The 265724-nt window shown below is 48.1% G+C and overlaps 68 protein-coding genes across 68 annotated transcripts in view, besides 194 other annotated features; 32 read left to right on the forward strand and 36 right to left on the reverse strand.

The window, feature by feature from the left end:
* PVX_089175 (hypothetical protein, conserved) overlaps positions 1-566 on the forward strand; it is a 953-nt gene extending 387 nt beyond the window's left edge. The window contains exon 2 of the mRNA XM_001614875.1: positions 122-566. Within this exon, the coding sequence (XP_001614925.1) occupies positions 122-274 (153 nt within the window). The 3' untranslated portion in view covers positions 275-566. The remainder of the gene's footprint in view (positions 1-121) is intronic.
* A 239-nt stretch (positions 567-805) lies between these two features.
* Positions 806-831: a microsatellite.
* Positions 832-1085: 254 nt separating this feature from the next.
* Positions 1086-1114: a microsatellite.
* Positions 1115-1134: 20 nt separating this feature from the next.
* PVX_089180 (lipoate-protein ligase, putative) lies at positions 1135-2463 on the forward strand (the record flags this gene model as incomplete). The annotated part of the gene is made up of 1 exon (XM_001614876.1): positions 1135-2463. The coding sequence occupies one exon, from the start codon at positions 1135-1137 to the stop codon at positions 2461-2463; it is 1329 nt and encodes a 442-aa protein (XP_001614926.1).
* Positions 1713-1734: a microsatellite.
* Positions 1738-1758: a microsatellite.
* Positions 2124-2161: a microsatellite.
* Positions 2464-2600: 137 nt separating the features above from the next.
* Positions 2601-2624: a microsatellite.
* Positions 2625-3241: 617 nt separating this feature from the next.
* PVX_089185 (hypothetical protein, conserved) lies at positions 3242-6046 on the forward strand. The gene has a single exon (XM_001614877.1). The coding sequence runs from the start codon at positions 3932-3934 to the stop codon at positions 5816-5818; it is 1887 nt and encodes a 628-aa protein (XP_001614927.1). The 5' UTR covers positions 3242-3931; the 3' UTR covers positions 5819-6046.
* Positions 4310-4330: a microsatellite.
* Positions 6047-6282: 236 nt separating the features above from the next.
* On the reverse strand, positions 6283-8717 carry PVX_089195 (hypothetical protein, conserved; the record flags this gene model as incomplete). The annotated part of the gene is made up of 5 exons (XM_001614878.1): positions 6283-6663; positions 6782-7132; positions 7242-7279; positions 7432-8018; positions 8256-8717. 5 exons carry the CDS (start codon positions 8715-8717, stop codon positions 6563-6565), a joined length of 1539 nt encoding a protein of 512 aa, XP_001614928.1. The 3' UTR covers positions 6283-6562.
* Positions 8718-9489: 772 nt separating this feature from the next.
* Positions 9490-9603: a microsatellite.
* Positions 9604-10138: 535 nt separating this feature from the next.
* Positions 10139-10183: a microsatellite.
* A 29-nt stretch (positions 10184-10212) lies between these two features.
* PVX_089200 (histone acetyltransferase Gcn5, putative) lies at positions 10213-16156 on the reverse strand. The gene is made up of 4 exons (XM_001614879.1): positions 12445-16156; positions 11840-12254; positions 11160-11674; positions 10213-10858 (listed from the first exon to the last, which is right to left on the reverse strand). The coding sequence occupies exons 1-4, from the start codon at positions 15916-15918 to the stop codon at positions 10697-10699; spliced, it is 4566 nt and encodes a 1521-aa protein (XP_001614929.1). The 5' UTR covers positions 15919-16156; the 3' UTR covers positions 10213-10696.
* Positions 10679-10700: a microsatellite.
* Positions 10839-10861: a microsatellite.
* Positions 14546-14653: a microsatellite.
* Positions 16157-17295: 1139 nt separating the features above from the next.
* Positions 17296-17370: a microsatellite.
* Positions 17371-17554: 184 nt separating this feature from the next.
* Positions 17555-17590: a microsatellite.
* Positions 17591-17946: 356 nt separating this feature from the next.
* Positions 17947-17968: a microsatellite.
* Positions 17969-18385: 417 nt separating this feature from the next.
* Positions 18386-18477: a microsatellite.
* Positions 18478-19470: 993 nt separating this feature from the next.
* Positions 19471-19490: a microsatellite.
* Positions 19491-19554: 64 nt separating this feature from the next.
* Positions 19555-19605: a microsatellite.
* Positions 19606-19957: 352 nt separating this feature from the next.
* Positions 19958-19990: a microsatellite.
* Positions 19990-21204, forward strand: PVX_089205 (clustered-asparagine-rich protein, putative; the record flags this gene model as incomplete). Its single annotated transcript, XM_001614880.1, has 3 exons — positions 19990-20049; positions 20227-20685; positions 20845-21204. The coding sequence occupies 3 exons, from the start codon at positions 19990-19992 to the stop codon at positions 21202-21204; spliced, it is 879 nt and encodes a 292-aa protein (XP_001614930.1).
* Positions 20059-20083: a microsatellite.
* Positions 20911-20997: a microsatellite.
* Positions 21172-21194: a microsatellite.
* A 425-nt stretch (positions 21205-21629) lies between the features above and the next one.
* Positions 21630-21655: a microsatellite.
* A 278-nt stretch (positions 21656-21933) lies between these two features.
* Positions 21934-21956: a microsatellite.
* A 738-nt stretch (positions 21957-22694) lies between these two features.
* On the forward strand, positions 22695-25021 carry PVX_089210 (hypothetical protein, conserved). The gene is made up of 5 exons (XM_001614881.1): positions 22695-23202; positions 23564-23673; positions 23882-24043; positions 24210-24366; positions 24658-25021. Exons 1-5 carry the CDS (start codon positions 23004-23006, stop codon positions 24711-24713), a joined length of 684 nt encoding a protein of 227 aa, XP_001614931.1. The 5' UTR covers positions 22695-23003; the 3' UTR covers positions 24714-25021.
* Positions 22936-22958: a microsatellite.
* Positions 23146-23166: a microsatellite.
* Positions 24742-24774: a microsatellite.
* Positions 24965-24991: a microsatellite.
* An 840-nt stretch (positions 25022-25861) lies between the features above and the next one.
* Positions 25862-25909: a microsatellite.
* Positions 25910-25932: 23 nt separating this feature from the next.
* Positions 25933-29982, forward strand: PVX_089215 (hypothetical protein, conserved; the record flags this gene model as incomplete). The annotated part of the gene is made up of 4 exons (XM_001614882.1): positions 25933-26238; positions 26375-26499; positions 26640-26921; positions 27042-29982. Exons 1-4 carry the CDS (start codon positions 26071-26073, stop codon positions 29980-29982), a joined length of 3516 nt encoding a protein of 1171 aa, XP_001614932.1. The 5' UTR covers positions 25933-26070.
* Positions 26745-26773: a microsatellite.
* Positions 27431-27459: a microsatellite.
* Positions 29933-29981: a microsatellite.
* Positions 29983-30645: 663 nt separating the features above from the next.
* Positions 30646-30683: a microsatellite.
* A 417-nt stretch (positions 30684-31100) lies between these two features.
* Positions 31101-31121: a microsatellite.
* An 834-nt stretch (positions 31122-31955) lies between these two features.
* Positions 31956-31997: a microsatellite.
* A 60-nt stretch (positions 31998-32057) lies between these two features.
* Positions 32058-35219, forward strand: PVX_089220 (hypothetical protein, conserved; the record flags this gene model as incomplete). The annotated part of the gene is made up of 1 exon (XM_001614883.1): positions 32058-35219. The coding sequence occupies one exon, from the start codon at positions 32058-32060 to the stop codon at positions 35217-35219; it is 3162 nt and encodes a 1053-aa protein (XP_001614933.1).
* Positions 33156-33296: a microsatellite.
* Positions 33569-33593: a microsatellite.
* Positions 34496-34515: a microsatellite.
* Positions 34809-34839: a microsatellite.
* Positions 35185-35274: a microsatellite.
* Positions 35275-35447: 173 nt separating this feature from the next.
* Positions 35448-36858, reverse strand: PVX_089225 (U5 snRNP-specific 40 kDa protein, putative; the record flags this gene model as incomplete). The annotated part of the gene is made up of 1 exon (XM_001614884.1): positions 35448-36858. The coding sequence occupies one exon, from the start codon at positions 36856-36858 to the stop codon at positions 35884-35886; it is 975 nt and encodes a 324-aa protein (XP_001614934.1). The 3' UTR covers positions 35448-35883.
* A 1967-nt stretch (positions 36859-38825) lies between these two features.
* Positions 38826-40703, forward strand: PVX_089230 (hypothetical protein, conserved; the record flags this gene model as incomplete). Its single annotated transcript, XM_001614885.1, has 1 exon — positions 38826-40703. The coding sequence occupies one exon, from the start codon at positions 38826-38828 to the stop codon at positions 40701-40703; it is 1878 nt and encodes a 625-aa protein (XP_001614935.1).
* Positions 39810-39837: a microsatellite.
* Positions 40553-40577: a microsatellite.
* A 616-nt stretch (positions 40704-41319) lies between the features above and the next one.
* Positions 41320-43770, reverse strand: PVX_089235 (protein transport protein Sec23A, putative; the record flags this gene model as incomplete). The annotated part of the gene is made up of 2 exons (XM_001614886.1): positions 41320-43299; positions 43471-43770. 2 exons carry the CDS (start codon positions 43768-43770, stop codon positions 41320-41322), a joined length of 2280 nt encoding a protein of 759 aa, XP_001614936.1.
* Positions 43042-43062: a microsatellite.
* Positions 43471-43557: a microsatellite.
* Positions 43620-43641: a microsatellite.
* Positions 43771-43892: 122 nt separating the features above from the next.
* Positions 43893-43948: a microsatellite.
* A 964-nt stretch (positions 43949-44912) lies between these two features.
* Positions 44913-44939: a microsatellite.
* Positions 44940-46258: 1319 nt separating this feature from the next.
* Positions 46259-46440: a microsatellite.
* PVX_089240 (hypothetical protein, conserved) lies at positions 46418-48005 on the forward strand (the record flags this gene model as incomplete). The annotated part of the gene is made up of 5 exons (XM_001614887.1): positions 46418-46715; positions 46919-47071; positions 47188-47387; positions 47737-47802; positions 47916-48005. Exons 1-5 carry the CDS (start codon positions 46649-46651, stop codon positions 48003-48005), a joined length of 576 nt encoding a protein of 191 aa, XP_001614937.1. The 5' UTR covers positions 46418-46648.
* Positions 46638-46699: a microsatellite.
* Positions 46848-46888: a microsatellite.
* Positions 47087-47130: a microsatellite.
* Positions 47476-47511: a microsatellite.
* Positions 48006-48084: 79 nt separating the features above from the next.
* Positions 48085-48114: a microsatellite.
* Positions 48115-48591: 477 nt separating this feature from the next.
* Positions 48592-48612: a microsatellite.
* A 58-nt stretch (positions 48613-48670) lies between these two features.
* PVX_089245 (hypothetical protein, conserved) lies at positions 48671-50671 on the reverse strand (the record flags this gene model as incomplete). Its single annotated transcript, XM_001614888.1, has 5 exons — positions 48671-48846; positions 48980-49453; positions 49596-49721; positions 49883-50336; positions 50603-50671. The coding sequence occupies 5 exons, from the start codon at positions 50669-50671 to the stop codon at positions 48671-48673; spliced, it is 1299 nt and encodes a 432-aa protein (XP_001614938.1).
* Positions 49513-49577: a microsatellite.
* Positions 49927-49962: a microsatellite.
* A 560-nt stretch (positions 50672-51231) lies between the features above and the next one.
* Positions 51232-51271: a microsatellite.
* A 793-nt stretch (positions 51272-52064) lies between these two features.
* Positions 52065-52109: a microsatellite.
* A 3-nt stretch (positions 52110-52112) lies between these two features.
* Positions 52113-52139: a microsatellite.
* Positions 52140-52266: 127 nt separating this feature from the next.
* On the forward strand, positions 52267-53124 carry PVX_089250 (small nuclear ribonucleoprotein G, putative). The gene is made up of 2 exons (XM_001614889.1): positions 52267-52654; positions 52874-53124. The coding sequence occupies exons 1-2, from the start codon at positions 52585-52587 to the stop codon at positions 53053-53055; spliced, it is 252 nt and encodes an 83-aa protein (XP_001614939.1). The 5' UTR covers positions 52267-52584; the 3' UTR covers positions 53056-53124.
* Positions 52611-52630: a microsatellite.
* A 45-nt stretch (positions 53125-53169) lies between the features above and the next one.
* Positions 53170-53198: a microsatellite.
* PVX_089255 (hypothetical protein, conserved) lies at positions 53171-58003 on the reverse strand (the record flags this gene model as incomplete). Its single annotated transcript, XM_001614890.1, has 3 exons — positions 53171-53437; positions 53702-54105; positions 54266-58003. 3 exons carry the CDS (start codon positions 58001-58003, stop codon positions 53242-53244), a joined length of 4338 nt encoding a protein of 1445 aa, XP_001614940.1. The 3' UTR covers positions 53171-53241.
* Positions 53339-53401: a microsatellite.
* Positions 54862-54899: a microsatellite.
* Positions 55488-55514: a microsatellite.
* Positions 55713-55761: a microsatellite.
* Positions 55903-55968: a microsatellite.
* Positions 56267-56286: a microsatellite.
* Positions 56985-57007: a microsatellite.
* Positions 57004-57038: a microsatellite.
* Positions 57810-57862: a microsatellite.
* A 242-nt stretch (positions 58004-58245) lies between the features above and the next one.
* Positions 58246-58265: a microsatellite.
* A 193-nt stretch (positions 58266-58458) lies between these two features.
* Positions 58459-58550: a microsatellite.
* A 190-nt stretch (positions 58551-58740) lies between these two features.
* Positions 58741-58762: a microsatellite.
* Positions 58763-58982: 220 nt separating this feature from the next.
* PVX_089260 (RNA polymerase II mediator complex protein MED7, putative) lies at positions 58983-59740 on the forward strand (the record flags this gene model as incomplete). Its single annotated transcript, XM_001614891.1, has 1 exon — positions 58983-59740. Exon 1 carries the CDS (start codon positions 59042-59044, stop codon positions 59738-59740), a length of 699 nt encoding a protein of 232 aa, XP_001614941.1. The 5' UTR covers positions 58983-59041.
* Positions 59741-60021: 281 nt separating this feature from the next.
* Positions 60022-61843, reverse strand: PVX_089265 (hypothetical protein, conserved; the record flags this gene model as incomplete). Its single annotated transcript, XM_001614892.1, has 2 exons — positions 60022-60161; positions 60376-61843. The coding sequence occupies 2 exons, from the start codon at positions 61841-61843 to the stop codon at positions 60022-60024; spliced, it is 1608 nt and encodes a 535-aa protein (XP_001614942.1).
* Positions 60342-60361: a microsatellite.
* Positions 60582-60611: a microsatellite.
* Positions 61202-61227: a microsatellite.
* Positions 61780-61810: a microsatellite.
* Positions 61844-61938: 95 nt separating the features above from the next.
* Positions 61939-61970: a microsatellite.
* A 127-nt stretch (positions 61971-62097) lies between these two features.
* PVX_089270 (hypothetical protein, conserved) lies at positions 62098-63596 on the forward strand. Its single transcript, XM_001614893.1, has 4 exons — positions 62098-62634; positions 62820-62905; positions 63075-63132; positions 63249-63596. Exons 1-4 carry the CDS (start codon positions 62563-62565, stop codon positions 63354-63356), a joined length of 324 nt encoding a protein of 107 aa, XP_001614943.1. The 5' UTR covers positions 62098-62562; the 3' UTR covers positions 63357-63596.
* A 164-nt stretch (positions 63597-63760) lies between these two features.
* Positions 63761-63910: a microsatellite.
* A 68-nt stretch (positions 63911-63978) lies between these two features.
* Positions 63979-65363, reverse strand: PVX_089275 (protein transport protein sec61 beta 1 subunit, putative). Its single transcript, XM_001614894.1, has 4 exons — positions 64982-65363; positions 64691-64772; positions 64431-64544; positions 63979-64217 (listed from the first exon to the last, which is right to left on the reverse strand). The coding sequence occupies exons 2-4, from the start codon at positions 64735-64737 to the stop codon at positions 64139-64141; spliced, it is 240 nt and encodes a 79-aa protein (XP_001614944.1). The 5' UTR covers positions 64738-64772; positions 64982-65363; the 3' UTR covers positions 63979-64138.
* A 918-nt stretch (positions 65364-66281) lies between these two features.
* Positions 66282-66301: a microsatellite.
* A 197-nt stretch (positions 66302-66498) lies between these two features.
* On the reverse strand, positions 66499-67678 carry PVX_089280 (60S ribosomal protein L22, putative). The gene is made up of 3 exons (XM_001614895.1): positions 67215-67678; positions 66905-67036; positions 66499-66760 (listed from the first exon to the last, which is right to left on the reverse strand). The coding sequence occupies exons 1-3, from the start codon at positions 67383-67385 to the stop codon at positions 66653-66655; spliced, it is 411 nt and encodes a 136-aa protein (XP_001614945.1). The 5' UTR covers positions 67386-67678; the 3' UTR covers positions 66499-66652.
* Positions 66571-66608: a microsatellite.
* Positions 67679-68896: 1218 nt separating the features above from the next.
* Positions 68897-70827, reverse strand: PVX_089285 (hypothetical protein, conserved; the record flags this gene model as incomplete). The annotated part of the gene is made up of 1 exon (XM_001614896.1): positions 68897-70827. Exon 1 carries the CDS (start codon positions 70583-70585, stop codon positions 68897-68899), a length of 1689 nt encoding a protein of 562 aa, XP_001614946.1. The 5' UTR covers positions 70586-70827.
* Positions 69362-69384: a microsatellite.
* Positions 70352-70431: a microsatellite.
* A 74-nt stretch (positions 70828-70901) lies between the features above and the next one.
* Positions 70902-70931: a microsatellite.
* A 144-nt stretch (positions 70932-71075) lies between these two features.
* On the forward strand, positions 71076-72145 carry PVX_089290 (ribosome biogenesis protein NEP1, putative; the record flags this gene model as incomplete). Its single annotated transcript, XM_001614897.1, has 1 exon — positions 71076-72145. The coding sequence occupies exon 1, from the start codon at positions 71450-71452 to the stop codon at positions 72143-72145; it is 696 nt and encodes a 231-aa protein (XP_001614947.1). The 5' UTR covers positions 71076-71449.
* A 1534-nt stretch (positions 72146-73679) lies between these two features.
* Positions 73680-73700: a microsatellite.
* Positions 73701-74516: 816 nt separating this feature from the next.
* Positions 74517-74561: a microsatellite.
* Positions 74562-74751: 190 nt separating this feature from the next.
* Positions 74752-74788: a microsatellite.
* Positions 74789-75978: 1190 nt separating this feature from the next.
* Positions 75979-76001: a microsatellite.
* A 517-nt stretch (positions 76002-76518) lies between these two features.
* Positions 76519-76551: a microsatellite.
* A 1025-nt stretch (positions 76552-77576) lies between these two features.
* Positions 77577-77596: a microsatellite.
* A 41-nt stretch (positions 77597-77637) lies between these two features.
* Positions 77638-77674: a microsatellite.
* Positions 77674-77699: a microsatellite.
* Positions 77700-78442: 743 nt separating this feature from the next.
* Positions 78443-78477: a microsatellite.
* A 757-nt stretch (positions 78478-79234) lies between these two features.
* Positions 79235-79281: a microsatellite.
* Positions 79282-80184: 903 nt separating this feature from the next.
* Positions 80185-80218: a microsatellite.
* On the forward strand, positions 80212-82963 carry PVX_089295 (ATP-dependent RNA helicase prh1, putative; the record flags this gene model as incomplete). Its single annotated transcript, XM_001614898.1, has 3 exons — positions 80212-81384; positions 81511-81804; positions 82001-82963. The coding sequence occupies 3 exons, from the start codon at positions 80212-80214 to the stop codon at positions 82961-82963; spliced, it is 2430 nt and encodes an 809-aa protein (XP_001614948.1).
* Positions 80236-80260: a microsatellite.
* Positions 80752-80776: a microsatellite.
* Positions 82318-82340: a microsatellite.
* A 309-nt stretch (positions 82964-83272) lies between the features above and the next one.
* PVX_089300 (hypothetical protein, conserved) lies at positions 83273-83929 on the reverse strand (the record flags this gene model as incomplete). Its single annotated transcript, XM_001614899.1, has 1 exon — positions 83273-83929. The coding sequence occupies one exon, from the start codon at positions 83927-83929 to the stop codon at positions 83273-83275; it is 657 nt and encodes a 218-aa protein (XP_001614949.1).
* Positions 83530-83550: a microsatellite.
* Positions 83871-83893: a microsatellite.
* A 184-nt stretch (positions 83930-84113) lies between the features above and the next one.
* Positions 84114-84156: a microsatellite.
* A 47-nt stretch (positions 84157-84203) lies between these two features.
* Positions 84204-84265: a microsatellite.
* A 219-nt stretch (positions 84266-84484) lies between these two features.
* Positions 84485-84506: a microsatellite.
* A 1062-nt stretch (positions 84507-85568) lies between these two features.
* Positions 85569-88168, reverse strand: PVX_089305 (protein kinase, putative; the record flags this gene model as incomplete). The annotated part of the gene is made up of 2 exons (XM_001614900.1): positions 85569-86110; positions 86308-88168. The coding sequence occupies 2 exons, from the start codon at positions 88166-88168 to the stop codon at positions 85569-85571; spliced, it is 2403 nt and encodes an 800-aa protein (XP_001614950.1).
* Positions 86233-86294: a microsatellite.
* Positions 86284-86306: a microsatellite.
* Positions 86320-86343: a microsatellite.
* Positions 88016-88044: a microsatellite.
* Positions 88045-88072: a microsatellite.
* Positions 88169-88625: 457 nt separating the features above from the next.
* Positions 88626-88753: a microsatellite.
* Positions 88754-88946: 193 nt separating this feature from the next.
* Positions 88947-88997: a microsatellite.
* A 552-nt stretch (positions 88998-89549) lies between these two features.
* Positions 89550-89576: a microsatellite.
* A 1276-nt stretch (positions 89577-90852) lies between these two features.
* Positions 90853-93965, reverse strand: PVX_089310 (hypothetical protein, conserved; the record flags this gene model as incomplete). Its single annotated transcript, XM_001614901.1, has 6 exons — positions 90853-90933; positions 91088-91212; positions 91393-91463; positions 91608-91710; positions 91909-93099; positions 93926-93965. 6 exons carry the CDS (start codon positions 93963-93965, stop codon positions 90853-90855), a joined length of 1611 nt encoding a protein of 536 aa, XP_001614951.1.
* Positions 92355-92384: a microsatellite.
* A 1873-nt stretch (positions 93966-95838) lies between the features above and the next one.
* Positions 95839-95872: a microsatellite.
* Positions 95873-96965: 1093 nt separating this feature from the next.
* Positions 96966-97017: a microsatellite.
* A 101-nt stretch (positions 97018-97118) lies between these two features.
* Positions 97119-101754, forward strand: PVX_089315 (hypothetical protein, conserved; the record flags this gene model as incomplete). Its single annotated transcript, XM_001614902.1, has 2 exons — positions 97119-97827; positions 97964-101754. The coding sequence occupies 2 exons, from the start codon at positions 97119-97121 to the stop codon at positions 101752-101754; spliced, it is 4500 nt and encodes a 1499-aa protein (XP_001614952.1).
* Positions 98618-98642: a microsatellite.
* Positions 98643-98668: a microsatellite.
* Positions 98735-98758: a microsatellite.
* Positions 98764-98814: a microsatellite.
* A 317-nt stretch (positions 101755-102071) lies between the features above and the next one.
* PVX_089320 (hypothetical protein, conserved) lies at positions 102072-105295 on the forward strand (the record flags this gene model as incomplete). The annotated part of the gene is made up of 1 exon (XM_001614903.1): positions 102072-105295. Exon 1 carries the CDS (start codon positions 102905-102907, stop codon positions 105293-105295), a length of 2391 nt encoding a protein of 796 aa, XP_001614953.1. The 5' UTR covers positions 102072-102904.
* Positions 102473-102545: a microsatellite.
* A 573-nt stretch (positions 105296-105868) lies between the features above and the next one.
* PVX_089325 (2-oxoglutarate dehydrogenase E1 component, mitochondrial precursor, putative) lies at positions 105869-109190 on the reverse strand (the record flags this gene model as incomplete). The annotated part of the gene is made up of 2 exons (XM_001614904.1): positions 105869-108893; positions 109036-109190. 2 exons carry the CDS (start codon positions 109188-109190, stop codon positions 105869-105871), a joined length of 3180 nt encoding a protein of 1059 aa, XP_001614954.1.
* Positions 106874-107057: a microsatellite.
* Positions 107362-107543: a microsatellite.
* Positions 107548-107582: a microsatellite.
* Positions 107753-107788: a microsatellite.
* Positions 107893-108071: a microsatellite.
* Positions 108653-108699: a microsatellite.
* A 1628-nt stretch (positions 109191-110818) lies between the features above and the next one.
* Positions 110819-112808, reverse strand: PVX_089330 (hypothetical protein, conserved; the record flags this gene model as incomplete). Its single annotated transcript, XM_001614905.1, has 3 exons — positions 112188-112808; positions 111553-111967; positions 110819-111299 (listed from the first exon to the last, which is right to left on the reverse strand). The coding sequence occupies exons 1-3, from the start codon at positions 112657-112659 to the stop codon at positions 110819-110821; spliced, it is 1368 nt and encodes a 455-aa protein (XP_001614955.1). The 5' UTR covers positions 112660-112808.
* Positions 112809-114054: 1246 nt separating this feature from the next.
* PVX_089335 (hypothetical protein, conserved) lies at positions 114055-116653 on the reverse strand (the record flags this gene model as incomplete). Its single annotated transcript, XM_001614906.1, has 1 exon — positions 114055-116653. Exon 1 carries the CDS (start codon positions 116245-116247, stop codon positions 114055-114057), a length of 2193 nt encoding a protein of 730 aa, XP_001614956.1. The 5' UTR covers positions 116248-116653.
* Positions 116654-117707: 1054 nt separating this feature from the next.
* PVX_089340 (hypothetical protein, conserved) lies at positions 117708-119343 on the reverse strand (the record flags this gene model as incomplete). The annotated part of the gene is made up of 2 exons (XM_001614907.1): positions 117708-117894; positions 118118-119343. The coding sequence occupies 2 exons, from the start codon at positions 119341-119343 to the stop codon at positions 117708-117710; spliced, it is 1413 nt and encodes a 470-aa protein (XP_001614957.1).
* Positions 119344-120235: 892 nt separating this feature from the next.
* Positions 120236-120302: a microsatellite.
* Positions 120303-121103: 801 nt separating this feature from the next.
* Positions 121104-121125: a microsatellite.
* A 104-nt stretch (positions 121126-121229) lies between these two features.
* PVX_089345 (hypothetical protein, conserved) lies at positions 121230-122846 on the reverse strand (the record flags this gene model as incomplete). Its single annotated transcript, XM_001614908.1, has 1 exon — positions 121230-122846. The coding sequence occupies one exon, from the start codon at positions 122844-122846 to the stop codon at positions 121230-121232; it is 1617 nt and encodes a 538-aa protein (XP_001614958.1).
* Positions 122847-122876: 30 nt separating this feature from the next.
* Positions 122877-122906: a microsatellite.
* Positions 122907-123175: 269 nt separating this feature from the next.
* Positions 123176-123209: a microsatellite.
* A 419-nt stretch (positions 123210-123628) lies between these two features.
* Positions 123629-123650: a microsatellite.
* Positions 123651-125194: 1544 nt separating this feature from the next.
* Positions 125195-125223: a microsatellite.
* A 1102-nt stretch (positions 125224-126325) lies between these two features.
* Positions 126326-126355: a microsatellite.
* A 90-nt stretch (positions 126356-126445) lies between these two features.
* Positions 126446-126474: a microsatellite.
* A 1445-nt stretch (positions 126475-127919) lies between these two features.
* Positions 127920-129971, forward strand: PVX_089355 (phosphatidylglycerophosphate synthase, putative; the record flags this gene model as incomplete). Its single annotated transcript, XM_001614909.1, has 1 exon — positions 127920-129971. The coding sequence occupies one exon, from the start codon at positions 127920-127922 to the stop codon at positions 129969-129971; it is 2052 nt and encodes a 683-aa protein (XP_001614959.1).
* Positions 129858-129889: a microsatellite.
* Positions 129972-130847: 876 nt separating the features above from the next.
* Positions 130848-130877: a microsatellite.
* A 595-nt stretch (positions 130878-131472) lies between these two features.
* Positions 131473-131493: a microsatellite.
* Positions 131494-131760: 267 nt separating this feature from the next.
* On the forward strand, positions 131761-133353 carry PVX_089360 (hypothetical protein, conserved; the record flags this gene model as incomplete). The annotated part of the gene is made up of 4 exons (XM_001614910.1): positions 131761-132406; positions 132523-132687; positions 132870-132951; positions 133227-133353. 4 exons carry the CDS (start codon positions 131761-131763, stop codon positions 133351-133353), a joined length of 1020 nt encoding a protein of 339 aa, XP_001614960.1.
* Positions 131948-131971: a microsatellite.
* An 834-nt stretch (positions 133354-134187) lies between the features above and the next one.
* Positions 134188-140461, forward strand: PVX_089365 (helicase, putative; the record flags this gene model as incomplete). The annotated part of the gene is made up of 4 exons (XM_001614911.1): positions 134188-134776; positions 134951-134983; positions 135102-135177; positions 135332-140461. The coding sequence occupies exons 1-4, from the start codon at positions 134628-134630 to the stop codon at positions 140459-140461; spliced, it is 5388 nt and encodes a 1795-aa protein (XP_001614961.1). The 5' UTR covers positions 134188-134627.
* Positions 134846-134972: a microsatellite.
* Positions 135969-136005: a microsatellite.
* Positions 137203-137222: a microsatellite.
* Positions 138295-138319: a microsatellite.
* Positions 138533-138567: a microsatellite.
* Positions 140462-141255: 794 nt separating the features above from the next.
* On the forward strand, positions 141256-142487 carry PVX_089370 (U6 snRNA-associated Sm-like protein LSm3, putative; the record flags this gene model as incomplete). Its single annotated transcript, XM_001614912.1, has 4 exons — positions 141256-141672; positions 141804-141889; positions 142072-142161; positions 142413-142487. Exons 1-4 carry the CDS (start codon positions 141648-141650, stop codon positions 142485-142487), a joined length of 276 nt encoding a protein of 91 aa, XP_001614962.1. The 5' UTR covers positions 141256-141647.
* Positions 142488-142938: 451 nt separating this feature from the next.
* Positions 142939-142972: a microsatellite.
* Positions 142973-143334: 362 nt separating this feature from the next.
* Positions 143335-150183, forward strand: PVX_089375 (hypothetical protein, conserved; the record flags this gene model as incomplete). Its single annotated transcript, XM_001614913.1, has 17 exons — positions 143335-143382; positions 143514-143568; positions 143751-143843; positions 143979-144536; positions 144716-144795; positions 144977-145048; positions 145191-145236; positions 145335-145399; positions 145521-145611; positions 145767-145844; positions 146072-146209; positions 146384-146495; positions 146605-146770; positions 146980-148179; positions 148336-149341; positions 149460-149878; positions 150037-150183. 17 exons carry the CDS (start codon positions 143335-143337, stop codon positions 150181-150183), a joined length of 4374 nt encoding a protein of 1457 aa, XP_001614963.1.
* Positions 145320-145342: a microsatellite.
* Positions 146502-146521: a microsatellite.
* Positions 146537-146570: a microsatellite.
* A 370-nt stretch (positions 150184-150553) lies between the features above and the next one.
* Positions 150554-150573: a microsatellite.
* A 243-nt stretch (positions 150574-150816) lies between these two features.
* Positions 150817-150843: a microsatellite.
* A 306-nt stretch (positions 150844-151149) lies between these two features.
* On the forward strand, positions 151150-152814 carry PVX_089380 (hypothetical protein, conserved; the record flags this gene model as incomplete). The annotated part of the gene is made up of 1 exon (XM_001614914.1): positions 151150-152814. The coding sequence occupies one exon, from the start codon at positions 151150-151152 to the stop codon at positions 152812-152814; it is 1665 nt and encodes a 554-aa protein (XP_001614964.1).
* Positions 152815-153632: 818 nt separating this feature from the next.
* Positions 153633-153653: a microsatellite.
* A 58-nt stretch (positions 153654-153711) lies between these two features.
* Positions 153712-153733: a microsatellite.
* A 643-nt stretch (positions 153734-154376) lies between these two features.
* Positions 154377-154397: a microsatellite.
* A 728-nt stretch (positions 154398-155125) lies between these two features.
* On the forward strand, positions 155126-156358 carry PVX_089385 (hypothetical protein, conserved; the record flags this gene model as incomplete). The annotated part of the gene is made up of 2 exons (XM_001614915.1): positions 155126-155565; positions 155770-156358. 2 exons carry the CDS (start codon positions 155126-155128, stop codon positions 156356-156358), a joined length of 1029 nt encoding a protein of 342 aa, XP_001614965.1.
* Positions 155601-155635: a microsatellite.
* A 1108-nt stretch (positions 156359-157466) lies between the features above and the next one.
* Positions 157467-160688, reverse strand: PVX_089390 (hypothetical protein, conserved; the record flags this gene model as incomplete). Its single annotated transcript, XM_001614916.1, has 13 exons — positions 157467-157571; positions 157703-157757; positions 157897-157990; positions 158213-158332; positions 158500-158566; positions 158707-158928; positions 159132-159249; positions 159426-159484; positions 159751-159804; positions 159927-159980; positions 160115-160171; positions 160341-160400; positions 160563-160688. 13 exons carry the CDS (start codon positions 160686-160688, stop codon positions 157467-157469), a joined length of 1191 nt encoding a protein of 396 aa, XP_001614966.1.
* A 1075-nt stretch (positions 160689-161763) lies between these two features.
* On the reverse strand, positions 161764-163770 carry PVX_089395 (MAC/Perforin domain containing protein; the record flags this gene model as incomplete). Its single annotated transcript, XM_001614917.1, has 1 exon — positions 161764-163770. The coding sequence occupies one exon, from the start codon at positions 163768-163770 to the stop codon at positions 161764-161766; it is 2007 nt and encodes a 668-aa protein (XP_001614967.1).
* A 304-nt stretch (positions 163771-164074) lies between these two features.
* Positions 164075-164098: a microsatellite.
* Positions 164099-164490: 392 nt separating this feature from the next.
* PVX_089400 (hypothetical protein, conserved) lies at positions 164491-167235 on the reverse strand (the record flags this gene model as incomplete). The annotated part of the gene is made up of 1 exon (XM_001614918.1): positions 164491-167235. One exon carries the CDS (start codon positions 167233-167235, stop codon positions 164491-164493), a length of 2745 nt encoding a protein of 914 aa, XP_001614968.1.
* Positions 167045-167069: a microsatellite.
* Positions 167236-167812: 577 nt separating the features above from the next.
* PVX_089405 (MAC/Perforin domain containing protein) lies at positions 167813-170070 on the reverse strand (the record flags this gene model as incomplete). Its single annotated transcript, XM_001614919.1, has 1 exon — positions 167813-170070. The coding sequence occupies one exon, from the start codon at positions 170068-170070 to the stop codon at positions 168082-168084; it is 1989 nt and encodes a 662-aa protein (XP_001614969.1). The 3' UTR covers positions 167813-168081.
* Positions 167937-167983: a microsatellite.
* Positions 168703-168742: a microsatellite.
* Positions 168858-168880: a microsatellite.
* A 988-nt stretch (positions 170071-171058) lies between the features above and the next one.
* On the reverse strand, positions 171059-172145 carry PVX_089410 (hypothetical protein, conserved; the record flags this gene model as incomplete). The annotated part of the gene is made up of 2 exons (XM_001614920.1): positions 171059-171087; positions 171233-172145. The coding sequence occupies 2 exons, from the start codon at positions 172143-172145 to the stop codon at positions 171059-171061; spliced, it is 942 nt and encodes a 313-aa protein (XP_001614970.1).
* Positions 172146-172922: 777 nt separating this feature from the next.
* On the forward strand, positions 172923-178082 carry PVX_089415 (hypothetical protein, conserved; the record flags this gene model as incomplete). The annotated part of the gene is made up of 5 exons (XM_001614921.1): positions 172923-173786; positions 174032-174639; positions 174910-174997; positions 175126-177228; positions 177341-178082. The coding sequence occupies exons 1-5, from the start codon at positions 173401-173403 to the stop codon at positions 178080-178082; spliced, it is 3927 nt and encodes a 1308-aa protein (XP_001614971.1). The 5' UTR covers positions 172923-173400.
* Positions 174254-174275: a microsatellite.
* Positions 174669-174732: a microsatellite.
* Positions 176870-176905: a microsatellite.
* A 429-nt stretch (positions 178083-178511) lies between the features above and the next one.
* Positions 178512-181837, reverse strand: PVX_089425 (heat shock 70 kDa protein, putative). Its single transcript, XM_001614922.1, has one exon. The coding sequence runs from the start codon at positions 181259-181261 to the stop codon at positions 179189-179191; it is 2073 nt and encodes a 690-aa protein (XP_001614972.1). The 5' UTR covers positions 181262-181837; the 3' UTR covers positions 178512-179188.
* Positions 180685-180709: a microsatellite.
* Positions 180793-180812: a microsatellite.
* A 1200-nt stretch (positions 181838-183037) lies between the features above and the next one.
* Positions 183038-183060: a microsatellite.
* A 1949-nt stretch (positions 183061-185009) lies between these two features.
* Positions 185010-186294, forward strand: PVX_089430 (U3 small nucleolar ribonucleoprotein protein, putative; the record flags this gene model as incomplete). The annotated part of the gene is made up of 1 exon (XM_001614923.1): positions 185010-186294. Exon 1 carries the CDS (start codon positions 185251-185253, stop codon positions 186292-186294), a length of 1044 nt encoding a protein of 347 aa, XP_001614973.1. The 5' UTR covers positions 185010-185250.
* Positions 186179-186203: a microsatellite.
* Positions 186295-187135: 841 nt separating the features above from the next.
* Positions 187136-187169: a microsatellite.
* Positions 187170-187497: 328 nt separating this feature from the next.
* Positions 187498-187598: a microsatellite.
* Positions 187591-187627: a microsatellite.
* Positions 187628-188271: 644 nt separating this feature from the next.
* Positions 188272-188298: a microsatellite.
* Positions 188299-194301: 6003 nt separating this feature from the next.
* On the reverse strand, positions 194302-196377 carry PVX_089435 (RAD protein (Pv-fam-e); the record flags this gene model as incomplete). Its single annotated transcript, XM_001614924.1, has 2 exons — positions 194302-196141; positions 196288-196377. 2 exons carry the CDS (start codon positions 196375-196377, stop codon positions 194621-194623), a joined length of 1611 nt encoding a protein of 536 aa, XP_001614974.1. The 3' UTR covers positions 194302-194620.
* A 164-nt stretch (positions 196378-196541) lies between these two features.
* Positions 196542-196694, forward strand: PVX_089440 (hypothetical protein; the record flags this gene model as incomplete). The annotated part of the gene is made up of 1 exon (XM_001614925.1): positions 196542-196694. One exon carries the CDS (start codon positions 196542-196544, stop codon positions 196692-196694), a length of 153 nt encoding a protein of 50 aa, XP_001614975.1.
* Positions 196695-197205: 511 nt separating this feature from the next.
* Positions 197206-197237: a microsatellite.
* Positions 197238-197685: 448 nt separating this feature from the next.
* Positions 197686-197737: a microsatellite.
* Positions 197738-197795: 58 nt separating this feature from the next.
* Positions 197796-197815: a microsatellite.
* Positions 197816-197941: 126 nt separating this feature from the next.
* PVX_089445 (RAD protein (Pv-fam-e)) lies at positions 197942-199258 on the reverse strand (the record flags this gene model as incomplete). Its single annotated transcript, XM_001614926.1, has 2 exons — positions 197942-199018; positions 199181-199258. 2 exons carry the CDS (start codon positions 199256-199258, stop codon positions 197942-197944), a joined length of 1155 nt encoding a protein of 384 aa, XP_001614976.1.
* Positions 199249-199268: a microsatellite.
* Positions 199269-201859: 2591 nt separating this feature from the next.
* On the forward strand, positions 201860-203066 carry PVX_089450 (RAD protein (Pv-fam-e); the record flags this gene model as incomplete). Its single annotated transcript, XM_001614927.1, has 2 exons — positions 201860-201919; positions 202080-203066. 2 exons carry the CDS (start codon positions 201860-201862, stop codon positions 203064-203066), a joined length of 1047 nt encoding a protein of 348 aa, XP_001614977.1.
* A 1765-nt stretch (positions 203067-204831) lies between these two features.
* On the forward strand, positions 204832-206191 carry PVX_089455 (RAD protein (Pv-fam-e); the record flags this gene model as incomplete). The annotated part of the gene is made up of 2 exons (XM_001614928.1): positions 204832-204882; positions 205001-206191. The coding sequence occupies 2 exons, from the start codon at positions 204832-204834 to the stop codon at positions 206189-206191; spliced, it is 1242 nt and encodes a 413-aa protein (XP_001614978.1).
* A 1728-nt stretch (positions 206192-207919) lies between these two features.
* On the forward strand, positions 207920-208741 carry PVX_089460 (RAD protein (Pv-fam-e); the record flags this gene model as incomplete). Its single annotated transcript, XM_001614929.1, has 2 exons — positions 207920-207973; positions 208127-208741. The coding sequence occupies 2 exons, from the start codon at positions 207920-207922 to the stop codon at positions 208739-208741; spliced, it is 669 nt and encodes a 222-aa protein (XP_001614979.1).
* A 1503-nt stretch (positions 208742-210244) lies between these two features.
* On the reverse strand, positions 210245-211733 carry PVX_089465 (RAD protein (Pv-fam-e); the record flags this gene model as incomplete). Its single annotated transcript, XM_001614930.1, has 2 exons — positions 210245-211540; positions 211665-211733. The coding sequence occupies 2 exons, from the start codon at positions 211731-211733 to the stop codon at positions 210245-210247; spliced, it is 1365 nt and encodes a 454-aa protein (XP_001614980.1).
* Positions 211707-211731: a microsatellite.
* Positions 211734-212272: 539 nt separating the features above from the next.
* PVX_089467 (RAD protein (Pv-fam-e)) lies at positions 212273-213275 on the reverse strand (the record flags this gene model as incomplete). The annotated part of the gene is made up of 2 exons (XM_001614931.1): positions 212273-213073; positions 213210-213275. 2 exons carry the CDS (start codon positions 213273-213275, stop codon positions 212273-212275), a joined length of 867 nt encoding a protein of 288 aa, XP_001614981.1.
* Positions 213276-215531: 2256 nt separating this feature from the next.
* PVX_089470 (RAD protein (Pv-fam-e)) lies at positions 215532-216636 on the reverse strand (the record flags this gene model as incomplete). Its single annotated transcript, XM_001614932.1, has 2 exons — positions 215532-216428; positions 216598-216636. The coding sequence occupies 2 exons, from the start codon at positions 216634-216636 to the stop codon at positions 215532-215534; spliced, it is 936 nt and encodes a 311-aa protein (XP_001614982.1).
* A 1020-nt stretch (positions 216637-217656) lies between these two features.
* Positions 217657-217683: a microsatellite.
* A 1025-nt stretch (positions 217684-218708) lies between these two features.
* On the reverse strand, positions 218709-219764 carry PVX_089473 (RAD protein (Pv-fam-e); the record flags this gene model as incomplete). The annotated part of the gene is made up of 2 exons (XM_001614933.1): positions 218709-219483; positions 219661-219764. 2 exons carry the CDS (start codon positions 219762-219764, stop codon positions 218709-218711), a joined length of 879 nt encoding a protein of 292 aa, XP_001614983.1.
* Positions 218846-218877: a microsatellite.
* A 2009-nt stretch (positions 219765-221773) lies between the features above and the next one.
* Positions 221774-221800: a microsatellite.
* Positions 221801-221917: 117 nt separating this feature from the next.
* Positions 221918-224491, reverse strand: PVX_089475 (RAD protein (Pv-fam-e); the record flags this gene model as incomplete). Its single annotated transcript, XM_001614934.1, has 2 exons — positions 221918-224192; positions 224322-224491. 2 exons carry the CDS (start codon positions 224489-224491, stop codon positions 221918-221920), a joined length of 2445 nt encoding a protein of 814 aa, XP_001614984.1.
* A 2456-nt stretch (positions 224492-226947) lies between these two features.
* Positions 226948-226981: a microsatellite.
* A 1932-nt stretch (positions 226982-228913) lies between these two features.
* PVX_089480 (hypothetical protein, conserved) lies at positions 228914-233226 on the forward strand (the record flags this gene model as incomplete). Its single annotated transcript, XM_001614935.1, has 5 exons — positions 228914-231997; positions 232187-232238; positions 232355-232422; positions 232619-232693; positions 233197-233226. The coding sequence occupies 5 exons, from the start codon at positions 228914-228916 to the stop codon at positions 233224-233226; spliced, it is 3309 nt and encodes a 1102-aa protein (XP_001614985.1).
* Positions 229802-229847: a microsatellite.
* Positions 230301-230324: a microsatellite.
* Positions 230386-230555: a microsatellite.
* Positions 230649-230669: a microsatellite.
* Positions 231447-231469: a microsatellite.
* Positions 232624-232664: a microsatellite.
* A 709-nt stretch (positions 233227-233935) lies between the features above and the next one.
* Positions 233936-234011: a microsatellite.
* Positions 234012-234235: 224 nt separating this feature from the next.
* Positions 234236-238025, forward strand: PVX_089485 (hypothetical protein, conserved). Its single transcript, XM_001614936.1, has 11 exons — positions 234236-234924; positions 235172-235216; positions 235361-235390; positions 235585-235639; positions 235759-235826; positions 235996-236074; positions 236303-236413; positions 236607-236658; positions 236927-237103; positions 237271-237312; positions 237427-238025. The coding sequence occupies exons 1-11, from the start codon at positions 234858-234860 to the stop codon at positions 237604-237606; spliced, it is 906 nt and encodes a 301-aa protein (XP_001614986.1). The 5' UTR covers positions 234236-234857; the 3' UTR covers positions 237607-238025.
* Positions 236031-236088: a microsatellite.
* Positions 238026-238233: 208 nt separating the features above from the next.
* Positions 238234-238265: a microsatellite.
* Positions 238266-240286: 2021 nt separating this feature from the next.
* Positions 240287-241179, reverse strand: PVX_089490 (hypothetical protein, conserved; the record flags this gene model as incomplete). Its single annotated transcript, XM_001614937.1, has 2 exons — positions 241053-241179; positions 240287-240907 (listed from the first exon to the last, which is right to left on the reverse strand). The coding sequence occupies exons 1-2, from the start codon at positions 241077-241079 to the stop codon at positions 240287-240289; spliced, it is 648 nt and encodes a 215-aa protein (XP_001614987.1). The 5' UTR covers positions 241080-241179.
* Positions 241059-241095: a microsatellite.
* Positions 241180-242258: 1079 nt separating the features above from the next.
* Positions 242259-242290: a microsatellite.
* A 541-nt stretch (positions 242291-242831) lies between these two features.
* Positions 242832-242852: a microsatellite.
* A 276-nt stretch (positions 242853-243128) lies between these two features.
* Positions 243129-243148: a microsatellite.
* A 3652-nt stretch (positions 243149-246800) lies between these two features.
* On the forward strand, positions 246801-247734 carry PVX_089495 (hypothetical protein, conserved; the record flags this gene model as incomplete). Its single annotated transcript, XM_001614938.1, has 2 exons — positions 246801-247054; positions 247156-247734. Exons 1-2 carry the CDS (start codon positions 247052-247054, stop codon positions 247732-247734), a joined length of 582 nt encoding a protein of 193 aa, XP_001614988.1. The 5' UTR covers positions 246801-247051.
* Positions 247513-247536: a microsatellite.
* A 1317-nt stretch (positions 247735-249051) lies between the features above and the next one.
* On the reverse strand, positions 249052-251289 carry PVX_089500 (hypothetical protein, conserved; the record flags this gene model as incomplete). The annotated part of the gene is made up of 3 exons (XM_001614939.1): positions 249052-250004; positions 250386-250752; positions 250849-251289. The coding sequence occupies 3 exons, from the start codon at positions 251287-251289 to the stop codon at positions 249052-249054; spliced, it is 1761 nt and encodes a 586-aa protein (XP_001614989.1).
* Positions 249085-249105: a microsatellite.
* Positions 249889-249923: a microsatellite.
* Positions 251290-251829: 540 nt separating the features above from the next.
* Positions 251830-251903: a microsatellite.
* A 1847-nt stretch (positions 251904-253750) lies between these two features.
* Positions 253751-255456, reverse strand: PVX_089505 (suppressor of Ras1 3-9, putative; the record flags this gene model as incomplete). The annotated part of the gene is made up of 3 exons (XM_001614940.1): positions 254961-255456; positions 254518-254603; positions 253751-254362 (listed from the first exon to the last, which is right to left on the reverse strand). Exons 1-3 carry the CDS (start codon positions 255043-255045, stop codon positions 253751-253753), a joined length of 783 nt encoding a protein of 260 aa, XP_001614990.1. The 5' UTR covers positions 255046-255456.
* A 3871-nt stretch (positions 255457-259327) lies between these two features.
* Positions 259328-260836, reverse strand: PVX_089510 (D13 protein, putative; the record flags this gene model as incomplete). The annotated part of the gene is made up of 1 exon (XM_001614941.1): positions 259328-260836. One exon carries the CDS (start codon positions 260834-260836, stop codon positions 259328-259330), a length of 1509 nt encoding a protein of 502 aa, XP_001614991.1.
* A 2151-nt stretch (positions 260837-262987) lies between these two features.
* Positions 262988-264280, reverse strand: PVX_089515 (hypothetical protein, conserved; the record flags this gene model as incomplete). The annotated part of the gene is made up of 1 exon (XM_001614942.1): positions 262988-264280. One exon carries the CDS (start codon positions 264278-264280, stop codon positions 262988-262990), a length of 1293 nt encoding a protein of 430 aa, XP_001614992.1.
* Between the last annotated feature and the right edge of the window lie 1444 nt (positions 264281-265724).

The following is a 265724-nucleotide window of genomic DNA, read 5'->3' on the forward strand; positions in this document are numbered from 1 at the left end:
AAATGCTGGAGGGGTACTCCATACCAATATGTATGCCCATTGGGATCTCCGCCAGTACACCCCAGTATGACCACCTCCCCCCACCGCACACTTTCCGCTAAACTCACCACCCCTTTTGCAGACGTATACCCTCTCAATTCACCTGTGCGATTACATCATAAGGCCTCTCCTCTTTTACTGCTTCACGCCCTTCATATTTGGATACGGACTTTACTACAACGACGAGTTTACGCTCAACCCCTTTAAACTAATCCCCAAAATATTGATAGGCTGATGGGGGGCACAACGCGCGTACATTGGAGGTGCTCCCGTGTGATAAGAAGCACCATGGCATCATGACATCGTGACACCTCTAGTGCGCACTTGCGCATGCTTTAAATTGCCATCCCCCCGGGTTGCCCCTCATGCGTGGCCACCGTGTAACATACACCCGCTGGTAATTCATTCGTATGTGTCCTTTTTTTTAATTAAATAAAACTCACCGGACGCGAATTAATTTCACGCCGCAACGAACCTTTGAAACAATTTGAAGGAAAGCGAAAGGGGACGAAGTGGCAACCATGTCGATTTAAAAAAAATAGGAAGCAATTACATCCACGTAAAGTGCGCATTAATCTGTTTCCTGTCACTCTTAAAGGTTGGAGATGAGTGAAAAAAAAAAAAAACAAAAAAAAAAAAAACAAATTCCAATTCCAATTCAAACACGGAAATGCAGGTAGACCTTCCGTTCTACCGTTTGCAAAATTTGGGGACATCGTTCTACAATTTTGGTGAACTCCATATTGACAATTTTTTCTGTTAAGATATTTCCCCAAACGGCATTTACCGCTTCTTCTTAAGGAGGCACGTCGTACTTGCGCAAACGGAAAGGGGCCACGTGGAAGGCGATGTTTATCTCCGTTTGGCTGCTCACAACTTTGTAAAAAAATATAGGGCCCACTTTTGTGACTAATTCGGGGGAGTTCGGATCTGCCACAGAAGAAACAAAGGTTCGGAAACAGTCTCCCCTCCATACATACCTACACACACACATTGCCCGCTAACCAATTAAGAAAGGGAGAAACGAACAAAATAAACCACTTCACAGGACAGCGTTACATACGCTCCGCGCACCCCCCGGTTTGCTCCCCCTAAATGGTCAGGAAACTCCTTCTGGTGCAGGCTGCCATACGCCTTGTGATCCTTTGCTCCACGAAGAAGATAAAGAATGAAAAAGAACCCCTCCAAACGGGGTGTGCTCTGCTGCAGGGCGTGAAATACAAAGCGCGCAAAAGAGCGTTTGCACAGCCAATCAGCAGGTCTTTAAAAAAGAAAAAGGACAACACACGGGGAGAACACGCGACAAATGAAATTCTCATTTTCGATTTGAGCGAAAAACTTATAAATTACAAACTCGCTTTTGAGCTGCAAAACTTGTTGCATCAATCCAAAATTAATTTGCAAAACGGAAAGAAATTCCCCATACGTTCGAACGCCTCCGAATTGGAGAAAGTTAAAATTAAGAGGTTTGAAAAAAATCTTAAAAAATATGATTTTTGTTTCCTTCTTCAGCACACTCCGTGCTACACCTTGGGCAGCTCAGCTCACCTGGGTGATATCCTCCTGGATAAAAGGAGTTACCACATTGAGGAGTTAGGGGACGTATACAACCACTTTGACCAAAGGAGTCTTTCCCAATTTGTTAGCAAGCACGAATGTATTAAAAATGAAATAGAAGAGAGCGAAAATTATGATGAAGGGAAAAACTATTTTGACAGCTTTTCACAAAATGCAAATAAAGTGAAAATGCCGATATATCGTATTAACAGAGGAGGGAAGGCAACATACCATGGACCGGGGCAGCTAATCTTATACTTCATTTTAGATTTAAAAAGGTATCCCTCTAACTATAGCGAAGGGGGGGTCTCCCATTCGTCCCAACGTAAGGATGCTTACCAGGGGGAACACCCAAAAAAGGAGGAAGACAACGAGGAAACGCTTCCACACCGATGCAACGCGAACCTCAACGCAAAGACAGAGCGCTCATTTGACCTACACAAAACAGTAAATAACATCCAAAAAATTGGAGTCGAAACTTTGGGCAAATTTAAAATAAAAGCGCATACCAAGGAAGATTCCATTGGCGTTTTTCACAAAGATAAAAAGCTTATTTCTATCGGTGTGAAAATAAGAAAATACATATCTATGCACGGAATGGCTTTAAATTTCAACCTGGACAAAAACTTTTTGAAATATTTACGGCCCTGCGGCATGAGTCACGCTGATTACACCTCAATGCATGAACTCGATGAAGTAAAAAATAGAGAGAAAACAGGAGTCAGCCGGAACCCCGAACGGGGGAGCGAAATGGCTATCCGCGCCACGCTGCTCAACGAATTAGCAGTTAACTGCGCACACTCGCTAGGAACCATTTTTAATGCCAAGGTGAAGGTTTCGAGCGATATAGGCGACCTTTTTGCTTAATCGGTTGGTGTGCCTATTGGTAGCAATGGTCATGAAGGGGCACTTTTCAGAAGGGTACGAAGTTCGAAGGGGACTGGGGGAAGGGTAAACACCCAAATGGTGTGCCTTCACACGTTTAGCAGCTTGCTCTGCAAATTTGCTTTAATTTCAATTTGTGAAAAAAGTTCGCTATAAATTTTTTTTTCAAAATGGCTACCTGTGCAGCTTGACAAAAAAAAAAAAAAAAAAAAAACATTCGCATTAACAAGTCACAAAAAAAGTGCACACTCCAAACAGTTGTGTACTCCGAAAGTGTTAGAAGAAAACTACAAGGCTCAGTTCAAATGCGCTCATTTTTAATGGTTCTAAACGAAGAGTTGTCTACCTCCATGCAAGTGGTCAATATTTGTTCCTTCCGACGTGAGAGGAGCTCTCCAAGGGGAACACAAAATAGGTATTATTCCACATGAACATTTAGCGTAGCACATTTCCGCGACCGCGCTGCAAATGTTCACTTGAAATAAATGGCGTTATAGGTAGCTAAAACGGGTGTGCATATGCATATTTATTTTTTTTTTTTTTTTCATGACTTGTTAATGCGAATGTTACTTTTTTTTTTTTTTTATTATTATTTTTTTTTTTTTTGGCTTTAAACGTGAACTTAGCGTTGTTTTTACCTGAACGAGCTAGCCACGTGATTTAAATCGTTCTACATTTTGAACAGTGCCAAGCGTGTGTACATGCAAATGTAAAAAAAAAAAATGTACATATAAATAAATGATACATAAATGACAAAACAGAATGGATGCGCAAATGGATGCACAAAAAGAATAAACAAATTGAATAAACAAATTGAATAAACAAATTGAATAAACAAATTGAATAAACAAATTGAATAAACAAAATGAATTACAAAAAACTTCTTTCGACGAGCTGAGAATACGTTTCACTCACATTTGATTTAAGTCACCTCCGCCGTCTTGTGCCATCAGTTCACTTCTTTCCATTCCGTATCCCCACAGAAAAACACGTTTTGTCACCTTTTCCGCAAAACACTGTGGGATACCGTCTGCGAAGTGTTTACGTGGCATTTACTCGCTGTTGTCTTCTTTTAAAAGCATTTTTTCCCCCCCATCATTTTGTAAAGGATTCATTTTAGTTAACACCTTTGTAGGCACGTATTTGTATACGCATATTGTTTAAGGCGCACCTGGGTAAAACCATTTTTCAAACCCAATCGCCCATATACACTTGTGCGAGCGCCAGTGGGATCCTTTTTTTTTTTTTTTTTACCTTGTCAACTGCCTTAAGTTAGCAACATTGTGGGATAGAGCCACAGAGAGAGCTGCCTTGTTGCATAAAAATATTTGACCATTTTTGTCTCAGCTCATTTTGCCTTTGTCGCCCAAAACAGAGCAGTAAAGCACGCACGCGTATACGTATATCTACTTGTTTGCTTGTTTGCCTCTTTTGTACGCCTCCTCCCTGTATGTGCAAAATGGAACACCCCGCAGTGAACAGGGCAAACATGGCGAACACAACAAACATGGCCAACACGGAGAACGTGGCCCACACGGAGAACGTGGCCCACACGGAGAACGTGGCCCACACGGTAAACATGGCCAACACAGCCCACATGGAAAACTTGTCCAACGCGCCGCACAGCGTCCCGTACACCTTCGAGCACTCGAGAAACCTGGGCAACAAAATCCTCAAGCCCATACGCCAGGAAAAAGTCGTCAGGGTGCCCGTAACCCAGTACGTGGAAAAAATCATAGAGAAGGAAGAAATCAAATTCGTCAACAAATACGTGGATGTCATCAAACCAATAATCACCTACAAGACGAAGCACATTTCCAAGCCAATCTATTTAGACAAAATTAAGTATGAGCCCAAGCTGATAGAAAAGGAAAAAATTATACACATCCCCAAGATAGAGTACAGAAATAAAATTGTAGAAATACCTGTGTACCTTCATAAGGAAAATATCATAGAGAAAAAAGTACCCCTAATAATTGAGCGCGTTGTTCCCGTTTTGAAGGTCAAAAAAATGGAGAAGGAGGTCCTCACAGATGTGGTCGAAATGCCTTCCATCTGCGAAATGGCCAAAATGGATACATACATAAATACTAGTGCCAAACATGAATATAAAGAGAGGGTGGTGGTGGTCCCTCAAATGGCAAGGGGAAACTCCGACAGAAATGACTTTTACGCAGTAGGGGGGGCTAAGGAAAGCCAGGACATGTACAATAAAGAAACGTACAGAAATATGGAGTCTCAAAATGATACTTCTTCCCCAGCGGCGTACTGTCCAGTACAGATGTCCCCGTCCACCGAAGTGGAGAAGTTCAAAGGACGCCGGGGGGGAAGTCACTCCGTGGTTAGCGGCGAGTCGGATGAGGACTCCTGTGGGGGGCAACTGGAGCATAAGAATGAGACCATGTATAATGAGGCCACGCATGAGGAGGGCGAGGAAGGGGAGGAAGGAGGCCACTACGGGGATGTCGCGGAAAACGCGGAAGGAACGCCTAACGAGGAAGGTTTAGCCAGCGAGGAGGGATTGCTCAACGGGCAGGGCTTACTAAACGGGCAGGGCTTGCTCAACGAGCAGGAGCTACACACCTGGCAAGGCCTACCCAACGGGGAAGCAATCTCGAGGGAACACACCCAAGGTACGGCGCAAACCGGGCATTACGGCGAAGACGACATGTATAAAAAGTCGAACATAACGCACGTCAGCATACACCTGCCCACCACGAAGGAGGAGCTGCGCGAGGTTCTCCAGCGGGAATCTGCCAACTTAGGGGAGGGCAGTTACGGCAGCAACAGGGTAGCTAGCAGTGGCGCGGGCAACCTAAGAGGCGGCAACGACGGGTGCGCTCCGAATAGCCACCTCTTCACCTACGACCACGGGAATAACAGAAGCGGCATAAGCAACAGATACGGCATAAACAGCAGAAACAACCGAAACGACAGGTACAACGAGTACGACGTGAACCAAGTGATGAGCGAGCAGCTCATCAGAGAGTCCTTCAACGACTTCAGACCAGGAGGCATGTCCAAGTCAGCGGAAGAAAACGTCGGCCAGGGGAACTATCACTCGGACGTGAAGAACCGCATACACCCCCAGCAGAAGCATAACCTTTCCGTGCCGTCTAACATCCACGTCTACCAGGAAAACTACTCTTCCTCTCAGAACGTCTGCAGGAATGAGTCCGGGAGAAGGCGGTCGAACTTCATGCCCTCCTATGCGAACAGCAACGGGCAGGCAATTGTATCCGTGCGGCCCGCCACCATTTTGGAGTACGTCCCCAAGCAGAGGAAGGCCAAGTTGCGCTTCTGCGGCTTCATAAACAGGTGCTGCGGCGCCGAGTGACCGCTCACGGGGGTGGGCTGGCGGTTGCGTTGGCGGTTTCGATTGCGGTTGTGTTAGCGGTTTCGTTTGCTTACGATTGCAGTTACCATTGCAGTTACGTTTTCCGCTGCGGCTGCCGCGCGCCTGCCGGGGCGCTGCCTTTTTGCCCCCGCGTGGACCAACGCCGCCCCAATCTGTATCGACTTCCCCGTCAACAAAATAAAACCATGAAAAAACTCTTCAAACGCGAAACGTAAAAGTTGGTCGAAGGGGCGCAAGCCCCGAGTCTCGTCTTTTCCCTTCTCCCTTCCCCCAAGGGTTCAAATGGCGATAAGGAGTAAAGCAGCCACAGCGATGTGGTTACTGTACCTACTTGCAATCAAACACACAGTGGCCTCGCCCTATGGGAGGTGAGACGCCAAAGTGGCGCCACTTAAAAAGGCCACACAACTGCTGTAAGGCAAAATCACAGTTCCGGAGGAATAGCGTGTTGGTATATGTTTTAATAAAAGAACCTCCACAAGCTTGGAGGGGGCAGTTTCCGTTGAGTGGGCGGCAGAGACCACACCGATGAGAGATGCGTGGTCGTCGGAACAAAAAAAAGAAAAGGAGGAAAGGAGAAAAGGAAAAAAGAGGAGACGCAAAAAAAATACAGCCACCTCCGCTTTAAGGACAGCTGTAGACATGCACGCGCGTTTGTGCGCTTGCCCGGCTGTGGCAAAACTAAAACATTAATAATGGCACAAAGCTGAAGAGGAGAAAGGGCTAACTTTTTAGCAGCTCGAAGGGGCAGTCCTCCTTGGAATACGTGACCGCGCTCTGCAACTTGGTGTCCCACGTTAGGGACTTCTTGTAGGTGTTCCTTTCTGTTATGGGGGGGGTAAAAGGTGTCAATCGGTGTGCAAAATTTTATCTCATTGGGTTTTTCCGCACTTTGCTCCGTTTTTCCTCCCTTTTTTTTTTACTCTCCTTATCTGTGCTTACTCGACTTGAGGGAACTGCGCGCGCTCTGCATGTGCATTAAGTTAAAGCGCCTTTGCCCCGATTGCTCAGCTGGGTGGAATGTTGGTTTGAACAGGTGTACCCTATTCGCATCGTATCCTTTGAGGGGAGGTGCATCCAGCAGGTTCTCAGTTGCATCCTGGCCACCCATCAAATCGGGAACGTCGTGAAATGGGTATTCATATTCGTCCGTCAGTGCGTGGTCCTCACGTGAGTCCTGTTCTTCGCTCAGCCCGTGATGGTCTCGTTCGTCCTGCTCAGCTGCTAAACTGTTGTTTTTCCAACATGGGCTATTCTTGGATGGCTCGTACTGCATGTAGTCATTTTCGCCTGCTGGTAGGTGTGTAGGTGGGGGGGAGACAACATATCGGTTATGTAAATGGGAACCGAATGAAGGAGCGCCAATGGGACGGATCCCTCCCCCAAAGGGGCGAACTGTTACTGGTGCTCGCGTCACGGATGGAATCGATGGTGGACTGGCTGGGGGAGGCAGAAGGGGAAGCATAAGGGGAAGCAGAAATGGGTGAGCAGTGGGTATCGCGTTGGTAACGCGATGATAACGCGATGGCAGCGCACTGGGCTTCTTCCACTGGTGAGTCTGCTGCTACACTGGCCACACATGGGAGGCTCACTTGAAGCAGCTGGAAGAAGTGAGGGAAGCCTTCGACTGGTACTTGAAGCAAATGAACCGCTTAACCTTGTCAATAATTTTATTTTTCTTGCCCAACTTTTTCCTAATTAAAGAATCTATAAAGCAAAACTCGTGAGCGTATTTCTCCATGAGGCCATTAAACACCCTCATGTAGGTAGACAAGCTGAAGGCATTTTGGATTTCATCCTCGTCTGCTCCAAATAAGACCGTCCGAATGGCTGCCGTTAATTTATTGTCATATGAAAATGATTCATACGCATGGGCTGCCTTTTCGCAAGTGAAAATGATTTTCTGCTGACTCTTCTGCTTGTATGCTAGGTATAGGGTATGGGCTGGGTGAACAATTTTATCATTTTTTGAGATGAGGTAAATTGTGGGGATGGTCACATCTTCGATGAAGAAAATGGGGCATATGTTTTCGATGTCGTAGTGGAACTTCTTTTTGATTTTCCTCTTTGCTAGGTAGAGGCAAATATTTTTGAAAATGATTTCTGCCTTTCCCTTGGCGCTCAGGTGGAAGGTCGTCTTGTACAGCTCCGTCAGGGACACGTAGGGGGAGTCCACGATCTGCGCGGGGGGGGAGCGGCATTGAGGGGGAGCGGCATTGAGGGGAAGCAGCATTGAGGGGGAGCGGCATTGAGGGGGAGCGGCATTGAGGGGGAGCGGCATTGAGGGGGAGCGGCATTGAGGGGAAGCAGCAATGACGCGCAGGTGGGAAGGCCAACCAGGTAGAAACATATCGTGCCGCTTCACATGGCACTACTGCATATAACACCGCTTTACACGGCCGCCCCTCCCCCTTACCAGCAACTTAATGTTGGCGTCCAGAGACGCCGCAATGATGGAGCTGACTGCGCCGGAGTACTTCCCCCAAAGGGCGAAGTTCTTCACGTGCTCTACATTCCTCAGATGGTGCAGAATCAAAAACAGGTCCTGCGATTCATTCCAGCCACTGGTCGAAAAGTAGCCGTCGGACAACCCACACCCAGAGCAGTCATAGGAAAAAATGGAGCACTCACATATGAGCAGAATGTGAAGGATGTCTAGGGCCTCCAGCTGGCAGCTACAACTCGAATGAGTGTAAATAACACAAGGGGTATTTTCATTGTAGTTGAAAGGTGTAAAGAAACAGCATTTGAGCTTTTCCCCTCGTCGGTTATTAATAATCATGTCTCTCCTGTAATAGTTTTTCCCATTAAAGTGAAGGAAAATGGGTCCCAGAAACTCCTCTTCATACTTGTCTCTCGGGTGCCTCAAAAAGAACATGAGCAATTCGTACAGGTGAAACATGTTTCTTCATTTCTGCGCATTTGGCCCGCGTGGGTGAAGTGGGCGCCCTGGTCACGAGGGGACTTTGCGTTTTTAGCAGCGTTTTTAGCAGCCTTTTTGGAAGCCTTTTTGGAAGCCTTTTTTGAAGCCTTTTTTGAAGCCTTTTTTGAAGCCTTTTTAGAAGCATCTTCCGAGGCGTCTCCCGAAGCGTCTTTCCATGTACGTGCGCCGTCTTCGCCGCGCCAATTGAGGGGGCGCTTCTCCGCTGGGCGAGCCGAGTGTTCCCATGCAGGGGCACACATCTGTGTGCTAACGCGCACCGGTGCTGACTCTTCCCGGGGAGTTGTGTGGCTCATTCGAGGGAAGAGCGTTACACCGAAGTGGGGTAAAAAGAGTGCTACTCCAAATTGGCATTTCATTCAACACTGCTGAGCAGCAAATGTTAGGGCAAAACTCCTGTGGCTGGTCATGCGTGTTCGTTAGTCTTCCTCTTAACTGACGGGGCTGCGTGGGCAACCACCCCAGAAAGAGCAGACCTCACTGTATGATGCCTCTCTGTGTTACTCCCAAAGGGTCAAAACTGTAATTTTGTTTTACTCCTCTTTTGTTTCCTTTTCTTTTTATGTTCATTCAATTGGGCCCCTATTCGACTTGCATACATGTAGGCAGCCTAAAAGAGTAGACGTCCTCCCACTCGTCCCTTGGTTCCCATTTTGTAGTGGGGTCTCGGGGGGCTCTACAGCACACACACACGCACACGCGCAACGGTACTCCCCCATTCAAATGAACTCCTATTCGCGCTTCTCTACACGCTGGGAGATGGTGTGGCACTTTTTCCCAATTCGCCTGAACGGTTTTCCTCAACGGATTGATTACGACGCGCAGGTGGAGATGGCGGGTCGCCCAATTTGGCTACCCAATTTTGTGCCCACTTTTTGTGCCAACTTTCTGCGTTAATTTTTGTGCCAATTTCCTTTTGCGCAGTTAGTGGCCTTTTGGGGGAATCGCCAAAGGGGCGAGAGCTGACTCATTTTGCTGCATTAAAAGGGAAAGGGGCACACACATGGTGGGGGAAAAATACGACGCGGCAAATTGGATGAGGAGAGGGAATACCCAACTGGGAAGTAACCCCGTGATGGAACGTTTTAAATAATTTTATTTTCATTTTTGTAAAAGTTAAAATTTGAGCAAAAAAAAAAACAAAAGTGTAGTGTAGTGTAGTTTTTTTTTTTTTTTTTTTTTTTCTTTTGCCGCGTCTTCCTTTGCACACCGTTTGAAAAGAGGGGCAAAAGTGGGGGAAAATGGAGGCGGGGGAATTTCACAAAATAACGTAAAAAATGGGGGGGGGGGGGGGGGAAAAAACGCCAGCGTGAATGCGGAATGCCCTTGGCATATACTACAAGGAAAAACGAAACATCAGAAAAGGGGAAGAAGAAGGAAAAAAAAAAAAAAGAGGGTGACATGACACGGTGGGACGCGCATCAACGCCAAGAGGGGTGCCAGCTGCTCACGAGGCAAGCGAGGCAGTCCATGCAGACGCAGCAGAGGGATACGTTAAAAAAGAAGAACTGCCGGCGTAATGGGGTTGGAAGGTGCGCCTGGCTCTTCGTCCCGCGCATAAGCGTAGGTACGTGGTGAATATAAGCGTATGTAGGGAGTCTACCAGTATATGTGTGTGTGGGGGGGGAGGGTGCGCTCGAGGAAAGGGGGGCCAGTGCGTGATCATGCGCTTCTTCGCATGTACATACACATGTACACACATAAGTATATGTACATGCATACGCCCCATTTGTGGTCCTCCCAAGTGGGCGGCGCAGAGGAGACGCCTCATCGGTGTAGCAGTTTTTCCCTCAAATGGTGGTTCATTCTTCGACAAATGTACGTTGCAGTCGTCCCCCTTCCCTCCACAACAATCTTCTCCTTTTCTTTTTTCTTTTTTCTTTTCCCTTTTTGCCAACTGCTGCCAAACGATCGGGTCACTTCCCTCCATCACTTATGCACTCGTACTTGGGCCATATCAGCGCCTGCAACTCGTTGGCGTACTTGAAGTAGATCGTCGTGGGCGCGTTGTACAGGCGGCAGTTGTCGAACATGCGCTTCAGCTCAATTCCAAAGTCCTCCTTGGTTTTGTACTCGCCCTGCGGGGAGGAAAGGCGCACGGCGGGCAAATGAAAGGAGCATCAAATGGGCAGGTGTAGGCACATGCCGCTTAAACACGCCGCTTAAACACGCCGCTTAAACACGCCGCTTAAACACGCCGCTTAAACACGCCGCTTAAACACGCCGCTTAAACACGCCCCTTATACACGCCGCTTAAACACGCCGCTTAGCCATGCCGCTTAGCCATGCCGCTTAGCCACGCCGCTTAGCCACGCCGCTTAGCCACGCCGCTTAGCCACGCCGCTTAGCCACGCCGCTTAGCCACGCCGCGCAACTTACATGTCGGGCCTTCCTGCGCATGGTCAGAATGTCCGTGGGCTCCTTTATAATGTCGTAGTAGTCGGGGGCCTCCGAGAGGCTGACGGGCTTGAGGAAGGGCCAGGCGGACTGCTGCTTTTCCAGGAAGTCTAGGACGCCCAGAATTTGGTCCTTCAGCTGTACGTCCTTGTTTTGGGCCTTCTTTGGGAAATATTTCACCTCCTTTTTCCACCCGACTTCCAGCAACCCTGGGATGTTACTCGGGTGAATGGCATTGTTAACTCCTTTATTTTGCATAAAGAAGTTGAGTCCCTTAAAAATAATTTGTGGCTTAATAAAGTGAATGGCCTTTTTGACCGTCTTCTTCTGCTCGTACAGCATCTCCGACAGTCGGAGGTAATTTATGTTTGGGAATATGTAGCACTCCATTAGGGTTCCTCCGTCGTAGTCCTTGATGTAGCCGAACCACCTCTCCTTCGGCATGGAGATCTTCTGCGAGAACCCCTGCTTGCGGAAGTACCCGATGGCGAAGTTGTCTGCACGGTGGGGGGAAGCAGCGTGGTGGGGGTGATGAACACGGTGAGGATGAGCAGCGCGGTGAAAATTAGCAGCCTGCTACGGATGAGCAACCTGCTACGGATGAGCAGCCTGCCGCGAATGAACAACTCAACGGGTGGGCGCCCCGAGGCGCCGAGACCTACCCGCATACGTCAAGAAGTACTCGATGCCGAACTTCTTCACGTGCTCCTTCAGGTGGTTCATCAGCCTCGTGCCGTAGCCCTTCACCTGCTCCGTAGAGGTAACCGCGAGAAAGGCAATTTCCGCAAACTTCTGCTCAAAGTAGGGCCTAAAACAAACTCCCCCAATTACCGTGTTCTTTTTTAAAAGACAAAACGTGTAATGATTCCGATCGAATACTAACCGCACGATGTACTCTCGAGGCATCTTCGGCAACTGTCTAGAGAAAATATTCTTCAGAGTGATCAGCTTGATTAGGTGATCGGGTTCGCGGTCATTCGTTATGCACTCGAAGGTGATGATGCCCATGTTTTCTTCTTTAGCTCCTCCGGCGTCTCGATGCAGGTATCCAAGGCCGGTTTCGGATGGCAGGAGGGACTACAGGTGGGGGGGAAAGGAAGTAAGCACAGGGGTGAAAAATGGGCACAAATGGGGGGCAAAAAAGAGGGGGAAGTACACGCAGGGAGCTCAAAGGGGTGGGCACATGCGTCACTTCACAGCGGCGCTACCCAGAACCACTCCTCAACGCCGCTACTCGCAACCACTTCCCAACCACGCTGACCCTCACCTGCAACTTGTTGCTCTGCTTGGCCGCGTTGATGAAGAGCATGAGGGCGACGTTGACGGACAGCCCGGCCTCCAAGCACAGGTTCAGAAAAAAGTATTTTATTTTCTTCTTCACGGCGGTCTTCTTTAAATCCTCAATTATGGCCACATAATTGCACAGCAAAACGGTATGCAGAAAGTCCCTGGAGAAACACATGCTGATGACATTGCCACTAGACTGCTCCTTCCTTAAAAACGATTTCCACTTAGAATAAATGGCATCATAATGGGGATCATAAATCAAATTCGGGTTGCTTACTCTGTTGTTGACTGGCATCAGCTGCTGTAGATTTATTATGGAGCATATGCTTTTCGTAATTTCGGTCAGGATGGACTTGTTGCTTTCGTCCGCGTCGCGCTCCACGCTTCCGCCGCTGCCCCCGCCAATGCCCCCGCCAATGCCGCTACTACTAACCATGGGGGAGGTCTCTCCCTTGTTTGGGGCCTCCTTCACTTCCACCGCGTCAAGCTTATCCTCACCCCTGTTATTCCCACTGATGTTCTCACTTGGGACGTTTTGTTTATTCGTCTGGCTGGGGGTGCCCTCACTTTTGAGCTGCTCATCTGGGGTCTGCGCATCGGCATGTTGTTTGCCCGCCAGTCCTTCTGCAGCCCCCTCGTTGGCAGCCCCCCCGTCCTGCTTCTTAACCTCTTCCTTCGCGTGGTCACCGTTCGGGGCCTCTCCCCCCTGGCACGCCTCCCCTTTGTTCTCCTCCCCCGTTTCCTCCTTCACATTTGGGGCACCCTCCCCTTCTGCCTCCTGCCCATCCTTCGTGGCACCCTTCAGTTCGTCGCACCTTGGGCTGATATCCACCCCGCTGTTGCCATCCGACAGCTCGGATTTCTCATTATAAAGCAAACTCTCGTTGTTATAAAAGTCCAGCAGATAATCTACGAGGGAGTTCCTCACAATGTAATTTACAATGTTATAAATTTTTTCATTCGCGGGCAGCCTGGAGCAGTACTTTCCATTCACAAAGTTTTTGCTCAAGTCAAGTCCATCCACACTTTTTAAATTCACATGCTCATTAAAGGTAAGGTCCTCCATTCGCAGATTTTTAATTCCACTCTTGTTACCTTCTGTGTTGCTATTCATTTTGTTTGTTCCTTTGCTGTTCGGATGAGCGTCATTGTTTTTTTTTGCACTTTCGGTTTCTGCTCCGTTGGCGCCTGCACTTTTGCCGCTTACACCTTTGCCGCCTACCCCTTTGCTGCCTACCCCTTTGCTGCCTACATTTCTGGCGCTTTGGGGGGCTGCTGCTTGCGTCGCGCTGGCTACCCTACTGGGGCTGTTCAACCCGTTCGTCATGCCGCTGGCCAACCCATTCGCCACACCGCTAGCCAACCCATTCGCCATGTTGCTATCCAACCCGCCCATCACCCCCGCGTGCATCTCATTCATGGGGCCTGCGGGCAAAAAGCCACCTCCAATCCCGGCGGCGTTCCCCACACCGCTCCCCATCATCCCAATGGAATTCATCATATTCATGCCAGCATACGGATGGGGCGGAGCCACATGGAAGTTATAGGAGTTACCACCGGCACCCATCATCGGTGGTACATTCACACCGTTGAACTGATTACCAATCCCTTTCATAGCACTTAGGCTGTTCATTCTGCCCATGTTGCTGCCTAAAAATGCGTTTGCGGTGTTCATTCCATGAGGGGGAAACATGCTCATGTTATTGCTTCCCATGCCGATGGCACTATTGGGGTAGTTGCTCATGTCGCTGCCTATTAAAGGTCCCTCCAGAACTTCCTTCTTTCCAGCGTCCTTTTTTTTGCTCTCCAGGGAGTACTCATCGTTTGGGTCTTTGAAGTTGGGGCCATTCATTCGGGAGGATTCGCCCATGCGAGACCCCTTGGTGACGCCCCCATTCGCATTGCTCACAAACCCCATTTGCGGGTTCGCCATGAAGGGCTTATTCTTGGGGAAGCTCATGTTGGCGCCACCCATAGCGCCGCTCAAGCTGTTCATGCCCACATTTTTGTTTCCCGCCAGGGGGGCCCCGTTTTTGGCACTTCCACCCTCCGCGCCAAGCTTCGCCCCATTCGGGTGGGGGCCACCAAAACTCTGTAGCGGTATCTTATTGGAGGAGGCAAAATTGAGGGGGCCACTTTCCACCTTGCCCATGCTCATGCCAATGCCCATGCCCATGCTGCTGCTATTGCTGTAGTTGCCACCGGCTGGCATTTTCCTTTGACCGCCAGCTGCTACTCTGTCCTGGTCACCCAGTTCGTTGTGACCACTGCCCATCCCTCCGATGCCTAGCCCCCCATTAACCATTCCATTCCCGTTGGGGAAATAATTCATTTTGGGGTCCCCCCCCATGTGCAGAGCATTCTCACCGTTTGTAATATCCCCCTGCATGATGTCTTCGCCGTTTTTACGTTTTCTCTGTTCGTTCGTCTCTCCCTCTTCTTTCTCCTCCTCCTGGTTATCCCCCTGGTGGCCACCATCCAGGTGACCATTTCCTCTGTTCCCATTTCCTTTCCCATCATCTCCACTGCTCCCGTGGTTCCCTCCACTTCCACCGCTCCCCCCTGCGCTGCCGCCACCGCTCAGTGAGTTGCCTGCCCCACCACCGTTCGACGAGTTGCCTGCTCCATCCCCCCCACTGCAGTCGTTCCCTTCCGCCATGCAACTCCTGGCCTGCCACCTTTTGGGCAACTCCACCAATTGGTCTGCCCCGACAAAGGCATACCCCTCCGTACCGCTAACTGGGGGATCATCACTCGAGTCCTCCCCCTCTGGAGTTCTTTCAATCTGCAATAGTGACAGCACTGTAGTGGCCGTGGTTGCGACATCTTCTTCTTCCTCCCTCTGCGAACGAGCCCCATCATTCTCTTCGCTTTGGTCTACATGCTCACTGGGCGGTGCAGCGTATCCCCTGGAGTGAAATTCGCTCAGGCTACCCAACTGGCCGGTCTTCAGCTTCTTCCACGCAGCTTTTCGCTCACCTTTTCGCTCACCTTTATGCTCACCTTTTCGCTCACCCTTTTGCTCACTTTTCTGCTCATTCCTTTTACCATCTGCGGGACTGCCATGCGGTGGGTCTTCCAAACCGTGGCTCCCCCCCTCGGGGGTGTAACTCTGCAGGGGGGTGGCCATCCCGCCGCCGGACTCGAACTGCATTCGCTTCCTCTTGGGCGTCCCCAGGAAGCCTGCTCCCGCTGCTGCGTCTGCTACTACTCCTAATGCTGCTCCCCCCGTGGGGGCCAGCTCGGCAACCCACTTCTCCCCCCCCGACTCAAAAAAAAATCCACCGCTTTTGTTTTTCAAAAAATCCCACAGGTCGACATCTTCCTCCCTCCCTTTGCTGCAACAATGGGAGGAATATTCATTCTTTTTTTCTTTTTTATTTGCCAAAACATGACGACTTGGGTCGTTCCAAAGAGGATCCCTCTCCCTGTTTACGAGGTATTCCATCATCATCGTCGTCGTCTCGTCAAAGCTTCTGCGGATCGCGCGGCATTAAAAACTAAAAAGGGGCATACAAATGTAACATGCTCGGAGGGGCGCACTTGTACAGAGGGGTCAGCAAAAAGGGGGGTACCCACTCTTCATATCCCCCTACTGCTATGCGGCTCTGCCCGAGGGGAAAACAAACCTCGCGAACGGTAATTCATTCGCGCGGGGAGAAAAAAAGAGGCAAAAAAAGTCCATAAATGGGAGAAACCCGCGAAAGGGAAAAACCCGTAAATGGGGAAAATTGCAAAAACGTATCAAAATGAGTAAAAAAAAAAAACAAAAGAGGAAAGATTGTGGCCTCTTCAAAAGAACAATTTAAAGAATAATTCAGCGCATAAATATTACCCATGGGGGAGGAAAAAAAAAAAAAAAAAAAAATCGCAACTGGGAAAAATGTATACTACTCATTTTGGAAATACGCTCGGCAGAGAGGAGCCATGTGGCGGCATTTTAAAATGCGTAAACGGAATGAAGAACGGAAGGTAAAAGATACTTTGCCTCCTTACAATCGCATGACATGTTCGTAGCTTTGACATTCGGAAGGTCAAATTTTGCGTCAGGGGATGATTACATTTTCCTTAGGTGCTTTTCCATTTGTATCAAATTAAATGTTCCTATTTATGAAAATGCCCCTGTTGTGCTGATAGATGAATTAGCAAAGTGTTCCTCCCCGTTTTGTATTTTTCCTCTTTGGGGGGATTCATCGAACGTGGCATTTTTTTTCCCCCCCCCAATGATGACAGGCAGAAATTATGCGCTAAGGTCCTTTTCATTTCGCCACAACTGCAATCGTATACATGCGCATACGCTTATGTGTATACTACCTACGTGTTCGCTCTCCTTTCTGGCTGCTTCACCCCTCGGGGGTGTTGTTGCCGTCAGGGTGAAATCACCTCCACTGTTTGATCACCCCAAATGATGTGGCAGATTAAAGAAAGCCACACAGGGGGGCACCCTTTAGAGGATGTAAAGAACCAGTCCCCAAGGTTGTCAATAGGAAAAGGGGGAGAGAGACAGACCCACTCACTTTTGCGTTTGTCCCCCCATATGGGGCCCCTCCCTCCTCAGGTGTGCACTTCCTCACAGTTTGTGTTGTGCGGACATAGCAGTGCTCATATAGCAGTGCGTTTTCGCAGTTTCTTTTTTTCTTTTTTTTTTGCCCCTTCTACCTTTTGGAAGAGGAGACTTCACTATGGTACGTTCAATAAGAGCATATAACACATGCAACCCATTTGGGGTGCCCCCACCCCACGGTTTCTTTTCGGTTCCCTTTTTCATCAAAACTTATGGGCAGCGTCAGATCGAGAGCTTTTCCCAGCGCCCCTCAACAGGTGAACAACCGTTCGCTCTTTCCAATGGCATAGACTTTGGCACCCACGCGAAATGAAAAAAAAATTACAAAATGAAAGAAAACGTGTGCTACGCTGCAGCATGGCAAATTTACGCAGCAATGTGCTCTTCGCAAGTTTAACCTCGCGTGCCGCTGTAGCTGCGACTGCTTTACCATGAGGCAGACGGTGCCCATCCCAAAGTTCGCCCGTAAACAAAATTACACTCATCATGCATAGAAGCATCACATGTACGTTTGCTTTAATGACAATCACGACGCCAAGTTGTTAACTTTTTTGCTCGTTTGTCACCCGTGTGCAAATTTAAAACGTGTAGAGGGGAGACAAAAGGGCTAATTCCTGCGTGAAAAAATTTTTCGTCTTGGTCTTACCAGTGGAGGCACACGTATGGATCGGAGGAGTAATCCATTCGGGCGTGCGAGAACACACCGGGCGGCTGCAAACAGGGGGGCCAAAAAATACGCATCAGTTTCGCCCCCCGAACATGTGCTGCCTTTCACCCTACCAGCAATTTTATCACCCGCCAAACAAGCAAAATGAGGTTTTGTTTCACCTGCACATGTTTAACTCCTCTGGTGCGGCGAACACAAAAGAATAATTTGAACGGCGAGCCTTTGAATGATAAAAAAAAAAAAAAAAAAGCATATCAATGACGCAGCTTTGCGCAGCGCGGTGAGATATGCAACTCGCGGAGGGGCTCGCTCCTAAAAAGGTAAAAAAAAAAAAAAAAAAAAAAAATAGAAACTTTAATAAATTGAAATGAACTTCCGAAGAGCCAGAAAAAAAAAAAAGCAAAACGAAGCGAAATCGCGACAATTACTCACAAACGGGAATATATTTCCACGAATGAACAAATGCCGCAATTCGGTTCCTACGCGATTGCTATTATGCAGCTGTGCAGCTGTGCGGCTGTGCGGCTGTGCGGCTGTGCATGTTTGCATGAGCTCGCGTTTGTAGCGGCACACGTTCGCAGAGGCACACGTTCGCAGAGGCACATGTTCGCAGAGGCACACGTTCGCAGAGGCACACGCTGGCAGAAGCACACGCTGGTAGAGGCACACGCTGGCAGAAGCACACGCTGGTAGAGGCGCATGAATGCAAATCACTCCCCATTCGGCTGAGCCTCCATTCAAGTTAACTTCTTTTTACTGACGCTTGCCTGGGATAGGAAAATGTTAAAAAAAAAAAAAAAAAAAAGAAAAAGAAAAAGAAAAAGGAGCCTATCAAATTTCTATCGCATTTATATATCTGTATTTTTGGGGGGTTCATTTTGCTGTTATTTTTTGTTTTACTTTGTTTCGTTTTGATTTATTTGAATGGAGTAGAATCGATTCGCTTTTGTTTGGTTTGGTTTTATTTCATTATACCAGTTCGCTTTAGCTCTGCTGCTCCCTTCTTCATCCTTCACGTCGTCCCCCGACCGCGCTCTTGCCTCGCCGGCGCCGCTCGCTAGCTCGTGCCTCCTCACTCCCCTCCAGTTTGTTCGCAGCTGGCGGTTCGCAACTTGTGGAGGTGCACGTTGAATGGGTGAGGGCGAACAAGAGGGCGAAGGTGAGCGTTAGGGTGAATGCAAATGCGAATGTTATTGCGAATGTGAGTGCAAATGTGAATGCCAGTGTGAATGCCAATGTGAATGCCTTTTTCTTTGCCCCTCGCACGCCGCGCCCCTCACCACCTCGCATATACAAACCGGCAAAATTAAACCGAACGGAAGGAAACGAAACCGAGCCCACCACACTCCTTCACCACTCTGCAACCGAAGTGAATTATTTTTTTTTCTTTTTTCGCACCGTTTTAATGCTAACCCAAACGTATGCCACTGAGGCGAAGAATCAGAGACGAGTATAAAACAGCTCAACTGGTAACTGCCGTGTAGCTGCTCCGAAGGGGAGACCGCCGACTGATAAGAAGTAGGGGATTGCCAACTGACGAAGTGCAACCCGTCGAATGGCACAGTTCACCCCTGCCGGCTGGCACCACTGCGAGCTGCTCCATTTCTCCCCGGGGCAGGGCAAAAACCTGCGCGAAATACAGGCAACCTGATTTGGGAGGAAGCCCTAGGAGGAAGCCACGGGAGGAGAAACTGCTCAGATGTGAAGAGAGGCGGGTAGGACAAGCCCCAACATACTTACACGCACAGAATAGCTCCCCTCCGTGTGATGGAAATCCGCCCGAGTGCCTGCCTAGCTATGCGCTAACGTCCTCTCGTATGTCTACGCACATGCCCCTGCGTATGAGCGTGTACGTGCGCGACGGAGGGACACACACACGAGTTACTGCAGCAGATGTGCGATCCACCGCAACATATGTGAGCTGATCCATTTTTGAAGAATCATTTGCCACCAGTCCGAACGCCACTAACGAAACAGTCGAAAAATGATACCTTAGATAAACTCCCCTGATGTTTTGACCGCCTATTTTCTTCTTCTTCCTTTTTTTTTTTTTTTCACCCGAGTGTACGCACGTTATTGCTGCACTTTGAGCGGAGCGACAGGATAGGCTCAGCCGCGAGTAGACGCACAGTCGGATCCGCCTCCCTCCGATCAAATCTGAAGACCCCTTCGAATGCAAGCGTGTACGGTCCCCTCAGGAAGAGAAGGCACAGCCCAATTTTAAAATTTAAGAGAGTTACCTCCTTCAAATTGTTCTCCCCCTACTTTAACTAGCCCAAACTGCGAAGGGCAAAATGTCCGCTGCGAATTCTTCCAAAATTTTTATTGGCAGCATCCCCAAGGATGTTACAGAGGTGAGTCCCCCAGTTGTCCCGCGCGCACTGTGTTGATGCGGTTAGGTGCCAGCGGAGGGGTAGACGCGCTTGGCATATGCGGTCCTCGCACGTTCTCCCCACGTTCCCCCAACAGTGCATCCAAAAAAAACAACCTCGCGTCTCACTTGCCGCATTTCTTTCCTCCCCTTTTCCCAGGAGGAGCTAAAAGCGGAGGCCTCCAAATATGGCACGATCACCCAAGTGTACTACGTGCCCGCCACGGGCCAAAGCCCCAGGGGATGGGCGTTCATCACGTATAAGCAGAGGTCGGAAGCTTATAAAGCTATAGAGGCTCTGGATTATAAGTGCATATTTCCTAACAGCCAGCGACCACTAGATGTGAGGTTCGCAAGCTACAAGTATAATGCCACCACCGAAACTCAAGCAGCGCCAAATAAAAACGTTTGGCAGAAGCACGTAACGTCTGATGGGCACCCATATTACTACAATTCGGTGACTGGCCATTCCCAGTGGGAGAAACCCAAGGAGGCAGTCACTACACCCGCCCCAACCATTCAGGGGAAGACTAACACGGTTGCGTCGTTCGGTCCCCCGGGCGCCAATGTGTTCGTTTTCCACTTGCCTTCTCATTGGACGGATATGGAGCTGTACCAGGTGAGTCGTCAGTTCGTTGGTCCTCATGGGATGGTAGCTCTCATGATGGGACAACTCGGGGGATAGATGCCCGGGAGGTGCTCAAAAAGGGAGTAACTCCTCACCGTTTTCACCGCTACCCTTGCCCACATTAATGTCGCTGCCTTCCCCCCTCTGCAGCACTTCCAACACTTTGGGTACGTAGTGAGCGCGCGAATTCAGAGGGACTCGAATGGAAGAAACAAAGGCTACGGGTTCGTCAGTTTTAACAACCCAGAGTCTGCTTTGAATGCCATCAAGGGAATGCACGGGTTCTACGTGTCTGGGAAGCACCTGAAGGTGCAGCTAAAGAAGGGAGAGGAGCACTACGTACAGTTAAATGCCCCTGCGCAGCCTCAACTGGCTCCCACTCAACCCTACACAGTGCAGCAGCCCATCATGGGGACCCCCCACCAGCCCTACATGACCCACGTGATTTACGGCAGCATGGACTCGACCAACCAGATGCGCTACAACAACACGTATTCGTTGAGCAGATAGGGTAGGTGGGTTCGCCCCCTTGGAGGGGACGCCGCCCTGCCCCGCACCCACGTGGGTGACTAGGTGTGACCATGCGTGGTGTCCTCAAGAGTAAGCGGCTCAAGAGTAGTCGCCCCACGTGTAGTTACCCCACGTGTAGCTACCCCAGGTGAGCGCTTCTCCCCCGTAATCTTCCACCATTTTTCAAGTCAAACGAAGGGCGCGTTCGGGATCCCACTCCCTGTTTGCACCTCACTCGCCGGAACCCCTCGCCTTCCGCATATCCGCCCCTTTTTCCGTTGCTTTTCCCCCCTTTTTCCGCTCGTTCGTTTTATTCTCCTTTCTCACCCCCTTTGTTTTTCCCCCCCCTCCATCATATGTATTTTATATACACTTCTTCCCCCTCTACAACGTATGACTTAAAAATAATTTTTTTTTTTTTTTTTTTTTTTAAAATTTCTTCCCCAAATTAACGACACATTAGAAAAGTTTGTTTTTGATGAAAATGGAAATATATATTTTTTTTTTTTGCCACTCCTGTTGTGTGATTGATTAGGAGTGTGTGCAGTTTTGGGGTCCTTCCCCTTTCCCCCCTCCTGAGTGACTGACTCACGCTATTAAGTATCTCCATTTTTAACCCCCCTCAACATGAGCAGTGTGTTCCACTTGACAATTGCTTCCCCCCCCATTTTGTTAAAATGGTCACCGTGATGAGTGACTACCCAGTGAGTGCTCTTCCAAGGAGTCCCCATCTGCGGGGGGAAAAATATCCGTAACGACCTTCACAAATCGGAAGGGAAGTCTCAACCAACCTATGCGGGGTTGTCCAAACGGGGGTTGAGCAGATGCAGAAGGGGGCAGCACAGGTGTATGCCCCCACGTGTGCATGCCTTTTTCATCACCCATGCGGAGGGGTAGAAGTGGCAGGGGGGAGGTCCAGCCCATGCACAAGTTTGGGGAAAAAATACGACGCAAAAATGTGCCGCTAACTATACCGCTAACTATACCGCTAACTATACGGCTAACTATACGGCTAACTATACCGCTAACTATACCGCTAACTATACGGCTAACTATACGGTTAAATTTCCGCTTAACAATGCGCGCTGCAAAATGGCAAACAGGTGGCAACTGCGGGGGAGGGGTGCTTCTAATCTGAGAGAGACTGCTCCAATGCCGTCTCACCTGCAGAGTGGGGTTCACCCGGTTGTTGGTATGCCTCCCTCTTGGCGGCCTCTCCTCTTCAGCCCAAGTGATAACTGCTCACCCGTTGGAGCGAATGGAAGGATGTTCCTCTCCACTCTGTCGAACTGAACCCCCACTATTTCAGCACCCCATTGATTGCGCAGGAGTGTAAAAGCTTCTCGTCAGGACTACGCTGAGAGGGAGCTCCAACACCGTTTCGTTTGGCCGCATTGCGGGAAGGCAAAAAAAATGAGGAGTATAAATCGACATACGCTTTTGCATCCTCGCAGTTAACAATTTTTTTTTTTTTTTTTTTTTTTTATGTCATCCTTTTCTCAATGGGTAAAAAAATCGGTGAATGGCGCGTGACTCCCCACTTTATTTTTTTTTTCCGTAAAAACTTTTTTAAGCTACACAGAACTCGTGTACGAAGTGACACGCTCAGCTGTGAAGTGGGCGCGGGTGTCCCCTCCAATTTGGTATTTAAAGAGAGCGCAAAGATATGCACCTGTAGGTGTGCATGTAGGCGTGAACAGCTGGAAAAGCCAACAGAGGAATAGCCACACAAGCGTCCTTCACCCTACTTGCGCCGTTCGCCCTACTCACGCCGCTCCCCCCCCTGGGAAGAAGGCAACATGGATTACAAAAGCGAACAGCTGGCAGAGAAGGAGAGCTTGTCGCTTTTGTACGAATGTACCAATGAATTTATCTGCGTGGACGAAAAGAACTTTAAAATTTTGATTGAAAATAAAGCCAAGAAGATTTCCTTCTACTTGCTCTTTGAGTACACGGAACGGTACCCGGACGAGGCCCCCCTATGGAAGATCGTCGAAGGTAGAAGGTGGAGGGGCGCGTATCTGCGTTGGATTGTTCTGTTTCCTTTTTTAGGGGAAGACCCGCTGTGTGCAACGGATATGCACACATAGAAGAGCGTTTCGCGTGCGTCCGTGCTGGGTCTTCTAAGGCGAACGCCGTTTTTGCCAAGCTGCTGCGTTTTTCATGTGTACATATCTGTATATATGTGCATACATGTGTATGTAAATTTTATTTATTTATTTATTTATTTATTTATTTATTTGTTTATTTGTTTATTTGTTTATTTGTTTATTTGTTTATTTGTTTATTTGTTTATTTGTTTATTTGTTTATTTGTTTATTTGTTTATTTGTGTATTTTTTTTTTTTTCCCCCGGTCAGGCAAAAATCTCCCCAGCAGGCTGCGCGAAAATGTGGAGCAGCAAATCCGAGAGACGGTGGAAAATAACCTGGGCTACAGCATGATTTACAACATTGTGGAGAACATACGGGTAAGACCAGGGGGGGGGGCAGCCCGAGTTCGTCCGAGCAGTCGCACCTGTGGCTAGTTATTGCCCCTAACAGTCGGGGTGATTCAAAACGGCGCGAAATTATGTTCACCACGTTATCGTATCCGTTGCGTGTGTTTTTTCCCCCACGTTATCTCATCCCATCCGGTGTGTTTTTTTTTTTTTTTTTTTTTTTCCCCCCCTTTTGCAGTCCTACCTGTCCGAAGACCTCGAAGAAAAATCCATGTACGACGAAATGCTGGAGAGGAAACCCAAGGGGGGTGAAGAAATGAATGATGAGGACTCGGACGACAAGATGGGCGCAGACGATTACGAAAACGTTTTGGAGCTGAAGGAGCTGTGTGAGGAGCGGGTGCGTCTAAGTGCATTTGTGTGTACCTACGAGGGTATACACCTGTGCATTTGCATGAGCGAATAGTTTTGTTTTTATAGCGGCACACGTGTAACACCTGCGTAACACCTACGCCACCCCTGCGTCACCCCTGCGCGCGCGATGCCTGTTCACCTCCCCCCTGCAGTACCGAGTAACCGAGGACGAATTCGACGCGTGGCGAAAGGAGTTTTACAAAGGCATTTTCGCAGAAATAAAAAACACCAACCTGTCGGACAACCCCACGGGGCGGGAGCTCTTTGAGAGGGGGAAAATTAACTTGGCCGATGCGGAATTTGAGGAGGGTAAGCGAAGGGGAAGTTGGCAGGGCCCTCTCCCCATCACGCAGCTCTTCATCCGTCTACTCCCCATCACGCCGCGCTCCATCCGTTCACTCGTTAAGCAGCTCTTCATCCGTCTACTCCCCATCACGCCGCGCTCCATCCGTTCACTCGTTAAGCAGCTCTTCGTCCGTCTACTCCCCATCACGCCGCGCTCCATCCGTTCACTCGTTAAGCAGCTCTTCGTCCGTCTACTCCCCATCACGCCGCGCTCCATCCTTTCACTCACTATGTCTCTCCTCATTTTCCTTTTAGGGGAGGCCAAGTGGTGCAACGAAGAACTTTTTTGCGACCTCGACTTGGACGTGTGACCATCAGCATGCCGATGCGTTGGTGCACTTCCCACGGGGGGGAATATACAAGCTTGCCAGCCCTACACAAGTTACCCCCTTCACGTTGCAGTTTTATGCGAATCACCCCACGTGACAGCCTCTTCCCCCTTCTGTCCCTACGTCCATTCGGATGGGCATCCCGTTTAGCAGCCAGTTCGACAGGCGCGTGTTTCATCAGCACACACGTTCGTATCCTTCGTATCCTTCCCCCTTTTGACGCTCCCTCTTTGACGCTCCCTCTTTGACGCTCCCTCTTTGACGCTCCCTTTTTGATGCTCCCTTTTTGAAGAGAATGTTTGTTTGGGTCTCCCATTTTTTTTTTTTCCATTCTCCTCGCCGCACACAACTGCGAACTGGTGAGTCCTTCACCGGATGAACATCCCTCTTAAGTTATTTTTGCGCTGTTAGGGGAATAAACAGCATCCGCTTTGTTTTATTTTGCTTTACCCTCCTTTATCTTGCTTTATTTTGCCTTATTTTGCTTTATCTTGCTCTATTTTTTTTCTTTTTTTTCCCACCCCGCCGATTGACCCACAGCGCGCCTGGCAGGAATTCCCCCGATCGCTGCGGGAGGGAGCCAAAAATGAGAAAGAAAAAAAAAAAAAAAAAAAATAGCACTGCTCAACGCGAGGTAACACTCCTGCCCAGCTGCAAATTGCATTTTCGCGGCAGCCTCTTCCCACCGATGCGCTGACAGCAACGGGGACCCCCTTCGATCTTAAAACAAATTAAAACGAATAAATGACGCTGGGCCTTGGGGGACGTGTACATTTCTCCGCATGCAGGTCGCATGGGGGTAGGCCTTCGCCACGAATGGGTCACGCAGCTGTGAGCAAAACTGGGCGCATTCGCGCAAGCGATGTTGCCGAGCGTATGCCCTGCGAAGCATACGGTGTGAGTCAAGCGGGACGCGGCACACGGCACACAGCACGTGGGATGTCACCTGTGGTATGCCATATGTGGTATGCTTGCTGAGTTATACCGCCTAAGCGATGCCGCCTAAAGGATGCGCTTTTTTTTTGCCTTTTTTTGTTGCGCCCCCGCTGGACCCTCGCTTGCGCTTCGAATTAAAGCTTGCGAGAGGGGTGCCCATGGGGGGAAGTGCGGCGTGCACAGCAGGGCCAGGCTGGTAGATACCTCCCCCCCTCCCCTACACCTCTGCTGATTCGAATTCCCGCAGGCAGCCTTTTTAACCCCCAGTTCGTTTGTAGCCCCGTTTTCGGCTTTGTTTTTCTTTTTTTTGTCCCTATCCCTACCACTTTTTTGTTTTGTTATTTCATTTTATTATATTTTTTTTGTCGCACGGCGTCTCCCCAGTTGCGTCTTCTTGCGAACGATGGGGAACACGCTCTACAGCAGCACGGGGTGCAGCTCCACCCAGCTGGACGATATCTACGGCAAGTACTTAAATAACCTTTATAACATTTATAGCTACTTGTTTAAGTACGAGCACTTTGTCTTTATGAATTGCTACGCGTTGAATTCCTTTTGCCACGTTTTGGAGGTAGGTCCCCGAGGTGCCGCGGTGGCAGCGTTCGCACGGTTGCCGCCGTCACGTGGTGGCATCCTCCACTTAGTTACATCCACTTGTGAGTGCTCCCCTCACGTGAATCGCTGCTGGCGCTCCACCCCCCCTGCAGGGCATCAACAACAACGAGGGGCACGTGCTCATAAAGGTGTTCAAGATGAGATGCGAGACGCAAAAGATAAAAAGAATTCTGTACACGCTCAAGTTCCTCTTCTCTTTTGACCTCTTCCCAAATGTGTAAGCCCGAGGGGGAGCCACGTCGCCGCTGCACCGCTCTACCGATGTGCCGCTCTGCCGCTCTACCGATGTGCCGCTCTGCCGCTCAGCCGCTGCACCGCTTTGCCGCTCTCACGTGGTCGCCACCCTCCTGCCCGCAGGCTGCCCTACAACCGAATGAGCGTGTACGAAAACAACATTTACATCTACAGAACGTTTGTGTTTAAGAGTCTGGACCACTACCTCTTCAACGAGAGGAACAACAAGCCCTTCAGCCACTTCATCCTGTTTCAAATTTTTCTGGCGATTATCCAGCTGCACTCGCTGGGCATCTACCATGGCCACATCAAGAGCGAAAACTTTCTCCTGCAGAACAACATGCACATCCTCCTAACGGATATAAGCATTTTGAACAAGTACCTGTATTTCATTCCCGGCGTTAGGTAGGTCTGCGCGCGGGAGTGTGGCGGCGCCTGTCCCCACAGCTGCACATTCTGCTTCGGTACATCTGTACACTGTGCCGCTTCCCCCCTGTACACGGTGCCGCTTCCCCCCCCGCCCAGGTGCGAAGACCAGCGGAGCGGCCTGCTGCAGCGGCGGCAGAGGCTGCAGGACGACATCTTCAACCTCGGGATTTTGGTGCTGGAAATTCTGCTCAGCGATAAAAGCGTCTCGTACGCCTTCGTGAAGGAGGATTACCAGGACAAGGACGTTTGCAACTTCCATAGGGGGAGGAGCAGACAGGGGATGATCCATTTTGTGGGGAATAAAAAGGGGGCAGATAAATCCCTCGGGAAAGGCAAATCCAATGGAAAGGTGAAAAGAAGAAAAAAAAAAGAAGATAAAGATAGCCGTTTTACCAGCAGTGGAAGTGTGGAAAGTGGGGACCGCCTCATAGACCTATCGGTGAAGAAGACGAGCCATAACTTCGTGCATGCACTGTCTCTACCATTTATAAATAAAAGAATAAAAAATGAAGAGGAGAATTATTTCCAAGAAAACAAACACGTGAAATTAAATATTCACAAATATAGGCACTACAATTACCACTACATTAACAGCGTGAATTACATTAACATTTATAATGACTTCTATAACAGTGGGACTTTGCATCCTGTGAGTGAAAGTAACTCTCGAAGGGAAAGTCTCACTTGTGGGGGCAACCTTAAGAGTGAGACTCTCTATAAGAGCAGGACTGTTCTTTATGGGGGAAGGGGGGAGGATGGGTCCAATTCGCTGGGGGAGGAACCACATGCGTACAGCGATTACGAGGTGGTCGGGGGGGAGCCCAAGGGGGGGAGGAGGAAGGGGGCCACTTACGGCAGACTGGATTTGCGCGCGCCGCGCGACTGGGGCTCCGCCAGCTCCAGCGAGGCGGGGGACCCGCCGGTGGAGCGCCCCCCAGGTGGCGCTGCAGAGGTAGTCACGAAAGAAGTGGGCGCTGCAGAGGTAGTCACGAAAGAAGTGGGCTCTGCCGAGTGCGCCGGAGCGGCCCCCCCGCGCAGGCGCGGCAGACAGGCGGAGCGAAGAGAAAAGGGAGTGCCCTACAAAATTTGGAAAATAGCCAACGTGGCCAAGCACCCCTTCATCGTCTACTCCCTCATCAATCACTTCTTCCTACAGAAGAACAAAAACATTTTTAAAATATTTAAATACTGGTCCTACCACATCTTCCCGAGCACATACAAATACGTGTTTTTCCCGTTGACCATTTTGCAGCTGCACCCTGTGTTTAAGAACGCCGACATGTTTATCCTGCTGCTTCATTTTAACTTGCCCTTCATTTTGTTTCACTTGGATTTATTTGCGCAAAAGGAGAGGGACAAATATGAGATGCTGAAGATGGGGGGAAGTCAACATGGGGAGGATGCGAAGGGCGCCTGTAGGATGCATCAGCGCAGCTGTCACGCGCGCCCCTCGTTAAGGAGTGCACAGGAAGGGAAGGAGGCGCAGGGGAGAACGCGGAAATCGCGGAAAGCGCGGCAAACGGGGTGGTACGCGGGTCGCCTGGCCCACTTCGTGGACGTGGTTGGGGAGTTCACCACGGGCGTCAACCATAGGCAGATGGAGACCTACATCAGGGGAAGCGACTTGGGGGACCACGTGAAGACGCAGCTGCTGCAGCAGTGGCGCGCGCACAGGCGAGAGGCCAAGGGGGGGAGCGGTCGAACCGGTGGAGCGTACCACTCGACGTGCCACTTCCCCTTTCCCACCCTGTCGTACCAGAACGCCCACGAGTTTTACAGAAACTTCTTGGCCTTCTACAAGACGCTGTTTAATGCGATTTTCCACGAGGACCAAAGCTACATTGATGTGTTTGGCGGCCTGGAGACCTGCAAGAGGGGCATTTACGCGCCCCTCTTTCGGGCCGCCCCCATCAGGCGGAGTAACTCCAATGGGCGGAGCAGTCCGAGCAGTCGAAGCAGTCGAAGCGGCTGCCGCCCCCCCAAGTGGAGGTTCAACGAAGACGCACTCCAACTAGCGAACATGATAATCGTCTCGTACCACTCCCTCGCGTACGAGGCGACCAAGCTGCTGTGCCTCGAAATGCTCTACTGCATAATTTACCACCTCAACGACAGCGCCCTCAACAGGGAAGTGGCGTCCTTCCTACTTTTCTGCCTGAACAAGTCAGGTGAAAAATTAAAAGTTATAATCATCAAATCGTTTTACAGAATTATGCACAACGAAAATGCCTACGAGCACATGTACCCCTACGTGCAAAAATTCCTGCCCTCCTTTTTCTCCCTCAAAGATAGCAAAGAAAAAATGGAAAAATATTTTTTTGTGAAATATTTACCGCTTGTCGCCAATGTGACCATTCAGTACATATATAATGTTAGCCTGTTAAAGAGGGGGAGTACAAAGCAGAAACAAAATTTTAAGGGGGAGCAGGATGAACAGAAGACGGGCCCTGATGAGATTACCATCTCGGAAGTGAAACACATGGACATGTTAAAAACACTTCGCAATCAGTTGGTGAATATTTTAAAATACGCCACTGACGAAACTTTGCTGTTTGAGTTTTACGAGCATTTGATCACCTTTTGCAAAATTATGAGCAAAAAATGGGTCAAAATTTACATCCTCCCGTATTTATTGGCAAATATTTACAGGACGAAAAATGGCTTTATCAGAGCTGTGTCCATTCGGATCACCCTGCGAATTATGTCCTACATTAACGACAGTGAAACGTACAGAATGATTTGTGGCTATGTGAACCCTATTCTGTTCGAAGGGAACGAATTGGCCATTCTTTTTCTGCTTTCCGAGTGTAACATCCTCCTGCAGAAAAATGCGCGCAGGGGGGCGCGCTCCTCTGCGGTTCCTCCGAGTGGCCGCCAAAGCGGAAGGGGTGAACGCGGCGAACGGAGCGAACGGAACAAAATGCGCCTGCTCTTCGCGCACAAACTTAAACTAAACCACCTCCGCAACCACCCCTCTGTCGCCATTCGCAATTTGGTACACGCAGTCCAGGCCAATCTGCTCCAAATGCCCACCTAACGCGCGAGAGAGGGAAAAAAAAAAAAAAAAAAAAAAAAAGATAAAAAGATAAAAAGATAAAAACGCTCATTTGGCGGTCGATCCGTGCGCGTACACGCATATGTGCAGCTGCAAAAAGCGTTCCGCCGATTTTTTTTTCGTGGCGCCGCATAGCTAGCACAGCGTGGAGTGATGCTTTTTCCACGTACCATTTTTTTCTCCTTTTCCCCCCCCATGTTGCCGCGCTGCCATTCGCACTGCTCACCGCGGCGCTGGCTCCATTTGCATTTTTCGCCCACCGCGCACTCGCCCCCCAACCCGTTTGCAACACATAAGCACATTTGTAAGAAGAAAATTTTTTCTTTTTTTCCCAACCGCGTCACATATGGCGTGATTCCATTTCGACAGCTCAGCGTTTGCGAGACGGGGAACACGTTCACTGCGACTCGCACCAAGCACGTTTCAACTTCCCAAACGAACTTGGCAAGTTTGCTCCTCCACGGGGTGGTGTAAGCATTATACACACACCAGCACAGATCTGCGGGGGTTGCTGCGTGGTCTTTTTTTTTTTTTTTTTTTTTTCACTTCGTTGAGAGTGACCAGGGGAGCAGCGAAAAAGCGAAAGTTACCAAAATGGCAAAAGTGGTGAACGTTAGAGAAGTGCCCAGAATGGTTAGCGCTCATGAGATATTGCCACCCGACGTCTCCTAACTGTGTGGGGTGTGCCACGACACCGTTACACTTTTTTTTTTTTTTTTTTTGCATGCGTTGTGATAGCCCCTTTGAACAAATTTGTCCCCACCACTTTGGCGAAGATTTTAAAAATGTGAAAAAAAAAAAAAAAAAAAAGAGGCAAAACAAACACATACATTGTTACACTTTTTTAAACACCGCGCGGTGAACTTGAACGTTTGCAAATGTAGAAACATTTTAACGAAGATTTATTATTTTTTTTTTTTTATTTATTTTTTTTTTTTGTAACTGTTTCTTTACGCGTTGTAAATCTGCGCTGAAACAAGTACACCCCGTGTGTATTTACATAGCTTTAACAACTCGCTTTATTTTTTCACTTTTTCGACTTGGTCAACATTTGCAGATTCAACACACTCCAGCAGCTTTGCGAGAGCGATTGCATTCTCTTCCTGTGCGCAGAAGAAGATGCGAAAATGAGTTTACAAACTAGCTTTAAGCAGTGTTTTTTCGCGTGACTGCGTGTGTGGGTATGCATGTGTGCAGTTTGATTTGACGCGCGCTTCGCCGAGCTCCCGAGAGTGCTCAGCGTTATGGCCTTGGCGGGATGCCCTCCTCCAGATCGCAAGCGTGTGTGTATATCTACACCTACATATACGCATATAGATATACTTGTTTGCACACGCGCGTGCACACACTCCGGGGAGTGGAGAGCGCTCGCAGGTGCGTGAACTTTTTTCACCCCGCGTATTTGATTACATAAAAATTGCGTGCGACGTGACAAGCGGTTTAATGCCGAACGGTCACGCGTGAAGGAAGAATAACAAAATTTTTTGTGTGACACCCTGCTGCGGAGAAGCATAGGCGAAACATTTCTTACGTTAGGGGAAAAACTTAAAGGTAAAGGCGGTTTGCACAACATAGCTTGTTCTACTCTCCTTGGATGTTGTTTTTGCCCAACAAACGTGCGCACTTGTAAACTGTGTGAGTTGTCATTTTGTTACGTTTTATTTTTTTTATTTTTTCATTTTATTTCATTAAGAAAAATTTGCATTACAGCAATTTTTCTGTTTCTCACTTTGCCACCTCAACGTTACATCACTTGTGTTCGTTCGTACCTTTGTGCTGTTTGCACATATTTGTACTTATGCCGTTAATCAAAACGCACACACCTGCGTGAGACTTTTAACTAAACGGTTTTTCCGCTGTGTACTCTCTGGAATGCCACTCTGACTAGCCGAAAAAAAAAAAAAAAAAAAAAAATTGCCATCCTGCATAGCGCTAAAAGCAGAGAAATATTCTTGCCTGGTCAGGTAAATTTTGACCTTTTTTTTTAATTTTTTTTTTGTTTTTCTTCACCCTTACGTTAATCCTCCCATTTTGTAACCCTCCGACCGCTGCGAAAAATGGAGGTACTGCAAAAAATGCAACGAATGGACAGGCGGATAATGGAGATGAGAAATCTGCGAAAATTGATGGACGAGAAGCTAGACATTGACCTTAAGGGGGACGTGGGAAACTACATGAACGCGCTAGCCAATTTGCACATTTTGGAAAAAAAGAAAAAAAATTCCAAATTGGTGGTGAGCTCGGAGGAACTGAGAAGCTGCGCCAACAAAAAGGGCCGAAGGAGATCGAGAAACAGCGTCTCGTCGAGCATGGGCGGGCGCGGAAGGAGCAGCGAAAATGGGAATAGCAACTCGAACGGTAGCGGCGGGGGAAGCCGAGGAAGTGGTGGAGGAAGCGGTGGAAGCGGCGGGTACAGCGGAGGGAACGGCGACGACCCTGACGATCACGATGACGAGGAAAAGGGAACTCCCCAGAGTAACGACGACCAAGACAGTGACAAACCCAAGAAGGAGAAAAAGGAGAAGAAGAAAACGGAAGGCCGCGAATCAGAAGAGGAGGCGTCCGAGGGGGCAGACGAACTGACCGAAGAAACGCGCGACGATGCGGGCGAAGTGACTCAAGGGAAGAAGCTCGAGCAGCTAAAGTTGGTGGGGGACGTGCAGCTGAACGTGGCCCCCGAAATGGGGAATGCACAGATGAGCGCAGAAGAGGCACAGGAAAAAACAGCGAACACGGATGAGGACAACGATATTATTAACATGATTAACGATAACGCCTCGTCCATTCGGGATTACAGCTTTGAAGATTCGCACATCAAGGCCTGCCTGTCAGACAACAACTCGGGGGTGCATCGCATATCTGCAGAGGAGGCCCAAAAGATCGGAAAAAAAATCGTGAGCAACCCGTTTACGACCAGCAGTTGCGAGGGAGAGGCGGAGGAACAGTACGCGCAGGGAGACAACCTGGGGGAGAGCGGCACAATGCAGAAAGAGGGAGAAAACTTTGCGGCCTCCCAGCTCAGGCGCTACAAGACTGAAGCCATCAACAAGTGCATCCAGAGGCAGCAGACGAAGATAAAGCTGAACAGCGTGTTGACCGAGCTGAAGTTTAAGAGAGAACACCATGGTGAGTACCCCCAGGGGAAAGACTCGCAAGAGCATAGTCCACCTGGAGGAGACATGAACGATGGTTCGGAGGGCATGCCGCCACACAATGGAAATTCCCTTACCAATAATCAGCAGTATGGAAGCCACAACAACAGCTATGAACAAAAGTACACCGATTTTGTGAAACACTACGTAACGCACGTTGGAAATTTCTACAGAGATGTAGCCAAACCACAAGTTGAAAAAATGATGAACACACAGTCGCAATCGTTTGGACTAAAACACCTGTATAGGAGTGCAGCAGATTCGGCGTACACCTATGGCAGTTCCGAATTTAACAGATCCTTGTCTACCTCCATGCAAGATGGAGACACAAAGAGGGAAGCTGAAAATTGTAATTTCACAAATTACCTGACCTGTTCAGGCGACAAGGAGATAAATCGATACTTCGAAGAGAACATGAATTGCATGGCTGAGCCCCTGGCAGAAATGAAGAAGTACATGCCTGCCCACTTGGGCTATTACGAGAAATTTAATTACTCCAAGGCGATGGACTCGATTAGGAACTACGACTGCACGAATGCCAAGGGGTACCTAAAAGATTATGACTGTGTGCAGACCGCGCGCGCCTTTGTGGAGGAGAACTCCTGCGGGGGGGGCGTGGCCCGCGTGAAGGAGCACGTCTCCCTGGAGAAGGTTAAGCAGCACGTCTCCCTGGAGAAGGTTAAGCAGCACGTCTCCCTGGAGAAGGTTAAGCAGCACGTCTCCCTGGAGAAGGTTAAGAAGCACGTCACTTTGGAGAACTTGAAGAGGCACGTCACCCTGGAGAAGGTTAAGCAGCACGTGAACCTGGCGGGCGTGGCGAAGCGCATCAACATAAGGAGCGTGGCGGAGCACATGAACGTGGAGCAGCTGAAGCAGCGCCTGGACGCGGAGGGGCTGCTGAGCGCCAAGTGCTTCGACGAAAGCTACGACATCCTGGGGGAGGCCTACAAAAATTACGTTAACAGGTACATCCAGGAGGTGAAGAAGTCCCTGCGGGAGAAGAAGGAGCAGTACGCGCTGAACCCCAACTGCAATGTGGAGAACGCCAACTGCAACGCGCAGCTGATGAACAACGGCTTCGTCAAACTGGCCGCAAAGAACATTCGCAATTTAGGAAGAGTCTACTCCAAAAGTAAAAACCATTTGCACTGGAACAAGCATAAGAGGTACATCGTATTCAACCATAGGAAGTACGTAGGGCTGTTAGATACGTGCTACAAGAAAAGGGTTCAGTCGGTAAAGAAAAAAATAGAAGTGAATAAGGAGTTCTTTAATAACTACTTTAACGCGTGCACAATTGATTGTAATAGCAACAGGTACATGGGCTCAAATGATCTCTCCAAAAGTGCTGCTTCTCTCTTTGACTATGGCAACATCGAGGTTAACTCGTTCGAACAGGCTAATTCGCTCAACCTAGCTGATATGCGTCTCCCCTCGCTGTTTAAGACCTCCGCTTCTGCCAACCTGCAGAGGGGAAACAGTAACGCCGGCTCCGAAATGGTGGGAAGTGCACGCGGCAACTCCCAGGAGGGGGTGAGCAGAAGTAATGGAGACACTGGCGGTGACGAGGGGGAAGACACCTACGGAGACACCTACGGAGACACCTACGGAGACACCTACGGAGACAACTACGACGATGCCGATCTGGACGACGAGCAAGTGAACATCCCCTGCTTCCCACAGAAGCAAAACAGACTGAAGCACTTGAAGGGGGTCCTGCCAGACAGCGGAGGAGTCGAAAGCGACATCATTTATGATCAACAGAAAAACGTCTTCTTCGATTTTAACGATAATGCGTATGTGCACGTTAAGGGGAACTTATACTTTAACGCCAAGGATAAATTGTTTTACGAAATTGAGTTCGCCGATGAGTTTTCCTACGAAAAGGTGAGGAAGGGGCTGTTCCAGCTGGGCCACTTCCTAATCACGGAGAAGTACGCGCCCTGCAAGCTCATCATGCGCCTCTGCACCCAGTTTAACGCCTTCATGCACAGCTTCCTCGGCGTGCGACGGTACAACGTGTTCTACGCCGACCGGGAGAACCTCGTCGAGATTATCATCAAGTGAGGAGGGGCAAATGGAAGAGTGACTGGGGGGGGGGGGATTGTGTTTGCCCCAGTGTGTACCCCCCACGTGTTTTTTTTACTTCCCCCGAGGGGCTCTACACATTTGCCGCTCTCTCCCCACGCGCTTTTTTCTTTTTTTTTTTTTCTTTTTTTTTTCTTTTTTTTTCTTTTTTTTTCTTTCTTTTTTTTTGTTTTTTTTTTACTTCCCCAGAGCGCCTCTACACATATGTCACACCTCTGCACATTTACCGCCCGCAGGCGATCCGCTTGTCTGTGCCTCCCTTTTGTGAGAGTTCAAAAAAAAAAAAAAAAATTACAATCCACTATGTGTGTACTTTCTTAAAAAAAAAAGCTGCAACTCGTTTGATAAGTCAACCCATTTGAAAGTTAACCAATTGAAAGTTAACCCACTTCGCTCGCCCAGCATAGTATAACCCCTCTTCGGAGTGCTTAAAAAAGGCGCCCCATTTGACGGGCAACTTGGGCGTGATTTCTCCCCACGTTGCGTTGTGCGGCGTTGCGCTCCCGTACGTTGCGACAGTGCAGGCCAGGCCGCACCAACCCGCTGAGCAAAAAAGGGGAAAAAGATCGCTACACCGCTTTACGCGCAGGGTGGGGGGAGGTACAGTTGAAAAATCCACTTCCACACGTAAGTGGGCCCCCCCTCATAACTCGCCCAGGAAAATCGTTTTGTCGGAGGAGCAGGACGCCACGATCTCCTCATACGGGTGAAACGCAACGTCGTTGATGGTGCTGCTATGCCCAGGCAGGGTGTACTTGAGCATCTTCTGCTTGTAGTCGTAAATATACAGGTGGTTGTCTCCACTTCCACAGGCGAGCAAGCTGTCTCTATTGAAAGAGAGTTTAATCAAATTGTAATCTACGTTAAACCTCGGGGCTGGAAGTTGAAACAAGAGTTTTTCGTCGCAGGGGAAAGGTTGGATGTCCCAAAAGCAGATGGTCTCGTCAGCACTGAGGGATGCCAAGACGGTCTCTTCATTGTTGATAGCTAGGCCGCTTATATAATGCGTGTGGCCTGTAAAGGTATCTCCTAACTCTCCACTGGTAACGCTGTACTTGCTTATTTTATCATCCACAGAAGACACGTAAAGGGAATCTCCCCTTTTGTCTGAGCAGATAGCTAAAAAGGGATAGTCATATGAGATGGTATGAACCCATTTTTTGCATCTGAAGTCCCAAACTTTTACTGTAGAATCATCACTACAGGTGGCAAACAAGTTATAATCAATCACATCAATCCCGTTGACGATGCTCGTGTGACCTTTAAAGCTTCTGACTTTTGCTTCATTTTCTACATCCCATAGGAAGGCATTGAAATCTGCAGATGCGCTGCAGATGTGGGTGTCGTCTCTACACCACTTGGCTTGCAACACTGCGTTTTTGTGGCCTCTTAAAAGGCTCAGCGTTTCACATTCGTTGTAGACGCTGTGCACCATGATGGTCATGTCAAAGCTGGCCGACGCGATGAACTTCCCGTCGGCGGAGAAGTTCACCGAATACACTTCCCCCTTGTGGCTGCTTATCAGCATGTTGGGGAAGTACAGCCCCGTTTTCCTCTCCCCCCCTCCTTCCCGCTCCTCCGCGACCAGCCCCTGCGGGTTCGCCTGCACGATTTCCATGGAGCGGCGGGGGAGAGGCACGGTGTTGACTTGGAGTGGTGGCGCCCCTTTGCTCAGGATCGTCTGCTACTTCTCTCCACAATTGCCTGCTTCTTCTTCGATCCTTCCGGCCACCTCATTCTACGCGCATGGTGAGGCGTCCTCGTGGATATCTTCCTCTGGGCAGACTGCGGATGTGGGTCCAACGTGCATCTCCCCGTATGTACCACAGGCGTACGTCAGCGTAGTTCTTTTTTTTTTTTTTTTTTTTTCCCTTTTGGCCGCGCCTCCAGTTAAGCTGGGCTAGCCTCCCGCGCGCACGCCAAACGGGAAAATTTATTCACTTGAGGGGTTACCTACTCGGCTGGCTATTTTTTTTTTTTTTTTTTTTCACTCGAAGAAAACTCACCATAAGTCAGTTACCTCCAAGTGCCGCTCTTTTTTTAATGAGCTGGTCACGCCTACTACAGCGCGGCAGTGGTCGCTACACTCGCCGCATTCCCTTGCAGTGCGATTTATTTGCCCCTCATTTTGTGGCATCCCCGAGTTAGGAACGAAGCGGCTTTGGGGAGGAAAAAATTTCCCCCATGTGGTGTTCCCCTCAAAGGGTATTCCCCCAAAGGGTGCCCCGCAGAGTCAGATTAAAAAAAAAAAAAAAAAGGAAAAACGTAACCCCTGTTGAGCGACTCCTCAAAGAGTAAAACGTCGAAGGGGCACATAACTAAAAATGAGCATTCAGGTGACTTTTTTTGCCGCGGGGACGGAAGGGAAACCTTCCAAAAGTGGGGGGAAGCGACTGCCCCTTTGGGAAAGGAACAAAGAATTAGAAGCTGTGCTGCGGCAGCTTCATCAGTGGGTAAAGAGGTAGTCATGGTGATGGTGATGGAAAAGACCCCGTCAGATAGACGCAAATGGTCAGTCAAATAGAAAGGAGCCACCCCCCATCGAATTAACGCGCAAAGGGACAATTGTTTGGAGTCTCACCCAGTAGGGCTCACATAAGTGGAAAGGAAAGAAAAAAAACTGTCCTACTTGGTTACAGCCCCGTTGCCGCCACGTCTCTACTGCCACTTCTTTTCTGCCACGTCTCTACTGCCACCCCTCTGCCGCTACGTCTTTCCCCCCCTCGGTGATGGAGAAACTCCACCGCTATTTTTTGCCAGGAGGGTCTCTCCCCCGCATGCATATTTTGACCCTAAAAAGAAAAGAAAAAAAAAAAACCCTTATGCACGTCGCCCCCCAGAACACTTGAGTCGTTCTGTCTCAAATGGGGTGGCAGCTTTCAACTGAGCGGGAAAGCGACTCAAAGGTCATGCAGTTGTAAAAAAAAAAAAAAAAAAAAAAAAAAAAAACAACACAACGCAACGCAACGCAACACAACGCAACGCAACGCATGCAGTAGTTGCAAAAAAGAAGGGAAAAAAAAAACGGGCAAATGGCAATTCTTCTTATCGCAAAAATGTTCACCATATATTTATGAAGACAAATAAAAAAAAAAAAAAAAAAAAAAAGACCGCCAGTTTATGCCTACAACTTGCGTGGATACTTTCTGCAAATTTTTTTTCACTCGAGAAAACGAGTTAGCAAGTGTGGGAGCTTGAGGGAGTTCCTCGCTTGGAAGGAAGAGCCCAGCAGGTAGCTACGTCTACACAAGGGGGTACTCGCAAGTGGAATTGCCAAAGGGGAGGGAGGCTTCTTTGCATTTTGAAAAGAGCAGTAGGGCCATTCTGCTTATTATATGGCCCCTGCCCCATTTCGCCGCCTAAATTTTCTACAAAATGAATAACAGACAGCTCCTATTGGGTGCGCTGCTGCTCCCCCTGCTGGTTGCACCCCTCCCACTATGCGCAACAAATGTGGTTCGCGAACGTTGGGGGGGGGAAGGAAGTGCACCCCCCAGTGGTGCGGATGTAGGGTGGGCAGGTTCGACATGGAAGGACGTCACGTGGAAGGATACCCCTTGGAGGGACGCCTCTTGGAAGGGCACCATGATGATTACTACCGCCGCTCCCCCCCTCGCTGCCCCCGCGAAGACGAACTGGAAACCACCACTGAAGGGGAACGACGCAAGGGGCAGGTCGCTGCAAAACGCGGACGACGATAAGGACGACTCGCACGGGGGAAAGAACACCAGCCAGTACTTCAAATGCTTCGTAGACAGGGCGAGGGAGAACCCGGGCGCGAAGGAAGGGGACCTGGCCAGGTGGGTCGACCCCCAACACAACTCCTGCTACTGCAGCGAGGAAGACGCAGAGCCGTGCTCCGTGGATGATATTAGCAACTCTAAATTTGCAAAGCATTTGATGCGAAAGGAAATCTGCGATCTGAATGAAAGGGGAAATAAAAACAACCTGTTCATCGTGTTGGGGAATTACTTCACCATTAAGTGCTCCAATTTGGAGAGCACGACGGAGAGGATCAGCCAGGAGGACCTCTACAGCTACTGCAAGAGTGGGCTGCCCGCCTGGGATAACAAGCACTTTTACGAGTATGGCAACTGCGACCGGGTGGGGAGCAAAAGGGGGGTTAAGAAGCGGGATGTGGGGGACCCCGCCCCTTCCTGCGCTGACCTCTGCAGGGACATCAAAGCGCTGTGCAACTCGAAGAGCTCCCAGTTTTACTCCTTCGAGATGTGCGCCAAGTACTACGAAATAAACCAATTCACGGCGGACATCTTCAACAATACCTTCAAGAAGTTTCGGGAGAACTGCTCCTACTTTGACCCCACCAACAGGGGCCTACTCCTGTGCAAGCACAAGCACATCCCATGCGAATTTAGCAACTGGACTGAGTGGAGTGCCTGCTCCAAGTCGTGTAAGGACAGCAGTTACGACGCGGAAGCGATCCGCAGTAGAAAGAGGCACCTAGTAAAGGAAGTGAAGTACGCCGGCAAGGCATGCAGCATAGTAGTGAACGATAATAACAAACTCACAGACGTAGATTTCTGCGATGAGGTCCCTCTTTGCACTTCCATCGAACCGTCTAGCGATGCACCTAACCATCGCAACCATGCTGTTGAGACGTCTGCCTCGGAGAAGATATATAACCCTCCATTTGTGATACCACTTAAGGAGATAGAAAAGGCAAATATCCTAAACGATTTGAACCAACCAGATGGAGATGTAATAAACGACCACTTTGTAAGTAACGACTCCACTACCCTAACGCACTGCACCGTCACCGACATGAGTCAGTTTGAACATGCGAGAGAGTACAGTGAGAAGGTAAAGTCTTGTGCCTGCCCTGCCTACCACTCCCCATGCTACTTCAAAGACGTATACAAATCAGATTCATGGAAAGACTCTTTCGATCGGCACTGCGCAGCCAACCCCACCATAAACGTGCTCACGGCAGATTTCGTCATGCTCAGATGTGATAGCTCTGTTAGCATTAGGAAGAAAGAAATTGCCATAAACACTTACATCGCTATGACATTTGACTGTCGCTCTCCTACCTTTCGATACCTCTTCTGCTCTAAGTCCAGTGAATCTTCTCGCACTGGTATTTTTTACATCATATTTACGTGTGCCCTTGCGCTGATCTCCGCTCTGTACCTCCTGCAGCTGCTCATCAGCGAGCGCGACAAGTGGGCCTTCCTCATCGCCGGCGTCCTTCGCTCCAAGCGCCCACCCCGGCCGGACCACCCCTCGCCCGGGCCCTCCTCCGAGGGGGGTGGAGACGAGCCGGGCGAGGAGGGCGGCAACGATGCCAGCAACGATGCCAGTAATCAGCCCAGCAACGAACCCTGCAACGAACTCAGCAACGCTGGGGAGGGAACGCTACTAGCGCAGACGCTCACCAAAGGGGTAACCCTCAAGAGGGGGGTAACTCTTAAGAGGGGTGAGACCCCCCTCCCCATGGGCTAATCCGCTTGAGGCTTTAAAAGACGCGCAAGGCGAGAAGTATAGAGACGTGTCAACAGTATGGAGCAGTTAATTGGACGCTTAATAAGGAAAAGAAAAAATGCGAAAGAGGGGGGGAAAAAAAAAAGAAAAAAAAAAAAAGAAAAAAAAAAGGACAAAGGGACAAAGGCGTATATGCTCTCTGTGCATGCAAAAAATTGGCGACGATTTAAAAGGTTCAGGGTGGGTTTGTGCGAATGGGCTTTCCTTTCCTTTTCGCCTTCGCTTTCGTTTGCGTGGCGTGCTGGACGCGCGTGGGGAGTCTCCCGGGATCGCCGCTGCCGGCAGTTTGGCCGCTTCACTCATCCTCGCGAGGGATCAAATTTTTTACAGCCGCACACAACTTCTAAGACACTTCCAATAAACGTCTAATAAACTTCCAGTCGGCTCTTCTTTCGCTCGTGCCCCTTTGCCAATTCGAAGCTGTGGTGGCGCGGTGGCGAAGCACCCATATGCGGCTCCCCCCGTGCTGAAATGGCGCGGTCGGCGGGGGGAATGCAGGGGAGGAGGGCGTGCCAATAAGGCGGTCAAACAGGGCGCTTCCACACGCCGCTTTTACCGCTTTTGCCGCTCCACCCCGTTACGTCTGCACGGCCAGCTTGACCAGGTGGTCCATGAATATCTTGAGCGACACGTCGTCCGTGTTGATGATATACGACTCGCTGCTGGACGTGCCGAAGGTGCTGCCGCTGAGCGAGTTGTGCGTGGTGGAGGGGTTGACCTTGGCGAGGAGGAAGCGGCTCTGGCTGCCGCCGCTGTTACACAAAACAAACTTGGGGATGGGGAAGCGGTCCTCCAGTATGGATTTGGCATCTTCATGGGGAGCGTTGAGCAGCTGCCTAAAGTGCTCATACTCTGGCTTCTCGTGGAAGCCCTGCTCCCTCCACTGGTATATCATTTCCCCGTACCACACGACGATGTGGAAGTAGGAATCTAGCAGAAGAATCACATTAGATTTCAACGATTGCGCGTCGAGGAGGACCGGCACGGGGGTGTGCGACTCGAAGGAGTACTGAAGCAACGCGGGCTGTATCATTATGAGTGAGTTCATTGCGTTTTCCCTCAGGAGGATCGATCGGTAGTAGGCAGTTTCATCCGGGCTAGCATTAAACGTTTGCAAAAAATGGGACCTCCTCAAGTGGTACATAAATTGTGGGTAAATAGAAAACTCAGGCGATAGGTGAAAGGAGTTCACGTCATCCTTCTGGTAATCTGCAAAGGTGCTCACCAATCGTATGAGTTTCCTGTCTAGCCATCTCAACACATCTATGGGTTCATCCGTCTCTGCCTTTAGAACCGCAAATCTAGCCATAATGACAGCAGCAGTTTCTTGGTCAAACCCTTGGGATATTTCTGCAATGTTCGCTTCTGCGAAGCGGTAGGAGATGGTGGTAACTCTCAATCGTCTTCTGCCACTCGGGTGTTGATACAGGGTCTGGAACTGCAGGTACGCTTGTCTATCCGGAGGAAGGGAAGAAATGTTTTGATTCACAATTTCAAAATAAAAGGCGATGGTAGACTGCCTGTCTAACGCACAGATGGTCCATTCGCAAGTCCCCCCTTCACCTACACAAGTGTCCGACACATAGTTTGCAATTTTTTTGTTACTAGAACAAGCACCAATGGCACCACAGACGCGGAACTCCTTAGAACATATGATGGTCAGCTTTGCATTGTACCCATGCTTAATGTACCCATTCGAATCCGTTTCAAAAATTTTTTTAAAGGAATCCTTAAACACATTCATAGAAAAAGAATCCGCCATCACCATGAACCCGTTTGTCTTTTCGCAACACACCTTCATCTCGTAGAGTCCTATCTGATCGAGTGAGCACGCGAAGATATCAATCGCATGCCCAGAAGCTACTGCTCTGTTTGCCAAAGAGGCGTAATATTTTAAGGCCTTCTTCACATGCCTAGCGTTGGTATTCTCTTTTTGCAAATCTAGGTGATGTCTTAGAGACTCACTCAATGGAGTGTCTACGATCTTTCCAGGAGACGTTGTATCTGCTCCTCCTATGAACATCATTACTCTTCCACTTAACTGGTTGCAACAGCATTCTAGGAGACCTATGGCTACACTGAGGGCTACCCCTGTGCACCTCTTTGCTCTCTGGTCAGGAGGAGTGGGCCAGTTATCCTTCTGTATATCCTCCAACAGCATGTTAATGTTATATTCGCATTCGCTCACTGGCTGGAGGAACCTCCTGGCAGATGCAGAGGTGGTAGAACTCCGGGGATCATTCCTCGTTCCCAAATTTAATTGCTTCTGCAAATCTTGCGCGGTGATTTCCTTTGTCCCTTTGAACACATACGATTTGAGGCAGTCCTTAAACCCTATTTCGTGCACATAGCACATGTTTCCAAAGGTCACAATTCCGATGTGGGCGTCTGGTGGCATCAGGCTTATGCACTGCTGGATGGAGTCCTTCAGCTGCTCCAGCTCCTCCTCCAGGAGGCACGTGTCGATCACGAACAGGAAGGTCGGCGGCGGGATGTCCCCCACGTTCGACGGCTGGATGTACTCGATGTTGGAGTACATCACGTCCGCGGGCAGGTTCTGCGGTGAAGCGGTTAGGCGGTGAAGCGGTTAGGCGGTAAAGCGGTTATGCGGTAAAGTGGTTATGCGGTAAAGCGGTTAGACGGAGCGCTTATGCAACGCAGCTACGAAGCAGAGTCGCACCCGAACAACGCGCTCTCACTCTCTCTGCTCGCGCCGCTAACGGAGTACCTTCTCCGAGATGTGCTCCGCGTAGTGCAGCGGGAAGGGGTTCTTTATATTGGAGAAGGGGCACGTCCAGGTCTTGTTCCTAAAATCTATATTGCAGTAGGGGTTAAGAATGCAGTTGCTCGTTTTGCACTTGAGCGGCTCGTACTCCACCAGCTTCACGCTATTGTCATCCGTCCTCTTCAAGACCGTGTAGAGGCAGCCCAGGGGCACCTCTATCTTCGCTGCCTCATTCTTCGTCGGTGGCCATAAGTTCCAACTGAACCGGATCCCCGTCTGGTTTTCTTGCAAGTGGATGTCCATGATGCGCGGTAGGTCGGGGCATCAACAGGGGGGTATGGAGGTGAAAAGAGGGCAGGGGAAGGGCCGGCGGAGGGGAGGTCTTCCTTATGGCGTGTACCTTTCGAGGAAGTCCTACCTTCCTACGCAGTTTCTCCTCCTAGGAAGTTCCCTTTTTCGCCTCTCCTGCGCAGCGATTGCTTAAATGGGGGAGCGCTACCTCGTGAGGGGGGTCAGGCGGCGGGTCGGGCGGCTGTTCTAGCAACTGCTCACGCCGCTCCTCACGCGGTGGTGAACGAAGAGCTTCCGCCGCTGCGTCGAGGCTCCCTCCAGTGCGCTCCCCTCTCCGCGGGCATCCCAATCAGCGGGTGCGGCGCCCTTCCCCGTGCATCGGTGGCGCTTCCCTCGACGTTGCCTCTTCCTCTGCGTGTACTTCACCGCTGCAGAGCTCACCCACGTGCGTCACTCATGTGCACACAGGGAGACGCGGCTACATGCGAGTGTTGGCAGGTGCTCCGAAAGGGGCAACGACAACCCCCTCCAGCGAGTTTTTATCTACCCCTTCTGGCGAGTTGTTATCCACCCCTTCGTAGCACAAACGGGAAGAAAAAAAAACAGAACAGAACAGAACAAAACAAAGCAGCAGTTATGATTACTAATTTGACTGGCCAGCTCCAAACGCATACTCACTCGGATGTGCACAGCTGGTGGCTTCACTCGTCTGGGGCGGGGGGGGTACGTACGCCGGTGCTCTCCGTCATCGGGGAGCTGAATGTGTTAAGTTGCCTTGTATGTATGCGCGTGGGCGTAAAATGCCGGAGCATTCTTCTTTCCTCTGCTTTGTGGGCGGCCACGCGTACGGTCAATCGTACGGTCAAACGTATGCCAAACGTACGGTCAAACGTACCGCCAACCGTACGGCCAATCGTGCCGCCAACCGTGCCGCCAACCGCACATACGCGCGGGCAAAGCGAGGCATACAAGCGCGCGAACGTCAAATGACACTCGGGTGTTTTTCCAAAGGGGAAACTGACGCAGGTAACAAAATTAAAGTGACAAATGGGGGAAATGTTTTTCCTTCCGTACGATCATACGGTCGCCACGTTCAAAAGGGAAAAAAAAGAAAAAAGGAAAAAAAAAAAAAAAAAAAAATACGCCAAAATTTAACAACGTTTTTGTGCATTACGGAATATTTTTTTTTTTTTTTTTTTTTTTTGCGCAACGAAATGGCGGAGGGCGTTTGCGAAGCATTGCTCCTAAGTGTTCGCCTGTGGCGCAGTGTGCCAAGTGCGCAGGGGGGAAGTGAAAGAGGAAGTGAATAGCGGAGGTGAATCGCGCAAGTGAATGGCCGATGGAATGGCGGAAGGGGGCAGCTCTTCTCCGAAAAGTAGCACCCAGTGGCCACGCATACGTATTACATATATGCATAGTACGTATGTACATCTTCACGCTCGCGCTGCCGCTCCTGTGCCGTTCCTGGCGACGTGCCTGTATGCGCCCCTGATGGCCAAAATGGAAGAAGTAGCCATAAAAGAAAGCGCCCAACCGACGCAGCGAAAGGATCAACCTGCGGATATAAAATTCAGGCGCGATAACAACTTGCAACGTATTTTTAAGGGGGAAAAATTAAGGCAAACGAGACATGAACGAATCGCCCTGGAAAAAAAAGAAAAAAAAGGAACACCCACTGGACATGTGTTTTATTATGTCCCCCTCGGCACTTTTTACACTCTCGTGTGTTAACACAAGGCAGGTGTTCGCACATGTGTACTCTTCTGCTAACGTGCAGAGGGGGAGGCGAAGTCGCCCGGCTGGGGGGTAACGCCATCGCAAGAGGGAAGGGATCGCACCGTCAAGGCGCACAAACGAACGGGTGACACTTACCCTTTTTTGAGGGAACCAACAAATGGGCACCACGTGAAACGCGAAAGGTCCCGACATGTGTAGCAACAGGAAGTACTCACGTTGACTTGGAAGGGAGAACTGCTGCAACACTCCCCCGTATGCGTCTTTTTTTTTTTTTTTTTTTTTTTTCCTTTTTTGCCTGACTGGTCAGCTAACATTTTGGGCAACTCCCCAGTGGTGAGCATTCAAAGGGGGACAAAAAAATTTAATAAACTGAATTTAACCCATTGCGATGTTGTGCGTTCTTCGTGGGTGGGAGGTGAAAAAAGTACTTCAACCGTTTCGCTGTTCCACCGCTCCATCGCTACTCCTTTTTTTCGATTACTTGCCTGCCGAGCAATTCCCGCTAGCTAAACTGCCAACATGTGAAGCTTTCAACTTCTGCGCCGAAGCCTTTTGGTCAGCGCCTTCCCCACCCGAACGTGCCCCCGCACACTCTTCCGTAGTTACTTCTGCGGAGGGAGAAAAATCACCGCAGTGTAGCTCCGTCCAAAAAGGAGAAACATCCATTCAACTGTCCATTTGGGAAGTCGAAACATAAAAAAAAAAAAAAAAATATCACCTTGGTAGGGATTTACATCTCCCGTAGGGATTACTTCACCATATAAAAGATAGACATTGAGGAGAAGCGAACAGGGGAGGAAAAAAAAAAAAAAAAAAAAAATTCACCCCTGCGCGTTATGCAGCAGTGAAGGTGAATATCCATGTGTGCACACAAATTGGAGACCCCCTTGCGCGTGCGTAGATCGCTGGGGCTTCTCTTCCTGGGTGAGCCTTGCACAGTCTTCAAAAAGCTTCAACCTTTGGGAAATCGCCACCCCTTGGGAAAACTTCAACCCTGGGAAAGCTCCAACTGTGGGACTGCTCAATCCGTGGGAATGCTCCAACTGTGGAAAAGCCCCAACTCGTGTACCACCTGCACCCCTCCCCCATACGTGCAAAAAAAAAAAAAATAAAAAAAAACTCAACCCTTTTTTGCGAAACGACCCAGCTCTAAATGAGTAAAGCGATGGCCAAGGAAGTCACCATTTCCCACTGCATCAAAAACTGGGAACAGAAAAATGGCAAGACGGGAAAGAGGCGGCTGGGGGAAGAAGAGCAGGGCGGCGTGGACAGGGCTGACGCTGCAGAGCACCGCCAACAGTGTTCACCCTGGCGTTGCTTCACATGCTCACATCGCTTCACCCCCTGGCATCGCTTCTCACGCTTACATCGCCGCTTATTTTTCATGGCCGCTTATCTTTCATGGCCGCCCACCCCCTCGCAGGCAGAAAAATTAGCGAAGAAGAAGAAGTGAGCTTCATTTGCCACATCCCCTTGATCGAGAAATTGGACAACAGCATCAACTCACTGGAGAAGTGCAAGCGCCTGTCCTTGTCAACCAACCGAATTGAAAAGTTTGTCCCGATGTCCGGTCTGAGTACGCCCCTGCGTGTTGGAGCGCCGTGCTGCTGTAGTGTGCGGCTCGCCGGTTTGCTAATCTGCAGGCCAACCGCTCAACCGATTAACCGCTCAACCGCCACCCCCCCGGCGCAGAAAACGTGGAGATCCTCTCGCTCGGAAGAAACTGCATAAAGAAATTTCAGTTCCTCGAGGACATCAGCGGCACGCTGAAGCAGCTGTGGATTTCGTACAACAGCATTGACAAGCTGGACAACCTGCAGTCCCTCAAGAAGCTCCAAGTGCTCTACTTGTTTCACAACAAAATAAAAAACATCGAGGAGGTGGACAAACTGGTGCGCGCGCAGTGGAGAAGCGGAGAAGCGGCGCTGCGTTGAAGTGACCACGTGACGACGCGCTTCCCCCTTTTTGTGCTGACCCGTTCATGCGATTTCACCATCCTTTTATTTTTTCTCCCCCTTTTTGTGCTGACCCGTTCATGCGATTTCACCATCCTTTTATTTTTTCTCCCCCTTTTTGTGCTGACCCGTTCATGCGTTTTTACCATCCTTTTATTTTTTCTCCCCCTTTTTGTGCTGACCCGTTCATGCGATTTCACCATCATTTTATTTTTTCTCCCCCTTTTTGTGCTGACCCGTTCATGCGATTTCACCATCATTTTATTTTTTCTCCCCCTTTTTGAAGAGCGCCTTGCCAGAACTTGCCGAGCTGGGACTGAAGGGGAACCCCATATATGAGGGAAAGACAAACGTAACATCCGCTTTAGATAGTTCGTTTTTTTTTTTTTTTGCTTGCCCTCTCTCCTTTCGCGAGGTAACCCCCACACGTCCGGTCTTTTCGCCATTTTCCACCCAACTGCGCAGGAGTATATGAAGCTGGTGATTTTAAAAAAGCTGCCCCAGCTGAAGGTCGTGGACAACGAGACGGTAAAAGGAGTGTTGCGATGTGTGTGATGAGAAGAAACGGGGGGGGAGAAAAAAACCCTCTGCGGACCATCAGCGACACGGGGGGAGCAGACGTAACGACATGTGTGCAGAGGCGAAAGCTCATGTGCAGACGCAACGACATGTGTGCGCTCTTCCTTTCCCCCCCAACGATGCAGATCACGGAGAAACAGAGGAATGACGCCCTGACTGTGGAAGTTGCTTGAGCGGGGAAAAAAAAAAAAAAAAAAAAAACTACCACAGTGAGGTAACCCCCTTTTCATTTTAACCCTTTTGTTCCATTCTGCTTCCCCTCCTTCGTCTTAACCTTTACCTTTTCGATGATGTCAATTTTTCGTTCGTAAGACTTTATTTTTTTCTCCACATTGAGCTGCGCGTGGGGTTAAAAGGGAAAAAAAAAATAAGCAGATGGAGAGATTGGCTAGCACGTTAGCGGACTGACACCGCGATCGAACGGAATGGCTCTGTAACTCCCTTACGATGTCTTTGTTCAGCTGGATGCACTGCAGGACGGAGATGCTGCCCATGGCGCCGAGGTGCTCGTACTGGTTCATCCTGCGGGGGGTAAGCGGCGGTGAGAGTGGCGGTAAGGGTGGCGGTGAGAGTGGCGGTGAGAGTGGCGGTAAGAGAGGGAGGTAAACCGTTGGGCTAAGCGGTGTGTGCTGCACAGTGCGTTACTTATTCGCCACGCTGTTGGTCGCGTCAATCTGGCTGGTGAGGCCGATTATGAGCTGGTCCATTTCGCTCAGCGCGGAGTTGTTTTTTTCGATGATGGCCTGCATCTCCTTTTCCCTCCCCTCGTGTTCTTCAATTTGGGTGTGCGTCTGTCTTAGTTCGTTGAGGAGCTTCCCTGGGGGGGGAGAAGTGATGGGTTAGAGGTGAGAGGGGAGAAGTAATAAATGATAATTCGTGCAGGCACTGCCATTTGGCGTGATGCCAACCACGAAGTAATAATTCGTGTGGGCACTTCCCTCCCCCCCTACTTAGACAGGCGTAGCTTCGCTCGTGCTCCCTCATCAGTCTGTCGTAGTGCAGCTTCTGGTTGTGGATGAGGACGTGCAGAAACATAAAATCGACGCAATTGATATTCTCGTTGATGGTGATTATATAATTCATGTGGGAGGATTTCTTCTTATACAGATTTAGCAGAGTGGTGTTTGTCTTTCTGGCTTCCCCCACTTTGTCCCTCTGCTTCTGAATGATCTGGCCAAAGAAATCACTCAAGCAATGCTTCCTCTTCATCATGTAGCTGTCATTCTTCATCCTCTCCTTCCATGCGTGGTAACTTTTTGTCTCCTCCTCCAACTCGAAGAGGAGAATTTTACACTGGGTGATCATCGAGGTGAGCATCGTCTTCGCGCTGTCGTACTGAAGGGTGTTTTTTTTGATTTTCCCCTTCAGCTTTTCGATCTCGTTCGCCGTCAGCTGCTGCTTCTCGGGCAGTTTCAGCGGGCTCCCTAAGGGGGGCGAGGCGGAGGGTGTAGCGAAGCAGGTGTAGCGAAGCAGGTGGAGGGAGTGAGGAAGCAGACGGATGGATTGCGGGAGCAACCCCGCTGCCCAGTCTCGCCGGGCCTTCTCCTCCCCTAAGAAGGCACTCACTTTGGACATCTTCGCACACCTCGAACGACTGAATGGAGCAAAACTCCCCCGCGGACTCCTCCCGCTCCCAGCGCAAACAAATGTTTTTCTCGTTCGTCTGGCAGGGCGACTCGGGGGGGCCTTCCGCTGTGGGTTGAGATGCGTGGGGGGGAAGCAATAGAAGAGTGCCATGCGGGTGAACAAGGCGAATGGTGTAAGGGGGCGACCAACGCAGGGGAGACCTCCATTCTGCCGTTTTTCTCCCCTCCGGTTTGTCATTCCCTTGAGAGAGCTCATATGGGAGGTACCTGTTGCGTTTTGCTCCTCCTCCGGTGTGTCCCCACCCGGTGGGTCTTTCCCCTCAGACCGCTCACTCACTAACGTTTCGCTTGCTTTACCCCCCCGTGAAACACTAATCATATCATCGACGTCCATATCGTAGACCCTGTTTGTGAGTTGCTCCTTGGTGGGATGGTGCCCAGCCGAGCTGGTGGTAGGAGACCCCCCATCTCCCCCGGACTCTGTTAATATATTTTTAAAAATCTTTTTATGCTTCTCTATCTCCTCATCCAGCAGCTGATTCAGCTGCGATGAAAACTCATGGCGCGTTAAGTTGAAGCTTATTGCATCCTCCACGGCATACAGACTGGTGCACACGTGGTGGATGAAGGGGAGGACCTTCAGCAGCTTCGTCTTCTCTTCGTAGCTCTCGATCAGTTTTAAAAACGCCCGGTTCTCCAGCTCGACGTTTTCATTTTCTCTCTGCGCGGGGGGCGAAGACATATATGTTTGTTTGTGTGTGTGTACATGTGTTGCTTGCAACTACACCGTCGCCGAGGCAGTTGTCCCTCGGTGTGAGTCCCCATGTGGGTGAGGTGCCCCCTGCCCCCTTACAGCGCAGCCTCTTCTCTACACTGCCTCCTTCACAGGGCACAAAAAGTCTGCCTATTTTTCTGCCTCTTTATTTTTCTGCCTCTTTATTTTTCTGCCTCTTTATTTTTCTGCCCCTTTATTTTTCTGCCCCTCACCTTGATGTCCTCATTCCGGATGCACAATTCCTTGAGGAGAATTTTCTTGTCGTCCAGGAGGTAACTCATATTTTTCAACTTCGCCGCAGAATGTTACTTTGCACCGCTTTCAGCTTCGTCCTCTTCGTCCTCTTTTTTTTTTTTTTTTTTTTTTTCTCTCCCCGTTGGCCCAACTTCGCGGCGCACACCGAGGTGATGGCGGAACGGGTGACTGACTTGGATGCGATCCGACGGGCAGCACTTCCACCCCGCGTTTAAGCAAAACTGGCAAAGCGAAGTGGACCCCTTTTGCTGTTACCTTTACGATTACGTACTCCTTAACGGTAGATGCTCTCCCCTCTGTGGTCATATAAAATGACGCGCGCGAAGAAGACAGCCAAAGGGGGGAGAGAAAAAAAAAAAAAAAAAAAAAAAAAAGCCAACCAGGAATTGCAAGAATTGCAATAATTGCAAGCATGTCAACGGGCAAGTACCAGCGCGAGTTACCCATCATTTCACACTCGACATTTTTCACCATACACAGTTGGTGAATTCGTCCCCTCATGATGAGGGTTCCACATGGAGACCGCACGTTTCGCCGCTTAGACGGTGTAGAGGGAACCCCCTCCCCGATATTACGCACATAATCGCATCACCAAATGAAGGCGCAGAGTTCCCAAGTGGGACATCCTTTACCGCTCCTTCGGGAGCATAAAAAAGGAGCTGCCTTTTCCTTCCACCAACCTGTCACGTTTCGCCTTCTTAACCCTCTGCGTGCACAGCGCCCTGGGGGTCCCACTTATTTCCTTTTGCTGGGGGGGCAAAAAATGGGTCATAAAAATTTGCTAACGGTCTAGAGGATATCGGAGGAACTACTTGGCGTTACCCGATTGTATGCACTCCTCAGAGCAGACGCGACCGGACAGCTCCACCACCGGTGGGGGTTACTGGAGGGGGGGTAGTGTGTACCGCTTCGCACGGAGTAGCTGCTAATAGAGGCACAAAAAGGGGGAAATAGAGAGGACCGAAAAAGGCAGAAAAAAACGCAGAGAAAGCCGCTTAAAAAACCGCTTAAAAAACCGCAATGGTGTGTCTCCCCCCTGAATGCTTTCCGAATGTTGGCGAAGTACTACCCAACGGGGGGGAACCTTTCGCTTTTTTGGAAATGCAAAAAGGGGAGAAGCAAGGGGGAAAAGGCGGTCCTCAAGGTTTCTCCTCATGTGACTGCTCCTGTCAGGCCCACTGCTGGGATTTACACCCCTCTTTCGAGTCCACCGGCATGAGCTTAACTGATGGGGTGAGGACGCATATGTGATGAAGCCTACCAACCATAGTAGCGTTTAAAAAAAAAACGTCCCTAATTACATGCGGAGGTGGAGGACATATTCACCTTAACTGTTGGACCTCTCCTTGTGGAGGGCGGCCCCCGGGTGATCTGTACATCTTGGGAATGTAACCCCTTCTATGCGTAATTTCTACACCGCGTATTTTTTTTTTTTTTTTTTGCATTGCCACCTCCGCCAAAAAAACAGTAGCGCGCTGGGGAAAACTCGGCAAAGCAAAAACAAACAGAAGTGGCTAGCCCCCTTGAACGTTCGGAACAACGCAGCATCGCCAATTCGGAGCGGGAAAAAAAAAAAAAAAAAAAAAAAAAAACGGAACATGAGTTGGTCCACGGTTTAAGCGGCGTAGGAAACAAATTGACAAACGGAGGATCTCTTACGTACGTAGCATTCCCACTTCACGCGCGCGACATTGCAAATGCGTAGATATACACAACATTGCGTGACATTCTGGCGTACTCCATTTTTCCACTGCTCAACGGGTGGGTCAGATATTACCACAAAGTGACTCCAACGGGATATCAAAAATATAAAGCAGCGAGTATCAGCCCCCGTTTGACAAACTCCTTTTTAAAAAGAAGAAGGCGGCACAAGGAACAGAGATCGCATAGTGTAATCCTTTTTTTTTTTTTTTTCATACGGGCCGAAGAAAGCAGAACCATGCCGCTCACTGTGGGGAAGGCGGGTCCCGCCTCGGACTTTCGGAAGTTCATGGAGAAGCGACTGCAAGGTAGTGTAGTATATTGTAGTGTTGTGGAGCGGTTGAGCGAGAGTTAAAAAGGAAAGAAGCAAAATGGCATTATAACAAAACAAACTGGCCGAGACTGATGCCAATCTGGCCAGCAAACGACGCGACGCCCGCCCAAACACACGCGCCAAAGCGGCCATCGCCCCTTTTTTACGACCATTTCCTTCCCATTCTGCACCCCTCCTCTCCCTCCTTTTGCAGTGTACCTAAATGGAAACAGACAAATCGTCGGCGTGCTGAGGGGCTACGACACCTTCATGAATTTGGTTCTGGACAACACGGTGGAGATAAAGAAGGAGGAGCAAATTGACATCGGCATCGTCGTCATCCGGGGCAACAGCATTTCTTACTGGGAGTGCCTGGACAGGGTTGACATCAAGTGAGAGCACTGCTGGGGGGGCCAAGCAATGCATATGTACGTATAGCTACGTTTGTAAACTGCGTACGCCAGAACAAGCGTAGTTATACGTACATATGCATTTGCTTCGCCTCCCCCACCAACCCAAGTTGAGCGACCGCACCGTATCTACAAATTATGTAACTTTTTACACACCTGTAGTGAATCCCCATCACGGGTCGCTTTCCTCACGTGTCCACCTATCCGTCCAGCTTATTCCTTTTTTTTGTTTTACGTTACTCAGATTTTCCCACCTCTTCTTTATTTTCAACGCAACCTTCTTGTTAATTACCCCCTTTTGAATTTTTGCCTTTTCATTTTGCAAAATGAAAACGAAGCAGTCGCACGTAGAAATGTACTCTTCTTCCCTGCAAAATAAAAAAAAAAAAAAAATAGCCAATATTGTGTGCAAAAGAGGGAAAACTTGCCTGACCACCTGAACAGGCAAGGTGAAAAAAAAAAAAAAAAAAAAAAAAAAACGGAATGCATAAGTGTGTGTGTGCGAGGAGAGGATTCCCCTTTCATGGAGTTTTATTTGGCGAAGATAGACTGCCCCTTTGCTTCGTTCTGCGCTTATAGGGGCTGTATTTTCCTTTCTTTTTCGCGCTTTTCCTTTTCTGCGCCGGGCCGACCTGCTCTCCAACAGTCTCGTCGAAAAGGTGTAAGAATTTCGCGCCAACAAAAAGTGAGCGGACAAGTAGGGAGACCCAGAGAGCAGCTCGAAAAAGTAATTCTTATCTTGCAGCATCGGGATGACCAGGAAAAACGTCAGCTGGTGCTCCTCCTTCCTTAAGTGGTGCAGAATGTACACGATCAGTTGGTTAATCAGGTACACATCGAACGGGGGGTTGACTTCGTACGCTCCGCTGCGCAACGGGAACTCAAAGAAGTTGCCCGAGCTCCCGAAAAATGTATCGATGTCTGGGAAGAAGGAGCAGTAGGAGGGAAGAACTGCATTGAGGGGGGAGGAGAAGCACTCCCGCTTGATTTTCAGCTTTCTCCGCAGCAGGGTCATTACTCGCTTCGGCACGCAGCTCTTCGGGGGGCCCGGGGGGGAGAACAGAGAGGGTGTGTGCATTATGTATACGTTTATGTGGACGTTTATGTATACGTTTATGTGAACGTGCTGGGGCAGGGGGGGACGCAAACAGCCCCAATCGCACGCCCCATTCCGCTGTAACCCTCACCCGACGTACCTGCAACCCCGAGTGGCGGACATTTCCAACCAACGTGTGGTACCGCATCATGAGGAAGAGGGCCAGGAAGTGGAAGTGACGCACGAAAATGTTCTTTCGGTTTTTTATGAGCATCCCGATTTGCTTGTAAAAACAGTCGTGCGGTGTTGCGTCTTTCGCGGGGGGTCCACAGATGGCAAAGGAAGAATGATACCTATATGATGGGTCTTCCGCGGGGGGGGAGCCTAAATTGGCGGCCCTGCCCAGCACCAAGTACCTGCCCAAGCATCCAGGGCAAACGCAAAACACACGGTTAAAGAGGAACGAAAACACAAGCGGATTTCTCTTATAAAAAAAAAAGCAATACCTATAAAATAGTAGGCACAAATTTACGCACTTTATTTTGCATGCCCTCTTTGCCATATACTCCCTTTCGTGAACGAAATAATTTTTCCCATCAAATTGGTAATACACATTTGGAGCATCGGCCGAGTGGTTTCCCCCCCCTTTGGATCTGAAGTTAAAAACAACGACGTCGTTTTTCCTCTGAATGTAGAAGCAGTCTTCTTGCCGGTGTGCATAGGGACTGTAGTTTTTAAGCGGCACCCTTTTAAGCAACCTGCGTATGTATGGACGGACATTCCTCCTTCGCTTCCCCTTTGTGTTTATCTTGCGGCGTTTCAATCCGCGTTCCATGTCGCGTTCCGTTCTGCGTCCCATGTCGCGTTCCGTTCTGCGTCCCATTCTGCGTCCCATTCCGCGTCCCATTCTGCGTTCCATCCCGCGTACGATTTGGGAGGGTAGGCTGCTTCCCCTGTGGAGGGAGAGGTTGACCCTTTTGCTCACGTGGAGGGTGACCCCCCCAAAGGTGTGCAGGTCCACCTCGTTGGCTAGGCGATACACCAGAAGAAGCAGCCACACGTTTAGTTTCTTCCCACTGTTTTGCAGATAGGAGGTGGGCCATCGTAGCCTCCCCTTTGCTATTGCACCGATTGCAGCGCTCCCACCGCGTGTGCATAGGAGGTGAACTGCTCGATCGAACTTACATGCGAGGTAATCCTCAACGGGGTTGTAGAAGCCTCCCCGTTGGGGTTTTCTGGAGAGCTGTCCGCTCATAGTTCTGGTGGGTGCCACTCTGCTTCTTTGCCCTGCTGACGCTTCTCTTCCTTTAGGATGCACGCCCTTTGGTAAGGCTTCCCCCCTTTGAAGTGAAACGCACGAGTGGACCAAGCACAAATAAAAATACATGTTCACACGCACGATGCTTTTTCTATATAAGGCACTCAATAAGGGGCGTAAAAATATCTTCAGATTTTCTAAAAAGGTTTTTCCTTTCCTATGGAGGTACTCATGTAGACGGTTGTCCCGGTGGAGGCCTCCTTGCTCGTCTTCCAACTGGTTGGACGCACCTAATGAGTGTATTTCTTTTCCTATTCTGTTTGCCCCCCTTTTTTTGCTAAACCGGTCTGAAGGGTTGCTCTCCTTTGCTGTGTCTCCTCTGAGGAGCCCCCTGACCGACTGGCCTCCTCTCCCCCTTTGGGAAGCGATACAAAACAGAGTACACTTCTTGGCGGTATTTTTCTTTTTTTTTTTCCCTCTTTTCCCCTTTTGGCAGTCCCCATTGAGGGAGTAGCCCCCCTTGGGATTTATCAACCCGTTGAGGTGGCCTAAAATGGACTCCTTCCTGTTCATCCGTTCAAAGCAGCGTTGGAAAATACGCCGGACGTCGTGGCACCGGGGCCACTTCTCCCTCTTAACCGGGTTGGCCTCTTTCCCTTCCCCCAGTTTGAGGCGCTTCCGAGTGTTTTGTCCCCCGCAGGGGTGGCAGCAAAGGGGGGAGTGGTGATGAGTGCCTTCATCTCCGTTCCCTTCAGATGATGTAAGTGGCAATTCCTCCTGGGGAATACGCACACTGTTCAGGAGGCTGCCAAAGTGAAGACTCAAAATGGATTGCTCCTGGTCGACCGGCTCGACGTAACTCTTCCGAAGGGCATCCATCACCGCGAAGACAAACCGTTTCTTCCTCTCCAGGGGGGTCATTTTTCTGTTCCGTAGTAGTGCATCGTATAAACAGAGGAGGCACCCTTCCCTCTGCTTCACCCCGTTTTCCTTCCTCCTGGGGGGGTCACAACCCCCGTCTGCACGCCGATCATTGCCAGTTGGGCCTTCTTCACCACTGCGGCGCTTCCAATCGGATGCCCCGCCCTGGCAGGGGAAACCGCTCCTCCCGGTTCTACCCCCCAGGGGGATGTTTAAAAAGAGGAAATAAAAAAGAAACACCGGGAAGAGGTACCCCAGAGGCAGCCGCTCACACAGGAGAGTGACATTCACGACGGTCAGCTGGAGGAGCCTCCTCACGTCATCCTCCAGTAAGTTGCGGACACTACCTTCGAGGAGAATCTGCTCTTCCTTTGTCCCCACCCTGTGGTGCGCATGCCCGTGTGTGAAAAACGCCTGTAGGCATTCCGAAAGGGCATTCTTAGTCGGCTCACTCACCTCAAAAGGGGTTTCTTGCAAGTGGGGCTTCCCCCCCGAGAAGACCTCCCCCTGCTGCTGCTCCTCCTCCCCATAAGAATGCGAACCGCTGCCAACGTCCGAAGGAAGGAAGTCCCATTTAAGTTGGCTGCTTCTCCTCACCAGGGAGCAGAAAAGTGAGTTCACTAGGCTGTCGTATAAGTGCCCCAAAATGAATCTCCCAACGGAGTGTTTAACTTTCGCTCCGTTGACTTTGATCTGGTGTTGTGCGCACTTGAGATGCTGCCGATGCGCTTTCAGGGGGCGTGTCCTCATCCTCTTCCTATGCATGGAGAGGTTATATGTGGGGGGTTCCACGCAAATGGAGAGCGTCATATAAATTGGAGAGTGTTTCCTCCTTGTGCTCATACGTTTGTCATTCCCATTTTGGGGAGTCCCAATTTGGACGCTACAACGGAGGGGCGTTTCCCCCCATGAGGAGCTTCTCTCCCTCCCCTGGGGTTTACTCATGTGGCCAAATTCCAAGCTGCTGACGTACCGCTTTAGAAATGCCAAGTGGGGGTTCCCCCTCTGGCGCCTCACGAGGGGGGCGACGAATGAGCAGAACTGGTTAACGTAGCGGGCGTCGCAGAAAAGGGGCGCGTCCTTTCGCTCGTCTGTGCTGTCAAGGGGGTGGCCACGTCTCCCGCTACGTCTCCCGCTACGTCTCCTGCCCGACTCCCCCCTAGCAATCTGGACGCGCCGCTCACGCCGCAAACGCTGCACACACCGCTTTAACCGCACAAACCGCACGAAGAGCCGGTACAGATAAGCGTCCCTCTCGTCAAGCGAATAGCCAGACCCTCCGATGCGCAGGCTGAAGAGGAACCTGTTAAAGGTGTCCTTCTCCAGGAAGCAGACGTGTCTGTTCATCTCCACTGAGCCCACGTGGTAGGGTCCCCTCACCTGATGTGCCTTCGCGAACTCGCGGTTAATGCGGCTCACCCTTTTTCGCAGCGAGGTTTCCCCATCTGGGAGGCCACCCCGCATCTGGCCATCCCCATCTGGGAAGCGACGCCGCATCTCTCCACCTGGGAAGCCACGCCGCACCCCTCCATCCGCAGAATCTCCCCCCCTAATCATCCCCACGTAGTCATTTTTTAACTCCAAGCCTTTCTTGTAAAACAGCTCGAAGGTGTACGCATTTAGGAGTGCCTTTCTCAGTTTGATGGTCTCCCTTTGGAAGGCGAGCTCCTTGTGGAGGTCAAGCCGACGGGGGGGCTCACCAACGGATCGCTTCCTCATTCTGTTAAGAAGTTTCAACCACGTAGAGCAGCGTTGTTTGGGGGGAAATAACTTAAAGGGGAGACCCTCCCCCAAGGGAGAGATGGGCACTACCACACTCGTCGAAGGGAAGAAAAGGACTACTTCGGGGAAAGCTCCTCCGGAATGGCCTCGCAGTGCGTGATTATAAAGATGGCCACTTCTGCTTTCACGGAAAAAGGAAAGTTAAAAGGGAGAGTCAAAAGGGAGAGTGCCCCTCCTGTGCTACCCCTTCCAAGAGCTTCTCATAACCAGTGCGGTGCGCATAGCAAATGGGGGGAAGTGCTCTCCAGAGAAACGCCTCCATATGGTGGTGGACTCCTTTACGGGTAACTACGCACCGCCTGTTAATCCCCTTGAAGAGGAAACCTTCGGATGCGTTCCCCTCATGCGTATAAGGCTACAGGTTCGCTCGCTCAGTTCGGCCCCATGCAGTGTAGATAAGACCCGCGTCGCACAGAGAGAAATTCAAACGGACTTCTCCTCTCAATAGGATTAAACATGTGCGTCATCCCGTCTTGCACCTTCATTACGACGTCTGGCCGGTAGGGCAGATTCCCCCGGGGGTTAACGCCAATCTCGTCACACATCAGCGTGACAGCATACCACGAGGAAGGAAACACTCTGGTCCGTTTTGGCACGGGCGCTCCGCTGAGGAGTTTGTTGCGTGAAGGGAGAGCTCCAGGCAGGTACACTCTGAAGGGGAAAGAGGGTAACTTATCACCCGTTTGCAGCGTTACGCGTTGTGCAATTATCATGTGCATAATTTGCGGCCCCCTAGTGCCTCCTCAACAGCGCACTATAAACCTCCGCCTCGTTCGGTGTGCCGCTTAACCTTTCTGTACACCCAGCAGAATTGCTTAAAAGGGGAATTTTTTTTTTTTTTTTTCCCTCTTTTTTGGTTTCCTCCCACTGAAGTTATTCCACCAAAGTTGTGTTTTCTTTTTTTTTTTTTTTTTTTCCCCTTTGCTGCTTCGCCTCGAGCCTCTCCATTGCCTTTCCCTTGACGCATCTCAACCCATGGCGGATAAGTACGTGTCAGGCTACCCCCCGCCACCGTACTACTTCCAGGAGTATGTAGATGCGGGTGAGGAGGAGGGCCACGTGGAGGCTCGCCATCTGCTAAGCGGCATGAAACCGCCGTACAGCATTTACGACGTTACAGAGAACGCCCACGTGCAGCCCCCAATCGATGGAAGCGAAAAGTACAGCGGAAAAACATGCCAACTGATGCTGGGGAGACCCCCACCAGTGCCACTCAAAAGTAACTACAACGTGTTTGGGATTAACCACCAAGTGGAGAGGAGAGTGGAAGACTTAGATAGTGATGAGTTACTCTATGATGTGAAAAAAAATTTGAAAAATGAATTCATTAAACTTTTTAAAAAATATAAAGAATCCTTTTTCGACCTCTTCGATGACATTGTAAATAACAGACGGGATGATAAGACCAAAATAAAAATGCTCATCAAGGTGCACGTAAATCTCTTTCACATCTTAGCCAAGCTGAGATACCACCAGGGTGTTAATAACGTCATTAACATTTTGAAGGTGCAACTGAAGAGACGGCAGATAGCCATCGACAAGATGAAGTTAAGTCTGCTTCGCATTTACTGCTATATAAATTTTGTTCAGGAGAACTTCTCCTCCGCTCGCGCGATTGAGGAAGATGACGAGGGGGGGAGTCCCAAACGGAGGAGGAAGCTGACTGTGCAGTAGCTCGGTGCACTGGGTGGGGATCCACCGTAAAAAAAGGGTTATCCACGTGTGTTGTTATTTATTTTTTTTTTTTTTTCCTTTTTTTTGACGTTTCTCCTTTTAGACCTTTTGGAGGGGTGCACCCATTCGGAAATGATGTAACATTTGAGCACACACGAGTTGAGAGTGCTCGCTGTGTCGACACTCATTTGGGATTTCCTTTGCACCGCCGCTCTGTTGCACCGCTTACCTGTCTCGTCTTGCAGTTAGGGCAGTTATCTTCTTCACTTCTTTGCGCTTCTCTACGCGCTCGGGGGGAGCTCCTCATCGGGGTACTCCCCATCACTGTCACCATAGCTGCTATCATCACTGTCTGCATCGCTGTCACCATCGCTGGCATCGTCGTGGGCTCCTTCCCTGCCCACTTCTCCTCGGTCGTTTCCTAAAAAGGTGAAGAGGGACACGCACATGAGGGGGCGCAAAAGAGAAACGAGAACGCGGCGCAGAGATGACCACGCCACTTCCACAGCTGAACGATGACTGCGCCACTTCCACAGCTGAACGATGACTGCGCCACTTCCACAGCTGAACGATGACCGCACCACTTCCACAGCTGAACGATGACCGCACCACTTCCACACCTGCGTAGTGCCTACCGGCTGGGCCCAGGCCTAGCGCGGACAACGCCGAGCGGCCCTCCAAGCAGTCGTCCTCGTCGTCTTCCTTGAGCATCTCCTCGAGGATGCCCCCCGCGTCCGCGGCAGCATCCGCGGCAACGTCCCCGTGCGCGCCCTCGAGAGAGTCCTCAACATTGAAGAGGTACTCATATTTAACAAATTCGGGAAGGGGCTCATGGCAGGAAAATTTGGTCAAAATGAAATTCATGTAGGGGTCCTTCTTCTTAACCTTAAGAGCGCCTTTCAAATCGCTGCTCCATTTCCACTCTTCTATATTTTTTTTTAAAGCCTCTTTATCAAAGAAGGCGAAATTATTTCTCCTTTTCTTTTCCTTCCAAGTGATATCCCAATTTTTGACTTTCTCTGGTACGGGCGCCGCACAACTGTCGGGAGTAGCACAGGTAGGAAGCCACTTCATTTTGTGTGGATACGTTTTCAATTCGTAAGTTAAATTTTGCAATGCTTTATATGTGAAGACAACAAATCGATACTTCAGCAAATTATAAATATTTACTCCCTGAACATTCTCCCTTTTAACGCTAGCTATATTTGCACACGCCCAAAAAAAATTATCGTTCACGTCTGTTTTTCCTTCGTGGACAAGCAAAGCGCTGTTGCAGTTGTTCCCCAAAATGTTTCTTAAATATTTTACAGCATATTTCGTTTTGTGTGATTTTATTAAAAAATTGTCTACGACTTTTATTTGGTCCTGCGCAAATTTGGCTGACAGAATAATTTTCATTCCCCTCCACAAAAGTTTTCTGTTTATTTTGGTCCTCTGGTCGAATGGCCTGAGGGGATGATTTTTCACTCCCAAATATCTTCCACACGTTTTTCTCCAATTCATTCTGGCCTTTCCACTTTTTTTTTGACTCCTATACTTCTTCGTGCTGCCTGGCCACTCCCATTTGTACAGCTGCATTCGCTCTGTGTACCCTGCCAGGGCAGTTCTGTAAAAATAATAACACTTGTGCAGTATGTCCGGCCTGATTGGCAAGCCGAATATATCGTTCGGCACACTCACGTACTTTATATTTTCGTCATCAGGGCTGCATTCAAATTTGTACACAGGGATTTCTAACTTGCTGTTAAATCCCACCGCTGGGAAGGTCCAATTGTTTCTTAACAGAGTTTTTATGTCTATTATGCATCCTGGTCTCCTCACCACTGGCTCGTCATCCACGTGTGCGATATGCTTCGGCCTCTCGAAAATAAATTTGTATTCGTCTGGCACCTCTTTAATGTTAACACGCTCGAACGTGTTTTCTTCCCCCGGGGGGGCCTCCCCTACGTGGTCCGCGTCCCCCTCACAGGTGGTGCTCCCCGTCCGGTCTACATAAAGCGGTTCCCACCGTTCATGCTGATCCTGCCGTTCCAGCCGCTCCACTCGCTCCAAATGCATGTCTGCATTTTTTCCCTTTTCCGCAAAATCGCCTGAACAGGTCATAATTTTTTTTTTTTTTTTTTTTTCGCAGCTAGCCATTTCTCCATTTTGTGTGTGCAGCTCGCTCATCTTCGTTGTAAAGCGGAAGGTCCTCGGTTCTCGCCTTTGCGCGGGCGCGCGCGGCACGGTCTTTGCGACCCTTCGGGCGAGGCCCCCCTGGCACAGTTTCAGGAACATCGTGCTGCGTTTTTCGCAGGGGGGAAAAAACGGAAAAAAAAACGTGAAAAATGGAAAAATCCCAAAAAATAAATAACCATGTGGGTATAGAGGTGCCAACATACATACGCACATATATGCGAGTGGCCAGAGAAGCGTTACGCTGGCGCGACCTCCACCCACATAACGCTATTTTTCCTGCGTGCGCGGAGCAGCTCTGTGCGAAACCGCCAATTGGCACTCCTTCCAGAGCAACGTCGACAGCAAGGCTTCTTTGAGGCGCGGCCCCCATCGCACTCCCGTTTGTATTTTCAAAGTCGCCGGCGTGGCCAAAACTGCACAAGCGAGTTGCGATCAAATTTGATCACCACCAGGCGGCATGTGCAAAGAGCATACATACATACGTACATACGACGTGCATATACCTTTGTGCGGCTAAGCCTTGACGACTCAACCGATAAATGGCGTAGCACAAGGAAATACGCTGCCCCTCCGCGAAGGAACAAACAGCTGCGCCATGTTCACAGCCATTCGGGGGCAAATGTACAGACACAGGCACGAACACCATGGTGAGCCTTTTCCAAATTCACAGAAGGTTCATGTACTGGCCTCCAAAAAATAAAATAAAAACTATAAAGGTGAGCATATACGTGTAAGCAGGGCGTTTTGGCGTTTATACACATCGAAGTTTCATCTGCACACACCGGCACGTAAACAGATCGTTCCCTTCGTTTGCTATCCCCACAATGGAGGGAACATTCTACATTAACCCCTTTATACGTTCATGCATGTAATGCATCCCCGCATCTCCTCATTCTGTCAGTTCCCCTCAGGGAAGAAGAGCTTCATTTTTATCGGCAAGAGGGATGAGGATGGGAAGGACGAACCGCTCCTGTGCTTTGTCGACAAGTGGGAAAAAAAAAAAAAATAAAATAAACTATTCACAGCGAAACTGCCAAATGTAGAAGTTTTGCGTAATTACCCAACGTAACGCTTGCGTGCTGAGGGGGCGAAGGTGCCCCCCGACCCGTGCCCACTCACCTGTGACGCCCCCCTTAACCCCAAAATTTTGATGCAGCCAAAACCATAAGCTGACTTGGATGAACGAAGAGGAGGTCCTGAATTTGGAAAAGCTGGTAATGCGCTGATGCAGAGGGTACTGTGCAAGCAAAGGGGGGTACCCAGCACGCCCATATGTACATACCACCACGCGCACCAGCGGACAGCGAAAAATTCTCCCCCCTCCGTGCAGATGCCGCGACTAGACAGCTACTTCTCCCTCTACTTGGAAAAGGCAAAAAAGGTCAAAGAGCAGAATGCAATCCTTAGTGAAGAAATGAACAGATCGTTGCATGATTAAAAAAAGGAAGAAAGAAAAAAAAAAAAGCACAAAACACAAAATGAGAGTGTGAAAATAGGGGAGCACACCTTCGAACCGCTTAGCATTCACCACACCCCACAACGTTGCCTTCTTTTTTTTTCTTCACCTCAATCCGAAGGGGGGTTTCCCATCAAATGTAAGTCAAATTGGAGGGGCGCCTCAATCTGCCGCCATATGCCTGAACATATATTTAAATTAGCACCTGTTTTGTTTAATGTAACAAAAAAAAAAAAAAAAAAAAAAAAAAAAAGAGAGGAGTGGAGGGAGGCACACACGAAGTGGAAAAAAGGACGCTTAGCATTACGTTCGAATGGAAAAAAAAAGAAAAAAAAAACACACATGGGTGTACATAATGGGAACATTTGTCTGTGTATTTTGGCACACGTAAGCGCAGCAGGCCTCGTGTTCTCCACGTAGGGATGAGGACTCTCCCACGCACTTGCCCATACAGACACACACATAACAACACAACTCTGGTGAACTAAAAAAAAAAAAAAAAATTGCACAGATGGTGAACTGAATAAATGAACAAGTTGTTGGACCCTAAATCGATAAAAACATGCAAACAGTTTTTTTTTTTTTTTTCCTTTTTCTTCACATTTTCGCGTTATATATGTGCACAGGGAGAGTTCCCCCTAAATCTGCCCAGGGGGATGGAAACAAAAAGGTCTTCCTTCGTACATTCATATGCACACCCATACGTGAGTACGTATGTACATACGTGTGTACATACATGCGTGCTTTTTTTTTTTTTTTTTTTTTTAAATTTTGCTAATAATGTGCAGTATCACTACGGTCGCCATGAAGATCAGCGTGGAGATGAGGACCGTTTGGGGGGTTCTACAACGAGGGGGGGGGAGGGGGATAAGTGAGTCATGGCGCGGGAGTGCATCCGCGTGAGGGTACGCATGCGAACGGTTTATATGTACGAATGGGGGGGGAGACAGACGAACATGCCAAATGGTATGCACCCCATGGGAATGCACAAGGGCGCGCACAGAGATGCCCCCAACGCACATCCGCTGGTACGCTCAGCTGCGCCCGTTTGATTACAATTTAAATCCTGGCGAGTCGTCTCCATAGAACTTGACGATGCTGTTGGTATTTCCACTGTTGCTTCCTCTCGGCTTGGAATTGCTCGATGCTGATGCTGTGCTCTGTCTTCGTCTGTCATGGGGGAAAACGTCATGTGAATTACGTTGCGGGGTTGGTTTCTTTATGCTTGGCAAAAACACCCAAGTAGGGGGGGTTACTCCCCCTGGAGGACGAGGAGGAGGGGGGCCCTCCACTTGCGGTGATATCAGATGGCTAACCTGGCGGGGGTTCTCATACCACCGACGATAACAGGTGAACTGTTCATTTTGCTCAAGTGGTTAATTTATGGAAGGGAGTGGTCTGCACGGGGGAACGCGGAGGAGTGGGGGTGATATCCCGCAAGAGCTCGGCAGCAAGAGCGGTAGGCGGCACGCAAGTGAACGCAACAGCTCACGTAAACAATAGTAGCAGCGCCGTCAACTTCCCAAACAGGGAAAGGCAATCGCGCAGCGGGTGGTATATTTCCCCAGGGGGGAAGGAACTCTCACTTGCTCGTAATACTTGCTAACCTCTAAATGGGGTCAGTTGCTTCGTCCTGCTGCGTCCGCTAGTTCTCTTCGTTTCGCGTTGGCCGAGGTGAACGGGGGTGGTTGGAAAGGATGGCGGCGTTGGAGGCGTTCGAGGCGTTCGAGGCGGTGGAGCCGGTGGAGCCGGTGGAGCCGGGTGGAGGCAGATGAAAGCAACCGAAAGCGACCAAAAGCGACCAAAAGCGACCGAATGCGGCTGCTCGCGTTCCCTCGTATGCTTCCTTCGTCACTTTGGATCGCGCCGCGCTTCGCTCGTTCGTTCGCGTTTCCTATTTTGCAACTTCGTTTGATGGAATGTTCCTTTTGTTTATGGCTACTTGCAATTGTTTTGTTTTTTTTTTTTTCTTAAAATATTAAGAAGTGTAATTCTTTTTTTTTTTTTTTTTTTTTTTTCCAGATCACCCCAGCGTGCATTTGCCAATTCGTATAGCCGCTTTTGGTCGCTCCTCCAAATGAACGAGCACGGGAAAAGGTTACCTCGAGGCCTTTTATTTTTTAAAAAAAAAAAAACAATCGCCGTAGGGGATTCCCCATGCGACTCTCAGAAATTATGCGGCAAGTTCTTCGTTAAATTGTTAAGAAAAAATATCCCCTTTTTGCGCGCGACACAAGTGGGAGTCCTGTTTCAAAAGGGCCGCCTTACGCGATGTGCATTGTGCAGACGTTCATATGGGGGGAATGTAAAACAGCGCGCGCATGTCCGGCGCTCTGCTTCATTTGAAGGGTGCCGACTGACTTGCATGTCGCAGTGGTGATAGTACGCAATCGTAATCGAATTTTCGTTCGAATTATTGTTCTCTTTACCATTCGCATGTTTGTTGTTTTTTTTTCCCCCCGGTGGGGTGAATAACCCCCAGTGCTGAGCTGGCCACTTGGTGGAATTCTGTTGCGCAGCTGGGGAAGGCGATTCTCCGGGTGAGCACTTGGCCGAGGTACCTACCTGGCGCCGAGCCAATATGGGAGTGGGAAAGAGAGGCACATCCAATGATGCCGTTTTTTTTTTTTTTTTTGCTGGAACATCGTCCGATGGGGGAGTTACATTTTTTGTAGAGTATATACCCCCCATGTGGTATACCTTTCCCGCTGAAGTGCACGTTGCTCGGCGCGAAGCAGCAACACATTTGTGCAAACCGTCTTAAAGAGGTGCACACATATTTGAGAGCAAGCGAATGGGGAGCGGACCACCTCTTAATTCCCATGTTCGCAATAATTTGCGCATCAAACGAGGGGCCGCAAAACGCAAATGGGCGAACCCGATTTCTCAAAATGGGAAGGACTTTTTTAAACGTTTATTAAAATGGATGCAGTTACTTGAACGTAGGAGAGAAAAAAAAAAAAAAAAAAAAAAAAAAGGCAATAAAGGCAATGAAGATGGAAAGAGAATTCGCGAGAAAAATGGTCCATTAAAGCGGCCCAGTGTAGCGGCCCGGTACGGCGGCCCCTTAATGCAGTCCGCTGGGCGGCGTATCAAAAGGAGCACACAGGTGAGCATTCCAAGCGGAGAACAGACCGATGCGGCCACGCGGAGCAACTGCTGATCGTTGGCAATTCGTAGTGGGCAGATACGCCGTCAAGTTGTGCGGTGCGCCGCCACGCGGAGTGTGCTTGCCTGTCCTGTGCTGCCCCGTACTGCCCTATGTGTCTCCCCGCGGGCTAATTGTTCAGCTGAAAGTACTTAAACTCGTAGGCCAACTTTCCCTTGGCGATGACTCTCAGAAAGTCTCTAATTTGGTGCATCTTCAGGTACTTCTTGGCCAGGTACTGCAGGGGGGGGGGGGTCCCAAAAAAAAGGGGAACAAATAGAAAGATAAATACGTGCACGTATGTAAAGAATGGGTATGCGTAGGGACACTACTCGCACGATCGTGGTCACTCGCTAGTCGTCACTCGCTGCGGGGGGCCCACCTTTATGTACCGCTTGGAGAAGGGGATGTGCACGGTGATGTAAATTTTGCAGTCGTCCGAGGTGACCACAATTTTGTTCTTCAGATTGTTGGTCTTCTTATCAACTTTAATTTTGTCCTTAAAAAATTGCTCCTAAAAAGGGGGTGTGGGAGATGAGGGGAACGGTCAGCACGGCGACTCTCCAGGGATGGAGGCAAGAAAAAGCAGCTGATCATCCGGGGCAAATGACCCGTACATCTCATAGGAACACCCACTTCACATGCACGAACGTGCCACATCCACCGCATGCGAATCTCCAGTGGGGACTTACCAATCCGCTAATGTCAAGGATGGTATCTTTCACTGGCTTGGTACAGTCTAGGATGTACTTAACTCCCTTGGTGCTTTTCATAGTCTTGGGTTTTTTCACAGCCACTTTGCTCTTCTTCCCATTTTTCTTTTTCTGTTTTTTTATAATTTTGGATTCCTTCTTGGCTACCATTGTTGTTAGGTATTCGGGTGGAGGGGGATATTTTAAAGGAGAATTCCACAAAATATATTTTGCGCTTCCTAAACGGTCAGTTTTATTTTTTTGTGCCGCTCTTGTGCCGCTCTTTCGTTTGACTCCTTTGTGAAGATGCGAGGAGGGAGAGGAGGATGAAAAGTTACGCTGATTTGCAGAAGGCGAACCTCGCAGTGCGGAATGCTCTTGTTTACGTTTTATATGTATCACTTAACGTGTATGTTTTTTTTTTTTTTTTCTTTTTTTTTTTTTTTTTCCCACTTTGATCGTTCAAAATTGTTGGTATCAACGGCGAGGGGGCATCGCTTTTTTTTTTTTTGCGTTTCGTTTTATTGTAGGCGTGCAGAGAGCCGCGTGGGAATTGTTGCAAGGGAAGTGAGCAAATTGAGGAAAAAAAAAAAAAAAAAAATCCAAACGGTTGGGGTGGTAATAAAGAGGGGCATCAAACTGGTGTCAAGAGAGCGTCGAAGTAGCGTCGAAGTAGCGTCGAAGTAGTGCCGAAGTAGCGTCGAAGTAGTGCCGAAGTAGTGCCGAAGTTGCATCGCGATAATGCATAGTCACATCGCGCTAATTGCATAGTCGCATCGTAACTGCGCAGAGTTCCTCGCAAGGGCCTCCCGGGGGGTACAAAAACGGAGCGGCACATACACGCGAGTTTTTTTTTTTTCGAGGCAAAATAGCACCCACTTGCGATGCGCTTTACTCGTTGCCCAGCTCGCCCTGCCCCCCTCAGACATACGCCGCAAATGTATGCACATAAGGCATATTACAAAAACGTATTGCTACCTTTTTTTCGGGGAGGAAAAAAAGGCTGAGGGGACGCCTCCTTATGGTTATACTGCTCCGCTAAATAGGTATTATATAACCCCCTTTTTATTCGACCCGGCCCTTCAGTAGTAATAACACTTTGCTTTTTTTTTTTTTTTTTTTTTTTTTTTAATACCTCCCAAATGGGGGCTGCACGGGGGATTCTCCTCTGCATGGTGTATCGTCCCCCACAAGGGAAGGAAGCAAAAAATGTGGAGTCATACATTTTCTGTTTTTTTTTTTTTTTTTTTTTTTCGGCCTGCTGAGCCGTTTGTAAGGATACCGCTAAACTGATTCGCTATTTTATTGTTCCACCCGGCGCCGCTTCCGTGGCGAGGTTGCGCAGGCAGGTTGTGCACCGCGCTAGGCGGCCTCTCTCCATTTTGCAGCCTTTTTACGAAACAAAGTGGGAAGCCACGTAGCACCTCTGCAGGGTGCAAGTTAACGAGTTGCTCGAAAAAACTGCTTTTGAAAAACAAACGAAACAAACTGAACGGGGGTGCCCCGCCACGACGCTGACGGGATGCCCCGTGCTGGGGAGGAAATCACAAAAAAGGGGGTTTCCACAGGTGGTGCGCTGTGTGAGCAGCGTTGGGGGTAGGGCGTGAGTAACCACCATGGGGATGAATGCGTTATGACACCACCGCGCTGCTGCTTCACCCCACCGCTTCCCTCCAGCGCGGCTAAAACTTCATCTGCTTGGCGTTGCCCGGGACGACGAAGAAGGGCGGGAGGTTCTTCGTGGTGACGCACAGGGGGCACAGAATTTCGATCACGTAGTCGCTCTGCGCGTCTGTACCGCCCTGCGCATCCGCACTGCTTTGTGCTTCACCTCCGCCCATCTCCGATTCGACCGGGCGCACACTCTGCACATGCACGAACGCAGCCATGTTCATCAGGTGCACGTAGTGAAGGTCCTTCGAGTAGGACACTCCCAAAATGCAGTGGGTCAGGTTGCTAACATTCCCATTATACAAACTGACGGTTACGTTTTCCCTCTGAATGTCTCTGGCATCCGCTGGGAGTGCCGACAGGGGCACCGCCAAGTTGGTGTCCAGTCGTATGAACGTGGTCAGGCTGTACTTGAACGAAATGACGTGGCTCTTCCTGTGCAGGTTCTTCGTCACGATGATATCTTTCGTAAAGTATTCGTAGTACCACAGGTTTTTGCAGTACCTCACTCGGTTGTTATCCGAGGGGATCACTCCCTCGTACTTGGGCATGCCCACAATTTCGACTCGCCTGGCTGGGTCATCGGCGGTGGGCAGAGCGGTTGGCTTGCGGGGCGCCTCGGCCAGGGAGTCGCGCCGGGAGTCGCGGCGATAGTCTCTATCGTACTCTCGATCGTACTCTCGATCGTACTCTCGATCGTACTCTCGGCCGTACTCTCGGCCGCACTCTCGATCGTAGTCCCCGTATTCCCCGCCGCCACCACCGCCGCGCCGCCCCGCCTCGTCCCCGTACTGGTCCTTCAGCGAGTAGTGCAAAAAGGCATTGTCAATCACGATGACGATGTTGATGCCGTATATTTCAATCAAGTTGTTAATGACGTGGTGGTCAGCCTCGGACGGCACGTTCAAAATGAAGCCCGCGGCGTAAATGCCCTCCTGCTCTCCATCCGTTTTGCCGCTAGACGAGACGCAGTTCAAATTGTTAAGCAGCATTAGGTGGACGCAGCTACTTATGCACTCATTCAGGTGGTAATACAAACTGATATCTTCATTCAGGTCTAGGTAGCCAAAATAATAATCAAGTGCACACTTCATCCTATTCATAGGGTCATATACAAAGGAACTGAGGATGCCTGGCCCCCTGTTCAATTCGACCTTGTCACATGTACACTTGGTATCTGCTTCGATGTAAATCGGCTTGAAACCAGATTTCAATGCGTAATTGAGAAGGATCAACGAAACGGAACTCTTTCCTGAGTTATTATTTCCTGTTATAAGAACTCTCGGTCCGATTTTTTTTTTTTTTTTTGCCAATTTTCGGTAGGCATCCAACGTGTATGATAGGGATAAGTACTCCTTCATTGTGTTGTTCCCACTTTCATACTCCTGCAACGTTCGACCCTTTATTTGAATTGTGCATCCTGTGAATGTGTAGATGGCAAATTTTTGGTTACATCCAAATTTGTACTCCTTATCAATGATTAACTCTTTTCCAAATATTTCGGCCGTGTTTTGGAAGTTGCCACTGCCACTGCTGCTGTGCTCGCTTTTGTGTCCTACACCGCTTCCGCTGGGTAGTAAACGCACTTTAACGCATTCTTCCTCTTCCTCCTCAAATTTCGTATACTTTTCCAGGGTCACTATTCGTAGTTCTCGGAAGGCCTTCAAGTGGTATATCCGTGTGTTTCCGGAGTTAGCCATTTTGTGCTTATTCTGCAAAAGGGGGGAAATTCTCTTGGGGGGCTATTTTTCCATTTGACGCGCTTTTTTTATCACCCCCCCATGGTTATCCCCTCCCTAGGTACCACCTTTATGGGAGGTGACAGCTTCTCCTTTGTGTTAAATCCCCCCGGATGCGCAATTTGTGTAGGAAGCTTGCATAAATGAATGTAACCAATTGGTGTATTTTTTTTTTACCCCCCTTTGTGGCCACCCTATGTGACGGCTAGCCATTTTTTTTTTTTTTTTTTTTTTTTTTTGCAAAAAGTTATGAACCGTTCAGGCGAAAGAGAAGTTGCGTTTAACATGCTGCACTTTTTTTTTTTTTCCTCAACTGCGCCGCAATGGTTACCGCAATGGTTACCATCACCGTTGCTGCTTCTCCCCTCTGCTTTTGCCAGGCGGCGCTTTGCACTTGGCAATTTACCCCACCATGCACTTCTTTTCCGAAGTTGTTGCTTCAATAATTTTTACCCCCCCCCCGTGAAAGAGAGTTCCCTAAGAAAAGGTCGCCCCTACGATATAGCATATTTTGGGGGGGAAAAAAAAGAAACCACAGCTGGTATAGAGCGATTATATACGCATAAAATAGGTGACTTTTTTTTTTCCCATTTTTGTAACGTCGCGTCGTTTCTCTTCCCCATTTTGCGAGCCACCTAAGCTTGGCCGAACTCGCCGAACCAACCACTTTTCCCGCTCCCTTCTGCTTTCCGCCACAATAGGGGCGATAAACGGGACAGCATGTAGCCTTGAGTGGAGAAGGCGTCCTCCCCCCACCAGCAGCTTGCGCACCGCAGATACAACGAGGTATAGCGTCCCCCCCACTCCACATTGCTGCCGAACAAGATGAGCTCCCCCGAACGAGGGGCATCACCCCCCCCTGCAGAGGAAGACAAAAAGGAGAAGCGAGTCATTATCATTCTTGAGGGGGCCCACTTGCAGCTAATCGAAACGAAGAGGTACATTTACGAGCTAGCCAATTCCATGAAGCACAAGCACTTGTTAAGAGACAAAAAAAAAGAAGAGGAAATTAGAAACTTCAGACCCGACATCCTACACCAGTGCCTAATTCACCTCTTAGAAAGTGCCCTAAATAAATATGGCCTCTTACAAGTCTACATAAAAACACATGACAATCAGCTATTCTTTGTCTCTTCGAATTTAAAAATCCCCAAAACGTATGACCAGTTTGAATCCCTAATGGTCACCTTCCTACGGAAATATAAAATAAAGGCAAATGAAAAAAATTTGTGCTTGCTAAAATTTCTGAAAAATGACTATAATGCTATTTTACCAATTAATGGAAAAAAAATTGGCTTGTCTGTAAAGGGAAGGAAAGTACATTTGCCTGACTATGTTCAGAATTTCCAGAACGAAAATATGCCCGTCACTTTTTTTATTGGGGCCGTGGCCTACTCCAACCCCATTACGAAGCTTGAGAATTTGGACGACAACATTAGCATTTCCGAGTTCAGCCTCAGTGCCGCCACGTGCTGCTCCACCATATGCTCGGAGTTTGAGAACCTGTGGGGCGTCTTCTGAGGGGTCGCTGCGGAGGGGTCACGGCGGATGGGGTGAGGTTTTTTTTTTTACCGGTGGAGTCCCCCTGCTGACGGCAGCACCACCGATTGCGGTTCCTCGATTGCTAACCTTTTTTGTTCATTTTTTTAAATTTTTTTGCGCCCACGCAACATCGGACATTGCGCACGTAGCGATGTCGGCACGGCGAACATTTGAAAAGAAGGAAAGCAAACAGTTTCATTTGCCCCACCGCGAGTTACAAATGCGTTGTAGCAGTGTGAAGTTTGCTCCTTTTTATTTGAATTCTTTTTTACTGTTTCTTTTATTTTTATTTTTTTTTTTTTTTCCACTTTCCCCGAATACTGTGTTGTGCCCCAATTCGAGGGCGCACCTCCCACTCCAACTTCGTTTCAACCACTTTGATAAGCCTTCCTTCGGAATGGCACCTCCTCAGGGTGAGCAACTGTGTACGATTGGCGGTTTAGTGCGCACATCCAATGGGGGAAGCATGTGTGAAGCATGTAGCAAGTATATGGCAACTGAGTGACCGCTTCTTCCCCACGTGAGCGCCACTCCTTTTCCGCTTTTTTTCATTTTCTTATTTTATTTTTTTTTGGAGAATAAAGTCTTAACGGCACTAAAAAAGCATCTTTTTTTAAAAAAAAAGGAGTTTTAAAAAGGGAAATGCAAAAAAAAAAAAAAAAAAAACTCAAAATGACGCAAAATAAGGTAACATAGATTAACATAAAATGACGTAGTAGACGTGGTAGCCTTGGTAGGCGTGTTAGACGAGATAACAACAGGAATGAACATGATAATTGTGGAGGGGGGGGGGGGGATGAAAGGAATCATAAGGGCGTGACCTGTGCATGGCATATGATAGACTGCTGGCTGCATATGCTATGCACGTTGCACGTTACACGTTATATGCACTGTGTAAATATGCTCACTTGGGGGGGGGAGGGGAAAGGGGTTCACACATAGGCACATATATGCACACATGGGTACGGACGTGCGCGCGTACGCATGTATATATATATATGTGTCAATTTTAAAAAAAAGGTGAGGGGGAGAGGGGGGATGCAGGCACGCACTCAATACATGCATAGTTACATGCATAGTTGCATGCATGCTGACATGCCTACTGACATGCGCACTGACATGCTCGCTTGCCACAAATGCACCTCCGCGTGCACAACACTCGCCGAAAAGGCACGCAACGTGGAGGGACTGAATGGACGCACGTTGGCGGGCACCACCTTCACTGAATTTGTCCCGCTCGGTCAAACTGCCGCCGCATTTTTTGCTGCTCGCGCGGCCGCTACGGACGCGATTGCGCCGATTGCGCCGACTGCCACGATTGACGCGGTTGCCTCGATTACGGCGATTACCGCGATTACCGCGATTATCGCGATCGCCGCCATTAACGCGCTTCCGCCGTACAACCGCTTCACCTTCATGTTCTTCTTCTCCACCACAGGGCGCGGCGACCCCTTCCAAAATCAGGTCTTCTTTTTGGGAAAGTACCTCCACAGCCAGGAGAAGTACCCCAGCTGCACGTCTCCTCCACTGTTGTCCGCGGCATTTTTACTGGCATCCGCATTTTTTTGTGAATTACTGTCCGTACCGCTTTTCCCTTTACTATCAGTTGCCGCAGTTTTAGACTTGGCGTCTGTGCTGTTTACTTCCTTTTTGGCTTGATCTTTTTCCGCACTTTCATTTTCGCTTTTTTTCGGAGTTGTATTTATATCTTCAGGTTTTTTCACAACCTTTATGTTTTTTGCGATCACTGTTTTTTTTACCGGTTGGTTGAAGTCCTGCGGGAAGGCCAAAAAAAAAAAAAAAAAAAAAAATACGACATTGTGTTGTTGTGGTCCAGGAATAACAACGCAGTGAACGTGTCTCACTCTCGATCTATCTGCGTATCTCCTTTCTTTTGTTTTTTCCTCCACGTGTGGAGATGCATCTCCGCTCGCCCCCCACTATTTAAGCTGTTGCCCCATTTAAAAGCTCGATAAAAATTGCATGCACAGGTCAGGCAAAAATGGAAAAACAGCCAAAAAATTATGACTCACCAAAGGGGAAAAAAAAAAAAAAATAAAATAAAATAAAAAAATAAAAAGTAGAACAGGCGGATGAACAGACGAGACAACAACGATAGGTACATTCTGAGCGCCCCCTGCTGTTGGCATGCGAAGAGCTGCCTTTTCACCACCACTTGGTGGCACATAACGCCGCAACGCAAAAGAGCACGCGTTAATCCACCTCCGTCTGCTGATATGCACAGTTGTATACATGCATACAACGCCTATTTGCACACACATGCAGGTATATACTGTATGAACGCGGCTGGTTGGGGGGGGCAACGGGACGCATTTCTTTCGCCTGATTTGATCTGTTTTTCCTTACCTCTTCTTCTTTCGAATTGGGTTTCTTTAATTTAATATTGGGGTTGCTGGTCGTGGGTGGTTTATTAACTTTAGTCATTTTCGTTATTTATTAATTTTTTTTTTTTTATTAAAAACAAAATTTATATTCCTGGTTATGGTTGTTTTTTGCTTGGTTTCATGTATACAAAATGGGGGAAAGGTGGCTGGGTGGCTGCACATGAACTTTTGTTATTCCTATCTGTGTGATGTGTTATGGTAGGTGGCAACTTCGGGGGCGTGTACAAGTGTGCGCATATGCAAGTGCGAATGTGTACTGACGAATGTACAAGGCTCACGAGCGCGTTACGCAGGGGTGGGGTGGGGGAAGCAAAAGGTCACTCGGTCACGCGGTTACACTGTCACGATGTCACCCGGTTACGCTCATTCGCGATTCGCATGTATATACGTGTTCACATACACAGCAGCATACATGCATTGAGGGCATACATGCGTACATAAGTACATACGCACATACATACGTACATACATACATATAGTGGGAAAGGTGAAAAAAAAAAAAAAATTCACAGAAATGCGATATTTCAAAGACAAAAAAATAAGTTAAAAAAAAAAAATTATAGCAAATTAGGCACAATGCGTCATTTCTTTTACATACAGCTTGACTAAATCATATTCAGAATGAACAAGGAGAGAGGAGGCGTTCAGCAAAATTCACGTAATGATTAAAAAAAAAAAAACAAAAAACTAGTGCGATGGCATGGCATGACATGACAAAGCGTAGCATATTATCATGGGAGTGTAACGACAAAGCGATAAAACGGCAAACAATAAAACGAGAAAAAATTTGCGCGTGATTTGCTACTTCAAATGGTACGCAAACGCATATTGGCGAACGCGCGTGAGGAAGCGCGTACTAATGCTGTGCTATGCTATGCTGTACTATGCTGTGCTATGCTATGCTGTACTATGCTGTGCTATGCTATGCTGTACTATGCTGTGCTATGCTATGCTGTACTATGCTGTACTACGCTGTGCTGTACTAGGCCGTACTATCCGTACGCAATGCATTGTGCGCGCAGTTATAATGCCAAGTTACAAAAGCTGATTGCTTTTTGCGTATACTTAAAATGGGGGGATTTTTTTTACTTGTTCGCGGTTTCTGTTAAAAATAAAAATTCTTTTTTTTTTTTTGTCATTGCTCCTTTTTGCTTGCGCTTTAAATTTTTGGCCAATTAAAAAAAACGCAAATGGACGATGAACTGATATATTAGCGCCAAAAACAAAACAATGAAAAGCCATGCAGTTAAAACTTACTCACTGCAGTGAGGTAACAATGTAACAATTATGCAGCAAAAAGGTACATGTGCTTATAAATACGCAGCCAGTAAAAAAGGGTTACTATAACTGCTACATTATACTGCCGCGAGTGGGCACAACTCTACTGTGCTGCTATTATATACTGCGCTGCGGTAGCTATAACGTTATATCACTGCGAGCAGCTAACACGGGCAAGCATATATAACAACCCTTCGATGCCATAGCGGTTTTTTTTATACGCGTACAGGCGCGCACGTAATATAAAATGAGAGGGTTTTTTTATAAAGTACATATAATTATGTATAACGCGAATATATATGCACGGTTGCTTAACGCGCCGTCGCATCAGTGCCATTCACACGCAAACGCTGCTTTTTCAGCACGAAAGAAGAATCAAGCAACGGTCAACCCGTTCGCATATGTACAATTGTACATAATTATTTTTCCACAACGTGACATTATATGTAAGTACCTTCTTCACCTAATGCTTGGCGCGTACTTGATAGCGTACTGAATTGTAAGGGGGCCGTTTTTACAGCATAATTGCCTTGCCACGTACATGTATAAATTTAATAGCATAGGCGCGGCGCAATGGTATGTACTATACATTTATACTGTACATTTATACTGTACATTTATACTATACATTTATACTATACATTTATACTATACATTTATACTATACATTTATACTATACATTTATACTGTACATTTATACTGTACATTTATACTATACATTTATACTATACATTTATACTATACATTTATACTATATGTTGTACGATTAACACCTTTAGCCCTAAAGCGAACTAAAAATAAAAAACGCGAATTATTACAACAGGTGGTATACCTTTTAAATATGCATATTGTACAGAACGTACATATTAAGTATACTAATATATATACATTTTCAAAAGAGCACGCACAGTTGGAGGCAAAGTACTAAAGGGAAGCTTCGTAAAAACACATCGCTGTATATATATATATACGCCAGAAAAATTAGTACTTAAATTGTGCGAAACGAAAGATTAGCGCTAAAAAAAAAAAAAAAAAAAAAAAAAGAGACGTTTTTAATTAACCTGAACAACGCTAACTTGTTAAGCGCGCAAGGGCAAATGGAATAGCGCGCTAATTTGTTCAGCTTAGGTTTGTTGGCGTTGCGCAGTTGGGGTGTCCCTTCGGTGAATTTTGGCAACTTGTTTTGGTAACCTTTTTGGCAGCTTTTTTGGCAACCTTTTTGGCAACCTTTTTGGCAACTTTTTTGGTGCTTGTTCTGCACTCTGTGGGGCAACTCTGTGGTGCATTTCTTTTCAGGCCAAATTGTTCACGTGAGTCACCCTCTGTAGTGGCCGCCCCGTCAGTTCAGTTCAGCGCGCACACTGGGTCAGTTTATCAGTACGGCAAAACGAACAACCCGGGGGTGTGGGGGGGAGCATCCCTCTGCGTTGAATTCACCTATTTTGCTTTCTTTACCCCACCTCGGCCCCCTCCGCAAATTTGTGCGAACAGGTTTGTTTTGCTTTGCGCGGTGTTAAACTATACGTACCTGTGTGCTCAGGTGACCGGGTCGTTTCGCGCGCACAGGGGGGTTTCATTCACCAGTAAATATACCTATAAGTATATATCATATGTGTGTACATTAATGGCGCACATTGCTGATAAAAGCGGTTGGGAAGCTCACGGTATATGTGTTCCTTCGGTTGACACATCCCCCTCCAAAAGAGCTTGGTTTCGTTCTTTCGCCTTATTTCCTATTACACATTTGTTTTTTTTTTTTATCATTTTATTGCTTTACCGTTTTATTGTTTTATTATTTTTTATTACTTTTTTTATTTTTTATTACTTTTATTATTTTTTATTACTTTTATTATTTTTTTTTTTTCACCTGCATGTTCAGGCAATTTTCAACACCTTCAACACTTGGCTAGCTAAAAAAAAAAACTGCAGCCACACATTTTGAGATGGAAGGTTCCGTGTATTTACGGCGGGGAAGCATTTTCGTGGCGGTTGTACTGCCCAATGAAAGGGAATCGTCCCATTAATATGCAATTCGTCTCTTCACTAAATAAAGCTAAACCTCGCGCTTATTAAAAGTACGTAAGTGCGTAAACGTGTACCGCATTGCGCGCGCTGGTCTGTGAATTGTGCTAGCCCCTTTACGCGGCTACGCCCGCACGGAAGTATTTGCATGTGTGCACATACGCGTGCAGACACACTGCGGTTGGGTGTTCTTCCCCTAACGTTCGACTGACGATGGCCACGCTGTGCCTTTTTTTTCCCATTTTGAGAAATGCCAAGGTGTTAACTGTGCGGGGCCCCCCCGTTGCGTCGTCGTTCGTTTGAGCTTTTTCAATTTGGCAAGCTGCCACATGGCAAGTTACCACTCGGAAAGTTTCCACTCAGCGCTTCCACACAGCGAACTTTCCCGTGGGCAGTCCCATTCCGCAGCCCCGCGGAGCGTTTTCCCCTTTGACATTTGCAGCTGGCCATAAGCGGTTCCCCATTCGTCATTCCCTGCTGGGAACACATCGCGGGCACGCAACACTGTGTGCGTTATGCGTAGAGGGTTGCCACGTAGGCACTGGTGTGCGACACCCCGCATTTAAAAGTTCGCTTTACTGAGGGTAAGTTCCTACAAGGATAACGCAACACGGTGTGCGTAGTTGACCCCTCTTCCCCGCCAGGTCGTCGCCCAGTGAATAACTTCACCCCCTTTGTTTTCCCATTTTCGCTTTTTTTTTTTTTTTTTTGGATTCCCCCACCCGGGTCGCGCAAAACAACGCGCAGCAAACATTCGTCACAAATGAGAAGCTCCAAAAAAGGGTGCAGATCCCATTTGTGCATAAAAGTCCCCAACATGTGTTCACATTATTTTGAATCATTTAAATAAAAAAAGATGAGGTGGAGGATTGGGGCAGGACGGAGAGGCTAAAAGGGGACGTGGGGGAAAAGAATTACCCGTGGTCTACATCATATGATTTTTTTTTCCCCTTTGGTTTAAATTTGCTTAACATTCTTTTGGTCCAAGCTGCTCAAATTAGTTAGCGTTCTGCTCAGGTGTGCAGACGATCACGTTGGTTTTCACCAAGGGTCATCTGCGCCACGGCCATGCGGTGACCGCTCTGCCTGCCCACTGCTACCCCTTTTGGGGGCACATGGAAACCAGGAGGAGTCTCTCCTCGATGTGCAGATACATGTGGCATGCCCCCCCTGGAGGGTAATTTTACCTGTCATGTCTCCCCTTCAGGGTAAACTTCCCCCCCGTGATTAACACAACAATGATTGGGTCACTTTACGAGTATAAAATTAGCCAAAAAGGAGAGTTGCCTCTGCTTACCCCCTCTCAAATGGCACAGAATGGGAACAATTCATCGCATCGCATCTGTTGTGTTCTTTTCTTTTCTTTTTTTTTTTTTTCTTCACAAGATTCACGCTGCGCGAATGACCGTGTGGTGCACTTTGGCGGCAAAACATGTTGACCGGTTTAGCGGCGCAGGTGGGGGGCTGCGACCTTCCCTTAGGATAACTACGCAGCGGTGAGTGGATTAGCCGCTCCGTTGTGCAGCCTCCCCATGCGCATACACACATAAATGGATACATGTATACATATGTATATGCATTTGCATGCTCTCCCTCATGGGGGCCAACTCGCGCCCCCTTCAAGGCGAAAAATCCGAACATAACAGAAGCTTTTCAGCTCGACGGCTACGTACCTTTCGACATGGCCTTTAAAATAAATAAAAAAAGAATAACCCCGTCGACTTCGCCCCTCCAACGACATTGCCTTTATTTGCTCTACCCGCGTGAAGAATAATCGACGGCGCCGATCGCGCGGGCAATTCTCCGTCCGCGCCGCTGCACAAGTGCATAAAAAAATTTCTACATATACATAGTAGGTACCATCTGCAGATGGATGCCGACTGATGGTATGCGGCTTTGGCTAGCTTCCCACCAATCAGAAGTGTCCTTTCCCCATTCCTTTTCCCGTTGGTCCTTCACTCTGCGTTCTTTTTTGGAAGAAGCACGCTTGGGTGAGTTTGCTCTGCATATAGGCTGAAGGAGCCCTTTCATCTGGGGTGGCCATTCTTCCTTTTTTTCTTTTAACCAAAGGGGGGTATGTTCCTGCGCGAGGGAGTAGGGACGGCCCGCTAGAGCAGTTAAGAGGAGGTCCAATTTGAGCAGAGGTAGGGGGGGTGCCCCGTAAGAACCAACTGGAAGGGGCTAACCCGCGCGGATACCAACACGTATACTCCTACGTACGAGTGAGTACCACGTGAAGGGACCACTTGTAAACTCCTCCCCAGTTGAAAAAGCGGAGAAACCAACTCTGCACCGCTGCAACTGCGTAACTGCGCATCCCCACTTGATAGGAGCGCAAAATGGACGAGCTGCCCATACTGAAGCACAAGAAGGAAATAAAGAAATGCATCAAGAGGAACAGGTTAATAATTATTAAGGGGGAGACCGGGTGCGGGAAGACAACCCAGGTGCCTCAAATAATAAACAGGTACTTTTTTGAAAAGAGGGGGAAGAGGAAGAGGGGCAGTGGCGATGGGAATGATGGCAACTCCGCCGCTTCGCAAAAGAAGCCCCCCATGCGCATGCTTATCTCGCTGCCCAGGAGAGTAGCAACCATCACGGTAGCGGAGAGAGTGGCGAAAGAAATGAACAGAGGAAGGATAGGAACGTACGTAGGATATGCCATCCGATTTAAAAATGTAACATCAAATGAAACTAGAATAAAGTTTGTGACAGATGGGATCCTCATTAGGGAAATTATGAATGACCCTTTTTTAAAAAAATATAATTTTTTAATTTTGGATGAAGTACATGAGAGGTCTATTAGGACGGATGTCCTGTTGGGTTACATTCGAGTGCTAATGGGGAAGAGGAAGAAGCTGAGGATCATCCTCATGTCTGCCACTTTGGATGTGGACACTTTTAAAAACTTCTTTGGCGACCCGCCCATCATTTGCATCCCCCACAAGCTGCACCCCGTCAGCATTTTCTACCCCATCCGGCCCGTGGAGGACTACCTCATTTCGGTGGTGTGCACCGTCCTGCAGATTCATTTCGGGCAGGGGGAGGAGCGGCAGGGTGAGCTGAGGGGTGAGCAGGGTCAGCAGCGGGATGACCAAGCGGCGGACCAACCGGTGGATCCCCCAACAGAGCTCCCCACCGCGGCCCCGCCCCCCATCGGAGACGTGCTCGTCTTCCTGCCCGGCCAGGAAGAAATCGAAGTGGTAAACCTAATGCTGAGGGAAAAGCTGAAGATCATTTACAAGGGCTCCCTACTGCGAAAGCTGATTGAGGACGGTCAGGGGGGGGAGGAGGAAGAAGGAGGGAAGGGAGAAGAAGGGGAGGTGCTGGACAAAATTAACGTCGCCCTGAATGCGAAGAACCCCATGGAGGATGGCGTTTGCTTCCACTTCGGCCACAGGGAGGTGGTGCCGGACAAGATATACGCCATGAAGATTCTGCAGCTCTACTCCTCCCTCCCGAATAGGAAGCAGCGGGTCGTCTTCGAGCCCGCGCCGCCCAACACGAGGAAGGTAAGGCGGGGGGGAAGCGGTGGAGCAAAAGCGGAGCGTAAATCCCCCGGGAAAAGCCCTTCTGTGTGATAGCTGTAACTACCATATATGTGTGGCTATACTTCTCCTTTTTTTTTTCCCCGCCAGGTCATCCTCAGCACGAACGTCGCCGAGACGTCAGTGACCATCCCAAACATAAAGTACGTGGTGGACAGCGGGCGCGTGAAGATAAAATTCTTCGACGCGAAGAAGGGGAGCAGCGTTTTGAAGGTCACGCAGATATCGAAGGACGCCGCCGCTCAGAGGAGTGGGCGAGCCGGGCGGGAGGCGCCCGGGCAGGTCTACCGCGTGTACTCCAAGGAGGACTACGAGGGCATGAACCCCTTTCTGATTCCCGAGATTTTCCGCTCCGACCTCACGCAGATATACTTGGAGCTGAAGGTGCGCTTGGCGGCGTGGCTGCGTGGGCACACGTGTAGCAGGGGAGGGGTGGTTTTGCATGTCCCCCCGCTGTGCGTAGCGTTAATCTCGCCCATCTCGCCCGTCACACGTGTTATACGTATCGCACACACCCATCGCTCTCATCGCTTCCACCACCGCTTTTTCCACCGCCTCTGTTACCGCTCCCCCCCCGCAGGCCATGAACGTGCCGAACCCGCTGCAGTTTAACTTCCCGGAGAACCCCAAGAAGGAGCTGCTGCTGCACTCCGCGAAGGTGCTCTTCCGAATCAACGCAATCGACGTGCACAACAACCTCACCGAGCTGGGCAAGAAGATGTGCCTCCTCCCACTCAGCCCCATTTACGCAAACATGATGTTGTGTTCCGTGGAGCTCCACTGCATGGACGAAGTGGCCACCATCGTGGCCTTCCTAAACTGCGAGAGCATATTCTTGAATTACAACTTTTACGACGATTTGAAGGTCCTGGGGGAGGATTCGGCGGGGGGGGGCGCCGCCAACGTGGGTGGTGCTAACCCGGATGGTGCTAACCCGGATGGTGCTAACCCAGATGACGCCCCCCCCGACCCGCCGCTAACCGAAAAGAACAAACTCATCAACGTGGCGCGGAGGAAGCTGATGCACCCGGATGGAGACCACCTCACCCTCCTGCACATTTTTTACCTGTGGCAGGAAGAGGCCACCCCCAACGAGCGAAAATATTTCTGCAGTTTATATGCCCTCAATAATGAAACATTACAGCAGGCACAAAAAATAAAAGAGCAAATTTTACAAATAATGATTAGCAAAATGGGTATTTCAGTCTCTCCAAAGCTACACATGCATAAGTGGGACCAAGTGCTAATCTGTCTGTGCAAGTCCTGTTTTTTTAATGTGGCCAGAGCGACTTCCAAGGCGAATGAATTCATTAATGTGGTAACGAAAACCAAGTTGCAGATCCACCCGTCCTCTACTCTTTTTAGCTCGCACATCAAGCCCTCCTTCATTTTTTATTCCGACGTAGTGCAGACGAAGCGGCTGTACGCGCGCACTGTCACGAAGGTAGAGGGGGACTGGCTGCTCAAATATGCCTCGCAAAATTTTAAACTTGCGCAGGCCTCCACGGGGGTGGCGGTGGAAAAGGAGCCCCCCGCGAAGTGAGCCCAGCCAAGCAGTTGAACCTATCCACTGTGGTGTCCCAGCCAAGCAGTTGAACCTCTCCCCTCTGGTGTCCCAGCCAAGCAGTTGAACCTCTCCCCTCTGGTGTCCCAGCCAAGCAGTTGAACCTCTCCCCTCTGGTGTCCCAGACATGGGTGGCACTTCTTCGTGGAGGGGGTGCTTACCCGTTAGCGTTACCATTTGTTTGTTCGTTTTTTTCCATTTGCAATTCGCGTGTGTGCATACGGAGGGGCGGCACACGTAAGTACATCCCCCGTTACGCAGCCGCTCTCGCCGCTTTCGCCGCTCCTCCTACCAGCAGAACTTGTCGCGGCCGCTTCTAACGCGCATGTCCAGCTTCTCCTCGTTGGTCAGCCGCCCGTCGACCTTCTTCTTCACCACTCGGTAGGACCAGAGCCCCGTCTTCTCCCGCACCTCGACCTGATCCTGCCTGGACGTCTGCTCGAAAACTTTGGCGTACTCCACGCCGATGTGCGCCTCCGGTGTGTCTGCGGGTTGGCCAACAGGTTTCCCTCCGCTTTTCCCACCGGAGGCGATGTAAAACGCACACGTGGTGCTTATGTCCGTTGTGAACTCCTCATGCACAAGCAACGTCTTGTTGCTCAGCACGGACGTCACAGTCCTCCGTTCGTTTCGAAAGGTTGAAGGGTTTTCCAAAATGATGTCATAGCCCTCTTTAATTTCAGCCATAAAATCTGTTCTGACCCCCCGGACTGTATTCTTCTCCGTTGTTATTCTTCCTGTTCCTTTTATAATTTTTTCGGAGCCATCCTTCTTGCCATCATGCTCCGATGGGTCACTCTTAACCTGAACTGCTTCGCCACTTTTCGCAACGCTGTCCACATGGCTGGCTTCTCCATGACGCGCTTCCTGCTTGGCGTTTTTTTTTTTTTTTTTAATTTTTAAATTTAGCTTCCCCCCAATGAAGCCGCTGCCCTTTTTGCGCATTTTGGGCGTTTCTCTGTGGAGCTGCTCTTCGGTGAATCCTACGGGGGGGGTGGGGCGGTGACTCTCCCGCGTACGTAAACGTTTACTGCTTACTCGCGCGAAGGGCCAACCGCGCTGTTGCCTCTGCCTGTGGGCCGCAACAAATTCGCGCAGGCCGTGGCGTCATTTTCGCGTCAAGCGAGTGGCTGAGCAAGCGTTACCCACATGCAAAGTGAGGAAAAAAAATAAAGTGAAAACGAAGGAGACCACTGTACGGGTGGAAAAAATAAAGTAAAAAAAATAAAACAGGAAAGGGGCCCAACTCGCACAGCCCCATGTGGAAATTTAAAAAAAATATTTGTCGGCCTCGCCTCCGCGGCAGACTGGACTCTCCGCGTGAAAATTGCTGCGGCATTTGGGAAGGGGGGCGATTCGTCCGATTGGCAGTTCGCCCATTCGTTGGATACATTCTGTTGATCCATTCTGTTGATGCGTTTTGGTGATGCCTTCTGTTGATGCCCTTTTTTGATGCCCCTTATTCCGTTATATTCCGTTTCGTCTTTCTTTTTTTCCCCCCCATTGCGGCATACCCCTTTACATTAACGCAAATGCCCAAATGAAATAAAAAACACCCCCATCGGGTGCCCCCAACAGGGTGAGGGGGAACAACCCATCGCAGGGAAACCCCCACAATGACGCGGTTACAGTGGAGTCTTTTAAAAAAAAAAAAAACGACTGCACAGTTAGCGTCTGAAATTTGCAGTGCATTATGCCTATCACGGTAGACACGTGTCACCGTTCGCTCTTCCAAAGGTGTGTGAAGGGAGACCTGTGGGGAAGCCACCTACATGTTAATACCATGTGAAAGAAGTTGTTAATTGATCAGAAAAAAGAACAAAGCGGGTGGACGTCATCTGCCGAGGAACTCCTCCACCTCTATGGCATAGTAGAAACCCCCCTTTCTTGGCAACCTCCCTGCGATTGCAAAAGAACCGCATGAAAAACCTCCTCAAGTGAGGGGCTAACCGCTGATGTGACTGCCCGCGTCGCTCCTCCAACCGCCGCTGAACGAATGGGTATGCACAAACGATCAAATTAGTTGCTTCTACCGGTCGAACAAATAAGTTTTAAATGAAAACGTCGGATGCACTTGTAGCAGCACTTACGCAAAGGAACCAAAAAAAAAGAAAAAAAAAAAATAATAATTCACACTCGTGTACGTAGGGCATGCACACCTACGCGCTTACGTACGTACTTGCGCAGGCAGGCAAATCGGGCTGACAAAAAAAAAAAAAAAAAAAAAAAAGAGAAGTGAAGTGAAGCGAAGAGAGGAGAGGAGAAGCGAAGAGAAGAGAAGCGAAGAGAAGAGAAGAGAAGTGAACAGAAGAGAAGAGAAGTGAACAGAAGAGAAGAGAAGTGAACAGAAGAGATGAGACGCGAAGCGCGCGCGTGTTGCTGAACAAAATTGACGCGGCGGTACAAAAACTGGGGAGGCAAAAAGGGAGCCACATAAGAATAGCTGCAAAGGCGAGGGGGTAAAAGGGTTGCAGTTAAGCAGTAGAACTGTCGAGTGGTCCATCGGAAGGAAGCACGTAGGCAGCGCTACTTCCCCCCATCCACACTGCAACAGCGGTGTGTAGTTCCCTTCTGCCCACCGCTATCAACACGCCAAGTGGACCTTATTGGGGTACATTTGGTCGAAGCTTTCCAGCGGCATGTCTATGTACTGCATGACTTCGTCTAACTTCCTACGGCGTACCTCCAACGGCACGAGGATTTTTCGCTCCTCGACGGTGAAGTGCAGGAGCTCCTCCTTGGTGAAATTAAAACAGTTGGTGATATACGGCAGAGGGAAGGTACCACCTCCATTACGATGATCATTCTTAAAAGCATTTAAATTTCGAATGTCATCAAAATAAGTGTGCAAGAGTGCGTTGCAAAGCTTGATTCTCTTCTGGGGGTTGAACTGAAGGAGCTTCCCGAGCAAGTCTATGCTCTCCTGGGAACTTTGGTTTTTTATTAGCTTCTTCAGGGTGATTGGCTTGACTTGGGGCAGCTTCACATTTTTGTGGCCACTTTTAAAGGAGAGGAAATCTTCATCATTTGGGGTGCCCAATATTTTGATTATTTCCACCAGCTGGTCCGATGCACAGTCCCCCAGGAAGAGCGGCTTCCCCAGGATGAGTTCGCCCATGACGCAGCCTTCGGGGGGGAGGGGCATAACGAATAAGGGGCGGCGTGGATAGGCGTAATGAAGCGGCGTTATGGAGCGGCCGTGCACAGCGCTCCTTACACACTCCATTAACCGCGAACGTGGGGAAACTAGCGGGAGGGAAGCTGGAGGGGGACCTCCATCCCCACACACCCACTGCGGCGCACCCCACTCTCGAGAGACTTACCTATGGACCAGGTGTCGATGGCCTGGCTGTAATAATTCGATCCGAAGAGCAGTTCGGGGGCCCGGTAGTACCTCGAGCAGACGTAACTGAAGTACTTGTAGTTCTCCTTTAACTTAATGGAGGTGTTAAAATCGCACAGTTTAATATACTTATACGTGATGGTATTCATGTAGATTCTGTCCAAACTGATCTTCCCCTCCCCGTGTGCTGGGTTGACCTCGAAACAGGGCATTAGGTCCCCCTCCGTAGAGGAGATGGAGGAGGAGCCATCGCGGGGAGGCTCTACCCCCCCCTTCTCACTTCCATCACATCCACATTTATCCCTATCTCCATCTTCTACGGCGCTTTTCTTGGTGCACCAACTGGGGGACCCCATCTGCCCATCCAATTTGTCACCTCTCGAGTGGCTCCCCAACTTGTTTGCAGAAGGGGAGGCGCAGTTCTCCTTCGAACTGGCCTCACACGAGTCGGGGGTGTCCCCGCACACGTCTGGGTTGTCCCTACACACATCTGGGTTGTCCCTACACACATCTGGGCTCTCCTTAAACGACTGGGTCATGGTGGCCGACCTTTTCAGCCGCACATCCTTTTTGCCCAATCGGTTCACTACGCACTTGAAGGAGATCGGCGTGCTGCTCCTGCTGTAGCGGCTGTGGCATCCTTGCGCTCTCCTTTTGGAAGTCCCACACGGCGGGGTCTCCTTCCAGGGGGGGTGGTCACCCGAATGGGTTTCCTCTCGTCTCTCCCCCTCGGAAGGTCCCCCCTCATTTTGCGAATCTTCCTCCTTTGCGTTGCTAGCAAAATTGGGGCTATCACCACGGGAGGGCTTCCTACCGGGCGATTCACTTTGGTTGCGCCCATTAGGGGCGGCGTCCCCCTCTGAAGCGGCTTGACCAAGAACCACATCACCTGCTTCCTGTGCCTCCTGCGCCTCCCCCCCCCGGCGCCGCCTATTCATGATGTACTTCACCTTGAAGGAGTTCTGAATGCACACGAGGCACTTTTTCTTCTTCTTCTCCCCCCCTGCCCCGTTGTTGCTCCCCTGCTTGTTTACGAAGATGAGGACATTCTGGGGCTTTATATCTCGGTGGGTTATACACAGGGTGTGAAGATATAGGGTGGCCCGAATCAACTGGTACAGGTAGATTTTAATTTGATTCTCGTTAAGGAAGCTCTTCTTAATATACTCACTTATATTGTGGCAAGGGCAGATGTGGCTGATGCTTTCTTGTAAAGCGTTTATATTAAAGTTACTTACAGCGTTTTTGAGCACTCCGCTTCCCCCCCTGGGGGAGTCCAATTCGGCTGTGGCTAACCGATTGGGGTTACCATGCAGGGGTCCTTCCATATTGTCACCCCCATATGCAAAGTTGGCCTCTTCCAAACAGTCATCCCCAAATATGGCGGCATTACCATTTTGTGGAAAACCCTCCTGGTTCCCAGTTGACTCATAAAAAGTATTAACATGTTCAGGTGAATTTTGTATGCTAATGTAATAAAGAGAGGTAGCCAAATCTGTATTTCCATATTCCATAATCATATGGACATACACTCCTCCATTTGAGGTGTTGGTGTAAAATGCGTGCTTCAGTTTTACTATGTTTGGGTGTCTGAGCTTTTTCATTATTTCCACCTCCTTAAAGATGCGAGCGTTCTTCTGATAGGTCTGCTTCAGGGCCACCACACACAGGCTGCTCAAACAGAAGGCTTTGTAAACCACCCCGTACACTCCATTTCCTATTATGTGCAATATTTTGTACTTTACGTTTCCTTGGTGAAGCGATTCCTTCTCGTCGTCGACGTATATGTTTACGTAGTCCTTCAGAATTTCGTTTTGCTTGTATATCTTGATGAGGTCCATTTTGGACGGTGGGGCTGCGAAGCGGCAGAACAGCAGAGCGGCACAGCAGCACAGCAGCACAGCGGCGGGGGAACAACTGCGGTGCTGCCTGCCCGCACACCAGGGTCCCTAATCATCACTTCGCACCGCCACAATGGTATGATGGGCACCATTCAACGGCGACGCTTAAGGCGTGCGCGCTGGGGTTGGCAAAAAAATATTGCCTCTCACGTACAGGCAGGGACAAAAAAAAAAAAAAAAAAAAAAAAACTTCCAGGGGGGGGGATGGCCGGCCAACTGCCCAACTGCGCAACTAAAAAAAAAAAAAGGAACTCTCCCCTCGTCTGTCGCCAATCCTGCTGCACAGGATCATTGCGTGTTGATTACTGCCTCCCACTCGCCTCTCTCCTGTGTCAAATGCGCGCACACACACACACACGCACACAAAAAAAAAAAATAAAAGGAAAAATAAAACTGTACGATGCCGTGCGTATCGCGCTGTGCCGTGCCGCTTCGAATCAGCCCGCGTCACTCCAACATCCTCGTGCGGGGAGATATATATCGCCTTGACGCATTCGCTGGAGTTGCCCCTTTTCACGTCCATCAGTTGGCTTGGAAAAAATTTCTCACATCCACTCAGTCACGCCGATTGGCATGCATACGTGGGTATCGGCAAATACAAAAGTGTATAAACGCGTGTATAAAACACACGGCGTGAAGCGCTTTTTTTTTTTTTTTTTTTTTTCCTCTTCACCTTGCGGTCATGTCATTTCGTTCATCTTGTTCATCTTCGTTTGGGGGGGGGCGAGAGGGGGCCGCGCACGGCAGGAGAGAAGGACAATTGTGTCACGTGGGGAAAAGGCGGCACCAAATGGGGGTGCGGCGAGGAGTGATAAGCGAAGAGTGATGAACGAAGGGTGATGAACGAAGGGTGATGCGCGAGGCGGACGCACAAATGGGAGCAATAACTTGGCCAACAGATAGCAAGCAGATGGTGTACACGTGGCGAAACAACGCGGGTCGCGCAGGGGAGGGGGATGCGCCGCGCCGAAGCGAACAGTCCCTTCTGCTGTCGTGGATGTAGAATACGCACGGCGCACCCGCGCGGAATGAGTATGCGCTATGCGCTATATGCTACGTCGTATGTGTCATTCGCAGCATTCGCATCTTTCGCGTTGTTTGTACCGCTTATACCGCTTGCGCAACGCGACTCGCGTTTTTCTGCCTGCGCGCTGTGTGGGAGTCACGTATGCTGTTGCCGCTACGCGGAGATTGTCGTTTGTTATATGCATTTCGGGAGAGCAAATTATTTTTCCCCTATGCGTGAGTGGTAAAAGTGTTCTGACTGTCGCCGCCGTTGTGTTCGCGTGGGACGCAGCATCGCGCAAACGAAACGTATGCACCCGGGGGAGCGCCAATTTAGCTGCGTCGCCGCGTTGGTGCTTCGCCGCGTTGGTGCTTCGCCGCGTTGCCGCTTTACTGTGTTGTGTTTCCCCCTTCCGCGAAAATGGCAAAACTGGAAGAACAAAAAGGTGAAAGTACGGACCAAAGGATGATTAAAAAAACGCGCCGCAGTTTTACAAAAAAAATATTTCGCAGTTGTGTTCGAGGGGAACGGCTGCATGGGAGGATTACAACTGTGTGGGGGGAGGAAAAAAAAAAAAAAAAAAAAATTGACACCCATGTGATGGGGAGGTGGACGCAACAGAAGCCTTCGCGCACCAGGCGGGGGGAGAAAGACATCAAATTTTAATTTGGCGTGAGAGCATTGCGATAAGTTTTTTTTTTTCTTTTCTCCCATGTTGGTTAAGCGGCGGCGAGGGGGTCAGGCGAAATGGGGGGAGAAAAAAAAAAAAAAAAAAAAAACACTCACGAGGGGCAGCATCATCTTGGTGAGCGCTACACTGGGAAGGCAACCCATCGTATGTTCATTTTACGCGATTATCCTTTTTTTGGATGGGGCCATTACGCATCGCTACGAGTGGCCTTTTAAAACTACGACGATGAGGCAACGCCCTTTGGGTATTCCCCCACCCGATGGGTACAACACGTGTGCATTTCTCCCACGCCAGGGGAGCATCACTTGTGACCAGCTGGCCAACAAAACTTCATTTAAAATGGTTAGCACGGCGGCCACACGTTTGGCTTCTCACGGGGGAGAACAAACTGCGCCGCGTGGTTCCTTTAAAATGGGGTTAAGCAGCTGCAACACAGCTGCGACACAGCTGCGACACCGCTTCAACACCGCTTCAACACCGCTGCTATCGCGGTGCTAATGAGCGCTCAAGCCGGGAGACAACTCCGCAAAGCGGTCGACGCCAACGATGGGTAGAGGGAGCCAAATGGAAAAGGGGGTGAGAAAACCACCACAACTGGTGCTCTCTTAACTGTGTACGAAAAAAGGGGGGAAATAATTTTTTTCCTTTTTTTTATTCCCTAGTAAACCAAAGGAATGGTGATGTGTATCTACACAGATAATCGCCACGCCGATAGGTTAGGAGGGGGAAAAAAAAAAAAATTCATCCGGGTGGTTTTATTTCCTTCGTTGGCAAGATGAAATGGGGGTGGATCGCCAGGGGTAGGGGGAACAAAGTCGTCACATTTGGGGGGGTTACCCCGCAGGCTATCTTATTTTGCTGGTTCCTTTTTTGCTCCTTTTTGTTCCTTCTTTGCTGCCCCTTTTTTGTGCACCTCGCGCGCCCGCCTCAGCTCTGCTTCAACTCGTAGAAGGTCTTGGCCAAGTACTTCCCCCTGTCCTTGGCGAACTTGGCGAACGTGAGTTGTTCCTGCGGGGGGGCGCAAAAAGGGAAGATGCAGATGGAGGAGGAAGGGAAGACGGGGAAGGTTTCACCCACACACAGGCTAGCCTACGCAGAGGGCGTCAAAAGCGGTCAGCCGCCTGGCCACGCCGCTCCCCCGCATAACCGCTTAACGGCTCACCCTGAGTATTTCCTTGCTGGAGACGTGCAGCGTCTTTATGTTCTTGGTGAACTTCTTCTTCATGATGCCGCTCAGGAGGAAGAAGAAGGCCAGCGCCAGGTTGATCATCAGGTAGGAGTTTTCCCCTGCGGGAGGGCACAAGCACTCATCACATTTGGGGACAAGCACTCATCACATTTGGGGACAAGCACTCATCACATTTGGGGAGAAACACTCATCACATTTGGGGACAAGCACTCATCAGATTTGCAAAGCAATAACACATTCGCACGGTCACCGCCTACACAGCTGAGCGGTCCTCTTACAATTGTTGAGGATGGTGCCCGTGTTTATGACGTAATTTTTGTAGAAGCTGTTGGTCGACACGTCCACGTAGCTGAGAAGCGGGAGGGGGGGAGATGCAGATGAAGAAGCAGAGAGAGCGGTTAGCGGAAGAGGCGGCCCTGGTAGACGTGGCATATGTCCCACTGGGCTGCGCCCCCATTGGGAGGCGCGCCCCAAACTGCTCCCTCGGACCCACCTCAGCAGGACGTCCTTGTAGTAGGAGTGCACGGAGAGCTGCGTGCAGAGGAAGAAGAGGAAGGCCACGAGGGTGAACACCTGGATGGCTGTGTGTTTTATGCCTGCGGAGGGGGGGGGGGGGGTGCCATGATGGGAAGGCATCCGCATATGGTTCTACGCGTCAATGCGTTAATGCGTTAATGCGTTAATGCGTTTATGCGTTTATGCGTTTATGGTTCTACGCGTCTATGCATCTACGCTCCTCTGAAGAGCTCGCCTCCACTCGCTCCGCTCCGCTGCTCGGCTCGCCTCGCCCGTACGCTCGCGCCTGAGGGTGGACTTGTGGACGCGCCTCTCCCCGTCGGTCTTCAAGATGTCCAAGATTTTGTTAATAATGCAGTCGCAGTCGCTGACGAGGCAGTAGAGGTCCTTCTCGAGCTTCTTAAAAAAGAGCTTCTTAATCTCGTAGATGATATCCCCCATCCGGTTGACAATGCACAGATCGTCGTCGTTCCTGGCCCCCTCAAAAAGGTACCTCCCATTCTTCGCCCCATAAATGTAAATGGGAACCAAGTCAATATTATACCGTATGTTAATTTTGCTAGCCAAGCACTGCGTCGTCTGACACAGCAACTTTATCCTATCCTGTTCGTGTTTGATTTCATCAATTTTGGAAAAAATAAATAAAATTTTTTCTATGTGCTTTTCATAAATTTCCTTTATAATGAGGAGTAGCCGATTGCTTAGGGACTTCCCAGAGGAATCAAAAAAAATTAAAATGATATCTACGTAATCAGACAAATCGTAAATAATACTGTTAATATCAAAATCGATTTTGTTCATTATGTCTTTCAATCCTGGGGTATCAATAAAATCAATATTTTTCGTTTCTACATTTTTACTTACATACATTTTTGTGCATAAATTATTTTTAAAATTTCTATTTCGGGAGGCGATCTGTTTGAGGAAGTCAAACGATTTAATGGTCACGTCTCCATTAAACTCCGAGTAGTAATTCCCACTAGTAATTAGGGTAAAATGATTTGTTTCGAATTCGTACCCCGTTTTTTGAATGTTTTCCTGCAAAAACCAGTTTATAAATGTGCTTTTCCCTGAGGATGAGTTCCCTATCACTAACACACGTACCTTCTTCGAAATCGTTTTATTTATGCTGACGAATAACCCCTTGGCGACGTTGCGGATGTTTAAGGTGTCCACTCCTTTGTTATTCATCACGATGTTCCCATTGTACAGCTCCTTTATCTCGCTAACAATATTGTCGTAGAGATTCAGCTTTTCGTGCATACTTCCACACATTTTTTTCTCGAATTCTTCCTTCTGGTCGGGGTACTCCTCCTTGTTGTTCGACGCGTCCGACTGGTCGGACAGCTCCGCCCCCTTCTCGCCCCTCCCCGCGTTCGCCTTCTCCTTCCCCCGGTACGGCTCCGAGTTCAGCGTCGTCTCGCTCGGCACGCTCTGCAGGTTTGGCAAGTTCTGCATGTTCGTGGGCGCTAGCAAAAAGGGGTTATCGAAGGGGGAGCAAAAAGGGGGGTAACCAAAAGGGGGGTAACCAAAAGGGGGGAGCAAAAAAGCGGTTATCGAAGGGGGTTATCCAAAAGGGGTTATCCAAAAGGGGTTATCCAAAGGGCGATTATCCAAAGGGCGATTATCCAAAGGGCGATTATCCAAAGGGCGATTATCCAAAGGGCGATTATCCAAAGGGCGATTATCCAAAGGGCGATTATCGCTGGGAAGTTACGCCGCTCTGCAGCTACACTGCCTTCCCCCCTTTTCGCCAATCTTTGCCTATTTGGGGTTCCTTCCTCCCAAGAACATGGCGCATCAGCAGGGGATGAACAGCTGCACCCCACACGATAATTTCGCTCTCACTTGGGGCAGTCGCCTCCGGGGGGTGCACTCACAGGTAGGTGCGCACACGTTGGGTGGAACTCTGGAAACGCTGCCAACAACTCGGCAACTCCCGCAACTGCGGCAACTCCGGCAATTCCTCGCGCCCTCCTTTGGCACCCCCCCTTGCACGCGCGCAACCGGGGGTGCACACCTCTGGGCGGGGAGGGAGAGGCAAATCTCCGCGCGGGGCAGAATGAAACAGATTGGGCGCTTCGGCAAGCCAACTGGGAAAAAAAAGGGTCGCAAAGGGGGAAGCAAAGAGGGAAGCAGAAGGGGAACGAAAAAGGGAGGAAATAAAAAAACACAGAGGCAAAAATGCACTACCATAAACGAAGTGACAGTGACAGTGGCAAACGCGCAGGAAAACCCGCCGGGCGTGACCAACAGATCAGTCGGGCAGCCGCACAGTGGAAACGAGTGCTTTACCGTGTGACACGCTCTTTTCAATTCTGGCTTTCATTTCCATGGTGCCTCTCCGCATGCGCTTGCGAAAGGGGCGTTGCCAACTCGGGTGCGCATGTGTGTGAAGGGGCTACGCGAAGGGCACTCCCATGTGTGTAAAGGGGCCACGCGAAGGGTACTCTCATGTGTGTAAAGAGGCCAGGCAAAAAGCACCTCCACATGTGTTTAAAGGGGCCTCGCGAAAGGCACTCCCACATGTGTGTAAAGGGCCAGGAAAAAGCACTCCCACATGTGTGCGACAAGCGCGCAGGTAAACCCCCTCGCTCACGAGAAAACCACGCGGAGAGGCACAGCAGGTCGCCACGCACAAGTGTACCATACGAATTGACACAAGTGCGAGGTATGCCACCCGAAAAAAAAAAAATAAAAAAAAATAAATAAATAAGTAAATAAATAAATACAGTCCTGTTTCACCCCTCAGGGAATACCACTCATTTGAAAGACATATAAAAGAGCACACACAAAAAAAAAAAAAGAATGCACACTTGAGGGGTGCACTTTTGGTCATCTGCTGTAACATTCAGGGCTTAGGAATGTGCGCGTGTAGCTGCTCTCTGGCCAACGCAGGGTGAACAAAAAAAAATAAAAAAAAACAAAAAGGATAAAAAAAGGAGTAACAACCACAATGATGCGAATAATGAGGAACGCAATAAAACAGTGGAGACAGCTGCACGATGCGCTCATGCATACGTGTCACAGGCATGCAGTTCTGTTGCCCAAGGGGAACCCCAATGGCAACTTCGTTCTTGAGGTGGTTGGTAGCATCGCTCTGCGCGACTGTCACCCTTTTTCGTCATTTTCTCGCGTTATTTTTGGACCACTCAACGGAGACGTTATCCCCTCTCCTTGAAATGGCGAATTGGCTGTTTTTTTTTTTTTTTTTTTTTTTTGCAACTCTTAAAAGCGAATGGAAGCGGCCAACTCCGTTTGGATACGTGTTGCCCACCGAGCACGCCGAAGGGAGAAAATTGGCAAGCGGCGAATGGGCCAAAAAACGTCCCACAAACGTATTCTCCGTCGAGGTGGTTTGTCGCCTGCGCGTTTTTTAAGCAGCGTTTTTGCGCAACTACTTTTGCGTAGCCATTTTTGCGTAATTATTTCCCGCGCGCTGTTCTTCACTTGGCAAAATGAGTAACTCCGCGCGGTTGGCCCATCCTGATGACCCATCCCGGCAACCCTGAGAGGAGCGGGAAATGCCTCCCCCACGGGGCACTCCAAAATGGAGCTGAACGTTCAGCCAAAAAAAAAAAAAAAAAAAAAAAAAAAAATTTCCAGCGAAAGTTCTCCCCCTTTTGGGTAACAGCCAAGTGCACACAGAAGGGTTGCCAAAGATTATCAAAAATTGTTGTAAAAAAATGATAAAAAATATGATAAGAAATAAATAAAAAATAAATGAATAAACCAAATAATGGTCCACTTGTATGTTTCCCCAAAGGCCGCTCTACGCTTCATTAATGAGCAATAAAGACATAACATATCCTACCACGACGTGTGGTGGGCCATTTTTTTTCTGCAGTCAGCTCGCACCTTCGCTGCAGTGCGTGCGTGTACACTGCTACACATGAGTATGTTTTTTTTTTCCCCCAAAAAGGTGACACAAAACGAAGCAACAAAAAAAGGGGGAAGTTCCAATCTTACCACAAATTGCAATCACGTTTGTCGTTCTACCCCGAGCAGTCCATGTGCATGTTTTTTTTTGAAAAAATTCCCCCCCCGTGGTAGTTACATACACTTTGGGGGGCAACGACGCGGCTTCACTTCAGCTTTTTTCACCATCGGCCATTTTAAGGGGGACACCTCAAACAGGTTCTTTTGGCTGCCCGCATCAAAAAGGGGCTGTATTTGTTTCCCACGGGGACCATTCAACATCGATGCACATCTCCCTTTGGTGTGTGTGCACATGGGGTGGTCCACCAGGATGGACGCGGAAATGACAGCTCTGAACCGAATGAATGGGTCCCCGTGTCCGCTACGGATTTAGTTCTACCCAGTTGCCACTCAGAGGGGAGGTCCCTTTTTTTTATTTTCCCCACTTGGGATGCTCTCCACGGGGGTAATACAACAAAAAGGATCCTCGCAAAAGGGAAGCGTCGACAAGGGTTGCCCATTACTGTCTTCACATGTGCATGTGGCCAAGGCTCTACGAAGAGTAACCCTCCAGTCCGTTTTAAGCCTCAACAGGCGGTATCATTTCTCTGGCCAAATAACCAATTTCACATTCGCCGCTAACCATCAGGGGAAAAGATAATTAACCCCCGGACCATTTTTGCTCAGACGGTTCTAAAGAATTCGTCGTGATTCCCCATTTTGGAGTGCATAATTCAGTTGGGACCATCCCCCCACGCTGACTAAGCACACATGTGAATGTCACGCGTATGTATGTGCCTACCTCGAGGGGTACCTTTTACATGAACTGAGGCGTCGCTCCCGCTCCCCTTGGTTAAACACAACTGCTCCACGTCCAAAAGGGGAAACTTTCATATTCTGGAGCGGTTAATGCTATCCCGCGTTTGCCATTTTTTCCCCTTTAGTTCCTAGGGGAAAGGTATGCAAAATGGGAAAAAGAAAAAAAAAAAAACACCAATAATGTTCCACTGTTTAAGGTGTACCTAAAAAGGGCAGTTCTTTCTCCTTCGAAAAGTTAGCCATTTATCATGAATCTTGCTTCTTGTTTTTTTTTTATTTTTTTTTTCCCGCCTGCCCATTCTACCTCTTCCCATTGCGCCGCCTACCGAACCGTGTTGGGAGAAAATCCCAAACGAATGCGCCAATTGGGTATGCCCTCCGTTCGGGTATCTCCTCAATCGAAAGAGAAAAGTGCCAAAGTTAGCTAAACGTGCAAGTTAACATCAGGGCAAGGTGAAGACCCCAGGTAGTGTTCACCCGTGTTATATGTAAACCCAAACGGAGCACACTTAACTGTCGACAATGCATGCAATTATATGATGATGCAAAACTTCATTTGGGGAAAAAAAAAAAAAATACCATCAGCTGGCAGGTAACAGGAAACGGCACAGAAGAGAAATCACTTTCTTTTCTTCCGCTTCTCAATCGGAACAACTGGCATATGAGTGTGGGAGAGAGACAACCAGATTGGGTAAAAAATAAATGCAACAAATAGAAGTGATCCCCCCCCCTCCCTTGGCATAACACCCCAATGATGAAAACTAACCATTCAAACGTACGAACCAGTTTTGTGTACAGCAAGAAAGTGAACGAACTCACAGAGAAAGTTATTTTTTTGGCCAAGAGCTTATCACACTACAGGAAGAAATATGTGACGTTTTTGAAGGGGAGGAAGTGCGAGGTGGGGGGCGAAAGTGGAAGCTACACGGGGAGGGGGGACATACGAAAGAGCAGTATAAGTAGGAGCGGCAACAGCGAGACAGGCGGGGGGGGGAAAGGAAGACAGGAAAAAAAACACCACGCAGTGAAGCGCGCAAAATGGAATGAAGAAAGCCGAGCAGGATGCAGCTTTTTCCACGTCTTCACCAGCTATGAAGAGTTCGTTCACGACCTACTGCACTTGTGCAGCCACGAAACGGACATATACATTGAATTTCTGTACACGTTGATAATTAACAGCGAGCTGTTTAATCACTTCCTCTACATATGCACATTCACAAGTGGAGACAAGGACGACCGATTTCTGCTGCTAATTTATAAGCACTTTTTAATCCTCGTTGAGTATTACTTCTACTTTAACAACTGCCACTATTTCAACGAGCTGTATCGTAGCTTGAAGGGGATTTACGACAACAAGGATGTGTGTGAAGCGGGCCTGCGGGCCCCCCCGAGGCGGTGCGCCTTTCTGCGGGAAAATGATAAAAACTGCCTGACTGGTCAGGCAAAATATGAACAAAACGGTAAAAAAAAAAAAAAAACACTACAATGTAGTGCAATTTGGCTAGCTGGCTAGCTAGCTTAGCAAAACGGTCACTTCACACATGTACACATGTGCTCTCATAGGGGACCACCCCACTTACCTCACACAACTCGCAGGTCCCACCTCTCGGACGGAAGGAGAAAACAACTTCTTGTTCACCTACCCGAGCGAAAGCAGCGATTTTGTAAATTATGAACACAGCGGTGGAAGAAAGAAAAAAGGCGAAGTGAAAAACGGGAGCAGGAAGACAAATCGCTGCAGTTTTGAAGTGAACGAAAGTGGTAACACCTTTAAAGAGACAGATAAGCACCTTCTCAGTCAGCTCAACGTGTCCAGTTTTACGAAGGGGGTAGAGGAGAGAGCCGCTAACGATGCACGTGGCGAAGCAAAGTGCCATGGCAACACAGTTAAGGCGGAGGAAAGCACCCATTCAAGGGCAATTTTAAGTAATTTCCTTTCCCACGCTTCGAGCGGTGCGGATGGAGACATCCCAGGTGACTTCCATTGCAATTACCACTACAACTGCGATGATGGGGAGAAGAAAAAGAAACACGTTTGCCACCGAGAATTGGCTCACCCATCGAATGCAAACTTCAATGTGAACGATTTTTATAAATTAAAAAACATGTTTTTAATGTTTAACAAGTTGAATTATGAGCATCTGTACATCCTGCTGTATTTTTCCCTGTCCATTTTGCCCACCCTTTTTCACGTGTACCTCACGAGGGTGTTAACAACGCGGAGGGAGGAATCGCGCATCAGCCCCTACCTCATGTACGTAGCCAAAAGGATAAAGGAGCGCTCCACTCGTTTCTTCAAAATTGACTGTAACGGTACAGCGGGGGAGAGGGGTTACTGTGCGGTTTCCCCTAGAGGAGAGGCTCACAAGGGGGTGGACAGCACTGGCCCGATTAACAATAGGCATCTTCTCAAGGGGGATGTGCAAAGGGGCGTTCGAAGTGATGAACAGCGGGGGGAGCAGCGAAAGGGTGCCCACACCGTTTGGGACGAACCGAATGACAAGCTGTGGGAGCACATTGACCGCCTGGACGTGCAGGCAAAGCTGGACGCGCTGAGAAGCGGAGGGGACGCCAGCAGGGATTACTCCGCCGAATTTAGGAGAAACATAAACTTGTTGCACGCGTTCGAAATTAAGGGCGACTTTGAAAGTCTGAACTATGAGGTGGTGGAGGAGCAGAAGGAGGGGGGTGTCAAAGATAAGAAGCGGAGTGGCAATGATAAGAAGCGGAGTGGCAGCGAGAACAAACCAGATGGGAACCCACACAGGCATGCACGGAGGCGCGCGAACGAGGCGAGCCCCGCCAATCAGCAGAACGGCATTTCCGGGGGAGCCAAGGGAGGACGAGACGGCACAACACACGCAGGTCCACCTAACCAAACGGACGAAGTGGACGAAACAGCCTCCATCCAGAGCGTCCCTCTAAAGTCAAAGGAGCGCACCCCCGTGTACGATGCGGGGAGAGAACTGCAGGAGGTTTTAAAAAGGAACCTACGGTGGAATAGAATCCACTCGTTTTACCTGAGCGAAGTGAAAACTCCTCGCGGGTTGCAAAACGCGCGCGGGTTGCAGGACTTTATAAAAAGCATAAGCATTATTTGTAGTGAGCAGTTTTTCTCCTTTTACATGAACAGGATAGACATGAAGAAATCAACCGAGGGAGATTACCACCTTCTACACGCGCACAAGTGCAGCAGCGCATCGATGAAGCAGAAGACGGAAGAGGAGGCACATTGGGGTGAGCGGCAGACAACCCATCCAGGCAACCACTTGCATATGCCAAGTCTACACAAGGACACCACGCTAATACATAACGAATACATTAAAAAGAAAATTAAAAGAAACAGATTGTACACGTATAAAATTTTTAACAACCAAATTGAGACTCTCCTAAATTCGAAGGAACTAGCTGAATGTATTAAAAAGCAAAAGGAAAATAAAAAAAAAAAAAAAAAAAGTCAGGAAGAAAAAAAAAAGGAAAACTTCATATACATGCAATCGCAGAGTGGCTGTCCATTACTAAACAAGAAAAATAGAAAAAAAATTTGGGACGTACCTTTTACGTTTTCCCAAAATAAAAACGAAAACGTCATCGAATCTGATTGCAATACCTACGAAGATAGTGACTCTAGTGACAATCTCTCCATGTACAATTACACGAAGGAATTCTACGCAGACAGTCGCTTTAATATAAATGATTTGGTTTTTTTTTTATTAAATTCGTTTTACCTCTTCATGCATATTCACAACATTTATTTTTCGTGCACCTACTTGAATGTGCTCCTTTCCTACTCCATCAAGCTGGTGTTTAAGTATAGCGATCGGTGTGTCGGTTCCCGATTGGCGCGCCTCCTCCGTGGCCACTCGCCAGGTGAGAAGAGCAGCCACGGTGAGAACAGCGGCCATGGTGAGAGTGGAAAAGGTGTGGCTTCCCCAAGTGTGCTACCCCTCTGTGTGCATCTACACATGAGTATCCCCCTATTTGTGACCCTTAACCACCCCCTCTCAGATGTGCCAGCCAATCCGATTGACACAACTGAGGATGCTACCCCACCTTTCGCGGCACACAACCGGGTGAAGATCACCAGAAAGGGGTCCATCATACGCGTGATGAAATCGCTCAGGGAGGAAGGAGACATACACAAAACAGTTAACCCACAGGAGGGAAGCGAACTGGAAAGGATAAAAGAACTCTCCGAAATGATCATTAGGAAGAAAAAATTTTTTAATAAAAAAAAAAAAAAAGAAAAAAACCTCAATTGTAGCTTCTCTCCCTCGTCTAGCAAATGTGAAAATAAAACAGCCCTCCTCATGAACACATTTGACATTATTTTAAATTCTTTCCTAGACTTGTGCATTTCCCTGTGTAGTGTGGACTTTCAATTTTTGAGTGACAGGAGGAAGCGACTGAACCGAGCTTACTTTTGCAAATGCATTTGTAGGTACCACCACATGCTGAATAGGCAATATGAAGAGTCCTCTCTGAGGAGGTTTAATCGGGCCAATTATGACCACTCGGTGGAAGCCTACCTCTTCTACTTTGATGAGCTGAAGAGGACAAGGCTGTTTTCGAATCGGGTTGCTGGGGGGGGCGGCTCCCGCGCTGGGCACCCCCGGAGCAGACATCTCGCCGCGGATCGAAGCAACCACAGCGATGGAAGCGACGGAAGTGATGGAAGCGACGGAAGCGATGGAAGCGACGGAAGCGATGGAAGCGACGGAAGCGATGGAAGCGGCCACAGTATGTACTTCCCAAGGGAGAGCGCGCCAAACGGGAAGGAACACAAAAACGGTGGGCTAGCCCAACAGGTGAAGAATGACGCGGGGAAAAGGCTCCCAAATAAGAAAATGGACGACTCGATCTTCTCCCACATGATGATGGCGCGGGGAGGAGGGAACACCGGAGGGAACACTTCATCCTCGGTGAACTTAACGGAGGAAGATCACCACGGGGAGGATGTGCCGATCGACCCAGTCAACACCAGCAGCGATGGGAGCTTTCTCTTTTTAAAAAAAATGAAAAAAAAAATAAAAAAAAGAATTTACCTAGACGAAAATAACATCATAAAGATGCTAACCAGTGTAGGTTGCATCTTCATGAACAACATAAAATATAGTGTGGGAATTACAATCAAAAATTTGAAGAGAGTAGCCAAAAATGGCCCTTCAAATCAGAGGGACCACTTCCTTAATCACTTCAGCGGTATGTTTTATGGCCAGAAAAAAGGCTCCCACTTGGCCAGCATATACAATCAGTACTTTGTGTCTTTTTTGTTCTTCTTCAAAATGCACTACCTTTTTTTTTTAATAAAATATAAATGCGAAAATGAGATTTTCCTCAAGGCCTACTGGTTCCTCTATGCGGTTTATGCCGTCACGCAGGGGTGAGCGTCAGCAGGGGTGAGCGTCAGCAGGGGTGAGCGTCAGCAGGGGTGAGCGTCAGCAGGGGTGAGCGCCAAAGGGGAGAGCGCCAAAGGGGAGAGCGCCAGCAGGGGGGGGTCCTCCTCCCAAGAGGGGTCCATCTACCTGGAGAATCATCCCCTCCACCCCATCGTTTGTGCAGTTGGACCGACCCGTTTGTAAAAGCGGTCGATTTGGGGGGAGACTGGTTTCCATCGCGGACGTGTCGCGAAAGTGGCTAGCAGGGGACCCCCGTTTTGCATACATTTATTTATTTTATTATTTTTTTTTTTTCCTTTTTGTGGCGTATGCAACTGGGGCGGAGTTTGCACGTGTGAACCCTTCCGCTTGCTTCCCCCTTTTAAGCGAATCGATTATGGGAGGGTTGCCACATTTGCAGCCCCGCCGATCTGCATGTGTGGGCGCAGCTGCTGTAAGCGGCCATATCTGCGCGTTCAGTTTACCTCTGCACAAATCTGCAGTTCATGGGAAAACAAAAAAAGCATATGATCCCCTCTGCGGCGCAAAAGTAGGAGCTGTTGCAAATAAATGGGACTGACTTTCCGGCGCAGGAGCTGCACCACCAGGGCGCCGCGACGACGAGGGGTAAACTGTTAAGCGGCAGTGATTGCGATTGCGATTGAGATTGGGGAAGCGTTTATGGTAGTGATCATGGGAGTGTTTTTTTTTTTTTTTTTTCTGGCCCCCCGAAGAGAGTCCATTTTTTGAAGCCGCGCGAGCAGGTGGGCTTTCCTCCCCTAAGGTAAAGAGCCTTTTCGAAAACTGCTCTCCTTGAGGCCCTTACCAGAAATGAATTCATTCCTATGCTCTGTAGGGTGTGTATATGTGTGGCCATACATGTGCAGGGTATGCCCCCTCGGGTGTAGGGAAGCCCAGTGGGGATGTTCCCCCTCCAAGTGATTAACAGGGAAAGCAACAAATAATTGGGGGGTCCCAGGGGGGAGGAGAGAGAGAGAACCCTTTTTGTTAACATAAACCTTGAGGTGGAGGGCAGGCTCGAAAGGGGATTCCCTCTGAAGTAGGACCCCTCCTTTCGTGGGTCCCAATTGAGGAAGAAGGGGGTAAGTCGAAGGGGGCAAGTCGAAGGGGGCGTTTGCACAGATTGCGAAGCAGCCAGATGTGGTTCCCCAAGTTGCTGCCTCCACTGCTGGTGTTCCTATTGGACGTGTGCGAAACGCGCGCGAAGGGGGGCAGGCAAGGCGCGCTCTTCCTGAACCCCCCCCTCGTCCCGTGGCAACGGGGGAGAGGCGCCAAGAGGGCGAGGAATGCGGCGAAGGGAAGCAGTGAAAGCGATGAATCGAACGAAGCGGACGCAGCTGAGCCCAACCTGCGGATTAACAAATTCGACGCGGAGGAGGTCAAAATAAACTCCAGCCTGAACGTCAACGTATTTCGCAGCGACAGCGATACGACCTCCGCGTACGACGAGGGGATCTGCATTTACAGCATTTTGAAAGACATAGAGGTGAAGGATGTGAAGAGAGTGCCCCGGTTTAACCAGAAGCTAGCCAACGTCCATCTGCAGAAGGAGAGGGATTGCCTGAAGCTTAGCAGAGGGAGGGAAGAAGACGCCCATTTGGATTCCCCCCTTATATACAAAGACACAAACTACCAGCTACCCTACGTGCTGAACTACTATCCAGATGACATGTTCATTTTAAACTTCGATGGGGTGATTAGCATGAATAAGCAGGAACAAATCGTCGTCGCGTTTTTGACTTTCCTCCGTTTATTTCAGATGCGGTCTGGTGGAAGTACCCCACAGGGGTACCCCTCTCTGCTGTTCAATGGGAAACCCATAGAAGGTCTTCCCCTGTATAATTTTTTCCAGTCGAGGAGTTACCTCTTCACGGAAGGAGAGACAAGCAGTGTGCCCCCCCCGAGTGACGACCCCTTCATTCTGTTGAAGCTCATTCCGAAATTTCTATACAGCAGATTTCTCTATCTTTATAAGTACCTAAAAAGTTTGGAAGATTTAGTAGTGGCCATTAAATACGTGTATGATGAGGTGGACTCTATATGTACCAAGCACAGGTATGACGTGAACGAGATGCTCCGGATTTGCCGAGAGAGGAACGGCATGCAGGCGAGGCTGGAAGAAGTGAGGGGGTACCTACACCGCGCAGATTTGAAGCAGCCCCACCAAGGAGAGTTGAAGCAACCCGAAGAGGAAGCCACAACCCAGACGCACCTTGAGACGCGCACCCAACTGCACATCTACAACCTGGTGAAGGAACTCACCAAGGGCACCTTCAACCCCTCCGTGATCTGCCCTTATAAAAAAATGGAAAACTTCCAGAACGTCTTCCCGAGCTTCCACCACGACTTTGACGATTTTTATAAAAAAAAAATGAACCTCAAATTGTACCAGAGATATAGAGTAGATCCCAAATGGGTTCGAACCCAATTTGAGAGAACGAGGGAATTGCTAAAGAGACATGAGGCAGATGCGTATACCCACCTGATGCAGTATCGCTACCCTTGTGGAGAGTTAACTCAGCAGGAGAGGCAGAACCATCGGACTTTCAACTTCTGTGCAGTGGACTTGATTAACCACAACATAAACGTTTTTAAAAAACCCGTGTACATCGTTTCGACGATGGAGAGTGGCGGCTACATTGAGGAAACTCTCAAGCTGTTTGGCGTGGACGTTGCGAATGAGGGGGACGCCCACCTGCTGCGGATCTTTGGGAGGGACTACCTGCGGAGGGGGGGAGGCTCCAAAAAATTGGCAGGTGTGGGGGGAGGCTCCAAAAAATTGGCAGGTGTGGGGGGAGGCTCCAAAAAATTGGCAGGTGTGGGGGGAGACTCCAAAAAATTTGCAGGTGTGGGGGGAGACTCCCAAAAATCAGCAGTTGTGGGGGAAGTCTCCACTAATGAGGACCCCTCCAACTCGGTGATGGCCAACCTGATGAGGCTCTTCAACTCGCCCTACTTCGCAAAGGGTGCTCGGCGGGGTGGACACGAAGGCAGTCCGCATGGGGGAGGTGAAGGCAGCTTTGCCGCTTCCCCCCAGGATGACTACCTGTACGACCCCTACAACGTAGACCTGGACTACCTGAAGCACCGGGAGAAGACAAACAAACGGGACTACCACTTCGTCCACCACGGCTACTACCTCCACCTGCTGAGGGAGAAGTGCAATTTGATTAACCACATCATTGAGGAGTACCACCGGGGGGAAGAGCCCATTCACGTGATCGACCAGAAGTATGAAGACCTCAATGCCATGTGCAACGATAGTCGCTTCGGCCAAAAGGTTCGACTGTACCTTTGCGAGTGGGGGTACAACTCCTATGCAGACCGACTCAAGGCTATACACAACGACCGAGTGAAATCTTTCTCCCAATCCTTTAAGCTCGTTTTTCTGTGCTGCACGCCGCTGGACAGCCCGCGCCGCGAGCACACGCACGGCCGGGGCCTGCCCGCCGACTTCTACACCAAGTTCATGCTCAAGTACCTCCTCCGGAAGGGGCTCCTCACCCGTGCGGAAGCAAGCGCTGGTTAGCGGTGATGAGCGGTTCAAAAGCGGTTGCTAGATGACCGGTAACCGCCGCTAACCTCTTTTTCTTTTTTGTAACCCCTAGCGAAGGCCACTTTGCCTGCCAGGTGGCTCCAACAGGGGTAGACCTACACCACGGGTGAGAAGCCCTCCGAAGGGACCTCCCAGCAAAGTGAGCAAAGTGAGCAAACGTAAACGACACGCGTTACATTACATGGCATGTGTCCGTGCCCATCTCCATCTCCAACTCCATCCCCATCTGGGGGGATCACAAAGGGGAGGTAGCTCACAACGGGAGGAGTCAACCTGCCACAACCACCCAACACGTAGACCCCCATTTTGGCACTTCTTCCCTTTTCGATTTGACCTCCTTCAGGATAAGCGGAGGGGGGGAGTGGGGAGGAAACTCCCATTGTAAATCTCCACGCTGCTCCTACTCGCAGATGTTCAAAGGGTAGGAAAAAAAAAATAAATAATAATAATAATAATAAGTGCACGCGCAATGGAGTGGCCGCCCGCCAACGCGCGCTTAGGCGCACGGTTGCGCGGATACCCCACCGCTGCGTTGTTGGCACGCCTTTACAACGCGTCTGCTTTTCCACCGCTGCGTTGCTCCTCTTCCCCGGCTACGCCGCTACGCCGCTCCCCCACCGCGGCGTACTTATGCGCGTGCATGTGGTGCGCCTTGGAGAGGTTGAAGGCGTCGAGCAGGAACTCGTCGAGCTGGTAGAGGTGCAGGTTGAGGTCCCCGGCGGACTGGGCGGCGTAGACGTCCCTGCCCGTGTAGAAGACCTGCGGCACGGCGATGTCCCAGCCGGGGTTGTCCCTCTTGAGCTGCTGAATGGCTGCCTCGATTCGCCGGGAGACGTAGAACCAGGGCCCCATATTCATGTGTTCTTCTTGAACCCAAATGACGTCCCTCAAGTTGGGGTAGCGCTGCAAATCCTGCATGAACTGCTTAAAGGGGAAGGGAGACAGCTGCTCAATGGTGGCTATGGCAACGTCTTTAATCTCATTGGCTTCTCTATAATTGAGTAGGTCGTAGTAGACTTGTCCTGAGCAGAGGATAATCCGTTTGATGTGCTCCTTATCGTTGAGTTTGTGCTCTTGTTGTTCGGGGAGGTAGGGCAAGAACTCAGTAGGGGGGAGGAAATTTTCGATCGTATCAAAGGCCATTCTCATTTTTAGCATTTTCTTAGGAGTGATTGCAATGAGGGGCTTCCTAAACGACCTGTGCATTTGTCTCCTCAACGCGTGGAAGAGGTTAGACGGCTTGGTACAGTTAATCACCTGCATGTTGTGTTGCTGTATAATCGTTTTGTCTTTCTCTACAGAGTAGGTAGCGATATCCTCCCTATCATCACAGAGCTGTAGAAATCGTTCTATTCGAGCGGAGGAGTGTTCTGGGCCTTGCCCATCATACCCATGAGGGAGGAACATGACGATGCCGGACTGCTTATTCCACTTGGTCTCTCCCGAAGCGATGTAATTATCTATCATTACTTGAGCCCCATTGGCAAAGTCACCAAATTGGGCTTCCCAAACGACGAGGGCATCTGGGTGTTCGTAGCTGTAACCGATTTCGAAGCCTAGCGCGGCATACTCGGAGAGCAGCGAGTTATTCACCTCAATACTGTGGGGCGTTTTTAACGATCCAAAGATGTTGTACGATTCGTAGGTAACCTGGTCGTGGAGCACCGCATGTCTGTGGGAGAAGGTCCCCCTTTGGGAGTCTTGTCCGGAGAGTCTCGCGTGAAATCCATCGGAGAGAAGCGTCGCATAAGCCAACAGTTCAGCTGTCCCAAAGTCGATATTCTTTCCTGTTTGCAGACTATCAATGCGTCCCTTAAACAGTTTGGCAATGATCGGATGGGCATGGAAGTTCTCCCTTATGGTGAATATCTGCTTTCCTAAATCGAGAAGGACCTTCCTCTCCACGCCTGTCTTTCTAGAGGGGGAAAACTTCTGCGGCGTTACCATGTGTTCCCACTGGGGGAGGTACTTCTCCTTCGGGGTTGGCACGAAGGACTTCGATTTCTCATACACCTCTTCATATAGGTTATATATCTTCGCCTTGTTCTGCTCAAACTCCTCGAGGGAGATTACCCCCTCCCGGATGAGCTTCTTACTGTAGAGGTCCAACACAGATTCGTGCCTCGTAATTATATCGTAGAGCAACGGGTTGGTAAACTTGGGCATGTCTAGCTCGTTGTGCCCGAAGCGTCTATACCCTACGATATCTATGATGGTATCTATGTGGAATTTGTTCCTTATGTCAAGTGCTAACTCGAAGACGTAGGTGACTGCCTCTGGGTCATCTGCATTCACGTGGATGATTGGGATGTCTATGCACTTGGCGATGTCTGTGCAATACTTGCCTGACCGTGCATCTACCGGGTAAGTGGTGAACCCAATTTGGTTATTCACCACAATGTGGATGGTCCCTCCGACGTTGTAGCTGGGTAGCTTGGACATTTGCAATGTTTCGTATGCTATCCCTTGTCCGGCGATAGATGCATCCCCGTGAATCGTTATCGGGAGGACCTTTTCCTTCTCCTTATCATTGCAGTAGTACTGTTGTGCTCTGGCTTGTCCCATCAAAATGGGATCTACCGATTCTAGATGTGACGAATTGTCTACAATTCCCATGTGGATGTACCGATTGGACTCCTCATCGAAATGGTCTATTTCCACCCCCAGGTGGTATTTCACATCTCCCGTGTTTCCCCATATGTTGTCTGTAAACCCCGTTTTGCCTCTAAATTCGCACATCATATTTTCCAGTGGCTTATGCAGTACGTTGAAGAGCACGTTTAGTCTTCCTCTGTGGGACATACTCATGAGCACACTCTCTGTGTGTACCATCGCTGCTCTCGAGATGAGTGCCTTCATCCCGGTAATCAACGTCTCGCATCCGTCTACTCCAAACCGTTTCGTCGTCGCGAATTTAGCAGCCATGTAATTTTCAAAAATAAACGCTCTAGCGGTGTTCTCTAAGATTTTCCTTTTGGTCTTCCTATCATACTGGAACTTCCTATCCCTTTCAATCCTCTTCACGATGTAGTTTACAACACTTTCATCTGTTATGTGCATGTACTCAAATCCGATGGTCCCGCAGTAGGTTTGTTCTAGCCTGTCGATTAGACTCCTCAATGTGCTTGTCTCTTTTTTGTTGCTAGAAAAACCAGTGATGGATGGCAAGTCGAATTCAAATTCTGCATCTAAGTCATCTTGTGTGAACCCAAAATCTGAGTAGCTCATTTTGTTCTTGTCCCTTTCATTCACCACGCTGCTGTATGGAGGCACATTCGGCAGGGGCAGCGGGTTGATGTTTGCATACAGGTGCCCCTTCTTCTGGTACCACCGGATCAGCTGCACTATTCGCGCGATGTCGTAGATGTTCCCCATCCTCCCCTTATCCAGCATCTCCTTATTCACGTACGTGATTCGGAGGTTGCTACTGCTGCGGTTCTGTGGTACACTCGCTCCCATTCTGCTTCGAACCTCCCTCGTGCTCAGCACGCGCGGGGGGGCGCTCCCCAGCGGCCCCGCTTCTTCCGCCATCTCCGCGAAGTAGACGTCCCACGACTTGTGCAGCGAGTTCCTGCGAAGGGGGTAGGGAAGCGGTAGAGCAGCATTTAAAAGGGGTAGCAGCACATCTGGGGTGTCCCTCGGGGGGGCTCCTCAGCGCGTCGAGGCACTACTCAGCGCGCCGCAGTGCTGCTTATCCGCGCCGCTCCACTCACCTGTCCTGGCGCCACATCCGGTAGGCGCCCTCAATGTAGGCAGCCATGCTGGGGTTGAAGTTGTCGCTGCCCGCGCACCCACCCACGTGGAACCTCCGCCTCAGCATGTCCCCATTCTCCTTCAGCAGCTTGTTCGAGTGCAGGATTTTCCTCATCTTGGTGCGGCTGCGTGTGTAAGGGCCGGTGCAGAGTCTACCGGTAGGTGTGGCCACTTGTGCACGGGCCTGTGTAGAGTCTACCGGTAGGTGTGACCCCTCTCGCGCTGCCGCTTCTATGCTACGCGTTTAGGTATCCACGCAGGGGGGGTCCAGGCGATCATTCCAGGCAATTCATTTCCGCACAAACGGCGTATGCACAGATGAGAGTTCTTCCTGCGGAGGGCCCCCACGTCCGCTCATTCGCGTGGCTCTGTCGGCGAAGCAACAAACTGGAAGGGGCAAAAAAAAAAAAAAGAAGGAAAAGCACACCGGGGGTAGGGGACCTGCACGCGAGGGCAGACTCTCTACAAAAGGCCCACGCGCATAGGCACATGCACGCACGCTGCTGCGGCTCAACCGGCTCGTGAAAGCCCTCACCGACGCATCTCTCCAGAGAGGCGCCCAAAAGTGAGATTAACAGCTTCGCCTTCGCAGTCTCGCCTTAACAGCTTCTCACTTCACAAAAAAGGAAGTAACTAGTTGGCTATGCCACGAGGGTGAAATGGTGAGCTCAGCTGCGCGAAAAAAAAGAAAAAAAAAAAAAAACACAAAACAAGGCAAGGTAAAACAATACATAGCAAAGCAAAACAAAAAAATACTGATGAGTACACCAGCCGAGTCTCCCACCCCAGCAAAGCAGAGCAACCAAAGGGTGTAAATCCTCCGTGAGGGTGATAAAAATGTGTGCGCCTTGCCAAATGTACATACATATGTGAACCCTCTGAATGGATGCACCTCTACAGAAAAGGCGAATGGAAAAAGTGAGCCACGTAAAGTCATGCTGTTAGTTTTTTTTTTTTTTTTTGATAGGGGGGGAGGACCTGTGCGTGAAGTGCATACCGTTTTAATTGTCGTTGTTCCAGTAGGTGACTCCAAAAGTGTGGTGAACAAAACAGGGGCTACGTAGATTGCACAAGTGTGGCGTCACATACGGGGTGGGGCGAGTCCGCCGCAGCCCCGACCCATTTAAGAGGCACCTATGCATAGGGGTAGCGGCGTCCAGTTAGCCTCCTCTTCACCCGCCTGTGCCCCTCTTTGGGTAGGTCTACCAGGGCAAGAGGCACCTTTAGAAAGTTCTACCGCGGGGGAGTAAAAAAAAAAAAAAAAAATGGGAACCGCGTCAAGTGCTACAGAAGCAGAAATGTAGGGTCTGCGCCACGTGCTACAGAAGCAGTAACATGGGGACCGCCTCCCAAACGGGTGAAATCACAAAGACAGGGCATTCATCAAACGAAAGGGTGGCCCCCCACTTGTGCAGGTAAACATACCGAAGTGTCTTACGCGGCGGCACGCCTGGGGTGACATGGCAGGCGCGCTCAGTTGCTTCAAACGAGGGGCATACAAATGAGCATTAACAAATGGGAGATTTAAAAAGGGTACATATGGCGGAAGGGAGGAAGACCTCCCGGGGGGGAGCCCAGGATTGGAGTAGTCCCCCCGTGAGCACACAGGTGCGCTTTGGACACAGCAGTGGTGTGGGGGAAGCGTAACATAAAGGGGGTGCATCTGGCAGATCAAACTACTTGCCGCGCAGCCGATCCACCGCTAAAGCTACACTGCTATACTGCACCTCCTCCCCCCAATGCTCAGCGCACATTGTCACCGTCCCAAAAAACTATCTTATTCCACTGGGTTAGAAGAAGCATCTTGAGCGCCAAGTGAAAAACGGAGGAGGCATGGAAAAGGCGAACCGTATTGTAGTGCGGAATGAGCCGCAGCTTTTTGCACCGCACAGAAGCTGACTGTAACTGGGAGCAGCGGACACACTGGGGATATAACCTCTGCTTGGTATCATATAGCTTAAAAAATTTGAGGAGAGATCTAAGGAGTTTTTTTTTTTTGTAATAATCTACCATATCCTTTATGACTTGTACAGGTGGTTGGTGGTCCCCTATGAACCTGTCGTGGCAACTGACTCCGCATGTGTGGCAGCCCGTTTCTTTGCAGAAGCTCCGCAGCACTTGTATTTCCTTCTTGGTGGCGTACTTCATGTCCTTGTTCAGGCTCTTCCTCGGGTTGGAGTACACGCCCGGCATCTTCACGTCGCTCGGCGAAAATTTGTTGTAGCTGCGGGGGGAGCGGGGGGAGCGGCGTGAGGGGGGGTATCAACGGGGATGAAGTCAACTGTGTGGAGGTTAACTGTGTGGGGGGGTCATCAACGGGGATGAAATCAACTGTGTGGAGGTTAACTGTGTGGGGGGGTCATCAACGGGGATGAAGTCAACTGTGTGGAGGTTAACTGTGTGGGGGGGTCATCAACGGGGGAGAGGTTAACACTACCCCTACAATGGCTCCCCCACGCTGGCCGTTCTCCACTTACGTGCCGCCGGAAATCTTAAAGAACAAGTTGGTGAGCACGAAGTAGCGCAGGTAATTGAAGGTGAAGAGACTCAGCTTGTTGATGCGCGTCAGCACGAACTTCTTGGTGCACTGGTACAGCAGCTCATACTTATTCGTCAGCTTGGTGTTTATGTAGTAATCCGAGCTGTTATAGATGATGGTCTTGACCAGGTGCCCTTCATACTGATTGAAGAGCGCTCGTATGAGGATCGCCTGAACAAACTCGCCAGACACGTTCAGGTAATAATTCACGAGGTTCAGTTGGAAGAAGCCGATCACCCTGGAGACGTAGTTGGACCCACTCACTTCTAAAATGTACGCCTGCGTCTTTTGCGACACCATGTTGACGTAGTGGAACAGGAAGAACGACGCGGCCAGCTGCACGAGGTACACCACTGCGGGGGGGGGAGGAAGCGGCGGAGTGGGGGAGGAAGCGGCGGAGTGGGGGTGGAAGCGGCGGAGTGGGGGAGGAAGCGGCGGAGTGGGGGTGGAAGCGGCGGAGTGGGGGAGGAAGCGGCGGAGTGGGGGTGGAAGCGGCGGAGTGGGGGTGGACGCGGAAGGATGGACGCGCCGCTTCGCTGCTTCGCCGCTTCGCCGCTTCGCCGCACTACTCACCCAGGAAGCGCAGCACGAGGGTGCCGAAGAAGCCCACCAAGCCGCGCAGGATATTATTCTTTATGTAGGTGCCCTCCAGTAGGTAGAACCAGTTCGTCAGCAGAGACGCCCTCTCCGAAAGGAACGTCGTCAGGAAGCGAACAGAAAACACCTCCGAAAGGGTGGAAGCAGATCTCAAGCTAACGTATCTCTTCAGCATCTTAGGAGACTCTTTCACAAAGTAAAAAATTTTGCTTCGGTTAAAGTTATTATAGTTTACACTCTCCAACGCACGGCAACTGTTATAAATCATATTGATTTCATTTTTAAAAAAACACTCATTGCATAGTCTCTTCCGTATGTGCTTCCCCTTGCTGAAGAGGACATTGAGCGGCACGTTGTAACTTTGCTCATTTTTGTATATGGACTTGACGAAGAACAGGTTGATGAAGAATAGGAGCAGCAGGGATAGGACGATCGAGACGATTTTCATTTTGCTCTGTGCTGGGAGGGCTGCGCAGGGGTCCTTTGTCTGGCCAATGCGGATCGTTTGTCTGGGGTATGCGGTTCCTCCTTCTCGGTGTCCTCTCCGAACCAGCTTTCTTCACCTCCGCTGCGGAAATACCTCAAAAATGTTCGCGGAAAAAAAAAATAAAATAATAAAATAACCAAACGCAGAGGGGGGGGGCACACTCCCAATCAACTGATCGGTTTAAATTAAACCATAATGGGGGATGGGCGGCGAGCGTGGTGGAGTGGCGAAATGGGGAGATGCGCGAGAGGAGTCAAAATGGCCAGAAAAAACGTGCGCTGCGCATCGCCTCCCCGAACGCGGGAAAACGTGTCGCTCGACGGGCGGAGAATTCGGGGAAATTCGCGGAAAAGTGGAGCACCCGGGGAGGCACATTTCACTCGGGGAGAGTGTGCAGGGAATGCAGTGCGAGGCGGCCCGCGAAAAAAAAAGGGAAGCAAAAGGGAAGAAAAAGCAAAAAAAAAGCAAAAAAAGAGAGGAAAAAGAGAGAAAAAAATACGAACGAGTGGCCAAACCTGAGGCGCTCATACGGGCAGACCAGTTAAACCGAGCGAAGGAGCCACTACTCTCCCCCCCCCGCGGACGCACATAAGACACACCGCCGCGCGTGGGTGTAAATTTCCAACCAGGTGCACATCACCACTTCTGTTTTGGGGGGAAGAGCGCGGCAAAGTAGTTCGCGCTGCCGGCTGGCAAGTTGGCCAAGCCGCGCCCTAGCAGAAGACAAAAGGGAAAAAAAAAAAAAAAAATAATAATAATAAAGCTACGCTCATATGTGCACACACGCATACACACATACACGTGACAACGCCGCTCGCCTCGCCAGGCCGCACGGGGGCAAACCCTTTTACAAACAAGTTGGGCATACACAAATCAGTTGCGATTGAAAAGTGGGGTAAAAAGGGAGAAGTAGGAAGTAAGCGGTACGAAGTAGGAAGTAAGCGGTACGAAGTAGGGAATAAGCGGTACGAAGTAGGGAATAAGCGGTACGAAGTAGGAAGTAAGCGGTACGAAGTAGGGAATAAGCGGTACGAAGTAGGAAGTAAGCGGTACGAAGTAGGAAGTAAGCGGTACGAAGTAGGGAATAAGCGGTACGAAGTAAGAAGTAGGATGGAGGATGTACGAAGTACGATGACGAAGTAGGGACGGGTCAAAATGGCACATAAAAAAAAAGGCAATAAGTTAAAAAAAAAAAAAAAAAAAAAAAGAGTGACAACCGCGGGGGGAGCAAACTCGGCGGAGTGCCCCCGGCGCGCCCTCAGAGGGGAAGGCAAATTTGGCTCGCCGCGTTTCGCCGCGTTTCACCGCGTTTGGCCGCTTCGCTTCGCATCATGCCGCTTTTCGCGCAGCGCCCCCTCAGGCGAAGTAGGGAGTCAAAATCCAGCACAAAAAAATTTGGGAGAGGGAAAAGATGAGAATCAAAATGTTAATCCGCTTGACGTTCAGGTGGTTAGACAAGCTGGAATTGTCGTGCACGTACAGGTGAATCGACTTAAAGAGCTGCATCATCTGCACACTGACTGTGACGTAGAAATAAATCTGCGTCAATCGGTACATGGTGCGGCTGTTAAGGAAGAGGACAACACCGTAGGGGCTGAAGCCCGACGAGGGGGGGGGGGGGGCACCACTCATGCTTTTGAATGCATTGTGGGGATTCTTGCTCTCTAAGACGTTCACCTCCGACTCTGCCTTCTCAATCATATCTTCCGTCACCCCGTAGAGAGAGGCACACGTAAAATGCAAAAGGTAAAAGAAAAACTTGGTAACTATCAACCCACATAGGATTACAAATTTGTAGGAAATAAACGAAAGGATGTGCAAAAAGGAGAGGTTAATATCTCGGCAGGTTAGCAAAAATAAAAATTTGATAATGGCTGTTTCGAAGAATAGCAGGAGGAAGACATACGACGTTATGCTGAACAGATTGTCTGGGTTAAACACAAAGTTGTTTTTCTGGGCTGTCACTGTGAGGGTGTATAGGAGGATGTAGGTGATGCTGGACATGAGCGGTATGTAGAGGTCCGCTTTGAAGATCCCCATGTTGCTGCTGTAGTCCACGTAGTTTATGTCGTTTGAGTTGTGTCTCCCGGGGATGCCCCGCTGTGCGTCGGGGCCGCTCCCCACGCCGCCACCTAGGCCGTTTCGCACGTCACTTCCCATGTCACTTCCCACGCCGCTTCTCACATCGCTCCCCACGCCGCTTCTCACATCGCTGACCCCCTTCGGGTTGAAGAAAAAGCCCTGGTTCTGCGCAAACGGGTCACTTGCGGTGCCCTTGATGAGGCTGGCGCTCTCCTCCGCGCCACGCGCGTAGCCCTGGGTACTCCCCCCCTTGTTAAGCGAAAACGCAGAAGTGTAGCTCTTGCTGTGGTGGCCACTCCCTATCATCCGCTCCAAGTGGCTATACACATAGTAAGTCCGAGACTCACACAGAGCCTTCCGTATGTACACATAAGGAACCAAAATGAAAAGAATTTTATTAACAACATACGAGTGAGTGACATCAAAGTACCCTCTCAGCAGTGCCAACTTATTTCCTATAAAACTGGTGTCGTGGCTTTCAATTTTTTTTTCAATTTCACTCATCACCATGTTGGCCACTTTCTGTTTCATTAGATTGTTAATCGGATCATTCGTCTGCACTGTGCTCGTTAGACTTTCAAATATGTTGTGCATAATTCCTTTGCTCGCTTTCGGTTCTACGTCGTCTGTTCTGTTGCTCCATCTCTCCGACTGGGGGAAGGCACTCGTACTCACTTGGCTGCCACTCATGTTGCTATTTTCTCCTTTGAATGGTTGCGAGGGGATAAACACCTGGGTCTTCATTTCCTGCTGGTTATACATGCTGTCGTTTACGAAGTGTAGACGGTTGTCTCCTCCCTGCACTTCGTTCTTCGGCCCTACATGGTGGGGGTACATTCCCTCTCTTCTGCCTTCTTGGCTGGGAACCTTACTCGTGTTATAAAAATTAGGGTTCGCGTTTGCCCCACCGGGGTGGAAAGGGCCGCCTACCGTGGGGTAACCTCCACCGTTCGCACCGCTCGCGGCGTGACTGGCCTCACTTGGCCCGTAGAACTCGCTCCGCTTGCCCCCCCAAACGGGGTGCGCGTTGACATAACTGGGTGGAGTCGCACTGGGCGCGCTCGCTGCACCGAGGTCGTTGGGGTTGAGGAAGCCGTGCTGGAAGTTTGCGCCGGCGCGGTTCCCCAGGTTGCCCCCGACATTACCGCCAAATTGGCCGCCCATGTGACCGCCAACGTGGCCGCCCACATGACCTGCGTCCGCGTCCAGGCTGTAGATGGGCGGGCCCGCCTGCTCATACCCCGGACCGACGGGCAGACTCCTCTCCACGTTGCTCTCGCTCGGCGACGCGTCCGCGTAGCTTCTATGTCCCATCATGGCGTCTGCGCCGGGCCTACCAGCCAAATTCATTTGGCTATTCCTCACGTAATTCATGTTGCTCCATGACTCCTGTTCCTTCTCCTTGGCATTGTTCACCTTTCGCCTTCCGTGCATATTGCCGTCGGCATAGCTGTTGTTGTAGTTCATCGTTGGGGACGGGGTGACAATCGCGCAGAGAAGTGGGACACCTCTTCTCTCTCTCTCACTTTCAGCACCAATGTGCGCACGTCTGAAGGTACATACTCATTCGTGCATATGTACATCCGTTTGGCTAGCTCGTATACGTACGCAGCTGTAGCGCCAAATTTAAGAAAAAAAAAAAATAATAAAATTATCCTGCATAAAGTCGCCTTAAACACTGGTGTACGCAAAAAAAAAAAAAAATATATGTACACGTTCAGGTAAATTCGCGTATACTGCGCACAAAAGTGGCGAGTAGCCAGCCACGTTTAACTGCTCATACGTACGTATGCAAATGGAAAACGCATAACTTGAGTTGAAATCGAATTGTAGCAGCTTCCTGGGGAATTAAAAAGGGGGCTGCGAAGGATGCAAAGAAAAGAAAAAGCAGAAAAAGGGAACAAAACGGGGAGGAGAGAAAAAGAAGAAAAAAAAAAAAAAAAAAAAAAAAGGGGCAACAAATTGGGGCGATATCCCAATGCATACATCTCCACAGTGCCATACGCACGTTCGTCCCTCCCCCCTGTTATGGCGAGATCGCGGCATGGCATTGCGCGCCAGCAAACACACGCGTATACAAAGGCGTAATGGCTGAGAAGATACAGATGCGCTTGCACAACATGTCATGAAGTATATGCGTGGGGGGGGGAAAAAAAGAAAAAAAAAAAAAAGAAAAAGATGATATTATGCCATTAGTGGCTACTCCTCTGACACCCTCTCCCGCTTCACTCAAACGTGACGATGATTAGCAGCCACGTTAACTTCCGCAGGACGTGAGGGGAACTCCCACTTGTGTGCAATCGCGCCGAGCTTAGCACTTTTCTGCGCTTTACTTGCTCACATGTTTGCCTTTTTTTTTTTTAATCGCCTCAGTAAACACACGGTGATGGACGACTGCGTGGCACACCCCTCGATGGCACACGACGGCACAGCGTGGTGTTTTTCCACCACCACGGCCCTTTCACTTTTTCAGCTTGCCCACTATGAAGAGGGAAGTTGTTCCCGTGGGGAGGAGGCTCTTCTTATGTGCGGATAAACGGAATTGTGAGGCAAATCAATGGGTCGATCAGCGTGGCCGTCAGTCTCCCACTCCTTGGAAACCATCTCGTGGGGGAAAAGCAAAAATCATGGGGTCCCACAGTTATCATACGAAGCAGCAGACAAAATGGGAACCCCAACTTGAGACCTACTCCACTACGACGCTGAGCATGGACTGGCAACGTGACTTCCCTTCGTGGCTCACACCACGGTGGGAGATTCCCTCATGGTGGCATCTGCTCATAGGGAACCCCCCCCTTTCCCCCTGTCAACTCATCATCACATCCTGCAGTCCACCCGCGAACGCACAAGTATGCACCACCTGTGCAGGCTAAAAAAAAAAGTGGATGTTTATAATCGCTTCAAATCTTCTTCCATCATGGGGCAGACTAACCTTTACCCTCCACATGCTTCAGCCCAGGTGGGCGAACCAACTCGTCGCAGTCGTATAGGTAATCCCTACTGATAGATGCCTGCAAGACTTCATCCCGCTTGCTCTCGGTGAACAAATCGGCGTAGTCCTCCTTTTGGCAGAGACGCACGAGGGTGAAGCCGTCCTTCGCGGCGAGGTAGTACCTGTTCAGGGGGGGGAAGCAAAAGAGGAAGATGCAATTTCGTGGGGACGCAAACGAGGAAGATGCTGCTTATAGGGGACGCAAACGAGGAAGATGCTGCTTATAGGGGACGCAAACGAGGAAGATGCTGCTTATAGGGGACGCAAACGAGGAAGGATGCTGCTTAAAGGGGACGCGAACGAGGAAAGGCGCTGCTTATAGGCCCCTCCCCACTGCGCACGTACCTCCAAAAAACGCAACTGCGCAGGGTGGCCGCCTCATTAGCGTAGTACTGCCGAGGGGAGTCCAAAATGTACACCGTTCGGTTGTTCAGAGAGGTGAGGGAAAAGGCGAAGGGCGGGACGTGCACCTTTTTCAGTTCGACGCGTTTGTCTTGTCTATTAAGGAACTCCGTTATGTAGGCGTATCGTGTGTTCTCTTCTGTGTAGAACCCATCCGAGGGGTTAGCCAGAGATAGAACAGAAGAGACGAATTGCTTGTTGTGGCTAGTCAGCCGATTCAACACATCCGTGTTGTAGCCAAAGCTGCTAAAGTAAAGGCGCAAGGCCAAAATTAGGTAAAAGGCGTCATCCGAAGAAATGTTCCTTTCATCCTCCGAGATGGCACCTACATACGGGTTTAGCACATCTATGCAGAGGTTTTTTAATTTTACATTTTTCCCAAAGTAAATGCACAAATTGACGAGGAAGAAGAGCACACTAATGTTGAGAGAAGCCGGTGCCTTCCTCACAACGTCTTCTATGTTCATATAATTTTGGACAATTAAATCCTTCAAATGTAAGTACGTCTCCGTAGATTCAATCCTGTTCTCACTTACGCTATACAATATGTTGCTTATCGATTGGTATAAAGACATGAAGGGGAAAGGTACCTTCTCCCTATCGTAGTAGTAGCTGTTAATGCGGATGTAATTTTCCCTCTTCGTCACCGCGTCGTGTCTTATTATATTCCCCTTGTGTTCTTCCAGATGAGTCCCCAGTTTCGTTACTGCCTCGAGGGCGTAGTAGAGCAGCACTTTGGGGGGCACTCGAATTCCACAGGTGGTTAAAATTTTGAGCATCTTTGTTCTCCTTAAAAAGGGTACTTCATTCCCTTTTGCCACGTCGCTATGCTTCCCATTGGAATGCCCCTCCTGAAGGTACCTTTTTATGTTGGGCACGTCTCCATTTAGTATATCCTTTTCACATGACCCCATGCAAAGGGACACCATTTCGTCCTCCCTCGGGTACCCACCATAGTGCTCCTCAAAAATGGCTTTCACTTTCACCTCATGTTCTTTTCTCCTCTGAATGAAGTCCTCCACTGAGTCGGCATAACTCAAAATGGCGCTCTTCAACCCGTTTGCGTCCTTCAAGGAGGAGAAGTAATGCCTCCCTCGTATTTCCCGCACATCGTTGCATCGTTTCTGCAGCGTTGGGAAAACTCTACACGTTCTGCCGATCGTCTTCATTGGGAGGGATGCACAGATGTTAGCAGTGGAGAGGAAGTGGGATATATCGCATACATGACGGTGTGCTGTTCATTTGGAATAATTCATCTGGACATGTAAAGCTGCCCTGTTGTGCGTCCGTAATGGTACTCTAAAATTGCATGAACGGGTCAGGCAGTTTTTCCCCTTTTTTGACACTTCTTATTTTTTTTTTCTTCTACCGCTTGTAGCCAAAAAATAATGGAGAAAGATTAATACTTCAGCGGGGAAGGAAATAAATTACGCAGCCATATTTTGAACCTTTTCCAACTTCTTCCCCTTTTTTGTGGCAGCAAACGTGTGTGTGCGTGTCATATGGAGAAAGGTGCAGACCTTTTTCTTTTTTTTCCAGCTCCTTTTTGTGATTACCTTTGGGGGGGTTAGCTAAAAGGACGGTGAAAGGGGGAACACCCTGTGTACAAACAACCTTCGCAAGCATTACCTGTTTTATTGCCCCCCTATTAGCAACCTCTCGCCTATGTGCGGCATCAAACTGGCCCGCATCACACCATGCTGAAGCGACGGGGTGGGTGTTCTTCTATCTTTTTAAACGTGGCGTCGTTGCGGCGGTGCTGGCTGGAAGGGTCGGCCAGGGAGAGGCCAAGCCCCGAAGGGATGCGCAAAAAGGCAGCTCACGCAAATATGTGTATGTGCATATATCTATGTGTATGTATACATTTATGTTTTTTTTTTTTTTCCCGCGCCCCTACGGAATGCCCGGGGTTAGCAAAAAAGGGCGCTTGGAGTTATTCCCCAACTGGGGGGGCCTTTCAACCGAGCTGCCCACAAAGCGGGGAGGTGACAATCCGTTCTATAGTTACTCACAGGAGAGTGATATCTCCACCCGTTCTTAGAAGCGATGCAGTTCGCGTAATCCTCAGAGGAACAGCCTACCCGAGTGATTCACAGATGGAGGTAGATCCGTCTGCAAAGCGCTTTGTGGCGTAGGAGAGGGGTATAGGTGGACCCACGAAGAAGGGAGGCACCTAACTCTCCATGCTGCTGATCAGCACTCATGTTATATGCAGCTACTCGCACCAGTTGTGCCCTCCATTTCGTGCCGCCACCTTTGCATGGCGAAACGAGGAGGTGCACTCCGCAACGCGGAGCAAGCAGCAGATCAGTCACCCCAACAGTGGCTGTGGCTGCGCCTGCCACTTCCACCTCCACTGCGGCCATGCCGCCCCCCCAACTGCCTAACGCACTGACGAGTGAACGCCTTTTAAAAATGTGGAGAAACGTTTCCCAAATCGATTGCTAAAGCATTTAAAAGATATGGACGCACAACGGTGGGTCCGTCATGAGAGTTTTTTTTTTTTGAGCGAGCACCAAGGGGCCCAGATAAAACGTACGCACATGTACACATGTGTGTTCAAACAAAAAAAGGTCCACAGGGGGGGACGTGTGTGGAGGGGTAGAAAGAGAGAGGGAATAGTCGGAGGGAAGAGCAACGCACAAATGGAGGGGTGCAAAAAAAAAAAAAAAAAAGGAAAATGAAGACGAATATGAAGACGAAAACGAAAACGAACGTGAAGCCTAAATGTAGGACGCCCAAGGTATCGAGAGGGTCGCAAATATAGAAACGCAAAAAAACGGGATCAGATGGTGGGAAGGTGCTTTATGTTCTTCTCGACCTGCTCAAACTGCTCGAACTGCTCGAACTGCTCGAACTGCTCGAACTGCTCGAACTGCTCGAACTGCTCACTCTTCTGTGTCTTCCTCCCACCTGTAACCCTAAAATCTGAACCCTAAACCTAAACCCTAATCCTGAACCCTAACCCTAATCCTGAACCCTAACCCTAATCCTGAACCCTAACCCTAATCCTGAACCCTAAACCTAACCCTAACCCTAAACTTGAACCCTAACCCTAAAACCTGCGCACAATTTTGTCCTTGCAATCACAAACCAAGTTGACGAGGTCACTAAAGACGGCGTTCAAATTGTAGCGCATGTTGTAGTAGCTGAAGATGTCCGAGTTGGCCACGCTGTACTCTCCAAAAACTTTGCACATGCCCTTCCGCTTGTCACCCCCCAAGCGCAGTCCATAGGCATCTGAGTCTTCTCCCAGATACTTGTCTATGTAGTAGGTTTCTACTTCTGCGTTGAAGCGAATTCGCTTGGTTGCCTTCCTCTTTTGTGATTCTTCCTTCGAGGGGGGGGAGTAGCTCTTCTTCAATATAGGCTTGGGGAATGTCCTTTCGAGTCTTATGCAAGTGGCACAATAATCGCCAGCGATCCCACTAGGTTTATCTTCGCGTGGGGAACTCACTTCACTTTTGCAGTGCGCACATTTGCGTATCTTCCTTTGGAGGCCCATCCCAGAGGTGTCCCCCGTTATGGCGAGATTACTCTTGGGGCTGAAAAGGGCATCCGTCAGGAGGGAATACAATCGGAGGTAGTTTTGCTTCGTAAGGTAGTTATGCAGGTAGGGGTCTTCCTCCTCTTCAAAATTATGGGCACCCGTTTGCCTTCCGCCCTTCACATGGTTGCCTGCTTCGCTCCTTACACTGGTTGACTCTCCCTCGGATGCGCTGGAGCCGCTGCTATGCGTGCAGTCCTCGCTTGGACATTCTTCACCTCGTTCGGGGGTATTCATGTCAAATTTGATTCTCTCACCTGAGGTGGCGGTGCTGCTTTCCGCCTCAGCGGGGGGATTACCTCTTCCGTGTCTCTTCCCGCCATCGGCAGCCTTCCTCTTCTTGCTTTTTATAATTCGAATGAACTTGAGGAAGCTGCGCAGGCCTTTGCTGCCTCGCCTGCTAGCGCGTGCACCTTTGCTTCTGCTTGCATCGCTTCCGATCCCTCCATCACTGCTGACCCCCCCATCGCTGCTAACCCCGCCATCACTGCTGACCCCTCCGTCGCTGCTCACCCTGCCGTCGCTGCTAGCCCACCCATCGCTACTAAGACAGCCATCACTGCTGAGACAGCCATCGCTGCTGAGGCGGCCATCGCTGCTGAGGCGGCCATCGCTGCTGAGACGACCATCGCTGCTGAGGCGGTCATCATTGCTGAGGCGGCCATCACTGCCAACTACGCAGTCGCTTCCAACCCCACCATCACTGCTAGCCGAAACGTCACCGCTTCCATCCCTCTCACCGCTTCCGCCCCTTTCAGGGCCTCCACCCCTCTCACCGCTTCCACCCCCAACGAGCGAATCACCCCAAGGGGCACGCGCACCGTTCCGCTGAGCCCTTCTGAGCCTCCCATTTCGTTTGGCATTCCTCAAGTGGGGGGCCTTATTCTCCAAAAAGCTATTTACAATCTTCTGCACCTGCTGAATGATAAGCAGTCTGGTTAGGACAAGCAGTCTTCCGAAGAAACCCACTATCGTCAGGAGAATCAAAAAGGAATAGTAAAATTTGATGTACTTATAAAGCTTCCGCGGCATGTCAATAAAGCTAAAGGTGAAGTTCTTCAGGTAGAACAGGACGATCAGGTAGAACAGCAGCGTGATGTGGGTCTGCAGCGCTTTCTCCTCCATTTTGGGGTGGCGGGGAGGCGGCGAAATGAGGGGGAATGAGCGGAAATGAGGCCACGTACGTTGATGCGGGTCTCAAAGGGTTGAAATGGGCTGACTTGGCTTCTCCCCTCCAACGACTTCCCAAACTGTGCAAGGAAAAAAAAGAAAAACTCTTCACACGTGGTGACCTCCCCCTTCTATACGCTCCTATCTCTCCCCTTCTGGACGCACTTCACCGCATATGTGTACGCATGCGCAAAAAAAAAAAAAAGGACCCTTCTACGCGCTGGAAAACGTTGTGCTTGGGTGCCTCATACGCTGAACAGTCACTCTCCGCCACGTCCCATGAAGTGTCATTTTGTTTTTGTGCCAAGGGGAATTTCGATCGCGCATGATTCTTCGACCGGGGGGCTTATTCATTGGGGAAGGGAATTGGCTCGCCCCTTTTTTTTTTTTTTTTTTTCTTTCTTTTCTTCCTTTGCTCCAGCTAGCCTGGTCACGCCACCCACACAAGTGGGAAAAAAAAGGGAAAAACTAAACACGTAAACAAATGAAGTCTACCTGCAAAGGAGCAGCTTCTTCGCAGGGTTTAATAAAAACACCAATTGGACTGCCACAATGGAGGGTAGGTTAGTATAACCGCGTTGGTTCTTCTCTATCAGATCGTTTGGAAGTTACTGGGGTGGCTTCTTCACTTTCACTGCTTACGCTACAGACCAGTCTCGCAGGACAGATTAGGGTTGACGCTCCCAGACGAATTTCCACCCTCTCACGTGTACCAACTATGTAGGTGTGCCCTCGCAAGAATGCTTCCTATGCATGCACCTTTGCTAACATCGCATGGTCTCTCTTCTGTGTCCTTCCTTTCCACAGTCATCTTGTGGGCAACAACTGCTGTGCCACGTTTCTCCCTGTGGAAGTACCCAACTTAGGCGAGTAAAATATGCCTTAATTTTTTAGGTGCTCTTCGATTTGCAGAAAAAAGGGGCAAACGGTTCAGCTGCCTTTTATATGCTTCCTCTTCTTGTGATCACGTGAAGGGACTCTGTTTGATATGGCTCTGTCCGCTTTGACTTATCCTGTCTCTTCCTCTGCTTCGCCGCGCCGCCACTGTGCTCCCCACGGGTTCGGCAAGAGAGGCCGCCTTACGTTATACTCACTGGGTAAATCTCGGACGGGGGGCTACATGCATGGGGGAGGCAGCTTTCCCCCTTAGCATAGTGCCATAAAAAATTGACTGCCTCTTGGGGGCGTCGACTAAACGTTTCTCTTCTCGTTTCCGTTTCTGCTTTGTAGTTTTTTAAAAGGGTTTCTAGCAAACGGGCGTAGCAACGTGGCTCCACTATCGCCTCGTCTGGACGGAAAAGCAGCGGCGTTGTGCGCGCGGCAACGGGGAGCTGCTCCAAAAGGGTGCTCAAAATGACGCTCAAAATGACGCTCAAAATGACGCTCAAGAAATGCTTCTCCCAAGTCGTTCCTCTGACATGACGCGAAACGGCGAGCTGGCAAACCGCCAGATGGCCAAATGGCAAACTTCAAACGGCAATTGTTGCGCGCGTGGAAGATGCCCAAATCGCGCGAGTGGACAGTCGAGAGCAACCTTTCACGTCGCTCAGCTCGCAAAAGTTCGCAAACGATCAGCAAAGTACTTTTGCCAAAAAAAAAATTTCTAAAAATGGCCCAAAAAAAATGCTGGAAAAATTGCGTGAATTTTTTTTTTTTTTTTTTTTTCTATTCGCCATAATATATTATGCGTTTTTTTTTGGTATTTTTTTTTGTAAATTTTTTGGCAATTTTTTGGTAAATTTTTGGTAAATTTTTGGTAATTTTTGGTATTTTTTGGTATATTTTGGTATTTTTTTTTTATTTTTTTTTTTTTATCCCCGTGCAAGCGTACACTATATGAAAGCGGCACGGGGCACAAACATACGCCGCCTTCCAAAAGGGAGGCATAAAAAATGGGAAAAAAAATACTTCTGCTCTTTCGAGTGAAGCAAAATTATAGAAAAAAATATGACCCGCGAAATGGCAAATTTAGGATTATTTATAATAGGCTTCTTAACCCTCGCGCGGACGTCCTTTTCAGTGGCGGCCATTTGCTACCCACCTATGTAGTTATGTATATAGTGCTATACCCCCTACGGCCCAGTGGGCACTTCCCCCCAGGCACGTTGCCGCGTGAAGATTTTACCGTATGGAGTTTCGCGCGAGGGGGAAGAGATGATCAAGCGGCCATGGAGTGGTTATTATGGCCCACCGGGTATGCGTAGCGTTGCTTAACTTTGCTATATTTAGCTTTTCTTTCTTCCTTTCCTTCCCTCCCTCCTCCTTTCTTTTTTTTTCTAATTTTGCTCATCGATGGACGACGCGCGGTCAGCCCGGACAGCCCGTCAGTGGCAGAAGAATAATCAGCACTGCTACGCCTCCCGTTTGTCCTCTCCGAACGGGGAGAGGCTCCCCCACGTGGAGGCCCCTCACCTGCTTCAACCTTTACCCACTTCGACCTTCACCCACTTCGACCATCACTTGGGGAAAAACCCACGCGCAGACAGCAACGGGGAGGTTCCTCACCCATTTGTTGGGAACGGCCACAAAAAAAAAAAAGAAAAAAAAAAAAGGTAGTCCCCTCACCGCGAGGAAAGAATTATACCATTGGGTGCTGTCCAACGAGTGAGGGCCGAATCGGTTTGACCCCCTCTGGTAGCCCCTTCTCTACAAGGTCTTAAAACGTAACCGCATTAGCGTAGTGGTGAGCCCATAAAATCCCACAGGTGGAGGCCCTTTCACCTAGGTACCCCCCAATACAAAATGACCAGAACAGGTTCAGACCAGAGGGATAAACAACGCCGTCGAATGATTATACATTAGCGTCTAACTGCAAAGAAATGCTGCACAATATGCTGCCTCAACTTTCAACTTCGTTTGAATGCCGCGCAGGCGTCCCACCTAAGTGATGTATCTCTCCCCCCATAGGGTAATCACAATGGACCCATTCGAATGGGGAAGGAGGACACCCTGGCTGCGCTTCCTTCTTTGTTAACATCTATATATAAAGCACAGTTTGTAGTTACCTGCAACCATGGTTTTGCCCCTTTTGAAGTACATCCCGTTGGCCGCTCCTCTCCATGGTGGGAACTGTCCTCGTATGTTGCGCCGCACGAGCTGCTATGACCATTTGGGTGGCGTCCTTCCATCCAACCCACTTTTTTTTTTTCTTTTTTTCTATCTGCCCCCCAATTATATCATATGAAAATGGGGCAAAAATAAATGCCTTTCCGGGTATGCCTACCATAGGGTTAGGGTTACAAACGAAACGAACTACCCCCATGTGACTTAAAAAAAAAAAAAAAAAAAAAATATTATTATCCAACGGAACAGCACGGTGAAAACTCCCTAGTGAGATAAAAACGATTGAAGGTTCACTCTGGCAGATGGCCAGATTTTCCCACCCCCCAGCTGCGTTAATACAAATTAGAACATTTTTTCTCTCTACCTAGGCGCGGCGAGCCGACTGGGTGGGCCTACCATCCACCCGGTGCATTACCAAATGCGGGAAAAGAAAAAGGGGCCGCGCGCAGCGGGTATTCCTGCCACGATTGCCTTTGCGATATGTATATGATACGATATGTACCCATAGTGCGTAGGCGTGGTGGCTTAACAGCAAAAGAGCCATCTCTTTAATGTAGAGGTGATCCCTCGACAAGCGTTCCCTTTGCAGCCGCGGGTACCCTATTTTAGCTGCGCCGTTCCGGGAGTCTCCACATGCCTACTAAAAGTAAATTCCCTAATTGTACAAGCAAAAAAAGGAAAAAAAAAATTTTTTTTTTTTTTTTCTTCCCTCTTCATTAGCCACTTTTCTTGTTTTCGGTATTTTTGGTATTTTTTTTTTTTTTTTTTTTTCGTTTGATCTTTCAAGTCGGGACTACCCCGCAAGCCCAAAGCGGCACAAACGAGCTGAGCTGCGTGAACAGAGAGGCCAGTCGCTCCTGCCATGCGGTAAATATATCATATACATACAGTCCCCCTTCGTTTCGCCATTTCGAGATAGGAACGGAACCCGCTCGAAGCCACCATCCGTTTTGTACGTGCGGAAACTCCAAGTAAAAAAAAAGCTATACCGTATGCCCCCTCGCACTTTTTTAGGATAAGTGCAGTGCGGTTCTCCTGCCCGTAGGCTCCGCTTCCCCCTCGCAGATTACAGTTTGGGGTTTGCCCAGTGAGCGGTTTGCCCAGTTAGCGGTTTGCCCAGTTTGCGGTTTGCCCAGTTAGCGGTTTGCCCCAGTTTGCGGTTTGCCCCAGTTTGCGTTTTGCATCCCACCGTTCACGCTTCTCATTTCATAGCCCACCGCTTTGCGTTTTCATTTTTCCCGTGTTCGCCTCTCTCTGCAAGAGTGACCGCTTATCTGTGGGGGACCATTTGGACCGCGAGAGTCAGCAGCGCTGAAGGGGAACAAAAAAGAAGAAGGAAAAAAAAAAACGACCGTACAGTTGTACGTTCTTATTATACAGGCTTGCACGTACATCCTGCAGTTGCATGAGTTGCCATGAAGTGGCCTACCCCCTTGTAATTGGCGATCACTCCCCTCTGACTGTAGCAGTTTTTTCCACTGCAGATCGCACCTGACGTGAGCACACACCCTCTGTTAAAGGTGTCCTTTTTTTTAGAAGACAAAGGGGTGCAGAAAAAAGAGGGTAAAATTATCTCCTCCATTGGGCAGCATGTAGCGTGCCAGAGAAGAGACGCGTCTAGCACTGGCCCCATATAGCGGGACGTTTGCGCATACCGTACGTATCTTTCTCATTTATGCGCATCGTTGCCCCCTTCCCGCGCGATAACCCTAACCTGATTTAGCCGCACAAATATGTGTAGTTGCTAGGGAGTACCCTCATTTGTAGTATTTGTTAACGACGCAGAAGGAGAAGAAGCTGCCGAGCGTGTGCACAACTAGAGAAGTGGCTATTTGTGTATACCTACGATTACACGAACGGAAGCCCCTGCGCAGATCTTCCGCTGCGCCGTAGGTGACCCAGAGTGGCCCCGCGACACGCAGCACCGCTTTGCTGAACCGCTCCCCCCCCGAGGCAGAAGCGAAGATGACGCTAACGTTCACGATCCGAGAACCCAAGGCGCGGGTCCTGTTCTCGCCCACGGAGTTCTTCGAGACCCTGAAGAGCATGTTCAGGAGCTCCAAAAACAGAATCGTTATTAGCTGCCTCTACATAGGCATCGGCGAGTTGGAGAAGGAGTTAATAGTAAGCATAAAGAATAACAAGCACATCAAAAATTTAAGAGTAGATATCTTGTTGGATAAGCAAAGAGGTACAAGACCAGAAGGGAATCAAAACGAATCCTCCGTCAGTATGCTCTCCGAACTGTTCAGCTATGCAGGAAACATAAACATTAGCTTGTTTCATAACCCCCTACTAGGAGCAGTGCTATATAATATTATGCCCCATAGAGCTAATGAAGCCATTGGAGTTATGCATATGAAGGTGTTTATTGGAGATGACCGTTTGATTTTGTCCGGGGCCAACTTAAGTGATAGCTACCTTCGGAACAGACAAGACAGATACATTTTGATTGAAAATAAATTGTTAGCTGACTCTGTTCATAAAATTGTGAATTCCATTCAGAACATGTCGTTCAGCGTGAATGTCGATTCGAGTGTCCACTGGGGAAGTGACTTGATCAACCCACTTGTCGACGCGCACACCTTCCGTGAGCAGTACTACAGGCGGATACAATTCGTGCTGGGCCACATCAGGGAGGACATTTTGCGGCATACCCAGGGGAGGGGGGAAAGCCAAACACAGGATGGCCACTCAAGTGGATGCCGCTTACGTGGATGCAACTCTCCGGACGGCTGCCCCTCTGCAAGCGAGCGGGAAGACTTCTTCTCCCCCCTGTTCGTCAAGAGCGAAAGTATCCTGACCGTGGAGCTGGCGCTGCAGAGCGGCTTCGCCGAACCCCCTATATACGACGAAAGCAGCATGCTGGAAAACATGCTCGAGAATGTAAAGAAATATGACCAGAGTTTAATTATATCATCAGGGTATTTGAACTTCCCAGAAAATCTTTTAAAATTGTTCAGAAATATATATGACAACGTGTGCTTTAAAAAGGGAAAAATACGCTTCATCACAGCGGCCCCCGCAGCTAACAGCTTTTTTAAGTCCAAAGGAATTTCCTACTACATACCCCTTGGCTACACAGTCAGCGCGCACATGTGCGTTGAATTCATCACCAAAAATATTGTAAGCATTTTTAACAATTTAAATCGAACAGACCCTTTGAAGAAAAAGGAAAAGGCATGCACAAATATTTATTTAGAATATCACAAGCCGTCCTGGACCTTCCACTCCAAGGGGATGTGGCTGATTGATGATTCCTTCGAGAGGGGGGCAGTTGGCAGGATTAGCGGCAACGGCGAGGGCAGCGGCAATGGCGAGGGCAGCGGCAATGGCGAGGGCAGCGGCAATGGCGAGGGCAGCGGCAATGGCGAGGGCAGCGGCAATGGCGAGGGCAGCGGCAATGGCGAGGGCAGCGGCAACGGTGACGGCACCACCCCTGGGGAAGATCCCCATGCAGGCAGAAACCCCCAAGTGGAAAATGTTCCAAGTGGTGTGTGCACTAGCCAAAATTATGAACAGTCAGAAAAAAAAAAAAAAAAATTCCCTTTTGGGATAGCTAGCTCTCCCCGTTTGTTCAGTAGCGATCGAAATTGCCTGAACGGGTCAGCTAATTTGGAGGGAAAAAAAAAAAAAAATGTGTGTGCAAATATTTTAAAGAGTGAAGAAATGGGCCATAATCAACACGGTGGAGATAATCAACACAGTGGCGATAATCAACACGGTGATGATAACCAGCTTGATGCCAATAACGCCTCCGCACAGACCCAAAACCTGGGCGACCTACCCTGGGGAACGGTGATTGGAAGCTCCAACTACGGCTACCGAGCAACGTACAGAGACTTGGAGATGAGCTTTGTGATCAAAACAAACGATGAAAATTTGAAGCGCCAGTTCCAGAAGGAGCTGAACATCATTTACGAGTCCTCCAATTTTGTCCACATGAACGAGTTGAATTTGAGGTACCCCCGCTGGCTGCGACTGGTGTTCCGGTACCTCGTGCGGTGGTTGCTGTGACCGCGGCAGGGGGCGGCGAGATGGCAAATAAGCGGCGGGAGTCGCTCGGGCCGTCTGTGTATTCGTCCACTTGTTTGTTTGTCTGCTCACTTGTCTGTTTGTCTGCTCACTTGTCTGTTTATCTGCCCATTTGTCTGCTTATCTGTCCATTTGTCTGCTTATCTGTCCATTTGTCTGCTTATCTGTCCATTTGTCTGCTTATCTGTCCATTTGTCTGCTTATCTGTCCATTTGTCTGCTTATCTGTCCATTTGTCTGCTTATCTACTCCTTTGTCTGCTTATCTACTCCTTTGTCTGCCTATCCGCTCACTGGCCTTTTTGCCCATTCGCTTATTCCTTTCCTCCCCCCCCTTCCGGTGCCGCACGAACTGCTCGCCAGGGCCAAAAAACATCGCGCGGGGCCTTTTTTTGTGTCAATTTATTTCTCCCCCCTCCTTTTTGGCAATTCGCAAAATGCCTATGTGTATACACACATTCTTCTCATATTTGTGCGAATTGTCCGCTTTTGCCAAAATATTTTTTTAAAGTGTTTCCAAATTTTTTTTTTTAAAAAACGGACATACGTATTCTCTACGTGTGTCACCCCAAATGGCTTAAAATCCCATTGCCCCACCGTGCCCTTTGTTTAACTCGCAACATCCTGCTTAATTTGTCCTGAACAAATTTGCAAAGGCAGGAAAAAAAATATAATTTTATTTTGATGTTACTTGTGCGACGCGTTTGATATTCTTATAGGGGCATTTGAAAAGTGTTCCACCCGTGATGCCTTTTTTTTTAATCCCCCATCTTTTACCTTCTTCCTAACAACACACCGTTTGCACTTCGCACCATGACGGGGTCGTCACGAAGGAGATACTCACTGTGTCGTTCCACATGGGGGGATTTACAAAATGTGTACGCGGCTGGTGCAGTAATAAATGTGCCAGACCATTTGCATGCAGCTTGTTCCACGGTGATTTCCCCCCCCGTTAAGAAGTGATCTTTTAACACAACGCTGTCGCCTCCTCTGCAGGGGGGTCGAACTGGTTGGTGGTCCCACGTGCACATCCATTGGATCCCCCCTCCTGCCGCTTCAGCGCCTAACTCGAACGGTCAGATTATCACTCAGGTTATCCCGCTATCTCGTTATCTCCATCCTCTTGAAGGAGCGTGCCATCCTCTCGAGATGCAAAAAGGCGAAAGGGGAAGGGGAGGCCTTCTTTGCCCCATCAGCTCAGCAACGGGGGGAACGGAATGCGCACCTCCCAGGCGTGGCAGCACCGCAATGTCGTAGTGCCGTAGTGCCGCAGCGTTTTTGAAGGTGCAGATTTAAGATGAAGCTCCGCGTGAATGACCGCGCGGTTGGCTGCGATCCGGAGTACTAGCCGCATCGATGGGCCGATTTCCTTTTTCCTTCCTCCCCATAAAAAGCAACCGCTGCATGAACAACCCCATGAGCTCATTCCGCTCGACGGCCACTGGAAAGAAGTTTTATAGGGAACCACTTATTTGCATCTCCTGAGAGGGTAACGAATAGCCACCCCTACGAACACAACCAGTAGTGCCGCGTCAAGGGTGGCCATACCGCAGATAGTAAGCCCCCTCCCCCTCACCTACTCATATGGGCGTTGCTAAGAATGCAGGGAATGGAAGAGAACACCATGGAGACAAAGAGATAGAAGGAACGAGTGGGCGCAAAATAGAAATGTGTGTAAGTGGATGTTGGTCCTCCAAGGGGCAATAACTACAACTGCGTAAGGTGAATTGCTACCCGCAAACTATGAATTTGTTTTCTTTTTTTTTCCCCCTCATGGTGCTGCTCTTCCTCAATCCATTTCGCGTTACCCTCGCCTACAAAAAGGGACCTCCCGTGGGGATTACCCAACATACGAGTAGTCACTTCTGGAGAGACCCTAACAGCAAATGCAAGGTACTCTCGGTAAGGCAGCCCTCCCAAGTTAGCTGCTTCACCAAGGCAAGGCTACATAACGAACCGTTACACAAGGAGGTCCAACTGTTCGACGAAACAAATGAGGAGGAAAATCCCCCTCCCGTTTTTCTGAACAAGTCAGGTGAAAATAATCCCATTAAAGACACCCTGAGGAAGACCAAAAAATTTTGCAATTATTTGACGAGCAAATTAGGGAGACTTAATAAAAAACTGCGGGAAATAAAAAAACTGGAAACCATCTTCTATGCGAACCCAAACATATTAACGGAGAGTCAACAAGTGAAGCTGAGCAAAAAAAAACAAATAAAAAAGGAACTTGTTTTAATCCATCGGTACAGGAAAAAGTACCTCGCTTACAAAAAAAACCTGACCAAAAATGTCGACGACATGTCCCCCTTTTTTTACGCCAAGCGGAAGACCCGCCAGAAGCGGCAGGTCTGCACCCCCCAGGAGTTCAGGAAGATACGTACGCACGGAGGGGCGGGCCACAAAAATGATGGGCAGAGTGAAATGAGCAGTGGAAATGAACATTGTGGAAATGAACCGCAGGGGGAAGCACTGCAGAGGGGCTTCATCGCTTCGTTGCTTCTTCCATTTGTTGCTCCCCCTTTCCCCGCGCAGTGCAATCGGACGAACCCAAGGCAGCCGTCCAGCGAGTGAAAAGCATAGACTACGACCAGATCCCCAGGAACGTGACCGACTACTTAGTGTTTAACAAAGTGGGCACGAAGGAGGACGTCAAAATTCTCTTTGGCCTCAAAGCTGTGAAGATAAACGGAAACACACGTAAAGGGAAAGAGGCACATAGCGCGCACTAAGCAGGAGGGCCCCCGGCACGCCGAAGGGGCGGTTCGCCCCATCTGGCCTCGCGCATCAGTCACGTTGCGTCATTTGGTTTTGCTTTAATTTGTTCACATTGCTTCATTTTTTTTTGCTTCATTTTTTCTTTTTCACCGCCGCCCCCCCAGTGGACGATGAGAATTACCTGATAAACCCGCGAGAAGACAAAGTGGAAGTGTTCAACGAGGTGGTCCAAATTCACGAAAGCCAGTAACGCAAAATGGAAGGAAAAAAAAAAAAAAAAAAAAAAAAGAAGAAGCGATGCGAACCGGATGCGCATTTTTTATTTGTTGCGTAACCGCATCGTTGCTCTAAATGAATTTCTGCAAAAAAAGTTTTTGCCACTCCATTGAGTCTACCCATGGGGGTGGCTACCCATTTACGCGCTTGTATAAAAAGTGGTGTTTTTTTTTTTTTTTTTTTTTTTCTATTCGGACTAGCCAAATTTCCTCACGTGCATCCCTTTCCCCCCCCCCCCCCCTCAGCTACGTCGTAAGGAAGCGCTTTTCGAAGAACCAAAAAAAAGTCCTCGAGGAAAAATCAAAGGAGAAGTTATCAGATGTCAGACGGGAGGTTAACGAATTCGAAAACTTTTTCAACATAAAGCAGTGAAGGGAGGGTACACTTGCTCGTTAAAGAAAAAAAAAAAGAAGCTGTCCAACTCTCTTCCGCGTAACAGCGGTGAGGCAACTCCACACGGAAGAGTCTTCCAAAGGTGGGCAATCAAAAATGGCTACTTCCGCGTTGTGCTTCTGCTGAGGAATGTTATCATCCCTCGGGTGAACTTAGCGATTTAAAGTGGGGTCCTTTTTTTTTTTTTTTTTTTTTGTGCCCCTGTGTGGTGGGCGATGTCAAATCTCCCACTTGGTACACACAAATGTATGCTGTTACAAAAGAACATTTCCTACGCTCACGTGCGGATCTTTACCTGAGGAGGGACCTCATTCTACCAACAGGTACATATCAGCACGTCCGTAATTTGCATGTGTTTATGTACGGGGGATGTTCTCCCCCGGTATCGATACGCTCTCGTGCGCAAGATATATGAGCGATGTTTTGCCTTCCCCGTGGAGCCACGCTTCCACAGAAGTTTTTTTTCCCCCCCCCCCCCCCCCCTTTGCAAACAAGCACATGGAAGATGCACAGTTAAGAACACCACGCGAATGGTACTAAATTGTACTACACCCCTGCCCGCCCATCACCTCTCCTGATTGATTCCTTTTTTTTTCTTTCACACTTATTTCGTTCGAGCGTTATTAATGGATGCCTGCCTTTTTTTGTGTGCCCGTCGCAAACGTACTTGGGCACCTCAACGGTTCAGGTTATTTTTTTTCTTCATTTGTATCGCTATTTGTATCGCTATTTTACCGTTGCATTTTTTATTTTTATTTATTATTTTTTTTCCCTTCTCTGTTACATTGTTGCGAAAATTGCGTTTTTTTTTTTGCGCAACGTTAGCCAGTGGCAGGCAGCCGACACAGCATTAATTGGCAGCGAGTGAACAGCGAATGAGCGGTGAATACGCGGTGAATTCGCGGTTCGTGCGAATCGTATTTCACTTGGGCGGTTTTCACCCCGGTATGCACTCTCGCCCATCCGTATTCCCCTTCGTGAAACGGACAGCCGCTCTTCGCAGCGCCAAGTTAGCCACCTTTCAAAAGATGCGTACATAGGTGTGCTCCTAAGGGGGGGATAACACACTTGCTAAAGCGGCACCCCCTCAACATTTTCCCCCCAAAAAAGGGAGGAGGTACACTCTCCTTTTCTTTTTTTTGTGGCTGCTTCCCCCGCCTACCGTTTACCTTTTGCCGATACGTATTCCCTCGGGAGAGTGCCAATCGCATTCCACCTGAGCAGTAAAAAAAGGAAAACGAAGAAGGCACACAATGAATAGCACCCCGTGTGACAATGTGCTGCATGCCAGGTCGTACCGACTGAGCCTGGATGACATCCAGAACCTGGGGTCCCTTTATTTTTTCGAGAACAATAGGAAGGTCGCCAAGTACAATGAGGAGATCAGCCTGCTCAAGCAACAGTAATGACCCACCGGGCGGCCATCATTTTGCGCGGTTGCCCCTTTGCACGTCTGCTCTTTTGAAATTATGCCCCTCTGCATGTCTTCCCCTTTACCCCTCTGCACGTCCGCCCCCTTTATCCCTCTGCACTTCCTTCCATATGCTCATTTTCCCCCCCCCTTCGCGTACCGCAGACTGACCTACCTGAATGAGAAAATGGGAAAATGGTAACGAACGGAAAGACGCGCAGGCTACACGTGGTCAAACAAACATTCCCCTGTCTGTGCCGCTGCCCCATCGGTTTGCTCAACCCATTTTGCCTCTCCTACCCTCCCCCATTTGCAGTGGATACGTGCACAAGGTTATCGAGCCCGCGAAGCCCTCCGAGCTGACCTTCTGGTGCTACGAGCTGAAGGAAATGGTAAGTCCGTCCAGTGCGCCATGTTTGCGAAGTTTTCGCGGGCGCCTCCAGGGGGGGTTCACTCGACCTCCACTCCACTCCACCGCGCACCACCTCTACACCGCTATGCGTCCACACCGCGCCACCTCTACACCGCTATGCTTCCCCACCGCAGAAGGAGTTCCAAGACCTGGTGATGTACGAAATAAAGAAGAAGAAAAAGCAGTTCAAAATTTTGAGTCAGAGCTGCGTGAAATACCTGAGCAACCGAGAGAAGATAAAACAAAAGAAACAGGAAGAGGAGGAGAAGCGACTGAAGACCCACTCCAAACACATCTCGTCCTACATGGATCTCTTTTGGAAAAAAATTGAAAAGTTAGTTTGGGAAGAGAAGAAGAGGGAGTTGCAGAAAACGCTAAACAAAAAAAAGGAAATGAGATTTAAAAAGTTTGTAAAGGACGCTATTAAAAAAATTAAAAGAGCTAGACAGGACAATGTGCATGAGCTGTTCGTCAATCGACACGCCAGTATAAGCTCGTGCAACCCCAGTGAGAACGTTACGTTTTCTTCGCACCTGGGCCCCACGGGGGGGAGCAACGACCGGAGCAGCGTGGGCAGCAGCAAAAGGGTCAGCCGGATGAGCAGCGAGGGGGTTAGCAGGTTAAGCGGCGAAGGCGCTAGCAGGTTGAGCAGGGTAAGCGGCGAGCGGGTGAGCAGGCGAAGCAGCAAACGAGTGAGCGCGGGCAGCACCGCGAGGAGCAGCGCGAACGACACCGAGAGCGGCGGCCTGCACAACCTGGCGGACGACGAGCTGAAGGAGGAGGACCTGACCAACCAGGAGGAAGAAGACGTCTTGCTGGACGAGCAGATGGAGTCGAGCGACGAGTCGGAGGAAAAGGGGAAGGAAATCAGCCTCCTGGACGACGAGGCCAGCATGCCTATTGAGGAGCTGCTCAAAAGGATTTACGGCTTTAAGAGCGGCGAGCAGTACCTGGATTTGATGCGCCAGGGGGAGGGAGCGGCTGATGAGGGGGAAGCAGCTGATGAGGGGGGAGCGGCTGATGAGGGGGAAGCAGCTGATGAGGGGGGAGCGGCTGATGAGGGGGAAGCGGCTGATGAGGGGGAAGCGGCTGATGAGGGGGGAGCGGCTGATGAGGGGGGAGCGGCTGATGAGGGGGAAGCGGCTGATGAGGAGGATGCCGCTGCTGAAGGGGACGCCGCTGCTGAAGGGGAACCCCCCCAGGGTGTAGACGGCGAGTCGAGCGAAGCGAAGCCGAAGGAGAAGAAAAGAAAGTTCGAAGAAGCGGAGGAGGCAGCCCCGCCAGCCGAAGACAACCTGACGAAGAAGAGCAACTCGTGCAGCGGGCGGAGGAAGAAGCGGAGGAAGAGGAAGAAACGGAGCAGAAGTCACCACGGCAAGGAGGGCCCGATGGGCCCCGAAAGGGACAGTGAAGGGGAGGAAAGCGATTCGTCCGTGTCTAGCACCTCCAACGATGATATGCTGATGTGCAACATGCAGGAAAAGCACTTAACTAAAATACCGCCATTCATAAAGGCGACGCTGAGGGATTACCAGCACGCCGGACTGCACTGGTTACTATATCTTTACAAGAATAATATTAACGGAATTTTGGCGGACGAAATGGGGTTGGGGAAAACGCTGCAGTGCATTTCTCTTTTGAGTTACCTGGCCTACCACTTTGACATATGGGGGCCGCACCTGATCATCGTGCCGACGTCAATCCTCATCAACTGGGAGATCGAACTGAAGAGATTTTCCCCGTGCTTTAAAATCCTCTCCTACTTTGGAAACCAAAATGAAAGGTACAAAAAGAGAGTCGGCTGGTTCAACAAGGACTCCTTCCACGTGTGCATATCTAGCTACTCCACCATTGTTAAGGACCACATCATTTTTAAGAGAAAGAGGTGGAAATACATCATTTTGGATGAAGCACATAATATAAAAAATTTTAATACGAAGCGGTGGAATATCATTTTGAGTTTGAAGAGAGAAAATTGCCTTTTAGTGACTGGCACTCCGTTGCAGAACAGCTTGGAGGAGTTGTGGTCCCTTCTGCACTTCCTCATGCCCAACATTTTTACCTCCCATTTGGATTTCAAGGAGTGGTTTTCGGACCCCTTAAACTTGGCCATACAGAAGAGCAAAATAAATGACTCGAGAGAGCTCATCGACCGTCTGCACACAGTAATAAGGCCCTACATTTTGAGGAGGCTAAAGAAAAACGTGGAAAAGGAAATGCCAAATAAGTATGAGCATATAATAAAATGTAAGTTGACGAGGAGACAGCAAGTCCTCTACGATGAGTTCATTCAAAATAAGCAGGTCCAAAACACTCTTAGTAGTGGCAATTACATTGGCCTGATGAACATCCTCATTCAGCTCCGAAAAGTTTGTAACCATTGCGATTTGTTTACGAATAAGCATATTCAGACGCCTTATTATTATCTCCTCCCGATCACTTTTTACATTCCCCGTTTTTGTGTCCTCTTTGAAAGGACCTACCACCTTGACTTTCACCTCATTTTGTTCCTCCACAAGGAGTTCACCTCTTTGGGGGGCCTGCCCCGTCGTCGAGAGGCGGGTGGGCAGAGCGCATCAAGGGGTGGCGCCGATCGGAGTAGGAATGGATTTGTTACTCTCCTTCAAAGGGACCTCTCCTCACTGGGTTCCCCCCATTCGTTTGCCGCACACCAGAGGGGCACCCCAAGTGATTCCACCCAGAACCTGGTTGATGCTATCCCCCTGCAGCCCTTCCCAAAAGGGGAGCCATTCCTGCACCCCCCCCCTGGGGACACTCTCGACGGACCGCAATTTGGGCAACCCGTGGGAGGTGCTCCCAACGAGATAACGAGTGAGCCGTACAGCCCCGCCCAGGCCATCTGCTCAGTTAAACGAAGCAGCTCTTCCATCGGTAGTGTCACTGGGAAGAAGAGGCCACGTTCCCCAAGTGGGGAATCCTTAACGAAGGTGAATTGTCTCCCAAATGGGCTGAACAGCGGGGGTGCTTCCCCTGAGGAGATGCAAACTCCCTTTCGTGGTAACACGCACCGCGGTGGTGTACCTCCAAGAAATATTGAAGATGTAAACACGTACGTCAGCAACCAAGTAAAGAGGAGAAGCATTCCCAAAAACTTGCTCACCTATTCGGACGAGTTCGTTTGCGAAATGAATAACAACTATGACATTCTAAGTCTCTTTATCGACCCTTTTAATAAGCACAGCTGCTACGATGAGTACCTCTACCGAACGATGAAGGACGTCTCTCCGTGTGGCGTGGCCTCTGCGGGGGATCCCCTCAATAAGGCTGCCCCCAATAAAGTCGCCCTGAACAAAGCCGCCCTCAGCAAGCCCCCCCCCAACGAGGCGCTACACAACCGCAGTAGGAACCTCCTCTACAGGAACAACCTGAAGATCATCAACATCGACACGCAGTATAGAAACTTCTTTTCGGACGAGTCGAACCAGAGCTACCTAAATTCACTCGAGCACAACTTGTGGATTAAGAGGCAACGTCGATTTGAGGAGAAAGACAGGAGGAGGGAGGAGCGGCTCAAAGAGACCTTCTTCAGTGAGTACAGTTTGCTAAAGAACAGCCGGACCCCTCTGTTTGGGGCGAACCTGCTGAGCTTGCTTAGGCGTGAGTTCTCCGCGGATGGGTTCGTCCCCTACCACTCGAGCAATAATTTGCCGGTGGACCGTTCGCTCATGCGGGAGGTGCGCTCCGCGGATGTGGCGAACTCGGCGGGTGAAAATGACGCGAACGCGGTAGGCGTGATTGACCCGGTTATTTCCACCTCTGTGATTGCCGCGGTAACTCCCACCGGGGTGCCCCCCCTGGAGGCGCTGTTCCCCACCATGGAGCTCTTCCTGAAGACGCGCGAGCGCGAAATCCACAACTTCACGGTGCTGAACACGCCCGCGGTCATCTGCAGCAGCCACAAAATCGCGGTCAACAACACTCTGCTGCAGAATGGTAGCTACCTAGAGCCCATCCTCCACAGGATCAAAGTAGCCACAAGGGTCTACCACCAACCCTTCCACAAGCAGTCCATCATCTTCCCCCTAAACAAGGACATAACCCTGGGCAGTGGAAAATTGTTCGCCCTAGAAAAGCTATTAAATAAATGCAAAAGGGAAGGAAACAAGTGCTTGCTCTTCACCCAGTTTATTAAAATGCTAGACATTCTAGAGGTCTTCCTCAACCACTTGAATTACACATTCATTAGGTTAGACGGATCAACCAAAGTGGAGCAAAGGCAAAAGATCGTAACCAAATTTAACAATGACAAATCGATTTTTCTTTTTATATCTTCCACACGAAGTGGCAGCATAGGCATCAACTTGACGGCAGCCAACGTCGTAATCTTCTACGACACTGACTGGAACCCCTCCATCGATAAGCAGGCCATGGACAGGTGCCATAGAATCGGGCAAACGAAGGATGTGCACGTCTTCAGGTTCGTCTGCGAATATACTGTAGAGGAGAACATTTGGAAGAAGCAACTCCAGAAGAGGAAGCTAGACACCATCTGCATAAGCATGGGCAATTTTAGCAACCTGAATAGTAGGTCCCTCCTCGGCGGGGGTGACTCCTCCCTTAGGGGGGATAACCCCCCCCTTGGGGGGGAGAAGAACGACCCCTCCAGTGGCAGTAAAGTCTCCCACCAGAATGTCCCCCCAAGCATTGCCGAAGTGCTAAACGGGGGGAGAACTCCCATGCCTAGCAGCGACTCTGCAAATAAAGACTGGTTCGCTAACGTAGATACCATTAAAGAAATATTTGTTAACAAAAGGAACAACGATGAGGATGAGGACATCTACAAGGACAGGCTCTTACACGAGCACGTGGATGAAGCTGATAAGACCAACGTGCGATTTGAGAAGACCCTAGAGCATGTGGAGGACAAGGACGACATCAACGCCCTGCATGAAAATAAGAAGGAGACCCTCAACGCTATTTCGCAGGACCTGCAGGAATTCACCAACAGAAATGACTTCCAAGACACCTACACCCTCACGTCCTACTGCTTCAACTTCCTCAGCGATAACCTCACGGATGGGCTGCGCCAGCAGATCGACGAGATGAAGATGAAGATAGAAATTGAGATGATGAACGTGGGGGGGGGTGGGGAGGACGACGAGGAGGATGGGGAGGATGAGGATGACGAGGATGAGGAGGATGGGGAAGACGACGGCGATGGCGATGACGATGAGGACAACCCCACCCTCGACGAGGCGTCCCCGTCGTCGTCCACCGAAACGGACGGTTTGCCCCGCGAGTGAGAGTTTTAAGCCGCTCGGTGAAGGCGATCCCCCTGTGTGGGGAGGTCCTACCGCCCGACACGAAGATTCGTATGTCTGCTTCTCACGTAGCGATGCCCCCGTGTGTGAGCGGTGCGTGGGGAGGCTTAACCGCCGGGCGCGGCCGCCCATCTGTCTGCTCCTCACGTAGCGATCCCCCCTTTGGTGTTCTTCTTCCACCTCCTCCATTTGTGCACCTACCCTTTATGTGAGTACCCCCTGTGCGCAGCTGCAGCAAAGTTTGGCAGCACCATTTGCAGCTCTGCAAAGTATCATTTCGCAGGGCCTACTCTTTGCGCAAAAACAGGTGTGCGGGGGGGAAGCCTCACCAAAGCTATATTCCCCGCGGTGTGGAAAGGAACAATCTTGAACCTCCCCCCTGCGCTGCCTCTCCCTTTTTGAGCAACCCCGCTCAACACTCTGTAACGCTTTAAATTAGTCCTTTTTTTGAAACAGCATCGAAGGGGGAGTAGGCCTCCACCCCTGGGGAGGGAAAGGCTCACACGAAAAAGGAAAAAAAAAAAAAAAAATCAGCAGCGCAGTTTCACTTCGCGGGGGGCTAAAAAGTACTTCTTCTAAAAAGCGCAATTTATTCGAAAGGTATGCGTAAAAAATTACGCCAAAATTGCGCCGAAGTGGTAATACACTTGTGCCGCTCGCACAAGAAGCCCCCAAAAAAGTTGCTCCCACAGCGACAGCGCAACTGCCGATCGATTTCCTTCTCACACTGAAACGAAATTAAAGAGGCACCCAATTTTGAAGGAACGCCAAAAATGAGCAACTAAGCATAGAGGCGTTACCCTTTGGCACTACAACGCTAATCTGCGGCAACGTAAGGTTTTTTTTTCCCCTTAGTCGATTGTTCCTTTTGTTTCCCATCTTTTTTTTTTTTTTTTTTGCGAATAAAATAAAGTCGAAGCAACCCTTTGAAGGGGCCACTGCCTGAACGACGAGGAACTCCAACCGGCCGAAGGATACCGGGCGAGCGAACGAATTGCTCCTTCCGCCGCAGCGGGGAGGGCGACCGCTCAGGAAGTGGCACCTCTCCTAAGAGGGCATCTGTGAACCGCTTTAAGAGGACATCTTCGATCTCTCCTAAGAGGGCATCTGCGAACCGCTGTATGCACCTCTGCTAACTGCTGTATGCTGCCCAACCCGCCGAACCCATATGGAGAAGATAGCCCTAATACAAAGTAACTTGAGGAGAAACAACCTGCGCAGTGATAGGGGCCAACTGAGAGAGGAGAAAAGAGGAGGGCATTTTTTTAAAATCCCCCTTTTGGGGGAAGCCATCACATTTTTAACTTCAACTTGCTGTGCGCAGATCCCCTGGACTATATTCGCCTGAACATGGAGGAGGAGGTGTTTTTAAAATGCAAAGGAGATAGGGAGATCAGAGGGAAGTTGGACGTAAGAACTGTTTCTCCCCCCTTTTGGGAAAGCGGCATTTCGCTGAGACGTTCCGTTGAGACGTTCCATTGAGACCTTCCGTTGAGGCGTATCTGCACCTGCAGGCTTCTTTCCCCCTGTCTGGGTGCTGCCGCCACACCCACTTCCTTTCATACACACCGCTGCACCCCACCCCCCTGAAGGCATACGATAACCACTTGAATATGATCCTCTCCAACGCGCACGAAACGTACAAGCAGAGCGTCGTGGAGAATGATGAGGAGTCCGTAAAGGTACGCCCGAGATGCACTCCCCTACCGCGAATCGAACGTAGCCAATTTAATAGAAAAACCAACAAATTAGTAGCCGCTACAATGATGGGGAGCATGCACGACGGGACCTTCCCCGCAGGGAGGAAAGAAAAAAATAAAAAAAGCATAACAAAGTGATGGAACTTCTATATCACATGGGGATTACACTGTGCATATTTTTACATGTACGTATACTCACTTTTTTTTTTTTTTTGTTTTTTTTTTCTTTTCAGAAAATTGAGAGGAACCTAGACATGGTTTTCGTCCGGGGGGACTCCATCATCTTAGTGTCATCGGCGACGAAGTAGGAGCGGCGCTCCCCAAGGTGTAGAGGCGGCGTTCACGTCGACACGCAGGCACATGTGCAGAAGGCCGCTTCTACACAAGTACATACGGTCGCTTCTACACAAGTACATACGGCCGCTTCTTCACAAGTACATACGGCCGCTTCTTCACAAGTCCATACGGCCGCTTCTTCACATGTGTGTTCGTTTGGGGCGCCCCTTTAGCATGCTGTCACGTACATGCGACCAGCGTTTGTCTCCGCGCGGCGCCGACCCATTTTCCGCATCCCCCCATCTTGGCAAATGCGGACCCATTATAGGGGTCGAATTTTCGGCCCCCCCATTTCTCGCAAAATTATTTTTTCTTTTTTCCCCGCTGAATTACTAACGAGCATTTAGTTATATAGGCACATTTTAAACTTGAAGTTTTTTTAAAAATTGCCTAACGAATGTATGTAGACATCTTTTAAAAAAAAAAAAATAAAAATAAATAAGACTTCCCCCCCTGTCTGCATTTCCTGTGTAACTTATTGGCGAAGTGAAAAAGAGCCTTCCTACAGTGGCACACCATTACAACGTTAACAAAATGACCCACCGCGCATGACGCAGGAGTGATCATTTGGCCTATGTAGATGCGGGAACGCTTTTTAAAAAACTGAAAGGGAAACCATCAGGGGGGAAATTGCACACTTCTGCCGGGGGGAGCCATTCCTCCCCATTGTGCGTACTCATTCTCTACGTCTACTTTCGGTTGTAAATTTTTGTTCCTCTTGAGGGTTGCGCTGCGCGTAACGCGTTTTGCGTGGCCCCTAAGTTGTGACTCCACAGGGATACCTCCGCAGATGGACGCGCTCCTCCTCGGCTTGGCAAAATGGAATATAAAGAAAAGCCCGAGGGACCCTTCTTTGTCTCCTTTTACGTAAAAAAAGAAAAAAAAAAAAGCGAAAATAAGGGAATTAACGGGGGGACTTCCTTGCAACCCTGCGCTGAGCTGTTTATTATCCCCATTTAACCACCCTTCTCCCTCTCCCCCTTGTTACCAAAAAAAAGGTGACCAACTTCACAGCATCCGACGATTCAGCGTCGTACAAAATAAACGTAACAGGTGGGGGTGCCTTCTAGCGAAATGCGCAGAAGTGACAAAAAAAAAAAAAAAAAAAAATCGAAGAGGATAAAGACAATATGAAAATGATAGACACTTAAATGTGCACATATACATACGTGTATTCTTTGGGCATCCCCTCCAATTTTTTATACACTTTTTTTTTTCTTCCCTCCTGTGGTCAGATTTCTATGGAAACTGCTACGAGTCCAACCTCATTGGAAAGAACAACTACCGCCAGATTAACTTCCCCAGCAACTACATCGAGATATGCGAAGGTCCGAGCGGTGGGGGGGATGGAGAACCAGTGTGTGTACTCCTTCGCTCATTATCGTAAAGGCATCAGCAACTCTATAGCTGCTTCACCTTTCTGTCACCTCCATTCGCTGTGCGCACCAACTTACGTTTTGCAGAAACGGTCATCAACGACATCATCCAGAGCTGCGTAAAGGTGGACGTTTACGCGAGAGGTAATAACCCTGAGGGGGAGGCGAAGGACAAGAAAGATGGCGGGAGCGGTGACGATAAGGGTGACGGTAAGGGCAATGATAAGGGTAATGATAAGGGCAATGATAAGGGCAATGATAAGGGCGATGATAACAGCAAAAGTGAAAACAACCGCGGCGATAAAGACAGCGACGATGGCCTCAGTAGCAGCTTTGTGCGCGTCGGGTCGGACCGCATCAAGGCCTTCCCCTTTCTGCACGACCAGCTAATCATCACGAGGAAGATCGTCGCGTCGTACAAGTGCGGGGAGCAAGGGGGGGAAGACCCCGCAAATCAGAGTGAAGCGGACCAAGCGGGCGAGCAGGGGGGTCCTGGCGACAAGAGCGACAAGAATGATAAAAAAAAAAAAAAAAAAAATGCAGACAAGGATGAAAAGAAAAAAAAGAAAAAGGATAAAACAAAAAGTAACTCGCGAAGGGACGAGAAAAAATCGGACCACTCCCTCAAAGCGGATATTGACATAAGTGCGTTCGCCACGATGTGTGTGTGTCTTCCCCTCACCATGGGGGTTGTGTGCAACTCACCAAAATGTTCTCCCGATTTGGTCTACATTTGCCTGACCCGTTCATATTTTTTTTGAATTTTTGTCGAAATTTTATGGAATTTTTTTTTTTTTTTTTTTTTTTCCTTTTCCCCCTGAAAGGCTTTCACATCACGCTGAATATAAATTCCCTGGTGGGGCACTACTGCGGGAGGTCCTCGTACAACATAATGAGCGTGAAGGTTAACTTGGAGAATCACTCCCGCGAGATGGCCCAGCCCTTCTCGTCGTCTAGTTGTAGACCATCAGAGTGTTCATGTATGCAAAAAAGGGGAGCATGTCGATTTGTGTGCATGTATGTATGTATCTATCTATCTGCGTATCTATGTATGTGTGTGTTTTTTTTTCCCCGCGGCGTCACAGGTTGATGGGGTGTACAACATCCCCAAGGCGATTGATGACAAAATGGCGAAGAAGAGTTCGCACACATTTCAAGTAAGCGCATAGGAAGTGAACTGGTGTGGACAGGGAAAGAGGGGCGCGGGAACACTCAGTTGTACGTGTCTCACCCGTATGTTTCATTTATTTTCGTTTTTCTCCTTTTTCCCCTTTTTCTTTCCTTTTCTTCCCCTTTCAGTTGAAGTTTTTGGACTTTTGCCTGAACGATGGGGCTCTCGTGGAAGGTTAAATTGGGGGGCCCCTCCTCCCAGGAGCCCCAACGATTGACCCGACTTCGAACCACTCTTCGAAAATTCCCGCCGGTATTTCTCCTCCCCCCCAGATGAGCAAGAGAAATACAAAATTGTGTGGAAAAAAGACGAACTGTACAAGTACAGAAATATAAAGGTAGCGCAATTGATCAGCAGGAAGCGCTCAATCGGGGGAGGCACGACAATGTGTGCGCGCCCGGCCGAATGGCTCAACCGCAGTCACAAAAAGGGAATTTTTTTTTTCTCCACATGCGTAGGAAATTGAATATATTTACAACTTTCTGTTTTACGAATCGTTTAACGTGAATGCGTATTTGCTGTGCGTCAACGAGGGGAAGAAGCAAAGGGGTAGCAACGGAGAGTAGGCAAAGTGAAGAATGGCTTGGTCATTTGTTTTAGAGAGTCGTACGCACAGTTGTGTCCTTGTCTGTGCGTAGTTTCATCCACACACAGTGAGCAACCGTGCTGATATATTTCTCGCTATGCCGCACGCCTCCCTTCAGACAACGCCGCCCCCAGCGTGATGGACGCCCTCTGCGGGAGGTTCGAAGTCAACATTTCGGACGTGATAGCAAACACAGGTAGAGAAAAAAGGGGCTGCCTGCACACATAGGCAGTTTTTTGCACCTCCCAAAATGAGTGCAGCAGGATGGAGGGCAACCTGTTCGGCTCACCAAGTTTCGCGAACCTCAAATTTGCAATCCCTAAACCCTAGTTTTGTAAACCCTAATTTTGTGAACCCTAATTGTGTTCGCCTCAATTTTGATCACCTTAATTTTACTACCTTTATTTGACTCCCCCCCCGCAGTCATCAACGCCAAGTACCAACTGCACCCCATGAACTCACCAAAGGGGGAGGCGAAAAGTGGCAGGGAAAACGAAGCCAACGAGGAGTCGTTCGTCTACGGAGGGGCTTACGTCCTACTGACCATTCAGTTTTACAAGCGTATGGGGAGGCGGAAATATGGCAGAGAGTAGATCGGCGCGTCTGCACGGTGTTCATGTGCTGTGTGGCTACGTCAGAGCTTCCACCGGAGATCGCCCCTGTCTACCCGTCTACCTTACTCACCGCTCCTCTGCGCTTATCAAATCTTCGCAAAATGGGCCCACCTTCCTGCAGCCTTTCTCAAGAGAGAGAAAGTGGAATTCCCCCTGCGGGTGGTTAACGTGAAGGGAGGCGCTCCAGCGGGCGATAAGAAGGAGAGCGAGTGCGTCGAGAATGTGTTTAACAGGTAGGGTGGGTAAGCGGCCCTGTTGTGGGTTTTCCCCACGCTGATCCGCAACGCCGCTGTGCTACCCCTCTTCGATACGCCGCTTCATCACACCGCTACCCTACGATAGGTCCATCCTGGAGGGCATCCAGTACGTCAACCTCCAAATCGACCAGCTGAAAGAGGAGGACCAAATGAAGATTTACAGAAAGTCCAAGGAGTACGTCTCCTTCCTAGACAGCTTGAAGGAGACGCCCACGTACATCAACCTGTACAGCAGCATCAAGGGCGTCATGGTGAGTCGCATGCAAGTTGTATGCAAGTTGTATGCAAGTTAGCTGCACGTTATGTGCGTACGTTATGCGTCTATGTCACGTATCTACCTTACTTGTCTACCTTGTCTCCTTACTTGTCTTCTCTACTTGTCTACCTGCCGCCTGCCCATTTGCGGCGAAGAGGGCCCCAGCTGGCAGAGCCCAACCCGACCTTCCGCTCCACCCCGCAGATCAAACTGGCGTACGAAATTGTGCGGAAGAAGGTGTACAGAAATTTTAACCTCCACGATGAGGTGACGTGTGCAGAGGAGGGCGCTCAGGGGAAGGGGCAAGCCGAAGGGGAAACCGCAGACACAACCGCGGAGCAAACCAGAGAAACAACCGCCGACCCAACCACAGGGCAAACAGCAGGGCAAACCCCCAACCCAACCGCTTTGACAAACCCGGTGGAAAACCCCCCCTGCGGAAAGAAAGCCATGTCCGAGGAAAACTCAAACTGCATCCTGGCGCACCTCTTCAACCTCGTGCACGAGTCATCCAACGTGATCATCAACGGCTACTTCGAGAAGGAGAACCACCTGAACATGGAAGCCCTACGCGAAATAAAAAAAAAAAACAACATCACAAATGTAGATGGCTACCTATTCAATGTGGTGCAGGAAAGTGAGTTCCTTCTGAAGCGTAGGAAGACTGCCCATTTCTGCGAAGCCATGTTGGTTCTTCTCTTTAGGAAGATAACTTTTTGCGGAGAAAGTGCCACGAAGAAACACTTGACAGAGATGGAAACGCAAGATTGTAATCATGTGGTTAACATGCTGATGCACTACTCGGAGTATGACGAGGGGGAGGACGACCCACATAGGGACAATTACATGTACGAAAAAGAGCAAAAAAAAATAAAAAAAAAAAAAAAAAAAAAACAGGAAGACATGTTAGCATGGGTGCTAAGCGCTGTAAGGGAAAAAAACGCCAATTCGTATTTGTTCCATTATATGGACCACTTTGGTGAAGTGATGCTAAACGGAAGGGGAGAAAGTCACCCGGCGGGGGGAACCTTCGTGGAGGACGCCGAGCAGGAGAGCATCATCTCGATTATAAATCTACCACAAAATGAAGAAATTAAAAAAGTATTTGTTGACGTCCTGTACACGTATGCCAAAACTTTGCTCCTAATAAGTTGCCACCCCGGTGGCCAAGCCCATAAGAAACGACAGCGTCTGTACTACGAGCAGTACTGCGTGGAGAGGAGCGAACGGGAAAAGGACACCCTTTCAGGGGAGGGGGACAACGGGGGGGTTCCCCCAAACGGCCAGGTCTACGACCACTTCGAGTGCCACAATAATTTCGACTCGTATGAGAAGTACCTGAACGGAGAAAATGCGGACGCCTGCATTTCGTGTCTGTCAGCCTACGTGGAGCTTACCAACTTTGTAAGAGGGAGGGAGCAGCCACAGTTGAGCGGTTGCCTTCGCAAGTGGGTGGCGGCACAGCTTAGTGGGCGCACCCCCAACTGGGGTGTAACCCATTCCGGGGGACGCGCCCCTCGCGCACACCCCGCGAAAACCTGCCGCTACCCCCCTTTGCAGGAACACACCGAAAGCATTTTCACCTTAGCCCTGGCGTACCTAAACGCACACAAGTACGCCGAGGCGGAGAAATTAGCTACCTATTTGATAGAAATCCTGAAGAGGAAAAAATGCCAAAGGAGAAGAAAAGGAGGACCCCCCGATCCCTCTGCTGCGTCGGCTGCGTCTGCTCCGTCTTCTCATTCTGCTTCTCCTCCGGCTGCTTCGTCTGAGGAAGAACCCCCCCTGGACATGAGACAGTTGCACCTGTACAGCTCGTTTAGCCAACCCCACGTAGATGTAACTGTGGAGATTTGCGTGTACGTAAAAGCCTTGTGCTTCTTCTTCCAGCGGAACTACGTGCATTACTACATTAACATGAGCATCCTGATGAGCGCCAACGAAAATGAGCTGCGGCTGCAGGTTGAGAGGAGTGCCTCCGCGTTGGCCTCCGCGTTGGGGGGTCACACGGGGGGAAACGACCCCAGCGGAAAAAAGGCAAAAAGTGAAGAGAGTGAAAGGAGAGATAAGACGGGGGCCTCCCGCAATAGCGTCAGCGTGGACCATATCGGGGGGGTCGCAAATGACGAGGTGGAACGAGCCCAAGATGAGCTAAGGAAAAAAAAAAAAAAAAAAAAAAGCACGAAAGGGGGGGAAGACGCACTTAAAGGGAGCCCCGAAGGGGACGCAAATGGATCGAACGACCAACCTGGCACAGACAAGGAGGAGCTACAACAGAAAAAGGAAGAGGAAGCTGCAAACGGGAGAGGAAGACGGGACAACCAGAGGGAACAGCCAACCCTAGGGGAGCATCAAACCATGGCGAACTACCCAGAGACGAATCTGTACAGGCACATTCCCGCGAAGGACACCCTCATGCTGCTGTTCCTAACTCATTGCATAAAATTGAACATGCTAAATGTCTTGATGTTTATTCACGAGAATCGGCGCAAGTTCCTAACGCAGTCGTCCTTGGACACGCCTCTGTACAGGCAGCTGATCATCCGCGCGCTCTTTGCAGTGGGAGGTGGGCCCAAAGGGGCGCTTCGAAGGAGGTATCCGCGCGGCCCTCACTGGGTTGCGTCGGCCTCCAGCTGCAGCTGCAGCTACAGCTACACCTTCACATTGCTTCTCCCCCCCTGCAGAATTCGCCAAATGTGTGGAAGCGATAGAGGAGACGGGCGAGCACCTGCGCAACCTGGACGTGCTGTACATCTACGCGCAGAGCTCGTATAAGCTCGGCGACTACCCGAAGTGTGTGGGCCTACTGAGGCGGTACTTGCCCCTGTGTAGACTGAAGAACATCCGCGTGAGGATACACCTGCAGCTGAGTAAAATTTACCTCTCCCTTGGCCAATTTGAAGACAGCAAAAATGAGGCTAAGAATTCGCAGCAGGTGTGCGCAACTAGCTATTCTTATCTCTACTTGGCTTATTACTATTTAAAAAGAAGAAGAAAATACCTGCACGCGTACAGGCTCTTGTACAAGTCCAACGAAATGAACCTCTTCAGCCACAAACTGTGGGCTTATCTATGCATGGCGTTTTTGCACCTCGGCATGCGGGTAGGTGTCCATCCCTTTGTGTCGACGTAGGCTTCTAATCGGGGGAGCTGCCCCGTTGTGCGTTTTCTCTCTTCCCCCCGATAGGTGGAGGGAGAGTAAAAAAAACGAAAGAGGTCATTTTACCTTCCCCCCCTTGGGGCCGACCCCAATCCCTGCAGGACCAAGCTGATAAATGTGTAGGCAACTTTATAAAGATGAACAAATACGACCAGGCGATTATCTCCGAAATGGTGGAGGCTTACAAGGAGGTTGGGTACGAGGAGGGGGGGCAGGTCTTGTTAACCCTGCCTGCAGGGGGGGGGTAACTCTGCTTTGCAGGGGAGATTCGAAAAAGTGCGATGAATTTGTGCGGCCAATTTGCGGCCATTTGAGGGCCCATTTTGTGGCCATTTTGCGGGCTGCCCCTTCCTGGGTCCCTCCCCCCGCTGCGCTCAAGGAAAACAAAAGGACCGGGCTTCCCATGGAGAGCAAATTTCTCGTAGGGGGGAGAGAAGCTCATAAGAGCCACCCCAATTGAAGTCATCCAAAACACGCACATGTGAAAAAAAAAAAAAAAAAAAAAAATCTGAACAGTGTAACTTAGCAAAAAAATCGCTGTCAAAGTAATAATTGTGTGTAGATTTTTTTTTTTTTTTTTTGTCCCTATTTCTATCGCCCCCTTCTAATGTCACAAAGAGGAAACAAGCGAAGGAACTTTTTTCTTTTTTTCCCCTGCATATATCTCATTTGAAAAGAAAGAAGCTACATTTCGCAGATTGGAATTACCAACTGGTTGGGCAATTTTGGCGAAAAGAGGGCCAACCCCACATTTCTCACTTTTTTTTCTTGCAAAGGTGTGTGTGGGGGGAACTACCAGAACAGTCGTCGTCTCTACCATCTTGTGTTACCGCTAACACTGGGGACGATGCAAACGAGCAGCAGTCGTAACGTGAGAGCACTTCTGTCGAAATAATCGACGTTTGCTTGTACATGTGTTGGAATAGATTTCCCACTCGCTTTATAGAGAGAGGGCGGTGATGGTTAGGTATCCGTGCGGGGTGGCGACTACTTCATCGCGTGGCAAGAGGGTTCAGTGCAGAGGACCACGGGCGTCTCCATCGGTGTGTTAGCCCCGCTTCGCAAAATGGTCCAGGGGCAGCTCAGGCGCGAAAAGGCACTCCAGTGAGAAAGGAAAGTCCAATCCGGCCCACCGCAAGCAAGCGGCAGGAATAGGAGGCAAAGCAAGCCAAGCAACGGGAGCGCCGCAAAACCATGCGCGGCCGCCCCCCAAAATGATTAAAAGCGGGTGTGGAAATCAAAACGGGAAGAACGCAGTTGGGTACCTCATCCTCGTGCTAACCTACGTGCTTGTATCTGCGCTGTTATCATTATACTGCCTAGTCAGGAGGGCAAAGGGGGAGTTGCAAAGGTGTCGCCCCATAATCTGGCAGCTGTGCCGATCGAAATTTTGGCAGCTGTGCCGACCGAAAACCTGGCAGCTGTGCCGACCGAATACACTTCTTAAGAAAGCGATCAACAGAGTGTTCACCTCATGCAAGTGGTCCGATCGGAAGAGGCCCTACACCTGTGCGGATATCCTCCAAGGAGTTGCCAACCTTCTTAAGCAACGCAGATGGACCGCATCCGATGCAAAAGAAGGAAGCGCCAAAACGCCAAAGCATGTTTATATCGTTTTAAAAACGAGCGACGTTATTATACTCCTGGGGGAGAACAAACTTTCGCCCTACCTGGTGAACATTGCTGTGTGTCTGTACGAGCACAAGGTGGCACATGTGAGCATCTACGTGGCTGATTACCTTTTCGACTCTGTCTTTTTTGATGGCTTAACGCGTGGGTTGCACGGGCAAGGGTTCTTGATGAGCGCCTCCCCAGGGGGGGCACACGAATTCACCGTATCGAAGCCCTCCCCACAGCAGACGCCCCACACGCTCCACCTAAAGTTCGCGAACAAAGCGAACGCGCACAACAAGCTCATCGACGCAGCGGAAGGAAGCAACATCACCTCAGAAGGGGGAGTATTAACGGGCGCACGCTGCCACCCCGTGTGCAATAAAACTGTGGAGGGATTAATAAAAGCAATTTTGGATTTTAGCAAAAGAAGCTTCTTAGCAGAAAAGGGGAAAACACTCCAGTGTGTTTGCTACGTTGTGTTTCTTCTCCTCACCGAGGTGAAACAAATGAGCATTACCCATTTGAAGCGAGTCCTCCCATCCTTGCACAAGAAGGTAGAGTGGTTCGCGACGCACATTGTAGAATGCGCCCATCATTTTTTTACACCTTTGGGGGGGTTGTACTCTCCAGTGGGCACAGGCCAAAGCAGCCTTTGGGGAAATACCCCATCACAGGAGAAGGGAGAAAACATGCCCCGTGTTAATTGTGCCGTGGAAGAAGTACAGAGGGATAACCTCCATGGCAGCGAAAAAAAAGAACCCAAAGGAGATACCAAAATAACACTTGTCCTTTTGAATGAGATTTTCAAAAACTCTATTGTGAAGGACCAACAGGCAATAGACACCTTAAAGCAGTTAGTACAGAACAACATCCCTCTGTATGTGCAACCCGTTTGCAATGACATTTTTGGGGCTTCTTTTAAGGGCACCCAAGTCGACGTGGTTCTCTCCTTAAGAATGGGACTCGCTGATTATTTGGCTTATGCCCTCGCGCGCTACCGGAATGGGGGGGGCTTTCCACAGAACCCCTCACTGGAGCACCTCCCACATGGGAACCCCCCACCGGAGCACCTCCTGCACTTTTTGAAGGACTATTTGAGTTCCCTTTTTTTTTTGTACAACATTATTCACCCCTTTGAGAAGGACGGGATCCAGCCTTGGGTTTTGTCCAGCGCGGAGGTTTATGAGTTTTTCGACTACGGCGTTGCGTCCGTGCGGCAGGCGCTGGCATACTACGCCCGTTCCCTGCAGCGCCACGGCTGCTGACGCGCCGCGCGGGGAGGCGGGTGTGTGCACGTGTACGTAGTATGTGTGCATGTGGTATGTATGCATGTGGTATGTATGCGGTATGTATGCATGCATGTATGTATTTTTTTTTTTTCTTCTTTTTTTCTTCCTTTTCACCCGTGCCGAGTTTGCGAGCGCGCGCCCCCCGCGACAACATCATCTTCGCGCAGTAACCATCTGTCGAGCTGCACCAGCAGACCACACGAATGGTGCCTAGCGCTCCACTTTAGGAACCTCCCCCATCACACATATCATGCGGCCAACTGTTCCGTGTGGCGGACTTGTTCCGCGTGAGTCGCACCCCAGGAGGTACATGTCATTTAAGATTTACCATTTGCCGCCTGCGGGAGACGCAACACGTGCTCACCTTCGTCAAGGAGCGTGCCGCGATTGAAGCACTACTCCTCGGCAAATAATTCGAAACGGCGCTTCCTCTGTTCGGCGGCCTGCGCGCCGGTGTTTCCCTCCGCATCAGTTGCGGCACCCGTTGACGCCCACTTTACCGCCTACTTTACCGCACTTCTTTTGGCCCATCGTGGGCCTCCCCTCGCGCGCGACGAGTAGACGCTTCTCAAAACGCCTCAGAGGGATGAACACACGCACATGCAGATGGGAGGGGCGAGTTGCCCAGTGGGGTGCACAGGGGCGTCCCTCGGCAAAATCCCGCCTCATCTAAATTTTCTTCCTCCCCTCAAATGTTCATTCCTGTGTAACAACTTCGCGCGGGCAAGTTCACCTGGCCGCATAGTGTGTGCGTCGTGCAACGTACCGTGCTGCCTCCCGCATGGGTGCGCGTATTTCGCCTTTGCTGTTGCCTCCACCTTCGCTTCATTCTCCCCTTCGCGGTATTCACATGGCGCAGCAGGAGGGCGCCTGCAAATGTGCATTCGTTGCGTTTCACCTACGCCGCTTTATGTTTCCTCCTGATAGCCCACTTCGGCCGTGCCACACGACACTGCGTGCCCGCGCATACAGTTCTTCCCACCGTCCGGACTCCTCCCCTTGCGGATGGCCAAACGAGAGGTTACCACATCAAATGAGGAAAAGAAAATGCTTCAAACCATATTCTTACCCCAAATGTAAAAGCACAAATTATGCCCGCTATGCCCGCGCGAAGACTAGCCATTTTACTACACCATTTTGGCACGTAAATTTTTGAAAAAAAAAAAAAAAAAAAAAAAAAAAAGAGGTAGCCATTTTTACCAACAATTTTTTTACGCGTGTGGCAAAATTTTCACAACGAGAATAAAACGAAATTGTTTCATTCCTTTTTATGCATTTTTTAAAAAAAAAAAAAAAAAAAAAAGGACCTCCAGTTGGCAACACACACTTCCTGTTTTCTCCTGGCACTTCCACACTTTGCATACGCGAATAATTGCGCTCATTCACTTGTTGAAGTTGTAAAATTGTCGCGATTTGCAATTGCAGTGTTCCATTGACAGGTGTGTCATTTCTGCATGTGCCGTGCTACACCCCTCCCCTCCCGCTGTGTGTTCACTATCAGTTGAAACGCAGTGATGATGACGCAGGCAAATGAAAGAGGAAAAACACGCAAAGAAAATTTTCTTAATATCGTGAAGCAGTTAATAATTTAAATATTTTTTTCCCCCCTCCCACCTGTCCATCCACGTGCGCCAGTGGATGTCTCTGTACGGATGTCTACTCCATTTGATGCATGTGCACACACCTGTGTAGGGTGCGGCGTTCACGTGAACAAAGAAAAGGATTCCTTTCCCTTGCGTGAAGCACTCCTTCGCGCTGGCGAACTTTGCAGGCGCACACAATTCGCTGGGGCCATTCGCGAGGAACTCACGACCGGAGCGGAAGTCCTCCTGCGATAGGCTGCACGTATGAAGCAGTCCTCTCGTTTGTTCTGTCTGTCAGTTGTGTGTTTGTTTGGCCGTTTGTTTGTCTATCTGTTTGTGTGTCTACCCATTTGTTTGTCCATCCGTTTGTTTGTCCATCCGTTTGTTTGTATGTCATTCGTGTGTTTGTCTATCCGTTTGTTTGTGTGTCCGTTTGTTTGTTTATCTGTTTGGCGCCTGTTTGCCTGTCTGTTCACCTGTCTGCCCCGTATTCATTCCTCCCCCACGTCGCTTCTCCCCCACGTGTGCGCCTCCAAATATGTAGACCCCCCCCACACATATACACACGTGCAGGAGTCCATCAAGAGCCCCGTTCTGATATGCCCTCTTGACGCGCCCCTTTCGACGTGCCCGTATTTTTCAGTCACCCCTCCTCCACTCGACCAACCACCACCAAGTTTGATTCACCCCCACCCAAAGAAAAAATGTACGTAACGGTAGGTGCCAACGACATCCTCATAACGGTGAACGATTTTGTTAACAAGGAGTCATCCACATACCAGATAGGGGACATAAACAATGAAATGAAAATAAGCGAAATAATTAACAAAATTAAAGTAAAAAAAAATTATACATATGACAATACCTCCTTAGTGCTGTACTTTGCAAGAGTGGAATGCAAATTGGATGAGAAGCTCTCAACGTATAATAAATCCAATAGAAAAACTGTAAAACTGGAGTTATACTTGGCCAACTTAATTACCATTAATGTGCGAACATTACAATCGTGCGGTTCGGGAACCAGCAGGTGCATCCCCTTTTGGTCCTTCTGCTTTAGACAAACAATCAAAATAAAAATAATCGACACGTGTGAAGTCCGCGTGTTGAAGCAGAGAATATACAACCTCACCGATGAGTCCACTTCGTAAGGAAAAAAAAAAAAAAAAAAAAAAAAGAGGACCAACGAGGAACAACGAGGGAGGGGGGTCCGTTTGTCAAATATGCCACTTGTTTATCTATCGACGAGTTACACTGCAAGTGGAGGCCCCTCCTCACATTTGCGTAACAACACCCACGCGTCGCTTCATTTCACCCGCTTCCCCCCCACACACACAAACGCACACTGCAGCATCCCGGTGGAGAACATCGTGCTGCTGTACAAGGGCGCGCCGCTGAATAACTTCCTCACGCTGAAGGAATCCGAGCTGGTGGACAACTCCCGAATCGACTACTTCGTGCCCATGTGCTACGTTTACAAAGAGAAGAAGGCGGGGATGGCAGGCTCAGATGATGATGAAGACGATGAAGATGACGACAGCGATGCGATTGTGAAGAACGCGCAAGGGAAAGGTAACAAGGGGGTGGACGAGACGAAGGGGAAAGACGAAAATATTGTGAAGAGCGAAAGTGTTGCGAAGAGCGAAGGTGTTGCCAAGAGCGAAAGCGCATTTAAGAGGGAGAACAGCGTGAAGGAACCCACCCCGAAGAAGGAACCCACTCCGAAGAAGGAGCCTACTCCGAAGAAGGAGCCTACTCCGAAGAAGGAGCCTACTCCGAAGAAGGAGCCTACTCCAAAGAAGGAGCCTACTCCAAAGAAGGAGCCCACTACGAAGAAGGAACCCGCGCCGAAGAGGGAAAACACTGCCAAAAGTATAAATACAGAAAAAAGGCAAAATTCAAAAGCGGGAATGCAAAAAATGAACAGCAGAGGAAATTAAAAATAATTATATTTTTAGTTGGCATTAAATGTGCACTGTGTGGAAGGAGAGAGGCGTAAAAAAGGTTCCTTTGTTTTTGCTTGGTTTTTCCTTAGTTTTTCTTTGCTTTTCCTTATTTTTCCTTTTTTTTTTTTCATTTCACTGCGACGTATGTGTGCGCATACGACTGCGCATGAGCAGTCAGCCTGCGCTATGGATTGAAACGTAGGAGTGCGAGAGGGGAGCTGAAGAATAGTCGGTCTGTTGCGCATAAATGGGGAAAGCTCACTGCCGAGGGGGGACCCGTTTCGAGAACGACACGCGGTTAGAGGTAGCCTCTCCCCACATACACGTGAGTACGCACGTACGTGTGTATGCATAGTGGGCCTCCATAGGGAGTCTAGTAAGACTGATCGTTTAACCCTGCATTTCTCCCCATCTCTCTTTCTCTTTCTCCTTCTCTTTTTCTTTCTTTCTTTTTTTTTTTTTTTTTGTGTTAAGAAAGCGCGGCGCTTTGGTAAAGCTCCTCCGGCACAGCTAAGTTAAACTGTCGTGTTGTTGTGTGCGCCCCCACGTAGACGGGTACGCGCGTGCGCACGAGCCTTCCTTTTTTACATGGAAGGGGCAAACACGAACACCTGTTGCCGTTTCGCTTGCTAATTGTTTATGTCACCACTTTGTCATTTGTGTGCTTCGCCCCTGCCAATGGCGTGTTTAACCACTGCCCCATTAGCGTGTTTGGCTTCTTTGTCTTTCCCTTATCTGATGATTTCACTTGGACATTTTTTATTTGCACTTCATACGAACTTGGATCAATTAGCTAGCTAGCTAGCTTTTTTTTTTTTTTTTTTTTTTTTATTCCCGAACATTTCATTTGTTTTAGCCATTTTTTTAAAAGCAGTCGTTTTTAAAATGTTCACCTTAAACATGTTAAAAATGGTGAAGTGAGTAATTCACAAAATTGGACAACTTGCGCAGGACAAACGAACACAAATGGGGCATGAACAAACAAAACGTTTTTTTTTTTGGAGGGAAAGGCACAATCGTGGTAATGTAGTTGTCACGTGAAGGGAGGCAAAAATGGGAAAAAAAAAAAAATTAATTAATCCGCACAACGGCAAGGACCAAGTCAGCCCCACTTGAAAACACCCTTGATGATGATTGTCCAGACAATGTCGATGATGACTTCTATGCATATGAGGTATATCACAATCCATTCGAGTTTGTAACCGTGCTGGAAGGGATGGGGAGAGGGAGGAGGAGAGGTTTGGACGATGGTGAGGCAAAGTAGCCAAAGCAGCCAAAGATATACACACGCGCAAACGAACATGCATCCGGCTATGCTTCTTTTTTGCAAAGCCCAACCTGAATGGTTAACTCGTTTTGCAGCATATCGTACAGATCTTTAATTATGTCCAATCTGCGGAGAGAGGGGTGCCAAGGAACGAAAGTGTGAAATGCTGTTATGGCGTGAGGGCTACACCATGTGCTCATTCAAAAGGGGGTTCCCTCTGCGTCGCCACGCCGACTCTCCAAATTGGGAAAAAGACCCCCCTTACCTATGATTCAAAATTTCGACCCTTTTGGAGATATCCAGGTATTTTCTAAAGTGCTCATACGTTTCGGTGAAGTCGTCGTGGTCCCAAAATATTTCTTAAAAGGGGGGGTAAAAAGAAAAGTGCTCATTTTGAGTACTACGACTTATGGCTATTTCGCAGGTATGAAAAATGTGTTCTTGCAGATACACACGTGTGGGGAATCACTTAGCTCGTTCAAATGATCCGTCGAAACTGCTTTCCTTTTTGCCTTTCCCTTTTTGGTGCAGCCTCTCCCCTGTGTGTGTGCGCCACGTGTGTGTGTGGGGGGGGTCCTCACCTGGGGTGTCCAACATATCCGTGTTCATGTTAATGTAAAATCGGTTAACAAACAGTTCGCCGATTTTCTTGCTTATGTCATTCTTCTTCAGTTGTATCTTTCCGGTCCTCGCGAGGCATTCTGTAAAAGAATGCCCAGGTGGAAAAATTGCAGCGCTGTGTAAATTACTCACAGGAGAGGTGAGCACATATATATGTGGGCTTCTGTACGGTCCCATCGTTAGTCACATCATGCTGGGGGGATATACCGCCCCGAGTTGGCGCTCGCGCTTCCCACATGGCAGTTACCTGGGATGCTCTTTGTCTTATCGATGGTATCGTCTACCACCTTTTCGAAGTAGGACAGTTTTACGCTCTGTGGGGGGGTAGCGGTGCGCGGCAAGTCGTTAGTGTTGAGCAGCCGTGCGAGTGTTCAACTGGGCAGCTGCTCAACTGCTCAACCGCACAACTCCGCGCGCAGTCAAAGCACACTGCCCTGGCGGCCCGCCGCCTAACCTGCGAAAAGGCATACGAATAACTTAACTTCTCAAATATATCGTTCGTGTAAATGTATATGATGTCATTTTTTATTTTGAAGGAACACCTCTCCACGTTCTTGGCACTTTGGTTGTCGTTCGAATCATCTGCTCTGTTCATAATGTAAAACATGCTGTCCAGCTCGCTGTCGTTTTCGGTGTACGCCTCACTCAGGTAGTCCTTCAGGTTCATAAATAGGATCTGAGCGGAGGGGGGAAAAACATTGAGGTGGGTGTGCCTTGGGAAAACGTGCCCCATGTGTGCGATATCCACGGAGGGGCGTCCTACCCATTTGGTCAGTTTTACAATTGCACATTATTTCCTTTTTTTTTTGCGGATTTGCTGCACTTTTTCCGTTTCTTTCCCCCTTTGGCGCTGCCTCCCTGCCGCTACCCCCGCCTTACCTCCTTCTCCTTTATGGTGAAGTCCCAGAGCACGATGCACCCGAAGCGAAAAAGAAAAAAAGTCTTCTTTTGCGAAAAGGCGGAACAAAAGATGACTTCACTGTACACCTTCTTTATTCTGCAGTTAGGGAGGGCAAGGAAAAATTTTGCTCACTAGTGCAATCACCGGAGAAGCAATCGTAAGGCCACACATATGTGCCTTCCACGGTGTGCCCAGCCGATCTGCGTCCACTCTCCGTTGCTTCGCGAAAAGGCAACCACTCAGCAGCAGGTGAGCAGTTTGCCTTTCCTCACTTGATGAAGTCGTTGTTTATGTTGTGCGTTTTGAAGTCTTTAATGAATGTTGAGAAACGCTGCGCGGGGAGGGGAAAATGGAAAGGGAGAACAGAAAAGGGAGAACAGAAAAGGGAGAACAGAAAAGGGAGAACAGAAAAGGGAGAACAGAAAAGGGAGAACAGAAAAGGGAGAACAGAAAAGGGAGAACAGAGAGATAGTTGTAAAGGCATTTACGTATAATTTAGCCCAACGGGTGATCGCTTTTTTTTTCCTCGGAGCGTCCCTACCAACCACTTTAGGGACCCACGCAGGGTACATAACGTAGCTCTCAATTTTATCTTACGAAGTCGGTTCCTATGCAGCACGCTATGATGATTCCCTTGGGCTCGACATTTTTCTGAACGGAAAGGAGAGGCATGCGAAAGGGGTGTTGCCCAGTTTTGCGGTTGTACGGTGGGAGGCCTAAAAGGATGCCACTCAGTTTCGCGAAGAGCACATTTGAAAAGAAACAACCCCCACCTTTGCTTTTAAGATGTCCAGCTCGTTTTGCCTTTCACTTGGAAGGTCGATCCTCTGCCATGCAAGAGGGGAATTCATTTTTTATTGTCTCATTTTTGCCAAGGAGGTAATTAAGTGCCTATTTAACATATACACATATATGTATTTTTTTTTTTTTTTTTTTTCTTTTTTTTCCTCTCCTGTCTAACTTGCTCAGAAGCGCTTCCTAACCCCCCCAACGGGGGCTTCCGTTTGTCTAGGATGTTCTGCGAAGGATGTGCGGACGGTACGAATGTGCAACTCTGGCGAAATGGGGTGAAATCCTCCCTCATGGGTGCATCACAAATGCGTGTGCGTATTTGTTTATGGAGTCCCTCCTCGTGAGATGATCCACGCCTTTCCCATGTTTGCCTCGCCCCTTTTCACTGCTATTACCAGATTGTGCTTGAAGCGCCTATTTTCCTTCCTGAAATATTTGGAGGACAGGGTATTCTCCTGAGGAGAAAAGGGGGGAGCCATTTTCCAGACAAGGAAAAATGAGAAGTTTGCGCGTTTGGACTGACAAGGGAACCACGTTAAAAGGAAACCGTGTAGGGTGTGCTTTCCCCCGGTGGTGTCCCTCTTTGGGCGCTAATTCTCGGGCATAGCGCAGGTTACATTTTCCGATGAGGAATTCCTTTGCCTGTTGTGCATCCCTTGCTGGTTGGAACTTCCTTCTTCTTCCTCCTCTCGTGATCCTCCTTCTCCCCCCTTCTTGGGCTGATCCTTAAAAAGGACGTACATGTTCACCTGCCAAGCGTGTAATACGTCGATATCGCACAGAGAACGCGCCCCTCCGATGAAGTAAAATAATTTGTGTGCTGCCTTTAGGTGACACGTCGCACACTTCTGTGGGCTTATGCCAACACGTAGGTGGATCCCTACGTACAGGGAAATAGCTATTTTGCGGTAAAAAAAAAAAAAAAAAAAAAAGGTTTACAGGGATGTGCAAAAATGAAATTATGCTCCTTTGTCCGAATGGTTAATGGTTCTTTCCTTTTTTCTTTTCTTTTTTTTTAAGCAAACCAAATGCAAAAAAAAAAAAAAAAAATTCCGCTCGGGGGGATCCCATCTCCAAGGGAGGTGGCGAGCGGGAAAATTAACGTGCCCTTTTGTGAGCAGTTTTTCTGCCCTTTTTTTTACCGCCCTTTTTTTTACCGACCTCTTTTTTGCCTCCCTCTTTTCTGCCCCCCCCCCTGTTTGCCGCTTTTTTTTGTGAAGCCTTTCCCCCCGGGGTAGCAAAACCGAGGGGCGTATTTTCCGCTTCTGTGCGGTTCCACCAACTCAGGTTTATTTTCCCCTCACACATGGCAAAGCGGCAATAACGCACGGATAACACCACACAGTGCTCACGTAACAGGCGCATACGCGCTGATGATCAACGCTTAAATGAACAGCACTACGGTGAACGCATCTCCATACACAAACTCGCAGGGCAATTTTACCAACGCAGTTGAAAACTCCCCACATGGGCAGGTTACACACCTAGTGGTAACCGTTTTCGGAAACTTTCGAAGACAACGCAGATCAGACGTTATCGCGCAGAAGGGCGAAGTTGTGTGGGGATGCACACCCACGTAGGGTAATCACCCCCCTAGTGCAAACGGGGGGGAGCTACAACGATACACAAAAAATGCATTCGCGCGGAAGAGAGACTCAAAAGGGGCTCCCTACCGTGTGAGGTGTCGCCCACTTTGCGAAGCAATGAAAACGCGCTCAGAGGAAACATACGTGTTCTTCCTCATGGCATAACTGTTGTCCGCGGTCACGTCTTATAACGCGAGTTTTATTGTGCTTCTAGAGGAATACCTCCCCTTCCTCACTGAGCCAACCTCGTGGGGGAGGAAAACTCCCTCCGGGCGCCACCGTCATTCCTGCAGAGCAGGAACATGCCCGTGTAGCTCTTCGCCGCCCGCCTGCTCACCCTATGGACACAGTCCTTGGTCTTCATCGCGCAAGGAGACACATCCACACTCCCCAGTGCATTGTCAAAGGAGAAGGAAAACCCAAGAAATATGTTATCGTATTTATTTTTGTACATGTCGGAGCAAGCACCCTGCACGTCGTTCATCACGTTGGACTCTTCAATGTATGTCACCTGCAATGAGCTGATGCTGTGAAACGACCGGGGGGCGCAGAACCCCCACAGTAGGTAATCAGAATTGGCCTTCGTATGGCTAATTGCACACTTGGCTTCACCGACGGGGCATGCCTTCACCTTCACGCTGGGGAAATTTTTATTTCGTTCCAATTTCATTTTAAACCCGAAGGCTACGCTGCTTCCTTCTGGGCACTTACCCTCTAGTGATGTTCCCCCTGATTTGTTACTTCCATTTGCATAAAACGTTTCCAGCTTGACAAAGCTGTGCTTCACGCAGTACAGCCATCCGAAGGAAATAACAGCATCGCTTTCATTTCTGTGGGAGCATGAAATGTCGTATTCTCCCCTACTGAGGCAGGGGTACACACGGATCTTCGCTGCGTCTCGCCCCTTCGCAGCACCACCCCTCACCCTCTCAGATGTGTCATAGGTGAGGATAAACCCAGTACTCTTAACATAACCAACGGGGCAACTTAAAATGAGCGAACCTTTGGCCGATCCTGTTATTTGCTTCCCATCAGCCAGTACGTCTGTAATGTCTTGTGAGAGGTAATACCTTTCCTTGTTCATTCCGTGGAGGCTGTTGTAGTAAACCAGGGCCTTGTCGTATGATTCCTTTTTCCCCGTGCGCATGAAGGAGCTTAGTGAAATTAGCTCCAGGTGCACTGGAAGCAGGTTGGCATAAATCGAGTCCTTCCAGACTGCGTACGTCAGTTGGTTCCACCCGTCGAAGGTTTGGTTTCCCCCGCGGGTGTCCAGGCTGGGGGCTCTCCCCCCCAGGGCGTTCTCCCTCGTGCGGGGCGGTTGGTTAAGCGGCTGATCATGTAGCTGGTTATTCGGTTGGTTAAGAATATCGTCACCACCGCTAGCTACGCTATCTACGCTATCTATGCCATCTACGCTATCTACGCCATCTACGCTACCTGCGCTACCTTCTGTACCCCCCCGTTTGGGACCCCCCTGCTGCAGCCACGCCGCCCTGAACACGTCCAAGCTGGGGACGCTCCCGAGGGCGTACTTATAGCTGTATATCTTCGCTTCCTCCATCGTGCGCCGAGAAACTTCCAGCGCGTTAAAGGACCGCCCCCCAAAGTGCGCAGACAAAACTAAGTGGGTTCCATATTTCTGGAAAAAATCCATCCACGGTTTTATGCTTCCTGCACACTGTTGGTTCCCCTCACGGTGGGGGTACTCCCCCTGTAGAAAATCCTTTCCATTCGCCTTCTTTTCCAAAATGGGCAACTTCTCCGTCTCCAGTAGGAACTCTCTATTAATATGCCTAGTGGAGTCTCTCAAGTTGTACGTTACGTATTTGTGCACACAGCTGTTCTGAGCAACTAGGTATTTTTTCCTTCCTATTTCTAAATCGGCAAAGTAGCTTTTGTAAGGCATGGAGGCAGAAAAGGGAATTATGCTCGTATTCACATCTTCAACGTTTATGTTATCCATGGCTAAGTGAGCAACATCATTTATCCCTTCGATGAAGCTGAAATATTCATCTCTGTGACAGGCAACTTGGCTGATAATGTCCAGAGAATTTCTCGTGTCGAATATTTCGTTTCTAAATCCTGGGTCTTCCACGAGCTCGTTGTTTGGCAGTGGGTAGCCGAACAGGATGTCGTACCCCTTTCCTACGTACTTGCTGAACGGTTCATCGCCACGGTCGAAGCGGTCGCCGCTGCCGATGCGGTTGCCGCTGTCACTACCATCGCTGGGTGTGTCCATCCTCGCGCTGCTCCCGATGCCCCCCCTGACGCCGCTCTTGGGGTCTCCACACAAGGTGAGGAGCAAGCAGACCCACACACCTACCCGTTTCGTCGCCAAAAGGTTAATCATTTTTAAGGCGCTTTTTTTTTTCACAACATTGAAAGGGCTGAGGGTACCCCTGCAAGCGTAAAAGCAAAGCAAATAATAGCGTAAATGTGATGAACGCCCACAAGAAGGCTGCCCCTAACAGGTTACAATTAGAACGTGACAAAATATGCTTCAAAAAAACGGAAAGATCGAGCATCCAACAGAACAACCGCAAACTGGACAGACGCGCTTGGTATCCCCAGTTATATTAACCCAAAAACGGCGTAAAAAATGAAACAAAAAAAATGAAGTAAAAACAAACAAAATAAAATGTGTCAAGCAGAAAAATGTAACTTCCATTTACACACAGCTTTCTTTTCAACTTGTGGGAAAAAAAAATGCCCGCTAATTGAATGTACGGAACAACGTTGCCTACATGGCGACAACTGTGGGAAAAAATGCAGCTAGCCAAAAAATTCAGTCTGACTGTTAATAAAAAAAAAAAAAAAAAAAAAAAGTTGCACACGCGTATGCACGTCCATATGGCTAGCTGTGTGTGCGTTTTTACCACCAGTTCGGTTACACGCAAAGGGGTTGGAATAACTACGTAGGATCAGCCCCCCCTCTCCTCCAAATAACCATTCCTCCTTTTTACAAATCCAGCAAGGTAACGAAAAAGCGCCTTTTCTCCCCCCGGTCAATATTTTCCCATAAGTGGGAGGGCACCAAATACACCTTGTCAAAAAAGAGCTTGAAGTAGTGCAGCTGGGCTATGGCCTCCTTGGTCAGGCGCTTCTCTTCAAGCAGGTTGGTCCCCCAAGGGGGGTTCAAACCAGTGTACAGTTCACCCACGGTAGTGTAGTAATAATTCTGCGTTCCAAATAGGATGGCTACCTTACCTTTGCTCTGAACGCGTTTCGCAAATATGTAGTGAATGTAAAGAAAAACAGAATTACAGTTGATCTTTTTAACAAGCTTAAATTTGTAATCCGTCTGCGGTAGGTCTTTCAAAACTTGGCACATTTCGTTGAGAGATTTTTGGTGATACGAAAATTCTCTCCTGAGGTGTTCACTCTGGCTAAGTTGGTTTTTCTCCTCCCGAGCGGGACCCACGAAATAGGTGGACAGAAAATGTTTATTCATTTGGACACGCTTCCATAGCGCTTCATCAACATGTGGGTAATACATAAGGGGAAAGAGCTTCTTAAGTGTGTCCACACCGTCGTTATGGTGGTACTCCCTTACCGCGTCAATTTTGCAGAAAAAAAGGCGCTCCATGTGTTCCCCCCACAAGTTGTAAAAATTTTCCACTTGATCTTTTGAGCGGTGATACATAAACTCGGTGAGGAACGTCCGCATGATCATCACGTAGAGGTGCACACCAATTTGGTTTTTCACTCCATTCACGTTGTCTCTTATGCCATCTGGTTTACAGTACGCGGTTGTGACCCTTTCTTCCATCGACCCATTGGTCCCCTCCCCGCGGGGTGATAAATTGAGACTCTCTTTCGAGTGGGTGTGCCCCTTAGTGAGAGTACCCCCCCTCTCGTCGTACCAGTTCGACTCTCCACTTTGGGTTCCCCCCACCAAGGATGCATCCAGGAGGGAAAAAATATCGCTTATCCGCTTGTGCAGCCTGACGGCCGAATCATCCCCATAGTGGTCATTAACCAGCACAAAGTAGCAGCAACAGTAGGCCATACACTTCAATTCTTCTGGGGGCACATTTTTGTACCCACTCTGAAGGACGAACATGCTTTCCAAACAGTTATGAGCCAATTGGGGGTACCTCACTGACATGAAGTTCGCTATGCGGATAATTTCAAACAGGCTCTTTAAAGTTACCCGCTTCGTATCCTGCACACGAGGTTCGCCTATAAGGGTGCCCTCGGAACAGCTGCTCGACGAGTGAGACGAAATGAATTTCTCCAACTTCACATTTAACAAGTGAAGAATTGGCTGGCTTATCAAATTCTGGTGGGCGAAGATTTTCAAAAGGGTTACCAAATGGAGCATACTAAGACTTGACGCAAAGAGCAATATGTGCTTATTCACAAAGAGAATAAAATAACTGGAGAAGGCGGTAAAATTGTTCATAAAAAATATCAGCTTCGTAAAATCGTTGGCAGTATAGGTCAAGATCCTCCTCGGCAGGGTGACTAACATTTTGGTGAGCAGCCTATCATCCACATGGTTAAAGTAAGACAGGCTATTTAGGCAGTCCATCAGAGTGCTCGTTTTGTACTGACTTAAATTCTTCCTAATATTTCCCACCAACACTTCAAATAAGCAACTGTTGTAGTAGTTCATATTTTGCAACGACTTCAAAATGGAGCTTATTTCCAGCGGTCGCAAAGATCCACACTGAGCGATGGCCACTCTGAACAAGTTGCTACATAGATCTACATCGGTGTAACCATATTTTGATAAAATGAAAAAGTGCCTATGGATGTCTTTTCCTAAATGGGTTAGCTTCCCATTTGGTAGAACGGTACCCACTGTGGTTACTCCCCTTTTGGCTTCCCCTCCGTAGAATGCACCTTCGTAATGCGCAAAGTTATTACTCTCCCCCTGTTGCAGCTTCTCTGCAGTTGCCAAATTTCTGTAAAACTGGGCGATGAAATTCAAAACAGATTCGTTGTGTAAATTGTTCCTGGCCAGGAAATATCCAACCGTGAAGTAGTCACTACAGTTAAACATCTCCTCATGTCTGCATATAAACCGCCTAACCATTTGCGCGAAGCCGTTTGTCATTATTAGCGGTACGGTTAAGGTGTCCACCAGGAGGAGGAATTCATTTAGAGTCATTTTTTGCGCCATTTCCTCGCTACTCAACTTGGTCATAATGTGTACCATTAGGAAGGGGCTCAAAAAGTTATTCTCCTTGTAGGCGTGTAGGACATATATCAGTTCCTTCACTTGATAGCTACTCATCCTGGACACTATGCGAAACATGAGGGCACTTAAAATGTAGTACTTCGCCTTGTTGTTACGAAGTAGGTAGCTATTTAAATATGACAAGACTTCTTTCTTCTCTCTCAGCGTCATCACATTTTTTACATTTTTGTACCTCATCAGTTGGTCACAATTGAGTTCTTCAATTTGTAGGTTCAGTTTGGACAGTATTACCTTGTTGGCACGTTCAAGCACCACCTGCTTCTTCAGCTTGGGTGTTCTTCTCCGGAGGGGAGACTCTGCCTCAGTGGTCTCCGCATCAGTTGAATTGAGTGAAGTTGCGCGTTCTGTTTTTCCACCTATTGCGTTTTCGCGGGGGGAAGTAGTACACACGCCGCGGAAATTGGCGACATCACTTATGCGGCTCCCCCAACTGGACATGCCAGCAATGCGTAACCATCTATAAACGACCAACGGCGCGCTCTTTCTCGCGGAGGCCATTGTGAAGCAGAACCCTGGCTACAGTTCCTCCTCGTCCTTTAGGGCTCTCCCCCGACCGCTTCCTCACACCGCTTCCTCACACCGCTTCCTCACGGGGGGCACTTCACATGGGTAGGTACAAGCATATCTGCATGGGTAGCAGCATGGGTAGCAGCATGGGTAGCAGCATGAGTAGCAGCACGTGTAGCAGCATGTGTAGGTGCGCACCTCCCCCCAAAAGAGATGCCTTACGCAGATGTTATTCTCATCAGATGGAGCCAAATGGGACCTTATAGCTCCCAACCGCGCATGGGGAAAAAGGTACGTGAGAAAAAGCCCCCCCACTTGCTGCCATACTCACGAGGGATATGCTCCGAAGAATGCTCAAACGGGTGCGCCAAATTACTGCCTCTGTAGCGAAACGTTAAGCACCAGTGGAGCTTCTCCACAAAGTTACTCGGGGCTGAATGCATCCCCATGAATAGAAGGCACAGGTATGTTGGTGCCTCATCACATGTTTGTAATTTGTGCCATTGGGGCTGCCAACAGGTTGGGGCTACCCTTCGACTATTTTCTCCTTACTGAGAATGTACCTACAGTTATGTCGTCACAAAAAAAAAAGAAACGATCGTGCGGAGCAACTTAACAACGCGAGCGCACAAGCGGAACTTCCACACAACTGTGCAGCAGAAATTATGCACATCATTATGAGTAGGGGCAACGGAACGGGGCCAAAAATCAAGGAAGAAGAAGCAAAAAAAAAGAAGCATACTACATAAAACATCTAATTTGATCAGCGACGCGGGGGAAGAAGTCCATCCTGTGCTAAACGCATGGCGGCACACCGCCCTGAATCGCCTCCCCCCTTTAGAGAGACGAACAGACGATGAACATAAGCGGCGCGTGCACCTCCTGGCTGCGCACCTGCTGAACGCGAACCTTCAACTCGCAGGCGGAACTCCCCACGGGGCATATCAGATAATCCTCCACGCTCGACGCAGTGTAATCGACTGCGAACCCCGCAATGATGAACTTCCCCCGCGAGCACTCCAACCTAACCAGCGCATTATCATTTAAGTGCATTTTTTCGCTGAACGATTTGGACTCCAGCGTTTCCAGTAGGAGCTGCTTATTACTAGGCAGACAGTTAACCCAGAGGAAGCCGTGCGAATTTTCGCCCACCTTGGGGGGAACCCCACAAGACGCTACATTGCTTCTACACGGCTCGATGTGCATATTAGTGTGGACGCCCCTCTGCATTGTTAAGGAAAAACCAAAGCCTATTTTCATCTTCGAGGGACACGTAATTACTGTAGAATTCCCCTGAACTAGCTTTTTCATCTGGTGTATTTCTTGCAGGTTTTCCCGACCACATAGAACCCATCCGAATTCAAAACTTCTGTCCGATTGGATGTTTATGCCACTGGAACATTCTCTAGATGGTGGACACATGTGCATCACGTTATGATCATCATGCAGCCTGATCTTATTTGTCATAATAAACCCGCTGAGGATTTTCTCCCCCGTTTTGCACTTAGGCGTGACATTGAAATTCACATTTTTGTCTATATATTGGTTCCACCTCTTTATGTGCATCTTGTACAGATCCTCTTCGCTTCTGTTCAACTGGAAGGGGTATGGGTTGTAATTGGCAAAGGTCAAATTTGAGTAAAACTCCAAGGCCTTATAGTACGCATTTTTCTCATCAGCCGATTCTATAAAATCGGAGAAGGGTCTCAAAATTAGCTTTACAGGTTTTGCAGAACTTCCTTTGATAGAGTTTTTCCATTTTTTGTGCAATTTTTTCGTTGTGCCGTTTTTTCCTCTCTGAGGGTCAACTTTTCCGTTTGCCGCCGGGGGTGCCACTTCTTCTTCGCTCCCCCCTTCCACCATGACAACCCGTTCAGCTATATGCCTGACCTTTTCACTCGATATGACCGATCCGAAGAACAAAGCGCCACGGTGGGGCCCCCCTCTGCTGATGCCGCCAAACGGGCTCAACCGTTTCGTGTACAGCCTAATCTTTCTACCACCCTTTGTCAGGTAGTCATTCTCTACGAACAAATTATTTATCACCCTCCCCCCGTAGTACACCCCCGATATGAAGTGCGTTCCATACAAATTGAAAAATGTCATCCAGGGCGTAACCGCCTTAAGGCAGTCCTCGCTATATTTACCATTCCTGTAGGATTGCAAATCGCATTTGTACTTGTCCCCCCCCACGTTTTGGTAATTTTTCCCCAGTTCAGTCAGCATATTTAGAAAAAACGGGTCCAGCAAATCGCCCTTTCCTTCTGATAAAGAGGCCAAATACTTTACACAAATTTCCTTCTGCACGATTATGGAATCTCCCCGGTTAATTCTTCCTACCAGCATTTTGTAATAATTGGATGCGTTAAACGGGTGTATATCATACTGCTCTTCAAATTTGTAACTTTTATATTCCTCATTGATGTCGTCCAATCCGTTAATTATGTGTATCTCCTTACCGCTCGAGCATTTCACGTTCGTTCGCTTGAAGGCTGTGTAAGACAAGCCATCCTGATTGTTCCTTTCATCCTCTGTTAAAGGGTGCGCACTTTCTTCGCCTTCCTGATCACTCCTTGTGCTTAGCTTATGCCTTAGGACATACCTTCTGTACCCAAGGTCTACCGCGTATAGGGGATCTCCCAGCGGGTTTCCCCTAATAATGTCGTACGTCATTCCTAGGTAATTTATTAAGTGTTCCTTTTCTGAGGCGTCAACATTATGGGTGTATAGACGGGGGTTAAACAGGTCTTCACTTTTCGAAACGCAGCGCACCGACAGGTGAAGCATCAGTGCGGACGCGCAAATGGCGTAGCATTTCAGCCCCATGTTTGGAAGGTAAAAAAATACGTCGCTAAAGTTAACGGGGTTATTATTTTCCCAATTTTTATTCAGACGGACATGGACGTTCAAAATAAAAATAAGGTGTGGGCTAACTGATGCACACAAAGCGTCTCTTTCTGACGCCTTCTATTTTTTAAGAAACGGATTAAATTTTCCAGCTTATGGGCAAACCAACGCGAAAAGGAAGCTCATAGGTTGAAATACGCGACACGGTGCGACGGCGCAACTGGGCAGCAGTTACTTCGACCAGTTTGCAGGCGATACATGCCCTCCCTATGTTTTAACAATAAAACGGGTTTACACTCATAGCAGTGTCAATGCCGGTTGTTTAAAGCAAAAATGGGGGTATTCACAGGACAACAAAAAAAAAAAAAAAAAACTCATGCGTGTTAACTATGCACATAACATATGTAAAATCTGCGAAAAAAATAAAATGGTTTGCATAATCGCATCATACGAAAAAACAAAAATGCCAAGGGTGACAACACAACAAATGGAAAAATAAAAGGATGGAATGGGCAACAACATCGCACAACGTTTGTGTTACATGGCGTGCACAAAATTGTCTACATGCGATGAAGCAACCATTAATACCTGCTTGCACACATAAGTGAGTTCTTACATGTGCATATTTTGCGCTGCTTCCCATTTTGTAGCTAGCCAAAATGGGCAAACTGCAGCATAAAAAAAAAAAAATTCTCCAACTAGCCATTTTAAGGGCTCTAATCGGGTATATTTTTACAGCCAAATGTTAAACGCCTGAACGGGTCAGGCAAACGCGCCATAATGTTAAAAAAAAAAAAAAAAAATACACCAAACTGCGGAAAGGCAGCTTACCACGGCTACATCCCTCACTTCGCCAATTCGCCCACCACACTAAGCATACGCTCAGCAAATTCCTCAGTGGTCCACAAAATCGTTCTGGGGTAGGTTGCGCAAAATGGGAAGCTCCCTTTTCTTGCCATCTCAAGGATCACTTCTGATTTGTCATCGAGTATATAACTGCAAAAAGGAAAGGGGAAGCAACAAACATTTTGCATTTCGCAATTTATGTAATTATACGCATATTTTTCCAACACAGTGGTAGAACAAAGTGTGTAGGCTGATTGATACCCCCTTCTGGGTAAACAACTGACGCACCGCTCACAATCGGCGTTTTCTCTCGAAAAGCCAACTTTGCTCTCCACATCAATGCAGCAATTTTTCGGCGTACCTTTGTCCTGATCGGCAATTTTAAAAATCTTGAAGCTAACGCGAGGTCCTACTTCCACCATTTCGTTTTCCTCCTCCTTTTTGGCACTATTCAGGTCCATTTGGTTGGATAAAAAATTGTACATGTTGTTATACTCCCCCAGGCCATCATTTCGGTACGCCTCATTTATTATTTCCTTAACCGATCTTTGCCTTAAATTTGTCACGTACTGGCGAAAGTAAATAGTTTCATCAGCGCTGTTGTAGCTGTATAGTATGACCCTCTTAGATTTGTGCTCGCCGTCCGCTCTGAGATTTATATTGGGGAACAGATTTTTCAGTATATTTTGTATAATGATTAAATAATTTAGCATCTCCGGATTTGCACAATTGTTGAAGTTTTTCAAAATGAGTAAAGGCTTAAATTTGCTAAAATTGTGAAAAGCAAATTTGGGACTTTTAGACCTAACCACGGATGCATTGGTGAAACTTTCGATGATAAATGTTAATGTCAGCTTGGTGTAATTGCTCGTAATATTATACATCAATTTTTGGTTGCTTATGTGTATGCTAATTGTATATTTATAGCTTAACTCCTTCAGTTTTTTCTTCAACTCGGTTAAATTTTTTAGTTTGTTTATGTATAAAGTTACAGAATATGGGGCGAACACTTCAGCTAAATCTCGACACAGCGACTTAAAAACGGAGTTCATTCCACTTTTCTTAATTGCAATGATGTTTGTTTTTTGGGCAATTTCTTCTTCATGTTTCTTTGCAGTCTTTGGTTTAGTTTCCTTCCCTTTTGCGAGTTTGCCGCCTTCTTTTTTTACCCCCCGCTTGAATTTTTTCCCCTTTTTGGCCGTCACCATGTTGTTGTCACTTTCTTTCGCGTGAGCTTCTGCTTCTATGCGGTGTGATTCTCTCGGATGGAAGTTTGCTACGTATGCGAAGGCGTCTCATGCGGGCAGGTAGCCTCTATCTGTGCATTCCTGCATGCGTATTTTCCGCGTCACGCAGTAGTGGGTAGGAAGTCGAACTGGTACCACAACTAGTACGTATGAGCAGCATTATCATGTGGTTCTTGCGCGGGGGCTCATCTCATTGATGGAAAAAAAAAAAAAAACTTCACAAATTGGCAGACGTTTTCTAATAAAAAAAGGCTATACAAGTATTCTTCGCTGCAAAATTGCCACTTCGCAAAGCGAGAAAGCATAAAAATATGCGCAGAAAAGTGACATGCTGTTATTTTCCCTATCCCGCGAGCCTTTTTCATGAGAAAATAAAAAATTTGCTCTTACTTTTTTGCAACGCTAAAAGTTTTATATATAGTTTTTACCATTGGGGCAATTTTTTTTTTTTTTTGGCCTTCGTTCCCCTCGTAAAAATATTTTCGTAAACTGGGCAGCCACGTAAAAAAAAAAAACGGCACCGTGTAGGCACAACTCGTGCAATGTAGCATATGCCCATTTTAAGGGGGGGAAAAAAAAGAAAAGGAAAAAGTAGCAGAGAAGCGCGCATCCCTATACATGTTGGCAAAGCACCAATTTGAAGTGGCCCATACGTGTGGCGGATTTTTCGGAAATTAAAAAAAGTTCGCCTTGAAGGGCGATCTGTTAAGTATATTTTTTCTTTTTTTCCCTTTTTTTCCCTTCCTTTTCTCCTTCTTTCTTCCCATGAACTTCTCTCCCCATTCGGGTGGTGAACGTGTTCAACGCACAGCACAACAGAGCACTGTGGGGATTGTTTTGTACATGTGATATACGACTCGACTGAGAAGGGAGAAACGAGGCGGACTGTCTGCATGAGGGCTAACTGGACGAAGACGGCCGGGCATTGTAAAAAATGCGCCCTGCTCCCAACCATGTGGGGGAGCCTTTTCACACATATGCGATTAGGGGAAGCACAGCTAAACGCGCGCTGCTGAAAGGGATTCCGAGCCAAACGCATCATGTCCCCCGCCTAACAAAGAACAAAAAAAATGGTCATTCCGCATGAACCGCTTAGCCAAACACCCCAAAGAAGAGAGCAAACAAATTAAATGCCCCCTACGTAGAGCCAACAAGTTAATTACATCAAACGGTTTATGCGCAGGAGCGAAGATAGATTGACCCCCGATTGGCAAAAATGATTTTGGAGATCGTCCCCCTGTACAGCCACAAGTTTTACAGCACCCTGCTGATAATTAAAGACCTGGGTGTTTCCAACAAGGGATGCAAGTTGAGTGAGGCTCTGCAGGATGGCGATGAGGAAGAAAAGATAAGTGGAGAGCCCAAGGGGGAGGGAATTGGAGAGGAGGCTGAACAACCACCCAGGGAAGAGCCCCCTTCCCACAACGGCGATGCAACGGTGACAGATCAGGGGGACCCTCTTCTGAGGAAGACCTATAATTATGACTACCTAAACAATAAGAAGGATTTTTACGCAAAGGAGAAAGATAAAAATATTTACGTCCTTATAAATTGCGGGTGGGACGATCAGTTCCGCACGGAGGATGTGAAGAATGTGTTGCGGTAAGGAGGGAGCGGACGCGCGTGCGTTGAGAAATGATGCAAGTGTTCGCGTGTCGCCTGCTACGTAGAGGTGGGGCGTGGGAGCTGGTCGGTCCGCGCCGAGCCACGCCATACCACAGCATAGCACCATGTGGTGGAGTTTTTTTCGCAATTTTTTCGCAATTTTTTCGCAATTTTTTTACACTTTTTCGCACCTTTTTCACACCTTTTCGTCGTCTTTCTTCCCCCTTTTTTGCCCCCCCCAGGGTGTGCGAATATGTAGATTTGCTGCTAATCACGAACCACGGCCTCAACTTCGTGGGGTGCGCCCCGCTGCTTTTCCAGGAGCTACAGAAGAGGGGAAGGAAAATCCCAATCATATGCCACGAATACGTCAAGTCGTACAGCAAATACGTCCTCCTGAGTTACTTCAAATGCACGAGTAGTTGCAATTTTTTTAAATCCTTTAAAGATGACGAATACGTCAAAATGGTGAACGAGCTCTTCTACAATGTGACTTCTCTGGAGTTTAGAGAACATTGCACCTTTAGGAAGATTATATGTCAAAAGAAAAACACAGTCTGTATGCTTCCCCTATATTTTATAAACAATGGAGACAACATAGGGTCCTCTGCTGTTATTATAAAACTTTTCAATTCCAAAATTTTGTACTCTATAAATTTCCACCTGTCTGATTATTCGTTTATTGAAAGGTCGGACGTGGTGCAGCAGGCCAATGTCTTCACCTACATTGGCAACTTTCGCTACACCAATAAGAACTGCAGCAAGATGGTAGATGTGAAGAGCATCCTGGGCATCGTCAACAGAACGATGAACAACCTTGGGAGTGTCCTTCTCCCCGTGGATATCGACAGTGAGGATACGCAGAGGGGAAGGGGGGTACCATCCTTCGGGGGGGGCGAGATACCAATTCGTTGGAGCGCAGCGCTGCCCCGTCGGAAAGGGCGCAAGGAGAGAGTGTGTACCCCTCCATTTGGTCCAGAGGGGTCGTCCATTTGGTCCAGAGCGGTCATCCACTTGGCCCCTTTACATTTACCTCCACCTTTTAACCCGTTCGTATTTACCTCCACTTCTCAACCCACTTATGTTTACCTCCATTTTTTAACTCCTCCCCCCCCCGCAGGCGTCTTCCTCGATCTGCTGTTCCACATCAACGCGCTGCTGGAGGTCAGCATGCAGAGATACGCCCTCCTGTTCCTCTGCCCCTACTCGTAAGAAGCGCCACGAGAGAAGTGCCAACTGCTCGAACGAATGGCCAACTGTTAGCCCGAGGGTATTACCCCCCGAAGTGCTACCGTTATGCCACTCCTCACCATCGCACCGCTAACCCCCCCCGCAGGGAAAACTTCGCCAGGCTGCTGTCCGCGTCGCTGACCTACCTGAACAGCCACATAAAAAACAATTTCCACAAAAACCGAGTAAATATCTTCAAAATGAAGAACCTGGTGTGCATAAAAAACTACAGCGATTTTAAAAAGTACGAAAATGGGTACTACATTTTGTTTTCCTTTCCGGCCTCCCTGAACAACGACACGGCGAAGAAGATCCTCTCGACGTTTCTCACCAGGAGGAAGAACGTATTGATATTCACCAAGAGGTACTACGCTCCGAGCTTCTCTCACCAAGTGTGTAGCCACTATTTTACCCACAAGGATGAAAGGAGCAAACCAGAGTTGGCCTTCTCCTTCAGCCAACATGTAAAAATTGATGATGAGAAATTATATGAAATTTATTTGAAAGAAAAAAACAACATCGAAAAGGACGTCGTTCTGAGCAAAGCAGATGGTAAAAGAGTTAAGAAGGAGAAGAAGCAGGTGAGGAAAAAAAAAAAAAAAAAACCAAAGTTCATTTTTGAGTCGAAAGAAGAGATGCTGTACATAAAAAGGGAGGGTCGCCTGGTCGGGAAGACGGACGGAGGCGGAACGGGCAAGCTGAAGCGGGATGGCGCTGCTGCAGAACTTGTAAAGAAGGAGAAGCGCAAGCGGGGGGGCAGCGAGGAGGACGTTGAGGGTGAAGAGGTGGGTGACGACGATGACGATGATGACGAGAGTGACATGGAAGATGATGACGGCGATGACTATGACGAGGACGACTACGATGACTATGACGAGGACGACTACGATGACGACTCCGATGATGACCATGACGACCCTGATGATGACCCCCCACACGACCCGCAGAACTACAACGCGTATTATCACTCCGACGAGGAGGAAGAGCAAACAGCGGGCGAGGGTCCCCAGTTTGCCGGCTACCCGCACCACAGCGACAGCAATGCCAGTGGTGACGGTGCCACCGCCAACCGCCAGAGTGACAAACGTGAAGGTGCCTACCGTAGCGACCGCGATGAGGACTACTCACTTGACGGAATGGAACCCCCCCGAGGAAAAACGCGAAAGGGAAGAGTCACCATAAAAGAGGAAAAAATAAACGACTACGAATACGCTGAGCATTCCAACCACCTCTTAACGAACGAACAGTCGGATGATACAGACAAGGGGTACTATCCGCATCAGCGCAAAATGGGAAATATTAGCAAAGACAAAAAAAAAAAGGTAAGAATAAAAGAGGAGCCTCAACCCACGGATGATGAAACGTATGGGCATGAGAATTACACCAACAGACATCCTCTTTCAAAACAGAGGGACCAAAAGGGTATACCTACATTTGAAAAAAGTGAGCAGATCTTTACAGCCGAACATGGGGATGAGCTGCCCCAGAATGACGAGGAAAACAGTGCCTCAAACGATGAGCGAAAGGGGAGCTATCAACCGGTGCACATATCCGACTACTACCAAGTAGAGAGAAAAAAAATGCGGGCAGGAAAAAGGGCCAGGGATAGGGATAGCGTTAGAAAGGGGAGCCACAGCCAGCTAGATAGGACCCACAAGGAGAAGAAACTTTCCCCGGAAACGCCCAAAATGACCTGGAAAAAAAAACTAATCAATTATTTAAAAACCATCCCGACCACCGTTCAAGAGGAGAAAGTCTCCATTCAGGTGGACTGCTCCGTAAGGGCATTCAACATAGAGCAGTGTATTAACCAAAATGCCCTTAACAGCATAATACACCTGATGAAGCCCCAACATTTTGTCCTCCTTCCAAGCTGCAACAGCTTCTTCTCTTTCCATTTCGAGATGTTACTAAACGCAACGGTACAGCCCATGGAGGAAATAAAACTGCACACTTTTTACACCCCCAATTTTTCCACCCATAAAAATAAGAGGAGCATTTACTTTAACCGCTACCTTTGCTCCGGTGGGAAGACACTCGATTCGATTAGCATTCCCCTAAGGGTTCATTATGAGAATGTGCATATAAAAAATATTTACACGATGATTAACACGATGAAGGTTGCCGATGGGCAGTTGAACGTTTTCAAAATTAAGGCCTCCGTGAGTTCCACGCGGGGCGGGCCCAGTTCGCAGCCGTGCGCCAGGAGGTAGGTCCCACAACGGGTTAGAGGTGTAGCCGCGTTAGCGTACCCACTTTGCGCAGCCACTTTGCGTAGCCGCCTTACATACCCCCCTTGCATACCTACCCCCCCACTGCAGGCGAAAACGGTTCATCAACGAGCACAGCACCTTCTGGAGCGAATTCAGCGAGGCGAACTACTCCCTGGCTATAGACGACCAAGGTGGAGAGGCGCAGGAAGGGGAAAAGCACGCAAAGGAAAGTCAAGCAGGTCAAGCGGGTCAATCAGGTCAATCGGGTCAAACAGGCCAGACAGGCCAGGCAGACCCAAAGCAGGCGGAACAAAGTGCCCCCAACGAAACAAGCCAAAGTGGAGGCAAGGAAAAGCCGAATGAGAAGAAACCCTTTTTGGATTACTACATGGACGACGAGGAACCCAGCGGAGGCGCAGCCCAGGGGGAAGAAGATGAGCATGGTGCAGGCGAACCATCGGACGACTCTGATGCTTCGTCCCCAATGGGAGACACCCTCTCGAATGAGGGCAGCCCGAATGAGGGCAACGCGAATGAAGACCGCCCAAGTGAGGAACCCCCCAGTGGCAGCATCTACATTGGGGAAGTAAGCATGAAGAATTTATCCGTAGCCATAAGTGGCACCTTTCAAAGGTGCCTAAATTTTACCGAAGAAAATCACATCATAATTGACGGGAAGACGTGCGTTAAGAAGGAAGAACGGGAGATAGCCACGCGAGGACCGGCGGGCAACAAAAAAGTGGAGAGAACAAAGAGGAACATCGTTTGGAAGATTCAGAGCCCCCTGGACCCGTCCTTCTACTACCTGCGAAACGTTTTGAAGGACATGTACAATCATGTGTCTATATGAGGGGAGGAGCAGCAGCAGGGTGTGCGTGGCACGGCCTGTCTCTCCGCGTTTTAGATGCCCCCTTTCGCATTGAGTAATGCATTTACCATTTCTCTCTTTTTTTTTGTTTCAAATGGTAAAGCTAACACTGTGTGCATTGTTCCCTTAAAGGTGCTCTTTTGACGCTTTTTTTTTTCTCCTCTCCCCGAGTGTACCTTTTAACATCGCCTACGTGCACTACTTGCAAGGCGTGCCGCCTAACCTGCATGCGTCAAAGGAGCTTCCTCTTGGAAAGCACCCCTCCATTTTAAACTCCCTTTAATCTGTGGGACAACACAGAACAGCCATTTCAAAGGCGACTCTTAAAAATACGTGCTGTTGTAGGAGGACGTGTACCACCCGCAATGGGCGCATTACAGCGGGCAGGCCGACCTACCGGGTCGCCGCCTCCCAAGGCAAAATCCAATGTAACTATAATTTTTATTATATAGTGTTCCTTTTCGTGTTGCTATTCTTTCAGTGTTTTTAAAAAAAAAAAAAATACATCTGCACTGATTCGCGCGATTCGTTAAGCATCCTATAGGCATTCTCACATGCACATGTGTATGTATATGTATATATATATAGCTCCTTAATTTACAGAAAAAAGAAAGTTACATGGGTTTACAATGCATGCGTGGCACGCCGAGCGCGCGTATGTTAGCACAGCGAGTGACGCGTGGTGAGTGGTGATGATTAGTGATTTGCGACGATTTGTGGTGATGACTGGCGATTAATTATTTTTTTTTTTTTTTTTCGGGAGAGCGACTCGTGGGACACACGTAAACGCACCTGGGCAAGCGCACCATGGCAAACGCAATCGGTTTAGCGCAATAGGTTTTGCGCACCGGCGCGCGTGCAAAAGGTGGCACGGGCCACACCCACATAGTGTTCTCCTGTGTGTATGCTCTTCCATAGATGGGCGAGGTGCGCGGGGGGGGGAAAGGCGAACGCGCTTGTAAGGCCTCTGCAAAAGGCATACGTATATTCACCCCCACTCTCTTCACGCAACTGGACAGTAAATACATACCGCCCGCATCACCCCTGAGCAGCGATTTCTCTGGTGACGCTTCGGATGATCACGCCGTTCAATCGACTTCCTCGACGGTGGGTCCACTTCCAGCGGGGGCTCCTCCGGGCATTCCGCCGCCTGGCATGCCACCTGGGAAGTTCATTCCACCGGGCATTCCGCCTCCGGGCATGCCTCCTGGCATACCTCCGGGCATTCCACCGGGCATTCCACCGGGCATTCCACCGGGCATTCCGCCAGCGGCACCACCGACGTCCTGATATATCTTCGACATGATGGGAGCACACACAGATTCAGCTTCCTTCTGCTTGGACTCATATTCTTCCTTGCTAGCCAACTGGTTCTTCTCTAGCCACTCCAAAATGGTAGTGATACACTTCATGCAGGTTTCAATTTCGGCGGGTTGCAATTTCTCTTTAATTTTCTGGTCCTCTAGAGAGCTCTTCACTCCATAGCAGTAATTTTCGAGGCTATTTCTCGCTTCAATTCTTTTTTTGTTCTCCTCATCTTCCGCCTTGTACTTCTCAGCGTCGTTGACCATACGGTCGATTTCTTCTGGGGACAATCTTCCCTTGTCATTCGTAATGGTAATATGATTCTGCTTTCCAGTGGATTTCTCAACAGCGGTGACGTTAAGGATACCATTGGCATCAATATCAAAGGTGACTTCAATTTGGGGTACTTTCCTAGGAGCAGGGGGGATACCGTCTAGGTGAAATTTACCCAACAGGTTGTTGTCCTTTGTTAGGGCTCTCTCTCCTTCGTACACTTGGATTAAGACACCTGGTTGGTTATCAGCATAGGTGGTAAAGATTTGGCTCTTCTTCGCTGGGATGGTGGTGTTTCTCTCAATCAGCTTGGTCATAACACCTCCTGCGGTTTCCAAACCGAGGGATAGAGAGCACACATCTAAGAGGAGTAAATCCTGCACGGCATTGGACTGATCACCAGACAAAATGGCTGCTTGCACTGCTGCACCATACGCGACGGCTTCATCAGGGTTAATCGACCTGCAGGCTTCCTTTCCATTGAAAAACTCCTTAATGAGCGTTTGAATTTTTGGAATTCTCGTGGAACCACCTACAAGGACAACTTCGTGCACGCTCTTCTTATCCATCATGGCATCTTTCAAAACCTTCTCCACAGGAATGAGTGTGTCTCTGAAGTAGTCAATACATAGCTCCTCAAATCTGGCTCTGCTCACCGTCACACTGTAGTCAATACCTTCAAAAAGGGAATCAATTTCGATGGTGGCTTGGGTGGAAGAGGACAAAGTACGCTTGGCTCTCTCACATTGGGTTCTTAGCCTTCTCAACGCTCTGCTATTTTTAGATAAATCTTTGCCTCTATTTTTTCTCTTAAAATCTTCAACACAAAAGTTGACCAATCTGTTGTCAAAATCTTCTCCTCCCAAGTGGGTATCTCCAGCTGTGGCCTTCACCTCGAAAATGCCATCTTCAATCGTGAGGAGGGATACATCGAAGGTTCCTCCTCCGAGGTCGAAAATGAGAATGTTCTTTTCTCCCTTTCCCTTTTTATGAAGACCATACGCAATAGCAGCTGCGGTTGGCTCGTTAATAATTCTCATGACATTCAAACCGGCAATGGTACCTGCGTCCTTCGTGGCTTGTCTTTGGGAATCATTAAAATAGGCTGGCACGGTGATCACTGCATTTTTGATGGACTTTCCCAAAAACGCTTCTGCATTTTCTTTCATCTTTTGCAAAACCATGGAGGAGATTTCCTCTGGGTGGAATAATTTCTTCTCCCCTTGGTAGCTCACCTCAATCATGGGCTTCTCATCAACACCGGATTTGACGGTAAAGGGCCAGTGCTTCATATCGCTTTGCACGGACGACTCGGTGAACTTCCTTCCGATTAACCTCTTCGCATCGAAGACGGTGTTCTCTGGGTTCCTCGCCACTTGGTTCTTCGCAGCATCTCCTATTAGTCTCTCCGTGTCCGTGAAGGCCACATACGATGGGGTGGTTCTGTTTCCCTGGTCGTTGGCAATGATATCTACATTTTCGTTTCTCCATACGCCGACGCAGGAGTAGGTGGTTCCGAGGTCAATGCCGATTGCGATGTTCGACTCGGGGAGGTTTGGCTTGGACGCCTTTCCGCTGGCCATTTTGAGATTAGCGATTTAAAGGGGGAACAAGTGTCGAAATTGGCAAAACAGTGCGAGCACGCAAGAAAACAGGGGGGTTGTGCTTCTTCTTAACGCTCCTCCGCAAACGGTAAGGTGCGCAGTACAGAGTGCTTAACTCACACCGCAGCAGCTTGCGCAGTTGTGCCGACTCTTCTTGGCAAAAGAGGAAGCAACAACAAGCGGGGCTACTTACGGGAAGGAAGCATACACTGTGCTTCGTCCTCTCGAGCGTAAAAAAAAAAAAAAAACCGAAAATACTGTTCCTGTTTTTTTTTACCACAAAATGTGAAAACACAGAACAAGGAGGGAAACACGAAAAGGGGAGAAAAAAACAATTGTACTGTATTATACTATAATATACGATATTATTATATTATATTTTAATATAATAAGGGTGAATAAAACGATATTTTTACAATTCCGTAAAAAAGGGAATATACCTCAGTTGATCAACTTTTTTCTGTACATAAAACGATACGTATGTGATATAAATTCCTTTTGAACTTTCGTTTTTTTTTTTGTTTTTTTTTTTGCAAGATAAAAAAAATGTTTATAAAAATGTTTTGTAAATCCGTTTTTCAAAAAAAAAAAAAATATTTCAGCTGCATTTTTTGCATATTTTTTGTTCAAAATTCAGGGGACTAAATTTCGTTACTTTTCGAAATTGTGCAGGTGCGGCAAGCCGCCAGTGGGAAAAGAAAAGGGGGGGGCCCCGCGGGGCCATTTGGCCCCGCCCCCCTCACAGGGACAGGGGCTTGTACATGCGAAAATGCAAAAAAATCCGCTGCATATTTTTTATATGTGCTACATGTATGCGATTGGGTATGCAGCATGTTCCTTACATATGCTTACGTTGCGGGCCTCCCCCGGGCGCAACTGGTCGCGAGTGGAAGCAGCGTTATATATAAAATGTACATATATATATATATTTATGCATTTATTATACATAACTGCTACATGCGTGTGTTTTTCCGCGAAACGGGCGTCAATTGGGTGACGCTTTTTGGGGCGGTCATGCGCGCAGGAAAATGGCCCCGCCCCTCCCCCAGGTGTTATTTTTTTGCTACACTTGCAGAGGGAGAGGGAATTTACTCAATTTTGTGGCGGCCTCTCCCAGTGCGCGCGCTTTTGCAAAATGTGAGCGTTTTCGCCAAATGAACGTGTTTCTCCTTTTTTTCCTTTTTGCTTATCACGTCAAAGTGTACGTAAGCTTACCAAACGGATTGGCGAAAAGGAGCTTTTGCTTTTATATATATATAATACCCCCTTTTTTAATGGTCTCCTTTGCAATACGTCCTTTTCACCCCCTCCAAAAAGGGCATATATATAAAGGGAGGGACAGTCATCCCCCCCATTCACCCAGGCTGTGATGATACTTATATGACGCTCCCTATTAATTTGCTTCTCACAGCAGCAGGTTTTTCCTTTTTATGCATATGGCAGTCCAGGGGGGAGGTCCAGCGAACGCTGCATGCTTTGTATATATTTACCGAAAATGTGCTGCATATCCCCCCCTGTGAATAGCCAAGCGAATGCCTTCCCATCATGCGGAGTCGCAAAAAAAAAAAAAAAAAAATGAGATGAGATGGTGATTTATGGTGATGGGGCCATTTTGTTTTTCCCCTTGCGAAGGGGATAATAACCCCATGATGCACGAAGCACGCCCTTCAAAGGGGAAGCCGATTTGCTCTCTGCGCGCACTCCTGCGAATGACAGTAGGGGGCCAAAAAATACATTCCCCTCGGATGGCCATTTGTACAATATATATACATATGTATGTAATCACTATGTATATCCGAACTGCTGCTATTTTTTCCCCCTGTTTGGAACTTCAAACGGTGGAGTCCTCGGCAGGGCAAAATGAGAGGTGAAAAGAAAAAAAAAAAAAAAAAAAAACATCGCAGTGAGGAAGCCATTTTGCCAATTTTTCGGCAAAAAAAAAAAAAAAAAATTCCCCTTCTTCTGTAAGTTTATAATTTCGCGAAAATGTGTAAAGATGGTCCCCCACGTAGCGCCAGTTCTTATTCGTTAAAAATGGCGATGTTCCCTTTTTTTTTTCCCCTTTAACCGGCGCAATGGTGTGACGAATGAAGCGGTTTGTACCCCCCGAGGGGATGTCCAATATGCAGGAGGTATTACATTAGTGTTAACAAAAGGTCATCCGCGTTGTTCCCTTTTTTGTGTTAATTCTTCGAAATTAAACACTTCCAGCGAAACGCATGGCCATCTAATGCAAAACGATGATGGTGAACAGCCCATGTCGTTTGCAAACGCGTAACGGAACGAATTTTTTAAAAATAAACAAATTTGTTTATCCCCCACCATAAAATCGTAAGAGGTATGTCACTTTGTACACGTGAAAAAAACGCGACGTGACAAAATAAAACCACGTGGAGCAGACTGGCGAAATACCCCTGAGGTGACGGTTCCCACAGTGGAACGTCCATACAAATGGTGTTTATCAACCGATGGGTAAATTTTGAGAAAATTTTTCGCGCGCATATTTTTTTTTCCTTTTTTCCAGTGCGTTGTGCGGGTGGGGCAAATAAAAAGTGCTTCAAAAAAAGAACTGCTTTTCCTTTAAGCGCACAATTTGGAAGGGGAAAAAAGGCCAAAATTGCGGAGGTTAAACAGATATCGTTTACCGCTTCGCCCGCCCCATTTCATTTTTTCACTGCAAAGGGGAAGCCATTTGGTAGGTTTACTCCTCATCATGGCGCGGTGTACTGCTATACAGGTGTATAACGCATAGGGCGCTTCGCCCCACACGTTTTAAAATAGGCGAAATGAAGTTGCTGCCAAATGGTATGACTGTTTTGGGAAGAAGCATCACCTCCTTTTCTTTCCCTTCTGTGTTGATCCCATTTTTAAACCTCAATGGGGTAATTTCCGGTAAGCTACCCCTTCGGTTTGATTTGCGTCTCTTTGGACAAGCCGAATGGTTTAAAATTGTGAGAAGAGTAATTGATGGAACATTTAGTAGTAGGGAGCCCCCCCCAGGGTATCCCCCTCGATGTGCTCATAATAAGGTACTACATGTAATGCATGCCAAGGCGCATCTTGCAGAGAGGCCTTTAAATCGGTCGAAATGGCGAATGCCACTCCGCGCGATGGGTACATACGCAAATGAACAATTTCGATCATCTGCGTTTTGCGGCATTTGTCCGCAGAAACGCCAAAGGGGTTCGCATAGCAACGGAGCAGCCTCCGCATGGTAACCGCGCCCCCTTCGAAAAGTAAAAGCGGCGTGTGGCGGAGAATTATCCCAAAAAAGAGTAGACGCGTAAAGCGGCGGATAACCGCGCTGCCAACCTTCAGCGGGTTGCATGGCCACGCATTTTTTTTTTCATCCCACATGGTTGCCATAAATGCGGCGAAGGGGGTACTTGTCATATTTATCAGCAGGTTGCATAAAAATGCCGCGCAGCCAAAGGCACGAAAAAAAAAAATAATAAACAAATAAGCATCACAGTTATTAAAAAAAAAAGGAAAGGGTGGGAAAATGAAGCCGGCGTGCCAAAGGAAAACCCGTTGAACGCCACATACAGCCTCGAAAAAAAAAAAAAAAAATTGTGCAGCATAGTAGCATAGCGGTACAGCTGCTAATCGGCAAAGCGGTACTGCTGCTAATCGGCGAATTGCGAAATCCCCGGTTGACGCGGAAAATAAAAAAGGGAGAGGAAACCAATTTAAATTGAAGGATTGACGAGGAAGGCACCCTTTTTTTAAACCCCCCCCCCCGAAAGGTTGCCCAAACGGTATGTTCGCAAAATAAAAAAAAAATTGTTAAGGGGAGAAAAAAGCTCACGTAATAGGATTCCCAAGTACTTTATAAACCCAAAGCGAGGTGAGGATATTTCCCTGCCAGCATTTGCAACATCACATAGGGAGGGCATATTCTGTACCCGCTTTGTGCCCGTTCGCCATAAAACATCCCCACTGCCAACGATTAAGCCGAATTGCCCACCATGTTGAGGCGAAACATAAGACTGCGAAAGGAGTATTTGTACTTAAAAAAGGTGGAGGAGGAAAAAAAAAAATACGCAGAGAAGATAAAAAGCGTAAAGAAAAGTTACAGGGAAAATAAGAAGATACAGGGGGACTTAAAAAATGAAGAAAACGAATTGAGGAAGCAGATGAACCTGTATGACGAAAAAGCGATCAACCGAAAATTTGATGATGAATATTTCTTCTGTGGAGTTGAAAATCCGCGGGTTTTAATCACCACGTCGAGGAACCCCTCCTCCCAGCTGGAGTGTTTTGCAAAGGAATTTAAGCTGCTCATTCCAAACAGCGAAAAGATAAATAGGGGGAGTTATTTCATTAAAGATATTTTAAACTTTGCGAGAAAGAACAACATCACGGATGTGATAATTATTCACGAGTATAAGGGGATCCCCCGGAATTTAATAATTTGCCATTTGCCTTTTGGCCCTACTCTCTTCTGCACCATAAAGGATTGCAAAATGAGACATGAGTTTACAGACCAGTTGGGCAGCGTGTCTTCGTGCAACCCTCATTTGATTTTTCACAATTTTAACACCGATTTGGGGAAGCGAATTATGAGCATTTTTAAGTACCTCTTCCCGCCAGTTAAAATGAGGATGAATAAGAGGAGGGTTGCTCTCTCGAGGAGAAAGGGACAAAGAGGAGCTTCGAACGAAGAGCAAACCGATCTGCAAAACAACAGCGGGAAGGTACACACCATCGATGTAGGGGACGACCAGGAGGACGACGAATTGCAAATAACCTTCAAAAATAATGAGTACTTCGATTTGCAAAAATTTGAAAACAACAGAGTCATCACTTTTTTTAACAAAAATGACGTCATCTACTTTCGGCACTACAACTGGGAGACCAGTGAGAAGGGCGAAATCGTTCTGAATGAAGTTGGCCCCCGATTCAGTTTTATGGTATACAAAATAAACAAGGAGACGGTCGATTCCCTCAACGAGGACTACGAGTATGTGTACCGCCCCTTTTTAAATTCGCGGAAGGCCCAGCTTGCCTAGCGCTCCGTTAAGGAGCATTTTTAGAAGTTTTTTTTCGGAATTTTTTTTTTTTTTTTGTGCATTTTTACGCAGCGTACATTTGAACATCGCATTATGACCCCCCTTACGTGGCACCTTTCCCGTTCACCCGCATCAAAGGGGATACCTTTTAACAAATCGTTTGTTGGGGTGGGAACACTACGTATCTTCCCGCATCTTTGGATGTAAAAAGATCCGCGTACACACATGCGTTGCTCACACATGCGTTGCTCACACATGCGTTGCTCACACATGCGCTGTTCACCCCTGTGCGTGGATTTGTTCCCCCCCTTAAAAACCTTTTCTTTTCAAAGCATCTTAACCTTTTCAACCCGACTTAAGTTATCACATGATTGTGAGTACATTTTAAGGAAAACAATTTGATCATATTTTATCCCCCCTATCGCGGTGACCCACCAGGGTTAAAACCCCTGCGTAGCACATTAACAGTTTGACGTTCCCTTCGCACGTTTTATCAGCCTAGTTAGTGTGAAGCACATTTGGGGAAAGGCGTCACTAAACCTGCATAGTATACGCCATTTTTTTTCTTTTTGTTTGCAAGAAGTGCCCCCTAATGGAGAGCTTCACAAGTGTGTGCTTCTAAAGCATCCCCCTTAAGCATTACAAATGAGAAGCATTCACGGTGCGTTAACTTGGCGAAATTGAGGTGCAGCCCCGGCACTAGAAAAGCACTTTTAAAGGTTTTTTTAGGAGCACCAACTAGGTAATCGGAACGGTGCACTTTCTTTACCCACATGACGCGTACTCCATCGGGACATACCCTTTTACGCACCCCTTAGGGAGAGGGGGGAGTTCCATCCCAACAATTCATTTGCTTCGAAATGGTTATGCTCCCATGCATCGATGTGGATAAGGGTGCACCTCTCCTTTGCCAGCCTCTTCACATTCTTTTCGTTTCAGGCGAGCGCGATCAAAAGGGGGGTGAGAAACATCTGCTATGAGTGTAATTTGTGAAGCAGGCAAGAGAAGAAAAAAAAAAACTTAGCCGATCTAACTGCCAACCATAGCACTACTTCCTTTTATCCGCTCGTTGATTGCGGGGCCAAAGTTTGCACGCACATCATCCATTTGCTTATATTGGCATCTTCGCCCAAGCGCACTACACCTTTCGCGGTAACTTGAGCAGCGGGCCCCTTCGCCGATTGCAATTTGCAGTGCGCCTTTCACTTCGTTCCCGCGAGGTGTTCACTTAACGATTGCGCAAAAAAAAAAAAAAAAGAAAGAAAAAAAAGTGAGGTGTAATTGGAACGAATGAACATGTGGCCTTCTCTAGTTCACATCTCAAAAATGCATCCCGATTTTCTCTCACCTAGAGTTTACGGTTGAAGAGCACCTCCACGGTTGATAATTTAATGGCAAAAGGTGTGCACTAAAAGGGGGTCACGGAACAATTATTAGGGGCCATTTCAGTGAACGGTTTTTCCACTGCATGCCATTTAACTCTCCTCATATGAGTTTTGCAATGCCAGGGGAGTTTTGAACCACCCTATTATGCTACGCATTTTTTTTAATTTTTCTTTAAACTGTGTGCATGTAACCGTTTGGTGCTGTGATTTCCCGCCAGCTCTTAGGAGTTAAGGCGTGCATTGCATGGTGCACCATGGGAGTGGCGGAGTAGGGAATGGGGCTTAATTTAGTGGACCTCGCTCTAACGGGGCTTAATTTAGTGGGCCTCACTCTAACGGGGCTTAATTTAGTGGGCCTCACTCTAACGGGGCTTAAAACAGAGGACCTCAATCGGGAGGACCCTAACCCGGCGGGCTCAATCCATTGGAAATGTTCTCACTTCGCGGAAAAAAAAAAAAAAACTGCAGCATACATTTGGAAAAAATAAACGTTAAAGTTATTCACCCCCATTTGGTTCAAGTAGCAAAGTGGAAGATCACTTTTTTCGTAAAAAAAAAAAAAATAAAATAAACAAAAATTTTATTCCATGAGGGCGAAATGCCCAAAACTGGAGGGAAAAAAAAAAAAAAAAAAAAACGCTTTTACACATTTACGCATTAACGCATGATAAAGGAGATAAATGTAAAGAAACCGTGAATGTAGTTTTTTTCCTTTTTCCTTTATTTTTTACAAGCATGGGAGACTCCCCCATCTCGGTCGCGAAAATACGAATTCGTGAAGTTATTAGGATTGGGAGGAAAAACGATTTCATAGCACCGTAACGCGTTCAAATGTGTGCATATGTGTATATATCTGCCCCCATGCATATACCCACCCCAAATGACGGTTAACTTCTCTCCGATCTGGAGTAGGCGCGACTGGTGGGGGATGCAAACACAGAGGATGATCAGCCCGGGCAATATATCCCTTCTCAAGTGCGAAAAATTTACACTCGGCCGACCAGCTGTGTGTTCTTAAAAATGGCATATTTGGGTAGATACACACCACGGAGGAAAAGCTAAACTGGCCATTTAGTCACCACAGTTCTGCCTGTGCGTTATGCACACAGTGGGAGGAAGTGCAAAGCAGTGGACGCAGGTGTATGTACACTCGCAGTAGCATATGTGTACGTACACGTAAAAATTTATGTGCGTGCGGGGACCCTTCTTTTGTCGTCCTCCAAAGCGCGGCGAAGTTTTCCATTCCGCAAAAATATAACACGCTAAAAAGAATGAACAAAAAATGTAGCGGTGGAGTTTGTTGGACGCACGCAGGGGATGGTGAACGGACGAGCATGGGGAAAATCGCGAAACGAAAATCGCGACATTTTTTCTTAGTGAACTACATAAACGGGTTAAACGGTATGTGTACGTATGTGCATGTACGTACATGCCGCTTGCGCATGCACACATATGTTGGCAGTAAAACGGAAAAATTGGGATCCCCCCCCGATGTGCTGTCCTGCGTTAAAGATTATTTGCGGCATTAATGAGAACATGCCTTCGTGGAGAAGTGCATCTCTCCGTTTGTGCCCCAAAATTGATTACCTCTCTTCCCTCTCATTTCATTTCACATAATACGCCCAAGTACATAAGTAATATACACACGCATTGCCGCCAATTTAAGCGCATCGAAACTTATGCTGAGGTGTATTCCTCCCCTGTGTTCAAATATCCTTTCCGTCATTTATGGAATGAAAAAAGGGACCTCTCAAAGAGGTATTTTCTTCCTCCCAGTTTTAACCCCCTAACAGTGTTGAATTAATGTATAGCGTTTTTCATATTTCAATTTCGAGGTATCCTTTCACAGAGTTACATTTCAGGAAAGCGGAAAAGTGCCCACACTGCTTTTTTCTGCAGCACATATGTAGAGGTGTGGAGTGACCCATTGCTAATTTTTATTTATGGGACAAATTGCTTGCTACTGAATCGATGCTGTTTTACACAAAGCGAACATGCCGGGGGAATAAATTACTGACGCATCGATGAATGCGCATGCGGGGTGATACACACATGTGTATGCTCAGGTATGAATTTTCATTTATTTTTTTATTTCTTTTATTTTTGATATATGCACATGTTAGTAGGCATTTTTCTGTTTTTTTTCTTTTTTTTACAACTGCATATGATCATTTGGAACGCAGCATAATGCGCCAATCAAGATGTTTGTGCATACCTCCCATAAACACAACGTTGCGGGAAAGTAAAACTCCCCTCACGATCACCTGCACACGTACATAAAAAAATGAATTCTCCAATGCGAGGGAAAAAATCACATTTGTGATGTCATATGTGCAGATAGCAGTGATTGCGTCGATTTTTTTTTATTATGATCCACATTTTGCTACTTTTGCCGCTAAATTAAGTTAATGAGTGAGTATGATGAATTCCCCCTTGTGCGTTTTGCAAAGGGATAGAGAGGTGGGTACAGTTGGGGAAGACCAAACGTACATTTGTGTGTGTCCCCATAATTGGCCGCCCGTTCGTCAGTATACATTTCGCATGATTGTCATTTCTGTTGCATTTGCGCATATGGGAATATTTTCCACATGCCAAATATTGCAAGTGTTATAAAAAACAATTTATGCCATTTAGTGAAAGGCAAATAATAACGCGAAAAAATTCACTTCACATTTTACACAAATATTTACGCGCAGCATTTGCCTTTTCAATGCGCCAATTCGTTAAATTTTTTTTTTTTTTTTTTTTTTTGCGTACATCCTTCTTTTGAAGGAGACCTTTCATTAAGGTAAAGTTTTTACCGTCGGCAGTAGCTCGGTGGTGATTCACTGATACTTCAAAGTGGGTCGATGAAGGTTCGATACCCAACAATTCTCTCGAACTGGAGATCGCACGGAGAGGGAGGGGTTGTGTTTTAATTCCTGAACTTCGGCGGGGCTCCTGTCCTATCCCTTCGCTACTGTCGGAAAGGTTTTTTTTTTTATCCTTGGAGAGAAGAAACATTTTTATTCTATCTTATAAGAGTTGTTATATTTACCTTTTTTTACAACATTTGGTGTGACTTTATTGTGCGAGTATATGCGGGCGAGCACATTTGCCGCCAAAGCGTTTAATAAAAAATATTTTCCCCATGCAAGGGTCGCTTTTGCAAAATGTTTAAGTGAGTACCATAAAAGGGAAAAAATAAAAAAAAAAAACGCGCAACGCTTATACGTAGTTATAAACAGAGTGAAATTTTTTATTTAAATATTTCAATCCCTCTGCCCTTCATTTGTGATTGTTTTTTTTTTTTTTTTTTTTTTTTCCCATCGACATGAGCACATGTGAGTATGGTTCCTGTAGCGCTTATATTTTTTCGTTGATACCCGCACAGCGGCAAAGCATGTGGATCTTGATGTGAACTCTCAACGGTTCGATTCCTCGGAACCGAATCTTTGGGGAGTTGAGAGTTTAACAGATAGAGACGAAGCACACTGAGCCGACCCACTGGCACTCTCTTCGGGGAAGGGGTCACACCACCTTATTATTCTTGCATATATATTGTATGTACTATTGTATATATGTAAGCCTCTTTTTTTTTTTTTTTCAAAACAGAAGAAAGGAGGAATGATAGTTGCGTAAGGATAAGCATAAATATTAAAGCAAACGTTTGAACTTCCCTTATTTTGTAGCATTATATTTTTGCGCAACCTTGGAGGTGAATTTTTTTTTTTTTTTTTTTTTTCAAACCTGACTGTTCATAAGTATGGATACACATACGTTAATATATTTTCGTTGACACCCGTTCAGTGGTAAAGCACGTGGATCCCTATGAGAGTACCAGTGGTTCGAGTCCCCGTAGGCCGGGGATGGTACACTCTTGGGAGAGGAAGCACGCTGCGCCACTGACATTTCCCTCGTGAGGGGTCACGCCATTTATATATATATATATACATTTATCCATTTGTATTTGCGCGTTTGCTGTTTTTATGCGCTTTAAATGCCATAGGTGAACGAAAAAAAAAAAAAAACCAATGCAACTTTTTATGTGAGCTTGGGCAAGGTGAAATCCACCCCAACTGTTCTGCTTTATATTTTCCGCCTCATTCTCAGGGTGTGAATTTTTTTTTTTTTTTTTTTTTCCTAGCCCAATAACAAATGAATATGGCCCTTTTCACTCATTAAAATAATCCGCGACAGCAGCCCAGGGGCAAGGTATGTACATCCGGACGTGAGCACCAATGGTTCGAGCCCTCGAACCGTTCGAATCGGAGGTGTCTCACCAAGGGGAAGCGTGCCTTGCGGACTGGCTCACTCTTCGGGAGGGGTCGCACCACTTATTTTAGGCATCAAAATTTAAGTTTATATTTATTTTTTTTTTTTGCGAAAAAAGAGTACTTTTAGTTGTAATAAGGTTATATAACATGCCATTTTTTTTTTTCGGCTGAGCAAAATGGGCCTCTCGCACAGCCTGAATGAGAAAACTGTGTGGCAGCCCACGGGTGGATATGCACCCTGTGTATGTAAACCTGGCGAAGGAAAAAAAAGTCCTAACAGTGATAAATAACAGTGATAAACCATTTCTTTTTCATGTACGCGTAAACACGAGCAGTGCATTTTTTTACGTATAATTTTATTTTTTTTTTTTACCTTCCTTCCTGCTCTTCACTACTGCAATTCCTTTTTTTGTTTGCTCATATGTATATACACGCAGTGCGTGGATGTTTCATGGCGACACTTCATTATCAATTTGTTTCCTGCGGAGGGGTGCACGAAGTTGACCAGAGTAATACAGGTTTGGAGACTTCGGTTGGGAGGTGGAGAATGCCTATCCACAGCCCGTACGCTCCACGAGGGAGGAGGGAGAACAACTCCTTTTTATCTTTTAAAGAAATTTTCCATTTCCATCCCTTTCATTCATTTTTCGTAAGATTAAAGTGTTCCCCATATGTTATGACAATTGCGCTTTTTATTTTATATTATTTTTTTTTTTCTTTTTCATCATGTATGCACTCAGGATATGCAGGTTGGGTCATCGGCGAGGCCCCACCATGCGAACTTCCAAATCGCAGCGCGTGCTTTATCCGTATATGTGTGCAATATTTTTAAAAGGATGGAAACGCACAAAAGTAAGCGCGTGGAGTGCGTGGAGTGCGCGGAATTTTTTGCGCACATGTTTTTTCCACCGAGTGGGTCATTCCCAATCGCACGTTTTTTTATATGCACTCACTTTCACATACACTCTTTTAATTGTAGCAATATTCCTACGGTCGGCAGTAGCTCGGTGGTGATTCACTGATACTTCAAAGTGGGTCGATGAAGGTTCGATACCCAACATTTCTCTCGAACTGGAGATCGCACGGAGAGGGAGGGGTTGTGTTCTAATTCCTGAACTTTGGCGGGGCTCCTGTCCTATCCCTTCGCTACTGTCGACCGCCTTTTTTTAATTTTAGCGATTTTTCCACGTTTGTTTTTTACTTTTATATTTTACTTTTATTTTTTTTGTTCGTCAAATGTGCCATTAGCTTCACAAATGAAGAAGAAAAGGGAGTTGTTCGTCCGAGCAGGTCATTTTTTTGCTGGCATCCCCAATGGATCATTTTTTTTTCCCTTTAGCTCAATGCTCCCCATGGTGAGGCCCCGCGTAAGGCTAAGTTCTCATCACAAATGAGTAACCCATTTTTAACCGTTACAGAGACGATGAATGGAGACTTTAATTCTGCGGCAAAATGATTTACTCGCTTTATGTGCGCCGGAAAAGGGGAGATATATAATTGCAGCGTTTGATATATAGCTCCCCCTTTCACGTATTAACTGTGGGAACAACCTGGATGGGTCAATGTGCGGCCAGTATGGTTATGCATCCCTCCTTTCTTAGCGCTAACGTATAAGGAGGTCTTGTTAAAATTACTTTTGCCAAACGTGTGAGGATTTGCCTGCCCCTTTAGGGATTCACTTTTCCCTACACATTGGTGCCGCGTTCAGCTGTAGCGCCTTCGTTATAAGGGTCAACAGTCGGAATCGTGGCAAAGCAGTAATTAGGTTTCCCCCCATGGTGATCTCTTCATCCGTCTTAAATACGTTTTTTTTTACGCCATGTGATGGTACTACTGTTGGGAAGTTATTTTTTTTTTTATTTATTTTTTTCCCTATTGACATGGGCGCATTTTTCACAAGGCGACCGTTTGGGTAGGGGCCACTAAGTGGATAGGCCCCCCTTAAGTGGATGTCCTCCTTGGTAAGTTAGAACTGGTTTCACGGAATCTAAGAGGGCACATTGCCACTTCCCCACGCGGTCTCCCTTTTACGCTCCCCAACGGACAGCGGCAGCGTGACGAACTTGGCCAATATCCCTGCCCCATGCGCGAATAAGGAGTCCCCCGTTCTTTCTCCAATCGGGGCATTGCAAAAGCATATCGTGCGAGGAGCAGGGCGAACGGTGGAGCTAAACTAACTATGAGCCTCAAAAGAGGGCAGAATTATTGCACACCTTTACAGTCACTAAGAAAAGCCATAGTGAAGACAAAAGTTGCACAACCCTAAAGTAAGCAAAAGAATCGCTCTTTTCCGTTTCGAACAATCGGACCGTTGCACCAGAGTGGTGCGCCACTTACTGGTTAGGCCTGCCCTTCAAAGCATTCTTCGTTGCTTCTACCATTAAGGGGGGAATCAGTTGGCGAGTTGTGCCCGAGAGATTCTCGCGCACTGCCATAAACAAAGAAGAAACAAATGCAAATTAAATAATCTACAAAAAACTACTAAACAAATTACTATCCGCGGGGGATGAAGAATAGAAAGGGATAAACGGAGTACAAAAAAAAGGGGAAAAAAAAAGCGGCACAAGCGTTTCAACACCACCATGCTTACGTAAAATGGGAAATTTTTTGTGCTTTGGGTTTTCATCCCAGATGGAGTTAAACGTGGATGGAACTTTCCTTTCTGCGTGGTTTGTTTTAATTGCTTTATTTTGCTTTAGCTGGCTTAGGTTTGGCTGGCTTGGCTTGCTTAGCTTTGGTTTCCTTTGGGGCTGGTTTGCCCTCTACTGGTTTGCCTTCTACTTGCTTTCCATCTGGCTTCGTCTCCTTTCCCTCCGGTTTCTTTTCTTTCACGCTTGGCTTCTTCTCCTGTGCAGTTGGCTTCTTCACCTGTGCAGTTGGCTTCTTCACCTGTGTGGTTGGCTTCTTCACCTGTGCAGTTGGCTTCTTCACCTGTGTGGCTGTCTTCTTCACCTGTACGTTTGGCTTCTTCACCTGTACGGTTGGCTTTTTCTCTCCTTCTGCTTTAGCTTCCTTTTCACTTTGCTTCCGTTCCGCTTCTACTTGCTCCTCCGCTTCTACTTGCCCGTCCGCTTCTGCTTGCCCGTCCGCTTCTACTTGCCCGTCCGCCTCTATTTGCTCCTCCGCTTCTACTTGCCCGTCCGCTTCTACTTGCCCGTCCGCTTCTGCTTGCCCGTCCGCTTCTGCTTGCCCGTCCGCTTCTGCTTGCCCGTCCGCTTCTGCTTGCTCCCCCTCCATCTTCAGTTGCTCCCCCTCCATCTTCAGTTGCTCCCCCTCCATCTTCAGTTGCTCCCACTCCATCTTCAGTTGCTCCCACTCCGCTTTGAGCTGCTCGCCCACGCCTTCCATCAGCCCGCCTTCCTCATCAATCAGTTCTCCCTCCTCATCGTACATCCCCCCTTCCTCGTCGATCAGTTCCCCTAGCTGTTGCATTTGCATCAACACCGCTTCCTCATTCTTAAGCAAATTGTCTTCATCATCTTCACCTCCTCCTTCCATCGCTTCATCCTGCATGGGGACCATCTGTTCCTCTTCGGAGTATTCTTCCTCCTCGTCATCATACGCGTAGTTATACCTTCCCTTCCTACGAGCACTCATGGCTCGTCTAATGCTCCTTAACTTATCACTCATAATGCCTTTCCATTTCCTCTCCGAAAGTTTGGTAAAACATCTGCAGATCTTTCGAAGGTCATTAGTAAACTCATCGTATTCGACCCTGGTGATGCTTCCAACCCTTCCATTTCCTGCAAAATCGTAGATGCTTTCGACGCAAAATTCTTCCATTTCATTTTGATCATCTAGTAGCCCGATCTTGTATTTCTCCCAAAGGTTGGCCATCACCTCGTGAGGTAACCTATCATGTAGGGCACGCTTATGAAACCACCCTTTTAAATAATCCATCATTTTATAATACCCCTTTTTCATATGCTTAAAATAGTGGTAGCCTCCCATGAATGCATCCTTCTGGCTCATTCGAACCACAGGAGGGACCTTCACTTTGTTTAGCATTGCTTTTTTCTTTACATCCATATTGAAACCGTCTTTGGTGGGTCCCTGTCCCGTGGGAACCTTCCTCATAGGTTTTCCCCCCACTTCTTCTTCATTTTTCGCGGCATTAATTTCATTCGCGGGGATTTCGGCTAGCTCTCTTGGTAATCTCCTTTCGCTCAGAAGGAGGCAACTCTCTTTCGTTACGGGAACGACATTCTGTGCGGGTTAAAAAAAAGAAGGGGGCAGTATATAAGTAAATCAGATTGCTACGTCTGTTTAGTAATTCGGATGAGCACATCTTAACGAGGGTGAAAGATGCACCGCTAATACTGCCAACTCGGCGGAACTGCCCGCATCATTACCGAATATAAAATGAAGAGCAAAACGATCAGCAGTGCGCGGGTGTTCCGTCTGGAAAAGGCGCACGTGTTTACGGTCACAACGTTTGCCATTGTGGCTAGTTAGTGGAAAAATGAAAGACAAAGGACGCCTCGCAATTTAAAAAAAAAAAAAATCTTTCATAATGGACAAGGGGGGGGTACAACTGTTCAGTCGGCTAAGCGGTAGGCGCGCTCCGCTCTTTTGAAAATGGTCCTTCTAGAGAAGCTCCGAAAAAATGGTCCTTCTAAAGAAGAAGCTCCTTCTAAGAAAGCCCCTTCTAAAAAGGCTCCTAAGAAAGCCCCTTCTAAAAAGGCTCCTAAGAAAGCCCCTTCTAAAAAGGCTCCTAAAAAAGCTCCTAAAAAATGTTCCTAAAAAACGCTCCCTCTAAAAAGGCTCCTAAAAAAGCTCCTTCTAAAAAATGCTCCTTTCTAAAAACACCTTTCTTTTAAATGCCTCCTTTTTTTAAATGTTCGCTTTTCAAAAAGGTAAAAAAAAATCAGAAAAAAAGATGCTATAGTGAGTTCACAGTGGAGGGAGAAAAACGTTCGTTTTTCTTTTCATAAACGGTTTGCAAACAATTCGAATCCTTTTACCGATCCAGAGAGGCAGTTAAAAAATAATTGGAGGGCTGCTCCTAATCGAAGGGTTGCTCCAGTAGAGGTCATTTTTTTTTTTTTATCTATTCGACGCGCATATATTATATACTACATATGCTTTGCATACCTCCTAAATGTAATGTATTGTGGCCGCGTTACGTTAAACAGTTTAGCAAAACTAATCTAATATATATAGTCCCCCGTGTGTCGGTTACTTTTTTTTTTAAATCCATTCGCCTCAGTTTTAAAGCTACATAATATGGCGTAGTTCGCCATTTAAGAATTCGGTTGACTCATTTTTTTTTTTTTTTTTAAATAAATCCATTTCGTGGTCGACTATATATATGCATAAATTTGCTCGCCCTTTTTCGTAATTATATTTTTAAATTATTGCAAAACAATTGACAATTTCGCAAAGGCAGAAGCGAGCTGTTCTACTGTCGATTCGCTTTTATATACGTTTGCGTAGGGACACACTGCTCGTGCTATAATCATAGTCAGAGTCAGAGTGAGAGTCACTTTTTTTTGTACTTAAAAAAAAAAAAAAAAAGTTACACACAGGCAGAGCGTTTTGCCATGTTTGCCTCCTTTTGGCAAATAAGCATGCTTTATGCCGTTTGACCCGAATTGGCCATCACGCCGTATATCTTCGTTTACGCTTAAGGGAACCTCCCAAATGGTAGGGCAGTCCACCACGATAGGGTGGAAAAAACGCACATCGGGGGAGGCAAACAAACGCAAAAAAAGAAGAAGTAAAGAAAAGAAGTTACATTTTGCGAAGTTTTTACGCCGCTCCTGCACTGTCATTCTCGCCCGAGTTGTACCTCATACCAACTTTTACGAGGGCAGATGACCCAAAAAATGTGTAAAAGGAAGGGAGAAAAATACATCCCATGTGCAATACAACAGTGAAGATGGTGATAGGACCATCTCTCTTACCGCTTCGAATTTTTCAAGCATGGTAAAAGGAAAAAAAAAGAGAAAAAATTTGTTATTTTTTTTTTTTTTTTTGGGGGCACTTTTTCCCACAACTTCCACCTCATACTGCCTTTTTTGACGCCTCTCCAATGGGCACCGCTTCCCTGAGCAGACCCCTATCTTTTACTCTTTTCAACCAAACGCTGGGCCACTTCTTTGCATTTTCCTTCATGACATTATCCCACTCCATGTAGTAGCGAGTTAAAAAAAAATCAAAGTCTAGTCTCCATATGTATTTTTTTTTTAAAAATGTGTCTGAGCTTTTTTGGCAAAACTGGTCCAGATCTTTCATCTTTTGAATTAGCTCCTTCCTGCATTCCTCCCAGCACTTTTCTTTTTCTTCTTCTGGCATTCCGTGTTCTTCAGCCAAATCGTTAAGTACGCCCCGTAGCTTATTCATCATGCCGTAATACGTCCTCGTTAATTGCCTTTTGTGGTGGTGGAAGGAGAGGTACACCAGTTTTTTGTCGAGTACAAACCAGCCACAGGAATCGGTAAGGTCAATTAATTGGTTTCTCGTTAGCTCCTTTTTCATTTCCTCCTCGGTGCACCCAAATGGGAGTTCGCTCCCGCCGTCTGCGATGCACTCGGCGCTCGACACGTCTTTTTTTTCGCCATTTGGGTGAGAGCAGTCCATCTTTGCCTCCGCGTTTGGGTGAGAGCAGTCCATTTTGGGCTCCTCGTTTGGGTGAGGGCATTCCATTTTGGGCTCCTCGTTTGGGTGAGGGCATTCCATTTTGGGCTCCTCGTTTGGGTGAGGGCATTCCATTTTGGGCTCCGCCTTTGGGTGCGATCGGGTCAGTTTCGCCTTAGCGCTTCCGCTTGCACCTGCCGCTTTCCTTTTTGCATTTTCAATCGGGCCGATGTCCCTCTTCAGAGCGCCTACATTCAGCGAGGCGTTTTTGTTCGGTTCGCTCCTATCATTGGAAATGTTTTTGTCCGCTCCGCTTCGATCCACGCGGATAGTTCTTCTTCCTCCGCATGCACTCGCGCGGACCGCGTTCTTTTCCCCAACGGCAGGGCCATTCTTTCTTCTATTAGGGCAATTCAAAATGGGGGCAGTCTCAACAAGATTTCTTGGGCATCCTTTTGACTGCAAATCTGGCAGGTGGCTACCATCTGGTGAGTGCAAACCATTCTGTAAGGGCGTGAAAAGGTGCTGCTTATGTGGAGGGGTGTACTAATATGTGAGTATACACAGGTGGGTATACCCCTCAGGCACAACCGAATGGGTCGCCGCTTATGCTAGCGAAGAAACGCATTGCACTTAGGGCTGGTTGAATTTAAAAAAAAGGTGCACCTGTGGGAGACCACTTAACAGAGCCAAGAAGGAAGCGATGAAAAGGAGGGAGGAACTGTGCATTTTCAAAGCGAACATGTTTGGAATTTTTTTCCTAAAAATGAAAAGGTACGACGTCTAATTTTTGCGAGCTTCTGCGGACTCTTAATTTTAAGTGAGCAAAATGGTTGGCAGTAAGAATAGACCATCTGATAGCGTCGGGGGGGGAACGGGCAACGCGCGGCTCATTTTTAGGGAGAAAAAAAAATACACGTCCGCATGTACATCCGCATCGGCATCTACGTTTGCAAGTACGCGCCCTTCCTAACCATAAATGAAAAGTGGAAAAATAAACGCATTCAACTTTTCATGCCTTTAAGCAAAAGGAGGTGTTCGTTAATTGGTTTGGCGCCAGTTGGCAGTTCTAAGTGCCTCTCCGCATGTACAACTTTTTAAGAATACAAAAAAAAAAAAAAAAAAAAAAAAAGTAATAATCGAATAATGGAATAAATAGAAGAAGAAAAAAGAAACACTTTACAGAAAAAAAAAAAAACAACAAAAGGGCTAATCTGTAGGGAATCCTTAGCAAAAAAGCGTAAAAAAAAAAAAAAATAAAAATAACCTATTCTACGAACAACTTCCATTAGAAAGAATAGCCCTGAAAAAAAAAAAAAAAAAAAATCAGAGACGCTCTACATACGACACTGCAAAAAAAAAAAAGAACCGAGCGGGCGAGACAACCATCCGGCTGAAGGCGTATTTTCTTGTGCCCAACAAAAAAATTCGGAAAAAGGGAAGAAGTAAAAAGGGAAGAGCATAAAAGAAAGAGCAAAAAAGAGAACTCCTTTTTGAAAAGCAAGCCACTTTTTTGTGCCATTTTAAAAACTAAAATAAAATGCCCTTCCTCCTTCCGTAGCTTGTGCACAGTGAGACAAACGGCGCACATAGATTTATACGTAAATGCATGCCACTATTTTTTTTCCTTTTTCTCGCGGGCGTAATTTGCAACCCCCCCGACCACGTATGTCCTAGCAACTGAGACCCCCACTTCATATCTTTTTTCCGGCGAAGAATTACTGCCACTTCTCCAGCGCTGCTTTCGTTATTATTTTATTTTTTAACTGGCCACGGGCTCTGTTTGTTTTCTCTGGCCGGGTCCTCTCACGACCCGTTTTTCGCTTTTGTGAGGCAAAGGGGTGGGGTATCTTTTGGGGAAATGACAAATGGACGCATGTTTGCAGAAAAAGGGGCCCTTTTGAAGTTGGCTAGCTGGGCAGTTGGTTAGGCACGCCATTAGTTAGTACCCCATTTGCTAAGTATTCACCCCTGCAAGCGTGGCCCTCCTTCGGATGCCCCCTTTTATGGGCCAGCCTTGGAGAGACGGCTTCGCTTATATAGAGTGCTCCGTTTAAATGGCATTTTCGCTTGCCCCGCAAAGAGGAAGAGGGAGATAGAAGGGCAAAACTAACCCTAATGTATGCAAATGTGCGTGCTGTGCGTAGGTGTCCTCTGCACATATCCCTTGCTTACAGCCCCTGAGAGATTACTATTTCCATCCTTAGGCAGTATAGCAAACCTAGCCATAAAAACGACATTTCGCACGAAGGTTTCCCATCGCTCGGCAAACACTCCAATGTAAGAATTTTCCTATGGGGTGTCTTCCCCTTTAGGGTGAAACCGCCCCAGTGGGTCATTCGCCCCCCGTGCGCTTCTTTACAGCGGCGAGCAGAACACAAGTGGCACGGAAAAAATGGACAGTCATCACGCATGCATAAATGTATACATATGAATGTACCCACATGTGTGCCTCTTGGTGAGTGATTCTGAGCGGTGGTGGGAGGAGGCAGATTTGGCGGGGCCGTGAACCACCCGAACAGGTGTTAAACGGGCGATCCTTTGAAGCGACGTGACTAAACGGGTAGGTGAACGGATGTCCTCCGCATGGACGGCCCTAGAACGCCGCCATTCCCTCTAAACGAGGCATTTTTCATTTGCAAACTGTGTGGGGCAAACGCATGGAGTGGAGGCGCGTTCAACCCAAAGTTGCCTCCCCTTGTGTGCTGAACCAGCGTAGTGCTAAAAGAAAATACCCACCCAGTTAGGAAATATTTTTTTTTTTTTTTTTCAAAACCTTCGCCACTAAACAGATCGAAGCGGGCATTGCGCCTAAGCGGCCATTGCGCGCTTCGTTGTAAGGCGAACCAACGATCTTTTCACTACCCTGCAGGGACCAAATTAAAATTTACTTTGCCTACATTTTTTTCTTTAAAACGGTTGTTGCGCTGTGCACTGCAATTTCGCGATTGCCTATTTTTTACCCCTTGTTAGAGGCAACCAAGCGATTCTTTCTAGCGGCGTAAAAACGGGTTCTCTAAAGGGACTAACAGGACTAAACAAATTACAACGCCGCCTTTTTCTCTTCGGGAGAGAACTCTCATATTTCTTCCTTTCATAATTTAAATCGTTTTGCATTTGCAATGTATATTATGAAATTGTCATTCGTATTGTTCTGTTGCATTTTGCCTTATTTTTGTTCTCTTCTACTCGATTGTTTTTTTTTTTTTTTTTTTTTTTTGCTAATGAACGAACGAACGAGCTAGCCACCCGCTAATTTGGAACAAAAAATTACAATCATTTGAGCAAAAAAAAGTACCGCTACAGGACAAGGGCAAAATATGATGAGCGGTCAATTTTAGAAAAATGGGCAAGACGAGATTTACCGTACCGCTGTTTCTCGCCCTGTTCCACGCCCTCCTACCGGTAAGCCCCCCTTCAAAGGGGAAAGAGAGATGGAGAGAGAGAGAGAGAAAACGAAGGCGAGATAAAGTCGCATTGGAGAGCACCTCCCAGTCCTTTCTAATCTATGCACACGCTTATATGAGGTGCTTACGTGCCGCCTTCCTTTCTGAACTACCCGCAGAACACCCGGGGAGCACACACGGAGGGGCCCTCCGCAGAATTGCGTCTGTGCAGCAGATGTAGATGCGCTCTCTCGGAGGAGTGCCAGCAGAGCGCGTCCTCTGCCTATCGAACTGATCTGGGCGCGAGGGGGAGCGGCAACGCGTGTGAGGAGCGCCAGTCGAAGGTGGTCAAGAGGCGCAAGGAGGTAGCAAAGGGGGCAGCCAAAGTGGAAGCAAAGGAGACAACCAAGCCGAGAAATAAGCCGAGAGAAAAATCGCCAGTCCAGCCGAGATCCGAATCGCCAGCCAAGCCGAGACCCAAATCGCCAGTCAAGCCGAGAAAAAAAGCGCCACCAATACCGACGCCCAAAGCTACTGCTGAAGTGGCTGCCGAGGTGACTGCCGAGGAGACCGCTGAACAGACCGCCGCCCAAACCGCCGAACAGACTGCCGCCCCGACCGATGGCGAAGCGGAAAAGTGCCCCCTACCCTACGGGTGCAAGGAGGAGGACTTCACCCTCGAAATCACAACCAAAGAGCAGCTGACCCACCTGATCTCCAGACTAGGGTGGGTCATAACACAGAGGAAGGCATACATAGGCTACTTTTATTTTATGCAATATATGAGGGGCTCCTTCAAACTGTTGGAGACCAACCTGTGGAACCTCCTTCAAGAAACAGCAGTGAAAAATAATATTTCGGAAAAAATAAAAAAAAAAATGTGGGAGCCTTGCAAAAACACACTAACTAGGGAACAAAACAAATTAGAAAAAGAGTCTCTAAAAAATTTTTCAAATTTTATGCTCGAGAGGAGCTTCTCTGTGTCCTTTATAGAGAAAATGCTTTACGCTAAGGAGACCAACAAGTATATTTATATGCGTTACTATGATGAGCATTTGGGGAATGACGCCAAGGCGTGGTATGACGTTCTGGAGCAGCAGGAGAAGTTCTGGACCAGTAGGCTGTCCTACGAGGCGAACTGCCATCATACGGCAGCCATACGGTAGCCATGCGGTAGCCATGGTGCAGGGGAAAACAAAAAAAAGGGGTCACTCATGGGGAGGGGCCTTCCCCCTGTGCATTTATGTATCGCTGTGCAGTTGAAATGATACCCTTTAAGCAGCTATACTGGGGGGGAAATTTTGAAAAAATTGCAAAAAGGGTGTTCCCCGCAGAGTGGTCAAAACGGCAGGTGGAGAAGCGACTTGACAAAGCAGGCGATCGAGCGGTGCCACTAAATCTTTGGGCCCCCCGGAGTGGCAACTGGGGGGGAGCCACCAAAGGGGGGAAATTCACATTTTGCGTAGCGTTGCTTCGATATATTTTTTTTCTTTTTAAATGAAAGGACTGCAAAAGGGAGTTACATTTTTTTTTTCTTTTTTTTAAAAGGCTTGTGCATGCGCGTGAAACCAAAGCATATGTGCCACCAAACTCGCATGACACAAGTGCACATCTCCGAAAAGGAAAATACCCATGAGCATTTTGGGAATAAAATAACCATGCCGATGCACATTGGCTATGCATTTATTTTTTGCATGTGTAGCGAGGCAAGCAAGTACACAAGTGGGGGAGAGGGCACACTCCATCCATTTTCTATAACTCTACATCACCACAATGCGGTGTGAGCTTCCCCCCTCACTGCCACGAATTTTATAATTAAGGTTAAGCGCTAGCGGGGAATCTTTCTCCCCACTGTTTCTTTATAGTAAAGAAAAAAAAATTTTCCCCCGAGGGTTGTAGAAAGGGTCACTTTGGGGAAGCATCTTTATGGGTCACCGCAACGATGGGTCGTCCACTTTCACTCAGATGAATGTGATAGTGCCAAAGTTAAAGCCTTTTTTAAGAAGGGCAGGGCATACCTACCCTGCCGAAATGGTGAAAGGAGCGAGGAGCGATGAAGCCAAGTGGAAAAACAATCCAACAAATATGCCTCCTCTTTATCAACCGCTAATTTAGAAGTCCGCCGTTTTGCGCTATGAAGGGTAAAAAAAAAAAAAAAAAAAAAAAGTTAAATCTGCTACGCTCGGCGGGGTTTATACCAAATTGGAATTAAAAAGGGTAAGAAGCAGAAGGTAGGTTTGCATTCATTTGGGCAAAAAAAATATTTTTTAATTTTTTTTTATTTTTTCTTATTTTTGTGCCTTTATAAAGCTAACTTCTCTTTTCATTGGTATAACCACAAAACGGGTTGCTCAGATTATGGCTAAACGGCTAGCTCACATACGACATGGCAGCATCTTCGCGCTATTTTTTTTTTTTTTTTAACCGAATGACTCGTCTAGTTATTCCTCCAAAAAATAACATTTTTATATTCACAAATGGGGGTTCTTCTCACTACGGTGCGCATAGAATTAGCGGCTCCTTCAACTTCCGTCGTACACCATTTGTTCTGACCACTCGAAATAGGGGGTGGCAGTTGTGCGCTTAGCCCGTTTGTCGTTTTAGTCTACGGTTTGGTTTGCTCAGATGAAGCGAGTCAAAATGGTATTTTTTTTTCTCTCTCGGTTAACAAATTAGTCTCCTTTTTACGGTCATATTAGAGTCAATTTTTTTTTTTTTTTTTTTTTGCCCCAAAAAAGAGCAAATATAGTTGTACCCTTTTGATAGTATACCAATTTGATTTCAATTTTTTTTTTTTCACATTTTTGCTAAATTGAGAATCTAATTTGTAGAGCACTGCCCCGTTAAGTACCTTTCATCCACTTTGGAAAGAAAATACCCCCGTGGGGTTGCCTACAAACGTGTACGCGGCTTCAACTTGGCAGCGGCGAAATGGTTGGAGTGGCCAAGTGGAGCGCCCCCCTGTTGGGCGTCCTACTGATGGTAAGTTTGCCTCTAAGGGGAGTGGGCCAAGCGTCCACCGGGGTGACTAACCAAACGGGCTACTATCCAAATGACCGATGATTTCCCCGCTTCTATTTTTCTTTTCTCCCCCCTTTAGAAGGCACTGACCCGCCCCCAGTGCTCACCCCCTGGGAGGAACCTCTCCGAGCTGTCGCTCTACCTGGGGAGCCACCACTCCGGTGGGCACCACCACAGCGACAATGAGATACGCGAACCCGATTACCACTACCAAAGAGAGAAAAATTACAACCCAGCAAGTGCCTATGAGAGGAGAGATGCGTCGGAAGACCGTCTCTACAGAAGAGCAGGGAACGAGTTAGCCCCTGTTCCTAAGAACCACCTTGGCAACAGGTGCAAAGTAAGCCACGCGCATCGATTAGATGTGTATGGCCACGCAAACAAGGTGAAACTGCCAGACGAAAATGACCTTTCAACTTACCAAGAAAATCAACACATGCTAAGAAAGTTCAGCAGCGATGGTAGACTGCCATTCGGATGCACCCACTGGGATCTTTCCCAAATTCTGACCAACAAACAAATTTTAAAAAAAGTAACCTACATAGCATTTGATATAAGTCTACGCAAGGCCTTCATCGGCTACTACTATTTCTTAATTTTCCTAAACAGGTGCTACTACAGTATGGTAAATAAGATGAGCACGTGGTTTATGAATGTGGCAAATTCGCGTAACATACCTGACCACGTTCGGGTGGCGTACTGGGCGGAGTGTAGGAGGAACCTCATAAGGGACCTGGAAGTTCTGGAAGAGATGAGCAAAAATTATTTTGATACATTCATAAGGGGGAACTCGAGGGTGTGGATTGTCAATTATGAAATGTGCTTGGAGCGCTGCAGGAAGCTGTGGAAAAAGGCCATAGTGAATAACAGGGTGAAGTGGAGCCGCACGCTGTCCATGTGGATTGTGAAGTACGACCAGGGGGGGCGCGGCGGAGGTAGCGGCGGAGGCGGCCACGACAAACACAAACACAAACACAAGCACGGCCACCACAGGCACGAAAACCACCACCACAGCCACGTCCATCACAGCCACGACCACCACAGCCATGGCCGCGACAACCACGGTCACGAAAACCACCACCACAGCCATGACCATCACAGCCACAGTCACGACCATCACACCCACAGTCATGACAACCACGTCCACCACACCCACAGCGGCAACCAACAGGACAACCGCCAGGACAACCGCCAGGACAACCGCCAGGACAACCGCCAGGACAACCGCCAGGACAACGACGACCACAGTGACGATCTGATCATTTGGTAAGCTGCTTACCTGTGAAACGAACCAGGTGCAGCTACCCCCCCCCGACCACTTCTAACAACGTGGGCGTTTTTTTCCCAAAAGGGGAAAACACCGCCATGGCATTCGTCTTCCCTGATTTTGCGTCTTCCCTGATTTTGCGTCTTCCCTGATTTTGCGTCTTCCCTGATTTTGCGTCTTCCCTGATTTTGCGTCTTCCCTGATTTTGCGTCTTCCCTGATTTTGCGTCTTCCCTGATTTTGCGTCTTCCCTGATTTTGCATCTTCCCTGATTTTGCATCTTCCCTGATTTTGCATCTTCCCTTTTTTTTTTGTTTTTGTGATTCCTTTCCGTTCTTGTTTACAAACAGATTAGCTGCCACATTCGTGTGCGTGCGCGGCCAACCGTGAAATGCCGAACTTTCAAAATTAAACCGTCATTTTTCTGGCAATAGGGTAAGAAAAGAAACGGCAGGAAATGCGCATATAAAAGGGGGGAGAGGCAGAAAGGCGGAGGGGGGTTTCCTTTTCACCTTGCAAATGTCCTTTTGCCCTTTTCGCCTAACCACGCCAATGTAGGTTCTCCCTGCTCACTCGCCACCCGCTCATGCATCAGCAAAATGGGCCTTTTACTTCTTAAATGTATGTGCAAACTCGGCCGTTTTTTTTTTTGTTTTTTTTTTTCCCGGAGCACCATAAAACGGGGGAGAGCTTTTCCACTAAGCGCACTTTAAATGCGGCTCAGAGAAGCCAATTCGAATTTGGCGCCCCTTCCATCCATCCATCTATCAGGTTTAATCTGATGCCCCCCTCGCAGGTGGGTCCCTAAGGACGACTCCGCTGAATGGGTAAACACCCTCATAGTGAGAGTACCGAAAAATAATAATAATAAAAACTACCAAACTGAAGAACCCCCCCGTTATTGCGCTATAACTGCGTGCGTGAAATGCCCACTTGGTGTGTACGCTCCGCGAGTGGGTCCAAACAGGGGAACAATTAGGCGCCTAATTGTGCTACGGGGAAGCAAAGAAGTGGAGGGCGAACCCCCAAATGGCGACGTGGAAGAGGACCAGCCGAAGTAGGGGTTGGCACTCCACCAGCTGTGCTGAGCTTGTCACAGCAGGAGGCGCGGCAAAGTAGCTGCAAATGGTTAGGCGATTTTTTCCCCCTTTTCGCTATCCCACCTTCGTCGTGCCAGAAAATAAATTTCTTAATTGCTAACCGCTTTGAGGCGAATTTACTTGGGGTTCTCTGTTCGCTGGCTGTAGGTCGTTCTAACGTTCTTTCCTCTCGCGTTGGTTCTTTTTCTTTGCCACCGCCGGGATTTATGCAGTGCGGTCGTTTGAAAGTGCTAATGAATGTATGTATGTATGTGTATATTTTTTTTTTTTTTTTTTTTTTTAAATGTCCCTTTTTAGGGGCCCTTTCGCAATTTTTTCGGCTCCCCCATTTTGGCTAGTCGCGGGGTTGCACCGAGTGACGCGCCGCACTACGCAACTTGACAACGGGGTAATTTGCAATGCATAGAGCGGACTTCCCACCCCCTCGCAGAAGTTAATGAGGTTAGTTTGATCCCCAAAGTGAAAATAATTTAAAATGTGATTAGCATTACGCTTATTCATATTTTTGTCAAAAAAGTGACCCACCTGGAGACATTCCCTATTTTTTTTTTTTTTTTTTTTTTTTTTTTTTAACCAAAAAAGGGTGCAAAAAAATGTGCCATGTGTGGAGATTTTTCGGCGCGTCGGCTTTTATGGCCCTGCTGGTCGCTACGATGGGGGCCCCACTGCTGGTAAGGAACGTCACGGTTGGGAGCAGCCGGGAGGTTTCCCCCACTTGGTTAGATGTGATCGGCTAAATCTTATCAGCTTGATGCAGTCGGCGAAGAATTGTCTGCCTTTTTTCGCCCCTCCATTTTACACACATAATGGAAGTGCCCTTTTCCTGCGCCCTTCTTCAGGGCATGAAAAACGGAGAGAAGGGGAGCGGCTTTCCCGAGCCGCGACCCACTTGTGGAAGAAGCCTTTCCGACGTGCTAACCATGTCGTATGAACCTATGAGGAGGACTAACCTAAACGAAATTAAAAAAGGGAAAATCTCTACCCCCCTTAGCAGTGACGTGCCACGTTCCGACGGGTCAGATGTGCACAAAATTTTAACTGGAGCAGAACTAACCGAGGAGATAATTTCTTTCGGAATTTTCCCAACCAAAAGACAAGCCTACAAAGCACACGCTCATCTGATTGACATTTTAAAAGCAAACTATTATGTGATGATGCAAAGATTGTGGAAGAATTTTAAACAATCTGCTTCGAAGAATCAAATTCCAGAGAAAGTGCAAAAGAAAATGTGGGCAGATTGCGCCATTGCAAACAGGCAAGAGTTAAATCGATTGAACGAAAGTAGCAAAAAAGACTTTTCCTCCTTTCTTAAAAGGCCAATTATTTTTTTTATACATTTTGATAACTTTCTAGGCAATTGCACGAAAAGCTGGAATGACAGCGTCGACGAAAATAGAAGGAAATGGGAACTCCTGTTGGCTCACAGGATTGCAAGTTACTCTGCTTCGGGGTGAATGGGACGCTCAAGAAAAGAGTTCCCTTCTGGGGGGAGAGATCCCCCAGCGATGGATCTACACAGCCATCAGTGGGTGTTTATGAGGACACACTCAGAAGGGGGAGCAGCCACGATGCGCCATCTTTTAAGGGTTATCAAAATTGCACATGGAGGGAGGAAGAGGTTGGCCCCCCTACAATCCTACACATTTCGTGGGAAGAATTATTTTTTTTTTTTTTTTTTTTTTTTTTTTTACCTAAGTGAAGCTTTGCCTATTATGATATAAATCCCAAATAAATAAGTTTTCTTTTTTTAGAGGTTACTTCTCCCCACGTATGAAAACACATGGTCGGGGGATCAGTGAGCAAATTGTGAGAGTGCCCATCCGAACGGTCCCTCCTTGGTGGGTACCCAAGCGAGTTGTGTGCTTCACCTATGAGCGTAAGTCAGCCGCATAGCAGTGCAAATGGTCGCGATGGTGGCGATGTAGCAGGAGAGCAACTTAAATTGTGGGGCTAAAAATGGTTTGATATAAAGGCAACCCGTTGTGGGGGTCCAAAGATTAGTGCAATGAGCACATGCATAGTCATTGGCATGGTAACTACGTGAGAGCAAAGAATGCACTCTTCCAATTGACGATGATGAGAGGTTCTCCCCTTGGGTGCACTCAGTGGAATGTCCCCAAAATGGAACAAACGGTGCAACACGTTTTAAAAAAAATAGAAGAGTCATTTTAGGGGGCAATCAAATCACACCGCGTCTCAGAAGATACCGCACCGGCGATGTGGGCGATTTAAGCCCTCCGTTTGGCAGCCTGGCGAAGCGGTGTAACGTGTCATATGATGCTAACCGAGCAGCTAAAGCGATCAATTTAACAACTGGCGAAGTCCTAACCCGCTGTGTAAAAAAAGAAAAAAATGCCACTCGCTATCTTGCTTGAAAAGGCGACTATAAATACGCCCCTAATTTGTTCAACTTTAATGGAACCACCTCATTTGGGAGAACGCTAAAAGTGGCCATGCCTTTTTAGGCACATCTCTTTTTGCAAATTGGATTTTCAAAAAGTTACGTTGCGGTAACGTCGTTCGCAATGGTGATAGAGCGTTCGAAGATGGTATGTTACGAGCGTCATCATGATGGGGGTTGCAGCGCGGAGGGAAAAGGCAAAACGCACCGCACTGCAAGGGAAAATTATGCACACACAAACGGGGGACGAGACGTTCCTTCTTAATGTAAAAATTTAACAAATTGAAGGAGAGAAACACGGAATGGTCGCTCATCGCGATGGAAAAAAGGAAAAAAAAAAGGGAATCCTCATTGCGCTAATGAGAAGCGGGTTCCTCATTAACTGCTCAAAAAAAGAGCATGCCAAATGAACATCCCCAAATGTGTATCTTTTATTTTTACACAGTGGGGGGCACTACGCAGGTGGTTCCCCCTGGGTAGCCTCGTAAATATATGTATATGTATATATGCATATCTGGGGGTGCCCCTTTTTTGGAGACCCTTTTGGGACCTCTCCTCAAGCAGAACGTATAATCTTTTGATATAGGATTCTTTTCCACTTCCTCTTATTGTCCCTGAAGGCCCTCATGTACAATTTCTTACAGCGGAGCATGCACATTTCGTATTTTAAAATCCAAATTTCAGTTCTATCCTTTATGAGGTTATTTAGATAAGATCTAGAGATCATTTCCGTCTTTTCTAAGTCTAGCAAAAATTGCTTTTCACATTCCGCCCAATATTGGTCTATGAGATCATCCGGCAAGCTACGTAATCTGGCACTTCTATAAAACCACCTATAGAACTTATTCATCAAACGCTTATAGTTCCTGTTTAGATAGATGTTGTAATTGCCGTAGCCCTCACAGACCTCTTCTGCTTTCAGAGTGAACGTTCCATAGTAGGTAGCTCTTTCTAATAATTCAAAATCTGATCTGTTAACATTACGTTTCGCAGTTATGTCAACTATATGGAGTTTACTACCTGCGCTTTTTCTTTGCACACCATTTGGTTTAAAGACTGCGATTAGGTGCTTTTTGGGGGAGGGCGCCTGCCTTTTGGGGGGAGACGCTGGCCTTTGTGGGGGATGCGGCGGCCTTTTGGGGGGAGGTGCCTTCTTTTTTTGGGGCCCATTGGTGTATCCCGTTTCGCCTTTAAAATGAATCGTACGTGCGCTGTCGTATGGGTGTTGCCAGTCATCCCGCCCAGCGTCTGACATACTTTCGGGTCTCACGTCAAACATGCTATCGCGGTGAACGTTTGGCATGCCTTCGCGGTGAACGTCTGGCATGCCTTCGCGGTGAACGTCGGACATACGCTCGGGTCTCACATCTGACATGCTTCCAGATCGGAGGTCAATCAAGCTTTCGCACGGAACGTCGGGCATACTCTCGGGTCTCACGTCAGAAACGCTTCCTAAGGACTGAGCGTCTGACATACTTTCGGGTCTCACGTCAAACATGCTATCGCAGTGAACGTCGGATGCTCTCTCGGGTCTAACGTCGGCGATGCTTCCTAAGGACTGAAGGTCTGACACGCTTCCTATGGATTGAATGTCGGACCTACTTCCTAAGGAATGCACATCTGACGTACTGCCTAAGGAATGCACATCTGACGTACTTCCTACGGATTTGTCTTCGCCAAACAACTCGTCTTCCTCCTCATCCCCAGCACCCGGCTCGTTTATACTCATGTAGGAATCACTTGGGCCATCCTTACGCTTGAAGAGGAGAGATAATTCGGACAGATTTCTGCCGCACCTCGTGGGTTGCAGATCCGATGTGTTCGCGTTCACCTTGGAGTGGTGCAGCGGGTTCTATAAGAGGGAGGAAAAAAAAAAAAAAAAAAAAGAAAAGCACCGCATAGCTTACATAGCCTAACATAGCTTAACACATGACGACCCCCGTGTGTGGCACAAAACTGGCCATAAAAATACGCACCACTGAGCTGTTTGCCAAAGGGACGCTCTTTTCCCCATGGGAGGAAAAACCGAGCAGAAAACCGAGCATGTGTGTTCGCAGCAAAGGTGAAGCACTCCTTCACGTCTGTTGGATGCACCGGCATGATTTCTCCCCCTTGGATAATCGCTTCGCCTAGTGGTCATCGCTTGGCCTAGCGGTGATCGCTTCCCCTAGCGGTCATCGCCGGCGGGAGTCCTTCCCATAAAAGCATAGCGGACATGTAAGGCCCCTTTTAATGAACAAAAAAAGCTAAAAAGAAGTTAATAAAAAAAAGTTAATAAAAAAAAGTTCCTAAAATGGAAAGACCCATTTAGGATAATGGCACGTTTGATCAAAGTGGATGAGCAAACGGTATGCACTTACCGCAAATGAGTAGAAAAAAAAGGCCCATTTTTCCCCATTGAACTGTAAAATTTTGAAAAGAAGGAAGTCACCCCAACTGTTTGCTTCCTACGAAAAGTGGCCTTTGTGTGGAATTCCTCCCTTCTGATGGAGTCCCTTCGAATTTGACTCCTCCCTGGCTTCGTCTCTCCATTAAACCATTTTTATAAAGCTATCCTATCCCCCCTGGAGAGTATCCCAACCTCTTACCTACCATTTGCAGCTTCTTGAAAGATGATCATCCACTTCTCCCTATTTTCTGCCACCACCTTTTTCCACAAATTTTGGCATAAAATGAGGCATTTAAAATAGCGGCTAGTGAGTATGACCCCCGCTTTCCCCTTTACCATTAATTTGAAATTTTTTCTGCCCGCTTCTTCCATCCCTCTTAAGGTTTTCATTTGATCCCTTTTGCATTCATGCCAGTATTCTATTTGTACATCGTAGGGTATCCTGTTCATTTTTGCCATGTGGGCAAACGATAGCTTCAATTCTTGCATGGCGTGGCTGTAACACCTGTTGAGGTAAATAAGGTAATAATAAAATCCTATGAATGCATCCTTCTTGCTTATCAAGAGCAAGTAGTGGGGAATCTGCTCCAGCAGCTGCTGGTTCGAAAGGCTTCGATCTATGTCTTCTTCGAGGTAGCCATACGGGAGGACGTCGTGCTCGTCAAATTTGAATTCGCAGTCGTCTTCGCCGCTGCAGCGGTGGTCGTTTGTCGAATGGCCCTCGGGCTCACAGCTGAAGATGCTCAGCCCGTCCCCCTCGCAGCAGAGAACGCTGCAGTCGTCGCTACTACCGCTGATGCTACTACCGCTGATACTGCTACCGTCGCTGTAGTCATCGCTAATATCGCCGATGCTACTACCCTCATTTAGGCTCACCGTCGAGTCGCTCGCCCCGTCCCAGCTACCCAAGAGGAGGGACAGCTCCGATAGGCTTCTCCCGCAGATAGCCGCCTGGCCACTCGACCGTGCATCTTCGTACGATGGGCCAAGTGGGCTCTAAAGAGACGTTCAGAAGAGGAGCATACATTTATGCAGAGGAGGTGAAGCCAAGTAAAACGAAAAAGATACAAACATATCATCATTGCGAAAGAAAAAAAAAATATCAAATTTTATGTGGAAAAAATTGCCTTACTGAGTACAGGGCGAACAAGAGCGAACCGCCGAACATGGCAAGACAGGACTTCTTCAAATTTGCCATTCTGTCTGCGCTTTTTAGGAATATATTTTGCTAATATATTTTACTAGTAATTCTCTTTTCGATCATAAGGAAATGATTTTTAAGGACAACTACATGGGGGCAAGCGATTTTTAGGCAAATTGAAGAAGAAGCAAAAAATCGCCAATTTGTGCATTTATTTGTTCTACTAAAAAAAAAAAAAAAAAAAAATACGTCACGTTAGGAAAAGAAGTCAAATGAAAGCTTCAGCGAGAGTGCCCTTTTTCGCGTCTAAAAAGGGGTGATCTTTAAGAGATTGGCAGAAATGTACAGCACCGTTAAAAAAGAAAAAAAAAAAAAAAAATAAAATAAACGCAGTTGCTAAGACTCACGTGAACATACTGCGCAACGGTAGTACGCGGTGCAGTCCCAATTGGGAAGCGTGAAAAGGTCTAAAAGTGAAGAAAAAAAAAAAAAAAAAATTCCCTCCTTTTTGCGAAAAAATGGGTAGAAGTTATGTACTGACCTGCTTCCTCAAATGGAAGATTAACTGACCAATCGGAGGAGACATATGTTCTTTTTTTTTTTTTTTTTTTTTTCTTACGCCACCTCTACTGATGAGATGAACCATTATTTGTTGCCAAACCCTATGGTGGTAACAAAATTACGGGAAGAAAAGCGTTGCCTTTTGCTTTTCCCCATGTTGACATGCCCCTTTTTGTTGTAAAATTCGCATGAGCAGTTTATTTGGACATACGGCGGTACACCACAAAGGGTCGTCGCAGCTGTCTGCTAAGGAGCATCACTTATACATAAATACGAATGGCCGCATGGCGGTGGATAAATTTGTATTATTTAGGACCATCCCATTTGTGCAACCCGCGCGTTATTTGCAGCTCTGCATTTCGCAAAATATTTCAAAAAAAATTTCCCCTTTAATGAGCGCAAAAAGGGCACCTTTTTTGCGAAGCGGCTAGGCGAACATACATTGCCGCCAATTGGGTAATGCCCAACTGGGATGCTCCGCCAAAATGGCAAAAAAAATTTAAATTCACTTTTGACACATTTTTTTAAAAATGTCACCTGTATGCCTTTCGCAAAATTGCGAATTTGGGCCCCCCGCAAAGTTGTTCTCTTCAGGGTGGAAGTCCCACAATGAAAAGGAAAAAATGGACGACGATTCTGCGTAGCCGCTGCATTTTTCGTCGACGTATATCTCTTCTTATTTTTTTTTTTTTAAACCAAATAGGACGCTTTCACCATAGTGATGTGACTGTCTTCCCACTTGGCGCAGCCCCCGCAGCAGGTGCAACACGTTTCTTTTTCGCATTGCAGGTGGGAGAAAAGGCAAAATGTCGCACCTCCAATTTGAACGCCAAACAGGGTTAACATAAAACGTGCCATTTCTTTCGGACCTTCCTTTGTGGTGTTAAAAAGGTTAACCAGGTGGACGTGCCGGCAGAGCCTACCACCTCTATACGCACCCATTGGACATTCCCCCTCCCTTTTTTGAGGTGTCCCCCCAAAATGGCATTTTCACAGCGAGCTTAGACGCTTAAAGCGCGAAAGGGATGAACCCTCGGCGAAAATATTAAGCAGCGCTGTGGAAGAAGCCCCCAATGCGCTACTACAACCGATAGCTTTTCGACCGATGCGCCACCATTCCGGTTAAGCATAACACGCCGTACACAGATTGCTACGCGGAAGAGCGCGCGCGCACACTCCATAGACACAAACGCGCAACGCTTGTGGGGGCGGTCACTCTAGGTTGGCGCTCGGAGGCGAGACAGCACAGAGAGGACGTTTTTCTCCCCTCGAAGGAGCCAAACCGGGGTAGTTACCATTGCAAACATGGTGGCCACTCCCCCCCTGCAACAGTGGGGAGGGTCTTCCAACGCATTAGAGGAGGAACTGGGTCGCACCCCTTAGCAAGTAGGTAAGGAAAAACTATGAGCATAATGAAATACAAAAAAAAAAAAAAAAAAAAAAAGACCATGCGGAAGGGTCAGATGGGCAATCTGTTAAAACTGCTCTCTCATGCGCTACGTCACCATTTTGACCTCACGAGGAGAGCCACGAAATGTTTGCTCCCCACGGGGGTGGAATAGTCCGCATGTGGCGTTCCTCTTCATGTGGTCCGCACACTGGTTACCCCATTCACCTGGGAGGAACTCTGCCCCGGCGCAAGCGAAACGGCGCGTGTACGTTGCTAAACGTGTTTGTATTTATGTGCGCACGTAATGGTTCTTCTGCGCGCCGCTTCACCGCTGGACTCCACCGCCACCACTTCACCGCTGCTCACCCCGCAGAGTAGTCCAGCACCCTCTGACGCAACAAGTCCGCCCACTTACTGCCATTCACCTTGCGCGCCCGCTTCCACATCATTGCACACCGAAGGAGAAGGTAATGAAAGCTCACGACAAACACGAAGGTCTGCCCATGGACTATCTTATGGTAGTATGTTTTACTCACTTTTTGCAATCCCTTCAAATCTTTAATGAGGTCTGCTTTACATTCGCCCCAAAATTTGTTGCGCAGTTCGTTTGGGATTCCTCTCGACAGTGCCATTCCCCTAAACCAATCGTTCAATTCATTTACCATCCGACGGTAGGTCCTCGTCAGATAAACGATGTAGTAGAAGAATACGAGGAAGGCCTCCCTTCCACTTATGTAGAAAAAATGCTGCGCCGTTAGGGAAATGATTTCTTGGTCAGTCAATCTTTTGCTAATGTTCTCCTGGGTGCACCCGTATGGGAGCTTGCCATCATTGCTGAAGACAAATTGGTACTCTCTACAGTCTTGGCAGTCTCTACAGTCTCTACACTCTTGGCACTCTTGAGGGTCACCTTCACTTGTCAATTCCTCCCCCCTGTTGAAATGGACGCTCGGTCCTCTTCTAAGGTGGTGACTGCTCGGATTTCTCCGGCAATTTGCGAACTCGTCACTGGCAATGCTTGCATCGTCGAGGCAGTCCCGACTGACGTCAAGATAGTCAATACCGTCAAGACTACCGCTAACATCGCTAACATCGCTAGCATCGCTAGTATCGCCTCTAACGTAGTGGTTCACATCTGCGCTAGAACTCCTCCAATCGTTGAAATTCGCCAAGTAGAGTGACAGCTCGGATAAGCTGCGCCCACATGGGGTTACCCCCAGCTGAGGAGACGCGCCCCCCTTGGCCGCTTCAATCAGGTTCTACGAAGAAAAAAAAAAAAAAAGGGCACAGGCATGCATACCCATATGTAAAGCTACACATAAGTGAACAATAAGTTGCAAATGGAGACGTAAAAGTGAGGGGAGAGGAAAGCAAGGGGGGCAATCTTACCAGTGGTAGGGCACGCAGTAGAGGGAGCAAACGGGGCACCCACCATCCAAGCGCACCCCGCTTTCGCAAAGAGGCCATTTTGAGAAACACCATTTAAGCTACACACAGGGGCTTCTTACGTTTCACCTTGCAACTGTGCCCTCAGTACCGGAGGGAATTTTTCCTCTTCGTCCACTTCGTCTTCGCCTTCTTTTTTTTTACCGTAATGTCAACTGTTAGCAAGGAAGGGGCGAGCAAATTTGCCTGTCGAAGGGAGGCCTTCCCTTTTGGGGTGGAGGCAGAATGGGTACACCGATGGGTCGCTCACCGGGGGGAATGACCTCTTGACCTACTTTGACGCGCCAGAAGGGTGAAACGGAAAAGAAAAGAGGAGGAAAAAAAAAAGAGATTTCAGCAACGGAGCAGCGGAGAAGCACTCGCAACGTGTGCCATAATTAAATGACCACGCGGGGAGAAAGTGCCACCAGAAAAAAAAGAAAAAGCAACAGCATGGCTACGCAGAGGAAGAGCAACGGTTAAACGCGCCATCCGAAGCCACCTATTACGAACCTAAAAGGGTAGATCCCTCCCAGGGGCGACTAAATAGAATGAGCTTGAAAGCAGGGCACGGAAGAGTCCGGCGAGATTTACGCTGATGAGGTGATTAGCCGCAATTTGCGGTCAGCCCAATTCGCATTCAAATTAAAAAAAAAAAATAATAATAAATAAGCAAACAAACAAACATATAAACGAATGAAAAAAAACAAATAAATACCAAGGGGATGGTAGCCTTCTCCCCCTATCTGCCGTTAGAACAAATGCTGCCCCTAAGTTGTTCTACCAAATAATAATAAGTTGGAGCGAAAAAATTCCGCTGAACAGGGCGAAGGTAGATTTACTCTCACGGCTATAAAGATGTGGCCATTTAAAAATGGTGCAGATCACCGTTTGGCGAATTATACCTGGGGTGTTTCTCCCCAGCGAAGGTTACAACGCGGCCTTTTTTTTAATTTTCACATTTTTATATATTTATATATATATATTATTTTAAATGCGCGGTGACCCCTTTTATTTTGCAGAACCTGTGCAGCCTGCTCCACTTGTTGATTTATCACCCCGATTCAACCTAGCGGAGGAGCGAAATTGCTTCGCTGAGAATGGGAACTCCTTTTGGGGACTATCTTACCAAAGGGTACCCAAACAACAGTGTGTAAAAAAAAAAAAAAACTTTTTCGTTTACTTTCCCCTGGGAAAATGGCCTCTCAATTGCTCCACCCGAGGGATATAACCCCAATGTGCTAACCATCTACGGTTCGCTTTATCAAACGCACATGGTGAAAGCGCCGTTTTGGATTCCTCTCTGTTATAAGAGGACCCATCTCGCTGTAGCTCCTCTCCCCCCTCTATCGGTGGCATGCCCATCAAGCCTCCCTTAAATTATGTAATTCAAAAGGGTGATCATTAGCGCGCGTATATATCATGTGCGCCCTTCCCTCCGTGCAACCTTGCAGTGATAAGTGAGTTGCCCAGGGAACACCCCGAGAGGGGAGATCGTGAGGGTCTACATATTAACAGCAGTCACTGCCACGCCGCTACCGCTATCCCTGCCGCTACCCCACCACGGGGGGCAGTACCTCCCCTCTAAATGGAAAAACTACAAAACTGCGCCATGCGCGCAGATGTTCAATTAGTCACACGATTATTCGGAACGCAGTCCGCTTCGTACCTCCACCGCCAGGGGCACGGCGGCATTGCCAATCAGTGCCACCTCGCCACGGGCGCAAGAGGGTCTCTGCTTCTTACGAAGGAAATGCCACACAAAAAGGAGCGAAAAAAAGGAGCGAAAAAAAGGGCAAAAAAAGGGGCAAAAAAAAGGGGCAAAAAAAAGGGGCAGACAAAATAGCAGCGCAAAATAGCTGCGCAAAATAGCTGCGCAAAATGGCTGTGCAAAATGGCTGTGCAAAATGGCTGTGCAAAATGGCTGTGCAAAATGGCTGAGCAAAATAGCTGCGCAAAATTAAAATCGCCGCAGTCACCCCTGCTGGGGCACCCCTTCGCGAGAAAGTGAGGGATGGCGAGCAGGCTGAGTGCACCCAAGTGTTGTCACCTACTCGGGCGTGCCGCTCCACGCCCCTTCAAACCGCTTCAAACCGCTTCAAACCGCTTCAGACTCACCTGTGTAGCTTCACCTTGTGCTGCAGAAGGCGGGTCCACTTCCTCTTATTGTTGCGCTTGGCCTTCCGCCACAGCAGCGAGCACCGGTGGAGGAGGAGGTTAAATTTGAGCATAAATATTTTCCTGCGTCCTTTCATAGTCTGAAGGAAGAGGGACTTACTCACTTTTTCTATTCTTCTTAAATCTTTAATCCAGTCAGCTTTGCACTCCTCCCAGTGTTTTATGCGGATGGTGTCTGGCAGTCTATGGGACCTCGCCAAGTGATTGTACCACGTGTGTAGCTTCCTCACCGAATGAGCGTAGACCCTATTCAAAAAGGTTATATAGTAGTAGTAGGCTACAAAAGCTTCTTTTCCACTTAAGTAAAAAAAAAAGGAGGTGACGAAAAAGTAAATTTCATCGTTGGTTAGCTCTTTGCTTATCTCATTTTGCGTGCACCCGTATGGCAGCTCTCCGTTTTTGCTAAAGTGAAATACAAAATCCTCACCTAGGGGTTCACTAGCGTATCTCTCTGCGTGCTTGTAGAGGGATGCTGCGTTGCTCCTTCTGCTGTAGATGCTTTGCCGCTTTGGCTGCTCACTGTAGGGATAGACCTCGCCCACGCTGCCTTCGCCTGGATGGTACTCGTACCTGCGCTGCCCATAACTGCGCTGCTCATAACTGCGATGCCCATAGTGGTCGTTCCCCCACCACGGATCGACTCCCCTGCAATCGTTCTTCCCCTCCTCTTCCCCATCGCTGTACATGCCTTTCCCACTCGGAATACTCATGCTCATGTGCGCGTTGCTCGGTGCGTTAAAGTCGCGCAGGAAGAGGGACAGCTCGGAGAGGTTCCTCCCAAGGGGTGAGCACTGGGGGCGGGGATGTGCGCTCTAAAAGGGAGAAAAGAAAAAAGAAGCGGGGAAATCATCGTCATTTGGATAGTAACCCATTTGGTTAGTAACCCACCGGTTAGTCACCCCGGTGGACGCTTGGCCCACTCCCCTTTGAGTGCTCCTTACCAGCAGTAGGACGCCCAACAGGGGGGCCCTCCACTTGGCCACTCCGACCATTTCGCCGCTACCAAGTTGAAGCGGTGTACACGTCTGTAGGTAACCCCAGGCAGGCAGGCTTTCCACAGGGACCGCTCACTAACGCGCCGCTCTTTTGCAACCACTTCTACGTAGCAACAAATTAGGCAAGAAAAATGCTCAAAATGGTGCCAAAAAAAAAATTGCCACCATATTTGCCCTTTTCAGAAGCAAAAAAATAAAAATAAAAATAAAAAACAACCCTAATGTTACTACGAAGAGGAGATTAACTTAGCAAAGTGAAATAAAAACATTTCTCTTCCATTTTGACGTGTTTCATCTGAGCGAACCGAACCGCGGACCAAAAAAACGACAAACGGGCCAAATGCACAACTGCATGAGGAGCGGTGAACCGGTGGGCGCTCAGTGTAGAAACGGGGCACCCCCCCCACATTGGTGCATCTAAAGGGAATACTTTTCGTCTGAGCAGGCAGAGCATGCCCCTAAGCGAAGTGCAGAAGTTAGCCGGGAGGTGCTAACAAATCGGGTAGCCATGATCCGAACCAGAAAAAAAAAAAAAATCGAAAAAATAGAAAAAAAAAACAACAAAAAAAAAAAAAAAAAATAACAAACGAAGTAGGAGCGAACTTCTCGCCATGCACAAACGAAACGCAAATCACATGCTGATCTGCTCTGCTCTGTTCAGCGGCCAGGGGTCGCAGAGCGAACCAAATCTCAGATGTATTTTTTTTTTTACAATTAAATATGTCAAGAGGAACAACGCAAAAGGGCATTTGCTAAATTTTTTTTTTGCCATTTAAAATTTTTGCCGCATTTTCAAAACGCCTTTTGCTCCCCTTCGAACAAAAAATAACTCCTCATTAGTCAAATAACATTTAAATGACCGTTGCTTGGCGTGTTTTCGCTTCTCCGTCTTCCGTTGTTGCGGCGTATGTGCTAGGCGAGATGTCACATATTGCAACGCTAGGGGGAAAAAAACCCACCGCGATTTATCCCTCCACTCAGTTGCTACTTCACCGCAAAAGGTAGAACAATTCTAAGTGCTTCTTTCCTGTGTAGCTAAACGGGTGGCGCTTTCCTTTTTTGTTCGTTGCTACCTTGGGGATGCAGTCCAGGGGTACCTTCATAAGGACTACTAAATGAAGCAACGTGAGTTATTTTCTTGAAAGGACTTTTTTTTTTTTTTTTTTTTCAAATGCTATACATGTAGCACCGCTTCGTGGCAAAAATGACTGCCTTATGTTTTTCTCCCAATTTGACGAACGCGCCAAACATTCCTCTTTAAAGATAACACCATTTGGAATCGCCTCCGATGAAAAAAAAGAAAAAAACGTTTCAATACTGCCCCCCGTTGGGGGATGAAGGGACTAAGCCCTTTAAGGCCAAATCCATTTTATGAGCACCAATTGAGCGAAAAGAAATGGTGTAACTGGGCGAGGTTCCTCAGGGGAGGGGCCCCCCCATGGAGTGCCCACTGTTTGTTCTGCCAAAATGGGGGGCAGGAGAAGTAACGGAAGAGAAGAAGTGCTCATGTTACCCTTTCGTGCACAGGGAGCGTCGTCCCGTTTTCAACTTCTCGGGAGCAAGTCTACTGCTGCGGTGATCAGTGGCCGGTCCTTCGTTTAGTGTAGAGCGACCAGACCAGCCACAGGTGTGCGTGTACGCGCAGCCATGCGACGAGTGGCCCCCTTTATCTGGCTGATGCGAGAGCAACAAATGAGGGGTTCCCCCCCCGATTAAGTCGCGTCATTGCGTTAATGATGGGTTCGAGTTGGGGTGCCAGGCCATTCGCAGGGATGGGTAGCGGCGGCCAGGCGGCAAAAAATTGGCGAAATTGCGCGCACAAATGGGTGGAAAAAAGGGTGAAACGAATGGGTAATCACAATTAGGCAGTCACATTTTGAGCGCTCACATGTGACTCCCTCTTCGCTGAGCAAACGCGCAACGCCAACTGCTCACCATCGCTCCTCCGCCGAAGGAACAACCAACCGTCTCCCACTCAAATGTGAAACGAAATTGCAAGGAGAGGAAGGGCGAACGTGCCCATTTTATTGCCCCCATATAATCTAACAAATGAAGATGTCGCGCAGTCCTGCAGAACACTCCCGTTTCTTCCCTTTTCTAACTGCCGCCATTTTGCACCATTTACCACCCTTTCGCACCTCTCGCACCGCTCACCTCCGGTGCGTAATCTGCTTCCTGTGAGCCCTCGCTTGGTAGCTTCTCACCCTCTGGGTCAAGATGCGAATCCACTTGTCTTTATTTCGGACGGCACTTTTAAGTGTCATTCTGTAAAAGCGATTTAGTAAATTCTCAAATGGCATCGTCCAAATCTTTTTTCTCCTTTTTCCAACAAACGTGCGAAAGAAATTTTCGCACGTTCTTTGGAGGCATTCCAAGTCGTATAGCAGCTCCATAAGACACTCGTCCCACCACACCAGCCTGTATTCTTCTGGCAAATGATTCGTTCTGGCCAGATTGAAGAACCACTTATTCATGTAATCTACCATTACGTAGTATTTCCTTTCCAAATAGATCCCATGGTAAAAGTATAGGATAAAGGCCTTTCTTTTGCTGAGCTTAAAAAATAATTTTTCGGGCATGTTTAATATTTGCTCGTTGGTGAGATTCCTCGAAAGGTCATAGATGGTGCAACCGTATGGGAGGTTTTTCTTGTACCTTTCCAGGATGCGGTTCTTCCAATTGGGGTACGCGTTTTCGCAGCATTGCCCTGGCTGGGCGGTATGGCTTGGCTGGCCGCCATAGCTTTGCTGCCCTCCGTAGCTTTGCTGGACGGCATAGCTTTGCTGCCCGTCATAGCCTTGCTGCGGGGAGCCTACATAGCCTTGCGGGGGGGAGCCTACATAGCCTTGCTGCGGGGAGCCTACATAACTTTGCTGGGCGTCATAACTTTGCTTGGGGTAGGCTTCATAACTTTGCTTGGGGTAGGCTTCATAACTTTGCTTGGGGTAGCCCCCATAACTTTGCTTAGGGTAGCCCCCGTAAATTTGCTTGGGATAACCCCCATAACGTTGCTGGGGGGAGGCCTCCTTATCCTTTTCCTCATCTGACAAGTCAGGTTCTTCCCCACCGAACCTGCTATGCGCATCCCCATCGAACCTGCTACGATCATCCCCATCGATCGTGCTATGGTCATCCCCATCGACCGTGCTACGATCATCCCCATCGATCGTGCTGCGATCATCCCCACCGAACCTGCTACGATCATCCCCGTCGATCGTGCTATGGTCATCCGCATCAGACACGCTATGCTCATCCCCAAAGGACCAGTCCAGCTGCAGCTCTTCAGACCTTCCATTCTGCTGCTCTGCAGATTTGCCGTGTTGCTGCTCTGCAGACTTGCCATGCCGCTCTGCAGATTTGCCCTGTTGCTGCTCGGCACCCCTGCCATGGTTTTTCTCTCCCTCCAATTTGCTGTACCTCTCAGCGTCCCATTTGAGATGCATCTCATCGATCCAGTTGTCTTGCTGCATGCCGGGCAATTTACCTTGTTGCATTTTAGGCAATTTGCCTTGCTGCATGCTGGGAAATTTACCTTGTTGCATGCCGGGCAATTTGCCTTGCTCCATGGGGGGCAATTTGCCTTGCTGCTCATTGAACCATTTTTCTTCCTGCTCATCGAACCATTTGTTTAGCTCCTCATCGAGCCAGTTGTCTTGCTGCATTTCTCGCCATTTGTCTTGCGGCATGTCAGGCCAGTTGTCTTTCTGCATGCCAGGCCAGTTGCCTTGCCCCATGCCAAGCCATTTCTCTTGCTCCGTGCCAGGCCATTTCTCTTGCTGCATGCTGGGCAAACTACCTTGCTGCGTTTCGGGCCAGTTTTCTTGCTGTACGTCGGGGAATTTGCCTTGCTGCTCGTCGATCCCGTTTCCTTGCTCCATTCTAGGCCAACTGCCTTTCTGCATGCCAGGCCATTGGTCTTGTTGCATTTCGGGCCATTTGTCTTGCTCCATTCCAGCCCAACCGCCTTGCTGCACGTCGGGCCAGTTGTCTTTCTGCGTGCTAGTCAAACTGCCTTGCTGCATGCCAAGCCTGTTTTCTTGCTGCTCGTCGAACCCGTTTCCTTGCTCCATGCCGGGCCAGTTGTCACCCTGCCCATCCGCCCAGGTACGGTGGTGCTTATAAAAGATGTTGTGTTTCTTGTGATGGTCTCCACCAGGGTGCTTCTCCTCAGACGCGTTGTGGTTCTTCCCCTCCGCCCAGTTACCGTCTGTGTGCCTCTGCCCGTGTAGGTGCCCTTCCTGGCTCACGCCATTGTGGTGGTCCCCATTCGGGAGGTGGTCCCCATTCGGGAGGTGGTTCCCATTCGCGAGGCGATTCTCCTGGAATACAGAACCATCCAAAAAGAGCATCCTATCGGATAAACTTCTGGCACACCTAGGTGGGTATGTCCCTGCGGAGGTCCCCACCTGCGTTGCCCCATTCGGGCTCTGCAAAAAGGAAAAAAATAAAATAATAATAATGGTAGTAGTGGTAGTAGTAGTGGTAATAATGAGGTGTAAAGAACGCAGTGGGTGACATTAGAGGGAACGCCAAAAAGGGGCAAGCGGAGAGCACTTGCGGGGAGAACTTTGGAAAACGATAAATCGTATTCCCATGTGCTGGCGCAATTGTGGTGAAAAAAAAAATGAAAAAAACGCCCCACATACCAGTGACACAGTGCAAAGCAGGACAAGGGGTACACATAAAACGTGCACCCACGAACGACGCTCCTTCGAATGAACCATTTTGACGCCGCTCTCTGTGCACGACTAGCTAAATATTCAGTTAAAAAAAAAAAAATAGAATTATTTTCTTTTTATTACAAATTCATTATTTCAACGGCAAACTGTTGGAAGACCCACTTGGTAGCAAAAAAGCCTTGCTCAAATGTTTTTAAAGATTTTTTTTTTTTTTTTTTTTTTTGGAAATTTTTTTCGAAAAAAATTGGATAACTTTTTTTTTTAAAAAAAAAAAAAAAAAAAAAAAAAAAAACTACAAAGGGGTTGTAGATAGGGGGTATAAACCTATTCTGAGCAGAAAAACAATCTGTTGTAAAGAAAAAAAAAAAAAAAAAGACTTGCTAGGAGTGACGCTACGAATGGCAGAGTAAAAAAAATGAGGTCACCGCATAGCAGCAGTGTAACCGCGACATATGCTGAACGAAGAAAAAAAAATTGCCCCAACTTCTGCGCGAACCAAGCTGCGTTTTCAAGGATGGCAAAAAAGCAAAGCGGTAATTGACTAATTTATTGCCTCTACTTTTGCTCAAAATGGTTGCCAAGAATTAGGCGACGCGGGGGAGCATAAAACGGGAGTCATTTTTTAACATCATAATAAATATGTACCTTTAGAGTGACAACAGAAAAGGAAAAGGGAAAAATAAAACTCCTACTTTTTAGATTGTTTTAGAAAAGATCAACCTCTTCATTCTTTTGATGTCATTACGACTATTTTAGAATTCATCTGAGGGGGGAGTTTTACAGAGCATATTTTTTTTTTTTTTTTTTTTTTTTGCATCCGCTTTTGCGTTTTAGCTAGCTGGCGTATAATCTCTCCCCATTGAAAAAAAAAAAAAAATCACCCATTTGGGTGGCGTTAAAACAGTTCTGCCCTTATAATATATTACATGCGTATATACATGTATATTTTTACTTATATGTATATATTTTTTTTTTATCTATCATTTGATATGCCTTTTTCCTGCTTCAAAAATTCGCCACGTTCTACCGCTTTATCGAGTTGGCGTATCTTCTGAGGGGCGACTCGCGCGCATGTGTATATGTAGATGTATGTGCTTTTGCGCAAGTGCAGCGGGGGGGAAGCGGCTTCACCTTTGCGATGTGTGGGAGGCAGTTATTTGCGCCCCCTAGTGGGGTTACAGGGAGCGGTTAAACGAACAAGTTAAAGCGAACCAGCTAAAGCGAGCCGTCTAACACGAACGGCCTAGAGCAAACCTGAACGACTTTAACCACCCGAGGGGCCCATCCACGTGCAGGCAATTCTCTCCTCGAGTGGCACGCGGTTCACTTGGGCACTGCGAAAAAGAAGCTAAACGGAAGTGGGCCATACAACGCCAAAAAAAGAAAAGGGAACACCAAATTGTTATTGCAACTTAAGGGGTGCTATATGTGCACATTTATATGTATACGCATGACGGCTCTTTCCTGATCCTTCGGAGTTGTCCTTTTTGGAGATGCCGCTGTCTAGGCACTTCCCCCTCGCTCCCCTCATTCTACCCACACCACAACGGCAATTACAGTGGGATGAAGTCAACGCAGGTGTCCCTTAACGCATCAACGGGGGAGGAAAAACATGAGCAAAGAAAAACTGAAAGAGTTAAATGCATCTCCACCTCAGTAGCGTCCGCATGGTGCCACTCAGATGTGCAAAGGGAGAGACCGCCTACTCGATGTGAATCCGCTTCCATTTGTGGGTCTATGCATGCTGCCTATTCATGCTACCTCTGCATCTTTTTCCCCCAGTTAGTCACCACAACGTAATGAGAATGCCCCCGTGATTAACCCAATTTCGATGTTTTTCTTTGATGCCCCCCATCGATCAACCGTACTGAGGTGCACTTTTGACTGCACGGGGAGGTGTGGATGGTGGCCCGTATGGTAACCCTTATGGAGAGCTCCCCCAAGTTGGAACAAACTTTTCCAGTATGTATGTGCAAGCAGGGGGGCGTCATTTCACCCCACTTCCGTCGCAATAATTGCACCTCCGCCAAATTGCCCCTTACGTGGGGAGGAAAAGCGGCATACAAACCTCTTTACCACGGGTATGTGTCCAAATGCCCGACTTATGGGAGAGGCGGGGGAAGGGGGAACTTCCCCCCTCTTGGAATGCTGCTTAACCCAAACCTTTGATCCTACAAAATGGTCAGTCCGTTATTCTTCTTTTTCCTCCCTCTTGCCATGGTTTCCTCACCCCCCAAAATATGCACACACATCATATGCGGTACGCGCAAATTAGCATCCCGATTTGTTAAAAGGGAGCCCGCGTCTTTTTACGTACCTCGAGAGAAGGGCCCAACTGTTCGCTTCTCTCCCGATGTGCAGGAAAAAATATAAAAAAAAAAAAAAACGCGAAAAGAAAAGAGATACACAATGAGGGACACGCGTGCACTTTGTATTTTTTCAACTTCACTTCATATGATGAAGACGCGTTTTTTTTTTTTTTCTTTTTTTTGTCACCATTTGGTTGGTACCTTATGCGAACGTGCGTAAAACTGCAAACGTACGTTTACACCATTTGCCTGCCTTTTTTTTTAAGCTGCCACTTTTCGAATTTTAAAAAATATTTCAAGTCCACCGCGGGATGATCGCCCTTGCCTTCCGCGTTATCGCAGCACTGCGGGTATTAACATGTGTACGTAAGAGCGTGCGCAGAAATCTGATGCGAATGTATGCCCATATCTCCCCTCATAGTTGCTTCGGGGGAGGTACCCACTTTGACGTATTTTCCTTCGCCTCTTGGGAGCGACTTGTGCATACCTGTCGTCAGCTCCCACATTCAGAAGGAACAAAAATAAAAAAAAAAAAACAGCAAAGTGAGAAAAGAGCCGATTAACATAGCAAAAAAAAAAAAAAAACACCAGAGTGACAAAGGAGCCGCCTAAACATAACAAAAAAATGTTTTACCTTGATGATCATTTGAACGAAGAAAGGACAAGTCGTTCTGGAATGGCCTGAAAATACCACATGCGTGTAAATATTGCATACAAAAAAAAAAAAAAAAATCCCCCGAGTGCACAATAACGAAACGTGCGCGATCTGATTCACCTGCTGATGCCTTTTCCGTTCGATTTTTTCCCTTGCCTTTTGCTTCGCGCTTGTTCAGGCCGAGTGGCAGGCAGAGCATCCGTGCGTACGCGCACATTAAAGCGGCGAAAGGCGCGCAACGCGCACGGCAAACCAATAGCTAAGTGTATGTGTATGTATGCCTGTGCGTATGTATCGTATGCGACCCGTATGCACGCACGCACATATGCCCACGTGCACATGCGCTGGCATACAACCCGCCAGAACAAAAAGAAGACTGCCTCTTTGCCCGCCCGATTTTGCCTATTGCCCCTTCTCGCGCAATTTTCGTTCGCCGCACCGCAACCACGCGCTAGGCACATTCCCGCGGGTGAATGGACGAGTCAAGTACTCAGCGCATGAGCTGACTGGTTGGGCAGATTGTTGGGCAGATTGACTGAGCCGATTGACTGGGCCGCTTTACTTACTGTGCCGCTTTACTTACTGTGCCGCTTTACTTACTATCCCGCTTAACACGCGCTTCATCTTCATACCCGCCCAGTCACATACTCAGAAACATGCGCGTGATACATGTGGTCAGCATGCAGTAACCGAACAATCTCACGTAATGGGAAATGCGCTCACGCAATTTTCGCCATGTGTTTTTTACGCACCTGATGGGACATGCCTCATTTTGCTCGTTTATGGAAATATGCCTCATTTGGCTCGCTTAATGGAAATATGCCTCATTTTTCTCGCGTGGTGGAAATATGCCTGATTTTTTTTTTTTTTTCCCCCTCCGTATATTTCTTTTTCCATATATTTCCCCTCCGCGTACTTTTTTTTTTTTTTTTTTTTTACGTGTTGCAGCTCCCCGCTTGAGATAGCAAAAGGATTGTGCTTGCTTGCCTCTTTTTTTCGTCCCTCATTTGGGCCTCTCTCTCCACTCGTCATTTTTTTTTTTTCTTTTTGGGCTACTTTTATTTGCTTCCCGTTTTCCCTCACGAATGCACGGCAAACGTGCCCGGGCGAGTGAGCAATTGGAATAACAAGTCCATGGTCAGATTTTTCCTCACCAGTTTATGTATTTTTATTTTTTTATTTTTTTACGTGTAATTTAACGGAGAAGCGGTGTTCATACGTCCGTCACTTTCGTTACTTCCAGTTACTTCTTTTCACTTCTCGTCACCTGCCCCCCAATTTGGACTCCCTTGGGACGACGGTTGCGGCGCCTTACATGGGGGGCCGCGTCTCCGCTGCGTTGCGCGCTTGCGGGTTGCTGCAATATTGATCGCCCCGCTGGAGGTTCGCGGCGGAGTGGTCTGCAGCGCGCGCCAGAGGTGGTGCCACGAGGGGTACCCCCAAAGGTGCCACTAAACGTGCCGCCAAACGCGCAAACGCGCCACTTCTCAAGGGGAGGGCAAAATGGACGTGTTCGAATTTGTGGACCCCCTGCGGAAGCGGAAAATCACCAACAACCTCTTCGACTTCGACCAGTACGTGTACAAGGAGAAGCTGAACGAGTCGGAGGAGAAAAAAAGCGAAGAGTCCGTGGTGAAGAAGAAGAAGAAAAAGAAGCTGAGGAGGGTACTGGACAGCTCAAATAGCGAGGGGGACAACAACTCGAAGGAGGATGCCTCCCCCCCCCAGTCGGGGAGGAAGCGAAACGGGGAGCCAGCCAACAAGAGGGAGAAGAAGGGGCGAAACGGGCCAAGCGGGTTAAGCGGCCAAAGCGGACTAAGCGGGCCAATCGAACCAACCGATGAGAGCCCCAAGAAGGAGCACGAAGACGAGGAGCAGAAGGACGGCACCGCGCAGCACCCAAACGGAAGCAACAACAACCTGAGTGACGATAATGAGGACGATTACTCCCTGTCGAACGAGCGGGAGGAGCACGAAAAGAACCTGAAGGACCTGTTCGAATGCTTGCTAGCGTCCATCAAGATAAAGAACAAAATTATAGAGTACTTCACCTCAAACGTAAAGGAAAAGAGGCAGGAAATTATAAAGGAGTTTGTAAAGGGGTCCTTCCGAGTGAGTAATTTCGACGCGAATTTCAGCCATTTTGAGAGAGAAGTGGACACATTTCATAAGCTGAAGAAGTACCAAAAATGTGGCGTCTTCTGGTTATATGCACTGTATAGGGAAAAGAAAAACGGAATCTTGGCGGACGAAATGGGATTGGGCAAAACGGCCCAGACGTGTGTCTTCCTCGATTACATGTACCGAACGAAGGAGCTACAAAATAAAACCATCATCGTGGCTCCGACGAGTCTACTTAAAAACTGGAACAACGAAATTAACATGTGGTGCCCCTACCTCAGGAATAATAAAATCATTTATTATGGGAATCAAAATGAAAGGAAATATCTCGCCTATGATATATTCACCAATAAGGCGAATAACATACACTTAATTGTCACGAGTATTAATATGCTCATCGGGAAGAATGACGTGTCCTATTTTAGGCAAATTAAAAAATACGACTACCTCATCTTTGATGAGGCTCATTTTCTGAAGAATAAAAACTCCCTAATTTATAAGAAGTTGCAAAAGAAAATCGTTTTTAATAATAAGATTCTGCTCACCGGGTCACCCATCCAGAACAAAACACAGGAACTCATGAATCTGCTTCTCTTCCTCATGCCAGAGATATTTACCGAAAAAAATATTAACAACGCTATGAGTGCCTTCGTCAAAATGTACCAAGAGATTCTAAACAGCAAGGAGGGTAGTGACGACCAGGGGGAGGGGATCGACTCTGCTGCCACCCCTTTGAAGAGCGCAAAAACGCTCGAAATTTATGATATCAAGTCGGTGGAAAGGAAGGAGCCCAGTGACTCCACCGGGGGAAAGGTCACCTCTCCAGGTGGTAATACCCCCTCCTCAGATGGTAACACCTCCTCCCCTGGTGGTAACACCCCCTCCTCGGGTAGCAACTCCACCTGCACAGAAGAGACCAAAAATATTATTAAAAATTACCTCATCGAAACGATAAAAAACGATGTGAAGTACGTCAAACTGAAGAACAAGGAAATCATTCTGCTCCAACTCATTATTGAGCCGTACATTTTGAGGCGGTCCAAGAAGCACGTGTTCATAGATATGCCCAAAAAGCACAGCATAATTATTAAGCTGCCCCTGAACAGCACGCAGCTGAACCTGTATAAGGATGAAATAATGTCGAAGATGCAGCACACGCATAAGCACCTGGAGTTTCTGCAGAAGCACTCGAATAGGAAGGAGCTGGAGAGGCTCGCGGCCGTCTTCGAGAAGAGGGACATCAAGCGGGAGCAGATCTTCCGCGCGGGGAGCGACGTTGCCGAGGTTGGCGGCGTTGCCGAAGTTGCCGATGCTGCCGACGAGGGGGAGTCGGGTGCCACCCCCAATGGGAGAAGCCACGCGGCCAGGGAAGTGCCTACCGACGCCGCTGCCGCCCCGGCGGAGCAGCCCAACGACTACGACGACGAGGACGACAAAATTGACGAGGAAACGATCAACATAGAAAAGGCAGAGGAGAACAAAGACAGCAACATTGTGATTAATAAAAGGCAGGACGAGCCGGCGGACACCGAAAGCGTTAACAACACCAGCAAGGAGGTAAGAGGGAAAATGATAAATGCGTCCATTTTCATCCTAAGGCGAATATGTAACCACCCCCTTCTACACAAATATTACTACTCCGTGGAGGATATAAAAAAGATTTCCAAATATTTCTACGCCAACACGGATCAGTACCTTGATTTGGACCTCAAGACGGTCGAAAATGAATTTATGAAGATCTCCGATTTTGACATTCACCTGTCGATTAAGCATTTAATATCCCAAGGGGATGAAAATTTGAACAAGTACCTCATTTCGAAGGAGCACATCCTCAACAGCAGCAAGATACACCACATGATTTCGCTCATTAAGGAGATTCGCAAGAAGAAGGAGAAGGTCCTCATCTTCTCTCAGTTCACCACCTTCCTGGACATCATTGAGGAGGCCCTCCTCTACGAGTTTATCTACGACGAGCAGGACTTCGCGGACCACCGGCAGGGCGGGAAAGGAGGCAACCCAGATGAGAAGGGTGAGAAGGGGCGCCTCGACGGGCAGGAGGAAGCGGATCAAGCGGATCAAGCGGATCAAGCGGATCAAGCGGATCAAGTGGATCAAGCCGATGACGACGCTGCCAACGACGCTGATGCCGCCAATGCTGCCAACGACGATGCCCCCCCCCGAAGCAACTCCGGGAAGGAGGAAGACCCCAACGGAGACTTCAACAAAAGCGAAAAGGACCTCTACCTGTCGTCCTCCACCACCTCCACGTCGTCGTTCACCTCCGACCGCAAGGGGAGCAGCCAAATCTACGTCCGCCTGGATGGCTCCACCAACACGATCGAGAGGCAGAAAATTATAAAGCGCTTTTCCAAAAACGACAACGTGTTTATCTTCCTGCTGTCGACTAAGGCGGGCGGCGTGGGGCTCAACTTGATCGCGGCCAACCACGTCATTCTGATGGACCAGGTGGGGCGCGCAAAAGTGCGTGTAAATGCTCGTGTAAATGCTCGTAAATGCTCGTAAATGCTCGTGTAAATGCTCGTGTAAATGCTCGTAAATGCTCGTGTAAATGCTCGTGTAATCGCGGGGGCGAATATACCACCGTGCCTGTGCACGCATGCCCACGGTTGACGCGTCTGCACCCCCCCCCTGCAGGACTGGAACCCCCACAACGACAGACAGGCGGAGGATCGAGTCCACCGACTAGGTAAGGCGGTGCAGCGGTGCAGCGGCGAAGAGGCGCACATAATCGCTCCTCCGTGTGTGTCACCCCGAAAAGGAGTTCCCCTTCAAAGCGATTCTCTTTTTTCCCCCCCGATTTAGGACAAAAGAACGAAGTGTACATTTACCGACTATGCTGCAAGAACACCATCGAGGAGACCATCCTTCGGGTAAGTCACCGAGTTGTATCGTTACATCGTTACATCGCTACATCGTTGCGTGGTTGGGCGGTTGGATGGTTGCTTGGTTGGAATTGCTTCACCCGAGCTATCACACAGAGTGGGTATATGCCCCCTCCGCCCAGTCAGCATCGCGCGCAGTTTTTACCCACATATTCGTTGCACCTCTCCCCCCCTGAATTCGCAGTGCTGTAAAGCAAAGCTCCACCTGGACCAGGCCTTCGGCGGCAACAGCGACATGTTGCAAACGGCCCTTATAAAGGTAATGTGTGAGCATCCCAGATAGGTTTTTTTTTTTTTTTTTTTTTTTTCTTAACATCGAGAAAGGGAGGGCCTTCTTCCATCCCCGTGCGCACCTTCAGGTGTACATATAAACACTCGCCAATTGTGTATAAATATGCAACCGTTTAATCATATCGATTATACATGGACGATTCATCGAGGGAACTTGCCAAAAAAAAAAAAAAAAAAAAAACGCGAGCTGTGATGGCTACCCAAATAAAAACAACCTACATCTATACGAATATGTATAACGCGATTGTGGAGTCTCTTTTTTTTTTTTTTTTTTTTTTTTTTTACTTATCCATTTATATGTTCATAAATGGGGCAACCCCCGGCGAGAAAAAAAAAGAAAAACGAGTCACAGAACACTGTAACTTCTGTTCGGATAAACGCTGTCCGAGTACCTCTCCCCATGAGTTCTTCTTCCTGCATGCTGGTTTTTATTTATTTATTTTTTTTTTTTTTCTCTCTCCCTCTCCTTAGGATGCCTTGAGTGCAATTGAGATGCAGTAAAAATAAAAAGCCTCTTTTTTTTAAGCGTACATTTTTTTTTTTTTTTTCAAGTTCAATAAATCTTTTAAATTTTTCTGCTGCATTTTTATGCGTCCTTTTTTTGCTGCCTTTTTTTGCTGCCTTTTTTTGCTGCCTTTTTTTTACTACCTCCTTTTTGCTCCCTTTTTTTACTGCCCCTTTTTTTTACTTTAATTTTGCCGAGCTTTCCCATCCCGCTGCGTATGGTAACCCTTACGTACGCGGCAGTAGTACAGGCATATACATTCATAAATCCTATGCGTATAAAAAATTTTTAAAACTGCATATAAATAAATATTTATTTACATATGTAAATGCGCTTAATTTATGTACGCCTGGGAGATGCCTACGTGCTGCCTACGTGCTTCCACGCGCTGAAAAAAAACTCGCCTTTTTTCAAACTCGCTCCATCCTTTTTAATTTTTACATTCCTCGCGACTGCCCCACACCGCAGCTGCGTTTGTTGCGAAATTGCCTTCCGTTCAACCGCCATCGGCAAAGTTGCCTTAGCGGGACAGGGGAAATCAACGCGCGCATAAGGTCGCGTCGCCGCCCTCGCACGCTTACATACGTTTACTGCGTGTACTGCTTTTACTGCGTTTACATGCACATGCGTAAATACAGACTGCTTCGTTGCAGTTTGCGCCCCTTAACACCTTTATATTTACGCTCCGCATAGGCGCCGCCCCCCTTGCGTACGTACACGCATGTCCACACTCATCTCCTCCGCGGTTATTTTTGTGCCTAGGGATATTCTCACCAGCTGTTTGGTGTTTCCCTTTTGTTTTTCCCTTTTGTTTTTCCGTTTTCTTTTCCTCCTTTTTTTTCCCCTTTTTTTTTTTTTTTTTTTCCTTGGCGACTGTGAGCTGGAAAAGGAGCCAGCTGCACGAGTTCACAAAAAAAAAAAAAAAAAAAAAAAACTGACCCCTGGGAAAAATGCGCTTATTTATGTACATATATATTATATATACACGCTTAACCATTTGTATACATATGTTATTCCTTTTGTGCGCGCCCCCTCCTTTTTTTCCCAATGTATATTAATTAACCCATTTGTGTAAACATCCCATTTTGTACACTATTTTTTTTTTTTTTTTTTTTGCATTTTTCTTCGAATGCCCGCGCGTGCTCAGGCTGGCATTTTCTTATGCATGCTGACTGCAATTCGAACAGTGCGCCCCTGAACACATACGCCTGTGGGACACGCGTCGCAGCTGCGAGTTTGTCGATTTACATCACGTTGAACGCTGACCACCCGTTCGACGCGAAGCAGAGTTAATCTCTCCCCCCCCCGCGATTGCACAAACGTGTACAGATACACGGCAAACGGGAAAGCAACACCGACCCCTGCCTTCGTCGCACGCGCGCATTTGTAATTTGTACCTCCTGGCCATACAGCCATACAGCCCTGCGTCCATACAGCCCTGCGTCCATACAGCCTTACGTCCATACAGCCTTACGTCCATACAGCCCTACGTCCACGCATCACTACACTCCTACTCCCTTACTCTCTCACTCCCGTACGCTCTTGCGCTGCCCACTTGTCCGCCCATTTATCGGCGCTCAGATTCAGTTCGCCCAATTCGAACCCCCCTCCATTGTTGTGTAACAAAATGAAGGTACTCAAGTTCTTGTGGATCCCCGTGGTTGCGATTATACTCCTCGTGGTGGTGTTGAATGGTAAGGCTCCGTCGCCGCGTCAGTGGGCAGTCACCAAAAAAAGGCAAAACAGAAAAGCAAAAAAATGAGTCGTCCAATAAAATGGACGTGGTTATTTGGCTCCTCCATGCTGCCCGACTGCCCATTACACAAATGGTTGCTAGCGTAGACCCATCCGTCCACAGCCCCACCCTGCTTCGCTACCCCACCGACCGCAAATTGTGCCACCTCTCCATTCTTCCCACCCTTTCTTCGCTTCAACTCGTAGGCTACATCTATTTCAACCAGGACAATCTGATCTTCGCAAAAGAAAGTAACGCGAAAGAGGGAAAAAAAACGAAAGGGATTTCCCCGCGTGTTTCGCCGCTTTGAGCGAGCGTGCCATTTAGCGGCACCTTACATTGCACCTCTACACGTCCATTTTTTTTTCCTCCCGCTTCTTCCCCCCCTAACGCAGAGATCAACCCCAACAAAGTCCGTCCATATGGTAATATTTCTTCGTCCGTTTTTACACGCACAGTTTCGAGGGGGGTCTGTTCCAATCGCCCCAACGGAGCAGACAGGCAGACAGACCCCCTTCTTCGGAATCGCTTCTGCATGAAGATGAGTTTTACCCCCCCCCACTACTCTTCCTCTTCACCAACGATTCAACTCACCGCTTTTTTTTTTTTTTCCCTCCAGGCAGCCATTTCGAAGATGTGTACCTAGATATGGAGGACGGAAGCAGATTTAAGTGGTACGCGTGAGAGGGGCCAACGCGCATGCATCAGTTGACGCGCACGCAACTGTTGACGCGTATTTTTGCTGCTCCTTTTTGATGCTCACCACTCGGCCCACGTTCTCTCCCCCCCTCAGCTGGTTTGTAAAAGCGGAAGACCACGAAAACAAGCCTGTGTTCCTCTACTACCTCGGAAAGGGTGGCTGTAAGTGTTTCTTCGTTTAGGCGGACTGTAAAATGCGCTGCTGCGCAGGTTGCCAAGTGGCATGTCCGTCCCCGTGCGGAGGGGCCAAGCCCACTCCTTCGCTTTGTACATCTCGTTTGCCCCCCCGAGATAATTCCCCTTTCGAAAAATTTCCCCTCCTTCCCCGCAGATGTCGAGAAGTACGTCAAGCTGTTCGACATGATTGTGCAGAGGGTGGACGTCAGCATCTTCTCCTGCTCCAACAGGGGGTAAGTAGCACCGGGAGAGGAGCAAGCGCGCTTCGGAAATGGCCACAAAATGGTCTCAAAATGGTCTCAAATTGCCTGCAAATGGCCTGAAAATGTCCTCCAAACGACCAAACCGCGCGTTTCACTTCGTCCTTCGCGCAACGGAAGGCGTGCGCCCCTTTTTATTTCCTTCTCCTTTCTCACCTCACTATCTCTTTTCCCCTTTGCGTACCCCTCCCCCTCCCACAGCTGCGGAACGAACAAAGGAAATCCATCGGAGGAACAACTGTACAAGGATGCCCTGGTGCCCCTCAACTACTTGAAGCAGAAAAACACCAAGCAGCTGTTCATCTTCGGAAAGTAAAATTTTACTTCACCGCGGTTAAGCGGTTGAGCGGTTGCGCGGATGAGCGGCTGCATATGCGTTGTGGCGTCGTGGCGATGTGGCTATTCGCACACGTGGGTGCGCCCCCGCTGATGTTTTCCCCTTCTCGCTCCTCCATTCCTGCATGGCAATTTGCAACAATTCAATTTCCCCCCTCCCCTTGCGCAGCTCCATGGGAGGTGCAGTGGCCCTCGAAACGGCATCCAAGCACCAAAAGGACGTAAGTGCATTTTTTCCCCCAGTGGCGTTGGCAATGCGAAACTTGTAGTGGCCTAACTGCATGCATGCGGCGTGGCAGCTTCTCATTTTTGCATGCATTGTTGCATGCATTTTTGTGTGGCCACACGGAACGTGACTTCCCCGGAAGTTGTGTTTTTTTTTTTTTTTTTTTTTCCCTCCAAGTTATTCTCCATTTTGCATCCATTTCGCGTTCACTTCTCATCCACTTCTCATCCACTTCTTACCCACTTCTCCCCCTTTTTGCGCAGCTGTACGGCCTGATTTTGGAAAACCCATTTCTGAGCGTGAAGGACATGTCGGAGCAGAACTACCCCTTCTTAAACTTCTTCCTCTTGAGTTTTGACGTTTTGATTAGAACCAAAATGGACAATAAGGAGAAGATAAAAAAAATACACGTCCCTCTGTTGATTAACACTTCCGAACTGGTAACTTTTGGGAGGGAGAGGAGAGCGGCACGGGGCAGCGTGTGACATGTGTCAACTTGCGCAATGCCATAAGTAAAGCAACGTATGTGTGTATATCTTTCCATTTTATTTTGCTTTATTTTGTTATTTTTTTTTTTTTTTTTTTTTTTTTTTTTACCCTTTCGCAGGACAAAATGATCCCCCCTGATCACTCGAGCAAGTTATTTGAGGTACTCCTTTAATCCGAGGCGTGGCTGCTTCTCCGCGGTGGTGGCTACATCTCCGCGCCGCTCGCGTACTTGAACCGCCTCCCCATCTCTACACCTCTCCCTTTCCCCCCGCAGCTCTGCCCGAGCAAGCACAAGTTCAGGTACTTCTCCAAGTTTGGGACGCACAACAACATCATAAAGGTGGACGACGGTTCGTATCACGCCTCGTTGAAAAAGTTCGTCCAAACGGCCATCAGTTTGCGCGAGGGGAAAGGAGAGCCACAGATTCCGCCTCCCCCCCGAGCAGCGGCGTAGAGAGTTATTCGCTTCCACCGGGTGACCAATCAGATTTGTCTCGTTCGTGCGGCTCGGCGTTTACAGTGCGACCACTGAAGGGAAGGAGGAGGTGGATCATCTCACAAACTGAGTCGTCCGCTTCACCAAGCTGTCTCAAGTTGTGGCCAATCTGTCTGCCAAAGTGTCGACCAAACCGTTTATCATGTTATCTCCAAGTTTCCCCATCTATTTCTTATTCGTCTATTTTTGGAGAGCCTCCCATCCATACACACATACCTGTGCGCCTCCCCCAAATGGCGGTACTGCCAATGGGAAGGCAGAAGGATGCAGATCCCCTAGTCATTTCAATGCGATCATTTTTTCGTGAGGATATGCCTCTCCCTCGCTGCTAATTTGTAGCAGTGGCGCTTCTCACTCATAGCTAATTCTTTGGAAAAAAAAAAAAAAAAAAAAAATACGCAAATTAAACCCGCGAATGTAAAAGTCGTTCGTTGGAGTGTTTTCTGTGCGTACCTTTTTGCATCGCTTCGTTTATTCATCTTTTTCCATTCCATAAATTATAGGCCCCTTTTTTGTTTGCACATCTTTTGGGCCACACACCTAAGTTAGGCCTTTTGCATAGCAGACCTCCGCAGCATATATGTGTGTCCCTACGGGGAGGCATTTGCAAAGCACACCGTTGTCTGTTTGCACATATCTACATGCATACCTTCGTTACTCACGTGTTACACACACCGTGGGGCGCGCCCAAACGAGCGACGAAAAATGAGAAAAAAAAAAAAAAAAAACGAATAAATGTGTTTATAATTTGAAAAGAAAAGATTGTTTTTTGTGTCTGTTTTTTTCCACCATTTTTCGTGCGTTTGTTTTCCGCGCGTTTATTTTTCGTGCGTTTTCCTTCGCGCGTATTATTTCTCACGTGCTGCTGTCACTTCATTCACCATGTGCACAATTTTTACACCTCCTCGTGGTTTTTAAAAAAAAAGATATTTTTAGGAATTAATCGTTTATCTTAATTATGAATGTATTTGTTTACTTCTCTTAATTATTTCACTTATGTCACCTAATCGATGCCTTACTAATTGTTTTTTTTTTTTTTTTTTTTTTTTTGCCAATTCGCTAGATCAATTCAGTTGCGCGGTTTATGCATCTCTCCTAACCAACTTTGCCTATCTGCGCCTTTGGCTTAATTTTTTTTCATAATCGGAACGGTGCCACTGCGCGTGTCTTTTTGCTTCGCTCGAGACGTTCGATGAGGTGCCGTCGATGGGGCGGCGCATCGAGTTGTTAAATCTCGACTGTGTGAGCAGTCGAATCGGGGAAATAAAGGAAAAAATAAGATAGACGCAACTTCCATATGTTTGTAGCGATATACACTCCATACCGCTTCACATTCCCGTTCTGGCCGATCGCAACGACGCAGGGGGGAAGTTAACCAAGCAGTTACACTTCTTTACGCCTAAGCGCGATCCCATTGAATGGCTTTCCTTTGCTTTTACGGAAACGCCCAGTTTGCGCCCACCCCTTCCTACAACGTGGCGACAGTGAAGCGGCACCTCCAAAATGGCATTTTTTTTTGGTGGGAAGGGGGACAAAAAAAGAAATGATATACTAATTTGTTTTAATTATTCAGTTTTTATATGGCAATTGGTATGTTATTCTTTTTTTTTTTTTTTTTTTCCTTTTTTTCCTTTTTTTTTCTTTTTTACTTCAAAAATTAATTATCAAAAACGCTTAAATGGGACATTAGGATTGCTTAACTTAAGTGTGGGGTGTAACTGTATACATGTAATGCGGTGCAGCTGCGCACGGGCGGGGTGCACCTGCATACGTATGCAAATAGGCACATGTGTGTGCACAGGGGGGTGCTCATAATGCTACGTATGGGGGGTACACACACGGCGTACATAAACATGCGCCTCAACCCGGGCATAAACTCGGCTAGCACACGCGCACGTACATTTGCAACACATACGTATGATGAGTTGCGCTGCGGGGGGAGGGCAACATGTAAAAAAGGGGAAAGAAAAAGGAAAGAAAAAGGAATAAAATGGAAGAAAAAGAAATAAAATGGAAGAAAAATGGAAGAAAAATGGAAGAAAAAAAATTCATAAAATGTAAACGCAACCACATCGCGCGCAAAACCTGGACGAAAGAAGCAAGAGGGGAAAATGTTTGGACGCAACTCACGTTGGGGTACGCATGATGTCACTGTGGCGATGGGAGAAAAAGAAAAAAAAAAAAAAAAAGAAAAAAAAAAAAAACAAATCATGGAAGTTGAACGCGCGAGGTGTAGCGGGCGGCGGGGGACACATACATATAGTGCTTACGTACGTGCGTACATGTAGTCGCTTAACACATGCAGGTGCATGTACATACGCACACGCGCGTACGGTACGTACACATGAGCGCACATGATTGGGATTCACTTTTAAAAATTTAATTTTAAAACGGCGAGGGGCGCGCAGCGGGTAAGCAGGTCGCTCATAAGTAGGCAAGCTGCCCTCAACCTAAGGGGTCTCCTCCCCCCCAAGCAGACAGCTGCCTACGGCTCATGCACCGCTTCCACTTTGTTGCACTGTTAGCTTCTTTTTCGCAGTGTGTTCGCAGTGGCCGAAGGAAGGGTCATCCACGCGGGGGCAAAAGCGTGAGAGAGACTCGATTTCACCCCCTCCCCCACGTATGCCCCATGCACAGCTCATATTTTCTTCACCTTGTCTGCAACAACCTTGACGTTATTCTTTATCAACTGCTGCTTGTGGTAGTTCTTATAATCAAAGGTGCAGTTATGCGCATCAGCATATCTGTGGAGAGAGCAGAAGTAGTGGTTGCATCTGCATTTAATTCCTAGAAGTCCTATACGCTTGCAACAGAAGAAGCATTTTTTCTTATCCTCGGCTTCGTTGACATTGGTACTGGTGCTCTGTTCGTTTGTCCCCTCGGGAGCAGCATTGTTGGAGCTACTTCCACTCTCGTTCTGATTGCTACCATTATTTTCGCTGTTGTCCGTTTCGACGCTGTTTATGTTTATGTTGGTGGAGGCGGGCTGCTGCTCTTCCGGTAGGGGCTTTTCATTTTGCATAAAGGTTGGCTTCTCCGCTTCCATCTGCTTATCGCTTATGTAACTCGGCTCCATTAGGCTATTTATTTTTTTGTAATTATGCAAATTTTCTGAGATGTTCTTTTCGTTCATCTTCTCCACGTCCGATATTTCTTTTTTTTTCTTTTCTTGGAACTCTCGGTAGCACTTTGAGCACAAGTTGTTGTTCGCGGGGTTCCCGTAAAACCCGCAGTTGTTCTCGCACAGCACGGGGGTTGGCTGCAGGGGGGGCAGTGACAAAGGGTATGTAATGGCAAACTCGCGGAGGGTGCGCTCCTCCAATTGGGCATTATCCGTGGGGACACTCTCTCCCCCCGGATGCAGGCAAAACGTGCAGAGGCGCACCAACTGGCTGACTCCTTACCGTGGTTGCGTTTTTCTCAGAACTCATTGTGCCAGGGATTCCTTAATGACGAAATGTATTTTACACAGATAAGCAGCAATGGGGAAAAATAATCAAAAAATGGTTTAAAAAAAAACAGTTAAAAGGGAGGGAGGGGGAAATTAAAAAAAAAAAAAAAAAAACAATCTCTGCAGTTGCACTGTTCTCCTTTTTTACATGCTCGTACGGATTAACAAAATGACTGGGTGCGGGGGTGAATAACTTCCTTCCAAACAACTTCGTCGCGCTGTGATGGGCATACAAGGTGTACTCCTATACGGTGTGGTTATCTATACGGTGTACTTATCTATACGCGGGTTTCACTCTTCTACCTTTTCGCACAAACTCAACAATCATGCATGCGCGTGTTGGTATGTATACATATATGAAAGTTCGCTTTGTGCATAGGCTGGCTTCTACTACTCTGCTGGCTTTTTCGTTTTGCCTGAACAATTTCGTTCGTTCATTTTTTTTTTTTTTTTTTTTTTCTTCCCTTTCGGCTGCTTTGAAATTTATATGCGTGTGTAAAAATTGTGAGCTTCATAAATTGTGTACTTCATAAAATGCAAAACCCCAGAAGTTGCGAACTCCGTCAATTTGAGCTTCGTGAATGATGATGTTCACTTCGCGAAGCCTTGCACAGCCGAGCGAGGCGGGGAAAACACGTACTGTGCTGAACTGCATGCGGAGGCTTAATGATAACAATTTCTGCTAATTTGGAGGGGAAAAAACTGGCTTCCTTGCTTCTTATCCGTATCTTCCCAATTTTCGCAACATGCTAATGGCTCCCACAATTGTCGCCGCAGTCACGGGGTGGTACACGATCGTCCAATGATACCATGAGCTGTAAGTCCACGCCGAACTTAATTCGCGTAATAAAGCAAGCGTATTTGTGCGTGTGTATATCTCTGTAGAACTAAAAGTGCGTGAACGTATAGAAGTACATAGCAGGGGTGTATTGTGGTACGTACAATGTGTGTGCGTGCTCGCGCGTGTGTAAATACGTGAAGGCGCGCGAAACGCGCATACACATGTGTGTGTGCACGTATTTTGTGAGCGCTTGGATTTTTTTTTTTTTTTTTCCCAATTTGGCTGTTTTGTTCATACAAAAATGGGAAATTTTCTGACTTTTTTTTTTTTTTTTTTTCCTTTCTTTCTTCTTAACTTTGGCTATCTCACATGTAGATAGCGTAATAAATTGCGCGCTTCTCTCCTTTGTACATTTTTACCTTATGCAATCCGGGAGGACACTTCTCTGCCTCTTCGTTCCGTCGCAGTGTTGCAGTGACGTATGTGAGTCTCGCTAGGAAAACCTTACTGGTACGACACTAGCGCTAGCACGGGTGACTCAGAGCAGTCACGGCAAAGCATAAAGGCTATTAAAGAAAAATCAAACGATGTAGGCGGGCCTCCTGGGGGGGGACGTGCCTTGGGCTTTATGCCGCTGTCACCTAGTTGTAAACGGCGCAGGCGTCAGGATGTATCATCACGCGCAACGCACAGGTGAGGGTGCGGCGAGGCGGAGGGGCGGCGAGAGCGGCTGACGAAGTGAACGTAGCAAAGGTCGTAAGCGTGGTGAACGTGGCTAACGTGGTAAACGTAGCAAACGCGGTAAACGCAGCAAACGTGACAAACGACGCAAATGCCAACGAGGCAATCAACTCAAATGTACCACAACAGCAGGGACGCACTAACGAAACAGAATGGCTTCATATATCACGAGGGGAGAAATTAATTCGTCACATATATCTGCATATACGCATTAGTACGTACGTACGTGCGCGCTGCTGAACCTATTTTGTGCTACTTCAAATTCGTTCGCAAAGTGCAATTTGCTTCTTACGAGCAGCTGCGCGGCGTGCACCCAAAAAAAAAAAAAAAAAGAAGCGTAAGCGGCGGGCAGAGTTCTATGAAAGTTCTTCTTTTGGCAAATGATGGGCTGCCGACGACGCAGTTACAGAAAAGCTATGCGAGCGTGCGTACAAGTACGTGAATGCCATGAACACGTGCACATGAAAAGAACGTTACATATGCATAAAGCGTACACGTGCGTACGCGGATGGTACGAAAAAGCGAAAAAGCGGTATGCGTACAATTGGTCACCGTTAAGCGCGAGCAGGCAAGTGGGCACCCGCACGGAGTATACACGTTTTTATGTACACGCGGGGATGATGTACGTACAATGAGCGTACATGGCTGCTTCGCCGCGCCAGCGGGCATTTATTTGTTCATGTAAACGTGCGTACGAGTACATGTGGTATTTTATTTATGCGAATGTTGATGGACGTATATCAACTCTCAGTGCGTATGTAACTATCCTGTTCACGCGTTTATGCGTATATATATAACATGTATATATATATATGTATATATATATGTATATATATGTATATATATATGTATATATATATACATGTTTATATGCGGGGGAGAGAGGACCCTCATCACGCAGTTGTACATATATAACATATATACATTGGCACATACTCATGCGCAAGTTTGCAATGTCAATGGGATGGCAGGCAAATCTCAGTTCAGTTTGTGTTGAAAAGTTGGCACAGCTTGACGCCTTTTTTTTTTTTTTTTTTTGCTTCATTTCGTGTTTACTTTTTTTTTTTTCTTCCCTTTCTGTTCTTTATTTTTTTTTTGAGTAATTTTTTTAATTTTGGTTATTCCGATGGGCGGCGAACAAACCAAAGCGTGTTTCGTTTACCTCGTTGTTCGCCGTACATGTTCAAAATTGCATATATTGTTTCGCGCGGCGTTATACACGTATACTTCGTACCACTTGTACACTTGTACTTTTCACATTTTTGCATTTATATATACGTACAGAACATGTGCGTATGTACATACGTCCGTTACGATGGCGCGTCGCCAGCCGTTTCGCGCTTCATTCGCCCACGCGTATTACAATTTGTTACATACGTGTGACGCGCGGTTCACGTTTACGCATGTTCGTTCGTTGGGGAAAGGAAAAAAGAAGTGCCCCCCCCGAGTTATCCGTTTTTATATGCAACAAGAAGGGTAAACACAGTTACTGAGTTTCATATGCAAAATGAGCAAATCCGCATATGCGAGAACGGTTGGCCATTTGTTACAAACGCGGTGCGTGGCAAAGGTGGCACATATATATATATATAACCCTCTTACATGTGCATAGCTGTTCGCGTACAACTACTTTTTGCTGAACCAAATTATTGCCTTCTCCTCGGTCGCAAGGCGAACCATGCACAGCGGCTCCTGTGCTTTCATGTTCCATCTCCCACGTTCGCTCCCACTCCCACTCCCACTCCCACTCCCGCTCCCGCTCCCGCCTCCCCTTTTTTTTTTTTTTTTCCATGTTTCGCCTTATTCACCAGCTGCACTTGCAATTTTGTCAAAACCATTTCGCTCGCGTTGTCTCCTCCGTGAGCATTTGCGTACACGTGAACAGGTCACCCGCTGATCAGATCACGTGACTATTACGTGAACGTACCTGCGTCGCATATACCATTCGCGCAGTTCGCGGTCCAAACGAGCACTCGCCATTATGTGAAGCGCTTTAAGTCGCGTTGGGTTTCACACCTCCCTCTCGCCCCACCCCAATTGTGACAAAAAAGAACTGAAGAATGAAAGTGGGCGAACATATGAAAAGATATCTCGCTCGCCCATCGGAAAAGTGCAGCATGAGAGTGCTCGCTGCCAACGAATGGTTAGCCAACCTTAGCGTGTTGAGCGATTTTCCAACCTCTTTGTGTTGAACGGTTTGTCCTTCCCTTCGTATTCATCACCCTGAGAGCTAGGCAGGCACCTACCGTGTGTGCTTCTTACCCGTGCCGCCTCCCCACGCGAATTGGAAAATGCTCTCCTTTTACATATACTCGCCGTTCACAAGTTGAAGTGGAGCGAGCGAAGGGGGGGAAAGCTCAGCGTTTGTCGTGCGTATAACATAACCTCTGCTCGTACGCCGCGGACACAGGGCGCTAAATGGACGAGCTGATATATGCCTCTGGTTGGCGTACACCAGAATGGCCAACCAATCACCTTCGCGAATTCCCCTCGTGCGTGTAACACCCATGTGTTAAAAATGCACACACGCAGGGCTGCACAGATGAGGAAAAATGAACAGATCTGAACCAAAGCCGAGTTGTGTTTTCTTTTTTTTTTTGCTGCCCTCCCCGGTTATCATCGCTAAGTGGGGGAGAGGAGGCTAGTCCCTATCCTCTGTTACCCTTTCCCCTTTTTTTTTTTGCTCCAACGAAAGTACCCACCCAAAGGCGAAATTGATAGTTGCTGAATGGAGCTCTCCAATTAGGCGTACGCTTACCTGTACGTGTGTGCAAATCCGTTTGTCTATCCGTTTAAAGGGGTTCCCGAATTGTCATCGGCCGTAAGGGCAAAGGGGGGAATGCCAACAGTGGAGATAAGCACGTGGCATATTGCGCCTGGGGCATTTCTCCAACGAAGCGTCAGTACAGTAGCATCATGTAAACAGTTCATCGTGTTCGTTTTGCCTTACCAGCTGAGCAAAGGGAAAAAAAAAAAAAAAAAAAAAAAAAAAAAAAAAAAAACATCTTAGCTAGCTCTTTTAACCGCTTTACCTTATGAACCGTTCAGGCGAATTGCACACCAATACGTAGTTAAGGCGAATGCCCATTTAACGGTTTTGCTTTTACGGGCGAAGTGCTGCGCACGCGAGGAGTCACATACACACGTTGGGGTAGCTTCCCCCATGGAAGGAACTTCGATTAAAGTGAAAGTAGCTAAGATAAGGTTACAAATCTTGTTCATTCTCTTCCTCCTGGATGAAAGGCGCATTTGTCGAAAAAAAAAATAAATTAAATATACGAGCTCACATTGGTAGTGCCCTCCCCCCGCTCCCTTTGCGTATCTCATTTATGCATCATATGTATCCACGTTCGTATGTGGCTCATCCGTACAGCTTCCCCATTATATCATTTTCACAAATGGCGAGTGCCCCCCATTTTCTAAAGCCGTAAATGGGTTGGTCACGTGGGGAAGTCTTTATACAAAGGGGACCCTCCGAATAATCACACTTAGGAGTCCTACGTGGAGGGGGAAAACACCCCTTGTATAGTATGCCATACAGGTGGAAAAGTAAAATGCCCCTTTGGGGAGGAGGTGGGCGAACTAAACAATGTAAGCAGTCCTAAACAATAAATGGGTGCCCTTTAAAAATGATGGGGGAGGAAATGTTCATTATCGTCCAATCGAGAGGAACTCTTTTTTTTTTCTTTTTTGAACTCCGTCCCATTCGGCTTTCATCTCAACCGTAATGAGCGTAAGGGCATAAAAATTAGTATGCGAGTTGACTCATTTCGCCCAGCCGTGGTATATTAAAGATTGGCCATTCTGCCACCTCCTCTGCAAATGCGTCTCTACTGCTAAAGCGAAACGTCACTAAATGGGGGAGAGTTCCCCCCCCTTTGGTTTAAAAAAACACTGCAGCGTTGAAAGAGATCACCGCGCCACTTAGCGAACGTAAAAATGGGACCACAATGTGGGGCGACAAAGATGGAAACGGCGAAGCGTGGCTGTCCCGGCGTGGTTGACCGTTTTGGTGCTCGTTCGAAATTTGCATTATTTAGGGAAAAAAAAAAAAAAAAAAAATACAAGAGATACGGGGCAATTCGAGTTCCCCCCTATGACGTCCTTTTTTTTTTTTTTTTTTTTTCCGCAATAATGTAAATTTTGCACAAACGCAAAATATTGTTCATCTTTTTTTTTAAAGACTACCTTTGAAATATGTAACGCGGGGATCCTCATCTTGGGTTTTTTTCCCACGTCGTGCTTCTCAACTGTTTCGTTCGCTGGTTCATCAAATTGGCTTCGTAACTCTTGCCCGACCTGCAAAGGCCGATTAGCAGCGCCTTTGCAACCAGGTGACAGCAACAATTTGTTACTAACTGCATTGCAACCAGGTGATAGTGGCGATTTGTTGCTAACACCATTTCGAGGACGAAAAACGGCAGGGACAGATGGTAAGCACGGCGAATCCGGCAGCGCAGAGCTCCCTACGCGTTGCCAGTTTGTTGGCCAACCGCCCCACCCTCATGCCATCCAACGTTCTCTCCTTTTGCAGGGGAAGTTCAAGAAAACGCAAAAGGTACGTAAGCTGAAGAGGATCATCAACCCAAATGACAGCAGGCTTCAGCAGAACGGCCAAAAGGAAGTAAAAAAAAATATTAACAAAAATGACGAGAAGGTAAAACAAGTGACCCAGATAGATAGCAACTTATTTTTCAATTACAATGAAAATTTAACTCCACCATATAATATAATCCTTGACACGAACTTTATAAACTCCAGCATACAATATAAATTGGACATAATAAAAGGCTGCTCAGAATTGCTGCTAGCCAAATGCAACATTTACGTGACAGACTGCGTTGTGGCGGAAATGGAAAAACTTGGCCAGCGATTTTCCCTGGCACTAAAAATACTAAAGGACCCGAGATACATCAGACTGACCTGCACGCATAAAGGGACCTATGCAGATGACTGCATTGTCAACCGGGTCACTGAAAGCCGCTGCTACATCGTTGCTACCAACGATAGGGACTTGAAAATCAGGTTAAGGAAAATCCCTGGCGTTCCCATTTTATATGCCAAAAATTTTAAGTACAGAATTGAGAGGCTGCCGGATAACATTATGATATGACGAGGGGAGGCTAACAGTTGGACTTTTTTTTCCCACTCTCATTTGGAGGGAACGCCTCCCCCTGTTCCCAAGCGCATATTAACGCTGTGCGTGGGGATGTCCCCCGCAATTCGCACGGATATATGTGCAGCACGCACGCATGTACGGATGGAGCATACGCGTGCGTATGACTGCCCGACTTTTTTCGTCCACTCAAACAATTTTTAATATTCGTTTAATCCGTTACGTTCACCCCCCCTTTTTTACGTAAACAATTTAATTTGCCTCTTAAACAGTCAAACCGTTTGAAGTTACCATCTGTGCTTCATGCAGCAGCACGGTGATGTAGCCATTTTGTGGCAAATGTATCGCACCGTTTGGGAAACTCTCACGTGGGGGGTGGAGAAAATCCCCGGAGTTTTTTTTTTTTTTGTGTCCACTTCGAACTATAGCATGTATCTTTTGAGTGGAAAAACAAAACCGATAGACGCGCTTAAAAATGGAGGAACTCCCAAATTTGCGTCATGCAGAGTGGAGGCACATAGTCCAATTTGTACAAGCGTCCAGCCTTGTGATACAATAATGTAGTGAGTCGCGTCAAATTGGCTTCTTCAATTTGACCATCACAGCTAGCTAAAAAAAAATATGACCGTTCAGACAAAAAAACTGCCGCGCAAGGCCTCTGCACGTGAAAAAAAAAAAAAAAAAAAAAAAAAAATTAACTGATTGACTGATTGGCTAATGGCTAGCTAGCCAATTGGCACAACTGCACACACGGACTTACCCTCCGCACGAAAGAAACGAAAGGCCCCATCGGCATCATGCGACTCGTTGGGTATACTCCCTCGGGTGTTAAGGGGTGAAGCTGAAGGGAGCAAACCACCTCTCTCCACCTTTTGCATCGTTCGTGTGGAGAGCTTATGCGGAGCTACTCATGTGGTCATATCTGAGCTTTATTTCGTGCACGTTTTCCTGAGAAGAAAAAAAAAATTCGTTTCTTTTTTTGAAGTTACAAAAATTGGCGCATATTTTTATCTTTTCAGCTTTGTTGCAATTCATTTGGTAAAGCTATCCCTTACGTTGACGAATGCTGGGGACATATCCTTTACAATGTTGCGATGCATGAGGGGTTGAAGGCTGCCATCTTTCTTTTTTTCCCCAAACAGGTTGGCCCGAATGTATGAACGACAGCCAACAGTGCCGTTGGATATGGAACCTGTGGGGAGGGGAAAATGACGTCCATGTAGCGCTGTGCACATATGTATAAACGTACGCCCCCCATCTTGGCATATATATGTGTGTTAATTCACATATAAATCATAATCAGCAGTCCCGCTATCACCTCATATACACTCGCAAGGCCCACTTACACTTATAGTCAAAGTAATTATGATCCCCTATGGTGGGGACATTTGCTATGAACGTCCCGGATCGAAATATGTTATAACTACCAATGTACATATCGGCATTTGCATAATTGATGATGGTTATGTTATCCTCAAATAAGTTGTTGTGGCCGATGTAGATCTTCCCCTTCTGTGAGCTGATGTGGCAACCTGGAAATAAAATGTTGCCAGTGCCTACAGTAACGTTACTTCCTGGGGTGGCTAAGAGGTAGGACGGTTTCGTTGCGCTTTCCCTCACTACCTCATTGTTTGCATCGCCGTTTTGCTTTCTCCTTTTTTTTGGTGCTTCACGTTTGTGTGGACGTGTAAATGGGGGAAGTGGCTCCCCCTTAGTAGCACGCCCGTTCGTAGGGCCCCTATTAAAGCCGCTAACTACCCCCCTGTAGAAGCCGCTAACCACCCCCCTGTAAAAACCGCCAACTAGCGCGAGCTGCAAAATGTGCTCATCCACATGACGGCTGAAGGGCCGCCCTCTTTCTTCCCCCCAGTTGGTGTTCCTCACAAAGTAAGAAGAAATGACAAAGTCCCGGAAAAACTCAAAAAGGCGCTTTCTGTTCTTTTTATTATACACCAAATTTTCATTTTGACGTAAATTCTTTATGAGTGTTTTATTTTCGCTGTTTGTTAACTCTCTCCAGAATGTTTTCCTTTTATGTTTACTCATTTGGATAGTTACACACATTTTCCTATTTTTGTAAAATATTTTTTTCACTTTTTTTTTGGTGTTCCGTTTATGTCTGGCTAGCACTCTGTTGTGCGCCAGGGCAATCTTGGAGAAGCCGTTTTCTTCATTTGCTTCATTTGCTTCCTTTGCTTCCTTTTCGTCTATTGAGCATGTTGTGGGTATCGCTCCTCGGGCAGGCTCACCCCCCTCGACGTCGTTCTCTAAGCAGATCAGTGGCGAAATGGGACTTTCAATAGGCAATTGTCAATGTGGGGGTGAAACGGACGGGGAAGAAAAAATAACGGAAAAAGGGGAGATACACTTTTTGTACCCCCCCAGTTGTTTATCCGCTTCGAAGGAATACTCCCACCAAATGTATGCGTGTGTAGGTTCGCACGGTTTTTCCACGTACGTCATGTGTACGCATTCACGTGTGCGGGGTGAGTAGAAGTGACGTTAGTAGGTGTATTGATGTTGGCGGGGTGGGGTGCTGAGCCGCCAGAAGGGGCTCATTCCCCCGGAGCGCCCATTGCGCGCAATCACCCTTTGCAAGCTTTCACACAGCTGGTTTGTTCACTTGCGGATTTGTTTGCTCAGCTTACCCGGGTTGGTCATCTCTCTACCAGTTTTGCCTGAGGGGGGATTCCTCCTCTGGAATGTTCCTCCCACTCTGCTCAGGGTATCTTTCCCCACGTTGCGCGCTTTCGTTTCTAACCGACCAATGGTATTCAAATAAGAACACAAGGGGGAAGACTCTACGCTCATATGCGATTTGAACATCTTGTAGTTCCGTAGAAGGTGGAGGCGAGAAGACACCGTGGCGTCTTCCTCATCGGCAAATGGAGAATCATTGTTAGGTCTCGAGTACCCCTCTGCTTGGTGAGGCAAAGTCTGTGCCTCCTTGTTGGCCCTCGTTCCGCTTGGTATCGATTTGGGTTCTAAATGGGAATTTGAGTCCGCGCGAGAGGTCTGCAAGTTGGCGGGAGGTGTGGCCGTAGATGTGATGGACGATGTGGCGGGAGGTGTGGCAATAGATGTGATCAACGACGTTTTCTCCTATGTTACCCGCGACGTGGCGGCCAAATTGGCACCGCAAAAGAGCGAGGAGGAGTGCCCCCCAGACTGGGCACTGGAAAGGCTGCACAAATCGGAGGAGCTTGTTTTCCTCCAGTTCGGGTTAAACTGCCTAAATGTGTTGCTACCCCCCCGAGGTGCCCCCCCTTCAGAAATTAGCTTTTTAAACCTGTACACGTATTCACTTAGCGAGCTTACCCGCTTGTACGGATTTAGCTGCTCACTCTTTATGGAGGTACACGAATCGTTTGTGGACGTTTTGGCTGAACCGAATGGTAAGAAGCTGTTCGATTGGTTTTCTACGCCGCTGGACGTGTGGGATATGCTAGAGGAGTGTGCTGATCCCCCCATGGGGGAGGGCCTTTCTTTTTTCCCCACCCCGCTGGTACTCAGGTTTAGGGAAAACAGCTTCACCAGCTTGTCGTTGCTCATTGTGTGCATGCGTAGCGGGGGGGTGGTGGAAAAAGGGCAAACAGGTCTGGAGTGGGCAGCAGCTGCAGGGTAGCGGTAAGTTAGCGGCAAAGTAGTGGCAAATAACTTGCTGACCGGGCAAAGTAGCGCAAACAACCTGCTGACTTGCCAACCGGACGAATTACAAAAAAGACTTAGAAAACAAATCAAGGAGAATATTTAACGCTCATGTGATGATTCCCATTTGGGCGTCAAGCTAAGGAGGCCTTTCGAGGGAATAAACTTTTGTCACACGGAGCACAGCGGTAGAACAAAAGAAAAAAAAAAAGAACTCGGGGGGTACTACACACACATGTGCACATTCAGAAGGAACGAATATGTTAATCAGAAAGGAGGAGCCAAAATTAATTGCATGGCAATGGGTGAACACTTAGACAGGGGGAAGGTTCCATTAGGACGTTTTTCCTGCCACAAATATATAGGAACATTTTCATGGTAGGCGCAACTCTTTTATTGGTCTTTTTTCCCTTCCCACGTGTTCGACCCTTGGGTTGATGGAAACGAAACAAACGCGCGAAGGAAAAACTGCCTCCGCCCCGCCGCCAGTTTAAGATATACCCTCTTGATGTAGCATATAAAATGCTAAAAAGCGGTTGGCACATTTTAGCAACCAGGGTTGGAAACCTTTTGGCATGAATTGGCTGCACATTTTTACGGCATCTGCACGGTTAGGAAGTGAACACCCCGTTGTGCGCAATTAGCGGGTTTTGTTCTTTTTTGCGTTTAAATCGGTTGAGCGGCTACTTTCACCTGAACGGTTCATGCATACTACACCCGCTTCTCATCCGTTTTGCCACTTTCACCTGAACGGTTCATACACACTACACCCGCTTCTCCTCCATCCCGCACACATTTGCCGCGCAAAATTGCGTCTTACCTTTTGCCTTTTCCTTACTCTACTTAATAGGCTTATTCGACTTCTTTCCTTTTTTTTTTCGTAATTTTTCTTTTTAATTATTTATTCGTCCTTGTAAAGAAAATAAATTCTTATATATTGGATGAAAAAAAAAAAAAAAATTTAGAAAAACAGATTTTTCATTAAATGAATATGTTAAGTGCTTTGTATGTAAAAAAAAAAAAAAAAAAAAGGGGGGAAATAAAAGTGGAATAAATAAAAATATAATGGGTAAAATGGGATATAAAAAATATACTGGATATAATGTGGTGGAAAAATGTGGGTGGGTAAAATAACATTATAATTGAAAGTTAACAGGGGAAGGGCGTGTAGGCGATGGAAATTTTTTTGGGTTTAAAATTTCGCTTCTCATTGGTTCGTTATCTCTGGTATGTGTTGCACACGGGTGTAGTGGTACACCAATGTGCGCGTGTGCGTGCATAAATACCCATACGATTGCTCACGTGCCTTGGCATGTGTGCTCATATGTATGCACGTTGCGTACGCGGCAGGCAGGCGTCGGCCTGCACACGCGTCTGCATGCGAGTCGCATACACTTCAGCACACACGACTGCATACCAGCCGCATACACCTCAGCACACATGACTGCGTACCAGCCGCATGAGCACCTCCCGGCGCCGCCGCGCGCCCACACACACATCCACGTACACTTAAACATACACTTAAACATAAACATGAGCATAAGCATGAGCATAAGCATGAGCATAAGCATGAACACACGCACAGGCATCAGAGCACAGCGCGAACGCATATGAACAAGGCACGCACAAGCACATGCACACGTGTAGGTACACGCGGAGATGCACAGGTGCTCACTTATCCATACGCATCCGCACGTGCGCACACGATATATTGTTTACACCATCTTGCCACGCAGGTTTTACGTCCTTGAAATGAGTGCTTGGTCACTCGGGTGAGGGGAAAATATATGCACGTGCGTGTGGACACGGGCGTGTACGCTAGCGCAGTAGCGCGGGTGTGTGTATGTGTGCATGAGCATGTACATGTGCATGTTCGTACATCGCGCCTTCACTTTTGCAATCGCTTTCTTTCACTTTTGCATTCGCTTTCTTCCGCTTTGCTTTCACTTTGCATTCCCATGCGCGCCTCTGGACTCCTGCTTCCTGCGAATTGCGCACTTCCCACGCGCACACACAAACACGCAAACACACACACGCACGCACGCGCTCCTCAAACGGGATGCCCAGCCATTTACTCGAGGCCTTCATCCTTCGATTTTTCTGCGGGGAAAAAAAAGTAGCAAAATGGTACAATGGTAAAACGGCAAATGGTAAAACGGCGAATGGTAAAACGGCAAATGGTAAAACGGCGAATGGTAAAACGGCGAATGGTAAAACGGCGAATGGTAAAACGGCGAATGGTAAAACGGCAAATGGTAAAACGGCGAATGGTAAAACGGCAAATGGTAAAACGGCGAATGGTAAAACGGCGAATGGTAAAACGGCGAATGGTAAAACGACGAATGGTAAAACGGCCTAACGGCCTTTAGGCTCCCCCTCCGCGCGTACCTTCCGTCTGGTCTCCCTGCAAATCCGACGTCCACAAGGTCAAGTTGTCCCGCAGCAGCTGCATAATCAGCGTGGAGTCCTTGTACGAGTCCTCGCTCACGTTGTCAAACTCGGTGATGGCATCGTCGAAGGCACGCTTGGCCATTTCACATGCCTGGTGGGGTTGGTTTAAAATCTCATAAAAGAAAACTGAGTAATTTAAAGCAAGTCCTAAACGTATGGGGTGCGTCGATGGAAGTTCATTTTCTGCAATGTCTGTTGCCTTCTGGTAAGCCTCCTGTGCAAAGTTAGATGCTTCCTTCTTTCCTTCATCGCAAGAGAACTCACTAATGTATCTGTAGTAATCTCCCTTCATTTTGTAGTAAAACACTTTGCTTTCGCTTTCGGACGTATTGGGTATTAGCTTCTTCGTGAGGAGGTTCAGGATGTCCTGGCATATGTTATTTAGCTCCTCTTCCACTTTCTTCCTGTACGTGGCCGCGATGTTCTTGTTGTGCACGTTCGCCTTGCTCATTTCTTTTTGCTCAACGCTGGAAATTATTCTCCACGAGGCTCTTCTCGCGCCGACGGCGTTTTTGTACGCAACGGACTGTAGGGGGGGGGGGGGGGAGGGCATCACACATGAGCGGCATACACACTGGGCGAGCTGCGCACTAGATGGGATGTACACCACGCGGACATGCAAAACCGTTGGGGAACGGAATGCGACGAAATCTCCAGCGGAATGCCTCCCCTCTGACGTACCAGCAGGTTCCTCTCCTCGACGGTCAACTCGTCCTTGTCGTTGTTCACGCACTGCTCAACTAGGGTTCTCATCGCGTCGGCCATTTCTGCGGGGGGGAGGAATGGGCGGATGGGCAGATATACGGATGTGCGAACGGGTAGATGATTGGATGGACGCAACTTCGCACCACACACACTGCTCTTCTGTGCCACACCTCCGCGAGTACCACTTGCGCCTTCGCTCAGTCCGCACATGCTTCGCACATTTGTCGTTACACATGGGGGGAGAGGCGACTCACAGAGCAGTTACACAATTTTGACATGCACACTTGGGCGGGGAGAAGGAGGCACAAATGCAGTCGCGCCTTCTGGGCACACGCCGTCGTGAGGCAGCTCGTGCTGGGAAGGACGTTCCTCCATCGTCTTCACCGCAAACCGCGGCGCGAGTCACACTGCGCACTCACCGTCATATCTCTCCGCCTGCTCGGCCAACTTGGACCGGTAGGTACAGTCGGACCTCAGCTGCTTTAAATCTTCGGATGTTGCCATGGTTTCCTCAAAACAGGGGTTCCGCGAAGGTTTGTTCGCCGGGGGGAAAGCTTACGTCCGCTTACGTGAAATATGTGCACACGCGATTGTGTTCACTTCTTATGCCAGTTGGCCAAGTGTGGAAAAACGAGGCAAAGCGAGCGGTGAAAAGCGCGTCAACGAAGGTTCCACGTCGATGTACGTATGAAAAGGAGTAATATTTATATAGCAGCAGCGAACGTTTGCTTGCGTTTTGTATTTATGCCTTCTCTTGGGAGTTTCCCTCTTTGTACATGAAATGTTCGTTCGTTTTTTCGTTTGTTTTTTTTTTTTTTTTTTTAAGTCCCTTCGCAAGCGTGAAAAATTGCAGATAAACAGAGAAAGTAGTTTTTTTCGTTTTTAACTTTATTTCTCAATCAAGTCTGCATGAAAAAAAAAAAAAAAAAAACACATGGCATATGATATATGACATATCACATAAAATGGGCGCAAGGTGAATTTATTGCAAAAGCGTAAAGGTAAAAAAAAAAAAAAATTTGTGAGCGATGAGATAATATATATGTACGATATGTACATGTACATATTTTTGGAAAAAGGAAGGGGGGGAAAAAAAAAAAAAAAAATAAATCATCACGAGAGGGGGCTTAACGAAAATAAAAAAGTGAGCGCGAAGTACGCGTACGTTTGTGTGCTTGCAGTATGCATGTACGGACGGACGGTGGATGGAAGGATGGATGGATGGATGGATGGATGGATGGATGATGATGGATGGATGATGATGGATGGATGATGATGCTGAATGGATGGATGGTATGTACATGGGGAGGCTGCACAGAAAAGTACCAATGCGCATATGCCATACGTACATGTGCATAAGCTGGCCACGCATATATATAAACGCATACATAACGCATATATAATGAATATACACGTATATATAATGATATGTACGTATTTATGTGCACGCGGCGCTTGCTGCGCGACCTGTGGGGCAAAAGGGTGAACGGTGATGGTGATGACGATCACGATGGCGCAAGTGGAGGAGCATGACATGTACGCCTAAGGGTGAGCACAAAAATGGGTACTTTTCGTGTACGTTTCGTGTACCTTTTGTGTACATTTCGCGCACTTTTCGCGTACTTTTCATGTACTTTTTGTGTACCCTTCGTGTACGCAAAAGGGAGGCGAACATGTGAACAGTGATCGAGCACGGGTAGGCGCGAAAATGTGCGCGAAAAAGTACCAAAAAAGTACCCAAAAAGGGGCCCCCCAATATGGCAAGGTGCACCCCAAAAATATGCGCACAAACGCACGAGTACATATGCGCATATGCGCATATGCGCATACGCGGGACGGCGGGACGGCGGGACGGCGGCACTTGCCAACTCCAAGCTGTGCGAAATGGAGTTTTTACTTTTGCACTGCAGCGCAAGCGCCTTTTTTTTTTTTTCTTTCCCTTACCCGCGATGCCGCCGTATCGCCATTCCTCTTCGCTGCTTTACTGCCTCCCGCTTGTACACCTTTTCACGTTGAAATACGGATGAGGTTTTTTAAAAAGTTCGCAAATGTGGTACTTTCCTAATCTTCTCATTAGGTATCGTTCGTGGCTCTCTCCAAGTTTTCTTTTCGACGCTTCACGCGCGATGTGCTGGGAGGCCACGTAAAAAAAAGGGGACCCACCAGTTTGCTCACATAAAAGCGCTTTCACGTTCGCAGTCATGTGTACGCCGCATTGCACTGCTGCGCTGATTATGTAATCGTATGCTATCTGATGTAATCCCCCCAGGCGGAATTTACAAAGCGGCGCGGGGAAAAACGCACACGTGTATCAAGGTTGCCTCTACATTCCAGTGGCGCTTCGCCCGCTGTTTGACTTGGCCATTCAGCCGTAAAAAATTGACGCGATCCTATTTCACCACTTCGTTCCATTGGTATGCTCATGTATGGGTAGGCTCACGTATACGTATGCACAGGCATACACATCTGCGCTGGGGGGTAGCCTTCATTTGCTGCCGTTCGTTCGACTTTTTCCAAACCGCATATACATGTTCGTCCTCCCGTCCCACGGCGTACATTTTTTCCCCCCAACGGGTGAAAGCGTATAGCCGTTTGCCCATCATGGTATGTGCGCCACAGTTTGGCTAGCTAGGCACAGGGAAAAAGGACGCTTCGCGGAACGTACATTTTTGCACAACTGTAGGGATACTTAGAGGGTACGACCTCTCTGTGATACCCGTTACTGCTACCTATTTGCAGAAGACAAACATCTCCAGCGTGTTGCCACTGAGGGGGTGGATTTCTTGTTTGTTCCCCAATCAGGATGTATTTTTTTTTTTTTTTTTTTTCCGCTTGTTCATACGAAAAGACGTTTTAGCTGTAAATATTCTTGCCGTTCAGGTGAAAATGGTTAATTTGGTTTTCCCCTCAAAGGGGAGAACAAAATAAATTAACACAAAGTGCTGCGCATTGCCACTTGCTACGGTTACGCAGGAGGTGTGTACGGAACTGAGCAAAGTGAGAAGCAGTGCGGGTGTCTACACAGCGAGCATACATGTGTAAACACATCGAAAAGGAGAAATGTAACGTCGTGGACGATCTGTTGACAGGAAGGGAAAATGCATCCACGGGGAAGTTGCCCCTTTCGTCTTACCGCAAATCACTTGTAGCGGGGTTCCCCCCCACGCAAAACTGTGTACCTGTTTGCAAAAGTGAAAAATTGGTAGTTCCTCCAAAGGAGCAACGGAGAGCGCTCATTCGGGTCATACCAACTTGGCATTGCATTTCCGAGGATGGCAACTTTCCCAATCACCGTCGAAGGGATGGCCTCTTCACGTGGCGCAGTTGTGCACTCCGCCTTGGGTGAGCAAACCTATTTGTTTACATGTGGCAGTTTTCTTTTCTCCCTTCCTCCTCCCTTATGTGAGGATCCCCACCTGAGTGGTAAATCACCATTATTTGTGCGCCGGAGAGTATGCCATTTTGCCGCTGCCCCCAGGAGTCCCCCTTAAACGTATGAACGAATTGGCATCACCGGCGTTTCTTTCCCATGAGCAGTGGCATATCTACTGTGACATACCTGCTGTGACATACCTGCTGTGACATACCTGCTGTGACATACCTGCTGTGACATACCTGCTGTGACATACCTGCTGTGACATACCTGCTGTGGGTGGAACTGCCCAGCGTGGGGGCCCACCCGCTCGCCTCACATTCAAAGGGTATACACCAGTGTGCGGAGTGCTAAACGGGCATGCGCATACATAATTAGCCGCGTGAACCCCGAGACGTAAAATGCTTGTCAGTTTTACTGCCCACTCGGATGAACTCCCCCCCACTTTTTCCGGGAGAGTCAATTAGTCCGCTTCGCCATAATGCACATATCCATCCGCATCAGAAGAGGCATTCGCGGTTAACCCAATTGTGATCGAATGATCAGTTGGGTTTGTGTCTCTGGGGTGTTATCCATTGAGTCGCTGAGTCGTTGAGTCGTTTTGTGGTCCAACCCAGGGGGGTTTTCCTTCCACCCTCAAAAAAAAAAAAAAAAAAAGGGACCAAAAGCATGGCAAACATATAGGCAGCATTTCCAGCTAATCACATTTTAAAAAATTTTGCAAAGTTTGTTGCTAATCAGTTTCGACAAAAAAAGGGAAAACATATGACAGCAGAATGAACATGCATGGATTAAAAAATTTTGCGCACACGTCGTGCCGAGTAAAGCACAGGGTGGGGGGTGCGGCCCGACTGGGGCTACCAAAAAAAATTGCGGAATCGGGGGGGGATAAATAGCCGTCCAAATGGACGCCCAAAAAAAAATGCACAGGAAAGTTATGAACCCCGTTTGGGCCAACATTTTTCTGGGCGAAGATCGAATGTGTGTGGGATGTTTACCAACGGGGAAAGTGCCATCGCTTGGTCGCCTCTACTAAGAGGCATACATTTGTCAGTCAATTATGCGTCCCATTCTGCTGATCCTTCCACTGGTTGGCACCCCCTGGTGCGCTAAATCAGCTCCTTGACGCCACTGGCGAGGTACTTCTCCACGCTGATGTCCCTCATTTTTTTACTCTCACAGTGGAGCTGCAAATAAGGGGGGGAAAATACGCATTGGTGAGGTGGGGAAGAAAGCGCAGAGGTGGGGAAGAACCACGTAGACGTGCGGAAGAACCGCGTAGACGTGCGGAAGAACCGCGTAGACGTGCGGAAGAACCGCGTAGACGTGCGGAAGAACCGCGTAGACGTGCGGAAGAACCGCGTAGACGTGCGGAAGAACCGCGTAGACGTGCGGAAGAACCGCGTAGCCTTGCTAAGGCGCGCGACTGGTTACCCGCTTGGCCAGCTCGTGCGTGTACAGGTCGAAGGATGAGTGCGCCCTGGAGTCGGTGGTGAAGTAGAGCAAGCACAGGACATGGACGAGCAAATTTAAGAAGCTCTCGTAGCTTTGGTTATCCCCTTCCTCGGGGGCCATGCCCTGGCTGCTCAAATTTTGAGTGACCCACCCATGGGCGTTGGTGCTATCGTTGGGGGTGCCCTTCTGCGGGATGTCTCCCTCGGTGTAGCTGCTCACAACCGAGTGGTTCTTCTCCGTCATTTTATTTTTTGTAAGTTCTAAATTTTTATGAAGTATGTGATTTAGGATGTGGCAGTATTTCTGGTTGAGGAAGATGTTATCCGCGGTGGGTGGCAGCGAGGCGTTGTTGCAGCTGTAGTGGGTGTCTGGCGGCAGGTGCAGCTGGCTGTCCGCCAAGTGGCTAGCGAGGTGGCTGCCAAGGTGGGCACCCCCGTTGCTGGCGAGACGCCCCCCCGAGTCCATTCCCGAAGTGTCCAAATCGAAGAGGTGCACGAACTTCTTCAAAATGTGCAGGTAGAGGGTGTACTTATCATCATAATTATTCAGGTAGGAAAAAATGGAATTTTTTTTTTTTTTTTTTGTTAGGCTATTCTCGTAGGTAATAAAATGGTGGTCATAGCAATACGTGCTGTGTCTTTTGCCATGGTTGGGGGGGTCTTGCAAGGAGAGCTTCTTCTCCTGGCAGGGGATGCTGATCGAGTTGCACTTCACGTCGACACTTCTATTAACCTTCACATTTGTCATTCTGTTTGCGCCCCTATGCGAATGGTTATTCTTCCCATGTGGGTAGTTAAAGTACAGCGAAGAGGAGTTACACCCCTGCTGTGTTGGGGTGGTCTTCTTGGCGGTAGTCCTGCCCTGGTTCTGCCCCTTAAAAGAGCCGTACTGAATTTTACTCACCACGGTAACGTTAGGGTAAGGGGGGATTTCTATTTTGCTAGAAAAGGGGATGAAGTACTCCTTTATTTTTCTCTGTTCCGCTAGGCCGTGTAAATTAGGGCAGTAGTACCTACTACAGTTGGCTTGCTTATAATCTTCGCACCGTTTCGTTTTATAAAGCAGAGGGTGGTAATCGATCTCCTCTTTGCTGTGAGCCAGTGGGCACTCAACCCCTAGGGGACACTTGCTCTGATTTTTCTCCCCCATATATTTGTAAAAATTATTATTTACACTGCCATCTTTGTTGGTGAGGAAGAGGGAGTTTCTGAAGATGGTGCTTCGATGTTCTTCATCCTGCTCGTCAGTCTGTTTTTCCTTTTTCGTGAAAAAGGGACACGACACAGGGATGTACCTCAGGTAGGAGGGCAGGGAGATGTAGTAGGGGCACCTCCTGATCCACTCTGCGTTGTGGCTGTACTGGCATCGGTCCAGCCCGAACTCGCAGCCCCCCTTGGCCAGCCGCAGGCACTGCTTCGTGCGGAACCGGTACAGGTCCTCCTCGCTCAGCAGGGGGGTGCACGCCATGGGGGGTTAGCGGTGGAAGAAGTGGAAGAAGTGGCAGAAGTGGTGGACGTGGCAGAAGTGGCCGACGTGGTAGAGGTGACCGACGTGGCAGAGGTGGTCGACGTGGTGGGAACCAACGGAAGGCGGGAAAACAGAAAAAAACGACTCACTAAGATGGTGGGAAAAAATTATGCCACAAGCTGGAACACACCGGGGGGGTAAAAAAAAAAAAAATTAAGAGAGAGTCACTTGTAGGCCATCAAACCTTTTAAGCTTCACTCGCATGCAACAAAAAGGAAAAAAAAAATTAACGCAAAGTGAAGCACAACCAAATGGGGAGCAAATTTGCCGCTATGCTGCTATGCTGCTATGCTGCTATACCGCTATGCCGCTTCTCATGTGTACGGGTAAAATACAAATAGTGAGGAAAAAAAAAACAAATTTAAACGAATCAAGCAACGGATAAATTGGTAATCCCACCTTTATGAATTTCAGGTAAGGGGGTTCACTCACCTCGAGGCTGCCATGCTCCTTGCCTTGGTATTTTTACACCGCTGAAGGTGTGCAACAGGGTGAGAGATTCGATTTTGCGTGGTGAGCGGCTGCTGGGTTAATTTCCGCGATGGATATTTTCCTCTTGTTCGTTAAGTTTGCGTGGTTCACACTTGCTTTTTTTTTTTTTTTTTTTTTAATTGTAATTCGCTCTGGTTCGCGCTTTTAGGGGTTGTAAAAAAATTGCTTGCGTGACGCTTTGCTTGTTTTGCGCAACTCTTAACAGGTGTTGCTCAACTTGGGCTTTTTTTTTTTTTTTTTTTTTATGCCCCTCGAAAATTGAGGCCCATCGGGGAAGTAAAAAGGGAACAAAAAAAAGGAAAAAAAAAAAAAAAAAAAAACGCTGATCTATACACCCGCGTGATCGGCACAAGTGTTGTAAGAACGGAGCAGAAACTACAACGGTAAAAGAAGTAGAAAAGTTCGTGCCTTTTGGTATAAAAAAAAAAAAAAAAAAAAACATTCTGAACCTTTTTTTTCCGATTTACACAGCGTTTGTTAAATTGCGAAGGAAAACAATTTCCACTCGTGTGACCATTTTGCGAAACGATTAGCCCCTCGACCATCACCACGAGGGGGGTTCATTTTTCACCTCGCTTTCTGCCCATGCATGCCAGCTCTGTACGTAAAATAAAAGGAAATTTTAATTTTCCCGTTAGCCAAATGAAACCATGTTAAACGGGAGCAAGTGTAAACATAGCGTGGGGGAGAGAGGGGACCCTCCCCCAAGGTTGGGACTTCCTCCTCCGTGTTCGCTCATAACTTGGCTGAACAGAAGTAACTTTGCGGAGCACTAAAGGTTCAGCCAAATCCACACTTGTGACAACAAACGGGAAGGGCGCGAAAAAAAGAAAACTCGCTTTTCTAGAGAATTGACATTTTTGCGAGTGGGGAACTTATTCGCGGGAAATAAACGTCGCATTTAATGTGTGCAACGGGATTTTCCTCAGCTAGCTATTTTATAAGGAAAAAAAAAAAAAAAAAAAAAAAAAACCTGACTTGTTCATAAAAAAATGCAACACCTGATTGATCATTTCCCAACTGGAGCAGCAACGTTGCCACGCGGAGTGGAAGAGCTGATGTTGGATGACCAGTAAAGCAGCCGTAACGAAGCGGCATTTTCTTTTCTTTTCTTTTCTTTTTCTCCACTGCGATGCAAAAGATCACCAATCCTGGATCTGCCGCGCTTCTTTCCTTTGCTCGGAGTCGAAATGTGCCGCGCGGGAGGCATAAACGAATTGGTGCACACGAGGAAGGCTACACACAATAATGGTGTTACAAACGTGGGGGGGTTATCCAAGTGGCTAAGCGGCCGATTGGTTAAGCGGCCGAATGGCGAATTGACAAATCATCGCGACAACGAATCGCCACACGTGCGTAAATTAACACATAAAAAAAAAGGGGGCACATGAGATAAACGTTGGAGTGTCGCGGGGCGCGCAAGGAGTCCCCTTCGGCTCCGCGCAGTAGGGGCGGTAAGCACAGTTGCCGTGAGCAAGCGATCGGAAGTGAGTTGCGCAAGGGTGAACGTATGAAAATGTGAAGTGGAGAAAGTGTGAAACAGTGCTAGTGCCAAAATGTTTACGCGGCAAATCTGCACACGGCAAATGGCGAGACCCACTAAAAGGCGGGGGAGAGAGGCCTGTTGAAGCCGCCCCGCCTGTTCATATACTGGCGGTACTTCCTTTTCGTCCGTCGGTTAATGCCAGACAGGTCCGTCTGGTTGTGACATTTGTTGTCTGTCGTGCTGAATTCACTTATCCCCATAACTCTTTTTAACATTTCCCCTTCGGACAAATCTTCCAAATTTTCCCCATCAGAGGAGTCACTATAGTTTCTACTTTCCTTTAAGTGTTGCTGTTCTACAGCAAGTCTATCGTTTGCACTTCCATGACGGTTAGCATTGTCCTCTAAATTGTACCCCCCAGAAGGGTCTCCATCATTATGTGTGTTTCTGCCATTCCGTTTTGTTACGTCATTGTATCTACCATCGATGCTGTCGCTGCCGGGGGAGCTGTTCCTCCTGGCACGCCTGTCCTGAGTTTCAGAGTTTGCCGCACTGCCTAGGCTGCTTCTGTCGTGCCTCCCGCTGGAGAGCCTCTTCGTGCTGCCGTCCCTGTCCCTGCGCCTGTGCCTGCTGCGACTGCGGCTCCGGCGCCTGTGTTTGTGTCTGTGCCTGTCGCGGTTGCGGTCGCGGTCGTGGTCTCGATCTCTGTCGCGATCTCTGTGTCGGTGCCTATGTCTGTGCCTGTGTCTATGCCTGTCGCGGTCCCTCTCCCCGTCGCTGCTTCCGTCGCTCCCCTTGCCCCCGCTCCTGCTCCTGTGCCGATGTCTGTGCCGGTGCCTGTGCCTGTCTCGGCTTCTGCGCCTCCTCCTGTGCCGACTCCTGCTTCGGCTTCGGCTTCGATTCCGACTTCGGCTTCTCCCGCTGCTGCTCCCGCTGCTGCCCCTCCTCCTGCGCTTGCGCCTGTGCCCGTCTCGACTCCTTTCCGACTTCGCGCACGAGCTGGAGCTCCCCTCCGCATTCACAACATCGTTGATGCTGCCAAGGATGGCATTCGACTGCCTGTCCTTCATTTCCTCCCTGTTCGCACAGCGCAGGTCAGGCGAGTTAGCGTCACTACTACGATTTGCATCACTGGGTTGGAGGTCCATTTTTCCATCCTTCCTTTTTTTAAGAAAAACATCATTTGATTCCTCGCGGATGTATTCCCCCTCGTCTTTATGTTCTCTTCCCGTTTGTTGTTTTCTTTTCCTGCCATCGTTAGCGGGTCCATCATCCTGCATCGCATAGCCCCCTTCGCCATCACCATGGTGGTTTATTCCCTTCGGATTTGCTCCCTCTGTGTTTTCATTTCCCCCATTGGGCGCTTCCAGTTCAGGCGCTTTTCTCTTAAAAAAGGAATTAAACATGGCGCGGAGTACGGGGTGAAAAAAAAAAAAAAAAAAAAATGCCAAATAAAGGGGGGATAAAAAGGGCAGCAGAAAAGGCAAAAAATAAAGCTGAGGCGCAGCTCCTTTTTCCCCTCTCTGTGCTGCTACGATAGTATTACATTACAAACAGATGGTTTTTTTTTTTTTTTTTTTTTTTTCCTTTTTTGGGAAATTCCCCAAACCAGAGATTTCGTGTCACTCCCATTCGTCCATCCTCCCCAACGAAAGTAGAACCTCCCTTATGCGCAGAGAAAAAAGGTGTCATTTTGCCCCCAGCGAGGTAGAGTGAAATCAGCGCTTCGCTTCTTCCGCCCTGCTGCCCCGTGAAGGTGGAGCGGACGGGTAAGCGCACTTGTTCGGTACAGTGCGTCCAGGAGTGTCACCGGCGCGGCTTTCGCAGTTTTGCAGTTTTGCACTTCCGCCGTTTTGCATTTTTACAGTTTTGCACTTTCGCATTTTTCCATTTTTCCATTTTTGCAGTTTTGCTTCTCCAACTTGGCTTCCCCCAAGGGAAAAGGAACAACTTCCCCGGCAGCCAAAATGGGAAAGAAATTATTCCATCCCGGGAAGTTAAAAACTCCCATGGGGGGGCATTAATGCAGCGGCGGAATATATCCTTTTGTTTTTATACCAATATGGATGCCCCCCTTTTTTTTTGCGTCTCTCCAGTGGACGGTGTTGTCCCCACGTGATGGTAAAAAATTCAAATCCGTTCATACAAGCAGAGCATGGCAGGAATGTAAACAGGTTTTCTTTAAAAGGGGAATTTTTTTTTTTTTTTTTTTTTTTTTAACCCGCGCTGTGGGTACTCCGTTGAGTTCCCCATTTGTGTACCTTGCCAATCCAATAGGTTGTGGCACGTCCGTCCGGGGGACTCATGTTGACAGAAATGGAAACGTCTATCGAAGGGTAGGTGGGAGTAGCTTGGAAAGCCATGCGAGTTGGAAAACTATGCGAGTTGGAAAGCTATGCGAGTTGGAAAGCTATGCGAGTTCCGTTCCGTCGGTTAATCCACATGGGGGTTTGGCGCATGAAATCCTCCCCATAGCTTTACACAACGGGTATATACATACATATATATGTACATATGTGAGACCTCGGTTGGAACCCCACCCTCACTCCTGCGTGGTCACTGCAGAGGGGCGGTCGTGGCTACTCCTCGCCGCATGCTCATACTGGTACATTTGTTCCTTCTCATATTTGCAACAATTTTCCAGTTGCGTTTCCCAAGAGTAGGAGTTATCGCAATTATTTTCCCCCATCCTCTTGTACAGCAGCAAAAAGTGAGCTGTGCCTACCTGCCGAATGTGGGAACCACCCATCGGTGTTTTAAAAAAAAAAAAAAAAGAGGGGGAACAAAAGGGAACAACTGGGGAAGTGGTACAAATGTTTGCTAACTGCACAAACGTTTTACACGCGATAG

The sequence above is a fragment of the Plasmodium vivax genome, chromosome 5 (genome assembly GCF_000002415.2).
Source record: "Plasmodium vivax chromosome 5, whole genome shotgun sequence".
Taxonomy (NCBI): domain Eukaryota; phylum Apicomplexa; class Aconoidasida; order Haemosporida; family Plasmodiidae; genus Plasmodium; species Plasmodium vivax.

Excerpts from the sequence above, each read along its gene's own strand:
- PVX_089185 (XM_001614877.1), top strand. The coding sequence starts at position 3,932 with ATGTGCAAAATGGAACACCCCGCAGTGAACAGGGCAAACATGGCGAAC.
- PVX_089200 (XM_001614879.1), bottom strand. The coding sequence starts at position 15,918 with ATGATGATGGAATACCTCGTAAACAGGGAGAGGGATCCTCTTTGGAAC. Across the intron at positions 12,255-12,444 it reads AGCAGAGCAACAAGTTGCAG|TCCCTCCTGCCATCCGAAAC; the intron begins GTGAGGGTCAGC and ends CCCCACCTGTAG. Across the intron at positions 10,859-11,159 it reads TGCGCAGGAAGGCCCGACAT|GGCGAGTACAAAACCAAGGA; the intron begins GTAAGTTGCGCG and ends TCCTCCCCGCAG.
- PVX_089210 (XM_001614881.1), top strand. The coding sequence starts at position 23,004 with ATGGATTACAAAAGCGAACAGCTGGCAGAGAAGGAGAGCTTGTCGCTT. Across the intron at positions 23,674-23,881 it reads ACATTGTGGAGAACATACGG|TCCTACCTGTCCGAAGACCT; the intron begins GTAAGACCAGGG and ends CCCCTTTTGCAG. Across the intron at positions 24,367-24,657 it reads CGATGCGGAATTTGAGGAGG|GGGAGGCCAAGTGGTGCAAC; the intron begins GTAAGCGAAGGG and ends TTTTCCTTTTAG.
- PVX_089250 (XM_001614889.1), top strand. The coding sequence starts at position 52,585 with ATGCCGCTCACTGTGGGGAAGGCGGGTCCCGCCTCGGACTTTCGGAAG. Across the intron at positions 52,655-52,873 it reads CATGGAGAAGCGACTGCAAG|TGTACCTAAATGGAAACAGA; the intron begins GTAGTGTAGTAT and ends CTCCTTTTGCAG.
- PVX_089270 (XM_001614893.1), top strand. The coding sequence starts at position 62,563 with ATGGTGAGCCTTTTCCAAATTCACAGAAGGTTCATGTACTGGCCTCCA. Across the intron at positions 62,635-62,819 it reads ATAAAATAAAAACTATAAAG|TTCCCCTCAGGGAAGAAGAG; the intron begins GTGAGCATATAC and ends TCATTCTGTCAG. Across the intron at positions 63,133-63,248 it reads TCCTGAATTTGGAAAAGCTG|ATGCCGCGACTAGACAGCTA; the intron begins GTAATGCGCTGA and ends CCCTCCGTGCAG.
- PVX_089275 (XM_001614894.1), bottom strand. The coding sequence starts at position 64,737 with ATGAACAGTTCACCTGTTATCGTCGGTGGTATGAGAACCCCCGCCAG. Across the intron at positions 64,545-64,690 it reads GGTATGAGAACCCCCGCCAG|ACGAAGACAGAGCACAGCAT; the intron begins GTTAGCCATCTG and ends CCCCCATGACAG. Across the intron at positions 64,218-64,430 it reads GACTCGCCAGGATTTAAATT|AACCCCCCAAACGGTCCTCA; the intron begins GTAATCAAACGG and ends CCCTCGTTGTAG.
- PVX_089280 (XM_001614895.1), bottom strand. The coding sequence starts at position 67,385 with ATGGTAGCCAAGAAGGAATCCAAAATTATAAAAAAACAGAAAAAGAAA. Across the intron at positions 67,037-67,214 it reads TCCTTGACATTAGCGGATTG|GAGCAATTTTTTAAGGACAA; the intron begins GTAAGTCCCCAC and ends CCCCCTTTTTAG. Across the intron at positions 66,761-66,904 it reads TCTCCAAGCGGTACATAAAG|TACCTGGCCAAGAAGTACCT; the intron begins GTGGGCCCCCCG and ends CCCCCCCTGCAG.
- PVX_089425 (XM_001614922.1), bottom strand. The coding sequence starts at position 181,261 with ATGGCCAGCGGAAAGGCGTCCAAGCCAAACCTCCCCGAGTCGAACATC.
- PVX_089485 (XM_001614936.1), top strand. The coding sequence starts at position 234,858 with ATGAAGGTACTCAAGTTCTTGTGGATCCCCGTGGTTGCGATTATACTC. Across the intron at positions 234,925-235,171 it reads CCTCGTGGTGGTGTTGAATG|GCTACATCTATTTCAACCAG; the intron begins GTAAGGCTCCGT and ends TTCAACTCGTAG. Across the intron at positions 235,391-235,584 it reads CAACAAAGTCCGTCCATATG|GCAGCCATTTCGAAGATGTG; the intron begins GTAATATTTCTT and ends TTTTCCCTCCAG.